This window comes from Microcaecilia unicolor, chromosome 3, assembly GCF_901765095.1.
Source record: "Microcaecilia unicolor chromosome 3, aMicUni1.1, whole genome shotgun sequence".
NCBI classification, from domain to species: domain Eukaryota; kingdom Metazoa; phylum Chordata; class Amphibia; order Gymnophiona; family Siphonopidae; genus Microcaecilia; species Microcaecilia unicolor.
In genome coordinates this window covers 175,880,550-176,168,907 of record NC_044033.1, presented here as the reverse complement: position 1 = coordinate 176,168,907, position 288,358 = coordinate 175,880,550, and the positions used below count along the sequence as shown (strand labels likewise).

The 288,358-nt window shown below is 44.8% G+C and overlaps 1 protein-coding gene across 1 annotated transcript; it reads left to right on the top strand.

Annotated features, from left to right (window-relative positions):
- The first annotated feature begins 67,742 nt into the window (after window positions 1-67,742).
- On the top strand, window positions 67,743-287,932 carry LOC115465845 (zinc finger E-box-binding homeobox 2-like). The gene is made up of 8 exons (XM_030196628.1): window positions 67,743-67,910; window positions 239,877-240,092; window positions 267,973-268,169; window positions 275,163-275,365; window positions 280,296-280,401; window positions 283,347-284,836; window positions 285,165-285,348; window positions 285,479-287,932. The coding sequence occupies exons 4-8, from the start codon at window positions 275,321-275,323 to the stop codon at window positions 285,991-285,993; spliced, it is 2,340 nt and encodes a 779-aa protein (XP_030052488.1). The 5' UTR covers window positions 67,743-67,910; window positions 239,877-240,092; window positions 267,973-268,169; window positions 275,163-275,320; the 3' UTR covers window positions 285,994-287,932.
- Window positions 287,933-288,358: the final 426 nt, after the last annotated feature.

The following is a 288,358-nucleotide window of genomic DNA, read 5'->3' as shown; positions in this document are numbered from 1 at the left end:
GTGAGCTGGCTCCAGCACACCACTGGCTCAATCAATAAATTTGGTGGTATATTCATTGGGACATTTTCCTTGGTGGAGAGCACATAAAGACACCTCTGCAATGGATCAGGGTCCTCATATAACACTGCCATGGCCTGGAAAAAGAAATTGGGGGTGGCAATTTCATGAACCCCTTGCTTGAATAAATCAAGGACCCAGGTCTGTGGGTCTCTTTGAAGCAAGGACACTATAAGCCTTGGGTTCATGGGGTAGGAGTTTAATCTCATAATCAGGGATAATTTACAATTGTGCACAAAGGTTTGGAAGGTATTCTGATCCACCAAGAACCGATCAAGGAGATGTACCTTGACATCCACAGCAGAAGTAGAGTTCACAAGAACTTGCACAGGTACCACACCGAATATGGAGGGTCACGGTCTGACTAAAGGCAGAACCTCTGATATGTTTCTTTGCACTTCAGTGATGGCATGCCATGTGCCAAGAGAGTCGAAACTTGGGGGCCAATAGCAAGAGGAGGATCAATGGCTGATTTCCTGGGACGGGCTCGCTGGAGTGGGGCTTCACCTGGCTCCATTGTGGTCCTCAAATTCTATGACAGCCAGTTACACAAACAAACACTAGGGACCAGAAATGTGCTGCTTCACCTATAACAATCCCCCTTTCCCTTTGGGTTGAGCCCTTCAATAACTTTTGACACTGTTGATCACAGCCTACTCCTTGATACACTGTCCTCCCTTGGATTTCAGGGCTCTGTTCTTTCCTGGTTTTCTTCTTATCTCTTATTGACCTATAAGTGCATTCACTCTGCAGCTCCTCAGTACCTCTCCACTCTCATCTCTCCCTACATTCCTCCCCGGGAACTCAGTTCACTGGGTAAATCTCTCTTATCTGCACCCTTCTCCTCCACTGCTAACTCCAGACTCCGTTCCTTTTATCTTGCTGCACCATATGCCTGGAATCAGTGGTGTGCTGGAGCAGGCTCTCACAGGCTTGCAAGAGCCGGTTGTTAAGTTTTTAAGAATTTTGGGAGCCGGTTGTTAAAGTAAGGCCCTCCATGGCTACTTTAACAACTGGCTCCCAAAATGTGGGCTTGGGCCCCCTGCTGAATTCTCTTTTACTTTGCTGGTGGGGATGCTGAGCCCTGCCAGCCAAGTAAATAGACTACTGCTGCTCCCTGTTCCTTGTTTCCAGCTCTGGGCAGCAGGCTGAGACTACTCGAGCATGTGAGAAAAGTTCCAGCATGCTGCTCGGAGCAAGACGTTGGGAGTGGTGGCTGCCAGGAAAGGTATGCCTAGCGTGCCCGCATGAAGGGAGGGAGGAGAGAGAGGCAAGTGTTGCTCCCCCACCCCCACCCCCAGCCACCCCTGGCCCTTCCAACTGCAGAGCTGGCTACGTCCGGAGAAAGAGCCTGTTGTTAAAAATTTACCAGCACACCCCTGCCTGGAATAGACTTCCTGAGCTGGTATGTCAAGCTCCATCTCTGGCCATCTTCAAATCTAAGCTAAAAGCCCACCTTTTTGATGCTGCTTTTAACTCCTAACCCTTATTCACTTTGTTCAGAACCCTTATTTTATCATCGTCACTTTAATATTCCCTTATCTCTTGTTTGTTCTGTCTGTCTGTCCTTATTAGATTGTAAGCTCTGTCGAGCAGGGACTGTCTCTTCATGTTCAAGTGTACAGCGCTGCGTACGTCTAGTAGCACTTTAGAAATGATAAGTAGTAGTAGTATTAGTAGTAGTAGGGCTTACAATCTACAGACCCTAATTACTAAAGTTTTTCTCCAATCCTATAGGAAAAAGTTTTAGTAAACAGGCCCCTAAGGTTGTACCCGAAGCAATAGAGGGTTAAGCAGCATGCCCAGTGTTACATGCAGCATAAGTGGGATATAAACCCTGGCTTCCTTGGTTCCCAGTCTAATGCTTTAACTATTAGGTTACTCTTCCATTTTGAGCTGGATTTCAGATCCAATGTCACAAATTTAGTTGCAAAGTGAATGGGATTTCATTTTGCTAAATAACCCTCTAAAATTCCAAAATATTGTTTTAACAACACTGAGCAGCAGAGGGCAGCAAACCTTTACCTGTCCTTTGCTGGTCTGCCTGGTAAAATTCCCATTTCCTAGGATTGATAACATATGTCTAAGCTGCAGCTGTGTAAAGGAAGGGATGAGACAGAACAGAGGAGAATTTGTAACAATGATACGTATTCATGGCTGTATGTCTTCACCACAATGGCCTTTTAAGCTGCACAAGCCCAACTCACATTACACGTAAAGAAACCACAGGATGCACTCAAAAACAATACAGTGACTTGCTAGTACAGAGAGCAAAAAGTCATATTCAGAGTTCCTAAAGAATGTAAAGTGTTAGTACCCTAGCTCTGGTTATTAATGCCCTGATTTAATTACACTGCCCTAAATTCTAATCCCAGCTCTGCCACTGATTATGTGAGTGACCCTGGGTTGAGTCACTGTCCTCAGTGCATCCATTTAATCAGCTGCAATTGTGTGTTAATAAGAAGAGTACTGTTCCTCTTCCTTAGGTAGAATGCTCTACAGTGTTACCAGGCTCTCCACGCCAGACCTGGCTGCATATATGTTTCTGAGGTATCACACTGAAAATCATGCCATGTTCCTAGTTTGGATGAGGAATGCTGTTGGAATATACGATGGCTCAGGGAAATCTAATGAGATGCTAGGAGGGCTGCACCAGGGGCGTAGCCAGCCTTCCGTGGGAGAGGGGTCCAGAGCCCGGGGGAGGGGGCACATTTTAGCCCCCCCCCCGGCGCCGCCCCCCCACCGCCGACCCCCCCCCCCCCTCCCGCTGCCGCTGCCGCCTACCTTTACTTTTGCTGGCGGGGGATCCCACTCCCCGCCAGCCGACGTCTTCTTCTTAGTCGCTTCCCGCTTTTCAATTTGTTTGCTGACGTCCTGCACGTTGTACGTGCAGGACGTCAGACTCAGAGAACCTGTTCTCTGAGTCTGACGTCCTGCACGTACAATTACGTGCAGGACGTCAGCAAACAAATTGAAGTGCAGGAAGGACTGAGAAGACGTCGGCTGGCGGGGAGTGGGATTCCCCGCCAGCAAAAGTAAAGGTAGGCGGCGGCGGGGGCGGGTTCGCCGGGAGGGGGGTCCTGGGGTGAATCTGCGGGGGCCCCGGCCCCCTCAGGCCCCACATAGCTACGCCACTGGGCTGCACTGGGGCACTTATCTATTAGATTGTAAGCTCTTTGAGCAGGGACTGTCTCTCTTTGTTAAATTGTACAGCGCTGCGTAACCCTAGTAGCGCTCTAGAAATGTTAAGTAGTAGTAGTAGTAAGGTATCATTATGATGTTGCCAGCTGCTATACTACTTCTAATAATTTCTATAGTGCCACTAGATGTACGCAGTGCTGAACACATTATCTGCAGGTACTTTCTCTCTCCCTAGAGGGCTCACAATCTAAGTTTTGGTACCTGGGGCAATGAAGCGTTAAGTGATTTGCCCAAGGTCACAAGGAGCTGCAGTAGGAATCAAACTCAGTTCCTCAGGATCTGACCACTAGGCTACTCCTCCATATCAGTCGCTTGTGATTGGCCAGAGATAAGCTGCTGCTTTTCCATTCACAGATGGTAGTAACAGTCAACAATGGCAGATAAAGACCTGCATAGTCCATACATTCTTCCCAACAAGGCAGCCAGAGCTGTACCTGCCACTTTGCAGCAGGGGCGTAGCCAGACCTCGATGGGAGGGGGGGGCCAGAGCCCAAGGTAAGGGGGAACATTTTGGCCCACCTCCCCACAGCCACCCTCCTGCCACCACACTTCCGCCCCCTCACGCAACTACCACCGTCTCCCCACTGCCACCCTCGGTTTCATTAAAACAAGCATGCACAGCGACTGAAAATAGGACAGGGTGCTAGGCACCAAGCAATGTGAGACCAGCGCAGGACAAACGCTTTAATTGGCGGGGGTTGGGGACCCCCGCCAGCCAAACCAGGGGCCCCAGAGCCAATTTGGGGGGCCCAGGCCCCCGTGCCCCCCATAGCTATGCCACTGCTTTGCAGGTTATACTCCTTTGTGATTAAACACTTGCAATTCATCACCTTGCCAACCACACACAGGCAGTTACACTACAACACCTTCAGAGTAGTATGTTCTCAGAGCCACTGACAGCTAAGAAATATCCATATGTGCCTAGTTCCAGGTGACTAATGCTCAAGAAGAGTCCATATTTATACAATAGTTTTTTTAAGTATTTTAAAATTCAAATTAAATTACTGAGTACACATGCATGGCCAATTTAGCCATTAGACAGAATAAGTGGCAGCTTTAGAAGGATGGCAAAGCACAGCTGAAGTCAAAGCAAAATAACAGGTCTTGACAGTCCTCCAAACTCAAAGAACCATCAGGGCATACTCTCATGCAGAGAGGGTGGGGTGGACAATTTTCAAATAGTCCATTTATCTGGACTATTGCCCTCATTAATCTAAACAAGGTTTAACATTTCAAAGTATGAGCTATATACAAATATGTATTTTTACACAATTATTCTGGAGGGGTGTTAGTGGTATGTGATTATGATTACTGATTGTAATTATCTGAATCACAGGGAGAAGCTAGGGACCAGATGGGGTGGGGTGGGTGCGGGGCTGAGTATTCACCTAGGGTGCCCAATATCCTTGCACTGGCCCTGGGAATATGAACATCTCTTCTACTGAGCATCTTACAACCTTGGTAACAGCAAAGACAAGCTCATATGCCAAGAGTCTTCCCAAGACTGATAAGCCACCCAGCATATTTTCATCCTCTCTTCACTTCTTAAGCAATTCTGTCTAGATATTATCAGGTAGAACGGTCCAGTGACTTCTGGTATAGGAGAATGGAAATGTACCAATGTGGAGGAAGTGATGAAGAAGTGATAAAGAGAAAAACCAGGCAGACATAATGACTCACCCCCACCCTCCTCCTCCATCTCATCATCTGCCATGCTGCCCTAAAGCTGTACACAGCAACCCATAGGAGAGTCTAACTGAACCACTAGCCAGACCCTCTCTTATTGTTTTATTTACATATAGGTGATGATAGGGCCATTGTAGATCCACCTTGCCAGCCACTGAGCATAATCACGAGCAAACACTTCTCAAAGTTAGTCTTGGCTGATCAAAACCAGCATTTCTTTACAAGGACTTGGATAACTTTCTTGTGAGTTCTAGCACCAGACAATGCCTTTCTATCATCTGATGATGTCATAGCCACTAAAAGAACCCACCTAAATTTCACAGTCTGCCGTCACAATACTCCCCACCCCAAGCTCCAGAAGTTTAAATGAGACTCTCGGGCATTTTTCTTAGAATAGATTTTTGGGTTTAATTTACCATCTCCATGCAAAGCTGTACAGTTCTATTTTGATTCTGAACCATTAATCATACCGCCCAAGATGTCAACTAACTCTTTTGCAATGTATGAAAATCAGCTGTAGTATCATCCCTTCCTGAGAAGGTTTTACATTATCATAGTGATCATATGTGAGTTTTTATATTTCGCGTGTGCATTTTCTGCATCAAGGCTGCCCAGTCATATACTGCTCACGAGATGAATAATCAGAAGAAACACATTTACCACATGAATAAGACAAAGTTTCCCTTCATTATAAAGGAGAAGGCTTCCCCTCTGTTATACAGCAGGCAGTACAAGTAAAAAGAAACGCCTGCTTTTAAGGTAATTCATTTTCCAGTTAAAATAATCAAGCTCCCCCTTACTCTTTCATTTTGATTTGTATCTGATTTCACAAGAGATATTGGTGGGCATGATATATTATGAGAGCTTCTCAAGCTTATCCCCACCATTGCAGATCTTTTTTAAAGTATTTATTTACAGGATATTACAAACTTATATTCAAGAAACATTCTGTACTTAATATGAAAATATGAGGCGTGGAGGGGCATTTTTGAAAGGGATGTCCAAGTTGCGATTTGGACGTCCTCGCAAAATGTCCTGATCCAGGGGCGGGGAAACACGTGTTTTAAATTTGGCCATCCCTAGATTTGGTCGTCCCTAGTCATGGATGTTTCTGATTTTCGGCGATAATCGAAACCAAGGATGTCCATCTCAGAAACGACCAAATGCAAGTCATTTGGTCGTGGGAGGAGCCAGCATTTGTAGTGCACTGGTCCCCCTGACATGCCAGGACACCAACCAGGCACCCTAGAGGCCACTGCAGTGGACTTCATAAATTGCTTCCAGGTACATAGCTCCCTTACCTTGTGTGCTGAGCCCCCCAACCCCCCCCCTCCAAACCCGCTGCCCACAACTGTACACCACTACCATAGTCCTTATGGGTGAAGGGGGGAACCTAGATGTGGGTACAGTGGGTTTGTGGTGGGTTTTGGAGAGCTCGCTGTTTCCTCCACAAACATACCAGGTAGGGGGAGATAGGGCTGGGTCCGCCTGTCTGAAGTACACTGCACCCACTAAAACTGCTCCAGAGACCTGCATACTGCTGTCACAGACCTGAGTATGACATTTGAGGCTGGCATAGAGGCTGGCACGACATATTTTGAAAGATGTTTTTTGAGGGTGGGAGGGGGTTAATGACCACTGGGGGAGTAACGGGAGGTCATCCCCGATTCTCTCCAGTGGTCATCTGGTCATTTCAGGCACCTTACTACTACTACTACTACTTAACATTTCTAGAGCGCTACTAGGGTTACGCAGCGCTGTACAATTTAACAAAGAGAGACAGTCCCTGCTCAAAGAGCTTACAATCTAATAGACAAGTGAACGGTCGGTCCGATAGGGGCAGTCAAATTGGGGCAGTCTGGATTCACTGAACGGTAAGGGTTAGGTGCCGAACGCAGCATTGAAGAGGTGGGCTTTAAGCAAAGACTTGAAGACGGGCAGGGAGGGGGCTTGGCGTAAGGGTTCAGGAAGGTTGTTCCAAGCATAGGGTGAGGCGAGGCAGAATGAGCGGAGCCTGGAGTTGGCGGTGGTGGAGAAGGGTACTGAGAGGAGGGATTTATCCTGTGAACGGAGGTTACGGGCGGGAACGTAAGGGGAGATGAGGGTAGAGAGGTAGTGAGGGGCAGCAGACTGAGTGCATTTGTAGGTAAGAAGGAGAAGCTTGAATTGAATGCGGTATCTGATCAGAAGCCAGTGAAGTGACCTGAGGAGAGGGGTGATATGAGTATATCGGTTCTGGCGGAATATGAGACGTGCAGCAGAGTTCTGAACAGACTGAAGGGGGGATAGATGGCTAAGTGGGAGGCCGGTGAGGAGTAAGTTGCAGTAGTCCAGGCGAGAGGTAATGAGAGCGTGGACGAGAGTTCGGGTGGTGTGTTCAGAGAGGAAAGGGCGAATTTTGCTGATGTTAAAGAGGAAGAAGCGACAGGTCTTGGCTATCTGCTGGATATGCGCAGAGAAGGAGAGAGAGGAGTCAAAGATGACTCCGAGGTTGCGGGCAGATGAGACGGGGAGGATGAGGGTGTTATCAACTGAGATAGAAAGTGGAGGAAGAGGAGAAGTGGGTTTTGGTGGAAAGACGATAAGCTCGGTCTTGGACATGTTCAGTTTCAGGTGGCGGTTGGACATCCAGGCAGCAATGTCGGATAAGCAGGTCGATACCTTTGCCTGGGTCTCCGCGGTGATGTCTGGTGTGGAGAGATACAGTTGGGTGTCATCAGCATAGAGATGATACTGGAAACCATGAGATGAGATCAGGGAGCCCAGGGAAGAGGTGTAGATTGAGAAGAGAAGGGGTCCAAGGACCGATCCCTGGGGAACACCAACAGATAAGGGGATGGGGGTGGAGGAAGATCCATGAGAGTGAACTTTGAAGGTGCGGTGGGAGAGATAGGAGGAGAACCAGGAGAGGACAGAGCCCTGGAACCCAAATGAGGACAGTGTGGCAAGAAGTAAGTCATGATTGACAGTGTCAAAAGCGGCGGATAGATCCAGGAGGATGAGGATGGAGTAGTGGCCTCTGGATTTGGCAAGGAACAGGTCATTACAGACTTTAGAAAGTGCTGTTTCTGTCGAGTGAAGAGGGCGAAAACCGGATTGAAGCGGATCAAGGATGGCATGAGAGGAGAGAAAATCAAGGCAGCGGCTGTGGACTGCGCGCTCAAGTGTCTTGGAGAGGAAGGGTAGGAGGGAGATGGGGCGGTAGTTGGAGGGACAGGTAGGGTCTAGTGATGGTTTTTTGAGGAGTGGCGTGACTACAGCATGCTTGAAGGTGTCGGGGACAGTTGCAGTGGAGAGAGAGAGGTTGAGGATATGACAGATGGAGGGGGTGATAGTAGGAGAGATGGTGTTAAGTAAGTTGGTGGGGATGGGATCAGAGGAACAAGTGGTGCATTTTGAGGAGGAAAGAAGGCGGGCGGTTTCCTCCTCGGAGATATCAGGAAAGGAGGAGAAGGAGGTCTGGGTTGGTTGGTTGAGGGAGAGGGTTGAAGGGTGAAGAGGAGGAGGTGGCTTGGTAGTGAACTCAAGGTTGATCTTTTGCACCTTGTCGCGGAAGTAGTCAGCCAGTGATTGAGGAGAGAGTGACGGGGGGGTGGGAGCGGAGGGCACTTGAGGAGGGAGTTAAGGGTGGCGAAGAGACGACGAGGGTTAGAGCTGAGAGAATTAGTCAATTGGGTGTAATAGTCCTGTTTGGCAAGGAATAGTGAGGACTGGAAGGAGGATAGCATGAATTTGTAGTGAAGGAAATCTGAATGGGTGCGAGATTTCCTCCAGAGGCGTTCAGCAGATCGGGCGCAGGAGCGAAGGTAACGGATGCAAGGGGTCAGCCAGGGCTGGGGATTAGTGCCTTAGTCGAAAGAAAAACAAGGTCCAGGTGAAAACATCCAAGTGCTCGTCAGGGATGTCCTTCTTTTTTTTTGATTATGGGTCAAGGACATCCAAGTGTTAGGCATGACGAAGTCCCACCTTCGCTACGCCTCCAACACACCCCCTTGAACTTTGGCAGTCCCTGCAATGGAGTGCAGTTGGGGACATCCAAATTCGGCTTTCGATTATACCGATTTGAGAAGGACGTCCATCTTCCGATTTGTGTAGAAAGATGGACGTCCTTCTCTTTTGAAAATGAGCCCGATAGTCAAAGCAAGAAATATAATCAAACAAACAAGGAAATTGTGAGGAGATTTATAGAACACTGCCCCTCAACCTTAAGAACAGTCCCTGAGATAGCCTGAGCCACCTTAAGAACACGTCCCATCCCAGGAGAAATTGAGCTGGGAAGGGTGGAGTCAGAACCAGGAAGTATAAAGGACAGGACCAGACTGAGGTTAGGGAGGGCCAGGGAAGGAAGAATCGAAGCCCCAGCATAAACTACAAGAGATGTTTAATGATTGTGACCTGGCTGAGGTAAGCAACTTTTGCATCTTGATGGAGACTTACAAGCCTTGCTTTGAAGTCTAGCAGAAGCCAGACCTGGGACTCAAAAAAGAACTGAGAGCTTACAGGATGTGTTTGGGATGTGGCATCCCCAGCAGCTACAGACTGTGTTTTGGGCCTGCCAGCCAGAGCCCGCTTAAGACTGTGTTACTGAACCACAGAGGTTTTTCCATCTTATGTTCCTGGGCCTCTGATGTAACAGGACTCAGGATTCTGTTAAATAAACATGTGTTTTGTTTATATCTCCTTTGTCCTGCTGTGTTATTTCACTGTCTCACCCACAACCCTCACTCGGGGTATCACAGAAATATATCTTTCACCAACTATTGTCCACAATCTAGGAAAAGCAACAGGCCCCCAGCCAATGGTAGATAGAATAACATTAACCCTCTAATTCTATAAAAGTTGCCAAAAATTTGTGCCTAATTTGTGTGCGCAATTTAATTAAATAATGAGCTAATCAGTACCAAGAATTGACTTTTTGTCAAGCAATTATCAGCACTAATTAGATTTAATTGGCATTTATGTGCATAAATTTAGGCACGGAAATTTACAAGTGATCTGAAAAAAGGGGGCAGAAAGCTAGGGTCATGGGCAGAATAGGGCTGTTCCTACAATTAACACGTGTTATTATAGAATAATGGAGATACACACTTAATTTAGATGCGTGCATTTGCACCACATTTCAGTTGGTGCAAATGGCTGCTCCTAAAGTTAGGCATGATTCCTGGGTATAAGCACTATTCTATAAACTATGCCTAACTTTAAGCATGGCTTATTAGAATAGCACTTTTTAAGCGCCAATTTTTTGGTGCTATATATAGAATCTAGCCCTAAACAAATAATAGTGGAAAAAATCCAAAAAGGAATGATAAATAGCTATATTGCCTCTTCTTAACAGGAGCTAAAGTATATTAATTACAGCTAAGAATCAGGTTGACCCCATAAGAGATGAAGGTCTCTCCCTCACAGTTAAAAATTGTCTGAATTGTTTAGGATACAAAAATTATACAAATTTACTCCAAATAAAACACTTACTTGGAAATGTTAACTGAAAGTGAGCTCCCAAGGTCAGGATCCTAGGTTTGAGAGCAGTGGCTATGTTATGTTATGCCACGTTATGTTATGTTATGTTATGTTATGTTATGTTATGTTATGTTATGTTATGTTATGTTATGTTATCACCCGCCAACTCCCTCAAATTGACATTCAAGATGAAATATAAAAAAGAAACTGATAAAGAATATCAGGAATTACAGAAAAAAATAACAACCTAAAAAGTCTAAAGTTAATCAAAACTTAACACAAAAACTTAAAATAAATGTTTTCAAGGCTTTACAAAAAGAATAACATTTCATCAAACGCTTTTCCAAAGGAAGATTGGAATAAACTGCCAAAAAACAAAAAAGAATAAGAAAATACCCTTGTATCTAACAAATCTAATCGTAGGAACAGCTAGAAGCAATTGATTTCTACTCCTAGTAATCACAGTAGATCATAAAATGTTAAAGAATGAGACAGATCCTCAGGACAATTTCCTTCCAAAATTTTAAAGACTACACACAACACCTTGAAGTGAACCCTGGCCTGAACCGGCAACCAATGCAACTCCCCTAATAGAGGAGTCACATGGTTGCTACGGGACTTACTAAAAAGAAGTCTGGTAGCTGAATTTTGGATCAGTTGAATCTTATAAGACAATCTAGCAGTTAAACCTAAATATAGAGAACTGCAGTAATCCAACAAAGCTAAATTTGAAAGTTGCACAATAGTTCTGAAATGATCCCTCAAAAAATAAGAACGCAGAAGACGAAGCTGCTTCATTTTGAAATAAAACTTTCTAACCAAACTATTAATCGAGGTTCCATAGTCAATGAAGAATCCAACAGTATCCCCAATAAATTGGATACTCTTTCAATATTTAGTTGGATACCATCACTAATTTGAATAGATTGTGGAATATTTGATAAATTGAGAGTACTTATCAGCATTTAGTTTTAAGTGTACAGAGGTGGACCAATTTCTAATCTTCCTAATACAGTCATCGATGACAGAAGAAACGGAATTCATAGCTTCAATTATGGGAATCAACACAAAGATATCATCAGCATATGAAAATATTAACTCACCCAGATTCAAAAAAAAAATTCATTCAAGTGAACTTGTGTAAAGACTGCAGAGGGGAGATAGGAGAACCTTGAAGTACCCCAGAAGGAGGTTTCCACAATGTTGAATAGATATCATCTTTCAACACCAAATACTGCCTATTTTTCAAAAATGATGCAAACCATCTGAAGACAGGGCCTTCTAACCCTACTCCAGAAAGTAAACTTAAAAAAATTTCATGACTGATTTTGTTGAAGGCTACAGAGATATCAAACTGCAACAAGATCACCTCACCACCTCTGCACAACACCTGTTTAACCTCAGAAGTTAGTGACAGCAACAGAGTTTTGGTACTATGAAAAGAATGAAAACTGTATTGAGAACTAAGCAATAATGCACATTTATCTATATAGTTCGAAATTGGCCTGAAATTAGAAGATTGAGACAAATCACCAGCAGGCTGCTTAGAGATTGGAGTTAAAACAATACTTCCCATTTCTTCAGAAAACCAACCCAAACTTAAAGTAGTATTGACCAACAAAGCAAGTCAGTTTAGCAGATCAGATGAAGCATCTCTAGACAGAAATATCTGGGGTGGCAACAGGGGGGAAAGCTAGGTATGGTGGGAGGGCAACATTTCCACACATCATTCCTACCACATCACACACCCCTTCCTACCCCCTTTTTTAAACTTAGCAATAAAAGATGCCATAAACTTTTATGCATAAAGAAGCCCTACCCCTCCAGCTAGATTCAGCTACCAGTTAATTGATACCATCATTCAATAATTTCTTCTGGGTGGAGTGAAGTCTGAATTCTCTACAGAATTGGACAGAATCTCAATACAAACCCTGCACCTCCAGTTCTATATCACAGATTCCATATTCTCCAACAACAGAGTTATCGTTCTTACAACACATCATACAAGACAATATTGAAATTGTGATGATCACCTCAGGAGCAGCACACACTCCTTCCACTGCCAAACACTTTGATTCAAAATCAGATGGGTTTTTGTTTGTGTGGATGTGGAGACCACTAGCCTTGAGCATTTTTATTTTGGGTGACAAGAGCATGTTTTCATATAGGGCAAACACTGTGCAAAATGACACAGAATCCTGCAAAAAAGATACTCAAAACCTACATAAGAAGTTTATCACACCATAACAGCCCTAACCCACCTATAAGATAGTGTTATAAATATTACACTAGGTCCCAGAGCACCAGTATACCTACTACTGGGAAACAAGCTGGACTGTTACAGATTCCTAGATAAAGAGTACATGTTAGCAGAATCCTTCACCTCAGCTGCACATACAGAACATGGACAGACCCTCACCTGGTACAGAATAGGGGACCACAAAACACCTGGAGACAAAAACTGAATTGGAACCCACCCCTCCCCTCTGCCCAAGAAAACCAGATTCTATACGCAGGGCAATAGCATTAATATTGTAGCTATGTTATTTCAATGTTCTAATGTGTGCTTATTAGGTATTTCATTAGTATTATGCTGACATCTTATTATACCTCTGTTATTTGAATTTTAGTACTGTTAAATGTGTATATTTTTGATACTGTTTCCTGGTAGTCCTATTATTAGGTTCCAATTTGCTGTTTTCAAGTTGTCCTCTTTCATTGTATTTATGTTTATGCTTGGTCATTTTACTATTGTTATGCTGTTAATAAAATTGTAAGTTTTATCTTAAACTGAAATTACTATATACTACCTTGGGTGAATCTCTTCATAAAGGCGATTATTACATCCCAATAAATAAAATACATAAATTAAATAAATACTGCTAAAAGAGAAACAGAAATACATTTTCTTCTGTGCTCTACAAAATACAAAACCAGAAAGATGTTAATTTCCCAAAGCAAACATGTCTCAATCCTTAAAAAGTATTAAATAATATTTTTTTCCTTTTTACCTTTGTTGTCGGTACATTTTATTTCTCTAATTGTGTTGGTCCCAGTGTCTTTTCCAGGTTCCTTGTGTCAGTCTTCTCCTAACTTATTCTCCACATTTGCTTTTCTATTTCTTCTCTCTCTTGTCTTTTTCTTTTCTTTCTCTATATCTGTCTGCCACTAAACTTTCTTTTTATATTTTCCCCATTTTTCTCTTCTCTGTGTTTATATCTGCCCATTTGATGTTACCTTAATTATCCCTTTCTTTCATCCTCATCTTAGTCAATTCTCCTTTTCACCTCTCATCTACCTACTAACTTTTCCCATCTCTCTCTCCAGTACTCTCATTGCCCCCTCTGTTTCTCTCCTTCCCCTAGTCTTCTATTCCCCCCATCTTTCACCCACTTTCTAGCTACATTTTGCTCACACCTTTTTCAGTAGTAGCTCAAGGTGAGTTACATTCAGGTACACTGGGGTATTTCCCTGTTCCTGGAGGGCTTACAATCTAATTTTGTACCTGAGGCAATGGAGGGTTAAGTGACTTGCCCAAGAACAGAAGGAGCAGCAGTGGGATTTGAACTGGCCACCTCTGGATTACAAGACTGGTGCTCTAGCCACTAGGCCACTCCTCCACTACATTGCCACACACTAACCGATTAACATGAGCCCTTACTACCTACACAATGGGTGGCAGTATGGGCTCATGCGCAAATGGCCACACACTAATGGGAACATTAGCATGTGGTTATTAATAGGTGAAAAATCTGCCATTTTACTCTAGAGGGGAAAATAGCCTTAGGGGCTTTTTTACAAAGGTGTGGGAGGGTCTATGTGCGCACAGTGTATACCAAATCGGCACTACCGCCCGGCTAGCATGTGAGCCAGGCGGTAATTCTGAATTTGGCGTGTGCCGAATCCCACGGTAGAACATAATTTTCTGTTTTCTGCCGCGAGCCGCTTACCCAGCAGTTGGTGCTAGGTCAATGGGTGGCGGTAAGGTCTCAGGCCGAAAAAAGGACGCATGCTGGTTTCAATGTTAGCGCACTTCTGTTTTCTGGCCCCTTTAAAAAAGGCCCTTTTTCCTAGACGTGGTAAAAAATGGACCAGCGCATGCCCAAAAGGCGTGCTCGCACTACCGCAAGCCACTTTTTACCATGGCTTATTAAAAGGACCCCTTAGTGCGTAGGAATGACTTGCCTAAGGACACGCTAAGGCTACCTTATACTGCAGTTTGGCACAAGGACCCCTACACTTTTTTTGTTGCTGTTGTTTGTGAAACTTGGCCTCCAGGTTTGCATTTCCCACCTTTATGATAACAGAGCCACTCTAGTTACCCAAGGACGGACATCTCAACTAATGTGTGTGAGGTGTCCCTGCCCATGACCTTTGGAAAGATCCAAAGGCCCAAAATACATAGAGCTGCTGGCAAATTATAAATAAGTCAAGAAAACTACCACTGTCAGGAGCACATTAGAAACGGAAACAAGTTCACAGAGTCCCAGGGCAGCCCACACTTCCCCAGGTCTTTCCCCTCTTCTTGCTAGCACTGCTGCTATTGCTGTTTTTAACAGAGGTAAACAGAAGAAAAGTTTTTCTGTTTAAGAAACACAGAAAGTACGCCTTTAGGTACCAGGAAATTCAAGCTAAAAATTCTGCTCCTGTCATTTCACAAGGAACCAATAAAGCAGATTACCTCGACATCTTCAGATAAGTAAAAACTTCAAGAGCAAAGTCTGGGGCTTTTTGTTCAGTCAGCAAACATTTCTGAAGGTGACATTCATATGTGTGGGGTAGTTTTAAAAACAGCAGTGTGAAATACACGTTAAATTTTATATTAAATTATGGGAACTGAGTTAGGAGATATTGAAATGATAAATGAAGGCATTGCACATATATCTCGAAAAAGACCAAACTCAACCTATTTCCTGTGGTAATGGATGTATGTTAGCTGACCCTGTTCCTAGGTCTCCCAGCTTTTTGGTTTCCTCCAAAGACGCCCCCAAATTTCTTAGATCTGTATCGGTTAGGCTTGAGAGGAAAAGAAAAGATGGCATCAGAGTTAGACATGCTGGACTGAGTTCTGTGTCTTCCAGGGACAAGCAGCAGAAGCATTGTCTCCCCCATTTTGTCCTGATTAGGAAGAGGAAGGGGAAGGTGTGGTTTCCAGCTCAGGAGTGGTTGTGACTCCGTTGCTCCGGCAGGCTACCTTGGATGACTTTAATGTGTCGATACCACAGCCAGCCTCGCATGTTCCATCTGTTCTTGCAGGTGGAATTGGGGATTCTAGCAATGGAGGGGGGTCACTTAGCACTGAGGAAGGAGCAGTGTCACAGGAATTACTTTGTATGCTCAGAGGCAGCCCAAAGAGGTGGGGGGGAGACTGTTGGCCCATCTAGCCCAGCATCCTGCTTCTGACAGTGGCCAATCTAGGTCACAAGATTCCATGCTATCAATTCCAGGGATAAGTAGTGGCTTTCTTCATGCCGATCTTAATAGCAGATTAGGGACCTTTCCTCCAGGAACTTCTCCAAACCTTTTTAAAGTCCAGATATGCTAACTGCTCTAATCATATCCTCTGGCAATGAGTTCCAGAGCTTAACTGTTTGTTGAGAGAAAAATATTTTCTTCTATTTATTTTAGTTAAATAATTATATTTATGTCATATCCAACAATATAAATACACAATAAACCAATAGCAAAGCATTCAAAAAGAATAAGGGTATCACCGTACACTCTGTCATCACGTTTTTAACCATTTTATCCCCCACCCCTTGTGTTTTATTCACATGCTCCATATAAAACTGCAGCTATCAGTAACCACTCTAACAGCAAAACAGGATAAAATCCAAACAACTATATAGATAGTACCATCAAAATAAAAATGAAAGCCCCCTCCGAAGGGACACCACCTTGTAGAGGTGGAGGGGCTTGTGTGTTGCAATGACTTAGAGGGCTATGCTGAAGGGTTACCCATATCAGACAGGCCTCTGAGGAGAAACCAAAGAGTGTCCCAAACTGGGAGAGTGGTAAGATGGTGACCTGAAGTTCGTATGCCCAACGGCCCACCTGCAGTTTTGTCTTCTTTACGTAAATTTCCTCTCTGCAATTGCAGTTACCTTAACTGAGAGGAAGGGGACAACTGGCGGTCAGCCACCGATGGCCAGCATTTTATCCCCTGAGCAGCAAGTGTGAGACCGCTGCGCGACGAACTGCCCACAGATGAAAGGGTTGGCGAGTCCTTTGATTAGCGCCGGCGAACGAGCGTCGACACTCTTGGACCTGGAAAAAACAACTTCATCGCTCCCGAATTATTCAACCACCATGTCCAAAGGAGTGGAGGAGTCAGAGGTATATGCTGAAACGAAGGATGTTTACTGCAGAACCCGAATCGGCGGAACCACTCCTAAACACCTATGAGAAATCAACTTGGAGTTTTTGGCTCCCATGGAGGTTACATTGAATACCATCTGGAAGGCGCTTCGGGACCTAACGGGGGCAGTAAATAATTTTATTTCAGATATAATTTTATTAGAGAGTTACATGGCCAATTCAACTGAACCCTTTGAGAGTAAAAAATTAATATAACAAATGGTTCTACATGAGCAAGAAGTGGTTATGATAATAGACCAGAAATTTTGAATAATAAAATAAATATTATTATAGATGATCAATATCGAGATTATTGTTTTTCCCAGAGTTCCGGGTATGACTCCTAAAGTTTTCCTCAGAAATATTTCCTCAAATTATTACTTTAAAAGGAGTGAAGCCTGTGAAAACTGGGATTACTTTAATCAGTGGAATTTGAATTAGAGACTTAAGTATATGTATTGTTAAATAACTTCTGGTTTTTAAGAGAAAAAATGTAATCAGATGTATTATTTCTAACTAATACTGGACAATAAGTATGTTTTTCAATGAAATGATTTGACTATACACCGTATTGGCCTTGAAGAAGCCAACCAGATGATCAATGTGGAATAATGAATTAGACGAGTAATATCTGGAGATAATCAGGTTAATACCACGTTTTTCTTTTCTGTTTACTGTTTAATTGATCTCCTTATCTTGTTTCACTCTCCCTATTTAGTGGTCTAAGGAAGAGAATAGAATTACCTGACTGAAATAATTCCTACATCTGTATTTCCAGCAAGTTGTTTTATCGCTTGTAAAAATTTAAATGGTTATAAATAAATAAAAAAAATTAAATAAATAAATAAATAAATAGATAAATAAAAATGAAAGCCATTCCCATCTCTTCCCCCATCCCTCCCAACTCATCCCTCCACCCCAGGAAACCTCCAGTAAGAAAAACAAGATGAGAGAGAAAGTTCTATTTTCTTCCGGCTTTCCCTTTCCCACAGAAAAACGTGTTTCCTACAACATCCAACCCAACAGAAGCATTCCAATCCCCAACTCCTTAGCCTAGTTACCTCCCCCCCCCCCCCCCCCCCCCCCCCCCCCGGTGATAGTCTAAATTAACAGAACAGAGCTGGGGAAAACCAGATCTCTACTGCAAGCCTCACAAAGGCAAGGTATTAAAGAGCAGGCTGCGCACTTGAGGAGAGAAATGCTGCAGAAAAGATTCCCAGATCAACCAAAACCATTTCCCATGTTTCGCTGTGAGACAAGCAGACCGGGCCTCCCAAGTTAGGAACAAGTGGACTACATTACGCCAATGCCACTGATTGGGGGTGTCCCTCGAACACCAGGTCTGCAAAATACACGTCACACTCACCACACAGACCTTATATATAGAAAATGGAAAATGGGACTTGATATACCGCCTTTCTGAGGTTTTTGCAACTACATTCAAAGCGGTTTACATATATTCAGGTACTTATTTTGTACCAGGGGCAATGGAGGGTTAAGTGACTTGCCCAGAGTCACAAGGAGCTGCAGTGGGAATTGAGCTCAGTTCCCCAGGATCAAAGTCCACTGCACTAACCACTGGGCTACTCCTCTGAAAGGGAGTCCCAATATGTTTCCATCCCTAATAAAAAACTAGAGGGAGTAAAGTTAGGGGGCAGAAGAAAAAGAGTCTTGAAAAACAATAGCACCTGATGCCAGTATCTCTGAAAATTTGGGTATGTCCAAAGCACAGTGGGGACGGAGAGCAGCCAGCATGGAATGCCTGTCTTGGCGAAAAGCAAGCTCTGGTGAATATCCAAAACAGGCACTCCCTGTACCAAGCATTATAAACTGTCTGTGGGACAAGATGTATCCTGGTAAATAAAGCCTCCTCCCTCAAGGTGCTGACCCAATTCTGTATTCCATCTCGCCACTATAGAAGCATAAGATGTTTTAGGGATCAAGAGTTGTAGGGCCTTATGAAAATAAGACACAGACATGTGAGACACCTGAATGGATGTAAAAAAGGATTGTAATTGAGTTACTATATTCAAGGCGCACCGTGTACGTAAAAGTTGAGACACATGGCAACTTGTAAATATGCATAAAAATTACCTGGGTGTGGCGACAATGTACCCACAACACTTCATAAGGCTTGAGGGCTCCCGTCTCACCCAGCATATCCGCAACACATAAATACCCCTGTCTGTCCCAGCTCTGAAGAACTGAGGAAGAAATGCAGCATTATTAGCGGAGCGTCTCTAGATGATCAGACACACAATAAGACTTGCTGGATGTGCTGGTTTTTCTTTTATGAGTATTTTGTTCCTATCGAAAGGTTACCATTATAGCCTCTGACGCAGCCCCTTTGGGCGAAACACGGCCTGTGTTGGGCATTTTTCTGGTATATGGTATCATTAATAAAATCTTTAGATGTTATGTTGATCTGCTGGTTTGTTTTCCACATAAAAGGTCATGCCACTCTATCAAAGGCTTTTTCTGCATCAAAACTAATAAGAAGCAATGGTTCAGAGCGTACATGGACCGCTTCCAAAGAAGCCAAGATCTGTTGGATATTTTTCACTGCATGGCGATTGAGCACAAATCCAACCTGAGGAAAAGCAATGAGAGATGGAAGCTCTCCAGCCAACCAGTTTGCCAACACCATGGCCAACAGTTTGGCTTCAAAACATAACAGTGAAATAGGTCTATATGAGGCGGGCAGAGTGGGGTCCTTACAGGGTTTAGGAAGAACTATAATATGAGCCAAAGTCAGACAATCAGTTAAATGTTTAGTGTTAATAAACTCCTGAAACATAGCCCTAAGAGGTGGAACAATATCTGGAGATAAAAGTTTGTAAAACTCTGCTCGATAGCCATCTGGGCCTGTTGTCTTAAACCGAGAGCTATGGGATATGGTCCAGACTACCTCGTCCTCTCCAACCAGTCTATTAAGAGAGGTAATTTGAGATTGCATCAGGGTTGGAAGGTCAATACTGGAGAGATAAGTGGCCAGGTCTAGGCCCTGACCAGGATCTTCTCTATACAAGGCCCGATAATAACATGTCCCCCACTTCCACAGAGAGTTAAAATTTTGGATGACACTGCTAGGGGCCTTGCTAACCGTGCTAACAGCCTCCCATTCTTCGTGTTTGTACAATTGATACTGATAATAAACTGCAGATTTCTTAGCCCTCTGATGAAGAAGCTCATTAAGTGCTGCCTGAACCACCAAAGTTTGTGTCTTGAGAATTCAGAGTGCGAGAAGTCCCTGCCAGTCTACAAAGGCTCATTAGTTTCCTCTCGAGCCTAAGAATAGCTCCATCCCTAGCCTTCTATCTAGCAGCACAGTGTGCTATAATATCCCCTCGTAAGACAGCCTTGGCCGTATCCCAGAACAATACCTCGTCAGTACTATGAATATTATTAAAGGTCTTATAAATCCTCCCATTTTTTCCTAATGTATGCCAAGAACCGTTTGTTAGTATATAGGTCAAGAGGAATTCTCCTCGGGGGTGGGGGTACAACTACTCTCTGCTGCACGAAGTTGTATCCAGACTAGGGCATGGTCCGAAATTCCTGTCGGTCCTATTTCTTCTTCAAGTATCTCAGAAAAAGAGGATCTATCTACAAGGATATTGTCAAGTCGTGAATGTGTCATATGAGCCCTAGAAAGATGAGTATAGTCGCGATCGGTAGGGTGTAACAATCGCCATACAACCACCATCTTCAAGGCCTCACATAGTAAAGACACACCCTTAGTTCTATCCACTATATGTTGATGCGAGTTATGTGATCTATCCCACTCTGGATCCACCACATAATTAAAATCACCCCCAAGAATTCTGGGGTGATTTCGGAAACTGGTGGATTTGTGCCATCAACCGCTGATACAATGACTTCCTATACTCATTGGGGGCATAAATATTACACAATATCAAGGGTTGTCAATGGTAACATGAGCTACAATAAAACGACCTGCAGGATCAGAAAAGACCTTCGGTGTCTCAACATGTAAGGACTTATGAAAAAGGATAATGACACCCGCTTTCTTCTCAACTGCAGGCGATTCTATATATGTGCCCACCCACCACGTGAGAAGTTTCCTGTGTTCCTCAGTACCCAGATGTGTTTCCTGAAGAAAAGCAATCTGTGCCTGTTTTTTATGTAAATTATGAAGAATCATTTTTCTCTTTATAGGGTAGGAGATACCTCCCACATTCCAAGTAAACAATTTAAGAGGCGTTATGTAACATCCTAATAGTGCATTAGCCAATTAGCACAACCGTCATATGTAATCCCAGGGAACCCCGTCCCAGCCTTCAGGGTACCCCCTCCCACCGATCCAAGAAACCTGCAGCCACTTCTCTCCTCCAAAATACCCTCACCAGAAAGTCCACTGCTCTAACACCCTATCTGAAGCCTAGAAGGCCCCATTAAAGTGGTCAGGTCACTTAACAACCCCCTCCCCCACACCACCCACCAATGAAATATCTAAGCCAACCGACATAGTCCCCTACCTGTACTGAACCTCAGCTCATTATAGGGTCTGCAACCATACAAAAATAGTGTCCCCCCTACATTTCAGATACACCCTAGTACCCTCCATGTCCTGTCAAAAAAAACCCAAAAAACCAACCACAGTCTAAGTGTCCCACAAAACAGCATCAAACAGCTACTGTAGGTCAGCGGTTTGTAGCCTGTGAAGAACAGGTACTGCATCCATGGCTCGTGGCAGTGACACCACTAGTGCCATGTAGCTTCAAGGACGCACAACAAAGCCTTATTCAAATAATAGTGCTGTACCAGATGCAGTCCAGTCCAAACATCATGGTCCAAAATGGCTCTAATCTGTTGAGTCATAGTCAAACATGGAAATTCTCTCTGTAATCCAGGAAGTCAGCATCTTTGACAGGTTGAGCTTTAATCAATGGTCAGAAAGCCATGAGCCCACTGTCTCCAGACACTTATTCATAGGTGTTAGATGAAGGGATAGTGGATCCACACAGCTGACTAACAAAATCTCATCTGCATAGTAAAAGCTGCTTATTCCCAGGACTCAAATCAGATAAACAATGGGAGAGAGAAACATATTAAACAATGAAAGAAAAATGATCCCTGGAGGACTTCATAGTGTAATGAATAGGATGTAGACTTGGAGAAACCAGTCACTACATAGAAAGAATGACCACAGATGAAGGATCTAGACAAATTCACAAGATGGCCTTCCATACCTGTCTCATGCAGTCGAGTATGGAGGCTGGTGGTCAACCAGGTCAAAAGCAGGTGAGAAGTCTAAAGAAATGGTCAGGGCCACCCTACCCCTATCAAGAAAACTATGGATTTCCCTCAGTACCGGGACAGAAGCCAGACTGGCATAGATGAAGAATGTTTGTCTTATTAAAATAAAAAGCTGTGAAAAAAAAATAACTTTTTCTGTGAATTTACCAAGATAGGTTAAGTTTGAAATTGGTTGATAGATGGGAGGGAAGCATTTCAGGAAGATTTCATAAGGACTGGCCAGTCAACAACCTACCTTCAAAAGATCAAGAACCATACTCAAAGCTGTTCAAAGGAAAGCGACGAAAATGGTATTGGGTCTGTGCTGGAAGACATGTGAGAAGAGACTTGAAAACTTGAATATGTATACCCTGGAGGAGAGGAAAAACAGAAGAAATATGATACAGATATTTACATTCTTGAAAGAGAGTAATGAACAAAACAACCTTTTCCAAAAGCAGAGAAGCTATAGAACTAAAGGACATGAACTGAAGATGCAAGGAGGGAAACTTAAAAGCAACATCAGAAAAAGCTTTTTTACAGAAAGGTAGTGGATGCCTAGAATGCTCTTCCATGGGAGGTGGTGGAGTCAAAAAACAGTGACAGAATTCAAAAAGGCACGGGATTAACACAGAAGTCCTCTATATGGCATGAAGATGGAATAAAATATACAACAATTTCACACATTGATACTTAAAATAACTTGTGCGCATTAAAGCTGGGGAAGGGGGGGGGGGGGTAGACTTCACTGCGCATCTGTTACAACCCTAAAGACAAAGGGGGAGATGACCCACACAGAGTTGTAGGTACAAACCTGTCGGCCTTTCTGGGCAGACTGGATGCGCACTGCTGTTCTTTATCTGCTATCATTTACTATTTATTTATTTATTGCATTTGTACCTCACATTTTCCCACCTATTTACAGGCTCAATGTGGCTTACAAGCACCTGTTATGGCATCGCCATACCAGGAGATAGATACAGTTGGTGTTACAAACAAGATTCTGGATGAGGAAAAAAGGCCTAGGCTAAGTTATAGAAGGATAAAATCAGAATAGGTCGGGGTGGTGAAGTGTTATAATTATTAATCTACTTGCTAGCATAAATATTGTATCTCAGTGACGGGCATTCATTTCAAATGAATGTAGTTCATAGGGATCAATTCTATAAATAGCACCAAAAGTTAGGCCTCCCAAATCTAGGCACTATGTTCGTATTCTATAACAGCAAATTTATGCACCTTATCTATTATAGAATACTAGCATAAATCAGCAACCGGGAGCCTAAATTTAAGTGTGACAACTTACACTTGCCCTATGGCAGCGAGGCCTAAACGCAGCAGTTAGGCACTTAACTGACCGTATTCAATAATGCTCCTGCTTAAATAGTTGGAAGGCACATGACCCACCCATGAGAATGCTTCCTTTGCAGTCATGCACTAAGGGGCCCTTTTACTGAGCAGCGGTAAGCCCACCGTGGGCTTGCCACACGCCAATCCAGAAGTACCACCTGGCTACCACAGGAGCTCGGCGGTAGTTCCCACCCCTAGCACGAGCCATTTCTGGCGCTACAAAAATATGTCCAATCTCAATGAGCGGCAGGAAGGGCTCCCCACCGAAATGGCCATGTGGTAAGTGGTTCACTTACTGCACGGCCATTTCTTTTTCACAAAAATGGCCAGCCTTTTACCCACTGCAGTAAAAGAGGGCCTCAGCATGCATCAAAAATATGCGCTGTTGCTACCACAGACCTCCTTTTACTGTAGCTTAGTAAAAGGGCCCCTAAAACACTTAGTTGCCAAGTTATAAAATACTAAGTGCATATTAGTGCCTAACTGCTATTTCACCCTTGATTTGGCACTTCTGTTAACTACTGTTTCAGCACCAAAAGTGTGGGTGTAGCATCTTTCCCTCCCCCACCTCCGCATGGTCCGATATCTCTCTCTAGTCTGTCCCCTCCCCCCCCCAGTGGTCCTCCAACCTTCCAATAGGTTACCAGCCGCGTCAGTGATTAAATACCCACTGCTGGCTGGCTCCCAAAGTCTTCACTCTGCCATGTCCTGCCTCCTCTGATGCATCTTCTAGTTCCCACAAAGGCGGGATGCAGCAGAGAAAAGACTTCGGGAGTTGGCCAGCAATAGATGCTTCAGTCACTGATGCTGCTGGTAACCTATTGGAAGGTTGGAGGACCCCGGGGGGAGGGGAGGGAACAGACTAGAGAGAGCGATAAGATCATGCAGCGGTGGGAAAGATGCTGCACCCGCAGGGGAAGGAAGGAAACAGATTCATGACTACAGGAGTGGTGGTGGGGAGGGAGAGAGATCGATGAGAGGGTGGGAAAGTGGAGTAGAGAGATTGAATGAGGGAGTGAGGAAGAGAGGGAGAGAGATAATAGAGCCACAGAGGGAAGGGGAAAAAGAGAGAGATGCTGGGATGGAGGAAGGCATAAGCAGAGGCAAAAGAGAGAGACTAGCTAGGAGAGGGGAAGAGTGGGAGAGACTCTGGACCTAAAGATGGAAAGAGAGACAGATGCAGGACTGTGGGGGCAAGGAAGAGAAAGGGAGACATGCTGGCCCTGGGATGGTGCAGGAGAAAGGGAAGAGAGGGGTCAAAGCTGGATATGAGAAGGAACAAGGACACAGGGTTGATGGAACAAACAGTGCAGATGCTAAATATGGAAGAGGGATAGCTAAATATGGAAGAGGGATAGGGACAGGGACACTGAATGATAGTGGACATGGAGGGAGAAGAAATGTCAAATGGAGTAGAAACCCTGGAAAGGGCAGAAGATGGATGGGACTCGGGTTGGAAAACAAAGCAGAAGATGGATGCGACTGAGGGGTGAGGAATAGAAGAACAGAGCAGAAGATGGGTGGAACTAATGAGTGGAGGAACAGAGCAGAAGATTAATTGGACTCAGAGGTGGGTGATGGGTGGTAGAGGAACAGAGTAGCAAATGACTGGGGCTTCCTGATTGAATGGGAGAATATGGGGTGGGGTGGGGGCAGGGTTGACTCAACCTATGGACCAAGTGAGGCCCTGGCCCAGGGCACTGATGATAAAGGGTGCCAAAATCCTAGTCCAGTCTATCTTCAGACTGCTAGAGGGATAGGTGCTGGACTGGATCCTCCCCGTCTCATCTGCCCGCAACCTCGGAGTCATCTTCGACTCCTCCCTCTCCTTCTCTGCGCATATCCAGCAGATAGCCAAGACCTGTCGCTTCTTCCTCTTTAACATCAGCAAAATTCGCCCTCTCCTCTCTGAACACACCACCTGAACTCTCGTTCATGCTCTCATTACCTCTCGCCTTGACTACTGCAACTTACTCCTCACCGGCCTCCCGCCAGAACCGTTATACTCATATCACCCCCCTCCTCAGGTCACTTCATTGGCTTCCAATCAGATACCGCATTCAGTTCAAGCTCCTCCTTCTTACCTACAAATGCACTCAGTCTGCTGCCCCTCGCTACCTCTCTACCCTCATCTCCCCTTACGTTCCCGCCCGAAACCTCCGCTCACAAGACAAATCCCTCCTCTCAGTGCCCTTCTCCACCACCGCCAACTCCAGGCTCTGCTCATTCTGCCTCGCCTCACCCTATGCTTGGAACAACCTTCCTGAGCCCTTACGCCAAGCCCCCTCCCTACCCATATTCAAGTCTTTGCTGAAAGCCCACCTCTTCAGTGCTGCTTTCAGCACCTAACTCTGACCTTTCAGGAAATCCAGACTGCCCAATTTGACGGCCCCTATCGGACTGACTGTTCATTTGTCCTTTAGATTGTAAGCTCTTTGAGCAGGGATTGTCTTTCTATGTTATATTGTACAGCGCTGCGTAACCCTAGCAGCGCTTTAGAAATGTCAAATAGTAGTAGTAGTAATCAGTGCCCTGAACCAGTGTCTCACCTAGTCTGGCAAGAGAGGAAGGCTTGAGAGAGAGGGGGAGATACCGGATCACAGGTGGGAGGAAGGGGAAAGAGATACTATATTGCGGGCATTGAGTGAGGGTAGAAATGGCAATATGAGATGGGGTAGAGATAGAAGAATAGCCTACAGGCAAAGGAAGGAAGGAGAGACAGGGATGTAGTGAGGGGATGAGAGGGTGAGTACAGAGGATGGAAATAGAGGACTAGAAAGCAGGGGCATAGCCAGACAACCAATTTTGGGTGGGCCTGGGCCCAAGATGGGTGGGCAGAAGTACTCCGCAAGTGATTTGGTCTCTTCCTCTCTCACTTGCATGCCATATGGTCTCTCAAACATCACCCCCTCCACTGCATACCTTTTAAATAGCAGATTTTCACTGACAGTGAGCAGCAAGTAATACACACCGCTCATGTTGGCCCCACAGCCTTTCCTCTGATGTAACTTCCTGTTTCCGCATAGGCGAGAATACATCAGAGGGAAGGCTGTGGGGCTGGTGCGAGCAGTATGTATCAGTCGCTGCTCACTGCAGGCGAAGATCTGCTATTTACAAGGTATGCAGGAGGGACAGTTGTTGAGAGTTTTCGGCTGGTGGGGCTTGGGGAATCCCTGCCAGCCACATCATAGATGTGCTGCTACTGGGTGGGCCTGAGCCCAAAATGGGTGGGCCTGGGCCCACCCGAGCCCACCCTTGGCTATGCCACTGGCCTGCACTAGGGCTTTCTCTCTGAACTGTCCGCCCTTTCTGATGCAACTTCTTGGAAGCCCAGACCAGATACATTCCATGTATTTGCAAAGGTGGAAAGAAGAGAAAATGATAGCCAGCATGGTTAAAAGGTGAAGTTAAAGAGGCTGTTAGAGCCAAAAGATTGTCCTTCAAAGAATGGAAAAAGGACCCAAATGATGAAAATAAGAAGCAACATAAGTACTGGCAAGTCAGATGCAAAGCATTAATAAAATAAGGCTAAAAGAGAATATGAAGAGAAGCTTGCTGCAGAGGCTAAAACTCACAGTAACAACTTTTCAGGTACATCAGAAGCAGAAAGCCTGCGAGGGAATCCCTGGGACCATTAGATCACGAAGGAGCAAAAGGGGACAAGGCCATAGCGGAGAAACTGAATGAATTCTTTGCTTCAGTCTTTACGGAAGAAGATGTAAGAGATCTGCCTGTATTGGAAACGGTTTTCAAGGGTCATGTTGCGGAGGAACTGAAAGAAATCTCTGTGAACCTGGAAGATGTACTGAGCCAAATTGACAAATTAAAGAGTAGTAAATCACCTGGACCAGAGGCATACATCCGAGGGTACTCAAAGAACTCAAGCATGAAATTGCTGATCTGCTTTTAATAATAATAATATGTAACCTGTCTTTAAAATCGTCCATAGTATCTGAAGATTGGAGGGTGGCCAATGTGATGCCAATTTTTTTTAAGGGTTCCAGGGGAGTTCCGAGAAATTACAGACCAGTAAGCCTGACGTCGGTGACGAGCAAAATAGTAGAAAGTATTATAAAGAATAAAATTACAGAACACATAGAGAAACATGATTTAATGGGACAGAGTCAGCATGGGTTCAGCCAAGGGAAGTCTTGCCTCACCAATTTGCTTCATTTCTTTGAAGGCGTGACTAAACATGCGGAGAAAGGAAAAAAAAGGGAGTATCGGCACCGGGTGTTCAACAGCCTGACAAATTCAGAAGCTAAGTGACCTTAATTATTATCTATATCGTATAAGTTTACTTTTTGAAGATGTTTTGAATGAGCAAGTGGATAAAATATTTTGGTTTTTGATAAAATAGCACAGGGATGGAAGAGGTTTTTGGGCCAGTGATGAATAAAGGTCTGGAGAGTGCTTTGAAGACATTGGGCGTGGAGTAAGCCCCAGCACCCGGACAGTTTGAGGTCTTTTCCTCCTCTTAGTTCTTTTTAGCTCCTCTCAGCTTTAGAATATATCAGAAAAGTGTGTCTACAGTCCGTGATTGATTAGAGGTGAAAATATGCCTAAATTTAGGGTACTAAACCTAAATTTAAGATCATGATTCATTTGTTTGATTTAGGATACTGAGTCTAGTGCTGATAATCTATGCTGAGCTGTTTTTATTTTATTTTTGGTTACATTTAGCCGAGATTGGGTGGCAGAGCCAGTGGTGGGAGGCGGGGCTGGTGGTTGGGAGGCAGGGATAGTGCTGGGCAGACTTATGCGGTCTGTGCCAGAGCTGGTGGTGGGAGGAGGGGCTGGTGATTGGGAGGCGGGGATAGTGCTGGGCAGACTTGTACGGTCTGTGCCCTGAAGAGGACAGGTACAAATCAAGGTAGGGTATACACAAAAAGTAGCACATATGAGTTTATCTTGTTGAGCAGACTGGATGAACCGTGCAGGTCTTTTTCTGCCATCATCTACTATGTTACTATTTGTACCCCACGCTTTCCCACTCATGGCAGGCTCAATGCGGTTTACATGGGGCAATGGAGGGTTAAGTGACTTGCCCAGAGTCACAAGGAGCTGCCTGTGCCTGAAGTGGGAATCAAACTCAGTTCCCCAGGACCAAAGTCCACCACCCTAACCACTAGGCCACTCCTCCACTATTACACCCACCCCTGTTGCCATAATGGTCAGTTCAGGGGTATTAGGCACCCTAGATAATCTTCAGCCTTACTGCTGTCTCAATTAAATTTCAGGCCTCTCCTCTACAGATTTTGATAACTAAATTCAACAATTGCAACAACCCTCATGTCACCCCCTCAGAAAACTTCTGTAAAATGCATGACTGAATATTATAATTATAAAATATTAGACTTTGTTTTGTGTGTATGTATACATGATGAGGGCGATTTCTAAAAGTCATTTATACAGGTGAAAGGACTGTTTGAGAATTGCATGTCCTTCCTGTGGGTAAAAGTGTGCGCTAATGGTAATGTGGTGGTTGGAATTTGTTTTGCTTTGACTGCACCTGCTCGTTGCTGGCTGCAGAAGCTGCTGCCCTAGGAGACTATCTATTTCCTTTGGTTTCACTCCCAGTCTTGGAGGGCAGCCGACAGGTCAGATTTTCAGAATATCCCTGATGAATATGCATGACAGAAATTTACATGCCCACTACCTTCATTGCATGCAAATCTCTCTCATGCATATTTATTAGGGGTATCCTGACAATCTGGAAAAAAAAAACACAGCGAAGGTGACAATTTGGATGATGCCAAACAAACTTCTACTGGACTCAGAAAAAAGTTCACAGCAAGAGTTTATTCTTAAATAACTGGACTCGACACGTCGTGTTTCGGCCGTTCAGACCTGCCTCAGGAGTCCCTGTATGGCAAAATGCTGTTGGTTCTCTTAGGGAGGTCTCGTCCAAATGTCGGATTTTACTAACGAGACCTTGAAAACGTTATCTAAACTTCTTGATACCAGTGTGAGCGTCACTGTTCTCAAAACGTTAAAATTTGCTCCTCAGAACTCTGCACTGACTTTCCTGTCAGTGCCTGAAAACTGACTAACTCAAGCACTGACAGAAAAGTTGACAGTAGTAAAAGAAAAAAAAAAAAAAAAAGAGCACACTGTGATAATCCCCAGTCAAACTCGACACCTGTTCCTGCCCCCCTGCAAACCTATCCCTGGTTGTCTAACAGGTCTGCCTGACTCCCCTTCTGCCCCAAAACTTTAAAAAATGCCCTGGTGGTTCAGTGGCCCCCTGACCCCCCCCCCCCCAAAAAAAAACATTTAAAATGCTCTGGTGGTCTAGTGGGACCCCCGGGCCAGGCCAGGTCAAGCCAGGCTTGGGCTGGACCCCCCCCCCAAGTCACAGTTATCCCTGGTGGCCTAGCTGTGGCTCACCTCTCATACCTGGGATGCACCGGGCGGAGCCTACCATATAAGGAAGTTTCAAGAGGATTGGGGGGAACTGAGGGGGTCGGGGGACCACTGAACCATCAGGGCATTTTTTTAAAAGTTTTTTGGGGAAAGGGGGTTGGGCCAATGCTGAGAGAGGGGTCTATTAGATCAGGGGAGCAGGGAGAGGCCTGTCCAGGGCAAGATGGTTGGGTTGAAGGGAGAGAAGGGGCATCACTAGATACCTCTGCTCTCAACCAATCCTTCTAATGCTGCCCCAGACCTTGTGGAAAGTTTCCCCGCACTAAATGTGCTTGGGAAACTTTTTTTTTCCAGCATTGCTGTGGGGTACCTAATGACTGCATTTAAATCTGTCATCGTGAATGGGTTCAGCACTCACACCGAAACCATTAGAGCATTCAGTACACAATGTGCACGCTAACCCCATTTTAGCACTGGCCCCAAAGTTAGGAACCTAAACCTTTTTTAAATATTGGCCTCTTGGTTTTTAAGTAGCAAATACTACTACTACTACTACTACTACTTAAGCCCATACCTGCACTAGGGCTGAAGGGAGGGGTAAAACCAGGACAGGCTCGGGCTCTCCTGACAAGAATGGAACTAGCAGGTTCACCTTATATTCTCAACGATAAAACAACTGCACAGAATGAGAAAGATGATATATCAAAACTTCTAATAAACATAAATTAGCCAAGCTATGGTAGTTTAACTGTAAGCGGAAACTCATCCTTCCCCCCTCTCCTACCATCCAGAAAAAAAACTTCTCTTGGGCATTTTTCAGGCTGTTGCATCTTTTAATGATTAAAATATCCAGAGATGATGCTAGACCTGAACTTTCCAAACCACAGGGGCCCCGTCTTCAGCTCAGTGTTCTGGAAAGCATGTGTACTGCAATCTTGGAACAATCCTTATGTTGGCCCAATAGATTATTTACAATTTTCTGAGGATCAGTAGCAGATTTAACTTCCCAGGTCTCCCCTAGGCATTGGAATAACTGGTATCCCCTCCCCTGCCAGCTCAGCCCCAAACAAGAGTTGCAGTAGGCCTAGAGAGATTATCTCCTCTCCCCCCCCCCCCCCCCCCGGATATTGCATAGGCTGAATGATATAAAACAAGGATAGGGCCAGATAGCACCACTTCCAGTGACACACTATGGGTAGGGTTACCATATATCCTGATTTACCCAGACATGTCCTCTTTTTGAGGACATGTCCGGGCGTCCGGACAGGTTTTGCCAGTCCGCCCGTTTGTCCGGATTTCTAGACAAACGGGCGGGTGGCGGGCCTATCCTAGCCTACCCTTCCCTTACTTACTATCTACTGCCCTGGTAGTCTAGTGACCTCTTCGGGGCAGGAAAGAGCCCCCTCTTTCCTGTCCGGAGTGCTGCCCTTGCCCTGCATCCTGTTGCTGTGATAGCCTTGGGATTCAAAATGGCCGCCGAGAGTTGAAGCGGCCTCGCGAGACTTCAACTCTCGGCGGCCATTTTGAATCCCGAGACCGTCACAGCAACAGGATGCAAGGCAAGGACAGAGCTCCGGTCAGGAAAGAGGGGGCTCTTTCCTTCCCCGAAGAGGTCACTAGACCACCAGGGCAGCAGATAGTAAGTAAGGGGAGGGGAGGGGACTATGTGACCCGGGGGGAGGGGAATATGTGACAGGGGATGGGGCGAGGATGCAAAAGAGGTGGGGTGTGGGCGGGGCAGGGGGCGGGACATGTGGCCTCTTTTTGAGAGGACAAAATATGGTAACCCTAACTATGGGGGCAGATTTCTAGAGGTAGGTAGTCACCAACCCCCAGGTTCTATATAGCGCAACCTAAGTTGTGCATGCAAATCCAGTCATATTCTAGATTTGCATGCGCATCTTAATTAGTTAACAAGTCAATCAATGCTGATAATTGCCAATTAGCAAGCAATTATTGACTAATTGGCATTAACTAGAATTTACATGCAGAACTAAGTGTATTCTGTAAGGTGATATGCGTAAATTCTAAGTCGCGTAGTTGAAAAGAGGGTGTGGTCATGGGTGTGGAATAGGCATGTCATGGGTGTTTCTAAAATCTATGTGCATTGTTACAGGATACACCTGGTCTGAGTGTAATTTAGGTGTTGGCATTTACACCAAGTTTTACTTGGTGTATCTGCCCGTGACAAAATTTAGTCACGTGGATGGGTGCTTGGCATATTCTATAAACCACACAGAACTTTAGGCTTATTTAATAAAGGACGCTTAAACGTAGTCATACTTTATAGAATACGCCTAGGGGTATTTCAATTCGGTGCCGATTTTTTAGGCGTGATATATAAAATCTAGTCCCTAGTGTGCCTATTCAGAAGTCTGCCCCTATAGAGCATTTAGTCTTTTCCCAAGCAAATGCCATTGCTAAAATTCTCCTTTTAAGGAGGGGAGGGCTGTGCATTATACACTGCTGTATTTGCACACTATCCTCCCACTTCTAGAAACTTGGATGTCCAACTTTATGTTTAGCACACAAAATTGTGCATGCAAATTTTAGAATAAGGACAGTTGCGCATGTTACAATTGAATAATAAGTAGATAATTGAGGTTAACAATCAATAATAGGTTAATTGGTGTTAACAGGCAACAGGAGTTAAGCGCATGTTAACCGGCAACAGGAGTTAAGCGCATAACTGCCTCTAGTAAGGATTCTATAAATTGCGCGTGCAAAATCCACAGCACACAACTGCAAGGAGGGGGTGGACCTCATAGCTGCAAGGGTGGGACAAGGGTTTGACTAGTAGCAGGGCTGCTGAGGGGGGAGGGCAAGATTCCCCATGCTCGGCCTCCAAGGACCCAGGTCCCAGCACACAGGTGCAGGAGAGTGACAGGCCAAGGGAGGAGCAGATGCAGGAAAGTAGGGGGGTGGTGGGGGGCAGTAGTGGTCCAAATGGGGGGGGGGGGGGGCAGCAGCCCGAGTTGGGGGAGGCCGTCTGTGGCAGCCCTGCCCCAGGCCCGGCTCTGTCTCTCGGCAGCCCTGACTAGCGGTTATGAGCATGGGTTCTAGAATTAGTAGCAGTTATGTGTCTAACTGCCAACAGTTAGGCACAAGCATGTTCTCCAGCAGGGCCGTGCCAAGGGTCTGTGGCGCCCCCCTGCAAGGGATTGGGTGGTGCCCCCCCCAGGGGATCGGGTGCCGCTCCCCCTGCAGACAAGTGGTTAGAGCGCGCGCCCCCCCCCCCCCCCCCGTGAAGATGATCGCTGTCCTCTCTCCCCTGCCCTCCTGCTCCCATGTCCCAACTGCCCGCCCTCTTCTCCCCCCAACAAAATCTCTTTTAAATTTACCTCTGTCCGGCTGGCAGGGCAGCGAACGGCGCAGCGTCAGTGAAGGAGGTGGCGCTCCCGACGTCTCTACTAGTCTTCCCTTCGCTCAATGTCCCGCCTTCTTCTGACGTCAAGGAAATGATGTCAGAAGAAGGCGGGACATTGAGCGAAGGGAAGACTAGTAGAGACGTCGGGAGCGCCACCTCCTTCACTGACGCTGCGCCATTCGCTGCCCTGCCAGCCGGACGGAGGTAAATTTAAAAGAGATTTTGTTGGGGGGAGAAGAGGGCGGGCAGTTGGGACATGGGAGTGGGAGGGCGAGGCAAGCATGGAGCGGCGGGGCGCCCCCCAGAGGACGGCGCCCCCTGCCACGCTTTCCTCACTTACCGCGTTGGCACGGCCCTGTTCTCCAGTCATATGGTTTAGTGCAAGTGCTCACACCTAAAGTTAAGCACATAACTGCAGAGTCACACCAGTATTCTGTAAATGCAATTGCTGTTATGGAATCTGAGCTTAACTTGCATCATAATGGTACCTAACTGTAGGCAATCTATTGAGAATTACCCCCTATATGGTCTCCCCCACCAGCCCCAGAGCATAACCAGATTTTGATGTCAGGGGGAACAGACCTTTTGTAAAATAGACACCGGTATGAGGCTGCAGGCCCAATCCGCATAGGAGCTGTTTCATTCAAAATCCATCCGGGGGAGCGGCTGCTCCCTTTGCCCCCTCCTAGCTATGCCTCTGCCCAGCCTATCCCGCTTAGGAAGCTTGTGAGCCCTGTTGGCATGTCAAATGGACTCAGCCTCTTTCAAGACATACAAAATAAATAGAGGGTAACTGCTGAGAAAACAGTTTCTTCCCTCCCTCCACTCTCCTACCCTGGTTTCCCTATACCAGGGTGTACAATAGCAGATGTGATATTTTTTCCAGCAATTGGATGGGGCAGCACCACACCTCCATGTGGCCCCATGGGAAAAGTTGCTTTGTGTGGTCAGTAAGCTGTTCCTGGCTTGTGCTGGGCTTAGACTCACTTCCTGCAGAAGCATCTGGAGCAGGCCTGGAATCTCCCAGCTCAGGGAGCTCTCGACTGCTACCTCCTCTCATCTGTCCTCCTCCGCATGAGGTAAGCTGGATCTTCCCGCCAGCACAGAGACAGAGAGAGCCAGCTGGAGAAGTCAAGCTTTTCTCTTTTCACCCCCCCCCCCCCTTTCCTATGAACACCACCCCTTACAAAATGTGTGGCTTTGATGGCTAGTTCTGGACACATGAGCAATAAAATGCATCTGTGATCATCCTTGCAACCCCTTCTGCCTCATTTTCCATCATGACATATAAGCGTGAGAGTGGGGCATAGCCAGACTTCAGCGGGAGGGGGGTCCAGATCCCAAGGTAAGGGGGCACATTTTAGCCCCCCCCCAGCGCCGCCGACCCCCCCCCCATTGCTGACACCCCCCATTGCCACCACCGATGCCATTGCTGACGCCGCCACCACCACCACCAACTTTGACCCCCCCCCCCTCCCGCCACCAACCCTCCCCCGCCATCGCTGTTGCCTACCTTTGCTGGTGGGGGACCCCAACCCCCGCCAGCCACTGTCCTCTTCTTCCTTTATTCTGTTTCTGAGTCTGATGTGCTGATATCCCAAACTTAACCTAACCTTAAGTTTGTGCACTTTATTTAAGGCAATAGAGAGCGAACATGACTTGCCTAACTTCACTGGTTTTCAGCCCACTGCTGCAGAGCTGCCAAGTTACCAAACTCCAGCAGAGAGACTTTTTGGTCAGTCCTATTTTTGAACTTATATTTCAATTTAGTGCTCTATTTGCAGTCCCTGATAACACCACTCAAATCAGCAATTCAGGTCCCATAATGTACCAGAATAGGGTTGCAGAAATCAGGACTGGCTCAAAATTTTCCCCTCCTGGAACTGGGCAGCTCTCCAGCTCTAACAATTAAGTATGTGCTTGCATAGACCCCGTGCTCACTCACAAAATATAATGTTATCATACCCACAGCTAGGCTGTATATTTTTTGCTGCTACTTCTGGAGAGGTGAAATGATGGTGGAGGATGGGGTTCCTGGTTGGGGGTGGGGGGAGGACACAAATATACGTTTGCTTAGGGAGCCAAACTAAGAAACACACAGAGTTTGTGAGATGATGGGGCTCATTTTGAAACAGTTTAGAACTCCTTTTAGTAAGAGGCGGTAAGCCCAGCGCAGGCTTACTGCTCCCTATAATGGAAGTACCACCAGGTTACTGCAGCAGCCCGGCAGTACTTCCCACCCCCTACTGCGATGACATTTCCAGCTGGACTGTATCCGGCGATAATCGGGCAGTGCCGCGCCCTGTCTGGTTACCGCTGGGTTAGCACGGGAGCCCTTACCGCCACCTCAATGGGTGGTGATAAGGGCTCCCCCCCTGAAATGGCAGCGCGGCAAGTGCTTTATTTGCCACCCGGCCATTTCCTGCAGGAAAGTGAGAACTTCCCTTTTACCAGCTGCGATAAAAGTGGACCTTGGCGCACATGTTCAATATGTGACGACGCCAGCACCAGCCCCCTTTTACCACAGCTTGGTAAAAGGGGCCCTTAGACTTACAAATGTCCATAGGCTATTATGCAACTTTGTAAGTCTAAGTACTTTGAAAATTCGCTTCTATATGTCCCTTCTCCCCCCCCCCCCCTCCAAGTTTGTCAATGGATAGATTTCAGAAAGGTGATGGTGATACAGAACTTAAGTTTCTTCAACACAAAACTCAAAAAGCGAAGAGGCAAATGCTATAGGTGACTCTCAGAAAGAGACCCAAGACATAACATTGTTCAGCATTAACCTTAGTTAAGGGTATGCATTGCACAGATGTTTAGCACATCTACTGAATCCCCTGCTATAAATATCACTGCAGGTCACTAGCCCAAAGTAAGGTTTATTATGGTTGAATAGTTGTATTATGTTCAATAAAAAATAGTTATGTGTTAACGATGGTTGCTCTTTGACTACCAGGGTTAAAGGGAAGTACAGTGGGAAAAAGAGATGTGGGGATGACAAAGTGTGTTCCCTGAAGAGTTGATGAGGAGAGATCCATGAGCAGGATGCCACCTTTAAGAACATCCAGGTGTCCTCCTGACTCATGCTCAAAAAACATAATGAATATGAAACATAAAATTTTAAGCAGGCTGCCACTCTTGCAATTATTTGGGTGTCCTGATTTAAACAGAAAAATGGAAATTGGATCATAAGAAAAATAAATGATAACTCTTTTGTTGGGAAAAGAAAAGGGAAAAAACACAAAATGGCTTATGATAATATTGGTTGGATAAGATAAAATCAACGTTGATTTGGCAGAAAACATTCAATTCAAATCAATTCTTGTATACCGCTAACATCCCCCTTCCAGGGTTCAGTGCTGTTTACATTCTAGAAAAGACAAAAGCAAATAGTGTTAGTATGAGGTTTGAGAAACATTAGAGACCATTGGATTAATGCAGGAGACTACAAACATTAAGGAAAGGATAATGGATGATACTAGGAGGTAGAAGTCACGATGGATTGTTATGAAGCAGTCTTTGGGAAGAGAAAGGTTTATAGCCTCTTCCTGAAGCTGAGGTAGCTGTTTTCTGTACTGATGGGAATAGGTAGACAGTTCTATAGTTTGACTCCAAGAATGGGGAACAGAGAGCTGAAAATCTTCTGATTTCTAATTGTCTTTTGGAACAGTGATGCTAGCATCAGTTGTTGTTTTAGTCTGTTAGACTGGACACAAGTGAACATATGGAAAAGTGTTTGCAAATAACAAGAAATTAGTATGTGGGGAAAAAAAGTGTTGATGTTATCAGGATGTAGTTTGTGACCCCTGAGAGAGAGAGAAGGGGGAGGGGGGTAAAGTTGGCCCTTGAGGACAAGGGAAGATGATTTCCTGTGATGGAATCAGAAAAATAATCTTTTCTTTACTGGGGCGAGAGTATAATCCCCCATTATAATAAGGTATTACTAGACTGATGGGAACCCCTCCCTAGAGTCACTGGAGAAAGGGAACTGGTTGGAGAAGGAGAGTAAGAAGCCCAGCCCAAAAGGGCAGTGATCATGGGAAAGTGCTGAGGGAAATGTTCTTGGTTATTGAATGACAGTAGTGATGGAGTTTGGAGTTTATAAAAGTTATTGTAATACAGATCACATGGTCTTTGGTTACCTCTACCCGGCCAGGACCCATGCAGAGAGGGGGTGTCCTAGATGGGCTTATAAACTAAGGCTGAACTAAGTGGAGGTTTCAGGCAATACATGCATTAACCATGAGATGGAGGAGTACTCCAGGTGCAGTGGAACCTGGCCTAGGCACAGGAACAAGAAAGATACTGTTCAGAGCCAAAGGTAGTAGCTCTGAGAGTTACTCCTTTGGAAGAGCATGGACAGACAGAGAGGTCTGATCCACAGTGGAGATCGCTTGCTGCAACTGTGCTTCAGGCAGAGCCTTAGGTTGTTCACTCTAAAAGGATGGGTAAAGGACAGGAGTTATAAATATGCATATACCATAGGATTCGTTTCACAAGGGCAAAACCACTCTTGGCTCGCCTTGCTTTCTCATTGGTCTGAAAAGACTTTGATACTGTAATTTGACTTCAATTTTTAATTTTTTTGAGACAACTTTGTTTTGCATTTTTCATAAAAAAATCTTTAAGCTTATCTTAATGGATTGAGATGGTTAATGGTTGATGGTCTCTCAATCCATTAAGATAAGTTAAGCTTAAAGGCTTTTTAAATTTTTAAAGTTGTCTCAAAAAATTAAAAATTGAAGTTAAAGTATCAAAGTCTTTTCAGACCAGTGAGGAGGCAAAGGCGAGCCAAGAGCAGTTTTTCCCTTGTGAAATGAGTCGCCACTGAGGCCTGTGACTTATTAAACTATATTATCTAATCAATTATATATAGTGTGAATGTTGAAGATGCTGGGTTATATGTTATATATTCTTGGTTTAATTACCCCCGTCCATTGAAAAGTTTATGAACTACTGGCTTATTAATAAGATATGCCATAGGATTTACAAATTAATGACTGAACTAACACCAAAATATTGAAGCTAGCACTTAACCTCAGTTTGATCAAGTTAACTGTTGGAATACAAATTGATTTATTGATACAGAAAAGGATTTGTTTGCCTCCAGAACTCCTGAAGACAGTATGAACTGCTTCTTGCAGAGTTTTTCAGTAAAGTTCATGCTGCTTTATAAAACCTGGACTGGAGTGGTTTATTTGCGTGAGAGTGAAGTTCATTTGTTCCCAGACTGTCAAAGAAAAAAGTAAAGTGAAGCAGAGCCTAGTTTAACACCCTATGGCCTATCGGATTTTATCCATCCCTGGCCTGCGCTTAGCTGGAGAGAGAAATAAAATGGTTTGTTTGTGGCCTGGGTCAAGGGTTCCTGACCAACGAGGAGCTAGCTGGTGCCCGAACTGTATGGTGAGTCCTGGGTTACACTACAGTGAAGTGAAAACATCACATCATAAGGGTATGTAATAAGCTTTTGTCCCCACACACACTTTTGTGTTTATCAGTGTAGTATGTAGAAATGGGTAATAATGAAGCACTTGTACTTTGTTACAGTACTTAAGTACAATTGGCAGTACTTTTACTTGTAACGAGTTATGTTTTTTTGCAATACGTTTTACTTGTAACGAATTACATTTAAGCTGTATTTTTGTACTTAGTAACAAGGTACAAATTTGGAAAGTAGTTTAAAAAACAAGTATTTTCCATCTCTCTGCTTCTCCCCCTCTACATGTTTTCCAAATGATGCCAGATGCAGCTGATTGGGCCTGAACTTCTGGTTCCAAAAACAGCTGAGCTGGGACTGGACGTTTGGGCCCAATCAGATGCAAGTCAGGGTCTGACATCACCTGGAAATCCTAGTCCCTGCCCTCTACATCTGCACAGAACAGCTGTTGATTGGCTATTACTTTGTTGTTGTCAGGCTCTGCTGCCTCCCCAGCCTGAACCACACTTTCACTGTGTGCAGAGTCCTCTCCCTTTTTCCTCCCATCCACCATGGCCCTGCTGAACAGTTTGCTCCCTCCCTCCTGTTGCACCTCTGCTGGACTACATGGGAAACACATGAGGCCTGGCTGTCTGCAGCACTGTTAGTTCTTCCTGCGCCAGGCCCACCTTCTCTGATGTAAACTTCCAGGACTGGCATAGGAAGCATTAGCGGTGCTGCAGAGAGCCGGGCCCCACATGTCTCCCATAACAGTTTATTAGGGGGACCCTGGCAGAGGAAGGGAGGGTGCTGCAGGACTGCAGTGGATGTGGGGGGAGGGGAGAGAGAGAGAAATTAGGTAAGACTGGATTATGGGGATGGAGAGAGAGAGTGACAGAGAGAGAGATGGAGCGATACTGGATAAAAAGGGGGAGAGACAGAGGCTGGGGGAGAAAGAAATTGGGCAAGACTGGATAAGTGGGGATGGAGAAAGAAAGGAAAGGCTGGTTGGGAGGGGAAGGAGGGAGAGAGAGAGAGAGAGAGATTGAATGACAAAGATGGGGCGATACTGTTTTTCTGCCCACTGCAATGTTCAGGGTGGGGGGTTTCTAGGAAGGACCATGTATGACTATCTGGATGTTAGCTTGCAAACATATTAGATTTCGTAATCCAACTTAAGAATACTTTTTCTTTTGTAGTAAAAAAAAAAAAAAAAAGTAGTTTTAAGAGCTGTGCTTTATTACTTTTACTTGAGTAACTTTTTTGGATAAGACTTTTTACTTAAGTACTTTTAAAAAGTAATGAAACCTTCTCTGATAGTATGTGAATTTACATGTACTAGAAATATTTCTTTTAGGCAATATTATTTAATGTTTTCTTCACTTATTTGTTACTTACTATTTATTATGATCTCTATATGGGCCCTGTTTAAGATAAGGTGATAAAAGAAGCAGGAGACTTAATTAATTAATGTATGTATGTATGTATGTTCCTGACACGGTCATGTTTCACCTAGCAAAGACTGCTTCAGGGGCAAAGTGTGCTGTTAAAACAAATAAAAGTACAGTAAATCATAACCAATCATAATACCATGAATAGATAATATAAAATGTCATAATTAATTAATACTAAACATATAGGGCCCTGTTTACTAAGCCGTGCTGCAGGCGTGCAACTTTTTTAGTGCATGCTAAAAATTAGCGTGCACTAACACTAGAGACACCCATAGGAATATAATGGGTATCTCTTATCGTTAGCACAAGCTAATTTTTAGTGCACACTAAAAAGTTATTAATTATGACATTTTATATTATCTATTCATGATATTATGATTGGTTATGATTTACTGTACTTTTATTTGTTTTAACAGCACACTTTGCCCCTGAAGCAGTCCTTGCTGGGCGAAACATGACCGTGTCGGCAACATTAATTAATTAATTACATCTTACTACTACTAATACTGTTTATATAGCGCTACAAGACACACGCAGCGCTGAACACTTGACAAAGAGAGAAGGTCCCTGCTCAAAGAGCTTACAATCTAGGTAAAACAGACAGACAAGACATTACAGGCAAGGGAATTACAGGGTAGAGAGGAACAGGGAGGAGGAGAGCAAATGAGTAGCGGTTAGGAGCCAAAGGGAGAGATGAGAGAGGACAGGTAGTGAGCTCCAGTTTGCTTAAAAATAGATGCCTGACATGGCTATGCTTCACCAAGGGCTGCTTCAGGGGTGTACAAAGCACCAATTGGTGCTAAAATCCACCCTTGACCAACTGGTAAAAGCAGTTCGCTTAGCGGGGTTTAAAAAAGGTTTGGACGGCTTCCTAAAGGAAAAGTCCACAGACCACCATCAAAATGGACTTGGGGAACATCCACTGCCTCTTTCTAGGACAAGCAGCACAAAAGGATTGCACCCCCTTACCATCTTACATATCCTGCTTCTGTTATCACCTTATCTGCTCTATCTTCATTCCTTTTGGAACTTGCCACTGTTAGCCAGTTTGTTGTCTTAAAACATGACTAAGCCAGGAGGAGGAAGATGAGTACAAGACCACAGGGCAGGGGATGTGAATCATTTTGCTCAATTTCCAGAGAAGGTGGTGGAGGCAGAAACAGAATTCAAGAAGAGAATGCAGGGCTGCAAAGTGTAGAGAAAGCCAGAGATTACTACAGTTTGCAGCACTGCACCAGAAATGAAATTGAGCAAATTAAGGGGGTCTTTTACTAAGGTACACTAGCATTTTTAGCTTGTGCTAAAATCAGCTGTCTATGGGAGTCTCAGGGTTTAGTGTCAGCCATAGGCGCCGACTCCTTGGGTGCTGTCCCAATATTTCACCCACCGGAAGTTCGTTCACCCACCAGAAGTTTGTTCCCTCCCTCCCTCCTCCCTTCGAGTTCTAGGCCCCCTCCCTCTGAATTTTAAAAGTCATCTATTTTACCTCGTCGGGGTTAGGGCGGCAGCAGCGGTACAAAAGCATGCAGGCTCGGCTTGGTGCTTAGTTCAGTTTTCCCTTCGCTGTCTCTCAGCTCTGGTTCCACCCTCATTTCCTGTTTTCGCAAGGGCAGGGCCAGAGCTGAGAGAAGGGAGAACTGAACTAAGCACCAAGCCAAGCCTGCATGCTTTTTACCACTGCTGCCGCCCTAACCCCGACGAGGTAAAATAGATGACTTTTAAAATTCGGAGGGAGGGGGCCTGGAACTCGAAGGGAGGGAGGGAGGGAGGGGGGACCCTGGAACTAGGAGGGAGGGAGGGACTGGAGCCTGGAACTGGGAGGGACTGGAACTGGGAGGGAGGGGGGCCTGGAACTCGGAGGGAGGTGGAGGGGGGACGGGGGACAGGGGGAGGGGGGATGAGGGGGAGGGGGAATGCACCACCTGTAAAAAAAAAAAAATTCAGCACCCCCAATCATTTTGAAAAGTTGGCTCCTATGGTGTCAGCTGATTTTTAGTGCAAGGTAAAAATGCTGGCGTACCTTAGTAAAAGACCTCCTAAATAAGCCTTACAATCCTTAGTTGTCATATTCTCTGTTTTATTCAGAATTGTTCATGTAAAGATGGAACATAAATTCATAAGATGGATTCTAAACAGCTGTCAGATTTGCCTCTTCTTCTTTTTTTTTTTTTTTACTGGGGACAGAGTTGAAATTATGCTTACCTGATTATTTCCTTTCCTTGATTCCTGCCAAACTAGTCCAGATGTATGGTTTATGTTCCTTCTGCCAGCAGAACAAAATTGCCTGGCTTCTAGGTATAATCTTGTGCAGACAGGAAATCCATTAGTATTCTTGTGCCATAGCTAGAAACTGCGAGGGGCATTTTCGATATGACGTTCAAATGGCAAAATAAATGATTACCAGAAAACATTTAAAAACACAAGTCCATAATGGAAGAAATAAACATGTTCCGATATTCAAAAATATACACACACACAAAAAAAAAAGTTGAGAAAGAGTATGTACTGCAAGTGTCATAGATGCTCTGAGATAAACATCTCAGCCAATTGAAAATACACTACGCACAATATGCAACGGCAGTACTGGTCCCCGCATCAAGGAAATGTCAGCAGGCAGCAATCGACAATCTAATTAGGACAAACAAACAGGACAAATAAGGGAATTGCTAAGTTGGGAATGATAAAACATAGGTACTGAATACATGAATAAGGGTTAGGAGTTAAAAGCAGTATCAAAAAGGTAGGCTTTTAGCCTACATTTGAAGACGGCCAGAGATGGAGCTTGACGTACCGGCTCAGGAAGTCTATTCCAGGCATATGGTGCAGCAAGATAAAAGGAACAGAGTCTGGAGTTAGCAGTGAAGGAGAAGGGTGCAGATAAGAGAGATTTACCCAGTGAACGGAGTTCCCAACTTCCCGGGGAGGAGTGTAGGAGTGGAGAGATACTGAGGAGCTGCAGAGTGAATGCACTTGTAAGTCAATAAGAGGAGTTTGAACTGTATGCGGAAACAGATAGGGAGCCAATGAAGTGATTTGAGGAGTGGAGTTAATATGAGCATAGTGACACCGGCAGAATATAAGTCATGCAGCAGAATTTTGAACAGATTAAAGGGGAGACAGATGGCTTAATGGGAGACCTGTGAGAAGCAAGTAATTAGATAATTTAGCTGCTGATGTTAAGTGTTTAAAAAAATGCTCACCGTCACAGGCTGAATATCGGAGAGAAAATATTTAGCATTAGTTAATTAGTGAGTTGCTGAGAATTTATCAACTCTGTTTTTAAACATTAAACATATTTCTTCCCAAGTGCAATGGTTGTGCAATTGATTTTAAGGCAAATTAAAATGTCATTGAGGTAGTTAACTACTTTTGCAGTAGTTGTCTCATGTAGTTAAACTACTATAAGAAAAAATGTAGATAACCAGGTAGTTAAACTACTTTTTTTAGTAAAGTAACTATAGTTAAACTACTTTTTGAGTGATTGGCGCCCAGCACTGAGTGGCCCCCAACACTGTTACTTCTCATACCAATCTTGTGTTCCACTTAGGACTAGATCTAGAATTGCTCCCCCACTTGTTCACTCCTGAACCAGCTGCTCCATGAAGAAGTCATTTATTTCACCTAGGAACTTTACCTCCCTAGCGTGACCCGATGTGACATTTATTCAGGTGAAACTAGGGTAACTGAAATCATATTATTGAAAAAGAAATTCACTGAAATAAAAGTAAATATTGAGAGGCTCAATATAAAACAACAAAATCTAAGTTCTGGGAAAACAATGAACCTCAGAGCTTCCCATTAGCCCAATAACAACTTACATTAGGGTTTACACTGGAGCATTATCAGATCATTGGTTCACATAAATTCCAGGCAATCAGACCAGCAAAATTCAATAGAAATATAAAAGGCAGAAAATTACTGATGCCAAAGTCTCATACAATGCCTCCTGCATTGAGGTAAAACTACATTTTAGCTTGAATTAGGTGGTCTTTTGGCACTTGTTGACTTGGAAATGGAATTTCAGAGTTCACTGACTCAGAAATCAGATTTCTTTCTGCTAAGATAGCATGTACCATTATTGTCCTGTTTCTAAAATAAGAACAGTCTATCCTTACAGCAAAATTATCAATGACTCTAGCAGGCTAGAGGTGTCTCAGGTTACACTGTTAATGTTGCGATGCAGCCAGGAGAGGTCTTCAATCTTAGGTGCTCCAAAGATGTGGGAAGGGGCCCGGCATGCTGGGTCTTAATCTGCAGATAGCTTTTATCACCATTTCAAACTGCTAAGTGAGAGATATGCTGTTTGAGATCTGTGCCCTGGTGTTATCTGGCAAGAGTTGTAGAGACACATTATGTATTACATTGAAGAGCAGCCTTCACTTCAGTATGTAATTGATTTTCAGTAAACCTCTCTGGTTTTATTATTTTCCTAGTTCCCACTGGGATCAATGTTCATTTGCTGACGCCACCAATTTTCCCGGAGTCCTTGCAATCGTATCTGTTGCCATGATAGTGCCACTGACTTTCCCAGAATTTCTGCTTTTTATTTTACTGGAGATACCACAAATAAATCTCCTTTTCACTACTCTGCCCGTACTGCATGCATAGCTGTACAATTACAGCAGACAGCTGAATATGAATTTCAGTTCCACTTAAAACATCCATTGCCCCGCTCCTTCCAACAGTTTTATTTAGAGAGTAAATGAACAAACAAGAACTTACTGTAAGATAAGATAAGATGGAATTAAGGACAGCTAGAGCCTGAGTCTATACAATTCTGATGGGTCGTTCTCTGGAAATTTAATTGAAATTCAGTGAAATAAAAGAGATGTGTTCTCGAGGTCCCAGTGTCAATATTGTCTGACTAGGTGTATTAAAATAGCAATGGAGAGAATGTACACAAATTTGTCCAGCAGGGTGCATCCACAGACTTTGGGAATTTAAACTACATCCTGCCTGTTGCCATAATCTCAATTCTGACTGTGTAGCAGAGGCCTGTAATGCCTCATAAAGTTCTGAACCTTATAGTATCCAAGTACGCTTGGTCGGTTCAAAAAGCATTATCCCGTCTGCACGGTTAAAATAGCAATCATGCCTGGTAGGTCCTATGGTCTGATCAGCCGTGGGTGTTTATAAAAATATCAGAGTATAACATAGAGTTCCTAGTAGGTCCTAAGTCTCGTTTGTCGGAATAGGTGTTTTAAAATACTAAGTTTCCAATATACACATAATGGCTATGCCTCATGAGAAGGTAATTACATACTTTCCTTTAGAGAAGAAAGAACTTATCAATTTCAACCAAAAATGGTACAAGTGGAACCGGAAACAAACTTCTTTTTGTTGGCCATCAGATGGCTCTTTTCAGGGTTCCCTCCTGAAACAATCAATTGATTATAATGAGAAAAATAAAAAGGGTAAAACCCATCTGAAACATTTACAAGCTATTAATACATGGATTTTGGTAGGTGAAAAACTACTTGAATCCCAGAGTCTACCGGACTCCTCTAAATTTCCACCACCACCACCAACCAACCCCTCACCAGGGGCTAGCCTTGCTGATGCCAGTCTATACCACTTCCACCTGTGCCCCAACAATGCTGACCACCAACCCCCAGCTGTACTACTCCCTTACAGTAAAGCCCCTCTAAGGACCCAATTACTGGCTCAGGAAGCCATCATAGCCTAGGTGAAGTGGTTCTTTTCTCCTAGACCCCACACAATGAAGCTGTGACTTTGGTTACATCAATCTCGCAACCTTCTCAATCACATCCTGCAAGATATCATTACTAATGTTTGTGAGAGTGTCTCTAGGAAATTACCATTCCTCCTTAACAGCACACTCTTAGTCACAGAGCCACCTTAAAAGGCGGGCCACAAAGCAAGGAAGAGATGGCTCAGCAGAAGCAGAGCAAGGAGGGTGTGGTGAAGGCAGGATAAAACCCCTCAGCACAGATCAGTTAGGGAGGCCCTGAGGAGAAGGGAGAAGCCCTCCACCCTGTGCCTCTACTGCAGAAGCTCTATTCAGGTAGACTAAGTTTATCTTGGAACCCTACTGAAATTGTAACTTTTGAACTGAGAGCCAAGCAATAAGCATGGAATAAAAAGAAAGATGAACAAACATTCACTGCATGGAAACTAATGTTAAGAAAATATAAATATACCATCAGACAATCTAAAAGGTCTTACTACAATTCCAAAATAGGGCAAGACTACAAAGATCTACACAAGCTATTCCAATTTGTACATAATCTTCTAGACACCACACCAGTCACCTTAACTAATACAGATATCCCATCAGCAGATGATCTAGCTACTTACTTTAAGGAGAAAATCATCAAGCTAAGATCCACCTTACCAACTAATTCCTCTGACTATATAAAATTCATAGACTGCTTAGACCCAACTATCGATGAATACCCAGAAGACCAAATATGGACAAATTTCGATTTACTAACGGAAGATAATGTTGCCCATGTTATCAACAAATTCACCAAATCCCACTGCAAATTGGATGTATACCCCAGCTAAATAAAATCTGCCCCCCAGCGTTTCATAACAGATCTCACCTCCTACCTAAACCACATGCTTCAACATGGATCCTTTCCCACAGATAAAGGCAATATCCTACTCACACCTATTCCCAAAGACCAGAAGAAAAAGCTAAATGATATAACTAACAATCGTCCAGTGGCATCCATCCCTCTGATAGTTAAGTTAATGGAAAGCCTGGTAACTGAACAACTTACCAACTACTTGAGCAATTTCTCAGTATTACACGCATCCCAATCTGGATTCCATGCTAATCACAGCACTGAAACAGTTCTTATAACACCTATGACCAAATTCAAACAAATTATTGCTGATGTTATTCTCTTACAATTCGACATGTCCAGCGTGTTCAATATGGTTAACCATGATATTCTATTAAACATCCTAGAATATTTTGGAATTGAAGGAAATGTTTTGAATTGGTTTCATAGTTTTCTAACGGCAAGAACATACTGGGTGATATCTAAATCGATCATATCACCGCCATGGAGACCTGAATGTGGTGTGCCTCAGGGATCTCTGCTTTCACCGATTCTCTTTAACTTGATGATGTTACCATTGGCCAAATCACTATCCAACCAAGATCTAAACCCATATATCTATGCTGATGATGTGACAATATATTTTCCGTTCAAAAACGACCTATCAGAAATTGCAGATAAAATTAACCTCAGCTTCCAAATTATAAAGCAGCATAAAATCTGTTTTACTGTTCTAGAATCTTGTCAGGTACATGTGACCTGGATTGGCCAATGTTGGAAACAGGATATTTGGCTGTAAACATGGGGAAAACCCAACATTGCTGTGTTTCAGCATAGAAATGTGCCCGCTTCAGGGTTTAAATCTCTAAAAACTGAAATAAAAACAACTAAGTAAGTTAATATCTAAATAAAATAAACACTATGGGTCTTATTCACTAAGCCACGCTGTAGGTGCGCTAACTTTTTAGCATGCACTAAAAATTAGCACGCACTAACACTAAAAACACCCATGGGTGTCTCTAGCATTAGTGTACGCTAAAATGTTAGTGCACCTATAGCACAACTTAGTAAATAGGGCCCTATGTCTGTAAACAATGTATTGGAACATCAAAGAAATATCAACGGTCAGTGAAGAAATGTGGTCGATACAGTTCATATTTATGATTCAAAGCTTGAATAGTGGTATCATCGGTTAATAGTATTATCAGTGTGTGCTGGTACTCAAATGCTATACCACCCTTCAGGAGTGGGGTGATCACTGAGGGACCCACTCCATAATAGCCATTGGAAATGTCGTGCGCTTGAGGCGGAACTACCGCCAGAGGTGGTGTTGGGCCGGCAGTAGTTCTGGGTTGCCATAAAAGGGCCCCAATAAATATGCATGAGATTGATTTGCATAGATTGCCTCCACTGCATACAAATCTCTTTCATGCATATTCATTGTGGATATCCTGAAAACCTGACTGGCAAGGGGGTATTCCAGGAGTGGCTTGGGAAACACTGCTCTAAAGAAACTTCTGTGTCATTAAAACTAGACATACCAAGGCAAAACAGGAAAAAAAGCACTGAGCAAAAATGACTAAGAGGGACACCAGGACCAGACAGGCATAAAGAGAAAAATGGGAAATATGTGATTAGAAAATACTGCTACAAACGAGGGTGAGGAACGTATGGAGGAAAAAGTGCACCAGAGATGTAACAATATAATTTCAAAGGCCACTGCAAGTGCATGAGCAATGAAAAAACAGTACAAAAAGAAGAAATGACCTTGCATGTAAAACAGTAGATGTAACGGTATTCGTGCTCCAAAGTGCGGTACGAAACTGTGTACAAACAGTTTCTTACCGCAGCAAGTGAGTGTGGGAACGAGGTAAAGAGTGGAACACAGCCGAAAATTAAAATGAGGCTGCGTGAAAATGAAATGCAAACAGTGCACAAAACTTTATGTGGATAGAAACACCAGTGAAGGAAAGAAAGGAGGAAGTGTATTGTTGTGATGATGAACAAATGTATCCATTCTTGAAACAATTATAATAAGGAGCATCAATTAAGAATATAATAAATACATGAATGCTGTTCAATGGCCTAAGTGTAAATTATATGAAACAGTTACAAATGTTTCATCCAATGGGCAAATAAGAATGGAGAAAGATCAATACGCTAGCAAAAGTATGAATAAAACAGTAAAAAAAAAAAGATTAAAAATAACAATGTGTTAAAACAAAGAAAAACTCAGTAAAAAAAATCATTGGAAATACGATAATATATTAATAAATCAACTAACATGATAATAAATCCATCAATAAATAAATCAATAAATACATAATTAGATAAACATGATTAAAAGAGCCTTGCCAAAAATATGAAAATAAACATATTAATAAATAATAGATTATATCACAATGAATCATAAAAATGATAAAAACAACAAGAAATAGATCTATATTCCATAATGATACCATAAAATGTACCCAATAAAAGCCCCTTTTGAACAATATAATGAACACATTGATGAACAAATCAATAATCATATATAACAATAGATGTAAAACATAAAACAGTTATGCACATGTCAATCAAAGGGGCACATAAAATAATGAGCGTAACATGAAAACGGTAAAAACAAAATGGTCTGAGATCAATCTCTAAGACGAGTCTATGGGGTGAGATTGAATTCAATTGGAAGATTTACCTTTGTTCTCCCATAAGAGTGAGGAATCTATGTCGCCACCTCTCCACCTCTTAGCAAAAGTCTTTAACACAAAAAAAAACTTTAGATCACTGATGGAATGTCCTGCTTGGTTCCAATATTTGAGTAAAGGTCCTGAGTCAATATTATGATTACCTATATACAGAAGGGAACATGGACACAAAATGATATAAATGACCTGAGATGTATTACAGTCAGACTTATGCTCAAGTTTGTATTTTCTAGATGTCTGGGACTCTGTAAACACTGAAATATTCATAGAATGTGAGCAAACACTGCATCTTGACGTCCCTTACGTTGCTCTTCTGTATCAGGGATGCAAAGATCAGGTAAAGGTACAGGTTTGCCTTTCAAATTCTTACTCCTCGAATAAGCGACTATCAGGCGTTTATCTCTAAAACAAGCATGCCGTAATATGTACCAGTGTTTGTGGATAATTTTTTGGATCTGGCTCACTAGATGTGAGTAGCACAGAGTGAATACAAAATCAGAAGTTGTTCTTGCTAAGTCCCGGATAAGTAGTTGTTCTCTATCAGAGCCCTTCACCCTGGGACAGCCCTCCTCTATACATGTGTTTGGATAACCCTTATTTTTGAAACGATCACCCATGACTATAGCCTGCCTCTCAGTCTTTTTTAAAATATTTTATTTATCGTTTTTATACATAGTAAACAAGTATAAACTTGTAAAGAAAAATCCACTAATACAATTAAATCTAAAGATATTATTCATAACACAAATTAAATATTATAGCTTCATTTAAAGTCCACAACAGGAGTCCAAGATTCCTAAATAGGAGAAAACAGGTAATAAACTTTATAAAACAAATTTTGAGTTACAGACGAGTTTTTATTCAACTTTACTTAACTAGGAGCTCTCTTAGATGTTAAAAAAGATGACAATTGGTCAGGATCAAAATAAACATATTTCACGGCTTGATAAGAGATTAAACATTTGCAAGGATATTTAAGGTAAAAAGTTGCGCCAAGTTGAAGTGTCTCCTGTCTCATCTGTAAAAACTTTTGTCGTCACCTTTGCGTTTCCCTCGCTAGATCTGGAAAAACACGAGTTTGCAAACCACGAAAGGTTTTTTCTTTATTCTGAAAAAACTTCTTTAAAATCCAGATCTTGTCCGAAGGTAATGCTACTGTGGCCAACATAGTAGTTGGTGTTATCTGTTCTGAATCCGACATTTCAAGAAGGGCAGAAACATCCAATGGTTGCGCATTCCGAATATTATTCCTTTGTAAAGGATCCAAACCCTTCACAGGTATATAAAAAAACCTGTGAAAAGGGTGGCATATCTTTATCTTCTATCTCTAGAATTTCTCTGAGGTATTTTTTTAGCATCTCCTGCCTCTCAGTCTTTGTAATCTGAACATGTGTCTACTCTCAGGAACTGAGAGATAAATTGTTTTCTAAACTTTTGTTGTGAAAGCTGGTATGTGGTAATGAACTGATATGTGTCTTTCTTAGGGGCCCTTTTACTAAGCCACACAAGGCTCTATGCACACCCAACGTGCACCAAAATGGAGTTATATTTCAATCATTTTTATTGAGCGTATGTAAACAACATTAATGCTCCAGTTCCATTAACACGTGTATTATTCTATTTTCAACCTCCCCCCTCCTCCCCCCTTCCTCCCAACATCAAAAGCTGTATACGTGTTTACCACACAATGCTTCTTTGTATCTGCCATTACAAGTTTAATAACTGTCCCCTTGCTGCAGGGGTAAGTGTGTCCCAAAAAGGAGCCAAAATGGAGTTAATGCACGGCTACTGCATGGCTCTTGCGATAATTTCATTTTTGACACACGGCCATACGCGTGGCATTTAGCGCATGTAGGTCATTACCACCCATTTACCGCATGAGACTTTACTGCTAGGCCAATGGCTAGCGGTAAGGTCACGGTCCCAAAATGGACACGTGGCAATTTTGATTTTGTTGCACGTCCATTTTTGGCAAAAATGTTTAAAAAGGCAATTTTTACAGGTGCGCTGAAAAATGATTCTGCGTGGGCCCAAAACCCATGCTTACACTACAGCAAGCCATTTTCAGTGGACCTTAGTAAAAGGACTCCTTAGTGACTATATATAAAAATTTAATTTAGATTTATTGTGTTGTATTTTAAATGATAAGTTCCTATCCCTTGTGTTGAGCCATGAGTAAAATTCCATCAGGCTTTCTTCCGTCCTTCTCCAGAGGAGGAAGATATTGTCAATATACCTTTATCAAAACATACATTGTCCTTGAATGGATGATCATCTAAAAAGGAGCATTCGAATCTGGCTACATACAAATGTCAGGAGCCTTGGTGGTGCCAATCACTATCCCTTTCACCTGCTAATAAAACTTATGAGTGGAGTGGAACAGGTGGATGTGAAGCGTCTGTTCACGCTTTCCAAAAATACTAGGACTAGGGGGCATGTGATGAAACTACAGTGTAGTAAATTTAAAACAAATCGGAGAAAAGTTTTCTTCACCCAACGCGTAATTAAACTCTGGAATTTGTTGCCGGAGAACGTGGTGAAGGCGATTAACTTGGCAGAGTTTAAAAAGGGGTTAGACGGTTTCCTAGTTTCCCAGTGTGGCATTACTTATGTACTAGTTTTTTGTGAGAGCAATCATGACAAGGGTGATAATCAAATGATTTGGAATTCTCCATTAAGTCTCATGTCCTCTTAAGGTGTTCTCTAGAACCATTAATGCTTCAAGCTGAGGAATATTTGTATATAGAGAGTCATTGTCTAGTGTGACCAAAATAATGTCTGAGAGATCTCCATCAAAGTCATTTAACATATTAATCGTATGTGTGGAGTCTGTCACATATGATTCTATGAAAGGGATGAACAGACATAAAAAAAAATCCATGAAAATGGAAAAGGGTTCCAAAACTGATCCATTTCCTGAGACAGTTGGTCTACCCCAGTGATGGCGAACCTATGGCATGCGTGCCAGAGAGGGCACGCGTGCCGTTGCCTCAGCCAGAGTAAAACTGCTGGCGCGCTTTTTTACCGTCCGGCTGTCCAGTGGATTCTTCGGGGCAGGCAGGAAAGATCCCCAGTTTTGCCTGCCCGTTGCTGGCACTGACCCTCCCCCACTGCCGAATCGCTCTTTAAAAATGGCCGCCAAGACTTGAAGTCTCGGCGGCCATTTTGAAGAGCGATGCAGTAGCATCGCGGGAGAGTCAGCGCCAGCAGCGGGCAGGAAAGACTGGGAATCTTACCTGCCTGCCCCGAAGAATCCACTGAACAACCTGGGTGGCTGGGGGGGGGCAGGGGAGAGAGGATAATCGCTGCGTATGGGTGGCTGGAGGGGGGGGCAGGGGGGAGAGAGGACAATCACTGGACATGGGTGGCTGGAGGGGGGGCAGGAGAGAGAGGACAATTGCTGGGTATGGGTGACTGGAGGGGGGCAGGGGAGAGAGGACAATCACTGGGTATGGGTGACTGGAGGGGGCAGGGGAGAGAAGACAATTGCTGGGTATGGGTGGCTGGAGGGGGGCAGGGGAGAGAAGACAATCGCTGGGTATGGGTGGCTGGAAGGGAGGGGAGGGCAGGGGGAGAGGAGGGTTGCTGGATATGGGTGGATGAAGGGGAAGGCAGGGGGGAGAGGACAATTGCTGGGCATGGGTGGATGGAGGGGGGCAGGGGGGAGAGGACAATCGCTGGGTATGGGTGACTGGAGGGGCAGGGGAGAGAGGACAATCGCTGGGTATGGGTGGCTGGAGGGGGGGCAGGGGGAGAGAAGAGAATCGCTGGACATGGGTTGCTGGAGGGGAGGGCAGGGGGAGAGGAGGGTTGCTGGACATGGGTGGCTGGAGGGGAGGGAATGGGGGAGAGGAGGGTTGCTGGACATGGGTGGATGGAGGGGAGGGCAGGGGGGAGAGGAGGGTTGCTGGACATGGGTGGATGGAGGGGAGGGCAGTGAGGAGAAAAACTGCACATGGATGGAGAAAATAGGTAAAAGCTGGCTCCACATTATACCTCCTCCAGTCAATTCCACAGAGGAGGACCCAGCTTTTACTTATGGATGGAGGGCAAGAAATGAAGAAGAAAGGAGGAAAGTAAAGAAATAAATGGAAAGGAAGCCCTGGAAACAGAGTTAAGAGAACAGATAGAGAGCAGCAGAACCAGAGACTGGGACCAATATACATAATAACATAGTAACATAGTAACCTAGTAACATAGTAGATGACGGCAGAAAAAGACCTGCATGGTCCAGCCCAACAAGATAAACTCATATGTGCTACTTCTTGTGTATACCTTACCTTGATTTGTATCTGCCATTTTCAGGACACAGACCGTAGAAGTCTTGCCCAGAACTAGCCCCACCACCCAAGCACCAGCCCCGCCTCCCAATCTCGGCTAAGCTTCTGAGGATCCATTTCTTCTGCACAGGATTCCTTTATGTTTATCCCACGCATGCTTGAATTCCGCTACTGTTTTCATCTCCACCACCTCCCGCGGGAGGGCATTCCAAGTATCTACCACTCTCTCTGTGAAAAAATACTTCCTGACATTTTTCTTGAGTCTGCCCCCCTTCACTCTCATATCATGTCCTCTTGTTCTACCGCCCTCCCATCTCCGGAAAAGGTTCGTTTGCAGATTAATACCTTTCAAATATTTGAACATCTGTATCATATCACCCCTGTTTCTCCTTTCCTCCAGGGTATACATGTTCACAGGGGCGTAGCCAGACAGCAGATTTTGGGTGGGCCTAAGCAAGAAGTGGGTGGGCACCAAATGTTCTCTCCCCCACCCCCACACCAAAAAAATATCTCAGCTGGTGGGAAAATGCTTCTCTCCAGTCTCCAACTTGGTAGTCTGCAGCAGGCATGCGCTGAAAACTGAGCATGCGAAGGCGCCAGTATTGTGGACAGCAGCCTTTTCATTACCATGTGCTACTGTTGGATGGGCCTGAGCCCTAAGTGGGTGGGCCCCGGCCCACCCAGGCCCACCTGTGGCTACGCCACTGTTAGCCAGGTATAGAAGAAAACAAAATGAGACAGCTACGTCTAGTCAGATCATTCTTCGACCAAAAAGCCTTTGCACTACTAGTCCAAATGTTAGTCGTACCTCATTTGGATTACTGTAACGTTCTATTTCTTGGTATTAAGTGTCAATATCAGAAAAAACTGCAAATCATACAGAACACAGCTGTTAGACTAATACACAGATTAAATAAAATACTAGTGTTTCAACTCATCATTAGAGCTTTTTTATGTTGGTTGTGCAGTTTGTTTGTGGGATAATGATTTGCTATTGTAAGTTCTGTTGTCGGTTTGGTTGAGGTTGATGTGTCTGGTAATCCTGAATCGGCTGTGTAGTATTGATATGGTGTTATAATCATCGAGAGGTGTGGCTAACAGTATTTGGACCAATGTTAAGGAGTATTAGGAGTAATTTCATTATGTTCATTCTGGCTCCTTTGTGTAATAGCGAGTGCTTTCGGTTTTGCACTTTCTCAGGGGATCCTATGTGACCTGTTGCGTGTTAAATGACTTCTAAGAATGAACTCATGGGGAAGAGTGGAGTGCTGTTAGGGGTAATGTTTTTTATGAAGTGAGGTTTATCTGGACTAAGTTTGTGAAGTAAAGAAGGAGTGTGCGTGTAAAAGTTTGAGAATGAAGAAGGAAGAGGGTATTTGAACTTGTGGGTGTTTATGATATGATACCCAGTTATGCTCTGCTTCTTTTTCTCAAGGGTGTATCAAGTCGACTGGTAATTGTGCCATTTAGTGTGTGAATGTATGAAAGTGAATGTATGCTGGAGTGTTGATGTGATTCGAGGACAATCAGTCGTGGACTTTGCTCGTGGGTCCAAGGTCGTAGGCTCCAATTGCAACTTGGACAATCCTGCAAGTGTCAGACCTTCTATTTTCAGGCCTTCCCTTCCATTTCCTCTATGACCTTGGTAGAGACCTGTCCCTTAAGGAGTAAGGATCCTATTCTCTGATTTGGCACTTTTTCCACCCTTTGCAGTATAATGGTTTCTTTGGCCTGCTTTCCTATTCGGTTGGGGAGATGTGCTACATTTGATTAGCGGCTAGGGTTCTTGTATCTTTTTCTGCACCACTTCTGAGGCCTGTCTCACTGTGATTTCACTTTGCTACCTTCGTTAGGATGATGGGGGCTCCTCTCCTCTTTCTATATGAAATGCAGACTCAACTTTAATGGAACACTGTAATATTACAGGAGTCTTCAAATACATTCAAGATATTTCCACATCTGTTGGCTTCATATATACATTGCTTTCTTAACTGGGAGAAGTCAGTTGTCCGTAAACCAGATATATGCCCCAGCACTGTCAGATATATAGTATATGCTTTACAAAGGCCGCTTTCTCCTTGTTCTGAGTGCTGGAAACTGCTCTTCCAATGTACGAAGGAGCAGAGGACTTGAAGCAGGTGAAGAGCTCAGAAGGCAGCACACATTCAAATAACAATACAGTTAGTGATATCATCCACCAGTATCTGCTTTACAGAGGCTGCTTTCTCCCTGAACAACGTGTGGATACACCACAACATTTTTGGGACACTGCCAAGACTGTTCTTAGAGGGAATATTATTGCTTTTGTAGTGGCCCATAAGCGTTAACTTACTCAAGGCATTTTGCACCTTGAGAGAAAATTGGCACATGTAAAGCGAGCATAAGTACAACATGCCACGCCAACGGCACATGAGGCCTTTCTAGCCACTCAGGAAGCTTTAAACTCTTTAATTCATGAGCAGATGCAAAAGATGCTAATATTTTGTAAATACCATTATCATTGTTTCTGTAATCACCCAGGGAGGTTATTAGCTCAAATCACAAAGCAATGCCAGGGGTCGCAATATGTTTCTAGCCTTATTACGGTGGATGGCCGCATGTTGCATACACTTCAGGAGATTGCTCATACATTTTATTTACATTTTCAGCAATTCTATACAGCTCTGCCTGGTAACATGGGCCCTACCCTCTCAGATCTTTTGGAGGACTTGGGGTTGCCTGTGTTAACACTGGAGCAACAGGAGAAACTAATGCCCTCTTACAGGCGAAGGAGCTATATCTGACTATTAAGCATCTCAGCTCCAGGGCCTGAAGGATTTTTATCTGAATTTTACAAAATGTTCTCCCCTACCTTGATTGGTCCCTTACTGGCATATTATGTAGAGAGTCTACAGAAAGGAACCTTTTCCGCTCATGCTAACAAGGCCTTAATCTCACTGATCCCCAAGCCAGGGAAGCTGAGTACGAATTGTGACTCATATAGGCCCATTTCATTGCTCAATGTTGACATCAAATTACTGGCCCGCATTTTAGCAACCCAGTTATCCAGTGCCCTCTACCATCTGGTCGTTGATTATTCATAAGGTATTGTTAGCCATGTCAAGTGCGCAGATGTGGGGGGTTAGAAGAGGTAGTAGTGGGACCTGATGCTGCTAAAGCATTCAATCAATTTGATTGGTCCTATCTGTCTATGCCAGCTTCACGGGCTGGTTTTATCAAGCAATCCGGCTGTTATATAATATACCAACAGCGGCTATGATGGTGAATGGAATTCATACTGCCCCCTTTCGAATTGCACAAGGCACTCAGTAGAGGTGCCCTCTATCGCATCTTCTTTTTGTGCTTTACTTGAAACCACTGCTTCACCCTGTTCAATTGCACACAGATATTAAGGGTCTTCCCTTGGGAGTTACTAGTTTGAAAATCCTGGCCTATGCAGATGATATACTGCCAGAACCCCAGGCTTCTCTCTCTCATGCTTTGAGTGTAGTTGAAGAATTTGGCTTCCTTTCAGGGCTAACTCTGAACCTTTCTAAATCTGTAATAGTTCCCCTGCAGGAAGAAGTGCAACATAGCTGGGAGGGAACCTTTGCGCTATAGTGGGCTGGCACTAAGATTAAATATTTGGGAATGTGGATTCCTTGTGATTTGACCACGCTTGCAGCTGTTAACTTCACACCATTATTGGAGACTACTGCACATTGACTACAGCTATGGCAACACTTCCCAGTATCACTGACCATCTGGATAGCCTTGTACAATATGATCCTTTTACCACTGTGGTTGTACCTACTGCATATGCTTCTGATTGCGCTGTCAGTCTCACAGGATCGACTTTTAGATCGTTTACTGCTTTGGTTTTTATGGCAGGGTAAACGTGAATATCTTCCCTTGTCAATTCTTTCTAAGTCTAAGGCTAAAGGCAAACTAGGGTTAAGTATTCTTCTTTTTTCGAGAGCATGTGGGATGAGATGTGAATGATTGGATTCGTGGGGCCTCAGGTTTTTCGGCACGGTCTACGGAGATCATATTGGGAGACCTGTGGCACTTTAGCCATCTTTTACATACCCCAAAACTTTAAGAGCATTCATGTTGCCCACGTACACTTTTTTATATCCCTTTGCGGATGGTGTGGCGGACGGTGGGTAGGATCATTGGTAGGAATGTTCACACTACTCCGTTACGCCCAATTGTGACTTTGCCCCTGCTGTGTCAGATGCTGCATTTCTCTCTTGGGCCAAGGAGGGTGCGGTTTATCTCTTGCATATAGTGACAGATTCTGGTACTATGAGATCTTTTGAGGATTTGCGAGAGGCGTTTGGGTTAGGTGGCGCTGCGATCTTCCAATACTTTCAGCTGTGTCGTGTCCTCATTGACTCTGGAGGCTCTTTCAGCGTCCACTCATGAACAGTACATGGAGGCCTACTGGCTAGATGGCCAGCACTCTATACCATTGAAACGTTACCATAAAAATTTGCAAGACCATGAGTCAGAGATAGACTTCTCCACTTATGTATAATGATGGAATATTTATTTAGATTTTGCTCACACCTTTTTCAGTAGTAGCTCAAGGTGAGTTACATTCAGGTACTCTGGATATTTCTCTGTACCAGGAGGGCTCACAATCTAGGTTTGTATCTGAGGCAATGGAGGGTTAAGTGACTTGCCCAAGATCACAAGGAGCAGCAGTGGGATTTGAACTGGCCATCTCTGGATTACAAGATCAGTGCTCTAACCACTAGGCCACTCCTCCACTCCACAATGGACTTTGGCATAAATCTCACTGTTGAACAATTCAAACGTAGTCTTATGGCTCATGACACCCTCACCTGCACTGTATTACATGGAGAACTGCAATATAAGTTTTTATTACACTTGTGTGTATACCCTCACAGAACCCTCATGGCTATGTTGCGGGCTACAGATACTTGATTGAAATGTAGTCATTCCCGTGCTACCTTAGGTCATATGTTTTGGTCCTTCCCTCGTATCCACTCTTTCTGGGCTGCTATCATTACCCATTTATCTTTCCTTTGGTGCTGGCGGTGGCGACAGTCTGCCCTCTACTTAGTAACATGGAAAATGACGGCAGATAAAGACATGAGCGGTCCATCCAGTCTGCTCAACAAGATAAACTCATTTTACATGGTACATAATACTTTAAATGTATACCCGAGTTTGATTTGTCCCTGCCTTTCTCAGGGCACAGACCATAAAAGTCTGCCCAGCACTCTTCTTGTACTAAAAGTTCTGAAGCTAACGTCGAAGCCCCTTAAAATTTACACTCCAGCTCATCCATATCTATTCAGTCACGATCAGGGCACAGATCGCAGAAGTACGCCCTGCACTGGTTTTACTCTTCAAATACTGGCATCGCCACCCAATCTCCGCTAAGATTCCGTAGATCCATTCCTTCTAAACAGGATTCCTTACTTGTTTGGAAAGATTAGTTGTACCTTGCCGACGCCTAAAGTTTATGTGAACTTTGTCAGACATTCTGTATGATTAGGCAAGAAATGTGTTTTGCAGCGCTGACTGTTGGCTGAGGCTCCGGTCTCGGCACATGGCGGGTGGCAATGATCCAGCAAGCAACTGCTGGAGCTCTGTGCTATTAGGGATATGGACTCTATTCATGGCAGGAGTTTTCAGCAAGTGTGGGAGCCCTTCTGGATATTATTGACGCCTGAGGCGTGAATTCATTTGCTTAATTGTTAAATGTATATGGTTTCTCATGATCCAGTGTCACATTTTGCTGTGTGGGATGGGGAGGGAGGGAGGATATAATGTGACTGATTGGTTTCTCTCGGAGAAAACGTGCAAAGGTGGCCATTTTATCCGCTCCTGCTGCTGTTTCTCTTTCTGGGCTGCCTTCTGCCTTTTGTTGGGTTCTCAACATTTCCTTTTATGACAGGGCAGAGGCCTTTGTTTACTGGGTTGTGTGACCCTTCTTAAAAGGGTGGCCACAGTAGCAGCAGCATTCAACTAATTCAGCTGCAGGTTTGGGGTTCCATTTCTCTATCAAACTTGGGTCAGTGGCATGGAAATATCCAAGGCATTCAGGATAGAAGCCATTGACCATTCAGTAGGATGAAGAGATGAGGAAATGTCTTTCTTATATGTTCGTGCAGCGCTGCGTGCGCTTTGTAGCGCTATATAAATGCTAAATAGTAGTAGTAGTAGTAGGGAGGGAAGATTGTTGGATGACATTTTGTAAAACTCAGTAACTGCTGTATTTTTTTTAATGCTTTCCAATTAATAAACATGATTTCAAAAGGAAAAAAGAGACACATTATGAAGTAATCCAAAACCCAATAAAAGTTGCTCAGAACCATAACCTGCATAACAAAAAGAAAACAGTCGCACTATAAATATTGCAGTGGGCTCTAGAACATCAATACACCTACCGAGAAAACTGAATAAGCCGGATTACTACAGATCCCTTCATAGAAAATACAGTTATGAAAGGAAACTGAGGGGTCCTTTTACTAAGCTGCGGTAGCAACAGGGGCCATTTTTCCAACGTGCTAGGGCCCTTTTTACTGCAGCAGGTAAAATGACCCCCCCCCCCCCCCCCAAACAAAAAGGCCGCACGGTAAAATAACACTGCGTGGCCATATGGAGGGAGCACTTACCTCCATCCATTGAGGTGGTGGTAAGGGTCCCATGGTAACCTGGCAATAACCGGGCAGCACACAGCAATACCTGATTACCGCCGGGCTACAGAAAAAGATTGCCAGAAATGGTGCATGCTACAGCTGGAACTACTATCGTCAGCTGCATTGGTCCAGCAGTAGTTCTGAATTATTTATTTAGATTTTGCTCACACCTTTTTTAGTAGTAGCTCAAGGTGAGTTACATTCAGGTACACTAGATGTTTCTCTGTCCCAGGAAGGCTCACTATCTAATTTTGTACCCGAGGCAATGGAGGGTTAAGTGACTTACCCAAGATCACACAGAGCAGCAGAAGGATTTGAACCAGCCACCTCTGGATTGCAAGACTGCTGCTCTAACCACTAGGCCACTCCTCCAGTCTGTGTTAGGCTTACTGCCGCTTTGTAAAAGACCCCCTGAATCTCCTCCACTGGCCTTCCACATAGCAGAATACCTGGTCTTGGTCATACACGTTGAACACTAAAATACAGAATAAATTACCACAAACTAAAAATAGAAATAAGAAGACAAGAATCAAATTGAAACCTCAAGAAACTATGCTCAGAGCCCTCCCTCCATGCAGATGTGACATAGATATATCTAAAACCATGAAATACCAGAGAAATAGAAACAGTGATGCATTTCCCCATGTACTGTGCAAAATATAATAGCAGACACATTACAATAAAAAAATTGAAAATAAAATTCATTTTTATACCTTTGTTGTTTGGCCATTTTATTTTTCTAATTTTCTCACTCCAAGTCCCTGGTTTCTGCTTTCCTGTAACATACGCGGAGGGGCATTTTCGATATGACCTCTAAATCCGACTTTAGACATTTTGCAAAAACGTCCAAAATCTGAATAAGAAAGAAGTTTTTTCCAAAAAGAAAAACGTCTATCTTTTGTTTTAAAAAATACTGTTTGTAAGAAGGTTTTGTGCTTTGGACGTTTTGTTTTTTTGGTTCATTTTCAAAACAAAAAAGTCCAAGTGAAAAACGTAGAAAATCAAGCCATTAGGATGTAGGAGGGGCCAGCATTTTTGGTAGACTGGTCTCCCAAACATCCCAGAAGATAAATGGGGCATCCTAGGGGTCACTGCAGTGGACTTCAAAAACATGCTCCCAGGTACACATCTCACCATTGCTCCCTTAGCTTGTCTGCTGTGCCCCCCCAAACCCCCCCCCCCAAAACCCACTGCCCACAGCTGTACACAGTGGCCCTTATGGGTGAAGGGGTAAAGGGGGCCAGTGGCATAGCCAAGGGGTGGGCCTGGGTGGGCCCAGGCCCACCCACTTTGGGCTCTGGCCCACCCAGTAGCAGCACACCTATGGTGTGGCTGGCAGGGATTCCCAAGCCCCACCAGCTGAAAACTCCCAACAACTGTCCCTCCTGCATACCTTGTAAATAGCAGATGGCATGCAGGTGAGACAAGGAGAGACCAAATCACCTGTAGGACAGGGAGGGGTTCTTCTGCCCACCCATCTTGGGTCCAGGCCCACTCAAAGTTGGGTGTCTGGCTACGCCCCTGAAGGGGGCACCTATATGTGGGTACAGTGGGTTTCTGGTGAGTTTCAGAGGGTTCACAGTTTCTCCCACAAATGTGACAGGTAGAGGGAGATAGGGACTAGAGTCCCCCATGCCATAGTGCACTGCACTGCACTGACCACTGCATTACTCCAGGGACCTGCATGCTGCTCTAATAGACCTGGCTCTAACATCTGAAGCTGTCATAGAGGTTGCTAAATCATATTTGTATTCACATTTGTGAGGGTGGTAAGGGGTCAGTGACCACTAGGGAGGTATTGTGGGATCACCCCTGATTCCTTCCAGTGGTCATCTGGTCATTTAGGGCACCCTTTTGTGCCTTATTCGTTATAAAAATAGGTCTAGCTCAAAACATCTTGGTTTTAGTCCTAGACGGTTTTGTTTTGTTCCATTATGACTGAAAACGTCCCAAGTGTTAGGAACGTCCAAATCCCACCCTTAACACGTCCCTGACACACCCCCTTGTGATTTGAACACACTTTTGACGGACTTCATAGAAAAATGTCTAAAAATTGGTTTTGAAAATACCAATTTGGACGTTTTTGTGAGAAAAATGTCCAAATGCAGCTGACACTTTTTGGATGTTTTTCTCTTTTGAAAATGAGCTCCATAGTAACATAGTAAATAATGGCAGATAAAGACCTGTGTGGTCTATCCAGTCTGCCCAACAAGATAAACTCATTTTACATGGTTCTTTTTTCACCTCTTGTCTTCATTTCCTCTACTACATCCATCTCTAACATTTCACATTCAGCTTTCTTGCCTTTATTTTTCTGCTTCTCTATCCACTCAGATTTCTCTCTTTATCACCATTCAGTTCTCAATTTCCGTTTCTTTTTTTTTTTTTTACTGCATCTACCTCCAGCTTTCCATCTTCCTCATCCTAGTCCTCCCACCCCTCTCTCTCTCTCTCTCTCTCTCGTTCCTCAGCCTCAGTAGTTCTCCTTGTTTCTCCATCTCTCCATGCCCCATGTCCAGCATCTTCCCCGATCATCCCTTCTCTGTGTTCTGTGTCCAGCATTTCCCTTTCTCTTCTCTGTCTCCCCTTACAGTCTAGCATATTTCTTTCTCTACCCTTCCCTCTATAGTCCATCTCCCACCTCCCTTCTCTTTGCTTCCCCTTGCTGTGTGTCCAGCAATTTCCTTTCTCTTCCCTTCCCCACCTCCTTCCATAGTCTAGCATCTTCCCTTCCCTACACCCAGTATCCAGCACCTTTCTTTCCCTTCCTTATCCACCTATATTCAGCATGCTTCCCCTCCTCCATGTCTAGCATCTCCTCTCTCCTTCCCTGTCTCCCATGTCCAGCATCTCCCCTTTTTCTCCCACCCCTCAGTTTCCAGCTTTTTCCCTTTCCTTCCCTACCCACCCCTGCTGTGTCAGCCTACCTCCACTTGGGCCTGCAGCACTAAAGGGTAATCAGCGCAGTGCAGGGGCTTTCAGCAATGTGCACACTCCTGCCATGTCCCACCTCCTTTGATGCAAACTTAAAAGCAGCTAGAGGCAGTAGGCCTTCAGTGTGTGCATGTGTTCAAAGACTCAATACTATGCTGCTTTTAGTGCCACTGTTCCGCTGCACCAGTGCCACTCCCAGAATTGTGCTACCCTAGGTAGAGAACTAGGCATACCAGCTTATTTTCGAAAGAGAAAAACGCCTATAGTGCGACCTAAATCGGGAGATAGACGTTTGTCTCGCAAAGGCGCCCAAATCGGTATAATCGAAAGCCGATTTTGGGCGTTTCCAACTGCACTCCGTCACGGGAATGAATAAAGTTGGTGGGGGCGTGTCGGAGATGTGGTGGAGGCGGAACTGGGGCATGGTTATCAGCTGAGGAGAGATGGGTGTCTTTAGCTGATAATCGAAAAAAAAGGCGTTTTTACCGCGATTTTGGGTCACTTTTTTTGGACCCTTTTTTTTCACAAACAAGTCCCAAAAAAGTGCTCCAACTGCCCAGATGACCACTGGAGGGAATCGGGGATGACCTCCCCGGACTCCCCAGTGGTCACTAACCCCCTCCCACCAAAAAAAAAACCACTTTAAAAACTTTTTTTCCAGCCTGTATGCCAGCCTCAAATGCCGTACCCACCTCCATGACAGCAGAATGTGTTTGATCCTCTCACAGCCTTTCCCTGGGTCAGATGTGGCTCTCGGGTGCAGTACAGGGTCACATTAGCATTGCATTGTGGTGGGTGTAGGGTATTGGGCTCAGTGATTTCATTAGCTTGTGTTACAGTCTCACGATGTTGGTAGTTGGTAGGCTCTTCTCCCATGGTGCTTTTCCCCCTGCCTACTGGGTCAGAGTGTGCCCTGCTGTGTTTCCTGTTGTAGTCAATGTGGTAGTGGCCATTTTTGTAAGCCAGTTTTAGTTCCCTTTCCTGTGTTAGCCACGTTAGACAACTTAGTTCTTCCCTTGAATGTGGCTGAAAGAGGGCATTGTACAGCATTCTGCCAGCTCTGACCTACTGCTCATCTCAGTACCAGGGAGACTCGTTGCCAGTGGGGCACAACCTCTGATTTGCAGTTAACTGTGAGTAAAGGCGGTTATTCCAATAAAGGACGTTTTCAGAGAGATTAGTCTTCAGGTGTCAACTGGTGTGCCAATGTTTTATAGCAGCAACCAGTCCTAGAGGCCTGCATGTATGCAGGTCCCTGGAGCACTTTTAGTGGGTACCGCAGTGCACTTCAGGCAGGTGGACCCAGGCCCATCCCCCCCCCCCCCACCTGTAACACTTGTGCTGGTAAATGGGAGGCCTCCAAAACCCACTGTACCCACATGTAGGTGCCCCCTTCACCCCTAAGAGCTATGATAGTGTTGTACATTTGTGGGTAGTGGGTTTTGGGGGAGGGGGTTGGGAGCTCAGCACCCGTGGTATGGGAGCTATGCATGTGGGAGCTTTTTCTGAAGTCCACCGCACTGACCTAGGGTGCCCAGTTGGTGTCCTGGCATATCAGGTGGGCCAGTGTACTACCAATCCTGGCCCCTCCCACGACCAAATGGCTCGGATTAGGACGTTTTTGAGCTGGGCATTTTTAGTTTCCATTATCGCTAAAAAAAACAAACGCCCAGCTCAAAAACGTCCATTTTTTTCAAAAATTCGGTTCGGCCCGCCCCTTCACGGACCCGTTCTCGGAGATAAACGCCCATGGAGATAGGCGTTTCCGTTCGATTATGCCCCTCATAGTAACATAGTAAATGACGGCAGATAAAGATCTGTACAGTCCATCCAGTCTGCCCAACAAGATATTTTGAAGCAGAAGGATGTCTCTAAAGGGCTGAAAACATTCAAATCACGATTTTCAAAAAGGCAGCATTTGAATGTTTTCCGCTGAGTTTGTCCAAATAGCATGGGGGGGGGGGGGGGGGGGTGTTGGAGGCACTTTTTGGGCGGGACTAGGGAGGGCTCAAAATTAGGACGGCTTTCTGCGATAACGGAATGGGAAAACATCCAAGTCTAAAAAGAAGTATGTTTTTATCCAGGCCTGTTTCAATCATGTCCAAGTAACCAAAAGGTGCTGATTAACCAGCTGACCAGTGGAGGGATTAAGGAACGACCCCCTCATAATCCCCCAACTTGATGCTGCCCCCACCCTCCCAGCCCCCTAAGAACTGAAACTGAAAGGTGCTATGACAGCATCAGGTATTATGGGCATACCCAACAGAGCAGCAAGCAGCTCCCAGGAGCAGCTTAGTGGTCAGTGCAGTGGAACGTGAACAAGGGGAGCCAGGTCCAAATTCCACTCTAACTAATTATTTTGGGAGGGGGGGGGGGAATTGTGAGCCCTCCAAACACAACAAAATACCTACTGTACCTACATATAGGAAACACCTGCAGGCTTGAAGGCTATTGTAGTGGTGTGTAGTAGGTTTTTTTTCTGTGCCTGGAGGGCTCACAATACATAATAAAGGAGAAATGGTAGGATTTGTACCTGGGTGCCATTTACAGGGCCGCCAAGAGACTAGGCCAGGCCCGGGGCAAGGCCGCCCCGCCTCCGCACCCCCGCCGCTGCAGTCCGTGGTCTCACCTGCCTACCTCCACGGCTCCGGGACCATGCATTCAAGGCAGCAGTCGCAGATCGCCTCCCTTCTAGCCTTCCCTCCCTGTGTCCCGCCCTCTTCTGATGTAACTTCCGGTTTCCGCGAGGGCGGGACACAGGGAGGGAAGGCCCGAAGGGAAGCGATCTGTGGCTGCCGCTTCGAATGCAGGGGGCCCAGAGCTGAGGAGGCAGGCAGGTGAGACCAGGAACTGCAGCGCTGGTGGCCTGACCCCGGCGCCGGGACCCCCTTGGAGGCCCGGGGAATTTTGTCTCCCTTGCCCCCCCCTCTCGGCGGCCCTGGCCATTTGTTAAAGTCCACTACACTGACCATTAGGCTGCCAATGTGCTCTGCAGGAAGGTCTGTGTGGCCGTTTTTGTACAAATGATGTCAGACAGGTGTTTTTGTGCCTGCTTTTTTGGTGTTCCTATTTTGGACACTTCAGTTTGGGAAAATGGCTATTTATTTTGAATGTTTTCAGCACAAGAACATCCTTTTCACGTATTTTCAAACAGGAAATCCCAACGTTTTACCTGTTTGACAATGGCTGTAAGATGGATGTTTTTCTGGACATAATGAGCAGGATGTCCTCATATTGACTTGGACATTTTGTTTTTAAATGCCCCCCACACACACACAGTGTGTCTATTGATAGAGAAAACCCTGCACAGATCCTGAGGCTTGCATCACAGGGTGATGAACAGGCTTGAAAACGTTCACTGCAGCAGACGGTGGGGTTGGAATTCAGGATTTGCACAGTTCTGCTCTCAAAGGTATATAAATGTTCAGACAGAACAGCACGTTCAGGTAATTCTTATACTGGGCCAGTAAAAGGCACCGCAGCTTGCAAGGAACCTAGAGATTCTAATCCTGTAACAACTGCAATTATGTTTATTTTGGAAATTACATTCAGCAGTTGGGGCAGTGGAACACCTTTTTGGTTGGAGGGGCCAAAGAACAATCATCAGCCTCGCTCCTGAGCTCTCCATTGGCTGAGCAAAATATTGATTGGGCAGGGCCGTGGCCCCAGTGGCCCACTCCATTCTGCTGCCTGTATTTAACAGGGTCTCCCCCTCCTCCACCTCTTTGCAGTCCAGATTCAGAGCAGCCCACAAATGACATCACACAAACAGAACAGTGACACCACTAATTCCTGCATGATAACATCATGATCAAAACTGCCCAACTGGGTCCAGTGCAAGGGCGGACAGTTAGGGCACTGCTCTGATTATGACATTCCTATTTACTACTACTACTACTTAACATTTCTAAAGCACTACAAGGGTTACGCAGCGCTGTACAATTTAACATAGAAGGACAGTCCCTGCTCAAAGAGCTTACAATCTAGAAGACAAGTGAACAGTCAGTCCGATAGGGGCAGTCAAATTGGGGCAGTCTGGATTTACTGAACGGTAAGAGTTAGGTGCCGAACGCAGCATTGAAGAGGTGGGCTTTAAGCAAAGACTTGAAGATGGGCAGGGAGGGGGCTTGGCGTAAGGGCTCGGGAAGGTTGTTCCAAGCATAGGGTGAGGCGAGGCACTTTTTTTTGTGAAGCACTATAAATATTCCCCTCCTCAACAAACTTTACAAACGAAATGTCTAGCCATGTTGCAAATTTTAGCCTCCCTCCACATACAACATATAGGACTCCCCTGCTGGTCCCAGCCATAAGGCGTCCAAGACTACAGATCTTTTTATTATGATTATCTTCATCTGAACTTGGGCATGAAAACAAATGAAGGAGTAACAAAAGAAAGCAGAAAAAAAAAAAAGAGACAGCATAAGCCAACTGATGTTTGGGTTTTGTTCTAACTGCTGACTTGGGCTATTTACAAGAATAAAGCAAATCTTAGCAATGTCTCACTCCTCCTCCCAGCCTCAGAGGTGGTTTGGGGTATATTTCTGGAGCCTGTCTAGTACAGCTCCTCTGGTGGGTGACATCAGCAGAGAACTGACAGCAGCGTGAGTGCCGGGAGGGGACTCCCAAACTAACACGAAAGGGAGCCAGGATGAGTGAGTGTGTGTAAGACAGAGAGAGTGAGCGGGAGGCGACGGCTTTCTGCCTGGGAGCAGTAATGTAGAGTCTCTCCTCTGTCTGCTGTCAGCTGAAGCCCTGCACGAGCATCACAACATACAGGATGGAAGAGGAACCCAGGGGTACACGCAGGAAACAAGCAAAGCCCAGGAGGAACCACGGTAGGTGATGCATTGCACACACACTGACACACATGTACAGACCTGAAAGGTCTCAGTGATATATAGGAAGCAAAAAAAAGTTCAAAAGGGGCAGAGAGAGAGAAGGATTTTTTTTCTTTATAGACATGCTGATGGATGCAAGAGAGGAGGCACAAATAGTAACAGAATTGCACGAATGCCTGGGATCAACACAGAGGACTAGTGGAGAAGTCAGGGGGTAAAGTTGGCAGTGAAGTGGGGTCTGGAGTATTAAAGGAGAACAGGCAGAAACTGGGTGGACCTGATGCTCCTTATCTGCTACCAGCTTCTCTGTTTCTGTCAGAAAGAAGGATCAGGCTGATCTTTGAGAACTCATGCTGAACTGTCTAGTGACAGAGCAGCGAGCCTAGACGGGTGTACGATTGGTTTTGGAAGCACGGTTTTGTGGCTGGAATGGGGAGCCTTTCTCTGACTGTGGGCAAAGCTTCTTTAGTTTCCGGGGGGGGGGGGGGGGGGGTGATCAGGTCATGGACAGAATGGCACTGTGATGGGTAATGTGGACATTTTTTCTTCTGCGGTGGTGGTGAACACACAGAGATACCATATGGCCTGTTTTTACTGGGAGAATCCTGGTTCTGGTACTTTCATTTCCTGATCAGTTCAGAAGTTTTCTCTGTGTCCCACGCTCAGTTTGGGGTCAAATTTTGCATTCAGTCATGGAGCCAGTGCAATAGCCGGAAGACTTGTCTTTGTCCCTGGTTTGTGCAGGTCCAGTTCAGTTTGTACCGACCCACTTTCCATTCTTGAAATACAATGATCTTAGGAATGTGTGTTCCTGATGACAGGGCTTATTTTTTAACCCTCTGCTGTCTGTGGGTTCTGATCTCCTGAAACTCATTATAATGTATTTTATCTTGTTGAAATGTCCCCTCTCTGGGATCTAAAGGGCTAAGTTGGGTTATCTCGTAACATTTACTATTTGCAAAAACACCAGTGGGGTACAAAACTCTGAACAAGTTTATTCACAAGCTTGCATTGTCCCTGCCTCCAAGAGCCAACAATGTGAGTGTGCAGCATAAGAACAGTCAGGAGGACCAGCCTTAGCAATTGTAGGGTCCTGTGCGGACCAGTTTAGTTGGGTTTTCTACAGGGGACTTAAGATTTCAAATGAGGTGTAAGGGCTGGCCCAGGAGAGGAGTTCGGTGGGAGGAGTAGAGAGGTGTCAGTGCTGATGAGCACAATTACCAAGGGAGGCGGGGGGGGGGGGGGGGGGGGGGGGAGCAGAGAAGAAAGGGGCAGAGATGGAAAGGGAAAAGAGGCTTTAACTTTTGGTTGCAAAGCTAACTCAGAGCTAGTGCATGCCAGGGTTCAAAAATTCTTCGTTAAAGGGTCGTTAAAGTTTAGTGCATCTGGGCCTCAGTTAAGCGTGTGGCCCCTAGGGGCAAGATGCATCAACCAAACGTAAAAGAATCTAAAACGTAAAAGTTCTTACCGAATTTGAAAAAAAACAAAGAATGTACTAAAAACACACCTCAGAAATGTTCAGTGTGGTATAGGAGTGTACAGCTTTGTACAGCTGCCCCTGTTGCCCTGCTTAAGGCCAGCCTTGGAACAGTAAGTGTGGTAGACAGGGGAAACAAGGCATGGGCATCCGGCTCTATGTTTGGCATATAAAGGTTATTAAAGAGATCCTTTGCAAGCAATTGGATTTCACAGATTATCAAGCAAAATACCTGGCCTTGGCCACCCCTCTCAGGAACTAGAGCCGGTTGTGTCGTTTTCTAAGATGTTCCAGACTGCTCCAGCTGAGGATTTATTAAACATGCGATCCTGACCATGGCGTAATGCTTTGGAGATCTGCTACTCGACAGATTTTGCATATGTATAAAAGTACACCTAACCTGCCCGATGCCACCTCAACCCACACCAGCTATTCTGCCTCAGTGCATGCATGGGTGGTAGCACAGATTCTTCCATTGATTTTATTAAGAAAACTAGAACTACAGCTCCAGCACGTACCAGCTCAAATCCAGGACTGGGTCAGCCCGTTCCATTGACACAGGGTGAGGTGGCAAAGGTAGCTTTCACTGCACATATGGGCATCTGCGTGTATGTCAAGTAGCCCAAGCATTTGAAAGATGCCCCTCTTTTGCCCTGCATTTGGTTGATCTTCCATCTTGATAAGAATCCACTTTGATTACACTTTAATGCCCTGAACTTTCATTCACAACTATCCAGAGGTTTTTTGTTGTTACATTTTTATATCACGTCCAAAACTCGGTCCAGCCATCACAGTGATGGCTCCCAGCCAGGGCCCACAGATTGCATTTCTTGTTAGAATCCGGTATGCGCACATCCTGTGTCTGGCCAGTAGGTGCCACTGGTGAGCAATGGCTTAGACTCCCTTAACCCAGGTGCTCCTCTGAGTTCTACCAGCACAGTGTCTGGCAGGTTCTGAGGAAGTGAAGCTTGGCCTGAGAAGTGCAGCCAAGGTCTTCATCCTGGCAGCAGGCAGCATGTCACTGCATCCTTGGTCAAACCCAGATGCCCAAATTTGTTTTTTAAAGCAAAGCCATCAACACTTGCAGTATGAATAGACCTCTCTTTGCCCAGATGACTCAAGACAGCACAGCTTCCCCAGAGAGGTGGGTTCAGGGATTCTTATGTGCAAGAAACAGGCTTGAGTTTGGACAGGGGTGGCACAATATGATTCCAAGAGGCACCTGTTGAATTATACCAATTCTGCTAGTCTAACTTCAGCATGGCAGTGTGAGTTCCAGATTTCTGATGTTAGTTCCAAGCAGCAGAATGTCTTGGGCCCAGGGCGGAGAGAGTGCTCAGTCATTGAATGAAAGGCAGTAGGTCTGATTGATGAATGGGTCAGGGATAACCCAGCATTTGAGTGTTAACAAGGTCTCTCAAGCCTGTAGATCCTAGAATGGGAAAAGGCAGTGGATTAGCCAAAATTTAATGCTTCATATCTTGATTGGGGAAAAACAGGTTATGAGAAATGTCTTGTGTTCAACGGGGTTTCAGAGGCACAGAGAGTGACTCGCTCAGATTTACAGTCAGCAACAGATCCAGGATTACAGCCGAAGTGTAGAGAGATAAAGTCAGAGGGAATGTCAGTGGAAGAGTTAGGGATTCAAATTCAAGCAGCAGGAGATAAATTCATATAGACAGATATCCAAACACGCATAGACAGAAAGAATGAGACACAAAAAGAAACAGAGAGATAAATATAAAGACAGAGAGAGAGACCATCGCACCTGGAGATCCCCAGAGGTGGGCGGGCAAGGAGTTCCACATGGTGACTCATACTCCAGTCCCGCAGTGAGACCTAGCATTGACTGTGTGGGAGAGCCTCTCGGGTTTTCTGCTCTGCTCTCTTTGATGGTTGCAGGGGGCATCCTACGGGTGCTGACAGCACAGAGCTTCAGGTTGTTCCAGCAGAGGCGGAGGGGCTCCAGTTGCTTGGAAACTGTGCTTGTGGCTGGCATCTGGGGTTCCCCTTTTTGCTATCCTCTGCGGAGAGGGCCTGGCCAGTCTGAAATCTTGGATCCACTCCTTGGACCTTTCATTTCTGTGTGGTGAGGAGGAGAGGTGATTGCTCAGGGACGGGGACGGGGAATATTAAATTTCTGCTGTTTTGGAAGTGATTAGAAAGAAATACACTTGTATGAATTGCTACACATGGCCTAGTGTTTTTCTTTTACAGGAAGTACTGTAGCTTCCTTAGCTTGTACCATGGGCTGTGCGTTGCCAGCATGTGCAATTGTAGGGGATACATGTATGAGGAAGAAGATGAGTTTATACCCTGACCTGGTCCATTATACTGCTTTGCCTGGAATTTTTACACACTTGTAAAAGCAAGCACCAGACTCTCAGGTGTCTCCAAAATCTGTCCCCCCCAGTCCAAGGCTCCTCTCCAGGTCATAGCCAAAGCCACAAATCCTCCTCTCTCTCCTCTGAATTCCTTTCTGGTTGTTTACAGCATCGAAAATAAAGTTCAAATCAGCCTTTGTTGGACATTTCCAGATCTAGAATTTGTCCATAAACAGTTCTGATGATAAAACAAGAAAAAAAAAAATCAGAGCAAGACAGACACTCATTCCCAGAAATCTCTGGGCATTGACAGAGGGGCAGCTGTGGACCTCGGGTTAAAGGACGTGAGGGTGTAAGTACCAGAATATCCCAAATTTCCTGCCTGATAGCAAGGGGAATTCAGACCCTGTGGGCTAGGAATCAGTGTCGGGTGAACTGACACTGGACCAGAGTTCCAGAAAATACTTAGATCTGATGAACAGCAGGGCATAATATTGATGTATTGTTTATTTTGTGTTTGGCTATATGTGTCCATCTAAGTATATGATTATTTATGTGTGATAACCTATATCTGTTGTGCATTTGTGTATATGTTGTGTAGTGTGTATGCTCAGCCTGTATTTATTGATCTGTAACTATTTGGAAGCTCTGGTAGTATGCTGGCTAGTCTGTATAGATTACAGGCCATATCCAAATACAAACCATATATCATGCAGAGAGTGGTTCTAAAATGCAAGAATTCTCTTTATAGAAATTGGAAATTAAGGGCTGGAACTAAGAGATCTGTATGTCTACAAGTATGTGGCTATTTCAAGACATGATTCATAGCTCTGAACTCCTGCAGCCTGCTAGGTGTAGAGAGCTTGCAATATTTTTGTCTGATAAGTGCGTTTGTACCTGCCTCGTGCAGGTACCACCACCGGCTCAAGGAACCTGATCACACACATCCATCTTCAGAGAGTGCGCACACCCACTGATTCCATTCGTGGCCTTTCAGGCACCTTTGCCGAGATACGAAAGGAAACTGAGCCTCTGGCCTCCCACGTACAGGTTACACAGCGAGCTGATGGAAAACCAGCAAGCCTCCTGCACAGGAGGGCTGAGAAGTGCACAGCCACTGCTCAGGCTGGGGAAACAGTCTACTCTAATTTAGGGGCTGGGGGAGGGGGAGCGGCAAAAAGACAAGAGTTTATGAAATGACCTCCAGGGAAAAACTGGGGGTGCAGAACTTAGGGTCTAAGGAGGAACCTGTACAACTTGGAGAACTCATGTACTGAATTAGCACCATCTTGTCTGGCCCTCATCAGGGAGTCATCAGTTAGGGATCCTCTCATTACTCCTTCTCATCCATTTTCATCTGAGAGCCATCAAACACGACCTCTGCCCTAACTCGTAGGTAGAGGAACAGGATGGGCCATAGGGCCATGGTTCCACCAATATTTTGTTTAACACAGCATCAGCAACTAGAGAGCTTATGGGTTGCTCTGGAAAATGGTTTCTTTGGCCCCTCTAACCAAAAAGATGTTCTGCTGGTCCTGCCCTGACTTCATCCCATCCAGCTCTTACCACAGAGCCACCGTCACAACCCCCTCTCATTTAGACTGAGGAAGTGCAGTCACTGTTCGAGTTTAAATTAGCAGCAGAACAAATGGGGAGAAAACTCCTTACCTTAGAGAAATTTACTCAAGAAAGATAATGAAATGAGTGGAATAATATTAAAACTAAAACTGAGCTGTGTAAAGATGTAACGTTTTTCAAATTAGCTGCTAAATATTGCATTCAGACTTCAAGCCTCTCTCCCTCCCCATCGCTGCTTGTGAATTCTTTTTATCTCATCTTTTCAGTGTCCTTAGCCCACCACCGTTTTAGGTCTAAATAACTCAGAAGGTGCTGCTGTGCTGTTCATCATTAGAGTCCTCTCTCCAAGCAGCTATGGCACTGATACATGTAAAACACGAACACAGCACAGACAGCTGAAGAGCAGACTATGAGCAAGAGTTTTAGAAACAAAGAGAGTCCGTAATGCAAAACACACAAAATAAATCACAAATTTATTTAATTATTTGGATTTTGCTCACACCTTTTCAGTATTAGCTCAAGGTGAGTTACATTCAGGTACACTGTGTATTTCCCTGTCCCTGGAGGGCTCACAATCTATGGGGTCCTTTTACTAAGGTGCGCTAAATAATGGGCTGCGCTAGTGTAGGCACGTGTTTTGGGCGCGTGCAGATCCATTTTTCAGCACGCCTTTAAAAAAAGGCCTTTTTAAAATTTTTGCCGAAAATGGACGTGCGGAAAAATAAAAAATTGGCACACGTCCATTTTGGGTCTGAGACATTACCGCCACCCCATTGACTTAGCGGTAAGGTCTCATGCAGTAACCATGGGGTAATTGTCTGTGTGCGTAGAATGACAATTACTGCCTGGTTTCCGCCGTGCGCAGGAAAATAAAAATTATTTACCGGCGTGCATAGCGGACGCACGTAAAAAACAAAAATTACCGGCTGGGCCACACGGTAGCCGACGGTAACTCCAAATTGACGCCTGTGGGATGCGTGTACACGCCTACGCGGCTTAGTAAAAGAGCCCCTAAATTTGTACCTGAGGCAATGGAGGGTTAAGTGACTTGCCCAAGATCATAAGGAGCAGCAGTGGGATTTGATCAAATATAAAATATATTTGAAGAAAAAAAAAAGGAGCTTGGTAATATGCCCAAAAGAAAGTCAGGAAACAGGCCAGCTATTTTGAAGAATTTGTTTACACTGCTTACTTACAGTTCTTTTATCTATAAGTTCAAAAGACTTTTTTTTTTGTAAATATCTGTTTTGCTGTTGGTAGGATCTTAAACTCCCACTGCTAAAAAGAGGAGACGCATTAGGTACACAGACTTACGTGTGGATAGCCTTGATCTGAGTCCATGCTCGGCATTAATGCAGTACAAGTCAAATATACAACATGACAGGTCTAAATTCTTCAATCAGAGTTCAAAGAGATAGCCAGGAGCTTCTGCATGTAGAATCCCAGAGCTGATCACAGAAATATAGGTTATAAGAATACCGAGAACAGGCAGGGATCGATACTCAAATATGGCCCAGAGCACACCAAAAACATGTGCCCACGTTTTACCGCTGCTTAGTAAAAGGACCCCTTAACCACCCGTGTTAAGTAGCCAAATTGGACTGCATAAAAGTCAGTTCTATTTTTATCTGGTGTCATTTAGGTGCGTAAGTGCTGAAGTGGAGGAGTGGCCTATTGGTTAGGGTGGTTGTCTTTGGTCCTGGGGAACTAAGTTCGATTCCCGGCACAGGCAGCTCCTTTTGACTCTGGGCAAGTCACTTAACCCTCCATTGCCTGCCGCATTGAGCCTGCCATGAGTGGGAAAAAGCGTGGGGTACAAATGTAACAAAAACAACAAAAAAAATCTCACCCTTAATCACATAAGAGACAGCCAGCCGCATTGACGGAATAACGCCACCAGCGCCCACACAAACCGCCGATGGCTGAATATCCACCCCGGACAGGGCTGCCTCAAGGGATTGTGGTGCCCTAACCCAACTTTTAGAAGAGCATAGGAACATGCTGTCACTGTCGTGAAGGCTGAGGCAGGCTTTTGGACCCCCCCCCCCCAAACCAGTGTCTGTCCTGCAGGGCCGCCGAGAGACTAGGCCAGGCCCGGGGCAAGGCCGCCCCGCCCCTCCCCCTGCCACTGCAGTCCATGGTCTCACATGCCTGCCTCCACGGCTCCGGGCCCCCTGCATTCAAGGTGGCAGTCGCAGATCGCCTCTCTTCGGGCCTTCCCTCCCTGTGTCCCGTCCTCGTCTGATGTAACTTCCGGTTTCCGCGAGGGTGGGACACAGGGAGGAAAGGCCCGAAGGGAGGCGATCAGTGACTGCCGCTTTGAATGCAGGGGGCCCGGAGCCGAGGAGGCAGGCAGGTGAAACCGGGAACTGCAGCGCCGGCGGCCTGACCCCGGCGCCAGGCCCCCTTGGAGGCCCGGGCCCCGGGAATTTTGTCCCCCCCTCTTGGCGGCCCTGCTCTCCTGGCTCATGCCTTAAGACAGCCCTGATAAAGGCAATACAGTGGTGGAGACAAAAACCGTAACAAAATTCAAAAAGGTGTGGCATAAACATATAGGACTTCTTAATGGTACCACAACCCCTGGAGAGGACGAGGAGTAGCCTAGCAGAGCACCAAGCTTGGCATCCAGGGCTGCCCAGTTCAAATCTCACTGCTGGTTCTTGTAATCTTGGGCAAGTCACTTAACACTCTATTGCCTCAGGTAGCTTGTGAGCCCTCCAGGGATAGGGAAACACCTATATCTGAATGTAGAGCTACAACTGAAAAAGGTTTGAGCAAAATCCAAGTAAATAATGGCAACAGAATACTGGGGATCACATGCACAGAACTATGGTTCAGCCTAAGACAGCAGTAAAACTGTGGTATTGGACAGACTGCATGGGCTATGTTGGCATTGATGTTCCGTCACTTACTATGAGTTGAGAGCCAAGCAGCAGGTTTGAAACTCTAGGCCAGAGAAAGTGGAAGGGGGATGGAAAGGAAACTTGGGTAGATGGGTGTGAAAGCAAATGGTAGGGGGGATAGGAGTGCAGGGATTTGGCAATTCATGGGGTGAGAAAGTGAAGGATACGGACTGGGGAGAGAGAGGAGAATGTTGGGTACAGAGTGAGAGGAGGAGAAGGAGGAGGGGGTTTAGCAGGGAAGGTAGGAGGAAGATGCTGGGTAGGGGTTACATAAGTACATAATTTTTTGGCCTTTCCTGCATACTCCCTGTCATTTTCAGGTCACCCATCAACCTCTTCCCTCCCTCACCACCTTTTCCCTTCAGACTGTCCATTGGAATGTTTTTTAAATTCACTTCTGTTTTCTGGTAATGTATCTTTTGCTCACTCTGAGGTCAGTGTGCGTGCAATTGTGTATACAGCTTAGTGACTGATGCAGGAAGGACTTTTGTGAAGAACAAAGGAGTGTTTAAGAAGGTTCCCTCTCTGCTATTTAAATACTATGATAATTATCATAAAGTACTCCAGATTGTTTCTAAAAAAAAATTTCCCTTTTTAAAAATGTTTTATTATCACAACTTAACTGATACATATATTACCCTAAAGCTCACTCAGAAAGTCTCTCACTCCACATTCATTGCGGCACTCAGAAATCCACATCAAACTTACTAAACAGATTTTAACATTGATCTTTTCAATACACTTCAAATTAACACTTATTATGATATAACATACTATATCATTATATATATATTATTGTAGCCCAGGCTTGTGATAGTTTGCTTTGCATAACCGGAAGAGTCTTCAAAATAAAACACTGCACAGTGCCATATCATATCAGTTGCATTTATAAATGCTCAGTATTTGTGCCACTTATCTGAATAGTCCTGTCTTTACAATAGTTCTCGCGAGTTGTGCTTCCTACAATGTTTAAATTGTTAGTATGCAAAGCCCAAGCTCTGGCTTCAACGCCTGAACGCTGCCATGCCTCGGCTCTGGGGTTCCTTCTGATGTTTCTGCCGACACTGGAGTGTGGCCGAGAGGCTTCCTGATGTACCTCCGAATTGAGTACAATAGTTAACTGGTCATCAGTTCCTCAATGCTTGACTGCACCACGATATTGTGATGTCATAGTGCCTCATTCCACCAGTGCCGAAGAGCCAACCTTATCAGTGATGTCACAATGGCTTCATTGTCCTATATTTGGCTTACTTTTATTACATACAGCAGAGATTTCGATTCTAAAGACATTTCCTTTTAGTGTAATTAAGAAGGGAAGTTATTTATTTATTTATTTATATCTCACATTATCCCAAACAAGTTTTGAGTTCAATGTGGCTTACAATAAACAGTATAGGATACATAACAAAGAATAATGCATAAGAAAGTAATTTGTTGTAAGAATCCAATTTCACAATACAGTATCATAAACATACTGGGATAGCTATGGATGTTTAACATTTAGAAAATCTATTATGAGAAATTGTACATGAAGCAAAGAGAAAGTTAATGGTAAACAGAGTAATAACCAATTCAGGTAATAATTGTTTGAGATATGGTTGTTCTTTGTGAGGGTTTGTTTGAATAGGAACGATTTGAGGATTTTGCGGAATCTAGAATATTCCTGTATATTTCTTATTTTGGGTGGTAAGGAGTTCCACCAATTGGTTCCTAGGTAGGTGAAGTCTTCAGAGTGGACAGTTTTGTAGATCACTTTTTTGCAATTTGGGAGGTGTAGTCTGAGATAGTTTCTTGCCTCATATTTAGTGTTTCTTTGAGGTAAGTTTATTAATGGTACCATGTAGTCTGGAGCTGTGCCATTTAGTATTTGAAAGATAAAGGTACATAATTTGAAGGTGATTCTTGCTTTGATGGGAAGCCAATGTAATTTGATTAATAAAGGAGAGGCACTTTCAAAACAAGAGATTTTATATATGAACCTGGCTGCAGTGTTTTGAGCTGTTTGGAGTTTTTTTCAACAGGTACTTCTTACAGCCACTGTACTGTTAACCCCAGTTATTAGAAACTACTTCTCATTGCATAATATGGGACATGTGCTAAAATAGCACAAGTTAGTGGTAAGATAGTACATCTTAATAACAGTAGCCCATATTGAAGGGCATAATCGAAAGGGGCGTCCTCGTTTCAATTTGGACGTCCTCGCAAAGTGTCCCCATCCAGGGACGGGGAAACCCATATTTTCAAAACAAGATGAATGTCCATCTTTCATTTCGATAATAGGGTCAGGGACGTCCAGATCTGAAATTTGGTCGTCCTTAGAGATGGTCGTCCCTAGACTTGGTTGTTTCTGATTTTCGGCGATAATGGAAACCAAGGACGTCCATCTCAGAAACAACCAAATGCAAGCCATTTGGTTGTGGGAGGAGCCAGCATTTGTAGTGCACTGGGGGCATTGCAGTGGACTTCATAAATTGCTCCCAGGTACATAGCTCCCTTACCTTGTGTGCTGAGCCCCCCAAAACCCACTACCCCCAACTGTACACCACTACCATAGCCCTTATGGGTGAAGGGGGGCACCTAGATGTGGGTACAGAGGGTTTGTGGTGGGTTTTGGAGGGCTCGCTGTTCCCTCCACAAACATAACAGGTAGGGAGGGGGATGGGCCTGAGTCTGCCTGCCTGAAGTGCACTGAACCCACTGAACCCACTAAAACTGCTCCAGGTACCTGCATACTACTGTCATGGACCTGAGTATGACATCTGCGCTGGCATAGAGGCTGGCAATCAATATTTTTACAGATGTTTTTTGAGGGTGGGAGGGGGCTAGTAACCACTGGGGGAGTAAGGGGAGGTCATTCTCTCCGGTGGTCATCTGGTCATTTCGGCCACCTTTTTGTGCCTTGGTCTTAAGAAAAACACAACCAGGTAAAGTCATCCAAGTGTTCGTCATGGACGTCCTTGCTTATTTCAATTATGGGTCGAGAACGTCCTAGTGTTAGGCACACCCATGTCCCGCCTTCGCTACGCCTCGATACGCCCCCTTGAACTTTGGCTGTCCCTGCGATGGAAAGCAGTTGGGGATGTCCAAAATCAGCTTTCAATTATACTGATTTGGACGACCCTGGGAGAAGGACGTCCATCTTCCGATTTATGTCAAAAGATGGGCGTTCATCTCTTTTGAAAATGAGCCCAGTTGATAACTATGCCCTGTGGAGGGATAATTTTTGATAGAACATCCAAATTCTGAACAGGAAAGAATTTCTGAAAAGATAGACCTCTATCTTTTGTGTTCGAAAATACTATGAACATTTTGTGATTTGGATGTTTTTGTTTTTCAGCCATTTTCCAAAAAAAAAAACGTCCAAGTGCAAAACGTCCAAAATCAAGCCATTGGGATGTAGGAAGAGTCAGCATTTTTAGTAGACTGGTCCCCTGACATCCCAGTACAGCAATAGGGCACCCTAGGGGGCACTGCAGTGGACTTCATAAACTGCTCCCAGGTACACATCTGACCATTGCTCCCTTACCTTGTCTGCTGAGCCCCCCCAAACCCACCACCCCAACTGTACACCACTATCATAGCCCTTACGAGCGAAGGGGGCACCTATATGTGGGCACAGTGGGTTTCTGGTGAGTTTTTCAGGGCTCACAGTTTCTTCCACAAGTTTAACAGGAAGGGAGAGGTATGGGCCTGGGTCCACCTGTCTGCAGTGCACTGCACCCAACACTAGACTATTTCAGTGACCTGCATGCTGTTAATGGACCTGAGTATAACATCGGAGGTTGGCAAGTAATGTTTTTAATCACATTTTTGGGGGGTGGGAGGGGGTTGTGACCACTGGGGGAGTAGGGGAAGGTCATTCCTGATTCCCTCCAGTGGTCATTTGGGGCACCTTTTTGTGCCTTATTTGTAATAAAAACTGGTCTAGCTCAAAACGTCTTTTAGTCCTGAATGTTTTTTGTTTTGTTCCATTATGGCCGAAAGACGTCTAAGTCTTAGGAACACCCAGGTCCCGCCTTGAACACGCCTCCTCGAGATTTAGACGTCCTGCTGATGGACTTCAGAGAAAAACGTCTAAAAAGAGGTTTTGAACATACTGATTTGGACGTTTCTGTGAGATAAACGTCCAAATGCAGACTTATGTCACTTTTTGGACATTTTTTTTGAAAATGAGCCCAATAGTGTTGCTATATCCATCTCTTTACAGATTACATTTCAAATTTCTTCATATTAGTTTTTGATCTAATTAACTGGTCAACAACCTTATCTTCTGCTTGTATTATGTCTTTATCAAATTGTGCATTGTTATAACCCTTCTGTTATTCCTTGTTCCTCAATCCAACGTATTATGACCAATGTAATTTTTCATTCTATATTCATTCAATCTATAATGTAAGCCACATTGAACATTTTGGGATAATATGGGATATAAATGTCACAAATAAATAAATACTTCATATTTTTTATTCATTGCACCTCAAGTTAACAATTATGCACAGCACGATCGGATGCAGAAATGTACTTTTTTTTAGTGCTACAGTCATTTGCATGGCATTAGTTTACCACATCGGGATATATTAAGCTGTGCCTGAAGAAAGTTTGCACTGATTTTCAGTATACGTGCTTAACGCACAGCTTAGTATATCATCCCCTATCTTCTGACCCAAGGATGGGAGTGTTGGGTACTGAAATCTATCTAGTCTTGCAAGGAAAGAGTAAAATTTTAACAGGACATCAATAGAGGGAAAGTGCATAGGGCCTGCAGATGCTGTTACTTGTTTGATTTTTAAATTGCCTCGGTTTTGTCATGTCACTTCACTACTAGGGAACTAAGGTCAGTGCTGGACAGGCTTCTATAGTGTGTGTCCCGCAAATGGCACTAGACTGATGAAGATCAGGTCTGTGTATTGCATATCGCTTTATTATCATTTGCTACGAGTGAGGGTGCTGTGCTTCTCATGGGGGAGGGGAAAACATCTTAATGTTGAGATTAGCAAGTTAAATAGTGTTAGCAATACTTTTAGTTATAAAATAATAGTCCCAAGAGTTCATCTCATTTAACTACCTATATGAGGATAGCACAATGGCAAATTGTCGACCAGTGTTTAAGCATAAATGACTTGTTGGGTAACCTGGATGGACCATGCGGGTCTGTATCTGCCATTATTTATTGTGTTACTGATTCAGGGATCCTTTTACTAAGCTGCGGTAAGCTTACCACAGGTTAAAATGCACTACAGTGAAGCACACTCAGGTGTTCTTCAATGGTTTTTGCACGTGTGCGCGGTAGCCACGCACTCAAAAAATAAAATTATTCTTTAGCGCTGGGGACATGTTTAGGGGTGGAGAGTGGGCACGACTATGCTAATTGGTTAGCGTGGCATTGCTACGTGCTGATTAGCCCAAGATTACCGTGTGAGTCCCTGCCACCTACAAAGTAAGTGCCGGTAAGCACTCATGCGCTAATTTATTTATTTTATTTATTTATTGCATTTGTGTCCCACATTTTCCCACCCATTTGCAGGCTCAATGTGGCTTACACAGTACCGTAACAGCGTTCGCCAATTCCGGTATAAACAGTTACACAGTGATGTTGTGGTAGAATGAGGTTCATGAGGAACAAACGTATTAGGGGATCGTATAGAGGAAGAGTTTCGTTATGTCCATTACATGCTTTGGATTCGTGGTGTTGCAGGGTTCAGGTATTTAAGTAGGGTCGGTAGGGTATACCTTTTTGAACAGGTAAGTTTTTAGTGATTTCCGGAAGTTTAGGTGGTTATACGTTGTTTTCACGGCTTTGGATAGTGCGTTCCATAGTTGTGTGCTTATGTAGGAAAAGCTGGATGCATAAGTTGATTTGTATTTGAGTCCTTTGCAGCTTGGGTAGAAGAGGGTTAGATATGATCGTGTTGATCCGGTTGTATTTCTGATTGGTAGGTTGACGAGGTCTGTCATGTATCCCGGGGCCTCGCCGTATATAATTTTATGGGCCAGGGTGCAGATTTTGAAAGCTACACGTTCTTTGAATGGGAGCCAGTGCAATTTTTCTCGGAGGGGTTTGGCGCTTTCAAATCGCGTTTTTCCAAATATCAGCCTGACTGCCGTGTTTTGAGCAGTCTGAAGTTTCTTTATGAGGCACACATATGCATGTGAATGACATCACAAAACTGGCGTTATGTGCTAGGTGCAATTCTATATAATTGGTCTCTAGATGCATGGGGTGGAAGATCAAATGGGCTGCACCAATGGCAGCGGTGTACCAAGGGTGGGGCGGTGGGGGCGGTCCACCTCGGGTGCACGCCGCTGGAAGGGGTGCAGAGAGCAGCCGCGCGCCTGTTCTGGGGCAGAGGGAACAAGGAGCCAGCAGAGCCGAGAGCCGCGCGGCTGCTCCCAGCAGCCAAGAATGCACCCGGGGGTGTGTGTGTGTGTGGGGAGGTTTGATGCGCTGGGGGGGGGGGTGTCATTGCACCAGGAGGGGCGGTCGTGCTGCACCGGGGGGATGCGCATCGGCGATCCACCCTGGGTGGCAGCTGACCTAGGAGCGTCACTGACCAATGGGTGTCTCATGGGCATTCTGCCTAGCAATGGGGCCCTTTTACAAAGTAGCTGTAAGCCCAACATGGGCTTACTGCGTGCCAATCCTCAGCTACCGTCTGCCCAACATGGGTGCTGGCAGTTCTAGCCCTAGTGCGTGCCATTTCTGGCGCTAGGGAAAATAGGTCCCTATTTTTTACCGCAGCAGTTACTCGCTGGGTTAGCAAGGTAGCTCTCACTCCCAACTCAATGGGTGGCAGTAAGCGCTCTCCCCCCCCCCCTCCCCGCATGGCCATACGGTAAGTGAAATGTTACCGCATGGCCATTTCACTTACCGCATAGCCATTTCTTTTTCATCCCTTTTACCTGCTGCGGTATAAAGCAGGGGTGTAACTATGTGGGGCCTCGGGGGTCTGGGACCCCCAGATTTGACCCTGGCACCCGCCAACCCTTTTGACCCCCCCTTCCTGCCACCGCTAACTCTGCCCTGCCGCCGCCATCGGGTGCTTGTGCTAGCGGGGGTCCCCAACCCCCGCCAGCCGAAGTCCTCTTCAGCCGGTCTCTGGGCCGGCGCGTTGCTGCAGCTGATGTGGAAGCCTAGGATTCTGTTTCTGTGTGAGTCGTCCTCATGTCCTGACAGCGGCGGCGGCAGGGGACTCAGGGGAGGGTTGGCGGCGGCGGGAAAGAGGGGTCGAAAGGGGAGGGGCGCCAGGGCGGTCAAAGGTGGCAGGGGGGATCTGAGGCGCCGGGGGGGGGGGGTAAAATGTGCCCCCTCACCTCAGGCTCTGGCCCCCCTCCCGCCGAACTCTGGCTACGCCCCTGGTATAAAGGGCCTCAGCGTATGACAAAAACAGCCTCCGTCACTAGTGCAGGGCTCCTTTTACCGTTGCTTGGTAAAAGGACCCCGATCTGCACACCTTATAGAATAGCATCAGATGCACACCTTGCAAGGCGCGCTTTTCAGTATGCCAAAGCAGCAGTGGCGTATCAAGGGGTGGAGGCGGTCCGCCCCGGGTACACGCCGCTGGGGGGGGTGCCGCACGCCTGTCAGCTCTTCGTTTTCATGCTCCCTCTGCCCCGGAACAGGTTACTTCCTGTTCCGGAGCAGAGGGAGCATGGAAACGAAGAGCCAACAGGTGCGCGGCACCCCCCCTCCCAGCAGCTTGCACCCAGGGGGTTCTTTCGCCGGGGGGCGCTCTGTTCCGGGGGTGGGCGCTGCACCTGGGGAGCGGGGCGCATCGGCGATCCGCCCCGGGTGTCAGCGCCCCTAGGAACACCACTGCAAAGCAGCTTTGTGCTTCTGTTTATAAAAGGTTAGGCACGCCGTAATGCCATTGTTGAACTGGTGCTAAGTATGCTTTGCAACTTAGTGAGTAAAAATGTTGCAATAATGCTATTGGATTGTTGGTTCAATAATGCTTTGATAATGAATGTGACTGTTGGGCAGACTGGATGAACCATGCAGGTCGTTATATCTGCCGTCATTTACTATGTTACAATGTTCTTTGTTGTGCCTACAGTAAGGCATCGCTTTATACAATCGCCCTCACTGATTTTAGTCTGAATTTATGTTAAGTTATGCATGTTGATCTTGTAAACCTGCCTTGGGTAAGGTGGGATATAATTTGTTTTTTTAACATATAAACCATATAAACGGCGGCTGCTTCGACGCATGCGGTGCTCCCTTCCTGCTGTGGATTTTGCTTCAGTATTGCCGGTACTGGTTTCTCTTGATTACTGCAATGCTCTTACGTTGTTGCAGTGTTTGGCAGTGCGTTTATAGTCAGGCTGCAGGCTGAAGTTCCAGATAATGCCGGTACTGTGTTCCCTACAATGGCCGCCAGTTGTATTTCACAACTGTTTGAAAATATGCTGCTTGGCATTTAAAGTGTTAAATGAAGGGGCTCCCTTTTATTAGAAGAATGTCTTGGTGCCTTAGGTATCCGGCTGTAACCACAGCTGAGCTTAATTTCAATGAATTTAGCCGAGAAACGACTCACTTGAAAGCTCTATACATCATTAATACTCCCAATTTGTATCCCTTAATTTCTTTCTTTTTTTATATATAGCACATATGAGTTTATCTTGTTGGGCAGACTGGATGGACCGTGCAGGTCTTTTTCTGCCGTCATCTACTATGTTATCTTGCAGTGGAGTCGAGGAGTGGCCTAGTGGTTAGGGTGGTGGACTTTGGTCCTGGGGAACTGGGTTCGATTCCCACTGCAGGCACAGGCAGCTCCTTGTGACTCTGGGCAAGCCACTTAACCCTCCATTGTCCCAGGTACAAATAAGTACCTGTATATAATACGTAAGCCTCATTGAGCCTGCCATGAGTGGGAAAGCACAGGGTACAAATATAACAAAAAAGATATTATAATTTATTATATTGAATCAAGATTATGGAAACTTCAATAGGAATCCTGGTTCAATATAATAAATTATAATATGCAAGATAAGCATTTGATATATAAATATAAAAAAGAAAGAAATTAAGGAATACAAATTGGGAGTATTAATGATATATAGAGCTTTCAAGTGAGTTGTTTCTCAGCTGAACTCACTGAAATTAAGCTCGGCTGTTGCAGGATTGTGCAGTTCTCTAGGTATCTGATATATTTTTTTATACTTTGGGATTGACTATTTTTGATTTTTTATTGTATTTTTTGTCTCTCCCTTGGGGAGTTTTTGTTGTTGGTATCTAGGCCTTTGTTATGCTCAACTGTAGCATCTTTGCTGACAGTCCCTTCTGTACGGGAGGGAAGTCTTTTGCGGCTCTCTCACTTTGGAATGCCTTCTGAATTCCTTAAAACGGTGCCTCCCAATCTTTTTTAGCTGTGACCCCCACAATTGCAGCCAAATAAAATTGTATGACCCCCCCCCCCCCCGAAGGTGCAGAATAATAACGCACCTATGGATAGCCCATCTAGGTCGTGACCCACAGTTTGGGAAGCTCTGCCTTAAGGACTCAGGCCAAGATGCACTAAACCTAACGAGCTAGCAACGTGGTTATTACACCAATTCTAGCCGGTTTAGTGAGCAAGGAGTACAATGAAACATGCACAAAAGGGTTCTCCGAGCTCTTTTCCTGTCACAGTAGCGGCTAACTAAAATCATATGCAAGGCTATTATAATGAGGTAATTACTATACAAATGTGTATGCAAAGCGATGAATAGCAGTTTTCCTTAACGATGCACAGAAGCAGTTCCTACCAATGCCATGGAAAATTTAACAGGTGGTCAGGAGCTGCCAGTACTTCTAGAATGACAGCTGCGGTATAACAAGTTCTAGTTAAGGAGAGCAAAGAAACCGGCAGGTGGACATAAGCTTTAAAGGCAATGTCATATAAATGCTCCCAAGCTCTAATAGCTTTCATTTCTGATTTTCGGCTAGAGGCAAGATCCCCAAACCACAGCCACTTTAACACCACCCTGCTACTAACACTTAACTACATACTAGTGCTTGGCACGAGATCCCAAGGAGCGAGGAGGTGAACACGCCCCGCTCTCGGCTTTGAGAACCAGAGTGCCGCTGCAAGTAAAGACTCTCACCCATTCACCTACGAGGAGCCTCTCGATGCTCCTAGGAGTCCCGCGTAAATGCTGGCTTTCTTTTGATAAGTGGTGCGCCCTGCACTTTCCCAATTTCCACCCTCCTTCACCTTACAGAGCACAAAAAAAGGCTACTTTCATACACGCAGTTTATCTGTGTGTATGAAAGCTGTCTGATCGGCTGCTCTGCACATGCTCAACTGACCGACTGGTTCACCCCCCCCCCCCCCCCATGGAGGAAGTCGCATGCAAATGAGCTAACAGCAAGCAGCTCATTTGCATGCAATTTCCTTTGTGCATGCCCGGCTTTTTAAAAATCAGTGAGCAGCAATGGGGATAGGTAAGGTACTAGGTAATTGCAGGGAGTTTAGTGCATCTGGACCTGAGTCAAATAATCTTAGTTTTTCTAGGCAGTTGAAGGCACGTTTATTTGTACTGGCGTGTGGAAAGAAATATTTGGGATATGTTTCTCTTGTTTTCCTGAGTGAGACATTCCAGGTTATAAAGAGTTGGGTTTTTTAAAACGTTATACCTCTTTCGTACTGTTTTATCTGTTAACCGCTTAGATCTGCTTGTGACGGATGTGCAGTTTATAAAGTGTTTAAGTAATTAATGTGAGAGGGGTGTTCCGGTTGTGCAGGTGGTCTATCGACGGATTCACACCTCTGGACCCCCTCTAAACATCTATTTCTCTTGGTCCTCTCCCTTCTTTGCTCAGTGTATCTACACTCTTATCCAATGGAAACACATTTTCTCCTGGGGAAGGGATTTCCCTTCAAGGCCTTGATGCAGAGATCCAGGGCCACCGACTGAGCCAGGCCTGGGGCAGGGCCACCGCCCTCCCCCAGGATTGCAACTGCACCCCAGCATCGCTGCCACCACCCCCCCCCCCCCCCCCCCCCCCCCCCCCCCCCCCCACCGCTGCTGCAATTCTAAATACCTTGGCTGGCTGGGATCCCAGGCCCTGCTAGCAGGTCTTCCTCCAGCGCTGTTCTTCACTGCTCTGCCCCTGCGGCTGCTTTTTCTCTCACTTCACATATGCTGGGTTTCAAAACTGAGCATGTGCAACCTGAGGGGAAAAGCAGACGCTTGGCAAGCAATGCGGCAGAGTGAAGAACAGCGCAGACTTCTTCTGCTTTCGTGGCCTGGGGACCCCCCACCAGCCAAACCAAAGGCCCAAAGCCCTGTGTCTGCTCCTCCCCAGTCTCCAAGGGGCACCTGGTGCTGGACTTTTCTCTCTCCTGCTCCTGTCGGGACGCAATTACCCTGGTCCCGTCAGGAGCAGGAGAGAGAGAGATAGAGACCTCGGAGCCGGGCACCCCTTGGAGGCCGGGCCTGGGGGAATTCTGCCCCCCCCCCCAGCGGTCCTGCAGAGATCCCTGTTACTGTTTGAGGTAGTCTTTCTCTCCTGAGGCTGTACAACATTGAACACACTTTGTAATATTTCACACTCTTCCTTTATCTGTGTTTGTGATCCCTTTGTCTGTCCTGATTTAGATTGTAAGCTCTTTTGAGCCGGGACTGTCTTTTCCAGTGGCGTTCCTAGGGGGGCTGGCACCCGGGGCAGATCGCTGATTCACCCCACCCCCCCGGGTGCAGCGCCCCCCCTGATGCAGCGTGGACCCCCCCGGCGAAAGGACACCCCCGTGAAGGAACCCCCCCGCCAGGTGCACGCCGCCGGGGGGGGGGTGCCGCGCGCGCCTGTCCCTCCGTTGTTCCATGCTTCTTCTCTGCCCCGGAACAGGAAGTAACCTGTTCCGGGGCAGAGAAGAAGCATGGAACAACGGAGGGCAGGCGCGCGCGGCACCCCCCTGGTGGCGTGCACCCGGGGCAGACTGCCCCCACCGCCCCCCCCCTAGGAACGCCACTGGTCTTTTCTTCATGTTCAATTGTAAAGCGCTGCGTACGACTGGTAGCGCTATAGAAATGATTTGTAGTAGTAGTAGTACTTTCAATAATAATCAGTCTTTCGGGGTAAAGGGTTTACCATGTACCAAACCTATTCCCTTCTGGATAAAACACACAGTCCAGTGGTGTAGCTAGAATTGAATGGGCCCCTTTAACACCATCTCTGTCATGGTAGTGAGGACTGGGGAAGGGAGCGGGGAGAAAGAACTTCAGCTCCAGTAACGAAACCCCTCAAAATATCTATTCCAGCACTAATACGCAGGAATTAAATTGCAACAACCCTACTTTTAAAAGGCAGTAACCCTAGAACACTAATATACTTCTGCTAGAAAAACAGAACAAGTAGGACTTCTACAGATCTGTGCACTCAAACCAAACACTCACTTCTATCAGTCCTGCAGAATACAGACAGAGCCTCAAAGAAAGAATAAGCAACAACAAACTAAAAATAGGACCTCTGAGAAATCTGAAAGCAATGCAGCACTAGAGAAACAAATATGAAGTTATCAGGGTTGAACATTTCAAGATGACATATTCCAGTTAATTAAAATTAAATATATTATAACTTTTTTTTCTGGACATTGTACTGTACTAATCTACTTGGTCCCAGCCTCTCCTTTCAACTTTTCTTGTGTTGTCTTTTCCAGGGTCTCGATTTCATTTCTTCTTTCTTTTCCTGTCTTCCTTCTCTCTCTCTACATCTGTCTCTGACATTGATCATTCCCCTTAATCATTTCTATTTCTCAGCAGCTAGTTCTTCACTCTCATTCTCTCCTTTTCTCATCCCTTAGTCTTCAGTTTTCCTATTTTCAAATCTCACCCACCTGTGAGCTTCCATCTTCCACTCTTCCCCCTCCCCAGCCCTAATTTGTCTTCCTCCAAGTCTCATTCCCTCTCCAATCCCAGCTCATTCCCTCTCGTTCAACCCCTCCTGGAATCCAGCCCCTTTCTTCTTTTTCTTACTTGCTACCCAGTCCAGTGTTGCCAGGTGGGCGGGTTTCCCGCCCAATTGGGCAGTTTTTCCACGACCCGCCGCGGGAAATTTTTGCCCGCGGTGGGTCGCGTTTTTTTGGGCTTGTTTTGGGGTCTTCCGGCGGTTTTTTAGTGGTTTTTCGGGCCACGGGGGCGGGGCTAGTGGCATTTTGGGCGGGGTAAGTGATTTTTTTGGGTGGGGTTAGTGACGTTCTGGGCGGGGCCGATGACGGGGTGGCGGGGCCGGTGACGGAAGAGGCGGGGCCGATGACTGCGGGGGCGGGGTTGATGACGGCGGGGGTGGGGGTGTCAGGGGCGGGGTTTGACTTTGGGCGGGTTTGGGCTGGTTTTGGGCTGGTTTGGGTGGGGAAAAAAATTTCCACCTGGCAACCCTGAGGTCCCAGTCTCCTCATTCCCTTCTCAGATCTGTTCCTTTTGTCTGTTCTTTTCCAGTGCCTCCCAATCCTTTTCCACCTTCTTCAATCTCCTTCACCCCTTCCCCTTTCTGCTTTCTCCCCCTCTCCCTCTGCAGCTTGCCCCAAAGCCTTCTCTCTAATGTGCCACACCCATGTGGAAATAGGAAGTTGCATGGGGGTGGGGGTAGGGAACATGCATTACAGTGGAGGATCCCGGCAAGCTGCAAGCAGACCTTTAGCAGAGAAGGTAGATGCGGGGGGGGGGGGGCAGGGCCGCCGAGAGACTGGGCCGGGCCCGCACAGTCCCCAGTCTCCACCCGCCCACCCCCAGCCCCGTCGACAGCCCCCCTCCATCTGCCACCGGGCCCCCTGCATTCACATCACAGCGCTTTACCTCAGTGTGAAAGCGCAGCGGCAGATCACCTCCCTTTGGGCCTTCTTCCCTCCCTGTGTCCCGCCCTCGCGGAAACAGGAAGTTAAATCAGACAAGGGCGGGACACAGGGAGGGAAGGCCCAAAGGGAGGCAATCTGCCTCTGCGATTTCACACGGAGGTGAGGCGCTGTGATTTGAATGCAAGGGGCCCGGTGGTTTCGACGGAGCTGAGGGCGGGCGGGTGAGACTGGGGACTATGGCAAATTTTGTCCCCCCTGCCCCCCCTCTTGGCGGCCGTGGGGGGGGGGGGGGGGTTGAGAGAAAAGGAGAGATGCCGAATTGTGGTCAGGGGAGGGAAATGGAAGAGAGATACCAGACTGCAGGGGAAGATGACACTTGGCAAGTCTTAGGTCAGGCGGCTCCCACTAGTGGCTAGCCCTGGGGCTTTTAGCCAGGCTTGCTCAATGGTAGGTATGTCCCTGAGACAGTCTCTCCTTTCTGGGATCCACTTCCACACAGATTCTTCCCAATAGAAATAACCTTGTACACAGTACCCCCTCTGGTAGTCCAGCTCCTGATTGAGACTTCTCTCTCTCTCCTTGTCCCTTCAGCTTAAGGGTCAAACAGCTGCTCCACTGGACACAAATTCAAACGTCAAGGGAGTCTTCACAATGGACTTAAATTCAAGTAGGCCAAGGGCTGAGCCCTAACACACACACTGCTTCTGTCAGAAAATCCTCTCCACCACACACGCACTAGGGGTTCTGGAATATAAGGGCAGCCACTACAGCGTCCCAGAAGAGAGATGCTGTAACCATCTGGTGTAACCTCCTTTCCATTCTGATGTGGTGTAGTCCTGAACGCAGGAGCACACTGGGCTAGCGAGGGTCCTGAGAGGATCCTTACATCAGTGCTTCTCAATCCTGTCCGATCTTAAGCAGGGGCAACAGGTGCGGTCACACAGGGCCCCAAGCTCCTAGGGGCCCCACATCTCTGGCATGTCTGTCCTCCTGTCTTGGAACATATCCCTGCTCCATACTTTAATGTGCATCCAGATCCTCCTCGCTGCTGCATCCCGCCTCCTTTTGATGTCAGTTCCTGCTTCCTCAAGGGCAGGATACAGCAGCAAAGAGGCTCTGGGCTCGGCAGCTGAAGGGATATGAAAATTGCTGCCGCTGTCTACTGAAACATGGTGGATGCACATCAAGATATGGGGTAAGTTGGGGTTCTGGGAGCTCTAAACCTCCTTTTACACGCTGATAAATTACCAGAGTTACTATATTTTGTCCCCCCAAAAGGATGACACATGCCCCTCCCCTTTCACGCCCCACCCTGCCCCCTTTCACACCCTCGCTCCGCCCCTGTCATATTTTCCCTTACCCCCTGTCACACACCCCGTCACTCTCCCTCCCCGTCACCCCCTCACCTTACTATTGCCCTGGTGGTCTAGTGACCTCTTCGGGGCAGGAAAGAGCCCCCTCTTTCCTGCCCAGAGCACTGCCCTGCATGCATCCTTCCTGTTCGTGATCTCGGCGCCGATTCAAAATGGCCACCAAGAGTTGACGTCTCGCAAGGTCACTTCAACTCTCGGCGGCCATTTTGAATCGGCGCCGAGATCACAAACAGGAAGGATGCATGCAGGGCAGCGCTCCAGGCAGGAAAGAGGGGGCTCTTTCCTGCCCCAAAGGCGGAAGAGGTCACTAGACCACCAGGGCAGTAGTAAGAAAGGAGAGGGGAGGCTAGCAATCTGCCCTTTTGTCTGGATTTCTGGACAAACGGGCAGGCTGGCGGGCGGGCCGTCCTATAGGATGGCCCGCCCACCAGCCTGCCCGTTTGTCCAGAAATCCGGACAAACGGGCAGATTGACTAAACCCGCCCGGTTGCCCGGACATGTCTTCAAAAAGAGGACATGTCCTGGTAAATCCGGACATATGGTAACCCTACCCTGCACAGCTTGCCAGTCAGGTTTTCAGGACCACCATAATAAATATGTATTAAAGAGATTTGCATATGATGGGTCTCTGCTATATGCAAATGTATTTCATGTAGATTCATTGCCGTAATCTTCAATACCCAAGTGGATAGGTGTGCCTCCAGGAGACTGTTGAGATGCACTGCCTCACCCTAATAAAATATGAACCTATGTGCCTTTTTCTAAAACTTCCCTGACCTTTGTACAAATTCTCTGTTCTAATTTATGCGACTGCATGTTATTTCTGAAGTACATGTGTAGGGCCCAGCTCCATCCCTCGGAAAACATCCACACACATATATCACATAGTACAGTTGTAATTTTTATAAGCACCTAACCGAACATGTAAAAGGCTGTTCTACACTTTGAAATCACTTACGGATATTAATTACACTTTTTGGCTAAAAGTAGTGTGAAACGGATCACAGTGTTCAAATAATTAAAACCAATAGCATGCCAAAAGTAAACAGATATACATCAAAATTCACCAAATGGCCCCTTACATGCATTACATCAGTGCAATAAAAATATATTACCTTAATTCCTTTAATGCCTATGGTGACTGACAATCCACTCATTCCGCATCCGGACTAACTTGCTGCGCACTCCATAACTGAGACCAGTTCTACATTCCCTCTTCACCTGTATGCATAATCTGCCTTCAGTCTAGTCACCCTCTTTATCCCAGTGCCTTTGCCTTACCCATCTTGTCTGTCCCATCCCATGTCTAAATGCACTTGCCCCTCTGCTGCCTATTAAGATGCTATAATGGATTGTGCTCACTTCATGAGCATCATAGCTGTGTTATATGAATGTTCTCCCATGCTGCCTATTTATACTGGTCTGACATTTATCACATTTTGGTTATACGAATGCTCTACTCTACTGATTTAATGTCTATATTTCTGACACTGTATCATAATATTGCTATAACTAGGATTTCATTTGCCTATTTCCAAGTTTACCTCATTGCTTTAACTGTGTTTTATGCTAACGTTTTGGTCATTTTACTAGTTGTTACGCTGTTTATACAATGTAAATTGTTTATGTCAAAGTAGAGGAGTAACCTAAGGGTTAGTGCAGTGGGCTCTGTATCCCCATGCCTCTCCCCTGATCCATCCAGTCCTAGAGGTGGCAGGCTCTGTATAAGAGAATGATATGGGAACAAAGTTTGTTCCCATCCTTGTGGGTTCTGTCTCCATCCCTGTACTGTCCCCGCTGGCCCTGTCTTTATCCCCACCCCATCTCTGTAGGTTCTGTCCCCGTCCCCGTCTCATCCCTGTGGGCTCTGTCCTCATCTGCAGAAGCCTTAGTGCAGTGGGCTCTGTATCCCCATGCCCCTCCCCTGATCCATCCAGTCCTAGAGGTGGCAGGCTCTGTATAAGAGAATGATATGGGAACAAAGTTTGTTCCCATCCTTGTGGGTTCTGTCTCCATCCCTGTACTGTCCCCGCTGGCCCTGTCTTTATCCCCACCCCATCTCTGTAGGTTCTGTCCCCGTCCCCGTCTCATCCCTGTGGGCTCTGTCCTCATCTGCAGAAGCCTTAGTGCAGTGGGCTCTGTATCCCCATGCCTCTCCCCTGATCCATCCAGTCCTAGAGGTGGCAGGCTCTGTATAAGAGAATGATATGGGAACAAAGTTTGTTCCCATCCTTGTGGGTTCTGTCTCCATCCCTGTACTGTCCCCGCTGGCCCTGTCTTTATCCCCACCCCATCTCTGTAGGTTCTGTCCCCGTCCCCGTCTCATCCCTGTGGGCTCTGTCCTCATCTGCAGAAGCCTTAGTGCAGTGGGCTCTGTATCCCCATGCCCCTCCCCTGATCCATCCAGTCCTAGAGGTGGCAGGCTCTGTATAAGAGAATGATATGGGAACAAAGTTTGTTCCCATCCTTGTGGGTTCTGTCTCCATCCCTGTACTGTCCCCGCTGGCCCTGTCTTTATCCCCACCCCATCTCTGTAGGTTCTGTCCCCGTCCCCGTCTCATCCCTGTGGGCTCTGTCCTCATCTGCAGAAACCTTAGTGCAGTGGGCTCTGTATCCCCATGCCCCTCCCCTGATCCATCCAGTCCTAGAGGTGGCAGGCTCTGTATAAGAGAATGATATGGGAACAAAGTTTGTTCCCATCCTTGTGGGTTCTGTCTCCGTCCCTGTACTGTCCCCGCTGGCCCTGTCTTTATCCCCACCCCATCTCTGTAGGTTCTGTCCCCGTCCCCGTCTCATCCCTGTGGGCTCTGTCCTCATCTGCAGAAACCTTAGTGCAGTGGGCTCTGTATCCCCATGCCCCTCCCCTGATCCATCCAGTCCTAGAGGTGGCAGGCTCTGTATAAGAGAATGATATGGGAACAAAGTTTGTTCCCATCCTTGTGGGTTCTGTCTCCGTCCCTGTACTGTCCCCGCTGGCCCTGTCTTTATCCCCACCCCATCTCTGTAGGTTCTGTCCCCGTCCCCGTCTCATCCCTGTGGGCTCTGTCCTCATCTGCAGAAACCTTAGTGCAGTGGGCTCTGTATCCCCATGCCCTCCCCTGATCCATCCAGTCCTAGAGGTGGCAGGCTCTGTATAAGAGAATGATATGGGAACAAAGTTTGTTCCCATCCTTGTGGGTTCTGTCTCCGTCCCTGTACTGTTCCCGCTGGCCCTGTCTTTATCCCCACCCCATGTCTGTAGGTTCTGTCCCCGTCCCCGTCTCATCCCTGTAGGCTCTGTCCTCATCTGCAGAAGCCTCGAACACTTATGATTTTATCAGTGTGTTTTTTCTAGCAAAAAAGGTGCCAGTACTCAAATGCTAGGCCACCCTTCAAGGGTGGGGTGATCGCTGAGGGACCCACCCCACCACAGCCAGGTCCCCTGCAACTAGTCACAGAATCTATGACAAGGAAGAATTGGTGTGTAGGGCCTGAGCTCTTTCATTAAAACTTGGGGTCCATGGGTCAATTTTAGCAGACAATGGAAAATGTGCCAGTACTCAGTTCCCCCAAGTACCCCCCTCAAAAAAAGCCCTGGATTTCATATTTAAATATTTTGATTAAAGTATAAAAAGGAATAATATGCTGTGCAACTGTGGTTTATAAATCACAAACAGAAAACAATAATAACAATGAGCTACTATAATAACCCCCCTCACCACCACCCTCTACCCTTCCAACCCCAACAATAGCTAATTTCTACTACCCCAAGGAATCCTAATCCACCCTGTTAAAATGTCTAGGGGTACAAAATACAACCCGTTCTGTATTCCCTAGTGGGGGGGGGGGGGGGGGGAATATGTCCTATCAAGCACTTTTTAATGATTTTTTAAATCTGTGGATAAATAAGTGATCAACAATCTCAGGATTCAGTCTAGCTCTCCTGTCTTCCACAGTCCTTCCTGCAATAGAAGATGTCTTCTCAGAAGATGTGTTAGTAGCAGGAATGTACAGCATCCCCTTAGGAAGAATCTAAGAAAATGCTCTTTCACTGAAAGGGTGGTGAATGCATGGAATGGCCTCCCGGTGGAGGTCGTAAAGATGGACTGTGTCAGAATTTAAGAAAGCGTGGGACAGACACGTGGGATCTCTTAGGAAAAGGAGGAGTTAGTGGTTACTGTGGAAGGGCAGACTGGATGGGCCATTTGGCCCTTATCTGCCGTCATGTTTCTCTGTATCCCTGAGCCCATCCCCTGGTCCGTCCAATCTTAGAGGTTAGAGGCACTGTGTCCCTGTGTCCATCCCCTGATCCTTCCAGCCCTAGGGCAGCAGGCTTTGTATCCCTCCTGTGCCCATCCCCTGATCCATCCAGTTGTAGCGGTAACAGGTTCTGTATCATAAGAACACATCACCTCTAGGACTGGATGGCTCAGGGATGGGCACGGGGATACAGAGCCTGTTACCTGTAGGACAGATGGCTCAAGGACGGATACAGGGATTCAGAGCCTATCACCTCTAGGGCTGGATAATTCAGGGAATTGACAGAGGCATAGAAAGGATTTCATTCGTTAAAATGTAGCTGAGGTCAATAGTGACTGAAAGTCACTGGCAGCCAAGGTCGAGCAGAGTAAAAGCAGTTGAGAGAGTGTATTTTGTGAGTATAAGCAAGGAGGTACTTGCTAAGGCACTTTAAATGATACTGATGCATGCCTGTCTGAATCAAACTGACTTTGATTTCTAGAAATTATCTTAATTACAAAGTCAGGCTACGGTAAGATTCCAGGTGACCTTGCATTCCCATGACCCAGAAACATGTTATAGGTTATAATATTTATATGCCTGTACATATTGCAGGCTCCAGATTTCTGCTGGCCCTGCGGGGTTAGTGGAACCAGTTGCAAGAGAAATTACTCCACTTAATGTGGCGCCAGATGCACTAAGCATTTTTCCCATAGACACGAAATTGGAAAAACCCTTAAAGTCAATTGCTTTTCTAGAGCAGAAATTCACATCATAAAGCAGAGCCTGAGCAAGCTACGGATTCTAACAAATGCCAAACATGAAGGCCATTCACATAGTAAGAAAAGGCACAGAGCAGACTTCTAGGGTACAGAAAGGTTATTGCTGCGATATGTGTGTATGGAAGTATATAGAGTGTAAGTGAATATATCGTGATACTGAAATCTATAGGGTAGATATTCAATGAGGTATAAGCGGGCAGGGGAGGCTCTACCCACTTAAACCCCAATCAGTGGGCCAGGAAGGGGTATTCAGTGTTTTTGATTGTGCCGATTTGGGCGCCCACGGGAGAAAGACGCCCATCTCCTGATTTGGGTTGAAATATGGGCGTCTTTCTCTTTCGAAAATAAGGCGGTTAGTGTGATTCTATAGAGAGTATGCATCCTTTATAGAGTCACACTTAGGCATAAACCACCTAACTGTAGGCACCTGCAGGTAAGCCTGCTAAACTTGGGATCTTGCCAGGTATTTGTGACCTGGATTGGCCACTGTTGGAAACAGGATGCTGGGCTTGATGGACCTTTGGTCCTTCCCAGTATGGCAATACTTATGTACTTATTTAACTGGGGCAGTGCTGCTGAATGGTTAGGGTGGTGGACTTTGGTCCTGGGGAACTGAGGATCCGAGTTCAATTCCCGGCACAGGCAGCTCCTTGTGACTCTGGGCAAGTCACTTAACCCTCCATTGCCCCATGTAAGCCGCATTGAGCCTGCCATGAGTGGGAAAGCGCGGGGTACAAATGTAACAAAAAAAAAACAAAAAAAAAAACTGGGGCAGTGCTGCTGAATATCTTCTCTGACTACTGCAGCACTGCTTTGTTAACGCTGGGATGGTCTGGGGGCAGAGGTAGCAGATATGCGGGCACACCCCATAGTCAGTGTCAGTACCCGCATACGTAGGTGGACAGACAGGGCCACACACAAAGCAGTAGTGGTATAAAAAGGGCGGGGTAGTGGGTGTGGTCTATCCTGGGTGCAGGCAGCAAGGGAGTGCACTGAGCAATCGTTCGGCTATCGGCTCTGCCGGTCCCCTGCCCCCTCTGACGTCAGCTTCCTGTTCCGGGGTAGGGGACCGGCAGAATTGACAGCCGAATGACTGCTCAGTTCACCCCCTTGCTTGGAGGAAGGAGGACTCCACCCCAGCTGGCAACCAAACTAGGTACGCCACTGCAAAGCAGTCCTGTCTTTACCCATTTAAGTATGTAGGAAGCAGTACTGAATATCGGACCGACACCTACATAACTCATATTCATTGCACAATGGTGACACCTAGTGGTGGTAGTGGAATTGTAACCTGCTTAGCCTACTTTTGATTTGCAGTTAGCTTAGCAGGGTTTTAAAAACATTTGGATAACTTCCTAAAAGAAAAGTCCATAAGCCATTATTAAGATGGACTTGGGGAAAATCCACTACTTATTTCTAGGCTAAGCAGCATAAAATATATTGTACTGTTTTGGGATCTTGCCAGGTACTTGTAACCTGGGTTGGCCACTGTTGGAAACAGGATGCTGGGCTTGATGGACCTTCAGTCTGTCCCAGTATGGCAACGCTTATGTTCTTATGTAACGTCCGGGTCCACGGATGACCTGTGCCCAGACATGGCCCAGTATTAAATATCTGGGTGTAATTCATCCCATGGCTGCCAGCGGTTTTAAAACTGCAGACCACAGCAGGCTGAATATCACCCAGTATATTGCTACTGCTAAGGCATTTGAAGATTGTTAACAGGTGCTTCTCATCCAGGGTGGGGTGAGATCGGCCATGGCAGTAAACACATGCAGATACTTTCTTTTTTGCCCTCTCTCTTCTATCTTTCTACTTTTCTTGGTTATTTTGCTTATTTGACAACTTTCATTTAATTTTGTAAACTAATTTGTCTGCCTGAAGAGGAATATAGTAAATAATTGAATAAACATATACACATACAGTGAGAGACACAGGTTTGACTCCCAGTTTGGATCATCTGCTCTCTGCATAGATCGATCAGGGCCTGCGATGGTGTGGAGGCTACGCTCACAGTGCTCGGAGGGAAGGGTCTCATGTTCATTGCACAATGGTGACACCTAGTGGCTGTAGTGGAATTGTAACCTGCTTAGACTACTATTGATTTGCAGTGTATCAAATAAACTGAACCATCAAACCATCTGAAGTCCAGAAGAGCTCAATTCTGTGGCTAAGGACTGTCGCTGAGATGGCTGGGCTGAAGTCAGAATTCTATAGTTTTTAAAGCAAGTGAAGATTTGTTCAGTATCCATGTCTGTTTTAATCAATCCCACCATAAGTAATTCCCTAATCACTTATTTGTTCTGTTTGTTTGTCTTGAATAGATTGTGAGCTCTGTCAAAAAGCGACTGTCTTATACGTGTTTAGCGTACAGGGCTGCGTACAACTAACATAGTAACATAGTAGATGACGGCAGAAAAAGACCTGTACGGTCCATCCAGTCTGCCCAACAAGACAACACATATGTGCTACTTTTTGTGTATACCCTACTTTGATTTGTACCTGTGCTCTTCAGGGCACAGACCGTAAGTCTGCCCAGCACTATCCCCGCCTCCCAACCACCAGCCCCGCCTCCCACCACCGGCTCTGGCATAGACCGTATAAGTCTGCCCAGCACTATCCCTGCTTCCCAACCACCAGTCCCGCCTCCCACCACCGGCTCTGGCATAGACCGTATAAGTCTGCCCAGCACTATCCCTGCCTCCCAACCACCAGTCCCGCCTCCCACCACCGGCTCTGGCACAGACCGTATAAGTCTGCCCAGCACTATCCCCGCCTCTCAACCACCAGCCCCGCCTCCCGATCTCGACTAAGCTCCTGAGGATCCATTCCTTCTGCACAGGATGCCTTTATGCTTATCCCACGCATGTTTGAATTCCGTTACCGTTTTCATTTCCACCACCTCCCATGGGAGGGCATATTTGTTAGGGTTGATGCTGTGGGGATAATTGTATTTTTCTAGCGTGTTGTACATCGCTTCAGGTCTACAGGAATTCATAGGTTTGATTGAACAAATGAATGAATGAATGAATGAATAAATAAATAAATAAATAAGGAGGATGAATTCTCTAGGTGTTTGGAAGGAAGCCTAAAAGAACAGGAGGAAACCTCTGGGTCAACAAAGAAGCACCTATAACTACACCGTATAGATTATGAAGGGCATTTAGTTAGGAGCTAATTTTATAACATATGGAAATGTCAGAAAAGTGCCTTTATAAGGATCTCAAAACCAGTCCTGGTAGCACAAAAATGCATACCTGCTCCAAAGATGTACATTGCAACCATGCCCAAACTACACCCCTGGGAATGCCAGTGTGCAGGTTGTATAAATGTATAGATGCTGTTGTCACACGTGCTTATACATGTGTGTACCACTGCACAATTAAATAATAGCCTTTTCACATGTGTAACACATGGTTTACTTGTGGAAAATGATTTATAGCATTACCCCCTTACAGTGTACTGATCAACATATGCAGTGTGAGGGTACTGCATATAAAGCATCCCTGCGGCTACACTGTATATATTGCGTAGGGTATTTATTTGCATTTTATTTCTGTATGTGTACTGCAAGGAGAAACTGGGTGAAAAAGCTCAAGCTGTGTTCTTTTTGCTAATGATATTTGTGGGTCACAAGCAAGGGAGGAAACAGGCTGAGACTCACATTGCAACCCATTGGCACCAAGCAGAACCAGAGAGGCAGGGGCGGTCACTGCACCCAAATGAAATACAGAGCTTTTGCAGAGTGACTTTTATAGCCATGTGGAAACACTTTATATATCTGAGGAGCTTTCCAGCCACATCAGAGGTTTGTGGGTTTCTCAGTATGGCGTCTGATTTTCTTTTTCTTCTTCTTTTTTTTTTTTTTTTTTTTAAATCTTCCAAACCCCGAGGGCATCATACATGCAAGAGGTGAAACATGAAAACATTCGGACTGGGGCAGCAAGCACCAGCCATTAGACACTAGAAAATCAGTGTATGCCCCTTGTGAGTGAATACCAGTTCCAACCCAAAGAAAAGAGCAAGTCTCCTTTAACACCACACTCATTCCAATCCAAGGAAAAGACAGGTCTCCTTTAATACCAAACACCCATTCCAGCTGAAGATAATCACAGGTCTTCTTTAAGATACTATTTGCTGAATAAAGCTTCTGGAGCAGCAAACTACTTGTTTGATAAACAAAAGCAGGCAAGCAGAGAAGGAGAGAGGAAGGAAGCTGTGCCTCATAGCTAAACAAAAGGTGCATTAAAGCAAAGTTGATTCATTTGATCCAAGTCAGTGGGTGTAAAATGTGATGGAAGGAACAGAATCTCTCTCTCACTCTCAGACACACACACACACACCAGGGCCGCTGAGAGACTGGGCCGGGCCCGGGACAAGGCCCCCCCCCGCCCCCCCCACCCGAGGTCGCCGGGCCCCCCTCCACCCGCTACCTAGCCGGGCCCTCTCTCCACCCCTGGGCCCTGTGCACTAACCTTGCACCTCCCTCACCTTTGCAGCAAGCAGCGGCAGACCTCTTCTTCTTTCCGTGCCCCGCCCTCACGGACGTTACATCAGGCGAGGGCGGGACACAGAAGGAAGGATTGGCCTGCCGCTGCTTGCTGTGAAGGTGAGGGAGGCACTTTGAAATCAGTTCCAGGAGTGACGGCGAGAGGGCGGGCCACACTGCGGCGGCGGCGCCGGGCCCCCCCGGAGGCCTGGGCCTGGGGACTTTTGTGCCCCCTGTCCCCCCCTCTCGGCGGCCCTGACACACACACACACACACACACTGAAAACACCAAAATATTTTAATATCTGCCTTGGTTTGCATTGCCCTGCAACTTTTTAAAGTTAACCCAATGGTGCATATGTGACCCAAGGAGGCTTATTTTCAAAGCACTTAGACTTAGGATGTAGGGTGAAGAGGAGGACAATACGCTGGATGAGGGGGAGAGAGGTGGAAGACCCTGGATGTAGGGGGAGAGGAGGGACAGATGCTGGATGAGGGGGGGGGAGGAAGGACAGGTACTGGATGAGAGGGGAGAGAGGGGACAGATGCTAAATATAGGGGGAGAGGAGGGACACTGGATGAGGGGGAGAGAGGAACAGATGGCAGGTGGAAGGGGGGAGAGAGATAGCAAATGCTGGGTGTAGGGAGAAGAGGAGGGCCAGAAGCTGGATGAGGGGAAGAGAGGGAACAGGTGGTGGATGGAAGGGAGAAGAGAGGTGGCAGATGCTGGATGTAGGGAGGAGAGCCAGATGCTGGATGAAGGAGTAAAAGATGGCAGATGCTGGATGTAGGAGGGAGAGGAAGGACAGATGCTGGATGAGGAGGAGAGAGGTGACCGATGCCAGATGGAAAGGGGAGGAGAGGAGGCAGATGCTGGATGAGGAGGAGAGAGGTGACCGATGCCAGATGGAAAGGGGAGGAGAGGAGGCAGATGCTGGATAACATAAGAGAGAGATGTTGGATGGAACTGGGAAGAGAGGAGGCTGGAATCTGGATGGAACTAGGGAGAAAGAGTGGCCAGATGCTGGATGGTGGGGGGGGGGGGGCAAAAAGAGGAGAGACTCTGGTCTGGATGAAAGTGAAGAGAGAGAAGGGTCAGATGCTGGATAGAAGGGGGAAATAGAGGGAGCAGACACTGGATGCAACGGACTTTGATTCTGGGGAACTGGGTTTGATTCCCACTGCAGCTCCTTGTGACTTCTGGGCAAGTCACTTAACCCTCCATCAGTGGCGTACCAAGGGGGGGCGGTGGGAGTGGTCCGCCCCGGGTGCACGCCGCTGGGGGGGGTGCCGCAATGCACGCCTTTGGGCTCAAAGTTTGCTATGCTAACTTCGCTGGTTCGCTGCAGCTCCCTCCCTCTGCCCCGGAACAGGTTACTTCCTGTTCCGGGGCAGAGGGAGCTGCAGCAAACCAGCGAAGTTAGAGTAACGAACTCGGAGCCGACAGGCGCGCGCCGCGGCACCTCCCCCCAGCGGCGTGCACCCAGGGGGGTGTCATTTCGCCGGGGGGGGGAGGTGTCATTTTGCGGGGGGGGGGCACTGCACCCAGGGGGGGGGCGCATCAGCGATCCGCCCCGGGTGTCATCGAGGCTAGGAATGCCACTGCCCTCCATTGCCCCAGGTGCAAATAATTACCAGTATATACTATGTAAACTGCTTTGAATGTAGTTGCAAAAAAACCCACAGAAAGGCAGTATATCAAGTTCCATTCACATTCACATTCCCATGGAAAGAGAGAGATAGAGATGGGACAGACGCTGGATGGAAAGGGGGGAGAGAGAGAAGGGGCAGATGCTAGATGGAAAGGGGAGAGAGAGGGGATGACAGATACTGGATGGAAAGGGGGGGAGACAGAGAGAGAGAGAGGGGACAGACGCTGGGTGGAAAGGGGGTAGACAGACAGATGGAAAGGGGAGAGGGGGGCAGATGCTGGATGGAAAGGAGAGGAGAGAGAGAGGACAGATGCTGGATGGAAAGGGGGGGAGAGAGGGAGACAGACAGATGGAAAGGGGGAGAGGGGGGCAGATGCTGGATGGAAAGGGGTGGGAGAGACAGAGGCAGATGCTGGTGACAGTTAAAAGACAACGAGGAAAGGAGAAACAAGAAACTGTAACCAACACAATTAGAAAAGGTAAATGGCCAGACAACAAAGGTAGAAAAAAATGAATTTTACTTTAGGATAAAGTAGTGTGGTAGTTGTGTTAATATGCTTGGAATATGCTTGGAATAAACTTCCTGAGCCCTTACGCCAAGCCCCCTCCCTACCCATCTTCAAATCCTTACTCAAAGCCCACCTCTTCAATGTTGCTGTCGGCACCTAACCTCTATACCTTTCAGGAAATCTAGACTGCCCCAATTTGATGACCTCTACTTGACTAACTGTACATTTGTCCTTTAGATTAAGTAGAGAGGTGTGGTAGCCATGTTAGTCCACTCTTAAAGGTTATCAATAACCTTTAATCATGGTCCTTTAGATTGTAAGCTCTTTGAGCAGGGACTGTCCTTCTATGTTGAATTGTACAGCGCTGCATAACCCTAGTAGCGCTTTAGAAATGTTAAATAGTAGTAGTAGTAGTAGTAGTAAAATAAGGTGATATCTTTATTGGACTAATTTTAATACATTTTTTGACTAATATTTGGAGACTAAACCCTCATTTCTCACGTGAGAACAGAATACTGTATCAGCATTATACTGTCCTGACCTGAGGAAAGAGGTTTGGCCTCTGAAAGCTAATTGAAAAATATATTTAGTCCAATAAAATGGTATCATCATCATATTTTCCATTTCTTTTATTTGTATTTGTTAACTTATAATGTTGTGATTGGAATATATCAGTTTCTAAAATTTATGTCTATTATCTTTATATTTGCACAGTACAGGGGGACATGAATCACTTTTTCTCTTTCTCTGGAGTTGCACCGTGGCTTCTTGAGGGTTCCGTTTAATATTTGTCTACATATATTTATTTTTAATTTGTGGTTCATTATTTTATACTGTGTGATGGTCTGTCTGTGTTCTGTGTATATGAAACAGACACAGATTTCTGTTTATCATTAACTGTGTAGGATGGATCAGTACTAATCTGGCTCCTTTATTTTTCCAATAGAGTTTATTGATGTTCTAGTACCCATTGCAGTGTTTGTGGTGCTGTGTTTTCCAAAGTAGGTGCTTGTTATGTGACTCATGGAAATTACTCTACTATGATGATATGGTAGACTTGCTCTTTAAGTCCTGTTTGAAATGTATAGTGTTTTTTTTTATTACTTCACTGTATGCCTGGTATTGGATTTTGGATTTTAATTTAGATCACAGCTTTCTCAGTAATAGCTCAAGGCAAGTTACATTCATGTACAGTAGGTATTTTCCTGCCCCTGGAGGGCTTACAATTTAAGTTTTGTACCTGATTCAATGGAGGGTAAGTGACTTGTCCAAGATTTTGAGGTGCAGCAGTGGTCTCCCCATTTCTCAGTCTGAAGCCCTATTAGGTACAGCTAATACAGATAGCATATATTATCTATATTAGCTGTACCTAATCTTTGATAACTCAACTGCTTACTAAAGGCTGGTGGCCATTTGGCAACCTTCCAAAAACATTGATAGCTAAATTATTTTATGGTTGTTAGTAACCTCAGGATTTTTGTCATAGTGCTGTTGAACAGCACTGTTCACATGGCCAACGGAAAGATGCTGGCAGAGAGTCAAGTATTAAAATACCTGCATATATTTCCAAACTACTGTAAATACTTTTCTGTGTAATATGCTGCATTGTTTTGCCATGCATTATTTTGATTTTTTGGTACATAATTCCCTGAAGTGTATTACGGTGTGCATGTTTATCTACTCCTACCCTAGCGGAGATAATATTTAACCATCTCTCTGACCTCACGTGCAACTTTCTTCAAATCAATCACCTTACTTTCTAATTCTTCCTACTTTCTTACTCATCTATATGTTACAACTTTGCCTTACCCCTCACTACCAATTATAATGTTCTAGTACATATTGTGTTGTCATTGCAAGCAGTATACCATGCCGTACTTTGTATTGTTGTTCGAATATTTTTACTGCTCTAATTGCCTACTGCTCATGCTTGATCTATTCTTACTGTACACCGCCTTGAGTGAATTCCTTCAAAAAGGTGGTAAATAAATCCTAATAAATAAATAAATAATACCATCCATAAGAGAGGTACCGGGGAAGGCAGTGAAGGGGTCCTCCCCTTGCTGTGTTCAAAAGTGCCCCTACTGTCCCTTTTTTTGTTGTTGTTATTAAAAGTGGTGCTTGTATAGGGGGGGAGCAGTGTTCCATCTATGCTGCACTATTCATCCGCTGAGTAAAATTCAGAGTAGCTATAAACATAGTTAACCTACAGGCGAGCAAGAAGGGAAAGCATGCAGAGCATGGCTCATGGACTTCTTTCCAGCATCCATGTGAGTGTTTACATATGTAAGAAGTGCTCACAATGTAATGTAACAGAACAATTTTGCTCATCAACTTCAGACCTTAAAGGGAACATTGCTCCTCCTTCTCTCCATCTTCCTTGCACCCCTCCTCCCCGCCCCGCAAAGAGTTTAGAACCTTACCTCCCTCCTCCAGGATGGTGATATTCCAACCGGCTCAGCACCAAAAGCATTGAGAGGCGTGGGGCCTTCAGCATGAATTAGGAAGTTTGGAGGGGGAGGGAGTAGGTAGGCCTTGAGCATGCACAGATGTTCAAGGCCCTGTGCTCGCTGGCCTCTATGCTTTTGGTGCTGTGCCAGTTGGAGTAGGGCCACCACGGGGATGGAAGGTAAGGCATTAACATGTCATGGAGGGCTGGGAGGTGGAGAGAAGTGCTGGAGACTATGGGGGTGGGGAGGAAAGAAATACTGGGCACTATGGTGGGGGGGGGGGTTCAAAGGTACGGAAGGATGCTGGAAACCATGGGAGGGGGGTAACTATGAGATGGTAGGTAAGGGTAGATGCTGGAGCTGGGGACAGAGCTTAGGTGGGGTTGGGGTAGAGTGGAGGAGTAGCTCAATGGGTAGTGCAGCAGGCTTTGATCATGGTAAGCTGGGTTCAATTCCCACTGCTGCTCCTTGTGATCCTGGGCAAGTCACTTAACCCTCCATTGCCCCAGCTACAAAAAACTTAGATTGTGAGCCCCCTAGGAACAGAGATAGTACCTGTATATAATGTGTACAGCATTGTGTATGTCTAGTTGCACTATAGAAATGATTGGTAGTAGTAGCTTGCTCCCCCCCCCCCAAACAAAAGGTGTTCCACTGCCCTTGAGTCTAAGTGCTGTGAAAATGAGCCTCAAAGGCTCTCAGCTGATCATGATTTTTTGACAGATAAACAGTCTATGATACCCATAGTGTTGATTGCAAATGAAAAGAAAAGTGGGATTACAGATACAACAAAGCAAGGAAATGTAGGTTCCAAAACCCAGTGGAGATTAAAAGGAGACCGTACTCGTAAGAACATAAGAATAGCCATACTGGGACAGACTAATGGTCCATCTAGCCCAGTATCTTGTTTCCAACAGTGACCAATTCTGGTCACAAGTACCTGACAAGATCCCAAATAGCAGCAAGGATTCGTGCTACTGATCCCAGGGCCAAGCAGTGGCTTTCCCCATGTCTATCGCAATAGCAAACAATGGACTTTTCCTCCAGGAACTTCTCCATATCTTTTTTAAACCCAGATATACTAACCACCGATATATTCTCTGGCAACGAGTTCCAGAGCTTAACTATTTGTTGAGTTTGAGTGAAAAAATATTGCCTCCTGTTCGATTTAAAAGTAGTATCTTGTAACTTCCTCGAGTGTCCCCTAGTCTTTGCAAAAAATCAATTCATTTTCATCTGTTCTACACCACTCAGTATTTTGTAGACTTCTATCATAACACACAACGCCCCTTAGCTGTCTCTTTTCCAAGCTGAAGAGCCCTAACCATAGGAGCTAACTTTTCAAAATGATTGGGGGTGCTAAGCCCAGTGGAAATAACCCCTCCCTGGACACATACAAGGAATTTTCTCAATATTGGGGGTGCTCAAGCACCCACAGCATCCACAGAGTCGGCTCCTATGGCCCTAACCTCTTAAGCCTTTCCTCATATGAGAGGAGTTTCATTCCCTTTATCATTTTGGTCACCCTTCTTTGAACCTTTTCTAATTCTGCTATATCTTTTTTTAAGATACGGCGATCAGAATTGTACACATTACTCAGCTGACCTCTGATCTTCAGTCCACCCAGCTGGCCGTGTAACTGTGGAAGTTTTCAGTGCTGCAACTGTCCAAGTTATGATCACACACTTTGATATTTTCACAGAACTGAGTACAAGAAGAGTGTGTGTGTGTGTGTGTGTATATTTGTGCGTGTTGGGGAGATGTCGGAATCAAAGCAGAAAAGATAAAGGCTCTTTCAGTTTGCAAATCATGTGCATTTGGAAGGGGGACAAGGTGGAGGATGGTGGGGGGGAGGCAGGCATTGATAATTTCTTGCACACCATGAGATTAAAAGAAGACCACAGTCTGATGACTGATTAGGGTTGGGTTTCTCTTGTCACCCATGGTTTGTCTGCCAGTCTATTTCTGAGCATAACTGATTTGAAGATGTGAAATGAATGGCTGTTTTTGTCCAGCACTGTACAGTGGGATCTAGGAACTGGAACGGAGTGTGTTGTGCAAGTTTCCTGAATGTTCCAGCTGGGGACAGAGAGATAGTATTACATCCCAAAGGCAGCAGGGATGTTATAACCATTACATACTACAGTACTCCTTGTGTTGCAATATATAATGCACCTGGAGAACTCTAAACAAGTAGGAAAAGTATGTGGAGCATGGCTTCTGGAATTCTTTCTACCCTCTCTGCATGTGTGTCTGTATGTATCTGTGTTGTCTCTATATTTGTCTGTGCCCTGAAAGAGAGAGGGAAGGAGCAGTTTCAACGGAGCAGGACCCAGACATTCAGTTGGTTTAGGAAGAATAACATGAAACCAAGTGTGATAATATATCAAGCACAAAAAAGGGGTTAATTAACATAATTTTATACAAACATGTTCATAGCTTATTAAACTTTGTCAGTACAAAACAATTGTTACAAAAACAAAATCAGAAAACACCCAAAGAGTCGATCATGTTGTTTGGCGCAGGGGCTATTTCAGTTGTGCAGCTTTGAGAGTATGCAAGTTATGGGTATGAAACATCAATGGTAGTATATGAATTATTTGTATTTTATTGATTTTATTGTGTGTCTTGCTGTTTTGCCAAAGCAATAAGTAACGGTATAGTAAATAAATAAACGATAAACGATTTGTATGTGTTTTTGTAAACTGCTTTGATTTAAGTGGTCTATAAATGTGTAAAATAAATAAATAATAAAATTAATTTTGGGCAGGCCTGAGCCCAAAGCAGGTGGGCAAGACAACCCTGCCCCCCCCACTGCCCCCACGCCACCTGGCATCTTTCCCTACCCCCCCCCCCCCCCCCAGGCAATCTAGGGGTCACAACTCCATTCCCCTAACCCCTCCCCCAGTACCTTTAAATCCTTTAGGTCTTTGCTGGCAGTGAGCAACAGCTAATTCCCCTTGCTCATGCCGGTTCTAAGCCTTCCTTCTGAAGCAACTTCCTGGTCCCACAAACAGGAAGTTGCATCAGAGGAAAGGCTCGGACCAGCATGAGCAAGGAGAATGTGTTGCTGCTCGCTGCCAGCAAAGAACTAAAGGATTTAAAGGTACCAGGGGATCGGGGGAGTGGTTTTAAGTGACCCCCTGATCTCCTAGAAGAAGAGATGACAGGAGTTTTCAGCTGGTGGGACTTGGGGATCCCCAGCAACCACATTGCTGCTGTGCCGCTGCTGGGTTGACCAGTCGAAAGTGAGTGGGCGTGGGCCCACCCATGGTTGTGCCACTTATTTGGCGTGCTGGTTGACATATTATCAGTTGCATCTCTTACAATAAGATTATCTTACAGTCTGAAACAGGTGCTCCACTTTCTCCAAATTTTATATATTTATTAATATTTCCCATGTGCATTTCTGCTTTCTTCTTTGTTAGTATGCTTTTTGGTCACTTAAATAGTATACTGTCTAAGGTGAGTGCACAATGCAGTTTACAGGCTAAACATAATAAACAAAGGAATTAGGGCTGTACCAAATATTTGGATTTGATTCGGGCCCGAATAGTGCCCCAAATGCATTATTCATATTCAGCCAAATAGTGATTTAAATTCAAATATGAATAATCCGGGGCTCTACTTTGCTACGTATTACTGAAATAAACACTTGGAGGGGCATTTTCTAAAAAAAACATCCAAGTTGCGATTTGGATGTCTTTGCAAAACGTCCAAATTCAGGGGCGGGGAAACCCGTATTTTCGGGAAAAAAAAAGATGGACGTCCATCTTTCATTTTGAAAATACCGTCAGAGACGTCCAAATCCTTAAATTTGGACGTCCCTAGATTTGGATGTCCATGGATCTGGATGTTTCTGACTTTCGGCAATTTTTGAAACCAAAGACGTCCATGTAAAAAACGTCCAAATGCAAGCCATTTGGTCGTGGGAGGAGTCAGAATTTCTAGTGCACTGGTCCCCCTGACATGCCAGGACACCAATCAGGCACCCTAGGGGGCACTGCAGTGGACTTCATAAAATGCTCCCAGGAACATAGCTCCCTTACCTTGTGTGCTGAGCCCCCCAAAACCCACTACCCACAACTGTACACCACTACCATAGCCCTTACGGGTGAAGGGGGCACCTATATATGGGTATAGTGGGTTTGTAGTGGGTTTGGGCTTTGGAGAGGTTGCTGTTTCCTCCACAAATGTAACAGGTAGGGGGGGTATGGGCCTCGGTCTGCAGTACCCACTAAAACGGATCCAGGAACCTGCATGCACTGTCATGGACCTGAGTATGACATCTGAGGCTGACATAGAAGCTGGCACAAAATATTTTTAAAGATGTTTTTTGATGGTGTGTGGGGGGGGGGTTAGTGACCACTGGGGGAGTAACGGTGGTCATCTGGTCATCTTGGACACCTTTTTGTGCTTTATTCGTTAAAAAAACATGCCTGGGTGAAAATGTCCAAGTGTTCGTCAGGGACGTCCTTGCTTTTTTCAGTTATAGGTCAAAGATGTCCAAGTGTTAGGCACGGCCAAGTCCCACCTTCACTACGCTTCCGACACGCCCCCTTGAAATTTGGACGTCCTAGCGACGGACTGCAGTTGGAGACGTCCAAAATTGGGTTTCGATTATACCGATTTGGACTTCTCTGTGAGAAGGATGTCCATCTTCCATTTTATGTCAAAAGATGGACGTCCTTCTCTTTCAAAAATGAGCCCGTTGATCTCTGATTTCATGTTCCTTCTTTTATTATTTGTTATGTTAAAGCTCAATGCCCATTATTTGTATTTGGTATTTGTATTCGGCTGAATAATAATTTTTATTATTTGTATTCAGCCAAATAGTAAAATATGCTATTCGGTACAGCTCTAAAAGGAATACCAATAATGGACTGAAAAATAGAAGACAAGAGGGTATGGGAACAGCCCCAAGTCTTCATTTGTGGACACCCTACCCCACAGCGGTCTGGCCAAAAGATGCTTGAAAGAGATGGGGTTATAACTGAGCTCTAGACTTAAGATACGAAGATTCTGAGCACAGTGATAAGGGAAATGCATTCCAGAGGTCTGACACAGTATAGAAGAAAGCTCATTGGTTGAATCCAAACATGACAAATAAACAAGAATGAATCAAAAGATGAGATTCGTAGGCAGAGCAAAATGCTTGTAAATGGACATAGGCTATAATCAATGATGAGCGATAAGCACGAACAGATGAGAAAAGAGTCAGATTTGAAACTGAATTTGGTAGGAGATTTGGAGTCAGTTGCAGCAAATCAGAAGAGGGGTGGGGGGCACAGTCATATGCCCTGGTGAAAGACAAAATGCGGATGGCCATGTTCTGCACCAATTGAAGACGTTTGATAAGGCTGGCATTAATGGTAGCAGAGAGACAATGTCACAGTAGTCAAGATTTCCAAGTTTACGTAGCAGAATGAAACAGTCTGAGGTATCCAAATATTTAAAAATGGCTCAGAAGTATCAGAGGGCGATGAAACTAGACCTAATAGTGGCAGACACTTGAGATCCAGAATTGAGCTGGTGATCCAGAGAAGGATAATCAGTTTAGTATTTAAAATCCACAGTCTGTGTTTGATTTGAACGCTGGCTACAGCATTTAAATTATTCACAGATATTCAGCACCGCTATCCAGATGGTGAGCAGCACGAAATATCCACACAGAATGGGGAGTACTGCAGCTTTCGGATAGCAGTGATAAGCAAGCTAACCTGGTCAAGTTCAGACAGCAATTTTTTTGGCATAACTTTATCCGGGTAGCGTCCAGATCAGGGCTTTTTTTGAGGGGGTACTGAGTACTGGCACCTTTTCCAGTGTCTGCTAAAATTGACCCATGGACCACAAGTTTTAATGAAAGAGCTCAGGCTCAACACACCAATTCTGCCTTGTCATAGATTCTGTGACTGGTTGCAGGGGGCCTGGCTATTGTGGGGTGAGTCCCTCAGTGATCACCCCACCCCTGAAGGGTGGCCTGGCATTGGAGTACCGGCACCTTTTTTGCTAGAAAAATTGTACTAGTCCAGATAGTCTGAATATCACCACTTTCTGGATAACTCTCCGCTCTGCGCCTCCACCCACGCACCACTCCAACGCTATCCAAGTAGTTCCGAGGCGGTCTGGAAGGATGTTCTGCAGCACTGCCAGATAACACTGCTAAATATTTATGGTTGAGGCATTTATCCAGATAAGGGGGGGTCATCATCTGAATAAAAGCCTTTGAATATCGGGTCCTATGTTTTTTTTTTAATCATTTATTTATAATTTTTCATTTTACAAGGATCACTTGCAAAACAGTAAAACAGAGATGATTGTACATTAAAACAATATTAGAAGAAAACAATCTCAACAAGATAAATGGATTTTATACAATCTTTCTCTTTCTTAGACCACAAAATAAATAGGGAGAGTGAAACAAGACAAGGAGATCAATTTAACCAACAGCAAACAAAGAAAACGTGGTATTAACCCGATTATCCCCAGTTATTATTTATCTAAATCATTATTCCACATTGATCATCTGGTTGGTTTCTTCAAGACCATAACGGTGCATAGTCCATCAATTTCATTGGAAACAAACTTATTGTCCAATATTAGTGAAAGTAATACACCTGATTTCATTTTTTTTCCCTTTTAAAACCAGAAATTGTTTAACAATTCAAACCCTTGAATCTCCAATCCAATTTCCGCTGATTAAAGTAATCCCAGTTTCACAGGCTTCACTCCTTTTGAATTAATATATTAAGAGGAATCATTTCAGAGGGGAAAAAAAACATTAGGAGTCATACCCAGAACTCTGGGAAAACAACAATCTCGATATTAATCATCTGCAACAATATTCATTTTGTTCAAATTTTTTCTGGTCTTTTATCATTTTCAAATCTTAACCGTTTCCTACTTCAGTAGAACTTCATTTGCTGTATATTCTCAAAGGATTCGATTAGATTATCCATGTGGCTCATTAACAAGACGTCGGGTCCTATGTTTAAAACATCTAGGTGGTAATATTCAGCTAGCAGCCTGGTTAAACTAGAATGTTCAATGCCGGGCCATGTCCAAGCTTCAGCATTGAGTATCCAGTTTTATGGAGCCAACTAATGCATAGTTGGTTAAGTCCAATATTCAGCACTTAACCAGCTATGGGTTACCGCATAGTTACCCTGGCTAGTTAAATTATGAATATTGACACTTAATTGGCCAAGTGCCGACTCTACTCCCTGGAACGCCCCCAAAATGGCTGATTTGCAGTTCAGCACTAATCAATGATACTAACCAGTCTCACACACACACACACACACACACACACACACACACACACACACACACACACACACACACACACACACACACACACACACACACACACACACACACACACACACACACACACACACACACACCACACACACACACACACACACACACACACACACACACACACACACACACACACACACACACACACAAAGAGTGACACAGGCTGTACATACTGCAACAGGACATATTTATCCACTCCTATCCCAGCCGAAATAATATGTAATCACCTTTCTGACATGGTATGCAGCTTTCTTTAAATTAGTCTCCTCATTTTCTTACTCTCTTACCTATCTATATGTTCCATCTTTACTTACACCCTATGCAGTCTATTAAAATGTTTTATTGTGTATTGTGTTGACACTGTAATGTAGTATACTATGCCATTTTTTGTGTTGTTGTTTGACTATTTTTATTGCTGTAATTGTCTATTTGCTTATGTTTGACTTATTCTTGCTGTACACCGCCTTGAGTGAATTCCTTCAAAAAGGCGGTAAATAAATCCTAATAAATAAATAAATTAAATAACCAGTTAAGTGCCACTGAAAATGACCAGTTAGCCCCAAACAGGTGACCTAACAGGCTAGGAGCTGTTTCTGGTCAGTTAAATTGCTTTGAATATGGACCTCTTAATATTTAATCATTCTTTACTGAGCTAGCAGTCTTCTCCCATCTCAAAGCAATTCTAGGAGAGGCACTAGATTAGGCAAGTTTACATCATTGACGGAAACTAATAAATATGTAGCAGATCTGAGTGAGATATTAACTCTGAATACAGAGTTCAACACAGTTTTCACATCTCTGCAGAGCCGCATTATATTATCACAACTCCAATCATACAGAGAAAAGTGTTCTTCTGTGTCACATTTTGTACAATTAGACGAAGGTAACCAACCTATTCTGAGAGTAATTTTATAAAGCACTTTCTGGCTGTTAAGGGATAGGGGTTAGGACTTGATATACCACCTTTCTGTAGTTACAAAGTGATTTACATATTATATACAGGTACTTATTTTGTACCTGGGGTAAAGAAGGGTTAAGTGACTTGCCCAGAGTCACAAGGAGCTGCAGTGGGAATCAAACCCAGTTCTCCAGGATCAAAGGCTGCTGAGCTAAGAAATTGTGTGACTAAATACGCATGAGAATTGCATGTGAAAATCCTGCATCAGTCGATAAAAACTTTCTGTTTCATATTCAAATCAGTTTTCCTCCTGGCTTGGTTGAAACTGGAGACACCTAGATAAAGTTGAAGTTTGAACCCTAGTAATTCCTACTATTCAGTTCCTATCAGAGTCTAAAAGGGGAGCTCTGTATTTAGTTGAATTGCTGGTTTTCGTTGTCTTCATTTTTGTGGCCCTTGACGGAACATTCCATTGTTTCATACAATAAGGCCGATTGTTTCTCATTGGTTCTTGCTTGGGGTGAGTGGTGATTCAAGCTCATGTGGTTATTGCGTTGTACTTGATGAAATTGGGTATTTTGATGGGATAGGAATGGGTGTGGGAATGCCTTGTGCATATTCACTACATCTCTCTGATAACAATGAGACTTTGTATGATGGATGATAGAATTCCCAGTAGCAATGTCTTCCACTTTATTGAACTTGTTCTCTTTTTCCTCTTTCTTTTACTCTATTTATATTGTCTGGTTATGAGTTTTGAAACAAACAAACAAACCAAAATCTAAGCAAATGTAATAAGGGGGAAGAAGAAGGGTGTTCCCTCTTGTCTTGACAGTTCAGAAGTCTCCGGCCTCCAAGAAAGATTAATAACTGGGGAAACTGCGTCTTTTTGAAGTGTGTTAGTAGTTTAACATGACTTAGCAGGTGGAATGCTCTCCTTGGAAATTTGAAGACACTCCTCCTTGTCATTTTTAAAGTGCTCTATAGGAATCTTTTTAAATCAAGGAAAGTTCCCTATTCTTATGTTTTTATACTTTAGAAAAATGTTCATATTTTCTTATTTCTTTCTGGCCACAATATGATCTTTAATAAGCACAGTGTTAAGAGCCTCCATCATCTTTTTTCTGTGAAATCTTATATCTCCTTCTTGATCTTGTTCACTGACGATATTAATCTGAGATGAAACCTGTCTTTAAATCGGTCACTGAATTTTTTTACGTGACTATGCGGCTTGTAAGGACCTGCTAATTTTCCATTATAACTTGACAAATTAAGGGTCCCTTTTACTAAACTGCATTGTGGCAGCATGGCTCCATGTCTGGGGTTGGAACTCTCAAGAATACAGCCATACACAAGGGTTGTAAGTAATATAATAGTTTTATTAAGTTCAAAGTCAAGATTTTCCAGGTCAATTCTCTCCATAGGCTGGATATTCTAACCAAACAATCTCTTGGAGCTTTACTATAGTTCCTTTGAGCCCTGTCTCTGACAGGCTCCACAATTCAGTGTACGCTACTTTTTCCTCTTACTTCAGGGTCCCTGCAGCCAGACCTGGACATGGCATCCACAGGTTCAGTACACAGTCACTTCTTAACTCCAAGATTCCTGTAGTCTCTCACTCTCTTAGCTTAAGGTTCTAAAGAAACTTGGCCTATCTCACTGAAGCCTCTGCTTCTGACAAACACAGAGTATCAATGTCTCCTGAGGGCCGTTCCTCTTCCCTGGGCTCTCCCCAGGTACTGCAGTCAACAGGAACACCCTGGGAGGATTCTTTCACTGGGGCCTCCCTGTTCTGTTCTGCTTCGGAGCATTTAACCTCCTCTCTGCCTGAGTCCCACCCCTTTAACCCAGCAGGTTAGCTCCACCTAACTTAAGATGGCTCACTCTCAGCATCAGTGAGGGAGTGTTCTTAGGGAAGCATGCCTTAGTACCATTCACTCCCTCACATGCATTAAGTACTCAACTTATGGTTTATTACATAGTAGCTGCTAAAACAGAACTACGTTTAAGGGGCTTTACAATATTTTGAATTATCCGTGTGGTAAACCATTTGATATACTTAAATTGTTTATTGATTTTCTCAACATATGAAGCAAACTCTCCCCACCCACACCCCTCAGCACTCCTTCACATCCCTCCCCCCCCCCCCCCAACACAACAAGGGAACGGAAGTGGCCAGAGACAAGAATTACATGTTTAAAATTAAACTCCGAGCCCTAGATGGTAGTAAGGAAATATAAGGCTCCTAAACTGACAAAAATTGCTTCTTACATTTAAAAGACAGTCCCACCCACTCATGCATTAGCATAGTATAGTGTAACATACTGCACCATCCCCAAAAGGAAGGCGACTCAGAGGCAGTCCAGATTTCAGGGTAGATTTTTACCGAATAAGGCCACCTTGTAAATCATTCGTTAAATGCTTTCTGTGATAGGGGATGTGTCATGGGTGGAAAACAAGCATGGAAAGCCATCTGTAGTTAATGTGCTGCAAATATCATATGCAAATCACCACTTTTGCAGTTAGAGTGGGACAACTTACCGCCTCCCAAACCAGGGTTTCCAACTGGCCGGTTTTGCAAAGGCCAGGCTGGCTGCCAGCAGACCCTTAAAACTGGCACCCTAAAAGCCATTTTAAAACATTTTTGCTACTTCAGGCTCCCTGCCCGCATTCTGGCAGTTCTGCCTCCCTCCCTTCTCTCTCTTCTTCCATTCCCTCTCTTTTCTAGCTCCAGTGACATTCCTTCCTCCCTCTCCATGCTAGAAACCCGAGTCTTGACAGCGCTAAAGATGCGCTGCCTCTGGCTGTCCCATTACATATGCCACACTGGGACAGACCAAAGGTCCATCAAGCCCAGCATCCTATTTCTAACAGTGGCCAATCCAGGTCACAAATATCTGGCAAGAATCTCAGTGGTGTGCTGGAGCAGGCTCTCACAGGCTCGCAAGAGCCGGTTGTTAAGTTTTTAAGAATTTTGGGAGCCGGTTGTTAAAGTAGGGCCCTCCATGGCTACTTTAACAACTGGCTTCCAAAATGTGGGCTTGGGCCCCCTGCTGAATTCTCTTTTACTTTGCTGGTGGGGATGCTGAGCCCTGCCAGCCAAGTAAATAGACTGCTGCTGCGCCCTGCTCCTTGTTTCCAGCTCTGAGCAGCAGGCTGGGATTTCTGGAGCATGTGTGAGAAGTTCCAGCATGCTGCTCAGAGGAAGACATTGGGAGTGGTGGCAGTCCATTTATTGGCTGCCAGCAAAGGTATGCCTAGTGTGCCTGCACGAAGGGAGGGAGGAGAGGGAGACAAGTGTTGCTCCCCCCTCCCCCGGCCACCGCTGGCCCTTCCAACTGCAGAGCTTGATATGTCCGGAGAAAGAGCCTGTTGTTAAAAATTTACCAGCACACCCCTGGGCAAGATCCCCAAAAAGTTCAATACATTTTATGCTGCTTATCCCAGAAATAAGCAGTGGATTTCCCCCGAGTCAATTTAATAATGGTCTATGGACTTTTCCTTTAGGAAGCCGTCCAGACCTTTTTAAAACCCCAGTAAGCTAACCACCTTTACCACATTCTCTGGCCACAAAATTCCATTGCTTCTCTCTGCTTGGTCCAGCCAACACAGGCAACTCCATTCTTCTTATAGGTTACATTCACTGAACAGCAAAATTTAAGATGAGATGATCCATTGTTTGCGGGACGTGGTTTGCAATAGCAAAATCCTGTTCCCAGTTTTGCTGTTTCATTTGGTTTACTGAAGAATCATCATTCACATATCCCTTCCACTTTTACTTTTTACTTTTAACTGCATCAGATGTAACTGAGTAAAAGTAGTAAAAATTGGCAAAATTATTACTTCAGTAAAAGTAACAAATGTTCTCCTGTACTTCTTTGCAAGTAAAAGTAACAAAACTTTTAAGTATAGTAACTAGTTGCATTTATTAGTTACTATACAACACTGCAGGTTCTGAGGTTTTTTTTTACTGTAGTTTCAGTGCTTCTATATTGGATGTGAGAAAGACAATCAGGACTGGAGTAAACATGTATGAAAACTTATTAGCAGTGCATTTTTTTCTAGCAAAAAGGTGCCGGTTCTCAAATGCCAGGCCACCCTTCAGGAATGGGGTGATCAGTGAGAAACCCACTCTACAATAGCCAGGCCCCTTACAACCAGTCATAGAATCTATGACAAGGCAGAATTGGTGTGTAGAACCTGAGCTATTCCATTAAAACTTGGGGATCATGGGTCAATTTTAGCAGACAATGGAAAAGGTGCCGGTACTCAGTACCCCCAAGTACCCCCTCAAAAAAAGCCATGCTTATTAGTAAAGGTGTTAAGTTATCAAGTTTCAGGAGGAGCATTTTATGCCAGTCCTGGATATTAAACAACCCTATCCTGAAGGATTATGGGATTGGCCGCACCGATTTCAATGGGTAAAATCAAGGGCCAGGAGAACCACACTGCTTTGGGATGTAAGTGCAAAACTAGGACTGGCCAAAAGGTTTCCTCCTGGAACTGGGTGACTTAGGTTGGCAGCTCTGAGTTAGATGGGCTAACATTTACAGGTGGTGTTGAAATTTGTATATTATTTATTTATTTATTTATTTATTTATTTATTTATTTATTATTTATAAGAAATTGCAAGTTTGCAGAGCATGAAAGAACCTGCTTTGGTGCTTGTATATAAGCAGGAGCTTTAGAAAGCAAAGTTATTTATCTGTAGCAGGTGTATTCCGAGGACAATAGGATGAATATTCTCCCTGATGGGTGACCTCATCTGATCAGTGAGAACATTACATCCTGCTTGGCCTCAGAGAAGCTGGCGCTACAGCCTTGATGGTAGAACCTGAATGGGGTGAGATTGCCAGTGCCACCCCTGGCCATTCCAAGACAATGGAGGGTTAAGTGACTTCCTTAAGGCCAGAAGGGTCTATGGTGGGAATATGAACTTGGGCCTTGATTCCCAGTCTTCTGCTCTAACCATTAGGCTACTCCTCTGCTCTGCTCTGGACATTACTGCTGCTTTATTATAACAGGTTTCTACAATAAATAAGTCTAGAGTGTGTTTGTTTTTTGCAGAGTTTGGTTACTGGAACTCTGTTTCTGTTATATAAAGTTTGAGAAATAATTATAGAACGTATGTACATTTGGCAGTTTTTTTTTCTTTTGAAATGCTAACCCTAGTATGGACAGTTGGTTGTAGAGGGGTGGGAGAAGGGTACAACAGTAGGCGTGGAGCATGGCATAATGGCGGGGCAAGGGAGGGGCATGGGTGGAGCACGAGCAGGGCAAGTGTCAGGTTTTTCTTTGGCAAAAAGTTGGCAACCTTATCCTAAACAGGGGGTGTTAAGTGCTTCCACACTAACTCCAAGCAAAGTACCACATACTACATGCCAATTTAATATGGGACCTTTAAAGGCAAATGCTGGCAGACCACAAGGTAAAGTCCCACATTAAATTATGGTAACTGCAAATTTTAGCACAGTTCAGTAATAGGACCTGTAAATCTGAGGTGATTTCTAAAAGAGTGGAGAAGATGCAAGCGGTTTCCCTGCTTTTACAGGTTCATCCTCTATACCAGGGGTTCTCAGCCGATTCCTCGGATTACACCCAGCCATTCAGATTTTCAGGATAACCACAGCTAATATGCATGACATACATTTGCATGCATTACCTCCATTGTATGCAAACTTATCTCATGCATATTCATTGTAAGTCTCCTCAAAACCTGACTTGCTAGGTGTGTACCAAGGACTGGAATGAGAACCTCTGCTCTCTATTTATTTATTTAGATTTTGCTCACACCTTTTTCAGTAGCAGTTCAAGGTGAGTTACATTCAGGTACACTGGATATTTCTCTGTCCCAGGAGGGCTCACAATCTAAGTCTGTACCTGAGGCAATGGAGGGTTAAGTGACTTAGCCAAGATCACAAGGAGCAGCAGTGGGATTTGAACCGGCCATTTCTGGATTGCAAGACCAGTGCTCTAACCACTAGACCACTCTAACAGAGAGATTTGCACTGAATTGTCAGACTCTAGCACATTTGGGACTGCTGGGAGTGACTCACATCTGCAGCTTTGGGTACAGAAACAGCCTCATACCTAACATCAAGCCCAGCATCCTGTTTCCAACAGTGGTCAATCCAGATCACAAATACTTTGAGGTCAGCCTTCATTTGATTGCCTCACTGCTTTCTCTATATGGAAATCCAGGGGAAGGAGACCCTCCCTCCTCCAAAAAAATGTGCAATGAAAAAAAAAATCTTTCCCAGTACAATAGTAACCCTGTGATCAGCACTTTTCCCTAAAGTCTAGCTAAATCATCATTTTGTCCTCCAAAAATATGTCAAGATTACATTGGAAGTTATTTATTATTGAGGCCATATCCACCTACATTGCCAGGGCAGGTGCTAGAGTTTCTGGCACCCCCTGCAACCTATAAATCAGCACCCTCTTCCATCATTAAATTTAATGGTAGGTCTCACACACCCCTTTCCACAAAACGTCTTTACTAACTCTCAGTTTGTTCACGTAATGCTACTATTTACTTTAAAAAGAGAATTTTTACAAAAGGTTACAACCACTCACATTTTGTACTTTCAAGTTTACAAAATTATCAATTAATTAACTAATATAAAACTGGGCACATATCTAGGGCAGTGGTTCTCAACCTTTTTTCCCAGTGAGGCTACACCAGATGAACGATGCTCATTTATGTGACACTCTGCATATGTGACCCTCACGGACCTTCGATCTGACACAGTGTAGAAGTTCTTATGAGTTAAATGTAAACGTAATTTACATCTACAAATATCCAACCTCCTCCCAATAACAGATGCAGATCAGAACTAGCAGGAAAAAGTAGAGGCTGACCAAAGACGAATCACCACTGGAGATATGAATCCAACAGTCTTTTATTTATCGCAAATAAAGACTGTTGGATTCATATCTCCAGTGGTGATTCGTCTTTGGTCAGCCTTTACTTTTTTCTGCTGTGTCTCGTCGTCGTAGAGGATTTTCCTGTTTTGTACTGCAGATCAGAACTAGGACATTTCTCCGTAGACGTCAACACAAAAAATATTCTGATTCACTTGACATCTGAGCAATAGCAATATAAATCTCTCCACTACCAGGCGCACTGTGAAATACAAAGCCTAAAAAAAAAAAAAAAATCCTAACTCAACATATGAAAGTAGCACTATCCAATGATTCAGACAGCACTATGAATAGGCAGCCCTACAAATATTGCATTGGGCCCTGAAACACCAATATGTCTAGTACAGGTAAAACAGAACAAGTGGAACAGTTATGAATAAAGAATACCCACACTTCAGTCACATGCAAAACACAGAAAGACCCTTAACAAATGCACAACAAGAGGTCAAAAACTAGAAATATGAAGACACATATTGAACTGGACCCAAGACGTCAAAACACTGGAGAAATACAATCAGAAATGCATGAACAAATACAAACTGAACAAAAATTAATCCCAAAATTAGCTCCCTGGTAAGAATCATCAAATGTCCCAAAATAAAACCAGAGAAAAGTAAAGTGGAAACAAAATATAGATAGAAGGTTGACCCCACACTAGAACAAACTAACGCATACTTTGAGTAAATTTTGGAGGGTTCTCAGAGTATTGACTCACCCAAACGAGACTACACGCAAGTGATTTAAATCTCTAATGGTGGTTGAGCATCTCAATCATAGAACTTCTCCGTGGTTTTTTTTTTTAAATATTTTTTTCTTTTACAAATCGTCCACAAAACCGCACTGTAGTGCTCTAATCATGTAATAGTGAGAAACCAAAATAACAAAAATTGTGAAAGTCAATCACCTCTATCTATCGTTCCACTCAACCTCAATCACAAAAGTTTCAAAAACATATGACCTAAAAGAGGTCTAACAATCTTCCAATTCAAAAAAAGAGGCACTTATCATATTATGTCGATATGAATATGTGAATTAAACCATGAACAATGTTATAGAACAATAAGATACTTAAGTAGTTCATATTGGTCTGCCAATGAGGAGGTGGGTGCTGTCAATTCTCATTGATTAAACAATAGTTCAATGAGTTGCACCGCTGAGGTGACCAATATTTAATTCTTTGAACTTAAAATATTCTGGTGGTTCTTGAGTTCATTTCCTAAAGCTAACATTCTAGTTAATAAATTCAAAATAAAACTAATTTTTCTACCTTCGTTGCCTGGACATTTTATTTTTTCCATCATGTTTGTCCCAGATTCTCTTTTCTGCTTTCCTGTTTGTCATTTGCTAACTCTTTCCAGTGGCTTCTGTCCTTTTGTCATTTCTCTTCTTGTCGTGTTCCATTCCCTCAATAGCTCCTTCCACTTTTAACTCTTTCCTCCCTTTCTTTTCTGCCTTTCCGTCTACTCAGATTTCACTATCTTTCTCATCTTTCTTTTTGCACCTACCTATCAACTTTATATCTCCTTCTCTCACCCCTTAGCTTACTGTCTCACTCCTTCCCTGGCCCCTATTCCTTTCTTTCATCTAGTTTGCCACATTTACATCCTTAGCATTCATCTCTTTGACAGCCTCCTGTGGCATCTCCCAAAGGGCTGAACCATTCCAAGCATCTCCCTTCCCTCTCCCTCGCTCCATCTTTGTAGCATCTTCCTCACTCTCTCTCTCTCTCTCTCTCTTTCCCCTATCCTTGTAACCTCACATCTTCCTACCCATTTCCCTCAACCCCCCAGCACCCCCATCCCATCTCTTCCCTCCTGCCCCCACCAGTAGTCCAGCATTCTCCCTCTCTTTTTCCTGCAGTTCTTTCCCCATCTCTCCCTCTCTCTTCCCTCCGTCCCATTATCTAGCATCGTTCCCTACCTTCTTTCTGCTCCCAGGGTCTGTCCCTCACTTTTCTATCTTCCCTCCCCTCTGCCCCCAAGTCCAACATCTCTCACTCTCTTTTCCCTCCCCCCCCCCAGATCTAACATCTGTCCTTCTCTTTTTCCCTCTTTCCCCTATGCTCTCAAGTCCAAAATATCTTCCTCTCTTTCCCTTCCATCCTTCCACTCAGCTCCTGGATCCAACATCTCTCCCTCTCTCTCTTACTTCACTCCCTCCCCTGGCATTTCCCACTTTCTCAACCCCCTGTCTGCCTGCAGTGTGGCATCTCCACCTCTCTCTCTCTGAACCCCTCCCCCATTCTTCCTTAATGGTGTGTCTCCCTGTAGAGCTCACCAGCATCAGTGATTCACCTATGCTGCTGGGGGCTAGCCCCAGAGCCTTCTTTCTACAGTGTCTTGATGTAAGGCGCTGAGACTGGATCCCAGCAGCATAGGTGAATCACTGTTGCCGGCAAGCTTTAGACTCAAGAGAGACCGTTTAAGGTAGAATATGGGGGTGGGGGTTCAGAGAGAGAGGGATGGAGGCGAGGAGGACGTTGAGAGGGGAGACACTATACCTGGGGGGGGGGGTGGAAGGGAGAGAATCAGGGGTACTGGACACTTGGGGGAGGTACTGGGCTCCCCAGAGATAGAACAGAGGTACAGTAGTGACAGATGGTGGCAACCGCAAGGGCAGTAGCTAGAGGGGGAATCAGCTGGGGCCCTGATATGGTTGGGGCCCTGCAATAAGTAATAGTGCTTGGTTTGTGAAAGCTTTTGGTGCCCTCCAAAGGTCAGCTCCCGCTGCCACACTTACCACAGTTACCGGGTTGTGCCGGCCCTATTCATCAGTGACCATTTTTATAACTCCACCAGCTCTTTGAGTAAGGAATTGTTGTATCCGGTATTATTTATTAACTAGTAAAACAGGCCCGTTTCTGACACAAATGAAACGGGCGCTAGCAAGGTTTTCCCCGGAGTGTGTATATTTGAGAGAGTATGTGTGAGATTGACTGTGTGTGTGAGAGAGAGAGAGTGAATGTGCGAGTGTGTGTGTGTGACAGAGAGAGAGTGAGACTGCTGGGTGCGAGTGTGTCTCCTCTGTGCCCCCTCCAGCCATTCAGTGATTCTCCTCTCTCCCCTACTCCCCCTCCAGCCACCCAGCGATTCTACTTTTTCCCTTGCTCCCCTCCAGCCACCCACCGATGCTCTTCTCTCCCCTACCCCCCTCCAGCCACCCAGCGAGTCTCCTCTGTCCCCTGCCCCCCTCCAGCCACCCAGCGAGTCTCCTCTGTCCCCTGCTCCCCCTCCAGCCACCCACCGACTCTCCTCTGTTCCCTGCCCCCCTCCAGCCACCCAGTGATTCTCCTCTCTCCCCTGCCCCCTCCAGCCACCCAGCGATTGTCCTATCTCCCCTGCCCCCCCTCCAGCCACCCAGCGATTCTCCTTTTTCCCTTGTCGCCCCTCCAGCCACCCAGCGAGTCTCCTCTCTCCCCTGCCCCCCCTCCAGCCACTCCTTCACTTTAATCAGCATATATGAAATTCCCCCCATGTGCTACAGAAAAGCACCGAGCACATCCTAGATAATAAAATGCACCTCCAACTTTCTGAAGCCATAGTTCCGGAACGTTGCAGGAATGCTTCAAGGCTTGAATGCTTCACTTTCTCAGCTTCAGAACGTTGGAGGTGCGTTTCATTATATAGGATTTGCTTACTCGCTTGTATGGAGTCCTGTTTTACATAGAACATAGACTGGAATTGAGATATCTCTACTTATCTCTCCCTCCAGTACTCTAGCTCAGTGTTGAGTTTCGTGATGACTGCTTCCAAGATCAGGAGAAGACTTGCTCATGTATGGTATCCACAATACTCCACTGCCACTTTTTTGATATTCTTGCCACTTTCAGCATGTTTCACCATGTATGCACCTTTATAAAATAGACTCCTAGAATAATTCCCAGAGGCATAAAAATGCTCCCACATAAACTTAGCACCTACTCTGAGGCAGGTGCAACTTTCTACATATACTGTGTGTGGGATTATGTGTACTTGATAAAGTATACACACCTCCTTTCCTGCTCCGCTCAAACTAAGTCACTGTAAATGCTGATTCATAGTCTATGTTAAAGTACAGGGGATAGTGCTGGGCAGACTTATACGGTCTGTGCCAGAGCCGGTGGTGGGAGGCGGAGATAGTGCTGGGCAGATCTATACGGTCTGTGCAAGAGCCGGTGGTGGGAGGCGGGACTGGTGGTTGGGAGGAGGGGATAGTGCTGGACAGACTTGTATGGTCTGTGCCAGAGCCGGTGGTGGGAGGCGGGACTGGTGGTTGGGAGGCGGGGATAGTGCTGGGCAGACTTATATGGTCTGTGCCAGAGCCGGTGGTAGGAGGCAGGGCTGGTGGTTGGGAGGCGGGGATAGTGCTGGGCAGACATACAGTCTGTGCCCTGAAGACGACAGGTACAAATCAAAGTAGGGTATACACAAAAAGTAGCACATATGAGTTTATCTTGCTGGGCAGACTGGATGGACCATGCAGGTCTTTTTCTGCCGTCATCTACTATGTTACTATGTTACACATGCTGTAGTTGGCATTTGTATTACAGCTGTACTAAATAGCATGTTTTAATATTCATCTGAATATGAATAATGGGCATTGAACTTTAACATAACAAATAATAAAAGAAGCAACATGAAATCAGAGATCAAGGGGGCTTTTACTAAGTCACGGTAGTGCTTTTAGCTCGCAGTAGAAATTAGCTGGCGGTAAAAGCCGAGATGCCTATTACATTCCTATGGGTGTCTTGGAGTTTACCGTCAGCTGATTTCTACTATGAGCTAAAAACACTACCATGGCTTAGTAAATGACACCCCTCCCCCCCAAGTGTTTATTTCAGTAGGATTTAGCACAGTAGAGCCCCAAATTATTCGTATTCAAATTTAAATCACTTCCACAGAATACGAGTAATGTCTTTGGGGGCGAATCTATGTGGTACAACCTTTCCCCTTCCTGGATCACAGAGATCCACAGCTTCTTGTTGCCCTTGTTGAGGACTACTTCTAGTGACTCAGTGAATCATTCTCCTTAGTTTTTGGAGAAGGGATCCACCCTGTTGTTTCATACCAAAAGTGATTTTTACTGAACACAAAAATATGATGCTTTCAATGGAACAAAACAGAAAAACAGTCTGTAGAACAGCAGCAGTCTATAAGCACAAAAATATTGATTCTAATTCAACTTGAATAAAATTAGCAGGAAAACAGGACCTTCTCTTGTTCTCCATAGGGATTTTTCTCCCTCAAAATGCCATCTAACACTTGGGGAAAATCCTCTCATTTGTCAAATAATTGTTTGGTGCCCTCAGGCTCCCAGACAAGCTTCCATATTCCTTGGTCTAAGGACAAATGTCTTTCAGAGGGCAGCAAGCAAATTGGTCCCTCTTGGAATTTCCCCAACTAGTTTAGAGAGCTACCCGTTTGTCCATTGAAAAGAAAGGCATTACGTAGACAGGCCGCAGCCTGTTGCTGCTTTTCACATGCTCCCTTTGTCAATAACTGCTAGGGACTCGGTGAGTCACCCCACATAGCTTTAGGGCAAGGGATCTTATCTGTGGAAATGGGCCACGTCAATCACTCACAATAACTCTATTCCCGAGTTGGAAAGTTCAATGTTCCCTCTTATGGTGAAGCCTAGGGGCCTTTACATGCACAAGGAGCAAACATCGTTCCATGAAAAGTAAGTCTGGGAACAAGCAACATCAGGAAATACTTTTTCATAGAAACGGTAGTGGATGGCTTGGAATACTCTTCACAAACTAAGTCCACCAAAACTTGAGAAACACCAAAGACCTACAAAGGTCCAGCAAAACAAACACAAAAGTGAGTAATGAACAATGGTCTTCAGAACATGAACTGTGTGACGCCAGTTGGTTGATGAAATGAGCTTTATTGCTTAAAAAAAGACTCAGCACGACACTATGTTTCAGCAATAGTGCCTGCCTCAGGAGTCTTAAAGCTGTAAAATGCAAACCAGATAATGAACCAATATATGTGGTCAGGCGGTCTTGAGAAAGACTCTGAAAATCGTGTCAAATCTGCTATCAAGATAAGCCTGATATAGTGCTCTTCCTAGAAAGCTTTAGCCACAAAGCAAAATGAATGCTCTTCCTCAGGAGTTGGTGGGGGACAAAAATGGTGACAGAATTCCAAAAGGTGTGGGATAAGCACAGAGGATCACTATATGGCAGTGGCACCCCAGCCAGTCAGGTTTTCAGCATATCCAGAATGAATATTCATGAGAGAAATTTGCATGCACTGCCTTCGCTGCATGCAAATCTCTCTCACGAATATTCATTGTGGATATCCTGAAAACCTGACTGGCTAGGGTGCTCCTCCAGGACCAGGTTTGGGAACCACTGCTAAATGGCAAGAGGATGGAATAAAAGTATAAAATATTTCTATTCTTTGTGTGTGAGAGCATAGAGGGCAATAGCCTGCAGACAATGGCTGGTACAACACTATCAGCAAAGGGGAGTGAGTAGCCTGCAAGGAATGGCAAATTCATGGGCTATGCTGGTCTTTATCTGCTATCATTTACTATATTAGTATGTTAGAGGCCATGGTATGACACTCACATGTAAACTCAGGAGTAACCCTAGAAAATATTTTTCATGAAAGGGATAGTGGATTCAGGGGACAGCCTTTGAGTGGAGTCAGAGTAGGGGTTGGAGTAGAGGAAGAATGCTTTTATATGTTTTAATTTCAGTGTTTTCTATTGTTTTTATTTGTATTATAGAAAAAAAATGAAGGCAGATCAAGACCGTCTTGCCTACCCAGTCTGCTACTTTTTATATTGTTTTCTATTTTGCATTTCCTCTTATTGTTGGTCTCAATTCTTCAGACATTAGCCCCATTAAAAAAAAAATGTATTTTGAAGAAGCAAATTTTGCCAGCGGAGACAAAGAATGTAAATTCTTTTTTTTTTTGTGTGTTCAATCATTTTTATTAATTTTGAAATAACAAAAAGAAAGGAAATGAACCAAGAGGTTCTTTCATGGCACAGAATTCAGAAAGCGAAAGAAAATCACAGAAATATTCCAGCTTGTGACAAGAGAATTGAGAGAGAAGCAAACTCGAAACAGAAGTTGGGTTCCCTGATTGACGTCTTTGGTGCCACTTTGAAGTGGTTTTCTAGCTTTTGGAATGGCTAGTGTGGATGTTAGTTAGTTAGTGAGACACACTTGGTTCCAAGTGGGGGGCGGGAGAGTTGAGAGTAGAACGAAAGAGATCTGCTTTCATGGATTGCTCTGAACAGTCTCCACTCAGGAGCCAGTGAATGCAAACTTTTCTTTCTGTGGTTATCTTCAGAGACTCCAAAGTTTTAGAGAAAAAAATGAGAATAAGCAGGGAGAAGGTATTCACAGGCTGGTACCACTGATGTGCCCTGGCTTTGTCAATGACTCTCAGCAAAAAACAAGCCTGTGCCTGGGTAGGTTTGATGTTTTACTGGGGAGAGGAGCTGTGGCTTCCTTTCTTCTTAACCTCTCCTCCCACCACACCAATACCATCCAGATCCCCTTGTTCCAGCCTTCCCACTGATTGAAAAGGACATGACATCACCATCATCATCAACATCATCATTGGCTGTGCAGGGTCGGAGCAAAGGTTTCTAGCACCCTCTGCAAACTAAAAATGGGCACCTCCCTCTCCTGCGGCTACCTCCAGGGCCACATGGTGCAGGAAGGAACTTCTGTGAAATTCTTAAAGTCTCCAGTCTTACATGATTTTCACCAGAGTTCTTCCTGCACTGAACAGCTTAGAGCAAAAGAGCCAAGCCACATAGTGCAGACAGAGCTGGCACAACCATAATTGAAAGGTGCTCATGGCAGGACTTAGCACCCCTAAAAGCTGGTGCCCTGCCATGCTTACTACACTTACTGTGTTGTACCAGCCTTGTGGTTGTGTCAAGAGAAAGAAAGTGGAGAATGAGGAATGTGAGTGTATATATGATAAAGAAACTTGCAGACCTGGATCCTGGTGAATATGAAAGCAACCATGGGATTATTATTCAAAGATAGGGACGCTGCATAAAGTTAAGGGATGATTTATTTGCTTATGTGCGTGCCTGATAGTCTGTGGCCCTATCCATTTAGGTAGGACTGGAGTAGAGGAATAACCTAGTGGTTAGAGCACCAGTCTTGACATCCAGAGGTGCCCATTTCAAATCCCACTACTGCTGCTTGTGATCTTGGGCAAATCACCTAACCCTCCATTGCCTCAGGTACAAAATTAGATTGTGAGCCCTCCAGGGACAAAGAAATACCCAGTGTACCTGAGTGTAACTCACCTTGAGCTACTACTGAAAAGGTGTGAGCAAAATCCAAATCCAAAATATATGGCTCTAAACTTAATGGATAAGTTCCTCAAGGATCTGTCGTATCAGCAACGTTATTTAATATTTTTCTTAAACCGCTATGTATTCTGTTTGCCACTTTCCCCCTGATATTTAAAGCCATTTAACCAGCCAGGAATGGTTCCTGTCCGGTTAAATGATACTTAACCAGCTATCCGGAAATATTCAATGAGAGATCGCCGGTTATCTCCCGCTGAATATTACCGGTTAGTGCTCAGCGAATGCCGGGTTTTTTGCTATCTGCTAATATTCAGCCCATTGCCGGCTACGTTTGGCAGCCAAATTCGGCCGCCAAAATAGCAGACCTATCTTTTGCTGGTTTCAACAACCGGCCAGTGCTCAATATCGGCTTGACCGGTTAAGTTAAAATGGGCCGAAACAGACCCGAATATTCAATGCCGGTCACCGAAAACAGCCCAGCATTGAATATCTAGGCTCAGTGCCGACCGCAGGAGTCAGCCTGGCTACCTCCCATAGTCTGAATATATCGGGCCCTTTGAGCTTGGATTATAGAATTTATCCTAATGACATTCAGGGGTCCTTTTACAAAGGCGCACTGAAAAAATGGCTTGCGGTAGTGTAGGTGCGGGTTTTGGGCATGCGCGGATGCATTTTTTAGCACGCCTGTAAAAAAAGGCCTCTTTTTTTACCAAAAATGGACGTGAGGCAAAATCAAAATTGATGTGTGTCCATTTTGGGTCTGAGATCTTACCGCCAGCCATAGACCTAGCGGTAAACAATCTGGGTGTTAATGACCTACACACATCAAATGCCACTTGGTGCATGTCCGTTACGCGCGCCAGAAAATAAAATATATTTTTCAGATGCGTGTAGCGGACGCACGTCAAAATTGAAATTACCACAGGGGCCACAGGTGGTAACTCCAATTTGATGCACATTTGGCGTATGTAGGCGCCTACATGACTTAGTAAAAGGGGCCCTAAGTTTCTTCTAAAACTATAAAAACCGTTTACTACGACTTTAGACCTTCTCAATCTGTCCCTAAATATGATTAGGCAATGGATGAGGACTAATCGTCTTAAACCGAACATGAATAAGATCCAGATTATATTGTTATCTAGTTATCCAGTTCCATCTTTTCCTAAGACCTGCATGATTGATGGAATTGAAATACCCTTTATTCAGAAAATCAGATCATTAGGGACTATTCTCGATCCAACTGTATCAATGCAAGAACACATACATAATACTGTTAGAGTGACTTTTTCTAAACTGAAGATTGTCAGCCACTTGAAAAATTTTTTAACTGACTATAATTTCAGAATGGTAGTACAAGGTGTCGTTGTCCCCTTTTTTGACTATTGTAATAGTTTATTGATGGGTGTTACTAAATGATTACTAAATTATCTGCAGATTGCACAGAACGCTGCTGCATGTTTGATTGCTGGACATTCTGGAAATGAACACATTACTTCTATTTTGGAGAACGTGGTGAAGGCGGTTAGCTTAGCAGAGTTTAAAAAGGGGTTAGATGGTTTCCTAAAGAACAAGTCCATAAACCACTACTAAATGGAAAAATCCACAATTCCAGGAATAACATGTATAGAATGTTTGTACGTATGGGAAGCTTGCCAGGTGGCCGCTGTCGTGGACAGGATGCTGGGTTCAATGGACCCTTGGTCTTTTCTCAGTGTGGCATTACTTATGTACTTATGATTGCATTATATTGGTTACCGATTGAATATTGAATTCGTTACAAGGTTTTATTACTTATGCTGAAAGTTTTAGTAGATAGGATTTCTCCAGTAGCATCATATATTTTGCATCTGCATCAACCATCATGTACTTTACGATCGCTGCTTCTAATCTGTTGGATGTGTCATCTTTTCGAATGATATCTTAAAGAAAACAGGGCAGCCATCTTTTATATTGTAGGACTTAAAATGTGGAATGAAGTTCCAGCTAAGATTCAATCTTTGAGAGATCTAAGGGAATTTAAAACTGGATTAAAGACTTTCCTGTTTTATCAGCTTTTAGTATGAATGTATGACCTTGATAAAGGGACTCTGTGCTGACTAAACTATAAGGATCATCTAGTTTTAATTTTTGTTTGGTCTTTATGTTTTGTAATATGTTTTAAAATTATGCGTGTTGAATTGTGATCCGCCTAGAATTGTAGAGCTAGTGCGGAAAAGAAATTTTGCAAATAAAGAAATCCATCTAAAGTTAGGACTGCTATTTATGCAGGCCACCTAAACAGATAAACATTATCAAGATAAAGGCTAAACGCCACCACTCTATGAAAAAAATTAGGCTTCGCTCCCAGAATGGCCTGACACCATCTTGTACTGAAGTTAAAGTTTGCATGAATAATGATTGATCGATACAGAATGTATGTGTTTGGCAGTCTGACATTCTATAAAAGTACTTACTTATTTATTTATTCCAATGATTTTATGTATTCAATTTTTATTCTTCTTTTCTAACAATATAAGTGGGTTACAAGTTCAACATAAAACATATTGAAAACAACAATAATTATAAATAACAAAAATACAATATACAAAAATTCTATGTAAAATCAGCATTAGATACACTGAGCCTGACTTTATAACAGGACGCCCTTGTTGGATGTCAAAAAAGTGCTTATTTTACGCCTATTTTATAAGGGCAACATAGGTATTAATACAGAAACAAATATTTTCCAGAGAAGGGAAAGTGTTAAAACTAAAGGACATGAACTTAGGCTGCAGGGTGGTAGACTTAGGAGTAATGTCAGAAAATTCTTCTTCACGGAGAGGGTGGTGGATGCCTGGAATAACTTACAGAGGGAGGTGATGGAAAAAAACTGTGGTAGAATTCAAAAAAAGCGTGGGATGAACACAGAGGATCTCTAATTAGAAAATGAAATGGTATAAAAAAACAAAACTAGAAGGATTGCATATGTGTTTGCATGTCAAGTGGTGCTTAGATGCAACTCTGGCTGCATCAACTAAGGCCGGTGCAGGGCTGGCTTCTACAGTCCGAGTCCCGCATATTGCAATCCGGTTTAGGATAGGCTGGGGAGAGCTTCAACGGAAACTCTAGTAATTTGGAACATGAGGACAGTGCTGGGCAGACTTTTACGGTCTTTGTCTCGCAAATGACAAATGTTCCGCTTTGACAGCAACTCCAGTAGTTGGAACATAAGGACAGAGATGGGTGGACTTCTATGGTCTATGTCCCATAAACATCAAAGAAAGACCATGATCAAGTATATAATACTACGTTCATTGTTGATTTAATCTTGAATTGATAATGAATGCGACTGTTGGGCAGACTGAATGGATCATTCATGTCTGTATCTGCCGTTACTTACTATGCTACTATCCAGCTCATTTTCGAAAGAGAAGGGCGCCTATCTTCTGACACAAATCGGGAGATGGGCGGCCTTCTCTCAGGGCCGGCCAAATCGGCATAATCGAAAGCCGATTTTGGCTGGCCTCAACTGCTTTCTGTCGCAGGGATGGCTAAACTTCAAGGAGGCATGTCGGCAGTGAGCGGAAGGTGAGACAGGGGCGTGGTTAACAGATGGCCACCTCGGCCGATAATGGAAAAAAGAAGGGCGTCCCTGATGAGCATTTGGCCAACTTTACTTGGTCCCTTTTTTGTTCACGACCAAGCCTCGAAAATGTGCCCGAACTGACCAGATGACCACCAGAGGGAATCGGGGATGACCTCCCCTTACTCTGCCAGTGGTCACCAACCCCCTCCCACCCAAAAAAACTAATTAAAAAACATTTTTCCAGCCTCTATGCCAGCCTCAAATGTCATACCCAGCTCCATCACAGCACTATGCAGGTCCATTGAGCAGTTTTTAGTGGGTACTGCAGTGCACTTCAGGCAGGCGGACCCAGACCCATCCCCCCCCCCACCTGCACTTGTGGTGGTAAATGGGAGCCCTCCAAAAGCCACCCGAAACCCACTGCACCCACATCTAGGTGCCCCCCTTCACCCTTTAAGGGCTATGGTAGTGTTGTACAGTTGTGGGTAGTGGGTTTTGGGGGGCTCAGCACCCAAGGTAAGGGAGCTATGCACCTGGGATCAATTTATGAAGTCCACTGCAGTGCCCCCTAGGGTGCCCGGTTGGTGTCCTGGCATGTGAGAGGGGACCAGTGCACTATTAATGCTGGCTCCTCCCATGGCCAAATGGCTTGGATTTGGTCGTTTCTGAGATGGGCGTCCTCGGTTTCCATTATAGGCGAAAACCGAGGCCGGCCATCTCTAAGGTTGAGCTTTGGCCGTCCCCGACCGTATTATCAAAACGAACGATGGCCGCCCATCTTGTTTTGATAATGCGGGTTGCCCTGCCCTTTCACGGCGCCGTCCTTAGAGATGGGTGCCCTTATAGATGGGCACCCCCGTTTGATTATGCCCCTCCAGAACCAGCCCCAGTAGTTCACAAAGGTTCTGAGGCTGGTGAAAATGTGTGCATACACTCTGCGTATTGTAGGAAATGCACTCACATTAGGAAAAACTTCAGCCTTGTTCCTCCCAGTCAACTTTTAGGCCCCTTAGCCTCCCCCCCCCCCCCCCCCCCCCCAACAATCACGATTACCCCAGCACCAATCGTGGAATAATCAGCACACTGCCTACCCTCCTTTCTGGTAAAAAGTGTTTCCTGTTGTTTCTCTAAGTTTATGTGGTTGTCAGGATATTCTTTGGCTGTAGCTGCTCTTTGGAGCTCCCACCCCTACCCCCAGAAACATCTGTTCTAGGTGACTGCTTAATCCTGCTTAATGGTTGGGCTGGCCTTGCACATATATTGCAGCTCACCTCCAGTTGTTCCTCTTAGACTACTTCCCCAGTAATACCTATGAGCAGTCTGTGTCCTTCCATGTGTCTGCTTTTTATGTATGTGCAGCCACACACACAGGTTATAAGAGCCCTTTCCCCCATGTAAAAATGCCTTATGGACTAGGTTCTATATATGGTGCCTACAAAGTCCACACCGAAAAAAATGCGCTTACTGCTATCCTATAAACCTTTAGGTGTGGTTTATAGAATACATGTAGGAAATCTCCCCTAATCATTTAAAGGGAAGATTCTAAAATATAATTATAGGTCATCAAAAAACAGTGCCAGGATATAAAAAATATATATATGTATAAATAAATAAAAATAATTTACAAATGTTATGAAAAATAATTTGGGTGTATCAGTGAAATCCAGCAATAGTCGTCGTCATAAAAGTAGCATCTTCATTAAAAAAAAAAAAAGCCCCCAATGGTCATGAATAAGATGAGAAATACAAGGTAGGCTCAAGGGATGGTGGTGCCCTGAGCTAACTTGCTTTGGCAGCGCCTCCCTCTTCATCACATTGCTTCCGGCACCCCCCCCCTCCCCCTGCAGGTTCAACATCTCTCCCTCCTTTGGCCAGCATCTGTCCCCCCCCTTCCAGTCTCACTTTCTCCTTCCTCTGTCTCCCTCCCCACGGGTCTGGCACTGCTCCCTCACCTCTCTCACTCCCCCGCAATCCAGTGAGGAGGGAGGAAAGACATCCTTTAGACCAAGTGAGGTCAGAGGCTGGGTATTTTGGCGCCCTTAATCGCCAGCACCCTGAGCCAGAGCCTCACCTGGTCCAATGGTTAAGCCGGCCTTGGAGAAATATTTCATAGAGTATTTTGAATATCTCCATATGCTTCTCCCTAAGGAATGCACGTACACAAGGATGTAACATCTAAAGTTACCATTTAGGTCTGGTCAGTGGCGTTCCTGGGGGGGGCGGTGGGTGCGGTCCGCCCGGGTGCACGCCGCTGGGGGGGGGGTGCCGCGCGTGCCTGTCCATCGTTCATTCCATGCTCCCTCTGCCCCGGAACAGGTTACTTCCTGTTCCAGGGCAGAGGAAGCATGGAATGAACGACGGACAGGCGCGCGCGGCACCCCCCCAGCGGCGTGCACCTGGGCAGGGGGTTCTTTCACGGGGGGGTGTCCTTTCACCGGGGGGGTCGCGCTGCATCCGGGGGGGGGGGCGCTGCACTTGGGGTCGGGGGCGCATCGGCGATCCGCCCCGGGTTTCAGCCCCTCTAGGAACGCCACTGGGTCTGGTTAGGTACATGAATCTATGTACCTTTACAAAGAGCTAGCCAGAAGCAGCCCCAGTACTAGACAGATTTTCATGAACAAATCTGCACTTGTTCAATCTATTCCCGCTGCACCCAGACTACATTCTGGGGAGTGGATATGTATGGAGCATGTATAAGTGTACATGACTCTGTCAGTGCTTGTTTTTATATGCGTGTATTCAGAAGTGCAGTTTTATAAGTACAACTTTCCATGTGTAAAACATACTTTATACATGGTAAGTGCTTTACTAAATCATGCCCTTGCCCTGGATTCTGTTTAAGTCGCCCAAATCTGGGTGTGGATTCCTAGATCTGCACATCAGGGCTGCCAAGAGACAGAGCCAGGCCCAGGGCAGGGCCGCCGTAGCTGCATTCCCCCTCTCTCCCCATACTCGGTACCACCCCCTCCCCCACCCCCACCCCACTCAGGGCCCCAGTCGGGAATCCAGTCTGTAACTTTTTGGAGTGTTATATAGTGACGCTGAAACAATTGTCCTTCCTGCCAGAGTTCTATGTATTTCAGCTTATTGGAAGCTCTGAGTATTTTCAATGGTTTGGGACACCATGTGAATTGATGCACTAGAAGCTAATTGCTGGTTTTGATCTCTTCTTGAAAATATGTGATAAAGATTTATTTATTTATTTATTTATTTATTTATTTGTTACATTTTCCCACCTATTTGTAGGCTCAATGTGGCTTACATAGTACCGGAGAGGCCTTTGCAGGCTCCAGTGTGAACAAATACAGGGTGATGTTGTGGTAAGATCAAGTTCATGTGGCACAGCCACATTAGGGAATCGGAGAACGGAAGAGTTGTGTTATGTCCATTACGTGCTTTAGTTTGGTTGTGTTGCAGAGATTTGATTAATGGACGGTGAATTTTTGCATAGGGTGTGATAATGGAGTTTTTCTGACCAGTGATGTTTTCTGTTGAGTAAGCTATTTCCTTCTTTTTTGAGAAAGCTTTCATATCAAGGTTCACTGAGGTCTTTTCTCCATTTTTTTCTACTCCTCCTTCCTCTTTTTGATTATTCTTGTAATTTCTAAATGTGTTTTTTTTTTAGTGGTATTATTGATTGAGTTAATTTCGCCCATAGAGTATAGACACATAGTTGCACCTGATTCGAAGCTGGTCTAAATTAGTATGAGAGGGTTTGTGTGCTATTAGGGATTATTGTGGGAATCTGTTTTATGAATGTGCATAAGTGCCTAGGTTGCCTGTATAAAATATGCACATTTGGGGGATTTTTTTAAAGGTGCCCTGGTACAAAATTACACCCCAGAGAGGAGGCTACAATATACTTCTTAGATTATGAGCCCATTAGGGACAGTGCAAGTACCTGTACAATTGTATGTAAACCGCCTCGACTTGTGCTCCTAAGAGGAAGTGTATCAAATTAATTAACAATAATAATAATAATAAATCTTAAACTGCCCATATACTGCAAAGTCCATGAGTACTTTTTATCATGCATCGTGCACCAACTTGTGAGCTTTTGAAGATACAAAAGTATGCTTCTTGTTTCAGTCCCTGCACAAACCCCTCTGCTAAATGCGGGCAATTTTACCCACAGGAATGGTTTTGGCAAATGCCTGCACAAATCCTGGATACTCCCCCCTTCCATGTCTGTCCATAGGAAAGACAATGGAAATCTCCAACAGAGTTTGTGCTTTGCTGTCTCAGCTCCTTCACAAGATTATAAGTGCTGCAATATTTCAAGTACCGCAAGTTCACATCCAGATTAATCCTGCTGGGAGTTTGGTGTATATATTTTTGACAGCTTTCTGGCAACATATAGAAAAGCCTATTGAAATAGGTGATGTAACAAGTAGCTAAAAATGAAACTTTGGGGTCCTTTTACAAAGCCATGGTAAAAAGTGCCTGTGATAATGTGGGAGTGTCTTTTAGGTGTGAGCTGGGCCATTTCTTTTTACTGTGGCTGGAAAAAAAGGCTTTTTCTTAATGGGCCAAGCAATGGGCCTATGATAATATTAAAACTAGCGCGTGCCTACGGCCTGAGCCCTTACTGCCACCCACTGACCTAGTGGTAAGGAATCATGTGCTACCCACATGATAGGCAAACAAAAAAAGCAAACACTGGGCCTTCAGGATTGAGAAAAATGTAGTCCTTTAATATGACAAAGACCCGACACGGGCCGTGTTTCGGCGTACAACCGCCTGCATCAGGGGTCAATAAACTCCTATCGGTCACCTTGCAAACTACCCTGTTTCCCCGAAAGTAAGACATCCCCCGAAAATAAGACCTAGTAGAGGTTTTCCTGAATTGGTAGATATAAGGCCTCCCCTGAAAGTAAGACCTAGCAAATTTTTGTTTAAAAGCAGGGCCGCCGAGAGCCGGACAAGGCCGCCCCCGGGCCGCCCCCCCCCCCCCCACCCGAGGTCACCAGGCCCCCCCTCCACCCACCCTCCATCGCTCCCAGAACTAACCTTAAACGCCTCCTTTCACCTTCGCAGCAAGTAGCAGCAGGGCAGACCTCTCCTTCCTTCCGTGCCCCGCCCTCGCAAACGTTAAGATGAAAGGAGGCATTTAAGGTTAGTTCCGGGAGCGACGGAGGGCGGGCGGGCCAACCCCGATCCAACCCCGATGTTTCCCTGAAAAATTAGACAGCCCCTGAAAATAAGACCTAGCGCATTTTTGGGGGCAAAAATTAATATAAGACAGTGTCTTATTTTCGGGGAAACACAGTATGGCGCAAGAGGTAAGTAAAACAATCGGGGTAGAACTCCCGTTGTGTGAACAGCTCATCTGTATTCGGAAAGACGCCTCCAATACTGAAAACCGCCACTTTTGGCGTCTTTCCGAATACAGACGAGCTGTTCACACAACGGGAGTTCTACCCCGATTGTTTTACTTACCTCTTGCGCCATAGTTTGCAAGGTGACCGATAGGAGTTTATTGACCCCTGATGCAGGCGGTTGTACGCCGAAACACGGCCCGTGTCGGGTCTTTGTCATATTAAAGGACTACATTTTTCTCAATCCTGAAGGCCCAGTGTTTGCTTTTTTTGTTTGCCTAGTTGTATTTGTATGCTGTTTTCCCTCTCTTTTGTGACTGTATCTACCCACATGATAACCATGCAGTGCACGCCAACATGGCCATGCTGCTGGTTACTGCCAGGAACGCCCCCGCAGTAGAAAATGGAAAATTATTTTCTACTACGGGATTCAGTGTGTGCCAAACTCAGAACTTTCACCGGGCACATGAGCTACCCCGGCGGTACTGCCGATTGGGTGCACGCTACCCGTGCATTAGCCCTCCCGTACCTTTGTAAAAGAAACCCTTAATACCATACAGAATTCATTTTTAAAAATTACATACCTCTAAATTCTATATATGGTGCCTTAAGTTTTGCATGCTAATTTGGCTGCATGCACAACTTAATTGATTAACAAGCCAATCAGCGCTAATAATTGGTACTTAAGCAATCTCAACACAATACGAACAAACCCACAATTATAAACACCCCAGACTACACCCTCCCTGTCTCAGACAGCCTGAAAATACTCAGCGTTAAAATCGACCGTAACCTTACACTTGAGAGCCAAGTGAATTCCACAACCAAGAAAATGTTCCACTCAATGTGGAAACTTAAACGCGTGAAACCATTCTTCCCGAGGGATACATTTTGCAACCTTATACAATCAAAGATACTAAGCCATGCAGACTACTGCAATGGAATTTATGCGGGATGTAAAGAACAACTCACAAAGAAACTCCAGACCGCTCAAAACACAGCAGCCAGGCTGATATTTGATAAAACACGATTCGAAAGTACCAAACCACTCCGAGAAAAACTGCATTGGCTCCCAATCAAAGAACGTATCACCTTCAAAATCTGCACCCTGGTCCATAAAATTATCTACGGCGAAGCTCCAGGATACATGGCAGATCTCATAGACCTACCAACCAGAAACATAATCGGATCATCACAATCATATCTAAACCTCAACTACCCAAACTGCAAAGGACTCAAATACAAATCAACTTATGCATCCAGCTTCTCCTATATAAGCACACAACTATGGAACTCACTGCCAAAAGCCGTGAAAACAACCTAAGGCCATCTAAACTTCAGGAAATCACTAAAAACCAACCTATTCAAAAAGGCAAACCCTACCGACCCAAAATAAGTGCTGGAACTCTACAACACAACTAAACCAAAGCTCGTAATGGACACTACATAACCCTTTCCTCTCCTCGAACCCCATTGTGTCGGAAACACATGAACCTTATTCGACCACAGCATCACCTCGTATTTGTTTCTCTACCGGACTTGGCAAGAACCCATATGTAGAATTCACTTTATGAAACTGGTATGGGGTTAAAGCTAAACTGCTTCAAGATAGAGCCTCTCAATCGAACTGATCAGATGAAACACCTTACTCCAGGTCTGGAGGTTGGAGTGTACGAGAGATGGGAGGCGACAGATGGCCTTTGCAGATATGGCAATTTGTTACAGAAAGGGGGAAGACAGCAAGTTGTTACAATATAATGCTAGTGTAACGTCATATAGCGAAGAAGCTGAGAGCTGACATGATTCAGTTTGAGGAACTCTACAATACACTGTTTAGCCTGATTTTTTAAAAACCCACTCCAAATCAAGTTAAGGTGTGAAAAAAGGATTTCAGGGCCACCAAGAGACAAAGCTGGGCCTGGGGCAAACACCTCCCGGACCCGCATGCTGCCCCCCCGGCCTATGCGCTGCCCCCCTCCAGGCCCATATGCCCCCCCAGCCCCCCCTCCGGGCCTGCTTACTTGTCTTCTCTCCTGCTAGTACTACTCTGCCAGCCACAGGTCCTTCTTCCTGCCGCATCCAAATAGGAAATACTTTACACAAGAGGTGAGACGCGGCAGGAAGAAGGTCCTGTGGCTGGCAGAGTAGAGTTAACACGATAACTCTGCTCTGCGGCACACGGGACTAGGACAGCCATGCTAGTGCTGGGTGGGCGCCGGGCCCCCATTAGAAGCCAGGCCCTGGGGAATTTTGCCCCCCCCCCCCCTTTGCGGCCCTGAAGGATTTAGGTCTGGAGGAAGATGAGATGGAGTGGCCAAATATTTTCAGGATACAGCAAAACTGTCCATGTTTGCAGACGTTACTGAGAATGGATATATAGTTCTATGTAGAGCACATCTCACTTTGTTTGCTTGCAAAAGAATAGACAGGGGGTGGGAGGGGTAGTGTTGAAGAGAGTGTGGACAGACTGGGGATTTCCTTCACATGTGGTGGGGGTGTGAAAGAGGCACAGAGCTTATGGATAGTGATGAAACAGTTATTTAAAAAAATATTGAGGAGGGAAGTGATACTCCATCCAAAGGTTTGCTTATTGAATGTGCCACTGGAAGACTGGGAACAGCATGAGAATAAACTAATTAGCTATGGTTTCATAGCAGTCAGATGCCTTATTGCTGTATGTTGGAACAACCTATTCTGCCTTCCAAATAAAAGGTACATTAGCGTCTCTGGGGCATCTACCATATGTGTAAGATCACAGTTTACAGACAACGACATATGGATACATTTATGAAGATCTGGGGGGGCCTTTGACCAACGGGCAAAACAATTGGGTGGGCAGGGAGAGGGCAGAAGGAGAAGGGGGTAGGGATGATGTTGGAGGCTGTTGGCTAAGAGGTTGTTTTGACTATGAGTGATTGTGCTGTTGTTTGTATAGCCTGGATACGATATTGATGTTTGTATGTACTTGTGATATAATGCCTCTTGTTTTATCTTCTTCATGAATAAAATATAAGTTAAAAAAAATAAAACCATTTCCACGCTATTGCTCACTGACCACATACATTTGTACAAAATACAACCAGTTAAAAAGAGGCAGCAAGTTGGGTATTCCAGGGACTTACTTCGTGGAGATACATTTTTAAAATAGGGTTTCTTGATGTCTTAGAACAGTTAATATATTCACTACCCCCATTTACAAAGCCGTGCTAGTGGCTGGTGGTGTGCTAGTGCTGACACAGCCCATTCACTTTCAATGGGCCGTTTCGGCTTTGCCACGTGGCAGCCGCTAGCATGGCTTTGTAAACAGGAGCCTAGTGTACTGTGATCGCTGTAACATAATATTTAAAGAGTCACAGATTAGAAAAATGCATTTTTGAGAACTATTGATTGCTTTTGAAATGTATTTTTTTTTTGTTACATTTGTACCCCGTGCTTTCCCACTCAAGGCAGGCTCAATGCGGCTTACATGGGGCAATGGAGGGTTAAGTGACTTGCCCAGAGTCACAAGGAGCTGCCTGTGCCTGAAGTGGGAATCGAACTCAGTTCCCTCAGGACCAAAGTCCACCACCCTAACCACTAGGCCACTCCTCCACTGTTGCTACTATTTGCAGATCACCAATGTGGCCGCGCAGGCTTCTGCTTCAGTGAGTCTGACGTCCTGCACGTACGTGCAGGACGTCAGACTCACAGAAACAGAAGCCTGCGCAGCCTTCTACATGGAATGTTGCTAGTGGAATAGCAACATTCCATGTAGAATCTCCAATAGTAGCAACATTCCATGTAGAATCTCCAATAGTATCTATTTTATTTTTGTTACATTTGTACCCCGTGCTTTCCCACTCAAGGCAGGCTCAATGCAGCTTACATGGGGCAATGGAGGGTTAAGTGACTTGCCCAGAGTCACAAGGAGCTGCCTGTGCTAGGAATCGAACTCAGTTCCTCAGGACCAAAGTCCACCACCCTAACCACTAGTTTTTAAGATTTAGTGGTCTTTTTATTTTTGAGTTTTGTGTGGACTAGAGCACAAGGTTCGGGCTCTCTGAAGAAGCCTCTTATGGCGAAGACCAGTACTGAGTAGGAGAAATTAATTTAATCCAATTATCTTTAGCTGAATGTATTCAGTGGTGCTTTAACTGGATAAGTTCCTCTGAATATACAGGGTAAAGGTATCCAGATAAAGATATCCAAATAACTTCACTGCCCACAGGCTACTGAAATCAGCACCTAGGTTTCTAGATATGAGCCAGAATTCACAGAAAATAAATGACACACACACATACATCGACAGACAGCACAGAGATTTCATTTTTACACAATGGCATTTCATACCAGTGGGCTGCTGTGAAAATTTAGAACACCTCTTCTTCTATAGGTGGCATGATTTGCATTTTTGGTAGGAAAGAGAAACCCCAACAGGCTTTGTCAGCAGGAAATCTGCTATCAAATTAGCAGAAAAATGTCATGTCCTCGTTTTTCTAGTCTCGGTGAATGTAGGTGATGAGGGTAAAGGCAAATGACGGAACTTTGATGAGATACTGAAACACTGCGCCCGCAGATATAGTAGTAGCCCTCCGGGGCTACCCACTTGAGGGAGGCGTTTCCTCCGTATGTCCATGTCGTGTTCAAGGTGGGTTCTGTCCAGATAGGCTCCGGGGCGGGCAGGTTATCCGTTTGCCACCAGGTCGTCCGGCTTCCATTATACTGAAGGACCCCCGTGCAAGCAGAATCTCCCACTGGTACAGAGTACCGCTTCGATGGCGCTCGACTAGCGCAGAGGGTACCTATAATATTTGTTCTCAGGGCCCATTCGTACGGCTTCGGCCGTTGGGGAAAGGTAATGTTAGTGGTGTTGAGTGCATCCCATGTTTGCTGTCGGATCTCTCTCGCTTCCCAGGGCCATTGTTCACCCATGTCGGTGCCTCCACAGACGAAACAGTTGGCAATTCCCAGGGAGAGGGCAATGTTTTCAGCCAAGTTGAGGAACATATTCCGGGCTTCTGGGGAAATGGGGAATTTAGTCTCGGTCTGTTCAGCACGAGCGATTTCATCGAATACCTCTTGGTAGCCGACGACAGTAGTCTGGTAGTGCGTAGGAGGCTTTGTTTCGAGGCTCTGATATATGGTAATATATGTCAACGGATCCATTCCTCCTCCGTCAATGCCAAGGCCCCACGTCCCTCTCCATGGCATATCGTGTCCTCGAATGGGCCAGTCTAGGGACACATAGAGGGGCATAATGGAACAGAAACGCCTATCTCCATGGGCGTTAATCTCCGAGAACGGGTCCGTGAAGGGGCGGACCAAACTGTATTTACGAAAAAAATAGACGCCCATGTTTTATTCGCCAATGTGTGAGCTGGGCGTTTTTGCTTTTCAGCGATAACGGAGAATGAAAGCGCCCAGCTCAAAAACGAATAACTCCAAGGCATTTGTTCGTGGGAGGGGCCAGGATTCGTAGTGCACTGGTCCCCCTCACATGCCAGGACACCAACCGGGCACCCTAGGGGGCACTTTTACAAAAACAAAAAAACAGGTAAAAGAGCTCCCAGGTGCATAGCACCCTTCCATTGTGTGTTGAGCCCCCCCAAATCCCCCTCAAAACCCACTGCCCACAAGTCTACACCATTACTATAGCCCTAAGGGGTGAAGGGGGGCACCTACATGTGGGTACAGTGGGTTTGGGGGGGTTGGACGACTAATAAGCATTAAGCAGCACAATTGTAACAGGTAGGGGGGATGGGCCTGGGTCCACCTGCCTGACGTCCACTGCACCCCCTAACAACTGCTCCAGGGACCTGCATACTGCTGCCTGGGAGGAGGGTATGACATTTGAGGGTGAAAATAAAAAGTTGTGAAACATCATTTAATGTGGTGGGAGGGGGTTAGTGACCACTGGGGGAGTCAGGGGAGGTCATCCCCAATTCCCTCTGGGGGTAATCTGGTCATTTAGGGCACTTTTTGGGGCCTTATTCGTGAAAAAACAGGGTCCAGGAAAAGTGCCCTAAATTCTAGCTACAAACGCATCCATTATCGGCGAAGGGCGCCCATCTCTGTTCGGGTGATAACCACGCCCCAGTTCCGCCTTCGACACGCCTTCGACACGCCCCCGTCCACTTTGTCCGCATCCGCGACGGAGTGCAGTTGAAAGCGACCCAAATTCGGCTTTTGATTATACCGCGTTATTCGTTTTTGTGAGATAAACGCCCATCTCCCGATTTAGGTCGGAACTTGGGCGTTTTTCTCGTTCGATTATAAGCTGGATAGTTACCAGAACCTCGACGAAACTCGCCCAGGCCGGTGCATCCGGCATATCCTCCACCCGTATAAGCACATACTCGGTCCCAGCCCGAGGCTCGAGTGTCACCGGCACATGGGAGCCAAACCCACGGAGAGCAGCATCTCATGTCTGGACTGAAGGGGCAGACATACTTGTGGTCGTTCACATATGCCTTACGCCAACTCTGGCTGCCACATTTGCGAGCCCAAGGGTGTTTGTCCATGGCGGCACAAACGTCGAAGGTTAGGGTTGCTACCGTTTGGATGCCACCGACAAGGATGCGAGTGGAATTTATGTAATACAGAATGCCATCTCCCTCGACTCCCGGAGGCCCGGCCACATACGCAGGGAGTCCTACGCTGAGGGTGACATTGTAGTATCTTGGCTTGGTAGGGCTATGGCAGATAGTGAGATTGCCTTGGAGGCATCTGTGGAACTGTTGGAGGCCATTCGGGGTTATGAGGGCACAAGTCGGGAGAAGCCGGCAATCGCCTTCCGGGGGCTGCGTCTGGTGAATGAGGGTGGTAACCAGGTGATATCCTCCCTCTATACGATGGCGCACCAGGCGCAAACATTCAGTGCAGTTCAGGCTCAGGGTGGCAGGATAGCTCGGGACTGCGCACAGGAGAAGGAAGATGATCAGCATTATAGATTTGGTGGGAGGTATCCGAGCTTTTGCAGCAAGAAGATAATGAGGCCCACAATGAAGGCTGCGATAAACAGGGAGCCAAACACGCAGTGGGTCCAGAAGCTGAGTTCCTGTTGCTGGGCCGGCATGAATCTGGTGGTTCACGTCTTTCTTAAGGTCAGCCGTAATGGAGCGTCTGGATGGTGATGAGCAGTCCAACGCTTCGGGGTGCTGTTAGTGGGAGCGGCAGGTTTCAGTCGGGTCCAATGTATCCACACCGAGCTTCCTGCAATTTTAACAGCGGTTGGGGTCGTTAGGAGAACAAGGGAGGGCCCCTTCCATTTGGGCTTTAGACAGTCAGATTCATCCCACTCTTTTACCCAGACCTCATCTCCTACCCTGAACCGATGTGTGGGATTGGTGAGAACCAAGGGAGCTACTCTTTCAGTGTATTGCTGGATGTCTTGCACTACCTCGTGTAATGCTTTCATCTGTCTCACTAAGGAACTCTCGCCCTGTACCTGCAAGGAGTCGGGAAAAGAGGGTAGTGGTGGTGGCCTAGCATACATCATCTCGTAAGGCGTAAGGCCTGTAGCCTTGGGGGTACACCTAAGATGTAGCAAGGCCAGTGGAAGCAGATCGGGCCATTTGGCTTTGGCTTCTTGGCATAGCTTGGCTAGCTGGTTCTTCAGGGAACGGTTAGCTCTCTCCACTATTCCACTGCTTTGGGGTCTCCAGGCACAATGTAACTTCCAATCGAGACCCAGTCTCGTACTGAGCTGTTGAGTTACTTCACTGGCAAAGGCAGGACCGTTGTCGGAGTTTATCTGCTTGGGGAGACCGTATCTGGGTAAGATTTGATGAAGCAGTAGGGAGGTGACTTCTTTAGCCATTTCCGTTCTAGTGGGCTGGGCTTCAATCCATCCGGTGTAGGTACACACGGCGACGAGGATAGCTTTGTAGCCCCGGGCCGGGGGCATGTGGGTAAAGTCAATCTGGCAGACTTGGAAAGGGCTAGTGCCTCGGAGAACATGTCCTGGCATAGGACCGGGCCCCGTTCGAGGGTTGTTCCGGGCACAAGTTGCGCATCGGCTGGAAGCACTTTTGGTCCACAGGGACAGTTTGTTGATGTAGTAAGTTTTCTCGAGTAGGCGCCCCAGGGCGTCCCTGCCCAGGTGGGTGCGATCGTGAGCCTCCTTGGCCACCGTCCAGGCCAAGGCTTCGGGTATCCATATGCGCCCATCCTGTAGTACCCACCAGCCATTTCGTGACTCCAGGCCTTCTTGTCGGGCCCATTCCGTTTCTTGGGAGGTGTAGATGGGGATTTCTGTAGGGAGATGGACGACGAGTACAGGATCAGAAGAGTGAGTAGAGCAAGGGAGCAGACTTGCCCTTTTTGCGGCATCATCCGCTCGTTGGTTACCGCGGGCAATAGGGTCCGTCCGGCCGGTGTGGGCCCTACAATGCATTACAGCTACTTTCTTTGGCTTCCACACCGACTCGAGCAGTTGGCAAATCTCAGTGGCATTCGCAAGTCCTTTTCCCTCAGCTGTCAGGAATCCCCTCTCCTTGTACAAGGCTCCATGCACCTGGAGGGTGAGGAAGGCGTATTTGGAGTCAGTGTAAATGTTAACAACTTTTCCTTCAGCCCACAGGAGGGCTTTGGTGAGGGCGATCAGCTCCGCTTTCTGGGCTGACGTTCCGGGCGGCAGGGCCATAGCCTCGATCACGTGGTCCTCAGATACAACAGCATAGCCAGCTCTTCGACTTCCCTCTATTACTTGGCTACTTCCATCGGTGAACAGGGTGATGCCCCCTTGCCAGGGTTGGTCCTTTAGGTCAGGTCTGCTAGAATGCACAGTGGCCATTACCTCCTCACAGTCGTGGAGTGGTGATTCAGGGGCCGGAAGGAGGGTAGCAGGATTAAGGTTGGTTGTGTCCAGGATCCGCACCTCCGGATTTTCGCACAGGAGGGCTTGGTATTTGACCAATCGGGAGTTGGTCATCCATCTGGGTCCGTGGCTCTCGAGTAGGCCGCGGATGGTGTGGGGTGTGGTCACAAAGAGTGTCTGGCCAAACGTGAGTTTATTGGCCTCGTGTATCAGCAGACAGGCCGCCGCAATGCTTCGGAGACAGCCCGGCCATCCTCGTGCCACGTTGTCCATGCCCTTGGAGAGGTATGCTACAGGGCATTGCCAGGTGCCGACCAGTTGGGTGAGGACTCCAAGTGCCAATCCCTTCTTTCGTCGATGAACAAGTGGAACGGCTTAGTCACATCTGGTAGTCCGAGCGCTGGTGGGGCCGCAAGGGCATCCTTGAGGTCCTGAAGGGCTTTCAGTTCGTGTTTCTCCCACTGGAGATTTTGGCCCTCGAGTTCAGGCCCTCTCAGTTTGGCGTACAAACTGTGGGTCAGGATGGCAAAGTTGATGATCCAAATGCGGCAATATCCAGCGGCTCCGAGGAGTGCCCGTAGTTCCTTCTTATTTGCAGGAGTGGGTTGGTTGCGGATAGCTTGGGTTCGGGGGGTACCGAGCCTTCGGGTTCCTTCTCGGAGGCGGAAACCCAGGTATTCGACTTCGATCTCGCATATCTGGGCCTTTTTGCGGCTGGCCCGGTACCCCTGGGCTTCCAGGGTTTTCAAGAGGTAAAGGGTAGCTTCTGCACAGTCCGTGTACGTTTCACGGGCCACCAACAGGTCATCCACGTATTGGACGACCGGCCCGTACTCGTCTTGGTACGTTTTCAGGTCCTGGGCAAGCTGGTCACCAAAGAGGGTGGGGGAGTTCTTGAACCCCTGAGGAAGCCGGGTCCATGTGTATTGCTGCTTGGTTCCCGTCTGTAAGTCTTCCCACGTGAAGGCAAACAACTTCTGGCTGTCGGCAGCAAGGGGGATGGAGAAGAAGGCGTCCTTCAGATCAATGACACTATACCACTTGGTCTGGGATGGCACTTGGGCTAAGATGGAGTAGGGGTTTGGTACGAGGGCGACTATGTCGGCTACCTGGTTGTTGACTTTCCTCAAGTCCTGGACGGGTCTGTATTCGGATGTTCCTGGCTTCTTAACGGGCAACAATGGGGTATTCCATGCGGATCTGATTGGTTTAAGAACCCCCTGTTGAAGAAGTTTCTGTAGATGAGTGTGCATACTATGCCGGGCTGCATAGGGGACGTGGTATTGTCCTTGGTTGACAACTTGAGCATTCGGTTTGAGCTCAATCCAGATGGGGATTGCGTTAACGGCCAGTCCTCCGGGGTTCACTTCTGCCCATACATCAGGCACTTCATCCATTATGGCTCGCCTCTGCTGGGCAAAAGGGGTATTCTGGTCGTAACGGCAGTCGCCAGGTCCTACAGTTGAGGGAGCGTGTAGTCTCCATTCTTCTCTTACTGGACAGATAAGTGTTACTGGCCGATCTTCAAAGCGAGCTTCCACTTCACCCGTGGTCTTGAACTTCAAGGTGGCCTGGAGCTTACAGAGCAGGTCTCGACCAATCAAGGGGACTGGGCATCCAGGGATGTGTATGAACTGATGAGACACCATCGTCCCTCCGATCTGGACTTGGCGCTCCTTGAGGAGGGGGGCCGCAAGGGATTTCCCGGAGGCTCCCACAATTGGTATAGTTTCTTTCGTGGCTGGGGCTATGGCGGTGGTGATAACAGATCGCTGGGCCCCCGTGTCTAGTAAGGCCTTCATAGACTCTGTCCCCACCCGAATTTCCACCAGAGGGTCAGTGGGGACTCTGCCCTCCCGGTTTCTTCATGCTGTGCTGTCTCGGGTAGCGTCCACCGCCATCTGCCATTCCCTCCGGTCATCCCATCCTCTATCTCTTCGGCCCCTTCCCCGGCCTCGTCTGGGGGCCCCTGTACGGTCGCCCGTCTCCTCCTCTCTCTGCCGGTCCCATGGTTCCTCTTCTCTCGGGCTGTCCCGTATCTCCTCTGGACAATCAGCCCACCAGTGTCCTTCTTGTCGACAATTTGCACACTGGTTACGTCCTATGGGGGACCGCGTTCCTCTTGTTCTTCTGCCCCTCCCCTTTGGTCTAGACCTCATCCGTTCTTCCAGCACCGTGGCCAACACATCTGCCTTCTCCCGCATCCGCCTGGTCGATTCCTTTCGGGCCTCCGTCTTCTCTTCCTGGTCGCGATATCCGAATACGCGATCCGCTATAGCTTTCAGTTGGCTGAGGCTCATCCCTTCGAACCCCTCCGTTCTCTGTAGCTTTCTTCGTATATCCGGTGCTGACTGGCTAACAAAGCTCATAACTACGGTTGGGAGGTTCCTGGGGTCTTCGGGGTTTATCGGGCTGTGCCTTCTAAATGCCTCCATAAGCCGTTCCAGAAAATCCCCCGGACTCTCGTCCTTTTGTTGGACTACACTGTGAATTTTCCCCATATTGGTAACCTTCTGTTTCCCCTTCTTTAAGGTGGCCAGGTACGCCTGCTGGTATCGGCGGATAAGGGTTTGGCCTTCAGCGGTTCGGTAGTCCCACGCAGGAGCAGCGAGGGGCGCCTCCGTCTCTATTAGATTCTGTAAGTTGGCATGGGTGGGGTTCGCATCCCGGACAGCTTGCTCCATATTTTGTTGTAAAAGGCGGCGTTCTTCAGTGGTCAGGATGTGGGCGCTCAACTGCCTAAGGTCTCCCCAAGTCGGATTATAACTGTATATAATGCCTTCCACTAGTTCCACCAACTGCTCGGGTTTCTGGTCGTAGGACGGCCCATGCAATTTCCAGTTATACAAATCGGCGCTCGAGAAGGGAACGTGGCTATAAACTGTTGATTCAATGGGCTGGCCCCCCCCTTCCGCCGGGTTAGGGGTATAGGTGGTAGATTGTCGAACTGGGAATAGGTTAGTGGCTCCCTCTTTCCTGCTCGAAGGGAGGGCATTGCGCGGACTCGATTGGGGGAACCGAGTAATGTTCTTCACAACCCGTTTGCTCTTCCGTATGGTTGCGGGGCCCGGTGACTCAGGTGAGTCTGGACGGGACGTCTCTCCGGCCTCCGACTCTGACCCGGAAGCATCAGCGTTATCCGGGCCCTCCTCCAGGCTCGCGATGTCGGGGTATATCGGGGCATACGGCGGTGGCGCGATGTCGTCTTCGTATGCTTCCGCCGTAGCAAGTATCGGGGCCTTTGGAGGCTTCTTTTTGGGCAACCCCTGAACTTTCCCTAGGGTTTCCTTTGGGGGTTTCATTCTAGAAAGTGTGCTGGTCGTACTGGGCGTGGCTCCTACCTTACCAATGGTAGCAGGGGGCGTGGTCTCAGTGGCTTCAGCGCTAGGGGCGGTAGGCCGTATGGGGGCGGTCCTTGCGGCCTTCTGAACGGCAGCGGTTGCCGAGCTTTGGAGAGCGAAGGCATGGGTCGGCAGGGCCTTAAGTTTAGTTTTCCGGCCCTTTCTCTGCTTTACCACCATGAGGGCGGCCTTTTCTACCTTCCGTTGGGCCCAAGCCGGCGGGTCCCGGACTACATCCAACCACGCTTCTATATATGGGATGTCCTCGGGACAGCCTGGGTTTCCCTCAACTATAACAATATTCATGACCGCCGCCACTTTTTCATACTCGAATGACCCTCCCGGGGGCCATTCGGCAATTCCTAGCCCTGGCCACATAAATTGACATCTCTGTATCATCCCGGCCCTGCTACATTTATCTTGGTCGAACACTTCGCTAAAGTGTTCCGTCATTAAGTCTAACGGTGAAGACCCACCCCCGCCCATCCTAACCTGAGTGCCAAAGGACAGGTGACGGACAAAAGGGGGAAGGGGCGGTGGAGGAGTAAGGGGTCTCGTTCCACCAGACACAAAAGGGTCAACACTCGGCCTGACCAGGACGCGGTCGCCCGGCCTGGAACTGCAAGCCCATCCACACACTTTCATACGCCACAAGAAACCCTCCCGTTCGCCGCTCGGTTTCGTCGCCGGAGCCTAGTGAGTTTCGGGACCTAGTCGTATACCAATAGTCCGTATTAGTCACTGGCTAAAAGAGGGTGATCACGCCTCTTCTTCGGTCCTTACTGGGCCGGTCACTACGTAGAGTATACTCGCCTGTCCGCCGGGGTCGCAGGCTGCGCCGTCGTACGCTTCTTTCTGAAATAGAAAAGGTGCCTTGCCGGAACCACACAGCCCCCTCTACAGTCAGGCGGAGTTGATCGACCCTCCTCCGGTAGATGGACGCTGAAATCAGCGGTGGCCACTCACCACCTTCTCGGGTGGGGATCGATAACCCGACTCGACCGCAGTGGGGGAGGGGAAGAATATAATCCGATTCCCCTTTCTACTTCTGTCCCATCTGGGTCGCCAATGAAACAGGTGGGAAATCAGGAGACGAAAGGCAAACTTTGGTTCCAAACAAGGCAACTTTATTGCTAGCAAGTGAACAGCACCGAGTAGTCTCGGGACACTGTGTGTCATAAATCATCTGACACTTACATTTATACTTCCCTACTGGGCCTGCGCATTTGGCCCCTTACACATCACACTGGCATGCGCAGTGAACATTTGTAGTTCTTACAGTACAAAATTGTAGTCCCAGTACATACTCACGTCATAACACTGAAATGATACTGGCAAGAAAAACGAAACTTAGCAGCTTATTCTTCACACACACACACAATGCTCCTTTCTAGCACAGGAGATAAGGTTCGGCTCAGGAATGCAGGGGGTGTCAGCACCCTCCAAGGTCGCGTTGCTACATGCAAGCTGGTCTTGTATAGGCCTTGCAAACTACTGTTACAAGCTATATGTCTAATAGTCCTGCATTCTGTCCTTACATTAGTAAACAGCAACCTTCTTTCGTTAGTAAACAGTAAAACTGTATAAGGCACAAATGTCCAGTGTAGTAATAAGGTGTGGCTAACCAGCCAAAAGCAGAGGTAGAGTGCATAAGTATACGTCCATCAGTAGGCACAAAAACATGAGGTTGTCCTGTTGTTCAGCAGTATTCGGGTAGCATTAGGCGTTCCACTCCTTCAATACCAGCCAGCATGATTCTGTCCAGAGTTGCCTGGTGACCCAGTTCCTGAAGGAGACATTTATGCCATTCATTTTCTGTTTTCTTTTTTCACAACCCTTATTGGTGCTTTTGATACCTGCGGTCCTTGACGGTATGGAAGGGCTGCTGCAGGTCAGTTCTAAGTTGCTTTGGCAAATCTATGCAAAGGGGGGGGGGGGGGTTAGGGTGGGAGCGGTATGTGTCTCAATACTGGAATAACAAGATAACAAGGATTGAGGTCTATGGACAGAGCTATGTGTTGGGCAGAGGCCAGAGGGGGGGTCTTAGATCTGGAATAGCAGGAGGTGTGTATCTGGTTAGGACTGAGAAGTAGTGTGTGTCCCTCTTATTTTGAAAAATTGGCTTTTATGTATGTATGTATTTATTTATTTATTACATTTGTACCCCGCGCTTTCCCAAACATGGCAGGCTCAATGCGGCTTACATAGTTACAATATGAAGAATTACAAAGTCGTAAAAAAGAATATACAATTTGTAGTAAACACAATATTAATGGGGTTAACGGATAAGTAAATTGAACATAGGAGTACGGAAGGAAATGAGCGTTAGAAGGTGTATTGGTCTCAGTACTGAAATAGCAGTGCTTCAGGACACAACTGCAGGGCTGCCGAGAGCCGGGGCCGGGCCCGGGACAAGGCCGCCCCCAGGCTGCCCTCGGGCCTCCCCCCACTTGAGGTCGCGCCGGGCCCCCCCTCCACCCGCTGCCAGTGCCGGGCCCCCTGATCTAACCTGAAGCGCCTTTATCTTCGCAGCAAGCAGCAGCAGGGCAGACCTCTCCTTCCTTCCCTGCCCCGCCCTCGCAGACATTATGTCAGGCGAGGGCGGGACACGGAAGGAAGGAGTGGCCTGCCCTGCTGCTGCTGCTGCTTGCTGCGAAGATGAAGGCGCTTAAGGTGGTTAGTTGTGGGAGCGACGGAAGGCTTAAGGTTAGTTGTGGGAGCGACGGAAGGGCGGACGGGCCTGACTGCGGCAGCGCCGGGCCCCCCCTGGAGGCCCGGGCCCGGGGACTTTTGTCCCCCCTGTCCCCCCCTCTCGGCGGCCCTGCACAACTGAGCTACACTGGCAGAACTGTTTGTGTCGGTGTGGATGTGTGCCCACTACTGGATTAGCAGGGTGTCCTGCAGGGCACGAGTGGGGTACATTGGCAGAGCTGGGGTGTTCAAGAATAGCAAGAAGAGCTAAAGGGAATACACTGTATTCATTGGTAATTCTAGCCACATGCTCATTACTTATTTATTTGAATTTTGATCCAGGATGGTTTACAGAGTACAATTTAAAGGCATAAAACCATAAATCGACAACAGAATGTACAAAAATCAATGCAATCACAAAATCTATCAAAATGTAGTAAAGCTGCCAACAGAATCATTGCATCCTAATGGTTAATGTAAAAGGCCCAGTTTGTGCAATCACAGGGGCTGCTCTGGAACAGGAAGTGAATAGTCACACAGAAAGTGAAATTTCCTCATGGTCCTCTCTCTCTCATTTTCCCCTTCCCCCACCCCCCAAAGCCTTTAGATCAAGTTTGTTTCTGTCGCTTTTAGGCTGTAGAAATCTGGGAGGAGGTGAGTGCTGATAAAAAAAAGTGGCTGTTTATAGACCCTGTTCTGCCTCAGAAAGATAGAGATAGAGGAACAGCTACACGGAGAGAAGAGGAGATATATAATAGAAAAGAAAGAGAGAGGAAGACCGTTTTAGTGAATTCCCCTGGGATCCTAATTGGAAAGTAAAATCAGTACATTCAAGATAGGTGATAAATACAAAGAAAAGAAAGTGATACCTTTTTTTGTTGGAGTAACTTAATATATTTGTTGAAATCAGATATAAGCCTCACCCCTGATATACCTCAGAGTTGGAACAACAGAAATCTGCGTAAAAAAAATAACGAAATTGGTGAAAGTGTCCAGATGGCACTAAAAATAATTAGTTAAGGGGCTCCAATTATGTCATTATTAGAGCTAGCTAGCAAGCACTTAATTGGCACTAATTATGATTTGTGTGCCGATCTGGCTACACGCTAGTCTGTAACAATGGGCACCTAAATTAGATTGCGCGCAACTCGAAAGGAGACATGGCCATGGGAGGATCAGGGGCGTGTCAGGGGCGTTTACAAAAGATATTTTCAGTGTTACAGAATAGTGGGGATCCATGTCCAATTTGTGTGCCAGGATTAATACCAGGTTTCTGCTGGCGTAAGTCCTCACACTCAGAGTTCAGCACCAAATTCAGTGCTCATTGCTGTTCTATAGCAGGGGCAGACTGACCATTTGGGCCCTCGGACACCCAGAGGTGCGACGCTGGTGATCTAGTGGCCACTGCGTGGAGGAACATGTTCTTTCCTGCCCAGCCCGCTGGGCTGCCGCTATTCCCCACCACTGCCTGGCACCACCGTATATTTGCAGGTGTGCTGAAAAATGGACCTGCGCACGTCCAATACACACACTTACAACAGTGCAGGCCATTTTTCGGCGCAGCTTAGTAAAAAAGACCCCTTGGTATTTCAGGTAATATTCTATCATGGTTCAAAGAATTTATTTATCATAGACATTATGGGCTAGATTCTAAAATCGGTGCCAAAAGAAAATACGCCTAGGCGCATTCTGTAAACTATGCCTAACGTTAGGTGTTGGTGTAAATGCTGGTGACTAAGTTAGGCGCAGAGCAGGTGTATTCTATAACAGCGCGTTTAATTTATAGAAACACCCACAATCCACCCATGGCCAAGTCCACTTTTTTGGCAGCGCACATTAGCAATTGTCGGTGCTGATTTGCTTGTTAAGGTAATTAAGTTGCATGCGCAATACAGAATATGACCTGAATTGTACACATACTATATAGAATCTGGGGAGGGGGGGTTGTTAAAATTAATAATGTCCTTTCAGAGAGCTGGACATCTCCTTGCGGTGTACCACAAGGTTCTCCTTTATCTCCGATTCTGTTTAATGTTTATCTGTCTTCTTTTGATTTGGGATTCTCTGCCTTAGATTTTAAATTTTATTCTTATGTGGATAATTTGCTGCTAATACTTTGTCTACTGTTGGTACATGTATTACCAGGATTGAGCATTATAGCTCAATTCATGGATTTAAACTGAACAGAGAGAAAAACAATTTGTTTTTGCTGGATCATTCCAGTACATAAGAACATAAGAGTTAGCCGTACTGGATCAGAGCAATGGTCCATCTAGTCCAATATCCTGTTTCCAACAGTGGCTAAGCCAGGTCACAAGTACCTGGCAGAGACCCAAATCGTGGCAACACTCCATGCTACCAATCCCAGGGCAAGCAGTTGCTTCCCCATGTCTGTCTCAGTAGCAGACTATGGACTTTTCCTCCAGGAACTTGTCAAAAACTTTTTGAAACCCAGATTCGCTAACCGCTGTTACTACATCCTCCGGAAAATTGTTCCAGAGTTTAACAATTCATTGTGAAAAATATTTCCTCCTAATTTTTTAAAATATATTTCCATGTAACTTCCTCGAGTGTCCCCTAGTCTTTGTACTTTTGGAACAAATAAAAAATTGATTACTTCTACTCGTTCTACACCACTCAAGATTTTTTAGACCTCAATCATTCCTTCATCTGTCTTTTTTCCAAGCTGAAGAGCCTTAACCTCTTTAGCCTTCCTCATATGAGAGGAGTTCCTTCTCCTTTATCATTTTGGTGGCTCTTCTTTGAACTTTGTATAATTCCGCTATATCTTTTTTGAGATATGGTGACCAGAACTGAACGCAGTACTCAAGTTCAGGTCACACCATGGAGCGATATAGTAGTTAATTCCTTCTGAATTATTAATTACTTCAGACTTTTTTCTTAAAGTTGAGCGCACTTCTAAGGCCTTGGGTGTTATGTTGGACATCACCCATTCCTTTGAACCAGATGTTAATTATATTGTTCAAACTGTTCCCTCTTTTACTAAGCCGCACTAGTGGCTGCCATGCAGCAATGCCAACACAGCCCATTCAAAGTGAATGGGCTGTGTCAGCATTAGCCTTTTCTCTTATTAAATTACGAGCTAAACTTCAGTTATTGCAGAGTACTGCTGCTAAACTTATTTTTCACCTGAAAACATTTGACAGCGTTACTCCAGCATTTATCATCTGTTTTAAATTATTCTGGTTTTTAAGATGTTTGATAGAACTTGCCCAGAGTATCTTATTAGTTTACTCTCGTTTCCTTCTAACAGTAGAATCTCTACGTCTACAGACCCTTACCTCCTGTTTTATCCATCTTTCTATGGAGCGAGCTTTAATAATATTTTGGAAGGTTTGTTTTGTTACCAGGCAGTTCATATTTGGCTTTGTTTTACTACTACTACTACTTAACATTTCTAGAGCGCTACTAGGGTTACGCAGCGCTGTATAGTTTAACAAAGAAGGACAGTCCCTGCTCGAAGGAGCTTACAATCTAAAGGACGAAGTGTCAAGTTGGAGCAGTCAAGATTTCCTGAATAGAGGTGTAGTGGTTAGGTGCCGAAGGCGACATTGAAGAGGTGGGCTTTGAGCAAGGATTTGAAGATGGGCAGGGAGGGGGCCTGGCGTAGGGGCTCAGAGAGTTTATTCCAAGCATGGGGTGAGGCGAGGCAGAAAGGGCGGAGCCTGGAGTTGGCGGTGGTGGAGAAGGGTACTGAGAGGAGGGATGTGTCTTGAGAGCAGAGGTTACGGGTAGGAACATAAGGGGAGATGAGGGTAGAGAGGTAAGAAGGGGCTGCAAGCCTCCCCCCCCCCCCCCCCACACACACACCGTTATTGTTTATGTAAGAATCTGAAAACTTACTTATTCAAAAAAAATGTTTTGGTTTGATTAATTGATTATGAGGCTCATTTTCAAAGCACTTAGCCTCCCAAAGTTCCATAGAAACCTATGGAACTTAGCCTCCCAAAGTGCTTTGAAAATATGCCTCTATATTATTTTCCTCTTTATATTTACCATTTTATTACCCGTTCTGAACCTCTATTTAGTGGGAGTTAGCAGGATACAACAGCCATATTACATTACATCAAAGAAACTATTTTTTTGAGGACAGATGGACCTTCTCAATCTAGGGAATTGTTTGCTTTTGTTGAGTCACGTTACTCTTCAAACTTTACCTCAATCATTTGCTCATTATTTTCAACAAAAGATTCTGTCGGTAATTAAATCATTCAGAGTTATCTTGTGTTGATGTTAATGAAACCTGAACAGATTTTGTAGCTATTAATACTCAAGATGTTGTTAGCACAGTTGAAACTCTGAGTAATTCCAGTAGTTTGAGTATTTCCAATGGACCTTTAAATTCATGCTATACTTCTGTATTCAAGGCCTTGAAATCAAATATAGCTCCATATATGGCTATGATTATTAATAAACCAAGCCAAGGTGAGGTACTCAATGGTGCAACAGAAACCATATAATGAAGAAAAGGTAGATAGGCTTCAGGAATCGGTATGGAAGGCAAATTTTATTGAGACACATGACATGGGCCGTGTTTCAGCAAATGCCTGCTTCAGGGGCCAGCTGTGAGTATCATTCCAAGGTTTCAGTGAGTATATTCCAATACATCCAATCATAAAGAAACAAAATTAAGTATTAAAACACCTAAAGGTAATTTGAAAGGCACACTTCCCCTGGCCTCAGTGGAGGAAAGGACTGCTGGCACCAGCCATGACACGCCTTCCCAGTAACTGATTTACTTGCTGATTAAATAATTTGAGGAAGGCAATGTTCCTGTATTACTGAAAAGGGCAGTGGTTAAACTATTGTTGAAGAAAATAAAACGTCGTTAGATCCTAGTAGGGTTGAAAATGTTCACCCTATTTCTAATTTTGTTTTCAAAATTCTTTTCTCAATTAACAGATTTTCATGGAACAAAATCAGTTACTTGATAGTTTTCAATTTAACTTTACATCTAAGCATAACACAGAAACTTCATTAATTTCCATGCTAGATGAGATCGATAGGGGAGAAAGATTTTTTTTTTTTTTTTTTGCTTTTTTTTTAATCACTGGATGTTGCAGCTGCCTTTGACACTGTTAATCATGCCATTCATTTGGTGTTTCTGGTAAGGTATTATTACGTGTACCATACTTTGTATTGTTATTTGAATATTTTTACTGCTGTAATTGTCTATTGCTTATGTTTGATTTATTCTTACTGCACACCGCCTTGAGTGAATTCTTTAAGTTGTGCAAAAATGTTCTAAGTCTAACTGGGTAGCAGTAGTTTCAGGTGTACCACAGGCTTCTTCTCTACTCACCCTGTTACTTGTTTCCGGTTTGTAAATTATTAGCCAATTTGAGTGTCATGTATCGACTATATGCAGATGATCTGTGGAGGAGTAGCCTAGTGGTTAGTGGTTAGTGCAGTGGACTTTGATCCTGGGGAACTGAATTCGATTCCCACTGCAGCTCCTTGTGACTCTGGGCAAGTCACTTAACCCTCCATTGCCCCTGGTACAAAATAAGTACCTGAATATATGTAGACTGCTTTGAATGTAGTTACAAAAACCTCAGAAAGGCGGTATATGAAGTCCCACTTCCCTTTCCCTTTTATTTTCCTGTGCTTGATAAGACTGAAGAAGTACAGGGTGAGGCCTAAAAGTAACCCCCAAGAGTTTTTTTTGCCATTTTCTCAGAAACCACGTTGAATTTTAATGAGAAATTTTACATACTTATTTAGTCATCATACTCACATATTACTATTAAACAACATTTAATTATCTTAAGCTATGTTGATGTTACTGATATTTTAGCGTTACTACCTAGCGATTTGTGTGCATTAAAAATGTCCAAGCTATGACACAGGAAAATAATGTTATTCAAACCATACAATTAACAATGTGTCATTGTGAACGCTCAAAGTGTCCACCTCCAGCTTTAACACAGGCCTTCAGTCACTTTGGGAGCTTCTTAACAGCCTTGTTGATCGGTCCCTGTGGCAGGCTGTCCCAGATCATCTGCAGCACTTCCTTGAGTTTGACGATTGTTTGTGGCTTTGGGGGGAGCTTGTGATAGGCCTCCAACATTGCTCCCCAGACATAGTAGTCCAAGAGATTTAGGTACAGCAAATTTGGATGTTACTGGTCGATCCTTTGCAATAAAAACTGAATAGTCAGCCTGGGTTGGTTGTTTTGGTTTTTTTTTTTTTTTTTTCAAATAATGTTAGTTTACAGTGCAAACATTTTTTAACATGTAAAGATCTCTGGGTGGTTATTCTAAAAAGTCTATAAATTCACCACGTTTAAAGGTAATCTCATTCCACTCAGCACATTAACATAGACAGTAACAACAAATAAAGCTGTAAAATTTCACATTGAAATTCCAAGTGTTTGCTGAGAAAACAGCAAAAAAACATTAGGAAATTACTGTTTTTGCCTCACCCTGTATATTAAAATAGTTGGATTGGATGACTGCCAATTGGTTTTCCCTGAATGTGGCAAAAACATAAATCCTTTGGTTATCTAATTTTAAAGGACTGACACTGTTTCATTTTTTTTAAAATTCTTTATTTATATATTTTCCATTTACATCCAATGACATAAATAGCAAAAATTTCAGAAATTAAAATATAAGAAAGATAAATTCTCAAAACAATTATGGTTTGAAAAAGAAAACATTTTAAATTTGTCCACAAAAAGTTGAATCAAGATACTAGGAAAAAAGAAGATACAAAAAGGAAAATCGAACTAATTATATAAACGGAGGGGTGAATGCAGGCTTCCGCAGCCAACGTTGACCTATAAATAGGTCAATTCTTCAGGAGTTTTAGCACTCTCCTTCATTTTAAGAAGTTCTAACAATTTTTCAGGGTAAAGAATATATAATTAACTGTTTCAAAAGTAACATGACACTTGCAAGGGAACTTTAACAAAAAAGTAGCACCAATCTTTAAAACTCTAGGCTTATAGATCAGAAATTCTTTTCTCCTTTTTTTGAGTGCTCCTTGCCACGTCTGGAAAAATCTTTATCTTTTGTCCAAGAAATAAATCATTTAAGTGACGAAAATAAAGTCTCAGAATGTTGCTTCTATCCATTTCAAGCTGACACTGTTTCAATTAAATGTCTAGTGGTAATTTTGGATTCATTTGTGTCATTCAAACCACAGATTTCTTCTGTTATTAAAACTGACTTTTTAAAGATAAGGTTAGTAATGAGACTTAAAAGTCTGTTGCCTCCTAATAATTTCCATTTACTAATGCAGAGTTTTGTTATGTGCATTTTGATTACTGCAATGCTCTTTTTTGTGGTCTTCCTCAACCATCTTTGAGAGCATTACAAGTGACTCAAAACTCTGCAGCCCGTTTAGTTGCTGAATCATATCAACTTATTAACCTTCATTAGTTGCCTATTATCTGGCGGATCAGATCTAAAATGTTGTTGTTTGTATTTAAAGCCTTGCAAAATGATGCTCCATTTGCTATTTCAAGATGTTTAAAAGTCTGTCGTCCTAGTAGAAATTTCAGATCGCAAGGCAAGTGCTTACTAGATGTTCCTTCATATCATCAGGTATGATTAGAGGAAGACCTTTCACAGATGCACTTATAGCTGGTCCAACTTTGTGGAACAATCTTCCTCTGGAATTACAGCAGATAACTTCTCTCCCATTGTTTAGAAAGCAATTGAAAACATACTTATTTCAAAAGGCATTTTATTAAATGAGTTATCTAAGTGTTGCTGATAGATGGACATTATAAATGTAAAATATAATGTTTATTATATTTTGTATTATGTTTTGTAAGTTTTTTTTATTTGGATGATTATTTACTTTAATTATAGACTCTTGAGGAAGGCCTCACAGCCCAAGCATGATTCATGTTGAGCAATAAAATTGATTGTTACACCTTGCCATCTTGTTTATTGCCATTCATCACTTTCGCTGTGACTAAAGTTCTTCGTCTTGGTGGAGAACAGTTCTTCTGTGTTTTCCTGTTCAGACGGACATTACATGCCTTTTAAATATGGTCTGATGATTCAGTAGTTTTGATGTGAATAGTTTTTAATCATTATTGTGTTTTTGTTTTGTTTTATAGCTGGACTTAAAGTAATATGCATTCTATAGTCCCTTCCCATTGTGAAGGGTTAAAAGGTTAGTAAGATTCACATACAGTCCTTTCTCAGAGTTAGAGGTTAAAAGGACAGTAGGATTCAAGTACAGTTCCTTCCCAGGGTTAGAGGTTAGAAGGTAAGTAAGGTTCAGGTATAGTCCCTTCCCAGGGTTAAAGGTTAAAAGGTCAATAGGATACAGGAACAGTCCCTTGTGAGGGTTAAAGGCTAAAAGGCTAGTAGGATTCTTCAGTCTGTTCCCATGGTGAGAGGTTAAAAGGTCAGTAAGATTCACATACAGTCAGTCCCTAGAGAGTTAGGAGTTAAAAGGAAAGTAGGATTCAAGTACAATCCCTCCCTCCCCAGGTTTAGAGGTTAGAAGATATAGAAGGTAAGTAGGATTCAGGTATAATAGTCCCTTCCCAGGGTTAAAGATTAAAAGGTCAATAGGATTCAGGTACAGTCCCTTGTGTGAGTTACAGATGAAAATGTTAGAAGGATTAAGCTTGCTAAATATTTAACAACTGTTATACAATCTTTATATTTATTTATTTATTGGGATTTATTAACCACTTTAATTAAGAGATTCATCCAAGGTGGTAGCACTACTACTACTACTACTTGACATTTCTAGAGCACTACTAGGGTTATGCAGCACTGTACAGTTTAACAAAAAAGGACAGTCCCTGCTCAAAGGAGCTTACAATCTAATGGACGAAATGACAAGTTGGGCAGTCTAGATTTCTTGAATAGAGGTAAAGTGGCGGAGCCTGGAGTTGGCGGTGGTGGAGAAGGTACTGAAAGGAGGGATTTGTCTTGAGAGCGGAGGTTACGGGTAGGAACGTAAGGGGAGATGATGGTAGAGAGGTAAGGAGGGGCTGCAGATCGAGTGCATTTGTAGGTTAGTAGGAAAAGCTTGAACTGTATGTGGTACCTGATCGGAAGCCAGTGAAGTGATTTGAGGAGAGGGGTGATGTGAGTATATCGGTCCAGGCGGAAGATAAGACGTGCAGCAGAGTTCTGAATGGACTAAAGGGGGGATAGGTGGCAAAGTGTGAGGCCAGTGAGGAGTAGGTTGCAGTAGTCAAGGCAAGAGGTAATGAGAGAGTGGATGAGAGTTCAGGTGGTGTGCTCAGAGAGGAAAGGGCAAATTTTGCTAATGTTGTAGAGGAAGAAGCGACAGGTTTTGGCTATCTGCTGCATATGCGCAGAGAAGGAGAGGGAGGAGTCGAAGATGACTCCGAGTTTGCGGGCAGATGAGATGGGGACGATGAGGGTGTTGTCAACTGAGATAGCGAGTGGAGGGAGAGGAGCAGTGGGTTTGGGTGGGAAGACAATAAGCTCGGTCTTGGCCATGTTCAGCTTCAGGTGGCGGTTGGACATCCAGGCAGCAATGTCGGACAAGCAGGCCGATACTTTGGCCTGGGTTTCTGCAGTGATGTCTGGTGTGGAGAGATAAAGCTGGGTGTCATCAGCATAAAGATGATACTGGAAGCCATGAGATGAGATCAGGGAGCCCAGGGAAGAGGTGTAGATTGAAAAAAGAAGGGGTCCAAGGTCAGATCCTTGAGGAACTCCAACAGAGAGTGGGATGGGGGTGGAGGAAGAGCCATGAGAATGTACTCTGAAGGTACGGTGGGAGAGATAAGAGGAGAACTAGGAGAGGACAGAGCCCTGGAACCCAAATGAGGACAGTGTGACAAGAAGTAAATTGTGATTGACAGTGTCAAAAGCAGCGGATAGGTTGAGGAGGATGAGGATGGAGTAGTGACCTTTGGATTTGGCGAGGAACAGGTCATTGCAGACTTTAGATAGTGCCGTTTCTGTCAAGTGTAGGGGGCAAAAGCCGGATTGAAGCGGAACGAGGATGGCATGAGAGGAGAGAAAATCAAGGCAACGGCTGTGAACGGCGCGTTCAAGTATCTTGGAGAGGAAGGGTAGGAGGGAAATGGGGTGGTAGTTGGAGGGACAGGTAGAGTCAAGTGATGGTTTTTTGAGGAGAGGTGTGACTACAGCATGCTTGAAGGTGTCAGGGACAGTTGCAGTGGAGAGAGAGAGGTTGAGGATATGACAGATGGGGGGGTGACAGTAGGAGAGATGGTGTTAAGTAAGTTGGTGGGGATGGGGTCTGAGGAACAGGTGGTGCATTTCGAGGTACAAAGAAGATGGGCGGTTTCCTCTTCGGTGATATCAGGAAAAGAGGAGAAGGAGGTATGGGTTGGTTGGTTGAGGGAGTGGGCTATAGGGTGAAGAGGAGGAGATGGTTTGGTGGTGAATTCGAGGTTGATCTTCTGCACCTTGTCGGCCAGTGATTGAGGAGAGAGTGTTATTGTACAATATTGGAAATGCTGGTGGGTCCCTACTTAGGAAGAGTGGTTGTTGTACTCTCTGATTTTAAGTCTGGTTTTAGATAGTTTCACAGTACCAAAACAGTTCTGTTGGATATTGTAGATGACAGTTGGAAATATTTAGATAAAGATACTGATGTTCTCTTGGTTTTACTAGATTTAAGTGATCGTTCAGTTTCATTTAAATTATTTTCTAGTGCGGGGGGGGGGGGAGTAGGCATGCCCTGCGGTAATTGGGCAGTGCATGGCCATCGCTGTGCGCTGCCTGATTACCACAACTAAATAGGTGGCAGTAAGAGCTCATGTAGGAGTGGCTGCACGTCAATTGTAAAATTAGCACATGGCCATTACTAACACTCATTACAATTCTGGCATTTTTCCACTGGGTTAGAAACTGGCCAGAGCGTGCGGCAAACCCACTCACTAATCGCAGCACCGGCCACTTTCTAGTGCGGCTCTGTAAAAGGATCCCATAGTTAATTAATGTTTTTACTGTTTATGTCACCTCTGTAGGATTTGTCCTTGTTTTGCTCTGTCTGGTTTTGTTCAATTGCTTTATGCATATGTGATTTCGTGAATTGATTATTGTAATAAATTATTTGCAGGGCTACCAGCCAAGAGTTTAAAGGGACTTCGGTGCATACAAAATGGTGTAGCCTGGCTTTTGATAAATACTGGATTGTGAAATCATATTACACCAATTCTTTTTTCTTTGCATTGGCTACCAATAGAAAACCAATGGGGGGTTTTTTCAAATTGTTGGTTTAAGTTGTTTCATGGAATTGCACCTAGGTATTTTTTGAAGAAGGTACCAGTCTATTTCCTAGCTATTTTCTGTGCTTTCAAAGTGAGAGATGTTTTCTTATTCCTCCTGCTAGATCCTTTTGACTTGAATGCTTGAACTCTTGTGTTTATTCTGATTCTGTTGTTTTTCCATGAAATAAAATCCCTACTTTATGCAGAGCGATAAATGATTTATTGAGTTTCAAAGAGCCATTAAAACTTTTTTGTTTAATTGAGCTTTATTTAATGAAGGACTTTTAGGACTTATTGTTTTATGATTTTATAGGCATTTGTTTATTACTTGCTTTTTAACTATGGGGTCCTTTTACAGTAGTGTAGGCGTGGGTTTTGGGTGTGCACCGATCCATTTTTTAGCATGCCTGTAAAAAAAGCCTCTTTTTTTTTTTTTGCTGAAAATGGATGTGCGGCAAAATCAAAACTACCGCTCGTCCATTTTGGATCTGACACCTTACCGCCAGCCAAAGACCTAGCAGTAAAGAATCTGAGCGGTAACGACCTACGCGCATCAAATTTCACTTGGCTCCTTGTGACCTTGGGAAAGTCACCTAACCCTCCATTGCCCCAGGTACAAAAGCTTAGATTGTGAGCCCTCCAGGAATAGAGAAAGTACCTGCATATAATGTGTACAGCGCTGCGTACGTCTAGTAGCACTATAGAAATGATTAGTAGTAGTAGTTTGTCCTATCATTTCAATAAATAGGGAACCAGTCGTGATGACAGATGAGCAAAGCCTCATATCTCACAATGAAATCTGCAACAAACCATGCTCCTGTTAGGTCCACTTGGGCCCAAAGGGCATCATAATCCTGATCAGTTCATACGCAAATACTGTCTGTGAATTTAATACTATCTGTGATAGCAAGAAAGACCATCTCTATACTCTAGTGCTGCCGATAACCCAAGTGAAATGAACTGAGCTACTGACATAAGTGCATAAGTGTTGCCATACTGGCACAGACCGAAGGTACATCAAGCCCAGCATCCTGTTTCCAACAGTGGCCAATCCAGGTTACAAGTACCTGGCAAGATTCCAAAACTAAGGTCCACAAAGCTGGCAACCTGTTCTGTAGCATCTTTGCAAATAATGACCTTTTTAAATAGACTTAAAAAAAAAACTGAACAAGTGAGACCATTGCTCTTTCTCTTTATTTTATTTTTATTTTTTTATTTGCATTTATGAAATTTACATTTCCCAATAAGTACCGAAGAAATAAAAAGAAACTAATATCTATATCATAATACACCAACAGAGCAAAATAAAAAAAATTCTCTAAACATAATCATCTTTCCAAATTAGCCCACATCAACGGTTTTCCTTTTTAAAAAATGAGTGTAACAATAGCCTGCTTTGTGTAAAGACAGTTAGGGTTCTACTCTACTGAGGACGGCAGAGACCTCTAGCTGCTCGACTAAAGTACTGAGCTTTGATTTGTAAATGCCCCCACAGCTTCTGGCACAATGGGAGGGCTTTCCTGATCAGCAAAGTGACAGTGGGAGGAGATCCATCTTGGGGGGGTGGAAACTGTGGCTAGTATTAAACATCACCCATTGTTGAATTCTTTGGCTCCTTCCTATTTTCCTGACCATGGTACCACACAACTAGGGTTACCCTATGGCTCCAGAAAAAGGAGGACAGAGTGAGCCAGTCTGGGTTTTACTTCCATTGCTTTCAATGGAAGCAAAACCCGGACTGGATCAATGTGTCCTCCTTTTTCTGGACAAACAAAAAAGCAACACTGGGCCTTCAAGATTGAGACAACGGGAGTCCTTTATTGACAGATGACCCGACACAGGCCGTGTTTCGGCGTTAAACAATGCCTGCCTCAGGGGTCAGAATTAGGTTGTGACGTATGTAAAATATGTAAGTCCAAAGCTTTAGGTGTAAGTTGAATCTTATAAAATTGCTGAAAACGATCAGTCAAAGCAGCGTAAGCATGATATGTATCTCAAAAAATGAGCTTATCTTTTTATGGTGAAAAACCACTCAGTGGCAATGAGGCTCCTGTAGTATTTTTGTTACATTTGTACCCTGCGCTTTCCCACTCATGGCAGGCTCAATGCGGTTTACATATTATATACAGGTACTTATTTGTACCTGGGGCCAGGGGCGTATCTGCGTGGGGCCACAGGGGCCTAGGCCCCCGCAGATTTCGCCCTGGCCCCCCTCCCCGCCGTCAACCCTCCCCCGCTGCTTACTTTTGCTGGCGGGGGGCCCCAACCCCCGCCAGCCGAGGTCCGACCCGCAATCTCCATATTTCGTCTTCCTCCGTGGCCATGTGCTTCAAGGAAGTAACGCTGCAGTGCTGATTGGTTGAATCCAGTTTGGCGTCTGACGTCGCTGCGGTTGGACCTCGGCTGGCGGGGGTTGGGGCCCCCCGCCAGCAAAAGTAAGCAACGGGGGAGGGTTGACGGCGGGGAGGGGGTGGAGAGAGGCGGCGGAGGGGGGGGGAGGGAGGCAAAAATGTGCCCCCCTCTCTGGCTCTGGCCCCCCCTACCGCCGGATTCCAGATACGCCCCTGCCTGGGGCAATGGAGGGTTAAGTGACTTGCCTAGAGTCACAGAGCTGCCTGTGCCTGAAGTGGGAATTGAACTCAGTTCCTCAGTTCCCAAAAACCAGAGTCCACCAACCTAGCCACTAGGCCACTCCATCTCTCTGTTGGCATAAACAGATAGTATATTTCTTGTGTATGCTGTATTACCCTCTCTCTCTATCTGTCTCTCTTTCCTTTTTCTGGAGCCATATGGTAACCCTAACTATGAGTGAGTGATACTATTTTATTACTGCCTCTGCCTGTAAACACTGTGGTTGTGGAGAAAGTTGTCCCTATTTGCTTCCCTGTTTATGAAGGCGCGTTAGCGTTTTTAACACGCCTACAATTAACGTGCGCACTAACCGTGTAGGCACCTATAGGGATATTGTAGGCGCGTACATAGTTAATGCGCATACATGGTTAATGCACGTTTAAAACGCTAACGCGCCTATAACACAGCTTAGTAAACAGGGTCCTTTGTTTTGCTATACTCTTTGGTTCAGAATACCACATTATGGTCTGCACTGGTTTATTGATTGCCAAAACAAGCATGGAATGAATGGATTTTGGAAGCTGGTCCCAGTCCTGACTCATTAACACACCTTACAACTATTAAACTAAAGTAACCTGCACAAGCTATCTGGTTGGAAAGAGCACTAATCAAATGCATTAGATAAAATGCAAGCAAGTTACTAGATTAGTGCAAACATAAAATGGGAACATTGTCAAGCAAAAATACATGCAATTTCATAGACATAATGAATCTCCAGAACAGAGACAGGTCAGAAAGATTCCAAAATAGATTCACTTCCACTGTCCGCAACATGCAGTCTTTGACTGATCCTTGGGGACTGCATCAACAAATCATCGTCACCAGATATTGAATCAACATACCCTACAGGCTCAGAAACTGGGGAAATAAAAACACCTTCCAGAAGATCAGTATTACTATCACTGTTCGACGTGGCCACGTTTTGCCCTCAGGCTGCGTCAGGGGTATAAACTATAAAAACAAAACACAAGTATAAAAACATGTATAACCATACATATTAACAATGTCATAAGCATGATTCAACTAATAAAAGGCAATTATATAATTGCCTTTTATTAGTTGAATCATGCTTATGACATTGTTAATATGTATGGTTATACATGTTTTTATACTTGTGTTTTGTTTTTATAGTTTATACCCCTGACGCAGCCTGAGGGCGAAACGTGGCCACGTCGGGTATTGTTCCAATAAATACATTTGATTCCACTGCTTTGTTGTTTTTTTATCTACTGTTTTGTAAGCAGTTGTGTGCCTTTTTGTTGTGTTTTTTTTTTTTACTATCACTGTTGAAACTTTCCTCTAAAATCATTTTTACATTGCTTAAAGGGTGTGAACATGAAAACCTAGTTACTTGGTCTTTAAAATGTTTGCAAACTGATGGCTAGTTGAAGAACTGATGGCTAGTTGAAAAAAAAACGACATGAAATAAATATTGCTGCCTGCATGGATCTGACTTTACTTTACACCAGGGGTTCTCAACCCAGTCCTCGGGACGCACCTAGCCAGTCAGGTTTTCAGGATATCCATTATGAATATGCATGAGATACATTTGCATGCCCTTCCTCCTTTGTATGCAAATGTATCTCATGCATATTCATTGTGGATATCCTGAAAACCTGACTGGCTAGGTGCGTTCCGCGAACCCCTGCTTTACACCATTTATGTTCTAGCTGCCTTAGGGGTTCCTTTACTAAGCCGCAGTAGCATTTTAAGCTCACGGTAGAAATCAGCTAGTGGTAAATGCCGAGATGCCCATAGGAATATAATGGGCATCTTGGCTTTTACCGCCAGCTGATTTCTTCTGCAAGCTAAAAAAGCTTAGTAAAAGACCCCCTAAATGATGCTGTACCAAATGCAGACCTGAGTGGTACTACTACTATTAGCGCCCCACTATGGCCAGAAAAAATCCATCAGCCAAGCACTCTAAGGGGTCCTTTTACTAAGGTGCGTTGAAAAATTGCTTGCTGTAGTGTAGGTGCGGGTTTCGGGCACTCCGCTCCATGGATAAATCCTTCTTATCTGTTCCCTTCTCCACTACTGCCAACTCCAGACTTCGCACCTTCTGTCTCGCTGCACCCTACGCCTGGAATAAACTTCCTGAGCCCCTATGTCTTGCCCCATCCTTGGCCACCTTTAAATCTAGACTGAAAGCCCACCTCTTTAACATTGCTTTTGACTCGTAACCACTTGTAACCACTCGCCTCCACCTACCCTCCTCTCCTCCTTCCTGTACACATTAATTGATTTGATTTGCTTACTTTATTTTTTGTCTATTAGATTGTAAGCTCTTTGAGCAGGGACTATCTTTCTTCTATGTTTGTGCAGTGCTGCGTATGCCTTGTAGCGCTATAAAAATGCTAAATAGTAATAGTAGTAGTAGTAGTAGCATCAATCCATTTTTCAGCGCGCCTGTGAAAGAGGCCCTTTTTTCGCCGAAAATGGACGTGCGGCAAAATCAAAATTGCCACGCGTCCATTTTGGGTCTGGGACTTTATCGCTAGCCATTGATGTAGCGGTAAAGAATCCAGGCGGTAATGACCTACGTGTGTCAAATGCCACTTGGTGCGCGTCCGTTACTTGCATCCGAAATATATTTTTCAGATGCACTTATTGGACACACACCAAAAATGAAATTACTGCAAGAACCACGCAGTAGTCGGACGGTAACTCCATATTGGCGTGCATTGGGCGCGCATAGACGCTTATGCGGCTTAGTAAAAAGGCTCTTAAGGAACTAAACCAATGACAGGTCCAATCTAATAAAGTAAAGGATATAAAATCAGGAAGCAATGATCCCATAGTTCTGCCAAAGCCATCGTCAGGAACATCTTTCTTAACACAACCTTTCTTAATTTTTTTTTCTTAACAGCATGCACCAACCAGCTTTAGAGTGGAATGAATAAAACTATGGTTTGATCAAGAGATCAGAAGAACTTGGCTAATATTCCAGAGAGACAACAGATCTTATCGAACAAATATTAAATAGAGCATATTTCCTAAGCTGCGCATGGGGATCAGAAATCCAATGCTCGCCATAGAATGCGTAACCATTTTTTTGTATGCCTGCAAAGAAATGGCTCACTGGTATATTAAAATCACCTAAAACAATCAGTCTGTAATACTGAATCAAGAGAGCAGAAATCAAATTGACCAATTTGAAAAAACGATCTGCATTGATATTAAGTGAATTACACACCTGCTAAATCACCAAATTATCAGGTTCAGGGGGTGACACCAACAAACATTCCACAGGTGAAATATTTTTTATCTGCAACAAGAATAATTTCATAGATGCCTTATATATAATAGCCAACCCCTTTCCCGTCACCAGGGTATGGTTTTGAAGAAACGTTCTTACCCCGGAGGACTAATTTGCTGAAATGTGAGCAAATCACCCTTGGCAATCAAAGTTTTTGTTGAACAAACAAGATTGTAATTGTTTTCAACAATCCGGTAGCTCAATAAGAGCTTCTCAGTAACAGCCCTGGAGTTGATTAAACCAATGTCAAACTGGGTGACAGGCTGATGAAGATGTAAAGGAACACAGGTCAAGCTTCTCAGTCTAAACTTCTTGCCTACCAAAACAGAAGACAATCTAGCTATCATTCTTCGTCCTTATGCCCGTATCAGCCCTCTCCTGAAATCACTTCACTGGCTCCCTATCCGTTTCCGTATACAATTCAAGCTCCTCTTGCTGACCTATAAGTGCATTCAATCTGCAGCCCCTCACTACCTCTCTACCCTCATCTCTCCCTACACTCCTTCCCTAGAACTCCTTTCTCTAGGCAAATCTCTCCTAATTGCACCCTTCTCCTCCATCGCTAACTCCAGACTCCTTCTATCTCGCCGCACCTTATGCCTGGAATAGGCTTCCTGAGCCATTATGTCTAGCTCCATCCCTGGCTGCCTTCAAATCCGGGCTAAAGGCCTACCTGTTTGATGCTGCTTTCGACTCCTGACTTGTAACTTTTATCTTATCCTTATGTGTCCTTCTGTCTGTCCTTCCCTTATCTTTTTTGGTCCTGTCTGTCCTGATTTAGATTGTAAGCTCTTTTGAGCAGGGACTGTCTTCTTCATGTTCAATTGTAAAGCGCTGCATACGACTGGTAGTGCTATAGAAGTGATTTATAGTAGTTTTGTAGAGCTAACATACTGATTATTAAACACATGATGAAAAAAAGAATAATATCTGGCCCTTTACACATAATATTCAAGGCAGCTTGCAGCATTAATAATATTCAAGTAAAATAAGGCCTGGTCCCAAAAAGCTCCCAATCAGAGTGGGTATCCGAGGCAAAGGGAGATAGCATGACTTACCCAAGGTCACAAGGTATGTCAGTGGGATTTGGATCACGGTTTCCTTGAGTCTCAGCTCATTGTTTTATGGAGCATACTGGTCAGAACTCTTGCCCTGGAAAGCAGACATTCATATTTTCAAAGCACTTAGCCTTCCAAAGTTCCATAGGTTTCTATGGAACTTTGGAAGGCTAAGTGCTTTGAAAATATGCCTCTTTGTAATCCAGGCTACTAGACATGGCATTGAAAGAGCAGAGGCCCTGCAAATAACAGTCACTCATTCTGCTTCACTCATTAAATGATAGCTGTTTCTCCACCCTACAATGTTGTTGTTGGTTTCTTTTTTTTTTTTATTATTCCAGTACATATTATTAGGGAATGAAAGCAGTGATAATAACAAAATTTGTATGGGGTGGGTGTAATTCACCTGACAGTTTAAAAACCAAAATTATTACAAGCCCCCTTTTGGTTCTCATCATTTTCTTTTGGTTTTGGAAGCTCATGAAAGAGAGCTGAAATTTTTAAAACTCACTCTATGAGGGTGGAAGGTGACGCTGTGCTGATTGTCATCTGAAACCCCCCCACACACACCACCACCACCATATCCTCCTTCTGGACACTGTGCACCCTTGCACAGCCTTGCTTGAGCCCCGCTGCAGGAAGTAGCACCATATGAAATGTATGTTTCATCTCTAGAGAAAATCTTTTGACAAAAAAAAAAAGAAAGCACTTGTCATTTTTGGTCAGGTTTACAGTCATTATTAAAGGGATCAAACTGCAACATTCAGTTCAGAGACACATTACTAGACAGCGCTTTGTTTTAAGGGATGGAAGTGACAGTTATGTAAGGACATACTGCTCTCATAAAGTCTCTGTTGAAAAATCTACCATGCGTTCCACCCTAGAGGCAGCTGCGCACATGCATCTAAGGGTATGCAATGCTGTGTGGTGATGCTATTTGAACAAAATGTGCTAAATCATAAGGGTACCGTAGTAGTGCCACACCAGCGTGTTCACAATTCCTGCTCTTCTGTTTGTTTCAGCCACTCCATGTAGTCTAGGGCTCCAGGGCGTGACGGCAGATAAAGACCTGCACGGTCCATCCAGTCTGCCCAACAAGATAAATTCATTTACATGGTATGTGATACTTTATATGTATACCCGAGTTTGATTTGTCCTTGCCTTTCTCAGGGCACAGACTGTAGAAGTCTGCACAGTACCACCATGGCAACACTGCAGCATGTTGCTGGTGTTTACCAGGGATCAATCAAACATATAAACGGCGAGTGACCGTACTCACTGCAAATGCGCAGTAGAGACTTCCCTCTCTGTCCCGCCCCCGCGTCAATACATGATGACGGGGGGGGCGGGACAGAGAGGGAAACTGCGCCGCCGACGTTGCTACCGCTCCCCCCCCCCACTCGGAGTCGCCGCCGCCACCCCTCCACCCGGCCCGGGCCCTCTCTTCCCTTCTGAACTTACAGATCCATTCGCCGAACGCAGCAACGCACATCAGCTGAACAGCAGTGAGCCCTTCCTTCTTTGCCTGTGGCCCCGCCCTCCTGTGACGTAACGTCAGCGAGGGCGGGACACACACAGGCAGAGAAGGAAGGGGCAGCTCAGCTGATGTGCGTTGCTGCGTTCGGCGAATGGATCTGTAAGTTCAGAAGTGAAGAGAGGGCCCGGACCAGGTGGAGGGGTGGCGGCGGCGGCGACGGCGACGACTTCGAGGGGGGGGGAGCGGTGGCGACTTCGCGGGGGGGAGGGGAGCGGTGGTGACCGCGGGGGGAGGAAAACCTCTATACCAGCCCGTTTTTACGGGCTCAACGGCTAGTTTACTAATAAACATAGTATAGACATTATTATGCCTCTATTATTTTTATTATTAATTGCCTGAATGTGTTCTCTGTATATCTCTGGCTTTGTCGGTTTGAGTTATTTTTTTAATGTTTGCTGGGAAACCTTTTACTAAAACTGGGCATAGCGTGTTTTAACGTGGGATTTTCCTGCTCACTAAGCCCAGCACATTATAGCTTTTTAAAAAATATATTTTCATGCAGGTCGTGCGCTAATGTAGTCATTAGCACGCACACTACTTGCCGGGGTTAACGTGGGAGCATTTACTGCATCCTATTTAGGAGGTGTTAGGTGCTCCTGCATTAACACTGTGTTATCCGGTGAGCACCCGCTAATCAGAACACTGTAGCTGGATAGCACGGGAACGCCCACTGTCCACCCACGACACACCCCCTCTCCAAAAATATATTTTTAGAAATAGTTAACGTGTGATTAGCACAGAACAGGGAAATTACCACAAAACACTTTAAAACTTTTTGCAGTAATCATATCTAATTTCCTGTATGCTTCTTTTTGAATAATAAATAAAATAATTTTTAGAAAAAGGAAACATAATAGGCAAGTGCCTACATGCATCTGTCCCAATCATAGAGGGGTCCTTTTACTAAGTTGCGGTAAAAGGGGGCCTGTGTTAGTGTCAGCACGTGTTTTCGACATGCGCTGAGGCTCCCTTTTACCGCAGCGGGTAAAAGGCTGTCTTCTTTTCCCCGAAAAGAAATAGCCGCATGGTAAGTGAATCACTTACCGTGTGGCCATTTCTGGGGAGCACTTACCGCCACCCATTGAGGTGGTGGTAAGGGCTCCTTCACTAAGCCAGCGGTAACTGGGCAGCACGCGGTGCTGCCTAATTACTGCCAGGTAAGCACCGGCGCTACAAAACTAGAAAATATTTTTGTAGCGCTGAAAATGGCTATGAAAATGGGGATGGGAACTACCGCCGGGCTCCTGTGGTAGCCTGGTGGTAGTTCCAAATTGGCGCACGGCAAGCCCATTCCCGTGTGCCGACCATTTAGTAAAGGGCCCCAGAATGATTAAGGGGGTCCTTTTAATAAGGTGCGCTGAAAAATGGCTTGCGGTAGTGTAGGCGTAGGTTTTGGGCATGTGCCAATCCATTTTTTCAGTGCATATGTAAGGAAGGGCTTTTTAAACTTTTGCCAAAAATGGACATGCGGCAAAATCAAAATTGCCACGCATCCATTTTGGGTCTGAGACCTTACCACCAGCCATTCACCTAGCGGTAAAGACTCATGCAGTAACCGGACGCGTACGATACATGCATCAAAAATGAAATTACCGCAAGAGCCACGCGGTAGCTGTGCGGTAACTCTATTTTGGCACATGTTGGGCGCTCGTAGACGCTTACACGGCTTAGTAAAAGAGCCCCTAACCCTTTGGTGGGCCCTAGGCAAACACATGCAGAGAGATGCCAAGTTAACCAGTTCTAGGCTGGAGATTTGGGACAGTCCTAGTTTTGAACTTACATCCCAAAGCAGTATAGTACTTGTAGTGCCTGATCCTGCCCATTGAAATCAGTCCTGCAAGTCCTATAAAGCAGTAGAATAGGGTGGTCAGGAATCTAAGATCGTCCCAAAATCTCCAGCCTGGATCTCTGTAACTTGGCATCTCTGAATGCATTGAGCGACCCCATCATAAAAGTGGCGTACCAAGGGGGGGTGCGGTCCGCCCAAGGTGCACGCCGTTGGGGGGGTGCCGCGCGTCTGTCGGCAACGCTCGCTCCCTGCTCCCTCTGCCCCAGGTTACTTCCTGTTCTGGGGCAGAGGGAGCAGGGAACGAGTGAAGCCGACAGGCGCGTGGCACCCCCCCCCCCCCCAGCAGGTAAAAATGCACCTGGGGAGGTGTCCGTCCTTTCGCCGGGGGGAGGTGTCGCGCTGCACCCGGGGGGGCGCATCGGCGATCCGCCCCAGGTGTCAGCCACCCTAGGAACGCCACTGCATCATAATATAAATACATTACAAAATGTCCACTAATGGAGCCTTGCAGGCAGTTCTAACTTCTGACTGCAGAGGAAAACTAGCAGAGAGGGAAGCAGCAGATAAGAAGTACTGCTCACTGACTCCTCCTGGTGACTGGAGGACAATGCATAGCAGGGGGTGGAGAGAATAGAGAGATGTCTGGTCAGCAGTTACTTTGGTCCTCCCTTAGCTCTTTCTTCTAGCAACTGACTTACCATGGCAAAATCGGCCCTGTGAGTCATAAATTAGCACATCTGAGAGGACCCCTTCTGCAAGGTTGGCTTAACTATTACGTAAACTAGGCAGTCATCTAGGCTAGGACAACATAAAGCAGCTGCAGTCAAACCAAAACAGCCACACAAACATAAAGAACCACGGACCATTATCCATGGGGGGGGGGGGGGGGGGGGGGAGGGAGGTGGTAATGTTCAAACAGCCCATTTACCAGAGTAAAGTACTTTTGGAAATTGTCTTAATATATATAAAATGTAATATTTAAAAGTAGGATGTCCGATTACATTTTTTACAGAACTGTTCTGGGAGGGGAAGTGTTTGTGCAATTAGGATTATAAATTAAATATCAAAATCTGGTGAGGTAGGGGAGGAAGGAAGGTGCTGAAATTTAATTGAGGGCGACAGGAAGCTGAAGGTTTGTCTAGGTATCCAATACCCTTGCATCTGCCCTGCTGCCCTGGCCCAGTGGGGGAGCCACCCTACAGAGTGACTCACTTGTTTTACATCAGCAGTAGCAGTGGAGGACTTGCAGCTTGCAGCTGATCTGCATATCCTGCTTTCTCCGGGGTGACTCCCAGGTCCACTTCGACCCACTCAGGGCCTCCGCTGTAGGTGCCAGCGCTCCCACCAGGTGCTGTGGAGGACTTGCAGCCCTTCTGCATTTCCTCACAGCTGTATCCGGGGTGACTCCCAGGTCCACCCTGATCTTCCCAGGGTCCTAATTAGATTGTAAGCTCTGTCGAGCAGGGACTGTCTCTTCATGTTCAAGTGTACAGTGCTGTGTACATCTAATAGCGCTTTAGAAATGATAAGTAGTAGTAGTGTTTTACACTATTCTGGGGAGAAGGGCAGCCCACTGTCCATTTGCCTAAGGGCAGTCAGAGATATAAATCTGCCAGTACCCCTAGCATGAGTGGATCAGCACGCTTCTTCCAGGCACTGCTCCACCAGAAGGCCCTGGCCTGGGCTATTCATTTTTCTTTCAGGGTAAGAATTATGAGTGGTGGGTTTCATATAATACCAAACAAAAAAGAAGGGGAAAAAACCCTATGTAAAAAAAACACCTTAGAGAAAAAGTAGGGGTGGGCCAAAGAACTTCCAGCAGCCAAGTGTAGATGAACAATGCTTTATTGACAAAGCATCCACATTTTCAAAGACCTGACACGGGGCCCTGTTTGGGCTGACAACCGCCTGCCTCAGGGGTCAAAATGCTCTGTCAACTGTAATTTGAAGTGGAAAGATGATAATGCAGCAAAGTACAAATCCAATGACAAAAGCAGGATATACTGTCCATGAAAATGAAGCAGCTTCTGGTAGCAAAATTAAGTGGTAAAACGGTAAGTGGTAAGCAGTGGGTTTCATAGACATTTTTGCTGATATCGTGGTTTATCATTTTCATACTTTTCCTGGAGATTCTGGTCCTCAGTCTGTTCAGGATTTTAGAAAAGAAAGCCAAAGTTGGGCACCCAAATTTGGGCGCAGATCCCAGAGGCGCATGGAAACTTATTAGTCAATTAGGTGCCAACAATCAATTATTGGAGTTAATTGGTACTTGATTGGCACTAATTATGAGTTATGCATGCATTTACCCTATACCTAATTCTATAACATGGGTGCTAAAATTTCATAGTGTGCCACTCAAAAGAGGGTGTGGCTATGGGAGGGGCATGGGCAGGTCAAGATCATTCCCAGAAATTAGACGCCATGTTGTAGAATACTTGGATTTCAACACCTAACTGTTGGTTTCATAGCAGAGATCTTAATGGTGCCTAACTTTGGGCCCACGTACAGGCTGAATGCAAGAATCCCACGGAGAATACAAAATAAAACCAAAAATAGTGGGAAACAGAAGAAGCCTCAGCAGACAATGAGACTTTAAAAATGTGCAAAAGTACTTTAATTCATATAACATATAAAACAGTTCCTTTGTTTCTACTTTATGAAACACTCTGATCGCTGTCAGGGCCGCCGAGACTGAGCTGTGCCCGGCCCCCCCAGGATCGTCGCCGCTCTCTACCCCCCCCCCCCCCCCATGATCGGTAATGTCCCTTTTTGCGCTTGCTAATCACGCACTATTTATTTTGTTTGTATTTATTTTGGGGAGGGGGCATGGTATGGTCAGGGAATGGGGTGTGGGAGCATGAGCCAGCTAGTGAGTTCACATTAGCACACACTAACTGGATAAGCCCCTAGTACCCCCTAAATTGGAGGTGGTAAGTGCTCCCGTGTTATTGTAAAACTTGTGTGGGACCTGCAAAACTAAAAATAGAAAATGCCTTATTTTACTGTCGTCATAAAAAATGGGCTCTGCACAGGCAAGTCCTGTGTTAGGACACACTGAGATAATTTTTTTTTTTTTAACTGCAGCTTCGTAAAGGGGCCCCTTAATACATGTCATTGTAACAAGATCTGTGTGCACAGCATTGATACCAATTCCACCAGTTTGCCCCTTAAAGACAAATTTGCTTGTAATATTAACAGTTTAAGTCTATCCATCTCTATCTGTTTAAGAGCATAAGAACATAAGCATTGCCATACTGGGACAGACCGAAGGACCATCAAGCCCAGTATCCTGTTTCTAACAGTGGCCAATCCAGGTCATAAGTACCTGCAAGATCTCAGAACAATAAAACAGGTTTTATGCTGCTTATCCTAGAAATAAGCTGAATTTTCCCCAAGTCCATCTTAATAATGGCTTATGGATTTCCCTTTAGGAAAGTATCCAAACCTTTTTTAAACCTTGCTAAGCTAACTGCTTTTTACCACATTCTCTGTCAACAAATTCCAGAGTTGTTTATTACACATTGAGTGAAAAAATATTTTCCCCAGTTTGTTTTAAATTTACTACTTAGTGGCTTAATTATGTGCCCCCTAGTCATAGTATTTTGGGAAATTAATCTAATCTAATCAGATTTTTCTATACCGCTGAATTCCCATGAGTGTTCAGAGCAGTTTACAATAGTGTAACAAATATAATAAAATAAAACAAATCTGATAACAATCATTAACTAGCCATTAGGCCATTCTAATCAATCCAGTTTAGCAGGTAAGTGCTCAGCAAACAGAAAAGTCTTAAGTCTTTTGCGAAAAGCCATATATGAATTTTCAAGCTTATATCATTCGGAAGAGATCTTCAATAATTAGCAGCCTGATATGAATAAGATCTTTCATGATTTCTTTTAGATACAAGATGATGAACTAGGGGGAAAAGAAGAATATTACTATTCTTTAGTTTTAAGGTTACCTGAGCAGAGAAGCAATAAAGCATACAAGATGACTTAGGTCAGGCCATGTAAGGATTTGAAAATCAGGCAGGATACCTTCAAAATAATCCTGGCATTCACTGGCAGCTAGTGCAAGTCCTACAACAGCAGATTAACCCTATCATATTTACTGCAATGAAAAATAATTTTGGCAGCAGTGTTCTGTAAAAGTTGTAACCTATTTTTTTTTTTTTTTAGAAAGACCAAGTACACTGAATTACAATAATCTAGCTGTGCCAATATGTAAGATTGTACCAACAGATCAAACTGTTTAGTATCAAAATGAGAGTGAACAAGCAATTCACGTCTACCTGTTCCACTCCACTCAGTATTTTATAGACCTTTATCATATCTCACCTCAGCCTTCTCTTCTCCAAGCTGACTAGCCCTAGCTGCTTTAGACTTTCCTCATAGGGAAGTTGTCCCATCCCCTTTATAATTTCCATCGCCCTTCTCTGTACCTTTTCTAATTCTGCTATATCTTTTTTGAGATGTGGTGACCAGAATTGCACACAGTATTTCAGTTGTGGTCGCATTATAGAGCAATACAAAGGCATTATAACATTTTCATTTTTGTTTTCCATTCCTTTCCTAATAATTCCTAACTTTCTATTTGCTTTCTTAACCGCTGCTGCACACTGAGCAGAGGGTTTCAGTGCATCAACCAATGATGACACCTAGATCCTTTTCCTGGGCAGTGACTTCTAATGTAGAATCTTGCATCACGTAGCTATAGTTCAGGTTCCTCTTTCCCCACATGCATCACTTTGCACTTGCTCACATTACATAGTAACATAGTAGATGATGGCAGAAAAAGACCTGCACGGTCCATCCAGTCTGCCCAACAAGATAACTCATATTTGCTGCTTTTTGTGTATACCCTACTTTGATTTGTACCTGTGCTCTTCAGGGCACAGACCGTATAAGTCTGCCCCGCACTATCCCCGCCTCCCAACCACCAGCCCCACCTCCCAACCACCAGCTCTGGCACAGGCACAGACCGTATAAGTCTGCCCAGCACTATCCTCACCTCCCCACCACCAGCCCTGCCTCCCAACCACCGGCTCTGGCACAGACCGTACAAGTCTGTCCAGCACTATCCCCGCCTCCCAACCACCAGTTCCGCTTCCCATCACCGGCTCTGGCACAGACCGTATAAGTCTGCCCAGCCCTATCCCCGCCTCCCAATCTTGACTAAGCTCCTGAGGATCCATTCCTTCGGCACAGGATTCCTTTATGCTTATCCCTTAAAACGTCATCTGCCATTTGGATGCCCAATCTCCTAATCTCATAAGGTCCTCTTGTAATTTTTCACAATCCTCTTGTGATTTAACAACTTTGAATAACTTTGTGTCATCAGCAAATTTACCTCACTAGTTATTCCCATCTCTAGATCATTTATAAATATGTTAAAAAGCAGTGGTCCCCTGGGGAACCTCACTATCTACCCTTCTTTTTTTTTCTCTTTCTTCTTGGTTTACAGAATTCAAACCAAGCTTATTTTCAGGCCAAATGATGTTTAGGCTATCTGGAAACCAAAGGGACAGATTAATATTTATCTTATCAAGTCATTGACCTAGACCCTTGGTTCTTATTAAGGATATCTCTATAGCAAGAGAAAATGCCTCTTGCCATCTCTGCTGTCCCTTCGGAGGTTACGTGGTAGACTAGTGTACTCTGCCATTTGTTCTAAGGTACAATGCAATCTAGAGAAGGAAACTGCCAATTGCTAAGATACTTTGAAAATTCAAGAAACGATTGGTCCTGCATTGAATAAAAGGACCAAGAGTTCTTAGAGCACACCTGCCTGGCACAGCAAGAACAGCAGGAAGACTGAGTATTCTGCTAATGCATCTGCAAAGAACAAGAGGGACATTCTAGAAGGTGCAGTGCATTTCTTCTAGCAAAAAAGGTGCCGGTACTCAAATGCCAGGCCACCCTTCAGGGGTGGGGTGATCATTGAGGGACCCACCCCACAATAGCCAGGTCCCCTGCAACCAGTCACAGAATCTATGACAAGGCAGAATTGGTGTGTAGGGCCTGACCTCTTTCATTAAAACTTGGGGACCATGGGTCAATTTTAGCAGACAATGGAAAAGGTGCCAGTACTCAGTACCCCCCAAGTACCCCCTCAATAAAAGCCCTGAGAAGTTGTAAAGTCACCTCTAATATCTGTTTCATGGAACAGCAGAGACTGCAGGAATGAGTGCGTCTGGAATGGCATGGACTATAGTGAAGGAGCAGAGTTTTTCTTATTAGGAATGTGTATGGCCTAAGAAAAGATAGGTGACTTTTCATTTTAACTGAAGTTTTAGTGATATGTTTGTATTTTTTTCACACATTTGTGATGTTTGCAAGCATTGTATCTGCATACAAATTAATTGTACGTACTAGGTAAATGTGTAGGTATGAATTTTTAGACACACATACGCATGCTCACAAATGCACACCCCTATTACCAATAAACATGTCTACCAGAGAAGAACAATGTAGAGTGATGTAGAAATGAATATTACTATCATTATTCAGAATGCCAGTATTTCTAAGCTATGAGGAAAGACCACACAAAGGTGGAGGTGCACTGATCCCCACGAAGAAACAGTCCAATGCAAAGCGGAGAAGGAGTAGGGAAGGTGTCTCTTTCCAATCAGTGAGAGAGACGTATAAATGAGAAAACAGTTTATTGGGTAAAACATCAAAAAATGACTCTACACAGCTGTGTTTTGGGGCCGAGGCGCCTTCTTCAGGAGTCTTATGATATGATGTGATGTTGGGTATCAACTAAACATATGTATACCAAGCAATATATGGTACAGTTGGACTATTGCCCACTATCACGGTCAAACGACTTCTGTAGACTGTGAAAACAATCTCAGTAACGCCTCGGCACCGAAACACAGCTGTGTAGAGTCATTTTTTGATGTTTTACCCAATAAACTGTTTTCTCATTTATACGTCTCTCTCACTGATTGGAAAGACACACCTTCCCTACTCCTTCTCCGCTTTGCATTGGGGTATTTCTAAGCTACCAGATGCATGGATTTGGATTTCTGTCTGGCTGAACGTTCACGCCAAGCATATTTTTCTAAGGATGCTTTGCAGGGGGAATGCCACAGGGCGGGGGCAGCTGGTGCAGGGACTTTACTAAGAAGCAAATCCATCTGAATGTACTAATGAGAAAGTTATTTTCCAAAATGCAAGCCAATAACAAAATGACAGATCTGAGACATCGGGGGAGACGGTTCTACAGTGCTTGAGACTGAGTGCGAAAGAAACTCTCAAACTGAGTCATTCTCTGTGAAGGGGATGGCAAAGTGTATGTAAAACCAACAAAAAGAAGGTCCAGGTCTCCCGCAAAGTGTATGTAACTCATAGCCATTTCACTGAGGCCACTGCTAGCCCGCTCCGGACATGCAATTTTCTTCCTGGTGCTCTTTATAATTTAAAACATAAATGTGCATATTGCAGACTCTGCTTGCTCCTTAAGGCTTTTTTTTTTGTTTTATTTTTGTCATTTTAAATTGGTTTCTTATTGATTCAGAAGGTTTTCTCTCCATACCTGTTCTCCCCTCCTTTCTCTGCCAAAATAATAATTAAAAAAAAAAAGTCCTCCAGTCCTGAGGACCAGTGTGGGAACTTGTGAACTGGGTTGTCCCTCCTGCCCTGTGCAGGTCACAGGTCTGCTCTCTGATGTGGTGTCAGTGACTCACATCAATGCGCTGTCACAAGCAAGAAACAACTAAGAATTTCTTTTCACATTTGTTGTTTTCTTTTTCCAGTATAGCCTCTCCCCCCCCCCCTTTTTACCTTAATATTCATTTAAAAAATAACGATTGAAAAAAAAAAACATAACAAGACTACTTGCAACATTTCCACTTCTGCTTTATCCTCCCTTTGCCCCTCTTGCAGCTCACTGTGGTTTCCCCTGCCTGCATTCAGAGGAAAAAATAAGGTAATTCAAACGTATCTGATTTTTCAGTGTTCTTGGGGGGGGGGGGGAGAGGAGGTTCGATACTTTAAACAGTACAGAGAGAGAGGAAAGGCAGCCTGGCCTTCGAATGACCTTCAAACAAAAACAAGGTATTAGCTAATTGTTTTTTAATAGTTACCCAAAATTTTTCATTGTAAATTACTTGGATGTTTTTCGCCTAATTGGTTTACTGAACTATGAACCTTGGCTTGATTCTTGGACTGGGCTTCTGCAACTCGGGCAGGAGATGCTGCAGAGGTAGCTCTCACAGCCCCTGGAGAGGAGGCTCAACCCTGGAAAAGCTTTGTCCTTTGTGATCCTGTCAGAGGTACTTGTGACCTGGACTGGGCATTATTGGAAGTCGGATGCTGGGCTTGATGGACCTTTGATAGTACTGGAATGGCATTTTTTTATGTTTATTACTGAACAGTGACACCCTGAGGGTCATTTTACAGGATTTTACACATGGAAAGGGGCCTTTATAATATTGTGTGACTGTACATATGTGTATAGGCATGTGCGTAGATGAAAGTGATGCATGGGCGTTCCCTGGGGCAGAGTTGCAATTTATGTACATACTTTATAAATTGCACCTTCTTCAGAGTAGATGTAAATTTTAGGGTGAGAATTTGCATGTTTTTGAGGCTGGTTCCGGATGGCTGTATTATAAAACTGTATAAGCACCTATCCAGCTCATTTTCGAAGGAGAAGGGCGCCCATCTTCTGACACAAATCGGGAGATGGGCGTCCTTCTCCTAAGGTCACCCAAATCGGCATAATCGAAAGCCAATTTTGGGCGTCCTCAACTGCTTTCTGTCGCAAGGACGACCAAACTTCAAGGGGACTTGTCGGCAGTGTACCGAAGGTGGGACGTGGGCGTGGTTAAGAGATGGGCATCCTCGGCCTATAATGGAAAAAAGAAGGGCGTCCCTGACGAGCATTTAGCCAACTTTACTTGGTCCCTTTTTTTTCAATACCAAGCCTCGAAAAGATGCCCAGACTGACCAGATGACCACCAGAGGGAATCGGGGATGACCTCCCCTTACTCCCCCAGTGGTCAACAACCCCCTCCCACCCAAAAAAAACTCCACACATTTTTTCCAGCCTCTATGCCAGCCTCAAATGTCATACCCAGCTCCATCACAGCAGTATGCAGGTCCCTGGAGCAGTTTTTAGTAGGTGCAGTGCACTTCAGACAGGCGGACCCAGGCCCATCCCCCCCCCCCCACCTGTTACACTTGTGGTGGTAAACGGGAGCCCTCCAAACCCCACCACAAATCCACTGTACCCACATCTAGATGACCCCCTTCATCCCTAAGGGCTATGGTAGTGGCATACAGTTGTGGGGAGTGGGATTTGGGGGGCTCAGCACACAAAGTAAGGGAGCTATGCACCTGGGACAATTTTTGAAGTTCACTGCAGTGCCCCTTAGGGTGCCCAGTTGGTGTCCTGGCATGTGAGGGGGACCAGTGCACTAGGAATGCTGGCTCCTCCCACGACCAACTGGCTTGGATTTAGTCATTTTTGAGATGGCTGTCCTCAGTTTCCATTGCCCATCTGTAAAGTCGGCGATCTCAACATTTAGGTTGACCTAAATATTGAGATTTGGGCGTCCCCGACCGTATTATCGAAGCAAAAGATGGACGCCCATCTTGTTTTGATAATACGGGATGTCCCGCCCCTTCGCCGGGGCATCCTTAGAGATGGGCGCCCTTAAAGATGGGCGCTCAGTTCGATTATGCCCCTCCACATTACCTATATAAAACAGAGATAAAATAGACATGTTTTGGATTTTCCAAAAGCTCCTTTCCTGTTATTTAAATTACCCCTCTAGTGACTGGTCTTAGGGTCCATATTAGCTGAGGTTTAAACGGAGTTGCATTTGTGTTCTTAGGCTGAGGACAGTTGTCTGAATTGTGCTGGATATAAACAGGTGCAAAAAAAAAATGCCCAGATAGTTGTGAATGAAGTTTCTTGGCACCAGATTCCAGCCCTGGTTGCACTGATCTGGAAGCTCGAAAGAGAACGAGAGAACTGGTAGGCCAAACAAAAAAAAAGGTAGTCTTGAGTTATTGCATTTACAAGATTTACATACATATTTATTTATTTATTTGTTTGATTGTTTATTGATTGGGATTTATTAACCGCCTTTATGAAGAGATTCACCCAAGTGGTGAACAGCAACTATACCTTGGCATAAAATTATAACTTTATTAACATTACCAGAGTGAAATGATCAGACATAAGTATAAATAAGACTAACTTGGAGATGGCAAATTGAATCTTAGAAATAGGAGTACCACGATGTGGAGGCATATTTTCAAAGCAGTTAGACTTACAAAGTTACATGAAGGGGTATTTTTGATATGACATCTAAGTGGGACTTTTAATGTTTTTGCACTAAATGTCCCAAATCCAAATAGCAAATGTAACCATTTTTGAAAAAGTAAAACATCTATCTTTTTTTTTTCTACAATACCATTTGTGACAAGGTTTCGTGCTCTGTGCGTTTATCTTTTCAGGCCATTTTCGAGAAAAAAAAACCCCCACACAAGTGAAAAATTTAGAAAATGAAGCCATTGGGATATAGGAGGGGGCCAGCATTTTTAGCAAGACAGGTCCCCCAGACATCCCAGGAGAGCAATGGGGCACCCTTGGGGGCACTGCTGTGGGCTTCTTATAATGCCCCCCGGTATACATCTCACTATTGCTCCCTTATCTTGTCTGCTGAGCCCTCCCCACCCAAAACCCACTACCCACAACTGTACACCACTACAATAGCCCTTATGATGAATGGGGTACCTATATTTATTTATTGGGATTTATTAACCACCTTTAAGAAGAGATTCACCCAAGGCAGTGCACAGAAGGTACAGCTTGACAAAAAAAAAACAATCTACAATTTTGTTAACAGCATAACAATAGTAAAATGACCCACTGCAAGCATTAATACAATCAATGAGGTAAATTTGGAGATGGCAATCTGAACCCTAGTAATAGGACCAATATGAAACAATATCAGAAATGTAAACATTTAACAGCACTGTAAAGCAATCATATAACAAAAATGATAAATATCAGTACAATCAAAATGATACCAGTGTGTACAGTAGGTTTCTGGTAAGTTTAGGAGGGCTCACAGTTTCCACCACAAGTGTAACAGGTAGGAGGAGGTATGAGCCTGGGTCCACCAATCTATAGTGTACTGCACCCACCACTAGACTACTCAAGGGACCTACATGCTGCTCTAATGGACATGGCTATAACATTTGAGGCTGGCATAGAGGCTGGTGAGAGGAGGTCAGTGACCGCTGGGGGTATTGAAGGTCACCCCTGATTCCCTCCAGTTGTCATTTAGGGCACCCTTTTGTGCCTTATTCGTTATAAAAACAGGTCTAGCTCAAAACGTCTTAGTTTTAGTCCTGGATGGTTTCATTTTGTTCCATTATGGCTGTAAAATGTCCACGCCATAATCCCACCTTCAAAACGCTCCCAACACGCCCCCTTGTGATTCGGACACACTGCAGACGAAATGCATAGATAAACGTATGCAAAACATGTTTTGGAAATACCGATTTGACATTTAGAGAAGAAATCCGTGCTTTGTGACATTTTTTTGGACGTTTTTCTCTTTCCAAAATGAGCCCCATAGTAACCTACGGAACTTTGTAAGTCTACGAGCTTTGAAAATGAGCCCCATAGTATTAGACATATACACAATTAAAAAGCACAAGAGAACAATCACATAATAAATATATGATAAATGACAGCAGCATGATTCATCATAATAGGCAGCATTGAAAACACATTCAAATAACACAGATATGATCAGGGGCGTAGCTAGGTGGGGCCACGGGGGCATGGGCCCCCACAGATTTAGCCCTGGCCCTCTCTACTTTCGACCTCCCCCCCACCGCTGACTGTCCCCTGCCACTCTCGACCCCCCCCCCCCCCCCCCCCCCCCCCGCCTCCGCAGCCAGGTACCTTTGCTGGCAGGGGTCCCCAACCCCAGCCAGACAAAGTCTTCTTCAGTGCCGGTCTCTGGCACGTTCACTGATCTGTTTCTGTGAGTCCTGACTCCTGATGTCCTGCGTGCACACGTGTCACTTAACACTCTATTGCCCCAGGTTCAAATAAGTACCTGTATATACTATGTAAGCTGCCTTGAATGTAGTTGCAACTAACCACAGAAAGGTGGTATATCAAGTCCCAAAGGTCCGAAGTAGAATCTTAAACCTGTATATGGATCTTGGGGTGGTGGAGGGGATGGTTGGTTTTCTGTAGGGATGGGGGGGGGTTGGGAGGAGGGGATTGTTAGCTTAGAAATTGAGTGGTAATTCTTGTTATCGTGTTGTGTATCAAGCAATTTGCTTATTCTGGTTTGGTTTTGCCTCTATCATTTTCTCAGTGTTGTTGTTTCATGATTGATCCACTCTTGTAAAGAAATGTAAACATAGATGGACAAAGCCATTGGGATAAACAGATGGATGGCTACATTGAAGGCAAATTATGAATACAGTTGAATAGGTTATGAGGAACTGGTCTAAGTTAAAGGGTGTGCTGCAAGCTAGTCTAGATGTGAATTGAGTGTATAGTCAGTCATCACATGTATTATAGGCTTAGGAGAAGAGCCAGACTTTTACCTAAGTGGAGGAGTAGCCTAGTGGTTAGTGCAGCGGACTTGATCCTGAGGAACTGGGTTTGATTTCCACTGCAGCTCCTTGTGACTCTGGGAAAGTCACCTAATCCTCTATTGCCCCAGGTTCAAATAAGTACCTGTATATTTATTTATTTATTTATTTGGTACATTTGTATCCCACATTTTCCCACCTATTTGCAGGCTCAATGGCTTACGTGGTACCGTAAAGGCGTTCGCCAAGTCCATATACTATGTAAGCTGCCTTGCATGTAGTTGCAAAAACCACAGAAAGGTGGTATATCAAGTCCCATTTCCCTCTCCTTGAGCTAGGGGTAGCCCCTTTGGGAGTGAGTTCCAGAGTGTGGGACTACATCTGAGAAGGCTCGCTGAGAAGTATCACATTCTGCAGGTTCTTTTGACGAGGGTACTGATAGCCATACTCCTTGAGAGAACTTTAGAATGCTCAAAGGTGTGTTGAAAGCTTAACCTATTCGTTAGGTATTCTGACCCATTTTGTCTGAGGATCTTGAAAATCAAGACAGAGTTTTAAATTTAGTCCTGTAAGGTACTGGTAGCCAGTGTTGTTTTTGCAGGAAGAATGTGATGTGGTCACATCACTTGCAGCTCTCTGTCAGCCGTGCTGCAGCGTTCTGAGCTAGTTGAAGCCAGAGCAAATGTTTTTTGGTTTGACCAATGTACAGGTGTTACAGAACATGATAGAAGTCTATAAAATAATGAGTGGAGTTGAACGGGTAGATGTGAAGCGTCTGTTCATGGTTTCCAAAAATACTAGGACTAGGGGACATGCGATGAAGCTACAATGTAGTAAATTTAAAACAAATCGGAGAAAATGTTTCTTCACTCAACGTGTAATTAAACTCTGGAATTCGTTGCCAGAGAATGTGGTACAGGCAGTTAGCTTAGCGGAGTTTTAAAAGGTTTGGACGGCTTCCTAAAGGAAAAGTCCATAGACCGTATTAACTGGACTTGGGGAAAACCCACTGTCTCTGGGATAAGCAGTATAAAATGTTTTGTACATTTTTGGGATCTTGCCGGGTAACTGTGACCTGGATTGGCCACTGTTGGAAACAGGATGCTGGGCTCGATGGACCTTTGGTCTTTCCCAGTATGGCAATACTTCTGTACTTATGTACTTCAATCGTGATGTTATAACAGCAAGGACCACTGTCGTCAGACTCGGAGAGAGAGATTTTCTAGTTGCTGCAGGTGATAGAAGCTGTTTTTAAACATTTGTTTGAATTTGCGGGATCAAAGTAAGTAGTGAGTCTAGCAGTATCCCAAAATTTCTGACCTATGATTTTAGAGTGAGTTCATACTTCCCAAATGTTTTTTTGAGGTCAGATATATGAGTCAGGCAGAGTTTGTTATTTTTTTTGCCCATTCCTGAGTTTCTGTTAGACAGTCAATTTAATCAAAGCTGTGTGTAGATCTGATTCAGAGGGTATGAATAGTTGCACACCAGTGGAATAGATACAGAATTTCATGTCCATCAACCAAAGCAGCTTAGTTAAAGGCCTAAGGTAGATATTAAATAAAATAGGTGACCGAATGGATCCTTGTGGTACCCCACAGTTCAGTGCCCAGGATGATGATGTGCTTATGCTGTGGCTAAACAAAATTGCTTATTGCCTGTTTGACAAATAGGACAATATTGGATGGGGGAGAGAGAGATGGGACAATACTGGATGGGAGGAAAGAGAGACAGGTTAATGCTGTCTAGGAGGGAGGAAGAGACAGAGAGGAAGAGAGATGGGGCAATGCTGGATAGAGCAGAGATGAGCCAGTGCTGCATGGTGGGGGGGGGGGGGGGGGTAGAGAGAGATAGGGTGATGCTGGATGGTGAGAGGAAGACACAGAGAAGAAGAGATATGGGGCAATACTGGATGAGGGGTGGAGAAGAGACAAAAATAGAGAGGATGGGCCACGCTGCATTGTAGGGGGAGACGGGGGAGATAATACATGGCAGGAGAAAGAAAGAAAGAGAGAGGAGATGCTGCATGACAGGGGAGAGAGAAGGAGGAGATACTAGATGGGGATCAGTTGAAGAACGTTGTATGCACCATTTGAAGACCGCATTACAAGGTAAGTTTGAATTTTCAACCATTTGCCAGAGTGCTGCCTGCAGTGTTAAAGACTGCTTTAGATACTGAGGTAGACAGGGGGACAGTGCTATGATGGTGTTGCTATAGTGCATTATAGAGGAGATGGATCCTAGTATTGTAATGAACTCACTCTGAGCACTATTCACTATATTTAATAACAATATAGTTGTATAATATATCATTGAAGATTTCTGGAGTAGTATGATTAAATTATAACTGACAGATCCTTGACCATTCTTTTAACATTTGGAGATCCCTCCTCACAGTTTCTACTCCCTCCAGGGTAGCCACTGTATTGGCTATCTTCATGTCACCTGCCAAAAGGCAAACTTTTCCTTCAAATCCTTCAGCAATGTCTCTCACAAATATATTTAACAGAATTGGCCCCAGCACCAACCCCTGAGGCACTGCACTACTCACTTTCCTTTCCTCCAAGTGGATTCCATTTACCACCACCCTTTGTCGCCTGTCGGTCAACCAGTTTCCTATCCAGTTCACCACTTTGGGTCCTACGTTTAGCCTTCTCAGTATATTCATGAGTCTTCTGTGAGGGACCGTATCAAAGGCTTTGCTAAAATCCAAGCAGACTACATCTAGAGCATGTCCTTCATCCAGTTCTTTGGTCACCCAGTCAAAGAAGTCAATATGATTTTTTTTGGCAGGATTTTCCTTTGGTAAAGCCATGTTGCCTCGGATCCTGTAACCCATTAGTTTCTAGAAAGTTAACTATCCTTTCCTTCAGCAGTGACTTCATTAGTTTTCCTACCACCTACGTGAGGCTTACCATCCTGTAGTTTCCCACTTCTTCCCTGTCTCTGCTTTTGTAAAGAAGGACCACATCCTCTCGTCTCCAATCCTGCAGAACCTCTTCCATTTCTAAAGATCTATTAAATAAATCATTAAGAGGTCCCACAAGGACTTCTCTGAGCTCCCTCAGTATCCTGAGATGTATCCCATCCGGCCCCATACCTTTGTCCACTTTCAGATTCTCAAGCTGTTTATAAACGCTTTCTTCTGTGAACAGAGCAATATCCACTCCATTCCCAGATATACCCTTGGCAGCAGACCATGGTCCTTCTCCAGGATTTTCTTCCGTGAACACCAAAGAGAAGTATTTGTTTAGAATGTTGGCTGTATCCTCACCATTCTCCACTTAGCCATTCTCACTTTCAGTCTAATTCCATTCCTATCTTTTCTCCTTTCCCCAATATATCTGAAAAAGGTCTCATCACCTCTCTTAATATCCTTAGCCATTTTTTTCTTCAGCCTGTGCTTTCACTAGCCGCATTTCCCTCTTTTCCTAATTGAGTTTAATCTGATAATCTTTTCCATGATCCTCTTGTTGTGTTCTTCTGTATTTCTTGAACAAAGTCTCTTTTGCCCTTATTTTTTCAGGCACTTGTTGGGAAAACCATATAGGCTTCCTGTTTCTCTTGTTTCTGTTTATTTTCCTTGCGTAAAGATCAGTTGCCATATAAGAACATAAGAGTAGCCATACTGGGTCAGACCAATGGTTTATCTAGCCCAGTATCCTGTTTTCCAAAAAGTGGCCAAGCCAGGTCACAAGTACCTGTCAGAAACCCAAATCGTGGCAACACTCCATACTACAAATCTCAGGGCAAGCAGTTGCTTCCCATGTCTGTCTCAATTGCAGACTATGAACTTTTTTTCCAGAAATTTGTCCAAACCTTTTTTAAGCACAGATACACAAACCGCTGTTACCACATCCTCTGGCAAAGAGTTCCAGAGCTTAACTATTCGTTGACTGAAAAAATATTTCCTCCTATTTGTTTTAAAAGTATTTCCATGTAACTTCCTCAAGTGTCCCCTAGTATTTGTACTTTTGGAATGAGTAACAAATCAATTTACTTCTACTATACCACTCAAGATTTTGTAGACCTCAATCATATCTTCCCTTATCTGTCTCTTTTCCAAGATGAAGAGCCCTAACCTCTTTAGCCTTTCCTCATAAAAGAGGAGTTCCATCCCCTTTATCATTTTGGTTGCTCTTCTTTGAACCTTTTCTAATTCCACTATACCTTTTTTGAGATACGGCGACCAGAACTGAATGCAATACTCAAGGTTCGGATGCACCATGGAGCAATACAAAGGCATTATAGTATTTTCGGTCTTATTTACCATCCCTTTCCTCATAATTACTAGCATCCTGATTGCTTTTTTGGCTGCCGCTGCACACTGAGCAGAAGATTTCAGCAAATAATCTACGACACCCAGATCTTTTTCTTGAGTGCTGACCCCCAAGGTGGACCCTAGCATCAGGTAACTATGATTCAGATTATTCTTTCCAATATGCATCACCTTGCATTTGTCCAGATTAAATTTCATCTGCCATTTGGACGCCCACTCTTCCAATTTCCTAAGATCTTTCAGCAATATTTCACAGTCTGCACGTGTTTTAACAACCTTGAATAGTTTTGTATCATCTGCAAATTTAATCACCACACTCTTTGTTCTGATTTCCAAATCATTTATAAATATGTTAAATAGCACCGGTCCCAGAACAGATCCCTGCGGCACTCCACTGTTCATCCTCTTCCATTGAGAGAAATTACCATTTAACCCTACCCTCTGTCTTCAGTCCAATAACCAATTCTTAATCCACACCAGAACCTTCCCTCCTATCCCATGACTCTTTAATTTTCTCAGGAAAATTAGCTAAAAGAATAACAATCACCAGCAGTGGCAAGGAATTCACTAAATATGAATGCTTTCAACAATTTACCATATCCAGCCCACTCTGCTGTTCACCTTTCACCTAACTCACCAATGTGACAAGCTTCAAAAATTGTTACTTTTCACAGGGCAGCTACAGTCAAGAGTTGAATAAATATGCCAGTTATAATGCTCCCTTTCTGTCTAAATTAATTTACCTCAGCCTTGTTTCTGAGAACCACTCCTTTGAGAGAGTGAGGGGGGGGGGAGAGGTTCAACATTTTGTCTTTGGAATATAACTGTGATCTTAATATAGGGGATGGTGGTGTAACCCGGGAACTCACCCAGGTTAGCTCCTCGACCCGAGTCCCAAGGAGAGTGCTGTTCTTTTTCTGATTCCCGACTCCCTTTCTGTCTAAATTAATTTACCTCAGCCTTGTTTCTGAGAACCACTCCTTTGAGAGAGTGGGGGGGGGGGGGGGGGAGAGGTTCAACATTTTGTCTTTGGAATGTAACTGTGATCTTAATATAGGGGATGGTAGTGTAACCCGGGAACTCACCCAGGTTAGCTCCTCGACCCGCGTCCCAAGGAGAGTGCTGTTCTTTTTCTGTTTCCCGACTCCACAGCTTGAATCACTCTCAAGCCGCTCACACTCACTCTTTTGGGCTTCTCTCAGACAACTGGGAATACTTGTGGATCCGGAGTGTAAATTGAGGTTCGAGCGACATGTATCTCAGTCCAGGTTCCCTCCAGCTCCCAGTCCAGGAACCAAACAGTACGCCAGGAGAATCAGGAATAAACAACTTTATTATAACATTAGTAACAAGTAAATTCTTACTGTGATGATCTTCAATTTATTAAGTGATGTAATCTTGCTTTTGGCTGTGCTTTTCAAAGGTAATCACAAAGAGTGTTTCTTTCTCAGGATTATACACAGGTGCACAATCCCCTTATGCCTGTCCTGTAGCCTGATGGAACCCCATGATGGATTTTCCTTTTCTGATGTACTCTGTACCACCAGATCTGGATCTTCTATTGATGTACTTATCCTTCATGGGTGTCACACCGAAGGTAGATATCAGCCATGGGCAGACCTCATCCTACCCCGAGCCCTGATTACGGGCTGGACTCCCCAATCCAACCCAAAGTTCTAGCTTCCTTTAATGTCTATGGAGCACTAGGCAGCAATTGATCCCTTAAATCCAGTTAATCCAGCTCTGTGGGTCACTTGGCGGGGGTTGTAGGTAACTCTAACCTTATGCAACCAAGGACAGCCTTCCCTCTCAATGCTACTCTATTTATTTATTTCTAAACCCTTCCCAGGTCTTCCTAGTCACTCCCCACAGTGACTCTCTACCTGGGGCTCACACTATCAGAAGATCTCCTCTATAACCCAGGGTTACAGTGGCCAGGGCCAAAGCAGGGCCCTTGCAGGCTGCAGTAAGTGAGCAGAACCACCAGGTGGCACTTCTCCCAAAACAACAGCAAAAATGTAGCTCTAATCTAGTTAAATGGGAACAAGAGTCTTAATTTTCCCTGCTCCCCTCCTCTCCTCTTTTTGTCACTCTCCTAGTCAGCAATGAGATACCACTCCAGAAGAAAGGTGAGGACGGGGAAGAGGAAACAAGAATATACAGCCATGCTAGCTCTGAGCAAAGGTCTAGCATACCCAGCACAATTACCATTTGGTAGATCTTAAAAAGTACATCCATTTGTTGTTGCTCCCAAGTCTATCTGGTTAATAAATGTCTAGAACCAGTCCTTGCAGAGTTACATTCCAAAAACCAACAAGTAATTTTATTTGTCTTATCATGTTGGTCCGAGTCTATGGTTTCTGCCTCTTTGTCTTTTCTTAACTCTCTTGCCAGGGTCTCTGTCCATTTGGCATTTTATCTCTCTCCCTGTCTACCATCCAACTTCCTTCTGTGTCGCTGTCCACTGTGTCCAGTATTTCCCCTGTGCCCCTGCCCCTATCCTCCTTCCATGTTGAGCATTCAATTCCCTTCTCTGTTTCTGTATTCTTGTCCTCTCCAGCATCACCCTTCTGTATCCCTATTCCCCTTCACATGCCTTATCATCATCCCTCTGGGTCCCTATCTCTCCCTGTGTCCTGCATATGTCCTTTCTGTTCTCCCTCTTACTCACCTCCTCCTCAGGGTTTAGCATCCTCCCCTTCCTCCTGCCCTGTTCCCCAGGAATTCAGCAACTGTCCCTCTCTCTCCTTTTCCTGCCCCCCACCAACTATGGGTTCAGTATCTCTCCCTCTCCACCCTCAGGCCCCAGCATCATTTAGCTCTCTCTCCCCCTCCCTCCTTGCAGTATAGGCATCTCTCTCCCTTTCCTTGACCCCTCCCCCCACAGACACACGGTTTGGCATCTCTCACTGACTTCCCCCTCCCATCCCAGAGATCCTTTAAATTTCTTACCCTTGATCACCAGCAACAGCAACACTCAAAAACAGGCTGCCTCTGGCCAGCTCATGGGGCCATCCCTCTGCTGATCCTGTCTCTTCTGATTCTACTTTCTGTTTCCAGACAATAGTTGAAAATGCGTATCTGTTGTGGTTAACTGAGGAGCTAGACCCTTTTCCACACTCCCATTTCCACAGCTCATCCTGAAAGCTAGCATCCATCAAGGCACTGTGTTTGCTGCTGGCAGCGGGGTCTGTTGCCCAAGGTATTCTGCTGTGATTCCAAGCTAATGTGCCCAGCTTCTTACCTTTTATACCCAAGAAGATTTTTTGTTGACTTGGGTACAAGCTACGACAGTCTAACAAAAATGCAGCATTAACGTTAGAAACTCACTATAGCTAATGTTCCTGGTAGAAATATGACAAGGGTGATTGGGCAACCATGTGCAGTGTTTTGATTGGCCACTATAAAATGGAGGCAGGGATATGGCACTTGTGGCTTTAAGGGGGGGGGCTCCTTTTAGGTGAAAGTCTATTCTATAATGTCACCTGGGTTTCCAATATAGAATACTAGTGTAACCCGGCATCAGTTCATCTTACATTTAGGTGCCCACAGTTGCACCAGCCATATACTACTACTGCTTATCATTTCTAAAGTGCTACTAGACGTACGCAGCGCTGTACACTTGAACATGAAGAGACAGTCCCTGCTCGACAGAGCTTACAATGTAATTAGGACAGACAAACAGGACAAACAAGAGATAAAGGAATATTAAAGTGAGGATGATAAAATAAGGGTTCTGAACAAAGTGAATAAGGGTTAGGAGTTAAAACCAGCATCAAAAAGGTGGGCTTTTAGCTTAGATTTGAAGACGGCCAGAGATGGAGCTTGATGTACCAGCTCAGGAAGTCTATTCCAGGCATATGGTGCAGCAAGATAAAAGGAATGGAGTCTGGAGTTAGCAGTGGAGGAGAAGGGTGCAGATAAGAGGGATGTACCCAGTAAACGGAGTTCCCGGGCAGGAATGTAGGGAGAGATGAGAGTGGAGAGGTACTGAGGAGCTGCAGAGTGAATGCACTTATAGGTCAATAAGAGGAGTTTGAACTGTATACGGCGTATTACAGGCACCCAAATGCATCAAGGTTATCAATAAGTACAGTATTCTGTAAGCTGCAGTTGTAAGTGGTAGCCCTGCCCATGCCCCACCCATGCTCTGCTCATGCCCCGCCCATGCCCATCCCAGGAAGAAAGCAGGGGGCAGGACTAGCAAGGATTGGGGGCGGGCTAGCAGGGATTGGAGGGTATCTAAGCCAACCTGTGGTAGGCTATCATCTTTCATTTTATTCTAAATTGGCTGGATTATTGCAATGCTTTACTTATAGATGTCCCATTTAAATCCCTAGATTCCTTCAACTGGTACAAAACACCGCTGTCACTTGATTGGCATTGTAGATGAATTTATCTACAATGCCAAAGAAGCACAATCAAGTGACCAGGGCCGTTGAATTGGTACACCAAACCTTCAACTCCAACTCCAATTCTGACTCCTCTATTTTTCTGCTGTCCGACTCTGACTCCAGCTCCAGCTCCGACTCCTACTGATATTAGGTTTTAATTTGTTTTTTCTGGATCTAAAGTACTGGTAAATATAGCTTTTGATCCAGGACAAAGATATGTATATATAAGTATAAAATTATAAATTTACCATATCCTATATAATAAAACTCACCCTCAACGTTCTGAAGACACTGATGTCAGTGAAGCCAAGCCACTGACGTCACTTCCTTCAAGACGGGTTCGAAGGGATCGTGGTGGTGAAGCCACCAAAATCGCCAAGACGTCGAGGGCGGAGCAATGGCGTCACACACCGAGGGCGGAGCAGTGGCGTACGAGGTGCGGAGCAATGGCATCAGAATGACGAAGGGGTCAGCAGGTAGGTAGGTAGGGAGGGAGAAGGAGAAAGGGGGGGTGTTGGGGAGGAAAACCTTGCTAGCGCCCGTTTCATTTGCTCCAGAAACAGGCCTCTTTTACTATTATTATTATAATATACTAGTAAAAAAGGCCCGTTTCTGACACAAATGAAACGGGCGCTAGCAAGGTTTTCCTCGGAGTGTGTATGTTTGGGAGAGTGTATGTGAGAGTGACTGTTTGAGAGTCAGAGTGAAAGTGTGATTGTGTGAGAGAGAGCGTGAGTCTGGGTGTGAGTGTGTTTGTGAGAGAGTGTGTGTGTGAGAATGAGAGTGTGTGCAAGTGTGTATGTGAGACACAGTGTGAGTGAGAGTGTGTGTGTGTGGGCGAGAGAGAGAGTGTGTGTGAGACACAGATTCTCTGTTTGAGTGAGTGTATGAGACCAAGCGAGTGTGTGAGTGACTGTGTGGCACATAGAGAGTGAATGTGATACAGTGTGAGACAGAGTGTGTGAGAGTGAGAGTCAGAAAGACATTGTATATGAGAGAGAGAGTGTGAGCCGTGCCCTCCCAATCCATGGCCATCTGTCTCCTGCCCCCTCCATTGATCCTTTTCCAGCAATTCCCCTCTGTCCCTGAGCCCTGCCCTCCCAATCCATGGCCATCCATGTTTGTCTGTCACCTGCCCCCTCCATTCATCCCTATCCAGCATTTCCCCTCTCTGCCTGAGGCCTGCCCTGCAATCCATATCCATCCATGCCCATCTGTCCCCTCCATTCATCCCTATGCAGCAATTCCCCTCTCCCTGAGTCCTGCCCTTCCAATCCATGCCCATCCATGCTCCTCTGTCACCTGGCCCCTCCATTTTTCCCTATCCAGCATTTCCCCTCTCTGCCTGAGGCCTGCTCTGCAATCCATATCCATCCATGCCCATCTGTCCCCTCCATTCATCCCTATCCAGCAATTCCCCTCTCCCTGAGTCCTGCCCTTCCAATCCATGCCCATCCATGCTCATCTGTCACCTGGCCCCTCCATTTTTCCCTATCCAGCATTTCCCCTCTCTGCCTGAGGCCTGCTCTGCAATCCATATCCATCCATGCCCATCTGTCCCCTCCATTCATCCCTATCCAGCAATTCCCCTCTCCCTGAGTCCTGCCCTTCCAATCCATGCCCATCCATGCTCCTCTGTCACCTGGCCCCTCCATTTTTCCCTATCCAGCATTTCCCCTCTCTGCCTGAGGCCTGCTCTGCAATCCATTTCCATCCATGCCCATCTGTCCCCTCCATTCATCCCTATCCAGCAATTCCCCTCTCCCTGAGTCCTGCCCTTCCAATCCATGCCCATCCATGCTCATCTGTCACCTGGCCCCTCCATTTTTCCCTATCCAGCATTTCCCCTCTCTGCCTGAGGCCTGCTCTGCAATCCATATCCATCCATGCCCATCTGTCCCCTCCATTCATCCCTATCCAGCAATTCCCCTCTCCCTGAGTCCTGCCCTTCCAATCCATGCCCATCCATGCTCCTCTGTCACCTTGCCCCTCCATTTTTCCCTATCCAGCATTTCCCCTCTCTGCCTGAGGCCTGCTCTGCAATCCATATCCATCCATGCCCATCTGTCCCCTCCATTCATCCCTATCCAGCAATTCCCCTCTCCCTGAGTCCTGCCCTTCCAATCCATGCCCATCCATGCTCATCTGTCACCTGGCCCCTCCATTTTTCCCTATCCAGCATTTCCCCTCTCTGCCTGAGGCCTGCTCTGCAATCCATATCCATCCATGCCCATCTGTCCCCTCCATTCATCCCTATCCAGCAATTCCCCTCTCCCTGAGTCCTGCCCTTCCAATCCATGCCCATCCATGCTCCTCTGTCACCTTGCCCCTCCATTTTTCCCTATCCAGCATTTCCCCTCTCTGCCTGAGGCCTGCTCTGCAATCCATATCCATCCATGCCCATCTGTCCCCTCCATTCATCCCTATCCAGCAATTCCCCTCTCCCTGAGTCCTGCCCTTCCAATCCATGCCCAATCCATGGCCATCTGTCACCTGGCCCCTCCATTTTTCCCTATCCAGCAATTTCCCTCTCTCCCTGAGTCCTGCCCTCCCAATCCATGCCCATCCATGCTCCTCTGTCCCCTGCCCCCTCCATTCATCCATTTCCAGTAATTCCCCTCTCTCCCTGTGCCCTGCCCTCCTAATCCATACCCATCCATGCTCCTCTGTCCCCTGCCACCTCCATTCATCCTTTTCCAGCAAGTCCCCTCTCGCCCTTCCATGACCCCCCCCCTCGCATCCATGCTACGCTCTCTCCCATGTCCCAGCCTGGCCCACCCTCTTCTCCCCCCCCCTTCGCATCCATGCCCCCCCCTTCGCATCCATGCCTCGCATCCATGCCCCCCCTTCGCATCCATGCCCCCCCCCATTCGCATCCATGCCCCCCCCTTCGCATCCATGCATCCCTTTTTTTTTTTAAATTCTTTTTAACTTTACCTCCGTGGCGGTTTGTGCAGCGAAGCGTCAGGGAAGGAGGCGGCGCTCCCGACGTCTAGCTTTCCCTTCGCTGTGTTCCGAAGGCGGAACACAGCAAAGGGAAGGCTAGACGTCGGGAGCGCCGCCTCCTTCCCTGACGTTTCGCTTCCGGATTTGTTTGTTTTGTCGCGAGGGCGGGGCAGAGACGGCTGGGAGTGACGTCAGATGGCTTCAAGGCTTCAAGGCTTCAAGGCTTCAGGCTTCAAGGCTTCAGGGCTTCAAGGCTTCAGGCTTCAGGGCTTCACAGAACGTTGGCTTCAGAACGTTGAGGGTGCGTTTTATTATATTAGATATAAATATTTTTTTATTTTGGAGTCAGAGTCAGTACATTTTTATCGACTCTGACTCCACCCAAAATTGCTTCCGACTTCGACTCCACTGCCCTATATCTGACACCTCCTCTTTATGATCAACACTGGTTATATATTCAGTATAGAATTCACTTTAAGGGGTCCTTTTACTAAGGTGCGCTGAAAAATGGCCCTTGGTAGTGTAGGCATGGGTTTTCGGCACACACAGAATTATTTTTCAGCGCACCTACAAAAAATGCCTTTTTAAATTTTTACCGAAAATGGGCATGCGGCAAAATGAAAATTGTTGCGCATCCATTTGGGTCTGAGACCTTACCGCAAGCCATTGACCTAGCTGCCACACGTCAGAAAATAAACAATATTTTTGGACACGTGTAGCGGATGCATGCCAAAATTGAAATGACCACAAGGGCCACACGGTAACCGGGCGGTAACTCCAATTTGGCGCGCATAGGCGCCTAAGTGGCCTAGTAAAAGGGACCCTAAGATTCTGTTTCTTGTACACAAATTTTTTATTTTTTTTTTACTGGCACTCCTCTATATCTTAATTCTCTTTTAATCCCACACTGGCCTCAGCATCTTTTGCGCTGTTCCTTTACTAACCAATTAACTGTTCCCTCACTCAGGATAATTAATATTTGCCTCGTCTTGTAATTCTGCCTTTTGCTGCATTACCCTCACTTTGTGGAACGTGCTCTCAATTGATATCCGTACTGAATCTTCACTACCAACATTTAAAGCCCTTTTAAAACCTTGGGCATTTGCAGATTTTGTTCCCTCAGATGTTGACTCTCCATTTTTGTAATTATTGTTGCCGGAGAACGTGGTGAAGGTGGTTAGCTTAGCAGAGTTTTAAAAGGGGCTAGACGGTTTCCTAAAGGGCAAGTCCATAAACCACTACTAAGTGGACTTGGGAAAAATCCACAATTCCAGGAATAACATGTATAGAATATTTGTACGTTTGGGAAGCTTGCCAGGTGCCCTTGGCCTGGATTGGCCGCTGTCATGGACAGGATGCTGGGCTCGATGGACCTTTGGTCTTTTCCCAGTGTGGCATTACTTATGTACTTATGATTAATTTCAAATGTTACAATCACGTTATTACAATATAACTAAAGAAATAAGGAAAAACAGACAATAAACCTTGCATTATCTTGAAAATGTTAAATCGATCAGTCCACAATTATTAGGTAATGGAACCAAAATTAAGGAAATACATTAGAAAGAAAAGAAAAATAACAGAATAGATGCAACAATCAAAGATAGTCCTCAGCCGGCCTAACAATATTCCCATAAACTACAAGATTCATGTCTTTGCAGGGCTGGCTACGCCCATAGAGAGAGCCCGTTGTTAAAAATTTACCAGCACACCACTGCCTAATGGCCTTGCACCAGCCCTGCAGCTAGGCATTACCAGTCACTCATGTGGCATCTCAGCCTCTTGCATCAGGAGCCTAGTTTGCTAGGACAGGAATGTCAGAATAGGGCTTCCAGGCAGAACAGCATCTTGGTGGGGGGGGGGGGGGGGCATTTGCTCTTAAATGAACTATATTGTGCTAGAGGGAAGGAAGAATGATCTCTTTCTCTTCATCTTCAGAAAGGGTTCTTTATGAATCCACGCAGTCTGTGTCATTAGCATTCTGCCTTGCTGTGCCTTTTTGTGTTCCCTGGTTGGTAGGATCATTGGTGCTTTCTTTCTGAGCTTAAATTAGCTCAAAGAAAACTGACATAATAGTCATGCACAGACAAAAACTGTTTTGAGGCTGGCAGATGTTTAAGGACTTGAAGGTTGGCGACCTTGTAGCACCCTGGTCCGGCCACTGGCAGAGACTCTTAACAGCCCCCCGAAAGAGTGTGTCTTCAAACATTTATTGACCATAGCATTAAGAACACTGTCTCTGCTGCCTGATTGGCCAAACCCCTGAGAACTTACCTCTCCATATATTGTATGCAGGTCCCACTGTCTGTCCTTGACACAGCTAGCACCCTAGCACTCCCAATTTCTTATCAAAGTTTGCATCCCCAAATATCACTTAAAGTACTCCCTCCGCCCGCTTGATACTCATTATCAGTAATATCGGTGAACAAGTTAATCGTGAAATCATAAGATGGGAAATAGCTAGAAATACTGTACCCTTCAATAACAGTCCAATAAATTGACTTTATAGACACTACAGCTACACTGTAATTACCTTGCATAGAACCTAGGCACACTGTAATTACACTGCAGATACACTGCTCGGTTCTTAACTACATTGCAGTTATCTTGCAATTACTGTGTACTGTCCTTAGCTACGTGCAAAATGACAGAGGCTTCTCTCCTGCAAAAAAATGAACCAACGCTACAACTAAAGCAGAGGGAAACTACAGGAAATAATGAGACAAATAAATACAAAAGTTAAAACTCTTGTCAATAAAAATAACTAAGTATTAAAACCAGCATGGAGGAATACATTGCATACATTAATTTTACTGGAGCTTCACAGGAAGCCAAATATTCTCTTGGGAAGAAGAAACCATTTTTACAAATCTGGGAACCCTATATTCAGTCACTATCTCCAAGAGCGAGAAGCTTAGTGCTTAATTCTTTAGGAGAAGCTTCTGGAGTGTTATGACATCTAAATTTGGATGCCTAGGAAAGGTGAGGGTAAGGATTGTTCTTTAGGGGAGGTTGGGAAGGGTGATTGGTGTTCAGAGTAAATAAGAAGTTATTTACCACAGTCTGTTTAGAAAGTAGACTGAGGATGGGACTATAAGAGTTCAGGTCCTTTCTGTATTAAGTGTTCTGATGATTGCTAACTAGAGAGAGGTAAAAAGTGTGTGTGGGGGGGAGAAGGGGGTTATATTTGGTATGCTAATGTAACATGGCTTCTCAAGTTGAAGGGATCTCTATAAGATCCAGTGCGTTTCTTCTACCAGAAAAGGTGCCGGCATTCAAATGCTAGGCCACTCTTCAGGAGTGGGGTGATCACTGAGGGATGCACCCCACAATAGCCAGGTCCCCTGCAACCAGTCACAAAATCTATGACCAGGCAGAATTGGTGTGTAGAGCCTGAGCTCTTTCATTAAAACTTTGGGTCCATGGGTCAATTTTAACATACAATGGAAAAGGTGCCAGTGCTCAGTACCCCCAAGTACCCCCTCAAAAAAAGCCCTGATAAGATCCCACTTTACTATTTGATCTTATCTGAAATGAGACCATATCTGTACACTGGATGCTACAGTTGCATTCCTCGTGATGGTATATAACTGGGCATGATATAACTGGGTAGTTGTTAAGTGGAACAGAACTCATTTGTATTGCCTATTAGATCAATAATAATAAAAAGATTAAACATAAAATCCATCATAGCTTTTACCTGTAGTTTCCCTCTGCTTTGGATGTACCATAGTCCTTATCTATACCATACACTAAATGTTCTGCCCCAATATTCATGGATACTATTAAAAAAATCCCCTGAGAGAGGCATAAAAAAGCAATTAAACATGCAGACACATTTAACAGTCACATGACAGCCAACAAGCTAAGAAATTATTTACTCTGGTCTTACAAAAAGGATATCCCATCAAGCTATGCATCACCATTTGAAAAACATTAATGTCATTCAGCTCCAACTCTTCTACTGCCACTTTCCCTTAGCCATCATTATTCCCAGGACTCATCTATATACAAACACACAGCCGGGAGGCAAAGATTAACCCCTCCCCCCAATAACAACAAAAAAAAGCCATGCCTTTTATAACCATACTTGAAGAAGAAATAAATATATATATCATACAACTGGAAAATGTTGGCGCATTTAGACTGACTGTGGACTTCTGTATGAAGGTAGCTCTGCCCTCATTATTCAATATCTCTCTTATAAATAGTAGTAAACAATATTAAGTGCATTCTTATAATATATCACTGCATTCCACAAAACAAAAGGAGAAAGTTCCCTTGAACTATCTTTCTCTTTTGATCTAGGCACAGGAAAAACATTTTTAAATGCTCCCAGGTTTCAACCTAATTCATGTTTAATGTGGATATAAATGTCATAAATAAGTAAATAAATAAATAGATAGATTAGAATCAGGTGCTCAACTCTGAATGTTGAGCACCTGATTCACATAACATGATGTCTGTTTAGTGGCCCTTTACTAAGAGAAAAAAAATCTCTGCTTGAATACAACACATGCTAGGGTGTCCCTATATCCAGCCACCTCCAAATGATTACAATTCATAACAAATTACTACTCTACCTATTGAAAAATTATTCAGTTATTATACTTCCTCTGTGTACATCCATATGCTGCATAAGCCAGCATGTTTGAAAATATAAGTGGGATGGGATCAAATAAAAATGCTACCAACAAAGAATGACAACGTGGATGCAACAGCCCATAGGTCTGTTTGCTTTGTTTTGATTGTATAGGGATGATGGCTGTGAAGGAGGGGAAAGAGATTAATCTCCATGACTTCACCTTTTTTTTTACATTGTGCCGTCTCCTGTTCTCAATCAAACCTTAATAGGCAGTGACTGAGCCGATGGTAGTGTTGAGGACAGCTGCTTCTGGCTGCCCTGGTCCGTCTTGCTGCTTAGTCCCACTCACATGAAGTTGGAAAGGCGGGATGAAGCAGCGAGATGGACTGGGCCAGCCAGAAGCAGCTGCTTTTTTCAGCATTGCCTGTGCTGCAGCTCACTACTATGGGAAGAGGGAGGAGAGAAAGATGTAGCCAGCCGGACCCAAAGGAAGGGAAGGAGGGAGGGAGGGAGGGAGAGCTCTGCTGCCTGACCGAAGGGAGCCTGAGGGAGCAAAAAAAAAAAAAAAACGGCTTTTGTTGTGCTGGTTTTAAGGGTCAGCGGACAGCCTAGCTGTCCACCATTGTTGGGGGGGCCTGAGATAGAAATGGGGAGCCTGGGCCCCCTGTAGCCACTGGTGTGAAAGCCCTAAGCCTCAGCTCTATCTCTAGCAAAGCAAATACGTTTGTTAAAGTAAATTGGATTGCTTGAAAGTACTTGCAGTGTCAGTTTGAGGGGAAATCTAGACTGTAAAAGTAAAAGGCCTGATAGCACTTGCTGCTGGAGAGTTATATAGAAAGTAGTTTTGGTGCACTCAAGGAAACAATCTCTCTGAAGAAGTTTATTAAAGCTAAAAATTGAATGGCTTAGAACATTACTGTGTGAATTTAAATGAGAGACTGGTCTGTTTGAATGACTTACAGAGCTTGAATTCAAATATGTAAGCAAAAGATTTGTGCAGACTCCACTGGCTATGGCAGACTCTATGGATCCAGCTTCCCTGCAAAGAAAGGCAAACCTGAATAATTAATTAGCTAAAGCCAGGTGCTTTGCACAAAGTAAGAAGCTCCCCACTGCCTGCAAAATGCAAAGGAAAGGAAAGGAATCGCCATATGACATAAGGGCTTCCTAGCCAAGGTGCTTGTGCAACAGGGAGAAGCAGAGTAGAGAGTTGCACGGGGACAGAAATCTTACCATCCCTGCCGTCCCTGTTGGAATCTTACCCGTCCCCACCTGTCCCCACTGGAATCTTACCCATCCCCGCAAGAATTTAACTCATCCTAACCCTTCTCCACCCGTCCCCGCAAGAATTTAACCCGTCCCAACCCATCCCCACAAGAGTTAATTGGTACATAAAAGAAAATTCTGGTCAGCTCTCTCAGTCTCTCTCTCTGGATTTGAGCCACAGCACTGCAGGCAAGGAAGGAACAGAAGTTGGAACTTGGAACACTCTGGTGCGCATATGTAAGATTTGTCTCTGATTCACTGGCACTGTGTGCTGAGCTGAGAGGTCGCCACATGCACACGCCAGTAGGTCAGGTGACATCTGATGGTCATGCCTGTGTCAGAGCTGAGGTCTGCGCATCAGCCCAGGAGCAAAGAGGATTAATAGTAACATAGTAAGTGACGGCAAATAAAGACCTGAACGGTCCATCCAGTCTGCCCAGTAGTCACACTTATTATCAATTCATGAATAAATCAACAAATGTGGTATTATGTACTTGATTATAGTCTTTCTTTGGTGTTTCTGGGACATAGACCATAGAAGTCTATCTGGCCCTATCTTTATAAGTCTGTCCAGCACTGTCCTACTGTTCCAGCCACTGAAGTTGCTGTCTAAGCCCTTTCCAGCCCATCCTAAACCAGATTGCCATATATGAGACACAGACCATACAAGTCTGCCCGGTATTGGCCCTAGTTCATCACAGCCAGAGTCGCCATCTAAGCGTCATTTGACACATCCATACACATGCAGCCATTTAAGGTTAGGCTTTTTTTATAACTTCCATTTTCTAATTAGAGGTCCTCTGTGTTCATCCCATGCCTTTTTGAATTCCATCATCATTTGTGTCTCTACCACCTCCTTAATGGAAGACTTTCCGCATTTGTGTTGTTAAAGCAAGGAGGAAGAGGAGGAGGAGACAGTACTCAAAGAACTTGGTATTTGGTAGATGAGAGGATGGTGTAGGTGCAGCATGCACTTCCATTGGAACCCCACAGGAATTGTTTCTATCCCCACGGGAATCCTGCCCTGCAGGAACTGCTTCAGTCCCCACCTGTTCCTATTAAACAATATTTTAGAACAAAGCCAAGGTTCACTCTGCAAAGATGTTTATTTATTTTTGTTACATTTGTACCCCATGCTTTCCCACTCATGGCAGGCTCAATGCAGCTTACATGGGGCAATGGAGGGTTAAGTGACTTGCCCAGAGTCACAAGGAACTGCCTGTGCCTGAAGTGGGAATCAAACTCAGTTCCTCAGGACCAAAGTCCACCACCCTAACCACTAGGCCACTCCATGTTCTAAGACAAAAAATAAAGGTGGTTTATTTTATTAGTGCAAAGCCATGGCAGTGTTTCTTCAGTTAGACAAAGCAGTAACTGAGCAATCTGAACAGAACACATCACAACCCAATCTTGGTAGTGACAAGGGTTCAAAACCCAAAGACTGCATATACCTACGGAGAAGGCCAGAAAGATGTATGAAACTGAAGTAGAAAAATATGTCTCTCCTTTGGAAAAACTCTGGCTCAAAGTAGAGCTAGAAATGCTTGAGGTTTCAAATGGGAGAAAGGCTGAGGGCCTCAATACTGAGCAATTGCAAGCCATCTATAAGTAGTACCAGAAAAAAGAAATCAGAAGAGTACTGTCAATTTCTAAGCAGGAAAGATACTTCAGACAGTCTGGCCCAAAGAGAAAAACAACAAGCTACCAACCTAACACACCAGGCTATGGTGGCAGAAGCACACCAAGAGGAAAGCTCTGACAAAAGTTGAGAAGTTACACCCAGCAAAACACCCTGTGATTAAGCAAAAGCCACCTGACCAGCCACACTTCACTCCTACCTCCAGACAAACCCTGGTACACAACCAGCCACAGGTATCTGCTGCCAGTGTGCTAGAGTCTTCAGAGTGGGAAGATCTAGCAACACACATGGCTTGCAAAAAGATAGTGAATATGGGGCTTTACCAGTTCAATAAGTGTCCAGAAAAGTATAGAGTGGAAATCTAATTTTAAGGGTGCCATAGCAATTATTAAACTTACTCCAACACAAGAGATGAACCTGATGAGAAAGTGTTTGGGAACTGAGTCAGACAATTGTGTAAAGAGATTACTGGATGCATATTTGCATGACCCCTCGAGAGGTTTGAAAGACATGTGGGAGAGACTTGACCAACGCTATGGCAGCCCAGAAGCTATCTAACAGGCATTAATGAAAAGAATAAGGAGTTATCCAAAGGTGACAAATAGAGATAATGACAAGAATTAGGATATCTCCTCCAGGAACTGGAAGCACTCAAAGCTGATCTGAACCTTCCTGGCCTGTACTACTTGGATGCAGCTTGGGGCATAAATGAGATTATATCAAAGCTGCCGTATGACATAAGAGAAGCATAGTCAGCAGTAGGTGCCAAGTATAAAGACAACCACTAAGAGAGGTTTCCTCCCTTCATAGTCTTTGTGAAGTTCATCCAAGATTTGTCAAAGAGGAGAAATGACCCCAGTTTCATGTTTGATGTACCTGAAGCAATCAAGACAGGCTTTTTCCTGAGTGAAAAGCCAGTTAAGAAATACAGCAACACCAACATGCCTGTAGCTGAACATATGATAGATGTGTCACCCATAGAAATCCCAACAACTGATTGTCCTACTACTACAGAGAAAGTAGAGGATCCTGATTGACAGTGTCCTATACATAAGAAACCTCCTCTAGCGCCCCCGAAACCTAATCCTCTCAAGAAATGTAGAGGGTTTAAGGAGAAACCTTTAAGAAAATGTAAAGGTCTGTTGAAAAGTACAGAATCTGCTACAAATGTTGCTCTTCATCCAAGCACATGGTGTACTAGGCTGCGTTGGGTTTCTATTCTCTAAACATATTACAGAAAAATTGGACAGGAATTAGAGGAAAAAAGTATTTTATTACTCACCAGCACAGCATCAGATATCAGTTGCAAGTTGTGGAAAAATAATAACAAACTTACAAAATCTAACATCAGTACCTCTGGTAATTATAAGTAATCAGACTAATTATATAAAGAAGAGAAAAAGGAGGAAAGAAAGATTATTAGCTATAGAGAATTAGTTTTTACGAAGGGAGGAGAGTACCCCCTTTGGAAAAGAATAGGCCATGGGAGGGAACTGAAGCTCTCTTACCAGCATGGGTAGTTTTCAGAGTTTCTTTGTCTGTAGCGTGCTTTTATAGGCTGTGGTGAGCATTCACTTCTCCTCTACCCCGGACCAATCATAACTGCATATGTGCTGGAGACTTGTAATTGGGTCTTTCATATGTGCTGGAGGCTTCAATTGGTGTCCTTGCCACATCTCTTCTCAGTAAATTACATTTGTAACAAGTTATACCAGGGAGCTAAGTTGCCCTAGCAACAGGAGACCCCATCAGAGTCTGTGACCAGCCAGAAATTCCTTCATGAGGCTGATAGTAAACAAAGATGGGGGATGGGAAATAGTGCATCATACCTGAAGTAGAACATTATAGCTAAAAATTATAGACAATGGCTAAAGACTGTAAAGCCAGTGCTTTTTTTGTAGAAAAAAAGGTGCCGGTACTCATTATGGGCGGGGTCACCACATATGGCTCCACCCCTATGATAGCCACACCCACATTAACCACACCCCCTATACCAGCCATGGCGCATATAAACAGACATCATTGAAAATATTATAGTACTATAGGAGAAAAAAATAACGTGATTTTTTTTTCATGATAAATAATCTCTGTAAGCTCTTACAGCTCCAGTATACCCAGTGCAAAATAAGACAGCCAATGTAAATTCTCAAATTGGACATATTACAAACACTAAAATGAAAATAAAATGATTTTTTTCTACCTTTGTTGTCTGGTGACTGTTTTTCTTTCCATATTGGTCCCTGTCTGTGATTCTGCTTTCCTTTGTTTTCACTTAACTCTTCTGTGCCATTTGTCATTTTTGTCTCCTTTTTCTTTGCTTTCTTCAATATTTTTCAGGCTCTCTCTCTGTCCAGATTTAATTCATTCTTACTATCCATTCTTTAATTTCCTTCATCTACCTGTGGCTTTTCATCTTTTCCTCACCCTTGTTCTCCCCATGCCCCTTCCTCTTATTCTCCAGTCTTTCTCTATTCCCCTTTTCCATCCAGCAGCTCTGCTTTCTCTCCCCATCCTTCCAGTGTCTCCCCTATTTCTTTCTGCATTCTTCCATCCAGCGTCTTCCCTCTTTCTCTCCCCATCCTTCCATTTTCCCTCTCTCTCTCCCCATCCTTCCATCTGTTTTCCCTCTCTCTCCCCATCCTTCCATCTGTTTTTCCCTCTCTCCCCAATCCTTCCATCTGTTTTCCCTCTCTCTCCCCATCCTTCCATCTGTTTTTCCCCTCTCTCCCCATCCTTCCATCTGTTTTTCCCCTCTCTCCCCATCCTTCCAACTGTTTTTCCCCTCTCCCCAATCCTTGCATCAGTTTTTCCCCTCTCCCCAATCCTTCCATCTGTTTTTCCCTCTCTCTCCCCATCCTTCCGTCTGTTTTTCCCTCTCTCTCCCCAATTCTTCCCTCTGTTTCCCTCTCTCCCCAATCCTTCCCTCTGTTGGTTTCTCTCTCTCCCCAATCCTTCCCTCTGTTGGTTTCCCTCTTTCTCTCTCTCTCCCCAATCCTTCCCTCTGTTGGTTTCCCTCTTTCTCTTTCTCTCCCCAATCTTTCCCTCTGTTGGTTTCCCTCTTTCCCTCTCTCCCCAATCCTTCCCTCTGTTGGTTTCCCTCTTTCTCTCCCCAATCCTCCCCCCCCCCCCCCGCGACACTCCGGGCGAGTCCTGCACTTAGTTTTTTTTTTTTTTTAAGACTCAGAACGCGCGAACGATGCAGCCGGCAGCGATTGAAAGAGGCTGTTTGGGCTGGGGTCTGCGTCGGAGCTTCCCTCACCCTCTGCGAGTCCCGCCTTCATTGTTACAACTTCCTGTTTCGCGGGACTCGCAGAGGGTGAGGGAAGCTCCGACGCAGACCCCAGCCCAAACAGCCTCTTTCAATCGCTGCCGGCTGCATCGTTCGCGCGTTCTGAGTCTTAAAAAAAAAAACTAAGTGCAGGACTCGCCCGGAGTGTCGCGGGGGGCGGGGCGGCCAAAAAAAGGTGCCGGTACGCCGTACCGTTGCGTACCGGCACAAAAAAAGCACTGTGTAAAGCAGTCATCAAGTGTATTTATTTATTTATTTGTTACATATGTATCATTTACCCACCTATTTGTAGGCTCAATGTCGCTTACATAGTACCGGAGAGGCATTTGCAGACTCCGGTGTGAACAAATACAATGTGATGTTGTGGTAAGATAAAGTCCATGTGGCACAACCACATTAGGGCATCGTCTAACGGAAGATTTGTGTATGTCCATTACGTTCTTTAGTTTTGTTGTGTTGTAGAGATCAGGCATTTATGTTGGATCGGTAGGGTATGCCTTTTTAAACAGGTTGGTTTTTAGTGTTTTCCGGAAGATTAGGTGGTCATAAGTAGATTTCAAGGTTCTTCGTAATGTGTTCCACAGTTGTGTGCTTATGTAGGAAAAACTGGATGCGTAGGTTGATTTGTATTTGAGTCCTTTGCAGCATTGGTAGTGCAGATTTAGGTATGTTCGTGTTGACTCAGATGTGTTTCTAGTTGGTAGGTCGATCAAGTCTGTCATGTATCCCGGGGATTCACCGTAGATGATTTTGTGAACCAGGGTGCAGATTTTGAAAGCAATGTGTTCTTTGATCGGGAGCCAATGTAGTTTTTCGCAGAGGGGTTTTGCGCTTTCAAATCGCATTTTTCCGAAGATAAGCCTAACTGCCGTGTTTTGAGCAGTCTGGAGTTTCTTTAAGGTTTGTTCTTTACAACCCACATAAATTCCATTGATTGTACCAGGTTGCAAAATGTTTCCCTCGGGAAGAATTGCTTCACACGTTTGATCTTCCACATTGAGTGGAACATTTTCTTTGTCGTGGATGTCACTTGGCTCTCTAGTGTTAAGTTGTGGTCCATTGTAATGCCAAGGATTTTCAGGCTGTCTGAGATAGGGAGGGTGTAGTCTGGGGTGTTGATGATTGTGGGGTTGTCTGTGCTGTGTTGGGATGAGAGGATGAGACAGTGTGTTTTTTCCTTGAGTTTTAGTTGAAATGCATTAGCCCAAGAGTCCATGATGTTCAAGCTGAGCTTGGTTTCGTTGGTGATTTCTGTCAGGTTAGATTTGTAAGGAATGTATATTGTGACGTCTGCATAGATGAAAGGGTTTAAGCCTTGGTTAGATAAGGATTTGGCTAGTCTGCTTTCCACAGTGCTGATATGTTTGAGTTTGATTTTACTTGATATGTTCTTGTGTTTAGGAAACCCTTGATCCAGCTAAGTATGTTTCCACCGATCCCGAACTTATCTAGTTGCCTTATTAATATATTATGGTTTACCATGTCGAATGCACTGGACATGTCGTATTGGAGGAGGAGGATGTTTTTGCCTGTTGCTATTTCCTGCTTGAATTTGGCTAGAAGAGTGAGTAGTACTGTTTCTGTACTGTGGTTCGGTCTGCCGGGTATTCTCCAGTGGTTGGGTCCAGCTCATCAAGGAAGTTTTCGATGTCAGTGTTGTCCTGAGGTAGCGTGTTGTGTAGGTTTACAATTTTTTCATTAAAATATTTGGCAAGTTTATCGGCAGATGGGAAGTCTGTGTGCGTTGTAGTGACCAAGTTGGTGTCCAGGAGTTTGTTCATGAGTTGGTATAATTTCTTTGTGTCTTGTAATCTGTCCCTATTTTAGTTTTCTAGTATGATATTTTGGTCTGTCTGATTGCATATTTATATTTTCTTTGTCATTGTTTCCATGTGTTGAGTGTGTGTTCATTTTTTGCTTTTTTTCCATGCTCGTTCGAGTTTCCTGGATTGTGTTTTTAGCTTTTTCGGTTCATCGTTGAACCATGGTATCGAGTTACGCTTTCGTGAGGTTCTTGTTCGTAAGGGTGCTATTTCATCTAATATGCATTTGCATCTTTTATCCCATTCCATGAGGAAGTGTATGGAGTCTGCTTGTGCTGTCCATTCATTGTTATATATCAGTTGCCAGAATGTTTTTGTGTCTACTTGACCTCTTGTGCTGTAGGATGTGTATTCTTGTATCTGGTACAAAACAAAAAAAAACTAAAATGCACACAACTGCTTACAAAACAGTAGATAAAAAACAACAAAGCAGTGGAATCAAATGCATTTATTGGAACAATACCCGACGTGGCCACGTTTCGCCCTCAGGCTGCGTCAGGGGTACAAACTATAAAAACAAAACACAAGTATAAAAACATGTATAACCATACATATTAACAATGTCATAAGCATGATTCAACTAATAAAAGACAATTATTTAAAAAAGATTCAACATATATAAAACAATCCTTTAAAAGGATTGTATCATGTATGCTATACATGTTTTTTAGAACTTTGAGTTTGGGTCTAAGTGAAGGTTGATGTCTCCTAGTACTAGTACATTGGGGTTGGTTACACATGTGTTTGAAATGAAGTCCATGAAGTTAGTGTGGCCTTCATTCCAATTACCTGGAGGTCTGTATAACAGGACACAGTTCAAGTGGTCACGTAGTGTTTTGTTGTGGATTCTAATTGAGGCAATTTCAAGTTGAGGTGTCATGGGCTCGGCAGCAGTTTCGGTGGTAAAATGGGATCGATAGATTAGTGCTATACCTCCGCCTCTCTTTCCTTTTCTGGTCCAGTGTGTGATTTTGTATCCTGGAGGGCATAGGTCTAGGATTATAGGGTCATTTTGGTAGTGGATCCAGGTTTCAGTGTTGAAGAGTAGGTCAAGGTTTTCTGCCATGATCCAGTCTGTTAATATTTCTGTTTTGTTTACAGCAAATCTTGCATTGATGTAGCCCACTTGGATTGTTTGGAATGGGTCTTCTGCATTTTGTGTTGTGTGGACTTTTATTAGTTGTCGTTTCTTTGTAGAGGTGGGTTTGTGTGGACCCTTCTTTGGATTTTGTGGTGTTTGTCTGCATGATGGTGTTCTTCCTTTGTTTAAGTTGTTGCCAGTTTGATGAGGTGTGGTGTATCTGATCAGTCTTTGATGATTGTATAGTATGCGTATACTATTACTTTCTGCGAGAGGGGTGGTTAGTCTTAAGTGGATCAGTATGTAGTGCAATAGTGACCAGCATGTCAGTGCCTTACACACTGACAAGAGTAAGCCTACTTCTACAGAAACCCCATCCTCAGAGTCCAGCCACAGTGGAGAGAAGGAGGTAGAGCAAGTGTCACCACCGAACGTTACTCCAAACTATACACAAGTGTGCGGAGGAGGCCACAGTGGATGGTCACACACCAAAATATGTGTAGCTAGGGTATATTCAAAAGAGCAATCAGAAAAGGCAGTAAAGATGCATGTCATCACAGAGGAGCAAAGTAATCAGTCCCTGGCAAGGACAGAGTTCTTTGATCTATTTGACATCCAAGGACTCACTATCCCTAACACCTGTACAGGGATGACAAAGAGGACGGGGAGAAGAGCAAGTGGATACATGATAGAGGCGATGGATGGCAGCAGCAAGACCCATCTACTGACTCTTAATGAGCGTAATCAGATACCTGATAACCAAGAAGAAATTCCCATACCAGAGACTGCACAACACCATCGTCACCTGCAACCTATAGCTGAGTATCTACAGCTTTTGGACCCAAATGCCAAGATTTTACTCATTTGGGAAGAGATGCACCAAAATTGATCAGAGTTTGAGGGTCACGTGCAGGTCCACTTGATACCTCGCATGCCTACCGGCTCGCCCTGGGATAGGTGATAGTAGGTGACATCTGCCTTAACAGACCGAGGAGACCAAGTGTAGATGTCTACAAAATGTGCAGCTTGTTAAATGGGTACACCACCTTGTTGAAGCCTTGTCATAACCATCTGCACATGAAGGAGGTTTAACCAGATCCCAACTCAACCGCTCGTCAGGACATCTCTCCACCAGATTTAGGAGAACATCTGGGGAACTCTGTGTTCCAAGTCAACAAGGATGATGACAAACCTACATTTTCAGTAGAAGACAGAGTTCTTGAGAATTATGGATAAGGAATTCTACAAGGATGAGTCCAACAGCTGAGTGTCTCCAGACACCCAGAATACAACTACCAAGCAACAGAGAGCAAGCTCTCTCTCTTGTCTCACTTCATTGCAACAGACTCTGAGAAGGAAACCAGAGAGAAAACAGTACTTTACAACATCCATGCAGAACATGGTGGATAATGTCCATGCAGAGCCAGCTGCACCGTTAAAGGACAATGAAGAATGTTGGTATTTATGTACCTTTGGTGTGTATCATCCACAAAAACCAGGCTAGGTCAGGATTGTGTTCAATTTCAGTACTCAGTTTCAAGGATTCTCTCTCAACAATGTGCTGCTTTTTGGGCCTCACATGATCAACAGCTTATTAGGAGTCCGCTTCAGAGAGGACTTTTATCGCCATAACAGCATATATCCAGCAAATGTTCTATTGCTTAGTTGTACACCCAGACTACAGAAATTACTTGAGATTCCTGTGGTACCGTGACAATGACATCAACCAGGAAATTGTGGAATATAGAATGAGAGTTCATGTGTTTGGTAACAGTCCATCACCTGCAAGAGCAACCTATGGACTTAGAAGGACAGCCCAAGAAGGTGAAAGAAAATATGACATGGATGCCAGACACTTAATTGAGAGATACTTTTATGTAGATGATGGTTTGAAGTCCTTGCCTAGAGGCCAATCTAAGAATTCATAAAATGGCCTCTAACAGTCCTGAAGTAATGAGAGCATTTCCTGCAGAGAATCATGACAAAGATTTAAAGGATCTAGATCTAAGAGTAGACATTCCGCTACTTCAAAGAAGCCTTGGATTACATTGGGATGTAAAGAAAGATATTTTCACCTTTCATGTCTTCAGCCAAGAGGAACCATATACACGCAGAGGTGTCTTGTCGACAGCAAATAATCTGTACGATCCACTGGGGTTTGTGGCTCCAGTCACCATTCAAAGAAGATCCCTACTGATAGAGCTTTCCCAAAATACTGATGAGTGGGATGTTCTATTACCACCAGAATATGCATGAGATCTATTTGCATACAATAGAGACAGTGCATGTAAATAGATCTCATGCATATTAATTAGGAAAATCCTGAAAACCCAACTGGATTGCGGCCTTCAAGGACCAAGGTTGTACAACACTGCTCTAGGTGATGCTGTTGAGTGATGACTGAATCCTCCACTCCTCTGGAGCTTGAGTGCTGTCTCTGTAGCCTGAGCCAGACTCAAGAATCAGTCCTGGGGCTTCAAAAGTATTTCTCTATGTGGGATACAAATGTAACAAACAAATAAATAAATAATAAGTGAGCATGGCAGTTATCTGTACTAATGTGTGCATCCATTACATAGTCACGGTCCACTGTCCTGCACACATATTTCAGAGCACATCTTGAGGTGCATATAGAGATACAAAGAACACATCATCTATATAATACACCCCTATCCTCCCCCATCTCTCTTCCCTTGGATTTTCAAATAGACTTACATAAGTAGTTAAGTATTGCCATACTGGGATAGACCAAAGGTCCATCAACCCAGCATCCTGTTTCCAACAGTGGCCAATCCAGGTCACAAATACCTGGCAAGATCCCAAAAAGTACAAAACATTTTATACTGCTTATTCCAGAAATAGTGGATTTTCTAACAAATAACCCCGGAATCCTTCCCTTTCCAGCACCCACTCTTTTCTCATGACACGTCCCCTACAAAAATATTTTTTTTAAATAGAAAATTACATTACAATTAAAACTTGTATGCCACCCATATCCTATTATGATTCAGAGTCGCTTACAAACGTCCCTGTTTACTAAGCCGCGCTAGTGTCAACATTAGCACACAGCAGCCGCTAGCGCGGCTTAGTAAACAGGAGGGAAAGAAAAGCAAGAGATCATAGCCTTGAATCTATAAAATTAAAGCTAACATAAAAGATTTACATGGAAAATTATATCGCTATAAATGTAAAAAACAGCCATGTTTTTAGTAATTTACAAACGTTCTTACAATTCGCCTATTGGTGAATAGATGCTGGCAAACCTCTGCCATTTCGTACTTTCATAAGCTAACCTCAAGGAAGAAATTGTTTTATATCATACTTCCGAAGATGATGGAAATTGAAGGGACAAAAAATGTCTCAATGTTATTAAATAGTTCTTATGTAACATTATAATCAGTGGTATCATGTATTGGAGGGCTTGACCATGTAATATTAAATAAACAAAACTGCATAACTTAAGTATAAACCAGGCTTCAACCAGGAGCCAGTGCAATTTGTGAAGTAATGGTTTGGCACTTTCTCATACTTAGAAACCCTATTTATCTTTCGAGCCATTGAATTTTGTGAGGTTTGTAAACGTCGACATGCATTAACACTACAACCAACATAGATGATATTTCAATAATTTAGATGTGACATCAAGAGTGTCTGAACTATCAGTCAATATATAATCATATCAAAACAAGATCTTAAATGCTGGTAGGCATGTGCAAACAGGCAAAATACCGCTAAATGCTTCAAAGCCTTTTGCAGTAACCGCTTAACACCCTTCACTAAAAGGGTGCCTATCAGGCTTATTTTCGAAAGAGAAGGACGCCCATCTTTTGACACAAATCGGAAGATGGGCGTCCTTCTCACAGGGTCGCCCAAATCGGCATAATTGAAAGCCAATTTTGGGCGTCCCCAACTGCTTTCCGTCGCAGGGACGACCAAAGTTCACAGGGGCATGTCGGAGGCGTAACGAAGGCAGGACTTGGGCGTGCCTAACACATGAGCGTCCTTGACCTAACACATGGGCGAGCACTTGGACGACTTTACCTGGTCCTGTTTTTCTTACCACCAAGCCACAAAACGTTGCCCGAACTGACCAGATGACCACTGGAGGGAATCGAGGATGACCTCTGCTTACTCCCCCAGTGGTCACTAACCCCCTCCCACCCTCCAAAAATATCTCTAAAAATATTTTGTGCCAGCCTCTGTGCCAGCCTCAAATGTCATACTCAGGTCCATCGCAGCAGTATGCAGGTCCCTGGAGCAGTTTTAGTGAGTGCAGTGCACTTCAGGCAGTCAGACCCAGGCCCATCCCTCCTACCTGTTACAGTTGTGGTGGTAAATGTGAGCCCTCCAAAACCCACCAGAAACCCATTGTACCCACATCTAGGTGCCCCCTTTCACCCCTAAGGGCTATGGTAGTGGTGTATAGTAGTGGGTAGTGGGTTTTGGGGGGCTCAGCACACAAGGTAAGGGAGCTATGTACCTGGGAGCAATTTTTGAAGTCCACTGCAGTGCCCCCTAGGGTGCTTGGTTGGTGTCCTGGCATGTGAGGGGGACCAGTGCACTACGAATGCTGGCTCCTCCCACGACCAAAAGGTTGCATTTGGTCGTTTCTGAGATGGGCGTCCTTGGTTTCCATTATCACCGAAAATCAGAAACGACCAAGTCTAGGGACGACCATCTCTAAGGACGACCTAAATTTCAGGATTTGGGCATCCCCGACCGTATTATCGAAATGAAAGATGGACGTCCATCTTGTTTCGGTAATACGGGTTTCCCCGCCCCTTCACCGGGACATTTTGCTAGGACATCCTCAGCAAAACTTGGGCATCCCTTTTGATTATGCCCCTCCACGTGTGTTATTTGGGTTCTCGCCTCGCTCTTTATGTGGGCTTGGTTTATTGCATTCATCCTTTTATGTTTTTTTGTGATTTCTTTCTTTTTTTTGTTTTATATTGGATCCTGTACATAATTGATTTGCCTTATGAGTGTCTTGGTAGAAATGGTTTAAATGTGAAATAAAAATAAATAAATATAAGGGCCAAGGTGCACAGAACAGTCACTGTGAAACTAATTCATACAAGTGGTTAGGCCTGCATTTTCTAAATAAGCTCTTGCAAGAAGTTTCATAAATTTGTTTAACGCCCTCTTCTCTTCCCGTCTCTGCTTGCTGTTGGATGCATTGGTGATATTTTTTATTTTATTTATTTATTTTTTTTCATCACTCAGGTCCATTCCATTCCAAGGCAGATATTTTTTTTTAAACAGCTATTGATTCAGCAAACGTGCCTATGCAGGACACCGTCTGTTAAGAGCACCTCTGTAGAAAGGACACCTCTTCTAACTGCAGTAATATCCTTTGTTCAGGCTATCACCTTTCTGTGGCAAGATTAAGCGGCTCTTTTATCGGCCCAACGTAGCTGCCAACGGTAGTCCCATCCCGAGCGTGTGCCATTTCCGGAGGAAAAAGAAAAATCCCGGAAATGGCTTGCATGGTGATAACCTGGCGGTAATTGGGAATTGTCGCATGCTGCCCGGTTACCACCAAGTTAGCGCGGAAGCCCTTATCGCTACCTCAGTGGGTGGCAGTAAGGGCTCCCCGCCACATGGCCATTCGGTAAGAGTTCTTTTACCGCATGGCCGTGTGTTTCCGGGGGTTTTCTTACTGGTTGCGCCAAAAAGGGCCCTGGCACATGGGAAAAATGGCCCTCGCTGCTAGCGCAGGGCCCTTTTCCCCTCAGCTTGTTAAAAGGACCTCTAACAGGCTTATTTTCAAAAGTGATCGCTGGAGATCTTCTGACGTAAATCGGGAGATGGCCGGCGATCTCGCAAAAGTGGCGAAATCGGTATAATCGAAAGCTGCTTTTTTGACACCATCGCCACTTTCCTGTCGCCGCGCTGGCGAAAGTTCAAGGGGGCGTGTCAGCGGCAAAGCGAAGGCGGGACACGGGCGGGCATGGGCGTGGCTACCAGATGGCCGGCTTTTGCAGATAATGGGGAAAAAAAGCAACGTTAAGCAGTATTTCGCCGGGTTTACTTGGTCCTTTAATTTTCATGACCAACACTCAAAAAGGTGCCCCAATTGACCAGATGACCACCGGAGGGAATGGGGGATGACCTCCCCATACTCCCCCAGTAGTCACCAACCCCCTCCCACACTAAAAAAATAAAAATAAAACTTTTTTGCCAGCCTCAAATGTCATACCCAGCTCCCTGACAGCAGTATGCAAGTCCCTGGAGCGGTTTTTAATGGGTGCAGTGCACTTCAGGCAGGCAGACCCAGGTCCATCCCCCCCCCTACCTGTTACACTTATGGTGCTAAGTGTTGAGCCCTCCAAACCCCCCCAAAACCCACTGTACCCACATGTAGATGCCTTCCTTCACCCATAAGGACTATGCTAGTGGTGTACAGTTGTGGGGAGTGGGTTTTGGGGGAGGGGATTTGGGGGGCTCAGCACCTAAGGGAAGGGAGCTATGCACCTGGGAGTTATTTGTATATATTTTTTTAATTTGTAGAAGTGCCCCCTAGGGTGCCCGGTTGGTGTCCTGGCATGTCAGGGGGACCAGTGCACTACAAATGCTGACTCCTCCCATGACCAAATGCCTTGGATTTTGCCGGGTTTGAGATCGCCGGCATTTTTTTCCATTATCGCTGAAAAACAAAACCGGCCATCTCAAACCCGGTGAACTCTGGCATTTGGCCGGCCTAAACCGTATTATCGAAAAAAAAAGATGGCCGGCCATCTTTTTCAAAAATACAGTTCCGGCCAGCTGTTTTGCCGCCGCCAAAATAGATCGCCGGCGACGTTCGATTATGCCCCTCTAAGTTACCTGGTCTCCATTAGGGGGAAAGTTATCAACATGGGCTACCATTAAGATGGGTTACTTTACTACAAGTTGTGCTATTTTGGCAAAGGGTCTCCCTGCACTAAAATAGCATAACCTGTGGTACAATAACCCGTCTTAGTGATAGCCCACCTGGTCGATATTCAAAACAACTTAACTGTCCAGAAATGGTCGCTGACTCGTTAAATCACATGTTCAGGGCTATCCACTAATTTTCATTGGTACTTAACTGGTTATTAATACTGAAAATTAGTGGTTAACGCCTAAATGAAAACTGGCTATTTTGGGGGGAGTTCTGGAGACAGAATCAGCACTTGGCAGGTTAAGTGTCAATGTTCAGCACTTAACCAGCCATGGTAATTGCATAAATGGGACCACATAAAACACAGTCCTATCTGTATGCAGCAACCCATAGCCTGTTAAGTTCTTAATATCGACTTAACCAGCTCTGGCACCACATAAACCAGGTGTTCAGTGACGAAGCCCAGACATGGCCTGGCACTGAATATCTGGTCAGTAAAATACTCACTGCTGCCGTCTGAATATTTACCCCATGTTGATATCTTTCCCCCTTAGTGTCTTTAAATATTAGTTGCTCATAAAGACAAAAGGTATGTTTGTTTGTTTGTTTGTTTGTTTGTTACATTTATATCCCACATTTTCCCACCTATTTGCAGGCTCAATGTGGCTTACAAAGTACCCTAAAGGTGTTTGCCATTTCGGTTGATAACAAATACAAGATTGTGTTGTGGTCAAATGAGGTAGAAGTGAATCAGACATCAGGGATCAAGGGAAGAGGATAGTATGTTGATAAATGACTGGCTGTAACCCTTCGATGCATGAAGCTTTGGTGGCTCAGAACTCATTAAAATCATGAAGAAGCTCAGGTTTGGCTCCTCTACCTTTCTCATCATCTAATCTCAAAGTTTTACCCACAGATCATATAAACCTATTTCAAGTAGCCACGAAATACAGAACAACAAGAAGTGAAAACCCTGCAGAAGTCACGGACACAGGAAAAGTGTCATAAACCTCAGTTCATGATGCAGCCAAAGGACCTCACGGTCATCAGGAGGGCTCAAAGTGAGCCAAAAGGGTAGCCAGAGTGCTGGGGAATGTTAATTCGTTTTGGCAGTGTGTTTTTTTCTAGCAAAAAAGGTGCTGGTACTCAAATGCTAGGCCACCCTTCAGGGGTGGGATGATCAGTGAGGGACCCACCCCACAATGACCAGGCCCCCTGCAACCAGTCACAGAATCTGTGACAAGACAGAATTGCTCTGTAGAGCCTGAGCTCTTTCATTAAAACTTGGAGACCATGGGTAGGGTTACCATATGTCCGGATTTACCCGGACATCTCCTCTTTTTGAGGGTATGTCCGGGCAATCGGACGGGTTTTGCCAATCTGCCCGTTTGTCCGGATTTCTGGACAAACGGGCAGGCTGGCGGGTGGACGGCCTGCCTGCCAGCCTGCCCATTTGTCCAGAAATCCGGACAAATGGGCAGATTGCTAGCCTCCCCTCCCCTTACTTACTAGTGCCCTGGTGGTCTAGTGACCTCTTCCGCCTTCGGGACAGGAAATAGCCCCCTCTTTCCTGCCCGGAGCGCTGCCTTGCATGCATCATACCTGTTCCTGATCCTCGGAGCCGATTCAAAATGGCCACCGAGAGTTGAAGTGACCTCGCGAGACTTCAACTCTCGGTGGCCATTTTGACTCGGCGCCGAGGATCAGCAACAGGAAGGATGCATGCAGTGCAGCGCTCTGGGCAGGAAAGAGGGGGCTCTTTTCTGCCCTGAAGAGGTCACTAGACCACCAGGGCAATAATAAGGTAAGGGGAGGGGGGTGACGGGGAGGGGGGGCGACGGGGTATGTGATAGGGGGGAGGGGAAAATGTGACAGGGGGCGGAGTGAGGGTGTGACAGGGGCGGGGTGGGTGTGACGGGGGAGGGGTAGGGTGTGAAAGGGGGCGGGTGGGTGTGTGGTGGGGCGGGGCATGTGTCCTCCTTTTTGGGGGACAAAATATGGTAACCCTAACCATGGGTCAATTTTAGCAGACAATGGAAAAGGTGCCGGTACTCAGTACCCTCAAGTACCCCCTCAAAAAAAAGCCCTAGGTTTTTGAGCATAATTTCACTGAATGGTTTACTGTTTGTACTGCTGGCTTTACCCCTAGTGCATTGCTGGATGCATGGTTCCAGATTTCCCTTGGGAAACTGGAGGTACAAGTGCAGAGCTGTGCTGGGAGGAAAAGTAGGACTGGCTTTAACTTGTGGTGGCTGATTTGGAGCCCTTTGGTAACAGGACTGTCCCCATCTTCCCCCCCCCCCCCCCCCCCCCCCCCACACTCCTACCCCTCCAAAATAGCTCTATTTCCACAGTGAGAATCTATCTTCATTTCCTGTTAAGTTTTGTTGCTTTTCTGTGAAGTCCCTAAAAGTTATAATTAGCAGCTTTCTAAACGGTATCCTTACTAAGGCTTTCAGTACTGGCCACTATTACCCCCCCCCCCCCCCACCTCCCCCCTTAAATGCAGAGTTCCAGCAATCTCATTGGCCCTACAGACTGGTGTTGGAGACCAAATAGGCCCCTTCTATGAATGTGACAGATTTAGAAATCACATAGGCCTCTTCTCAAGATGTGACAGCTTTGGAGACCGCATAGGCTCTGCTCTTTCACCTGATGTGACAGCATGAGTGAAGGAGAGCAGTATACATACTTTCTAAAGGGTGTCATAATCTCACTAGCTCACATGCTACATCGTTTTTGCTTAATTTTCAGGCCGGGCAATAGAAAGGGTCACAGGCCTGCTTTAGCTCTCCCTTTAATTATCTTTCCCACCACATTGTTTATTCAAAGTATGTGAAAAAGTACACAGTACAGTCAAAGTGAGCACTGACTGGGTGACTCAGCAGCAGTACTGAATGCTATCATACAGAAGGTCTAGATTTGATTCTTGAACCTGTCCTTTGCTGGCTGGTGCTGGGGCTGCTGCAGAAGCAGCTTTCACACTCTCTGGGGGGAAAGGGAGTACCATTCATCCCTTTACCTGTGGTAAGGTTCAGAGGGTTCATGTGTGCCACTTCTAGATGGGGCCACGGTCCGTGGCCTAGGGCTGCAATATCTGGAATAGATAGAAAAGGAAAGGGGTAACAAAATTAGAGGAAAATTCCTGTGCAGTTGCAATTGAAGGTTTCTGACTGAGCTAGATGGCAAAAGGAGAAAGGAGGAACTGCCAGACCCTCCCCCAATAAAACATAAACAAAAAAAGAAACTGAAGCTTCAGTTTTGTCTCGGTGTTGTTGTATTCAAGAGAGGTCTGCAATATGTTATTTATTTATTTGCTAATATTTTTTTTGCCTGTGTTCCCGACAACCTCCAGAACAGGTTTCAGAAATTGCATTCATAAACATAAAACACAACTAGATGATAGAAACAGTCAAACAATTTCAAATTGACAGAAAACAGTTCAATGCAACAGTTCCGCAGCATAAATTACATAAATTCTAACAATCTTTCAAAAACAGATACGTTTTTACAGCTTTCTGAAAACCCTGAACGATAACACCAACGTTTAAAAAATGCAGACTTTGACAGAAACTTGTCGGACTGGCTGGAGAACTGGCTTTCAAAAGAACTAGCCCTGACTGACTCCACAGGCCACTTAGTTATCGAGAGGGCCCACAGAGTGGGGCGCCGAATGGAAAACTCACAACGCCCCAGAGTAGTAGTGGCAAAACTCATGAATTTTCGGCACAGAGTGGAAATACTACAAGGATTCCGCCAGAAAAGAGAGTCCTTGCGCTTTGAGGGGCAGAAGATAATGATTTTCCAAGACTTCTCTCAGAAGGTGCAAGAGCAGAGGCGGGCATTCCACCCGCTATGTGCGGAATTGGCACAAAAGAACATAAAATTTGCGCTGATGTATCCCGCACATTTGAAGATACGACATCAGGACACGTGGAAGCACTTTCAAAGCGTAACAGAGGCTCAGGCCTTTGCAACTGACCAAAAACTTGGTAAAAAGCCATGAGCGACATCAATGGAGGGCTGAAGCAAAAGATGCAGCATTATATGATTGAACAAAAGGTGACTGATAATAATTTGATTATTTGGACGAGGGCGGGGAATCCCTCTGCAAAATCCGGAATACTAGATCCGTAAGTAGCTTGCGGAGCAGAGAGGGGTAGAAGAGAGAAGGGAGACCAAAGGAGGGGGAGGGGATGGGGGAAAGGGGGGGGAACTCGTTCATGTATTGGTATAGTAGAGAGGGGACCTGGTTGTGGGTAAGAAGCAGTAGATGTAAAAGGGGGGCAATACAAAGCGAAAGACTGAGGTGGCATGGTGGGTTTCAGAGAACAGTAAAGACCACGATACTACATAAATTAGCCCAAGAAATAAAAACTCTGGGCAGGGTGGAGAGTAAATTAAAGAGAAAATCCAGAGAAGGTGAAAACCCATCTTATATTAAACAAGCAGCATTATGCCGGTCAGATTAGTGTCCTGGAACGTGGGGGGCATTAGTTCCCCCATAAAAAGATCTAAAATATTGACGGAATTAAAGCGACACAAAGCAGACATAGTGTGCCTACAAGAAACCCGACTAACAGAGGTAGAACATGCTAAATTAAAGAGATCCTGGGTAGGGGAGAGCTTTGCGGCGACTCCACAAGGTAGGAGAGGGGGAGTGGCGGTGTTGTTCAGGAAGGGGCTAAATTATAAGGCTCAAATGTTGGCTAAAGGGGTGCAAGGGAACTATATAATGCTGCAAGTGTGGTTACAAGGCATTGAATTTATCTTGGTGGGAATATATGGACCAACAACACATGACCCACAGTTTTATAAAACCATTATAGGTCACTGTTTGGGGAATCGCAATAAGCAGATGGTCATTATGGGAGACCTTAACATGGTAGCAGATCCCGAAATTGATTGCACGAACCCCGCATCCCAGCATTATGCGGGAAATAGAGTTCAGGAGTTTCGGGCCCTCTCTCAGGCGCTTGACCTCATAGATGTTTGGAGAACATTACATCCTGGGGAAAAAGATTTTACACATAGGTCCAGAGCTCACGGCACATTAGCCCGACTAGACTACATTTTAGTAGAACGCACAATGTTCCCTCAGGTAAGAACTGCAACTATTGGTCCCGAGGTGATTTCTGATCATGCGTTAATATGGATAGACTTGGAAGTATTGGCCAACAGGGGGGGAGGGAGAGGATGGCGCTTCCCAGCCCACCTGGCCATGGACCCCCAATTTCAAAAGCACAAAAGAAAAATGGGAGGACTATGCAGAGAATAATAAAGTACATGCACATAGCCAGCCCACGCTGTTTTGGTCCGCCTCGAAGGCAGTATTAAGGGGGGAAATTATCGCCTATTGTAGTCGTAAGCGGAAGATAAGGGCACAAGCCATACTAAATTTGGAGGAACAAATGAAAAGAGCCAAACAAAAACATATACAGCGCCCAACCCGAGTAACACTAGAAAATTTGAAAGCTGCGCAAGTGGCACTTAATACACTGTTACATGAGAGGGAGAACAAATCTGCACTGTATTACAAGTACAAATTGCAGAGATTCGGGAACCGACCAGGGAGACTCTTGGCACGGCTAGTTAAAAACTGGGGGGGATCTAGGTCAGTAGCGGCACTAAAGGACACACGTGGGAACATAATCACAGATGGGAAAGGAATCGGGAAAATGTTCACTGAATACTTTGCTAAGTTATACTCGGTAGAGCAGGGGCCGGCGACTAAACACCTCTCTGAGTACCTCAAGAATGCAGGACTAGATCAGATACCCCAAGAAGGATTAGATGGGTTAAACAGTCCAATAACATTATTGGAGATACAGAAGGCAGTGAAATCCCTAAAACGACACTCGGCACCGGGTCCAGATGGGTATTCTGGGGAATACTACAAAATGTTACCCCCAGACGCGCTGGCATCCCTTTTGGAATACTATGAAGAGATAGTAAACACCGGGGAATTTCCCCTGCATACAAATACGGCGCTTATCACAATGATCCCCAAACCCGGTAAACCGGCTGATGAAGTGGGCTCTTACAGGCCAATTTCACTGCTAAATTTAGATGTGAAGTTGCTAGCTAAGATTTTGGCTGAGAGATTGGCCCTGTGGCTGCCCATGCTTATAGGCCCAGAACAGGTGGGGTTTGTGCGGAGGCGACAGGCAACACATAATGTTAGGAAGTTACTACTTGCAATAGCCTCCTGTCACAACGTGGGAGAATCTGCTATGGTGATTAGTTTGGACGCAGAAAAGGCATTTGACCTCGTGAGGTGGGACTTCCTATTCTCAACATTAGAAAATATGGGCATACAGGGCTGGTTTGTACAAGCTGTGAAGGCTCTTTATTGTAATCCAGGGGCGAAGGTGATAGTAAATGGGATTAGTGAAGAGGAGTTTCTAATCGAGAAAGGAACAAGGCAAGGTTGCCCACTGTCGCCCTTGCTCTTTATATTGGCGCTAGAGCCGCTGTTAAGAGTGGTGAAAGCGGCAAAGAAAATTGAGGGAGTAAAGGTAGCAAATCAGGAGGTGAAGATACTAGCCTATGCAGATGATCTGATGATAACTTTAACAAATCCAGATCAATCAATGGAAGTACTGTTGAAAAACATAGATCAGTATGGCCAGTTATCAGGGTTCAAATTAAACAAAACTAAGTCCTATGTTCTCACACTGGGCCCAGAAACGCCGTCAGTTGTGGGTGGGACCATGCCATTACAGAGGACAAAAGAAGCACTTAAATACTTAGGAGTGCACATTCCCTCAGACCTCACAAAACTATATGACCAAAACATACGTCGAATGGTCAAAGATACTGAGTTGAGTCTTGCAACCTGGACTTCACTGCCACTCTCTCTGAAAGGAAGAATTGCATTATATAATATGGTGATTATTCCTAGATGGTTGTATGTATTGCAGACAGTACCAATATATTTAAGAAGGTCAGATGAGAAAAAACTGAATGCACTGATACAGCGATTCTTGTGGCAGGGAAAGAGAGCGCGCCTTTCAATAGAGTCATTGCAAATCCCGGTGGAGCATGGGGGGCTGGGACTGCTTAGTATAAGATATTTCAATGTGGCATGCGGCATGAGACACATAAATGATTGGTTCAGAAATACCCAAGAATATTCCAATACAGGCTTAGAATTACAATTAACGCCGGGGGTACATTTTAGTAATTATTTGCACGGGACGGGAGCCCGTATTCCAGCCGAATTGAGAGACACTGGTATTATGCAGACGGCCCGGGCAGCATGGAGATGGGTCTGTCGTATGCACAAATTTGCCCCAAAAGCAACCCCATTCCTCCCTATATGTGATAACGTGGCATTTATCCCAGGGCAGCTATACTCAGTCTTTCGCAGATGGGAGAGAAGGGGAATAAAGTATGTATTGCAAGTGGTTACAGAGGAGGGACGCATGAAACCCTTCTCAGTTTTGAAGGAGGAATTTACATTGCCAGATACAGAGATTTTTTACTATGCTCAGTTAAAACACTATGTAACATCATTACGTTGGGAACATTTGGCAGAGGATGTCCAGGAAGAACTCTCGGCAGCCCTATCACTGGAATCACAGCAGAAAGTGCCTCTATCCTTTTATCATAAGCACATCAGAGATACAATGCCAGAACCAAACTACAAAAAATTGGAGGCTGACTGGCAACAAGACTTGAAAGTTAACATAACGACAGAAATAATTAAGACATTTGTCTTGTCCATACCCAAACGCTCGGTCTGGGTGGGCCACTGGGAACAACAGTATAAATTTGCTTTCCGTCTTTATATACCACCCCGAAGAGCTTTTTATATGGGACTCTCGCCATGGGGAGAGTGTCCCAAATGTAGATCAGATGGCGCAACATTGGGCCACATGTTTTGGTCCTGTGATGGAATCCAAAAATTCTGGAAAAATTTGGTACAGAATATATCCACTTTATGGCGAAAACAGTGGGAATGTGAACCAAGGTTATTATTTGGTCAATTTAAAATTAGAAACCCGATTCCAAAAGGATATAAAAGCTTCATTAATAAAGCTGTGGTGGTCGCCAGACAAGTCATACTGAAAGAATGGCTGACGCACAAATATCCTACAGTGACACAATGGCGCACGCAGATGATGCACTTAATGCGTATGGAACGAATAGGAATCAAGGATATGAACTCGAGTGCAGGCGAAGAATTACAACAGATATGGTCCCCCTTCTGGAACACTTTGTCAGCTCCAGCCAGGAGTTACCTCTTGAACTTATAGAGTCTTAAAACAGAGGACGAGAGGGAGGGAGGGAAGGTTAGGGAGGGGGGAAGGGGATGGGGAGAGTTGATTTAAATACAAATTAGAGGAATTAGGGACGGGGTTGGGATGTTTGGGGATACAAAGAAAAATTCATTGACTGTGGAGTGCGGACAGATTTTCTTGTACTCGAATAGTGTTCATGTTGAAATGTTATGCTTGTTTATGTTGGTCTCTCAGTCAATAAAAACAGATTTAAACATAAAAAATGCAGACTTTACGAACAGGTAGCTAATGCAATGCAGAAAAGATAAGCATAATATGGTCTAACAGCCACATTTTGGAGGTTGGAGTTGCTTCACACTCTTTTTAGGCAGCCCCACAAACAATATGTTGCAGTAATCATTGCATGAAATTACATAACCATAAAGCAATTGGGCAAAATCAGGCTCTGTAAAATAATAATAGCGTGTGAACCCTTGCTGCCAAGTAAATAGGTGGCGGTATGGGCTCAGGCAGAAAATAGCCACACGCTACTTTTAATACTAGCACACGGCCATTTACTGCCCCATTTTAAAAAGTCCTTTTTCTCTGCCACAGTAAAAAATGGCCCAGCACACACCAATTTCACACATCCAGACTAGCGTAGGCCACTTTTTACTGCAGCTTAGTAAAAGGGTCCCTTAATCCTTTGCTACTATAGTACAGAAGATGAGCAAAATGGCACAGTAGAAGAAAATGAATGCAATGGCATGATCAACTCCTAGGGCAAAACTTGAAATTGGTTACAAAAACTGAGGGACGGAGGATTAGAAGGACCTTCTGGCACCACTTGAGATTCTGTGCACGCATTCAGAGTGGAACTGTGCTGTGGAGAAATTATAGGCCACCCGAAAGCCATACCAAACAATTCTACAGGCATACCACAGAGAGATTCCACACGTCCAGCTGTCTGTCCAGTATACTTTGCTTGGAGGAAGAAGGTGGTAAGTACACCTTTCAGAAGATGATCTGTAGCAGGGATGGAAGATTTTTAAATTTTGGGGCTTAGGAGCAGATGAGAAGTAGGGGGTTATTCACAATGCACAAAATTGTACGGCATGGATGTGCTTCTACATCTTACCACAACTTTGCTGTAGCTAATTGACTAACCTGTCATCAAGGACAGGCTCAGCCAGTCCTGGTTTAGTCCCCATTGAATCTATGGACTTCCTGGATTTCTTAGTTTAGATATAATTACAATGTTCCTGTCTCCATAGAGATGCAATGAGGGCAAAATTAAGACGATCAATCTTTTCCTGATGATCTGGAGCCAGTTAGTAACCGTAGTTACTGGCCTGCAGCAACTGCATTGATTTATGACAAATAGGGGGACAATATCGAAAGCCTGTTTTGTAGCCCAACCTTAACTTATGCTGTAATAACAGTAGCAAAAGTTATTTTTCTAAATGTGAAAGGGGGATTCCCTAGTTATTTCCGTGGCAGGCCTGCCTGACATGAGAAGTGTAGGTTTGATGTGTTGCTTCCCTAGAGATGAGGGTCACTTCACATCGAGTTTACTAGGAGTCCAGTTGTAAAGTTTTCTTCAAGCAACAGAAATGGCCTTGTCCCATCTCCTAATTCCAACCCCTGTTCACCTCCTTTCCTTCATCTGTGCTTTGAGGCTTGTTAATAATATTAAAAATAATATTAAAAATAAAAACACAACATCTCCCGTGAACATGTCTCTCATCTACCCAATTCAAAAAAGGGGAAGGGGGAAGGGAAATGTGATTTGATATACTGCCTTTCTGAGGTGGTTTTTTTTTTTTTTTGCAACTACATTCAAAGTGGTTTACATATATTCAGGTACTTATTTTGTACCAGGGGCAATGGAGGGTTAAGTGACTTGCCTAGAGTCACAAGGAGCTGCAGTAGGAATTGAACTCGGTTCCCCAGGATCAAAGTCCACTGCTCTAACCACTAAGCTACTCCTAGAGGGGGCTGCAAGGTTATTAACTCGCTTGAGTCATTGAAATAAAACTCAGATCACAACATTTGATGTACTATCTGGACAATTGTAATAATTAGTCAAAGATCCATAAGTTAAAAAACAAATATATTGTAGATCTCTAATGTGTTACTTTTCAGTGTTGTACTCTTGATCAGTGGCATTACCATGGGGGACCTGGGCCCCTCAAATTGGATTCAACCCCCCCCCCCCCCCCCCCCCATCTTCTGGTTTGGCTGGCGGGGGTCCCTAAGCCCCATCAGCAGAAACCTTCCTCCAGCGCTGTTTGCCACTGTGCTACCTGCATTACTTCCCCACCCTCTGAACGCATGCTCAATTTCATTAAAACTGAGCACGTGTACTGCAGGGGGATACAGGGCAGGTGGCGTGTGGCAGCAAACAGCACTGAAGGAAGGATTCTGCTGGCAGGGCTTGGGGACCCCCACCAGCCCAGGTATGTTGGGTTGTGGTGGGAGCAGAGAGCAGCAGGGAAGCGGGACAAGATGTGCCTCCCCCCCCCCCCCCCACACACACACACACATGCTTTGAGCTCAGGCCCCCCTCCCAAAATTGAGGGCTGGCTACACGCCTTCTCATGATGTATTTAATCTCTAATTGGATAGCAGCAATTATGTGACAGGTAATGCCTCCAAATGGTTTTTGTGCGTACCGTGACTAGGGCTTACTCTAACAGTGATCTGGGCTCCTGGGCAATAAGGATCATGAACCACCCCTAACCTCCCATCCAACAGAGATTACTGCTTCTGCATCAGTCCTAATATTTCTACAGTCCTAATATTTCTAAAGCTCATAAAATCATTAAATCAACCTGGTGGTGCATCTGGGGTATAAATTTGAAAAGATATGCTTATTGTTTTGCTTTCTAAATGCTGCTGCGGCTCTAGGGCAGTGATTCCCAACCTTTTTTTTCAGTTAGGATACATCGAATGGGTGTTGCTGGTGTATGTGACCCTCACAGACCTTCAAACTGGCACAGTATAGCAGTATTTGTGAGGTAAATGTAAACATGCGCTGCATCCACAAAAATCCAGCCTCTCTCCAACAAAAAGTGCAGATCAGAACTAGCACATTTCTCCATGGAAGTCATCATACAAAAAATATTCTGATTCTCATGTCATTTGAGTAATACACCTACTACTGGGAAAAACAGTGGGACTGCAAAAGAGAAACTACATGCAAACAGAATACTGCACCTCGGTCACACAAAACACAGACAGAGCAAGGGATCACAAATTAGAAATATGAAGACAAAAATTGAACCGGGAACCTCAAGAAGTCAAACTCAGCATTGCAACACTGAAGAAATAAAAACAGATATACATTTCTTCTTGTACTGACACAACACAAAGACATTGGCAATGCACATTTCCCAAAACTAGTGTATTCCAACCCCCTATGACCTCTCCCACATAGTTCTTCCATTCCCTTTAACTTCCCTCTCTCTCTCTCTCTCTCTTTCGCCACCTTTATAGCCCATCTCCTTCTTCTCTCTCTCTTTCTATCTCCCTCCCACCCTTTTAGCCTGACATCTCCTTGTCTTCCTTCCCACTCCTAACATCTCCCTATCTCATTTCCCTCCTGCTCCCACCCATGGTCCAGCATCTTTCCTTCTCTCTCCCCCTCGCACCATGGTCCAGCATCTGGCCCCCTCTCTTTCCTGCCATCCTTCTTCCCACACCTGTTGTCCAACATCGCTCCATCTCTCTTCCCTCCTTCCCTGCCCCTGGGGTTCAAAATCTCTCCCTTTCTCGTCCCTCCTTCCAGTGTATCTCCTTCCTTCCCATCTGCCCCAGGTCCATCACCTCTCCCTGCCTCTCGCTGTCCAGCATCTTTACTTCCCTTCCCTCTGCTCTTGGGTTCATTTCTTTCCCTCTCTCTTCTCTCCTTCCATCCACTTTGCCCTGGGTCCAGCTTCTCTTCCTAACTCCTCTCCACCCCAGAAGCCATCATCTCTCCATCTCTCTTCCCTCCTTCTCTCCCTCTCTCCTATTGTCCAGCAGCTTTCCCTCTGCCCTGGATCCAACATTTCTCTCTCTCGCTTTCCTCTGCCCCCAGGTCTGGCATCTCCCCCTCTCTCCTTCCCATTGTCCAGCATCTCTTCTTTCCTCTCCCTCCCTACTCATGGTCCCAGCATTTGCCACTCTCTTCCTCTAACCTCCCCCACAAATATACCTTAAATGTGTCTTTCCCTGTAGAGAATTCACATATACTGCCTGTGGCTAGTTCCAGAACCTTCCCTCTTCTGTGTCCCACCCTCCTCTGATGTAACTTTCTGTTTCTGCATGAGTGGAATCATAAAAAATAATCACACATAGCACAGAATAATCATTTTTTTACTGACACTGCTATTAGCAATAATGTTTTTGTGTTTTTTTTCTCCTCTAACATTTTATTAGTTTTTTCTTGCACTACATTTGTTATCAATGGGAATAAGAATGTCCCAGGTGAAAAACGAATTTATTCTCTACCATTCTGTCAGGCCCAGTGTTTTTCTGGTACAATAATATTATAAGGGTGAGTATTACATTCAACTTAGGACAAAAAAATAACATCTCTCTTCTTATCTCATTGGATCTCTCATCTGCTTTGACGTTGTAGACCATTCTCTTCTTCTTATTCGTCTTTCTGATATTGTGATTTCTATTACAGTTTTGGCTTGGTTCTTTTCTTTCTTATCTGGACATAATTTTTCTATCTCTTTAGGATCTTCGGTTTCAGACCCTATTCCTCTTCTCTGTGGTGTCCCACAAGGCTCTGTTCTATCTCAGTCCACTTGCATCTCTTCTTAACGTTAACTTCTACATCTATACTGATTATGTTCTTTTAGTTTTTCCCTTTTCACTATTTCAGATTGACCTGGCTCCTGTACAATCTTGTCTTGGTACTATTCAGTCCTAGCTTTCAGAACTTAGATTTATTTTAAATTCAGTTAAAGCTACTGCATGATAGTTTACCAGCTATCAACCAATCCCTTCTGTCTCCCTTAATTTTTTGCAATAAATCAGTTCTACCTGTTCTATTGTTTCCGTTATCTGGGTGTTATCCTAGATTAACAACTATTTTTTGCTCAGCACATTTCTTCTGTTCTTAAATTGGGTTTCTGTTCTTTGCGTAGGCTTCATTCTCTTTGTTCTTATTTTGCCTCATTACATACATTGGTGCATGCTTTCATAATTTGTGAACTTGATTACTGCAACTCTGTTTTCACAGGTCTTCCAAACTCGCAATTAAAAAGACTCAGAGCGTTTTACAATTCCACTGCCCATTTTCTTTGTAGAGCTAGACGCTCTGACCATGTCCCTCCCCGATTTTTTCGACTGCACTGGCTTCCCTTTTCTTTCAGTTCCTTTTTTAAAATTCTTTGTCTGGTCCACAAATCTTAGCACACTGGTCTTCCGTCCTTTCTTTCTTCCTCGATAATTTCTTACACCCCTACAAGGTCTTTGCATTCACTTGATTCACACAGTTTAGTACTTCCTACACCTAAATTAGCCCAGAATCCACATGTCACTCGGCTTTCTGTTTTCTTGGTCCTAAACTCTGGAACGATTTACCCTCCTCTATCCATTCTGAATCTTCTTTTAAGAAGTTCAAAATCTTACTTAAAACCCATTACTTTTCTGCTACTTTTGGAGAGGTTCAGTAATGATATTTTTTTCTTGACTGGGGATACTGTATGAATAATGTATGAATTTTTAAGGATGTATGTTTCTGGCTTGTTTGTTTTCCTTCCTATCTCAATGGAATTCATATTTTCTTCTCTTTTCTCTCTCTGTTTTTTTATTTTGTGTTTTTAGTGTATTTTTTTGTAAACCGCCCTGACCTATTCATTCAGAAAGGTTCCTGCCCAGCTAAATCTCACTGAGCTATTAGGACAGCTATCGGACAGAATCTGGTTAACTTCTGGGTTGCCACATATACCCAGGTATTCATTGTTGGAGGCCAGACATACCCTGGCATTGAATATCTGGGGTTAACTCAGCCCGTAGCTGTAAGCAGCTTCCAAGCCACTTACCACCATGTTTATACAATTTCCAGTGGATGAGACATACTACCATATGCGACTGTCTCTGGGAAAAGGTGATGAAAGTAGCAGAGCCAAAAAGGTTATAATGAGGATATTATAATGCCTTTGTATCGCTCCATGGTGCGACCGCACCTCGAATATTGTGTCCAATTCTGGTCGCCGCATCTCAAAAAAGATATAGTGGAATTAGAAAAGGTGCAGAGAAGGGTGATGAAAATGATAAAGGGGATGGGACGACTTCCCTATGAGGAAAGGCTAAAGCGGCTAGGGCTCTTGAGCTTGGAGAAAAGGCGGCTGAGGGGAGATATGATAGAGGTCTATAAAATAATGAATGGAGTTGAGCAGGTAGATGTGAAGCATCTGTTCACGCTTTCCAAAAATACTAGGACTAGGGGGTATGCGATGAAGCTACAATGTAGTAAATTTAAACGAATTGGAGAAAATTTTTCATAACTCAACGTGTAATTAAACTCTGGAATTTGTTGCCAGAGAATGTGGTAAAGGCTGTTAGTTTAGCGGAGTTTTAAAAAGGTTTGGTCGGCTTTCTAAAGGAAAAGTCCATAGACCGTTATTAAATGGACTTGGGGAAAATCCACTATTTCTGGGATAAGCAGTATAAAATGTTTTGTACATTTTGGGGATCTTGCCAGGTATTTGTGACCTGGATTGGCCACTGTTGGAAACAGGATGTTGGGCTCGATGGACCTTTGGTCTTTCCCAGTATGGCAATACTTATGCACTTATGTAAGGTTGAGAACAGTTGATCTTTCATGTCATGGGTCCATAAGCAGTATGAAAATGTTACATGTTTGAACTTCTGTAACTTTTTTTTTTTCACATAAAATAATGGGGTTTGTACAAATTGTTTGCTCCAACAGAATTCATTAAAACCTCATGTTTTGTTTCTGGTGACTTTAGTCACTTTTTCCCAGAGATGGTCACATATTGTGCCTTTCAGTTTACATGTTTCCTGACATTAACAGATGACATCCAACGACGAGCTGTGTAACCATTTCCACTGCAGTGGTACACAATCTGCATTTGTCTATTTGTTTTGTCTTTCTTTCTATGCTGGCCATCTTGTCTACAGTCCACTGGCCTATGCTACAGTTATCAATCTCTCATCTTTTTGGATTTAACTTCACCTCTCCATAACCATTCTGGACAGTGATTCCCAAACCTGATCCTGGAGGCACCCCAGTCGGTCAGGTTTTCAGGATATCCACAATAAATATTAATGAGAGAGATTTGCATGCAGTGCTGGCTCTCATGAATATTCATTGTGGATATCCTAAAAACCTTGACTGGCTGGGGTGCCTCCCGGACCAGGCTTGGGAACCACTGGTCTAGGCGGTACACTTACTCATGTCAAAACACATTTTTTTGGTGGGGGGAGGTGGTCCTTGATAAAACTCTAAACAGATAGTACTGTATCAAAGTTCCTTTGCTTCATCTTTCAGGTGACTAGAAGATTGTATTTGGTGTAATAGATACTCTATGATGCACTTAGGGAGTAGAAATCCACTGGAGACGTACGTGTTAGGCGGTGAGAGTCTGATATGTACAGGCAGGGAGAGGGATCTTGGGGTGATAGTATCTGAGGATCCAAAGGCGACGAATCAGTGTGACAAGGCGGTGGCCATAGCCAGAAGGTTGCTAGGCTGTATAGAGAGAGGTGTAACCAGCAGAAGAAAGGAGGTGTTGATGCCCCTGTACAAGTCATTGGTGAGGCCCCACCTGGAGTATTGAGTCCAAAAAAGTAACACAAACCAATGGGAGCAACTCCGCTCAATTGTCAAACACCAAGTCCAAAAAGTTATAACAGACTTTCCCTCTAAGAAACAAGGCTGATGACGGTTAAAATGTCCAAATTACAGAAGAGTCACATCATGGATAGCAAAAGCACAAGCATCACACATAGAACTGTACCTCTGCTCCTCCCCTCCCCCTCCTTTTATTGTACATTGTACACTTGTTCAGTTTTGGAGGCCATATCTTGCTAAGGATGTACAAAGAATTGAAGCGGTGCAAAGAAAAGCTACAAAAATGGTATGGGATTTGCGTTACAAGATGTACAAGGAGAGACTTGCTGACATGAACATGTATACCCTGGAGGAAAGGAGGAACAGGGGTGATATGATACAGACGTTCAAATATTTGAAAGGTATTAATCCGCAAACGAACCTATTCCAGAGACGGGAAGGCGGTAGAACTAGAGGACATGAAATGAGGTTGAAGGGGGGTAGACTCAAGAAAAAATGTCAGGAAGTACTTTTTCACGGAAAGAGTGGTGGATACTTGGAATGCCCTCCCAAGGGAGGTGGTGAAGATGAAAACAGTAACGGAATTAAAAAATGCGTGGGATAAACATAAACGAATCCTGTTCAGAAGGAATGGCTCCTCAGAAGCTTAGCAGAGATTAGGTGGCAGCACAGGTGGTTGGGTGGCGGGGCTAGTGGTTGGGAGGCGGGGCTAGTGGTTGGGAGGCGGGGCTAGTGCTGGGCAGACTTCTATGGTCGGTGCCCTGAAAATGGCAGATACAAATCAAGGTCAGGTATACATATAAAGTAGCACATATGAGTTTATCTTGTTGGGCAGACTGGATAGGCAGTACAGGTCTTTTTCTGCCATCACCTACTATGTTACTATTTATTGTGTGAAGGTGACCAAATAGCTCAGTCACAGGCTCCTCCCTCAGGAAATTGAAGGGGGTTTTTTTTGAGGTTGTGGTTTCTCTCTAAAGCATTCTTGCTGCAGGTGATATTTTCTTTAGGTTCTGATCTTCCTCCTTCTTTATCTTACAGTGATGGGTGTCTCCACTTTCTTTTCCCTTTTATGTTTAGTTTATTTTGGATTTTGCTCATATCTTTTTCAGCAGTAGCTCAAGGTGAGTTATATTCAGGTATACGAAGCATTTGCCTGTCAGACTCACAGTCTAATTTTGTACCTTGAGGCAAAGAAGGTTTAAATGACTTACCCACAATCACAAGTGAGCCACAGTGGGATCTGAGCCAGGCTCCCCTGGATATCAAGCTTAGTGTTCTAACCCCTAGGCCTATTCCTCCAATTGCTGTAGCATCTTTGGTATTGCTTGTTGTACTATTCATTCCTCATCTCCTGCCTCCTGTTGTTTTCATGTCTATCATTAATTCTGTATGTGTTGTGTTTGGGTGTTTTTGTTATATCCTGCTACTACTTTTGGATTCTGTACACTGCCCTGGTGTTTTGTGACAAAGGGTGGATGGACAATAACAAATGAGAAGAAGTAAATAGGGTAAGCCAGGCCTGCACTTATCACTGCTGTGTGCATGGAGCTTTCCCTCTGATTTGCAATCCATGTCTAAGGCCAGACACTAGCCTACATAAGGAGAATTTGTACCTGTGCATTGAGTGCAGTCAGTGTGCAGTACACTCTAACCATTAAGTAGCCTAATGGTTAGAGTAGTGGGCCAGGGTTCAAATCCCACTGCGGCTCTTTGTGATACAATACAACTGAATTTATATTCCGCTATATACCAACTAAGGATCAAAATATTTTATTAGTTTTCAATATACACCAATATCAAGGAATAGACATTGAAAAGAGAAAAGGGAATACAAAAGGAAAGAAAAAAAAAATATATATATATATATATATATATATATATATATATATATATAAATTGTCCTGATGTCTGACATGAAGGTCCTTTATGATGGGCTAGGATTCTGTCTGAGTATATTGAAGGTAGTTTTCCAGAGGAGACCAGGTTTTTTTTGTGGAAATTGTCATCCGAGACTTCTCTGCCATGGCAAACTCAAGCTTCTGGTGTTGTAGAACTGTATTCCACCAAAAATGAACATTCAATAGTTGTGCAGATTTCCAGTTCTGTAAAATTTGCTTTTGAGCAATAGTAAGGAGAATGTCTAGCAATTTTGCTTGTGATTTTGGCAATGCAAGAGATTGAGATGTAGATTTGAAGATAATGATGGAATAAGACAGATCTTCAGCTATAGATAGGATCTTTTGGATGATGTTACATACTGTCTTCCAGAAAGCAACCAACTAAGGATCAATGCGGATTCCATTTTAAATAACAACTAGGAAATACAAAATCCAATAAACAAGTCACTTAACCCTCCATTGCTTTACCCCCAATATTTAAACTCCACACCCTGTCTTGCTTTAAAACACTGACCACAAGATTTAAACTTACACTTGGATTTTGGCACCTGGCTGTACCTGTATACAGTGCTGAATATCTCTCTATATAAAAGGCAAAACCAACGTTCTATGAAGCCTCCAGCCGGAAGTGTGAAGGGGGCGAGATATCCGGTTTCCCTATGAGTGTCTGCCCCACCCTCTCTGTAACACAGTCAGTGAAGGAAAACAGCAGAGCACGAAATCAAATCGCTGGCTCTGTAACAGTGAAGGACTCAGAGGGGGGAGGGGAGAGAGGCCAGAGGGCAGGGACACACACACTCCCACATGCACACAGAAGAAAACATTGCTAGCCCCCGTTTCATTTGCATCAGAAACGGGGCTTTTTTACTAGTTTAGATATAAAGCAGCTGCTGGCGATTATCCTGGTCTTGCCAATACTCAGCACTGATAACTATCTGCAAAAGTTACAACAACTAATTTGTTGTCCTATCCTGTCCAAACAGTTATCCGGCTACTGTTGCCAAATATCAGATACCCAGATAACTTCCCATTGCAACCTGGCTCCACCCCTGGACTGCCATGGCACTATCCGAAAAAGCTAAGTGGTATGTAAAATTTGAATAAACATAAACTTACTTAATAGCAGGGCAGACTGACAATTCGGGCAACTGAGCAATGCCTGAGGGCCCTGTACCTCCTCCCCGCATGACCAAGATTTCTCTCCCCTCCTTCCCCAGGTCTGGCACTCCCCCTCTCTCTTACCCCCTTCCCCACTGCAGAATTTCCCCTATCTCTGACAGCACCCCCCCCCCCCCCTACACACACACACACACATATTTACCTCAAAAGTTCCTTTCTTCATACAGGGCCCTGGCACAGGCTGTCTGCCACTGACCAGCCTTCTCTCTGCCGCAGCCCACCCATAACTTCCTGCTTCCGCAAGGGCGGGCCACAACAGAGAGAAGGTTCTGGTCAGCAGCAGACATCCTATGTCGGGGCCCTGTAGAGAGAAAGGAACTTTTGAAGTAAATGTGGCGGTGGCGGCGGACAGGTGAGAGCTGAACCTGGAGATGGAGGACAGGGTGGAGATGCTGGCCTCCAGCGGGAGAGAGATTTTGGGCCTGTGTAAGGGAGGGAGAGGGGCAGAGATGTTGGGCCCGGTTGTGGAGGAAGGGGCAGAGATGGTGCACCCAGGGGGTGGGAGAAAGAATGAGAGGGAGAGATGTTGCATGGGGGAGGGGGGGAGAAAGATGTTGGATCTGGAGACGGGGAAAGATGTGGGACCCAGGGTGGACCCATGACTCTTATTGCCCAGGGGCCTAGATCCCTGTCAGTCTGCCCCTGCTTAATTGTACCAAGGCAGTCAGACATTCAGTAAATATTTTCAGCAGCATTATTCAGATAATGCTGCTGAAGATCAGAGGATGGCCCCAGTGAGCAGCTCCTATCTGGGAGGGAGGTGTACCCACCCAGATAAGTGCCACTGAATATCAAGCCATTAGGCTGAATGTAACTGATACTGAAGTACTAAACCCAAATCCAAATTTGTCCCGTAGAGGGCAAAATCCCTTTAGGACCTCTGACCTTACGTGCTTGATTTGCACAACTTCCAGGCACAGGTTGGAAAATCAGATCTGGCTTTCCTATTCCTCTACTATGCGGAACATCAGACTACTTAAGAAATTGAGACTGGCTTTCATAAACATGAACAAGATAAGTTATGGGTTTTGAAAAAGTGTGAACACTATCCGCACAATATTTAAAACCATTTAACCGGCCACTTAAATGGCACTTAACCGGCTATCTGGCAATATTCAGTGGGAGATCACCAGTTATTTCCTGCTGAATATTGCCAGCTAGCACTTAGCAGATAACTGGTTATATCAGGCAATATAATTGCCTATCCACTAATATTCAGCACATTGCTGGCTAAATTTGGCAGTCAAATTAGGCTGCTGAAGTAGCAGGTATATCTTTGGCCAGTTTACATTTAACTGGCCAGCACTGAATATTAACTTGGCCAGAAAATAAACCGGATATTCAAAGCTGGTCACTGGAAAGGGCCTGGCATTGAATACCCAGGCTCAGCACCAACCATGTAAGTCAGCCCGGCTAACTCCCACGGTTTGAATACCGGCCCCTATATTTGCACAGCGCATTGATGAAAAGTAGCTTGTATCGTACACAGAAGTAGTCTATATACATTTTTGGAACACTATCGAGTTCTCATTTTGTCAGATGGAGGGTAGTAGAGTTTCTTAATGATCTGTGATTAAAGAGCATCAGTATTTGAGCAGATACTGCTGTAATTGTGAGCATTTTATACTGAAGTCTTTTTTTCTCCAATGTTTTTTGTTTGTTATTGAATTATTTGCTACTTGAATATTGAGAGCCTTTAGTGCTCCGAATTTTTTAGTGATTTTTTTTTTGTAATGTTGATTTTCTAGAATTTTCACTCAATGCTAGTGATCTATTAGTTGACCCTCTACTATGGAGGAAGGCATAATGTCTCCTGTGCCTGCCAGCCTCACACATCGCTAATGAGTGAGGGTTTTATAGGTTTCATTATTTCTGCAATTTATTAAGATTAGGAATTGGATAGCACTCATTGTTCATCACTACCATTTATCCCACTGTCTCTTTTCGCAGCTGTACATGGTGAGGCAGCAGAGCATGGCGAGACTGGAGAAGCCCCAAAACCCAGTGCCATGGAGGAGAATAGAGTGATCGAAGGCTCAAATGTCACATCTATGCTGCCGCCAACCACAGGAGCTACTGGACAACCTTTCCTCCCACCTGCCAGCATGGACCAGGCCTCAGCAGGAAACATGTGGAGAATCCAGATCAATGGAGACAGGCAGCAAAGTAGGTATTGGTCATATCTGCATCCTGCGACACCTTATGAGCCCTTCCCGTTTAGTATTATTCTTCTCAAAACTTCTCATCTGGCAGCCATCACGACATGGCCCCATCCCTTCCTTTATCCCACACAGTTCATTTCAGGTAGTCATCATGGCATGTCCTCTCTCCTTAGTCCTCAGGCTCTGTTTAGGAAATCATTATGTAGAGTCTCCCTTTTTACTCCTCCTAGCACTCATCAGGTAGTCATCTTGCACAGCCTTTCACCTCTATCTTCTGTGTTATAGATCACCTCAATTGATTCACAAATCAATTCTCCAGTTTCCCTTTAGTCGCTTTTTTTAAGAAATTAACTTGAAGATGCCAGCTTATTGGGGGGGTGGGGGGGGGCTATCCTGAAAGTTGAGTGACTCTGTGGTAACTCAGGTTTGATTCTCAGAAGCTCTGTAAAGATACATGATACATATAAGAGACAATCCCTGCTCATGAAGCTTACAATCTGGTCGCTGTATCTCAAAAAAGATATAGCGGAATTAGAAAAGGTTCAAAGAAGAGCGACCAAAATGATAAAGGGGATAGAACACCTCTCGTATGAAGAAAGGCTAAAGAGGTTAAGACTCTTCAGCTTGGAAAAGAGACGGATGAGGGGAGATATGATTGAGTACAAAATCCTGAGTGGTGTAGAACGAGTAGAAGTAAATCAATTTTTCACTCATTCCAAAAGTACAAAGACTAGGGGACACTCAAGGAAGTTACATGGAAATACTTTTAAAACAAATAGGAGGAAATATTTTTTCACTCAATGAATAGTTAAGCTCTGGAACTCTTTGCTGGAGGATGTGGTAACAGCGGTTAGCGTATCTAGGTTTTAAAAAGGTTTGGACAAATTCCTGGAGGAAATGTCCATAGTCTGCTATTGAGACAGACATGGGCAGCAACTGCTTGCCCTGGGATTGGTAGCATGGAATGTTGCTACTATTTGGGTTTCTGCCAGGTATTTGTGACCTGGATTGGCCACTCTTGGAAACAGGATACTGGGCTAGTCTGACCCAGTATGGTTACTCTTATGTTCTTATGTAATCAAGACACACAGAAATAACAAATCTAAATAAAGTCTAAATAAAATATATTTATAATCAACATGGCTATAATCAGGGACAGCCAAGGTTAAGTTAAAAGTTGAAAAGTGGAGGTTTTAGGCAGGATCTGAATGTGGTCAAGAGGGGCTGTGACATGCTGACTCGGGGAAGCTATTGTAGGCACAAAGTGCAGCAAGGTGAAACATGCGAAGTAGGGAATTGGTGATTGAGAAGACCACAGATAAGAGCATTTGGACTGATAAACACAGTTTGTGAAGAAAGGCAGGGTTGTTGGAAGGGATGGACAAAAGGCTACAGCTGGGGCACCACTATGTCTCATTGTCATCATGTCTACAGCAGGGGAAGTAAGCTGCTGCACAGCTATGTCATTGGAGAGTGGCATGACCCTCTCAGGAGCTGTTCCAATTTGCAATGGTCCTGAAAAGAGGTGCAGGGAGAGATAAGACAGGAGGAGTAGTGAGGGGTTGTGGAGTAAAGGCACTTGCATATGAGCAGAAGTTTGAACTGTGGACAGAGGTGGACAGGAACCAACATATATAGTGATTTAAGAAGAGGGTTTATGTGGTCCTAACAGCATTGCAGGGAATGGTAGTAGTGGAGACAGATGGCTCTGATAACGTCTTGTGAAAAAGATCCAGTGATTTTCATTTATTTATTTATCTAGCAGTTTTTGTACATGAATGTCTTTGTCATTCTTCAGAACAGTTTACAGTAAATATAAACTAGCAGCCTTCCATTACATTTTAGGGAGCACCAAACTAAAAAAAGCAAGTTTTTAATTTCTTTTGAAAAGTTAATAAATTACTTTCCTGGTGAAAAACAAAGGGTAACTTGTTCCGCAATTCAGAGCTGGCAACCAAAAATATTCAAGCATGTGCCTGCCAGGCAAATTACTGGGACAGTTGGACATTGTAGGCCAAATGGTATGTTGTGGGCAAAGCCAAATCAGAAGAATTCTCTGAACGCAGAGCTTTGAATACCAATAACTCATTTGGACTTTGCTCGCACCTTTTTCAGTAGTAGCTCAAGATGAGTTACATTCAGGTGCACTGGATATTTTCCTGTCAGGCTCACAATCTAATTTTGTACCTGAGGCAATGGAGAGTTAAGTAACTTGCCCAAGATCACAAGGAGCAGCAGTGGGATTGAAATTTGGCACCCCTGGATGTCAGGCCGAGTGCTCCAACCTCCTTTAAATTCTGTATGACACTAGACAGGCGACCAATGTGGATGGACCAACAAAGGCATAACATGATCGGGAACCTACTGTTGGCAATCCCACGTGCAATAAGAATTCTGAAACTGCAGCAATAGTCTCAAGGCAGCAGCAATATATTGCATTACAATCATTTAAAACTGAGAGAACGAGTGTATTAACTGCTGAATAAAAGTCTTCACCAAAAACCAACTAGCCCTATACCAGGATATGAAAACTCAAAGTCAATACATACAACAAATATCAAATACCTTAATATCAAAACTTAAATGAAAAGGAGGTCACTTATATAATTACTGGACCAGCCATTGATACAGCCCATTATTTCTTAACTGCTAGATAGGCTTAATAAACGTTATAATCATTCAGATCTCCTATCCCATACCAATGTGTTCTACTAGTACAGTAGAGGCTGTGTTCAAAATTAATTCAAAATCAATGTCACACGGATCAACTGAAAACTCCACTCTTCAATAAACACTAATCTGGAGCACCATAACTGCCGGCACATTTCAATCGGCATATTACTGTGAAAGTGCAGTCCCCAAAACCCGACTCCAGCGCCGAGTTTCATTAGTCACTGCATTGGGGGTTGGGGATTTTCCACTGTAACAATATGAAAGCTGCACGGTTTCTATCTGGTTCTAAAGCACAAGCTATCAATAGTGTGGAAACCAAAGGTTCCAAGTCAGATCTTTGTAGAAAATCAGTCAGTTCCAAACTATCCATATCCAAAGATGAGGATTGAACTGGGCCTTCCTTTTTTTTAGCTTGAGGTAAATAGTATGGATCTCCCCACATTATTGTGGACTACCTGGATTCCCATTAAGTTATATTTTCATGTTTCTTATTTCCTTTGTATAGCATTTTTTTCTTTCTTCATGGTGATTCTTTAATTAGTGTAACAAGTTATATTCTTAGGTAAATATTGTTTAAACTTAAGTCTTTGTAAAGGCAAGTATTTTTTTCACAGAAACTTTATTAATTTTATTTAATACAAACAAAAATGTACAAATACAACCAATTATCTAAGTTACCTATATTGATGCAAATTGCTACCAATAAGCAGTAAGTATACCATGTAGTAAATTTTTAAAAAAGGTATTTAAAGGGTATAGATTCTGAATAGAAAAACAACATTCAAAGTTGTTCAGAGGTTAAGGGGTAGAGAATATATTAATAGTATCATCAACATTAGCTGACTACATTTAAACATTATTCTCCGAGGACAAGCAGGCTGCTTGTTCTCACTGATGGGTGACGTCCACGGCAGCCCCTCCAATCGGAAACTTCACTAGCAAAGTCCTTTGCTAGCCCTCGCGCGCCCGCGCGCACCGCGCATGCGCGGCCGTCTTCCCGCCCGAAACCGGCTCGAGCCGGCCAGTCTTCTTTTGTCCGCACTCGGTACGGTCGTGTTTTCGCCGTGTCGAGCCCCGGAAAGTCGACCTCGCGCGTCCAATTTGTTTGAACGTGTTTTTTTCCTTCGGGAAAGCTTTGTCCTAGTCGGGAAGTGCTCCGGAAACCCCCCGCCGGGTTTCGTGTAAATCCTCCCCGTACTTCCAGCTTTTTTGCCCCGGTAAGTTTTCTTTCGTCGTCGGGGTAGGCCTCTTTTCGGCCTCGGTCGAGATTTTTTCTCCCTCTAAATTTGGTGCTTCAAATTTCGCCATTTCGGCTTTTGATTTCGCCGGCGTGATTTTTCCGCCCATGACATCGAAGCCTTCCAGCGGCTTCAAGAAGTGCACCCAGTGCGCCCGGGTTATCTCGCTCACTGATCGACACTCGTCGTGTCTTCAGTGTCTGGGGGCCGAGCACCGCCCTCAGAACTGCAGTCTGTGTTCCCTGCTTCAAAGGCGGACTCAGGTAGCGAGACTAGCCCAGTGGAACGTGTTGTTCTCGGGCTCTTCGTCGGCATCAGCACCGGGATCTTCGAGTGCATCGACGTCGTCAGCGTCCAGACCATCTTCCTCGGCCGCCCCTGCATCGAGTGCATCGAGGCATCGGGCCTCTGCATCGGCGCCGAGACATCGGATAGCTGCATCGACGTCGGTGGTACCAGGACCTCGTCTGCTGATGTCATCGGACGGTGGTGCATCGGGTGGAGTGCAGGTGAGGGCTGTCCATTCCCCTGCTGGTGGCGGTGAGCCCTCGGGTGGGTCTCCTCCTACCCTGAGGGCTCCCGCGGTACAGCCCCCCCGAGATCGACCTTCTTCAGTCTCGGCCCCGAGGAAGTGACGGATGGATTCGACGTCCTCCTCGTCGGTGCCGGGGAGCTCTGGTGACATGCTTCGGAAGAAATCGAAGAAGCATCGACACCGGTCTCCTCCCCGTGTCGGCACCGAGAGCTCTGGGTCGCCGAGGGATTCGGCACCCAGCAGGCATCGGCACCGAGAGGACCGCTCACCCTCTGTTCAGGAGGTGTCGATGCGCTCCGCTCTGGACAGCCCGGAACAGCCTCCACGCCCGGAACAGGTACTGACGTCGACGCCTGCATCGACCTCTCAGCCTTTCTCTGCAGCCGCTCTAAACGAGAGCCTCCGGGCCGTTCTCCCAGAGATTCTGGGAGAGCTGTTGCGCCCTACCCCTCCGGTACCGGCGGTGCTTGCGCCACCGGTACCGTCGAGCGTGGCGCCGGCTGGCCCATCGCCCAGGTTGAGGTCCCCGACGTCGGTACCGCGTGCGGTACCGACCGCGGCCACCTCCCAGGAAGGCTCCCCGACTACGTCGGCGGAGGGAGCTTCGCCGATGCGGGCGAGGGAGTCTACCTCTCGACGCCCCCATCGTGGACGGGGTTCCACGGAGTCGAGCAGGGCGAGGTTGCAGACACAGGTCCGTGAACTTGTGTCTGACACCGAGGGTGAGGCCTCGTGGGAGGAAGAGGAAGATCCCAGATATTTCTCTGACGAGGAGTCTGAGGGTCTTCCGTCTGATCCCACTCCCTCTCCTGAGAGACAGCTTTCTCCTCCCGAGAGTCTGTCTTTTGCCTCCTTTGTCCGGGAGATGTCTACGGCCATCCCCTTCCCGGTGGTTGTGGAGGACGAGCCCAGGGCTGAAATGTTTGAGCTCCTGGACTATCCTTCTCCACCTAAGGAAGCGTCCACTGTTCCCTTGCACCATGTCCTGAAGAAGACATTGCTTGCGAACTGGACCAAGCCATTAACTAATCCCCACATTCCCAAGAAGATCGAGTCCCAGTACCGGATCCATGGGGACCCAGAGCTGATGCGCACTCAGTTGCCTCATGACTCTGGAGTTGTGGATTTGGCCCTAAAGAAGGCTAAGAGTTCTAGGGAACATGCTTCGGCGCCCCCGGGCAAGGACGCTAGAACCTTAGACTCCTTTGGGAGGAAGGCCTACCATTCCTCTATGCTCGTGTCCAAGATCCAGTCTTACCAGCTCTACACGAGCATACACATGCGGAATAATGTGCGGCAGTTGGCGGGCTTGGTTGATGCTCTTCCCCCTGAGCAAGCCAAGCCTTTTCAGGAGGTGGTCAGGCAGCTGAAGGCGTGCAGAAAATTCCTGGCCAGAGGAGTTTATGACACTTTTGATGTTGCGTCCAGGGCCGCTGCTCAAGGTGTGGTGATGCGCAGGCTCTCATGGCTGCGTGCCGCCGACCTGGAGAATAGAATCCAGCAGCGGATTGCGGACTCGCCTTGCCGTGCGGATAACATTTTTGGCGAAAAAGTCGAGCAGGTGGTAGAGTCTCTCCACCAGCGGGACACCGCATTCGACAAGTTCGCCCGCCGGCAGCCTTCAGCTTCTACCTCTACAGGTAGACGATTTTTCGGGGGAAGGAAGACTGTTCCCTATACTTCTGGCAAGCGTAGGTACAATCCTCCTTCCCGACAGCCTGCGGCCCAGGCTAAGCCCCAGCGCGCTCGCTCTCGTCAGCAGCGTGCGACTCAGCAAGGCCCCGCGGCTCCCCAGCAAAAGCAAGGGGCGAGCTTTTGACTGGCTCCAGCAGAGCATAGCCGACATCCAAGTGTCAGTGCCGGGCGACCTGCCTGTCGGAGGGAGGTTGAAAGCTTTTCACCAAAGGTGGCCTCTCATAACCTCCGATCAGTGGGTTCTCCAAATAGTCCGGCAAGGATACACTCTCAATTTGGCTTCAAAACCTCCAAATTGTCCACCGGGAGCTCAGTCCTACAGCTTCCAGCACAAGCAGGTACTTGCAGAGGAACTCTCCGCCCTTCTCAGCGCCAATGCGGTCGAGCCCGTGCCACCCGGGCAAGAAGGGCTGGGGTTCTATTCCAGGTACTTCCTTGTGGAAAAGAAAACAGGGGGGATGCGTCCCATCCTAGACCTAAGGGCCCTGAACAAATATCTCGTAAAAGAAAAGTTCAGGATGCTTTCCCTGGGCACCCTTCTCCCCATGATTCAGCAAAACGATTGGCTATGCTCTCTGGACTTGAAGGATGCCTACACACACATCCCGATACTGCCAGCTCACAGACAGTATCTGCGATTTCAGCTGGGCACACGCCACTTCCAGTACTGTGTGCTACCCTTTGGGCTCGCCTCTGCGCCCAGGGTGTTCACAAAGTGCCTAGCTGTGGTAGCAGCGGCGCTTCGCAGGCTGGGGGTGCACGTGTTCCCATATCTCGACGATTGGCTGGTGAAGAACACATCCGAGGCAGGAGCCCTGCAGTCCATGCAGATGACTATTCGCCTCCTGGAGCTACTGGGGTTTGTGATAAATTACCCAAAGTCCCATCTTCTCCCAGTGCAGAAACTCGAATTCATCGGAGCCCTGCTGGATTCTCGGACGGCTCGCGCCTATCTCCCAGAGGCGAGGGCCAACAACTTGTTGTCCCTCGTCTCGCGGGTGCGAGCGTCCCAGCAGATCACAGCTCGGCAGATGTTGAGATTGCTGGGCCACATGGCCTCCACAGTTCATGTGACTCCCATGGCCCGCCTTCACATGAGATCTGCTCAATGGACCCTAGCCTCCCAGTGGTATCAGGCCGCCGGGGGTCTAGAGGACGTGATCCACCTGTCCACGAGTTTTCTCGAATCCCTGTATTGGTGGACGATTTGCTCCAATTTGACTCTGGGACGTCCCTTCCAAATTTCTCAGCCTCAAAAAGTGCTGACCACGGATGCGTCTCTCCTGGGATGGGGAGCTCATGTCGATGGGCTTCACACCCAAGGAAGGTGGTCCCTCCAAGAAAGCGATCTACAGATCAATCTTCTGGAGTTGCGAGCGATCTGGAACGCTCTGAAGGCTTTCAGAGATCGGCTGTCCCACCAAATTATCCAAATTCAGACAGACAATCAGGTTGCCATGTACTATGTCAACAAGCAGGGGGGCACCGGATCTCGCCCCCTGTGTCAGGAAGCCGTCAGCATGTGGCTCTGGGCTCGCCGTCAAGGCATGGTGCTCCAAGCCACATATCTGGCAGGCGTAAACAACAGTCTGGCCGACAGGTTGAGCAGGATTATGCTACCTCACGAGTGGTCGCTCAATTCCCGTGTGGTGCGACAGATCTTCCAGGCGTGGGGCACCCCCCTGGTGGATCTCTTCGCATCTCAAGTGAACCACAAGGTCCCTCAGTTCTGTTCCAGGCTTCAGGCCCACGGCAGACTGGCGTCGGATGCCTTCCTCCTGGATTGGGGGGAAGGTCTGCTGTATGCTTATCCTCCCATTCCTCTGGTGGGGAGGACTTTGTTGAAACTCAAGCAAGACCGAGGCACCATGATTCTGATTGCTCCCTTTTGGCCGCGTCAGATCTGGTTCCCTCTTCTTCTGGAGTTATCCTCCGAAGAACCGTGGAGATTGGAGTGTTTTCCGACCCTCATCTCGCAGGACGAAGGGGCTCTTCTGCATCCCAACCTCCAGTCCCTGGCTCTCACGGCCTGGATGTTGAGGGCGTAGACTTTGCCTCTTTGGGTCTGCCAGAGGGTGTCTCCCGCATCTTGCTTGCTTCCAGGAAAGACTCCACTAAGAGAAGTTACTTCTTTCATTGGAGGAGGTTTGCCGTCTGGTGTGACAGCAAGGCCCTAGATCCTCGCTCTTGTCCTACACAGACCCTGCTTGAATACCTTCTCCACTTGTCTGAGTCTGGTCTGAAGACCAACTCCGTAAGGGTTCACCTTAGTGCAATCAGTGCATACCATTACCAAGTGGAAGGTAAGCCGATCTCAGGACAGCCTTTAGTTGTTCGCTTCATGAGAGGTTTGCTTTTGTCAAAGCCCCCTGTCAAGCCTCCTACAGTGTCATGGGATCTCAATGTCGTTCTCACCCAGCTGATGAAACCTCCTTTCGAGCCACTGAATTCCTGCCATCCGAAGTATTTGACCTGGAAGGTCATTTTCTTGGTGGCAGTTACCTCGGCTCGTAGAGTCAGTGAGCTTCAGGCCCTGGTAGCCCAGGCCCCTTACACCAAATTTCATCACAACAGAGTAGTCCTCCGCACTCACCCTAAGTTTCTGCCAAAGGTTGTGTCGGAGTTCCATCTAAACCAGTCAATTGTCTTGCCAACATTCTTTCCCCGTCCTCATTCCTGCCCTGCTGAACGTCAGCTGCACACATTGGACTGCAAGAGAGCATTGGCCTTCTATCTGGAGCGGACACAGCCCCACAGACAGTCGCCCAATTGTTTGTTTCTTTTGATCCCAACAAGAGGGGAGTGGCTGTAGGGAAACGCACCATATCCAATTGGCTAGCAGATTGCATTTCCTTCACTTACGCCCAGGCTGGGCTGGCTCTTGAGGGTCATGTCACGGCTCATAATGTTAGAGCCATGGCTGCGTCGGTAGCCCACTTGAAGTCAGCCACCATGGAGGAAATTTGCAAAGCTGCGACGTGGTCATCCGTCCACACATTCACATCTCATTACTGCCTGCAGCAGGATACCCGACGTGACAGTCGGTTCGGGCAGTCAGTTCTTCAGAACCTGTTTGGGCTTTAGGATCCAACTCCACCCCCCGAGGGCCCTGTTTGTTCTGTTCCAGGCTACACTCTCAGTTAGTTGGTAAATTTTTTAGGTCAATCTCAGTTATGTCCTCGCCGTTGCGAGGCCCAATTGACCAATGTTGTTGTTTTGAGTGAGCCTGGGGGCTAGGGATACCCCATCAGTGAGAACAAGCAGCCTGCTTGTCCTCGGAGAAAGCGAATGCTACATACCTGTAGAAGGTATTCTCCGAGGACAGCAGGCTGATTGTTCTCACAAACCCGCCCGCCTCCCCTTTGGAGTTGTGTCTTCCCTTGAAGTGTATTGTCTTGCTACATACTGGACTGGCCGGCTCGAGCCGGTTTCGGGCGGGAAGACGGCCGCGCATGCGCGGTGCGCGCGGGCGCGCGAGGGCTAGCAAAGGACTTTGCTAGTGAAGTTTCCGATTGGAGGGGCTGCCGTGGACGTCACCCATCAGTGAGAACAATCAGCCTGCTGTCCTCGGAGAATACCTTCTACAGGTATGTAGCATTCGCTTTATTGCAATTATTGATGAGGTTCAGTAGTTTTGAAATAATCATCTGTAGAGCAAATTAAGTACTCCTGTAATTGTGGCTGCTGCTAGTTCAAGTTTATGATGTAGTAAAACTGATTGCTAAAAAATAGTCTATGCATGAAAAGCTGGAGTGAGGAGCAAAATAATGGATGAAATCTCTATCCTATAAATTCATGCCTACAGGTAGATGCCAAATACCCATATTTGTTACAGAATGCTAGCACATATTCAGGTAAGATCAGGGCTTTTTTTGATGGGGTACTTGGGGGGTACTGAGTACCGGCACCTTTTCCATTGTCTGCTAAAATTGACCCGTGGACCCCAAGTTTTAATGAAAGAGCTCAGGCTCTACACACCAATTCTGCCTTGCCATAGATCTGTGACTGGTTGCAGGGGGCCTGGCTATTGTAGGTTGGGTCCCTCAGTGATCACCCTACCCCTGAAGGGTGGCTTAGCATTTGAGTACCGGCACCTTTTTTGCTAGAAAAAATGCACTGGGTAAGATGCACCACTAATTGACGCTTACCTGCATATCCCGTTGGCACTATTCTGTAACATACACGGGCATTGCTGTGCCTGCATATGTGCAAGAGGGTGTACTTGAGGGCAGAGCATGGGTGGGAAATGAGCAATATCACCAGATTCACACATAACTCACACATGAAAGTGTAGCAGGATAGCTGCAAACACTTATGCCTGCCATTGACATGACGTAAAGGATCACGGCTACATATTGGCACCTATCTCCATCCCTATTCCTGTTTCTATATCAGCAAGTACTCGTGTACTTGCCGTTATATCATTCTGTTTGGCGCTATTGTTTCTGGTGTTCATTTCTTGGCGCTAGGTTCGGCACCCTTTACAGAATTGCCTCCTTTGTGTTTTGGAGAGATCCTAGCTTCTTGTTTTCCTCTGGACATGAGGTTATGCAATCTATTTCTCCTTGGCCAGAAAGATGGTGGATGTTCCTGTACCCTTCACTTTTTCTCTACTACACTTGCTTTCTGGACAAACATCCAAAGTCCGAACCCCCTTTCCATGTATTCCCAGTGCCTAAATTTTATCCAACAACAGGCCCAAGGGTTCTGCCCTAATTGTTTGTCCTACAACCACCTTTAATTCATGTATTTCCTAAAATTATGTACAGAAAAAAATTAGGTAAAATCATAAAGGTCAAAACATTAGTTAAAAACATTGGTACCACTATCTCCTTTAATGAGGCTTGTACTAAATAAGATAGAACATTTCTTGATACATTATGCTTCTGAAGAAGTGGACTCTGGTCTTCAAATACTCATGCCTCAATTGGTTAATCTACAAGGTGTCACCTGCTTCTGTCAGTATTGTTATATCAGACTAACATGTCTATCCCTTCTCAAGTTTTTACTCAAGGTCCCTATCTGAATGTCTTAACTCCTGAGCTGGCTGATTGGACTCCCCCTCTTATTCATATCTTCAAGGTCCCTCACTGGGTACCCAAATTCCTCCAGTCAATCCTGTATGATACTCTCATAAAACAGTTCTCAAAACCACAAATCCCCTCAGCAACATAGGTGCTGCTAGTACTAATGATCTTTGGACTCTCAATAGAAAAATCCCCCAAATCACCTCAAAAATACCTCCTCTGGAGAATACACTAGGTATGTACTGAAAAGACCAGTCCCTCACACGACAGACCTGGATTTCTCAGTGAATTGAGCTGGAATGCACTTGACTGATCCCATTTACCTCTGAAGAAAATAAGAAAAACTCTTCTGGCAGCTGGCTATAGCAGGGGCCTTGGACAGAGTGCCTCTGGCTTATGCTGCTTCTAGAGTTCTCCTCGCTTCAGATATTCCCTTGTGTCAACCACCTCCACATTCCTTTTCCTTAGGTTAGGCCTCATCGGCCTATGGAAACACTATTCTTCATGTTTGGTATGAACTAGCTGGCCATTACAGAGACATTTCTCCTGTGCGGCTACTGAGACCCTCAAGTTCCAGCAGAGTCTTTAACCCTTCCTCTGGAACACCCCAAACCCAACCTAAGCAGAAACTTAAGCAGTTCCCTCCAAAATATAGGAGGAGACAGCCATTGGCCAGTGATGGACAAGTAGTCCCAACTTTCATGACCTTACTGTCAGTTTAGAAGAAAGGACTCCAGAATCTTCCTAATTCTGAACGTAGAGAGAAGACTGTGGTTTCCCACTATATATTTAGCAATAACAACTCAAGCAAACTTGAGGGGAGGGGCAGGTGTCTAGACTGGGTAGCTTAAGAAACCTGGAGCAGGATTCAGTGCTTCTCACCATTGGGCCACCATTACAGTTCCGGCTTCAGACAGTATGGACCTTTAAATGTGGCCAATGTGACATGACTATGTGGATCTCCATTTAGTTTCCAATGAACTATTGTCCATTGTGACTCCATTGTCACAGCTGGGCAATCATAGCAGAGGGACCAATGACTGCCCATATAGGAAGGCTGATCTGGCCTCTCACTCCTTAGAGGAGGTCCCTCAAGAATAGAATGAGGAGCCTTTACCAGGCAATGTGAGGAAAGCCTAACTTGCAGTTGACTAGACACATGCAAAATGGTGGTTTCCAGTGCTGACACCTTTCGGATTCATTAAGGCAAGAAAAACTGAACCAGACTACCTAACCTCTACTTATATTCCAGTATTTAAAATTATTTAAGCAGAAGCAAAGAAGCATTTGAAAATTTGTAAACACTAGCAACTCTTTGAGCAACTTGCTCTGCAAACTCTGTAGTATCAGATGATTCAGATCAATTTCAGTTTGCCAACGTGGGTGTCTAAGGCAAGGAATGATGTGGCCCTCGCATTATCAGTGGAGAAGTTAATGACTTATGCACCCACTAAACCTTTACAGTCCTCCCAGCAGGATTTGTTAATGGTTTCTATTTGTAAGGAGTGGTCTCGATGGCAGAGGTTTTCTGTTTTTCGTTTCTCAGCTATGGAATAGGATCCCAGAGAAATTAAAACAAATGAAGGAGTGTTTGTCTTTTAGGAAGTTAAGTGAAGACATTTTTTTTTCTCATTTTATGCATTGTTGATGTGTTTGAATAAGTTCTGAAATAGTTTTGCATGTATCAGAAGATTATTTGGTGAGAAATGTTATGATCCGCGTATTCCTTGTAAGTATATGTTTGTTCAAGTTAAGCTTGTCGAGGGGAGAGTTGATTAATGAGGGATGTTGGAATTGGATTTAATTTGCATGTTGTCTGTTCCTTTTATTTCAGATAATTTATTTTTTGAACATTGCATCAGGTTTGTTTTAATGCATGCTATTTATAAATATGAATGTCATGACATGACATTCCTTTCCTGACCATAGCTTCCCATCAGAGCAGCCATTAGTATGCTGATAGAACCCTCAGCCCACTATTACACTTCAAGTCTTAGTGAAAAGCATCAGAAAATAATACAGACACATTTTATTTTGGGGGGAAAAAAAGTAAAACAATGATGCTTTATGCAACAACAAAATCCTACAAGATGATATAATACACTTATTTTATGCTGGGATCACCACAGGGTCTGGGAACTTTGGAAGGCACAAATTCCGAACAAAAGAAAGCATGCTGCATTTATCACAGAAGGAATGAACACTCTGGACTGTGTTATAGTCTTCTGGACATATCATGACACTTCCTTTACTTGTACTGTTGCCAGATTCCCCTCCCCACAAAAACAGCCACATGTCTTACTTCCCTCCCGTCTGTCATCACCACCCCATCTCCATTCCTTCCTCTCCCTGCCCAATGGACCTTTCATTTTAATAACAGGGGATGACCAGAGGCCAATTCAGATGGCAACAGCAACAGCAGGAGCTTGTTCGAGTGTACTCTGTTCCCAATCCCCTCCATCTGTATGACAGTCAGAAGTAGGGTTACCATATGTCAGGATTTACATTCATCCTTCCTGTTGCTGATCCTTGGCGCCAATTCAAAATGGCCACCAAGAGTTGAAGTGGCCTCATGAGACTTCAACTCTCGGCTGCCATTTTGAATCGGCGCTGAGATCACCAACAGGAAGAATGCATGCAGGGCAGCACTCTAGGCAGGAAAGAGGGGGCTCTTTCCTACCCCGAAGAGGTCACTAGACCACCAGGGCAGTAGTAAGGTAAGGGGAGGGGGGGCGACGGGGTATGTGATGGGGGGGGGGGGGGAACGTGACAGGGGGCGGAGCGAGGTTGTAAAAGGGGCGGGCGGGGTGTGTGGTAGGGGCGGGGCATGTGTCCTCCTTTTTGGGGGACAAAAAATGGTAAACCTAGTCAGAAGAGATCAAGCCTTGGGAGTGAACCACATACTGGCTTATTCTCTGGCCATTGTACTCAAAGAACAAATGAGTGCTGTTTCTGTTGCCACTGAGAGAAGTCTCTGATGGACTCTCCCTGTCAAAATGAAAAATTCACAGGGCAGGAGAGAGAAAGAGAAGAGTCTTTCCTGTTTGAGAAAACTAGCACTTACAGTATATTGGCTGGTTTTCTCATCCTGCCTGCTGTTGGCCTCTCTTGAAGAAATCATCTAACTCAGCCAAACGTGGGATGACCATGACGTGCCTGCTTTCCTACACTCAATCAGGAACTCTTTGGATTATAAAATCACTTGTAGATTTCAAGCATAATACTGAACTATAGACTGGTGTCCAGCCTTCCAAACCTCACAAAAATTATTTTGCCATATCTGGTGAATAAAGGGGTTTTTTGAGCAAAGCATAGTTGTGAAATGGTTCCACTTTTAGTTTTTGAAAGCATGAGGAAACAGGTTCACAGGTCAAGAAATGATTCCACCTTGCTACTTGTATTGGATATCTCCTTGGCCTTTGATACCATTAATCACTCTCTGCTGCTGAGGCACTTGCAGGCCTTAGGGACTGGTGATGGGTAAGGGAGGGGTGTTGTTTTTATCTTTGAATGGTTTCAGGACTTTCTTATGGAGAGAACCACAAGGAATCTGATTAGGAAACAGTGAAATCTGGGGTATCACAAGGCTCCTCACTGTCAGCAATGCTATTTAACATCTATTTGCAGACACTTGCCACTTTGTTCAATACCCCTGGCTACCATGTTGGTTTCATGCTGATGATATACGGGTTTATGCTTCCATTAGTTGGCATGCCCAATGTCAAATGACTCTGACAAGTGACTTAACCCTCCACTGTCCCAGGTACAAAATAAGTACCTGTATATATTATAATCTGCTTTGTAACCACAGAAAGATGGTATATCAAATCCCTTTCCCTTTCCTCTTGACCTTAAAGGGAGTTGCAGTGATGTCTACAGTTAGTACGTAGAAGAAATTTGCAGTGGGCCACAGATGGGGCTGAGATGAGAGGTGGAGCCTTGAGTTGGAAAAGAAGCAAAATTTATTGAAGGATCTGACACTGCCCTGGCACTGTGACAAACCTACTGAGCTTTCAGGCTGTGCATATTTGATGTTTAAGTGCACTTGTCATTTGCACATACAGGAAGCTATTTGTTTCCCAAGACTCCATATGAACCAGGACGCAGGCAATTTGCCAAAACATGGGCCATGTCACATCCTTCAATAAACTTTGCTTCCTCCCAACTCAAGGCTCCACCTCTCAGTCCCATCCGTGGCCCTCTGCACTTGTCTTTTGCGTAATTTGGTTTGTGTTGCCAATTCCCTCCTGTTTGTCTGCATGTCTACAGCTAATAACAGAGTGAATGAACTTTAATTATCTGCTATGGAGCCTGAAAAAAAAATACCAGAAGTAATGTGGATAAATCTGTTTGGAGATGTACTTCTCATAAATTCAACTACAATGCCCAGTGGTTATTTTCCAATTTTTCTGACAATCTGTAATGTGGGTATTAAGACTGATGTGCAGCTAGCTTGTATAACACAGATTAAGACAGTGGTGGTATGGAGTCCTCATAAACATACAGAGGCAGCGCAAAGGTCAAAAGGAAAGCTTTATCTTATATCACAAAAAAAGAGCATGCCTGTTCCCTCACAGTCTTCTCACTCTTCATCAAGTCTCTTACTCATAAGCCGGGAACCCTGTCCCTGACAGGTTCCACACTCCAATAATGCACTGTCCCTTTTTAGTTCAGGGTTCCTGGACCTTGACACAGGTTTTGCTACACGGGTCTGCTTCCCACCAGACCTCAACAATGTCCTTATATAGCTTAAGAGCTTTGCCTACCTTGTATTGGGTCAGATAGTTTCTACACACAAGCTTTGGAGTCCCTCACTCTAGGGCTGCTTCTCTCCTCCTAGGGCCTTCCTGGTAGGGTTACCATATTTGGTCCCCCCCCCCCCCAAAAGAGGTCACATATCGCCCCACCCCTTTTACTCCCCTGCCCCCCATCACACCCCCCCCTAAGGGTGCCCTAGCCTCCCCTCTCCTTACCTTACTCTACTGCCCTGGTGGTCTAGTGACCTTCGGGGCAGGAAAGAGCCCCCTCTTTCCTGCCCAGAGTGCTGCCCTGCATTCTGTTCCCCTTGCAATGCTGAGCGCTGACGGTTCCGACGCCGATTCAAAATGGCTGCTATCGGCACCGGGACCATCAGCACTCAGCATTGCAAGGGGAACAGAATGCAGGGCAGCGCTCTGGGCAGGAGAGGTCACTAGACCACCATGGCAGTAGAGTAAGGTAAGGGGAGGGGAGGCTAGGATAGGACACCATTAGGCCCGCCCGCCAGCCTGCCCGTTTGTCCAGAAATCTGAACAAACAAGCAGGCTGACAAAACCCGACCAGTTGCCCGGCCATGTCCTCAAAAAGAGGACATGTCCGGGTAAAACCGGACATATGGTAACCCTACTTCCTGGTAGAGAAACCTCTGTATCGGGGGCCAGGCCTCACTAAATTGTTCAGCCTGAGAGTTTTTAGCTTCCTCCTGGCCTGAGCCCCGCCTCTCTGACTCTGGCTCAGCCTAGCGCCACCTGCCGAAAGGTGACTGAACTGCATCAGCTTCAGCCTCGGCAGACTAGCACCATCTGGCAAAAGGGGGCTGAACTGCACCAATGAGGGAGTGTTTCCTACCCCTATGTCACTTGCTCCCTCACAATTGGCTTCGTCCTTTTTCAGACTTAGGATGTTATGAAGTCTGCGCAAGCTAATGGACAAAAAATACTTTTGTCTTGTTTAATTTTTTTATGTACATTCTTTTGAATTTACAAAACATCAAAGCAGTTTATAACATATAAATAAATAAAGATAAGAAGAAAACACAATGTCATCAAGAGATAGCTATAGCAGGAGGGAGGGGAATGGGAAAGATAAGAAAAAGTGAAACATTGGTATCATTACCTAGAGCCAGCCTCAGGTGGAATTCAGAAATGCCAAGTTACTCAATTCCAGACTGGAGATTTTGGGACAGCCCTGGATTTCTAATCACCCTAACCTGTTGTATTATAGGAATTACAGTACCACAATGGGCAGAATCAGGCAGTACAGATCCTACCCAAAGCAGTGTACAATCTGTACTGCCTGATTCTGCCCATTGTGGTACTGTAATTCCTATAATACAACAGGTTAGGGTGATTAGAAATCCAGGGCTGTCCCAAAATCTCCAGTCTGGAATTGAGTAACTTGGGATGTAAGTTCAAAACCAGGAGGTAACAAATCTCCAGCCTGGAGACGGGTAACTTAGCATCTCTGGTTGTTTAAAGTCTAGGACTCACAGTAAGCTTGCATGAACTGGTGAGTCTTTCAAGACTTTTAAATCAGCCACAGCTTAATTTGCCCCTTAGTTCAGGGAGAAGGGATTTCCAGTAGTAAGGGCTTAGGCAGGAGGAGCAAGTCCGCCTAGTACATTCCAGTCAGTGAGCAGAGGCAGGAGGGAGAGTTCATTCGTTTCCATAAGGAGATTGTGTCAAATGTAAAGTTATGATGGGCATAATCACACCAGAAAGATAGAATGGAATACCAAAGTGTATTACTTTTTGAACTAAAAGAATAATTTTAGATTGAATCTAGAAAGATATAGGGAGCCAATGAAGCTCTTAGAAAACAGGGGAAACAATTGGTCAATTTTTTTGTTTCCAATGATGTCTTGTTGTTGCATTCTGGATGAGCTGTGACCAGTAGGTAAAGTATTTTGATAGTCTATGATAAAGGGATTACAGTAGTCAAACTTACCTAGAATCAGACTAAAGGCAAGGATTATTAAATCTGGAAGGTCAAAGTAAGGTTTTACTGAATGTTTTTTCATAATGCAAGATGTGAGCATTTGAGAACAGAAGAGACTTAAAAGTAAGGTGTGAGTTAATTTTGAAGTCCAGCACTGATTCATGCATGCACATACTATCGGGAATGAGTGTGTACTATGTGCAAATAACTTGCACTCTTAACGACATTTGTTTCCATCCCCCCCAAAATTAACACAAAAACAAAGGGATACCCATCCCTAGTTCTTACCACCCAGTGACTGTTAATGCCTTCTACAAGACTGATTTATACTTTACTCAACAGGACAAATTAAGGAAGATTTTAGGATTACGGTACTTTGTGAAAGACAGGCAATCAATGTATTCTGCAGTTAGAATTTAAAAAAAAAAAAGAGTTTACCAAGACTCATAGGTGGAGATACAAATTTACTTAAGCAAAATCTGATGCACAAAATTATATCAAAGCAATTTGACAAAAATGAGTAGACATAATGGACTCGATTCTGTATATGGCGCCTGAAAAATCCACACAGAGAAAAAAATATACCTAGGCGTATTCTCTAAAGTACGCCTAAATGTTATAGAATAGGCTTAAAAGTTCTGCGCGGTATATTGAATAACACCGAGCACCTTTCCACATGACCAAATGTGGTCATGTCCATTTAGGCCATGTTTTACTTGACGTAAATCCTGATGCCTAAATTAGGCGCAAAGTGGGTGTATTCAATAATAATGTGCATAGATTTTCAAAACGCCCACAACACGCCTATAACCGCACCCCCTTTTCAACTGTGCGACTTGGAACTTATGCGCACCACGTTACAACATACACTTAGCGAGTTCTGTGCATAAATCATAATGCCAATTAGTGCTGATAATTGCTTGTTAATATCCAATTAACAGTGCTGATTAGCTAGTTAACCAATTAAGTTATGTGCATTGCTATAGAATATGCTTCAATTTCTGCACAGAAATTAAGGCGTGATGTATAGAATCCCTAGAATATACTTATATAAAATGTGCCGAATATACCGTTTCTCATTGAATGACAAATCGAAGTGGTTTACAAAATAAGTATTACATTTGGATATGGAAAAGAACGCCATAATACAATAAGAAAGCAGACACTCAAGATCAAATGGCAATAATCAGACATGCGAGGGCAATCAAACCATTAAGTTAGAAAAGATTTGGATTTATTTAGTGCCTTTTTGAAGAAATTCAACCAAGTTTGTCCTCTCTCAGTGCTGCCCTTTCAGACTGTAGAAGATTTCAATATTTGGAAGTGCAGGCAGATCACAGCATCAATCATTTTCTTACGCATAACTTTAAAATCTCTTATTGTTAAAGACAGAGGGCAGTGTGCAAGTCTGGGATCATTAATGCTTTCATTGATGGGCAGGATTAATATCTTGAAAATGATGGTCTTTCATAGACTTTTTAGTTGCCCTCTCTGGATACCTTTTAGGGCATGGAATAGAATATTTACATTCTGACCTGCACAAGCAGATAGTCACTCAACCTGAGATGTCTACAGGGCTGAATTTGGGCATAGGTAACCTAGACACATACCTAGGGTGCCAGATTCTGAAGGCACCCAAAAACTAGGGCTTTGGACCCTCCCTTCACCAATCTCTGGAGGTCTCCCCTTTCTACCAGTCCTCTGCCTATATAAGAGAGTTGTCCTAGTGGGTCAGACCAACTAGCTTATTTTTGAAAGGGAAGGACGCCCATCTTCCGACACAAATTGGGAGATGGGCGCCCTTCTCCCGAGGTCGCCCAAATCAGCATAACTGAAAGCCGATTTTTTTGTGTCCTCAACTGCTTTCCGTCGCAGGGACGAGCAAAGTTCAGGGGGGCATATCAGCAGTGTACCGAAGGCGGGCCGGGGGCATGGTTAACAGATGGGCGTCCTCGGACGATAATGGGAAAAAAGAAGGGCGTCCCTCACGAGCATTTGGTCGACTTTACTTGGTCCCTTTTTTTTCACGACCAAGCCTCGAAAAGGTGTAAATTTTTGACCCTTGCAGCCACTCCTCAAAATTTTTTTTTTCACTGTTCTTCTCATTTTATCATAGTCTCTGATTTCCTATGTATGCTTACTTCAAAGCTAATATCAAATCCAATCATATTATGATCGCTGTTATCAAGCGGCCCCAGCACCATTACCTCACGCACCAGATCATGTGCTCCACTAAGGACTAGGTCTAGAATTTTTCCTTCTCTTGTCTGCTCCTGTACCAGCTGCTCCATAAAGCAGTCCTTGATTTCATCAAGGAATTTTACCTCCCTAGCATGCCCTGATGTTACATTTACCCAGTTAATATCGGGGTAATTGAAATCACCCATTATTATTGTGTTGCCCAGTTTGTTTGCGTCCCTAATTTTCTTTAACATTTCTGCATCCGTCTGTTCATCCTGGTAGTACACTCCTATCACTATCCTTTTCCCCTTTACATATGGAATTTCAATCCATAGTGCTTCCAAGATGCGTTTTGTTTCCTGCAAAATCTTTAATCTGTTTGATTCAAGGCGCTCCTTAATATGCAATGCTATCCCTCCACCAATTCGATCCACCCTATCACTAGGATATAATTTGTACCCCGGTATGACAGTGTCACACTGGTTATCCTCCTTCCACCAGGTCTCAGAGATGCCTGTTATATCTAATTTTTCATTTAGTGCAATATATTCTAACTCTCCCATCTTATGCATTTGTTTGTTTATTTTAAAATTAGAATTTATTTACTGCCTTTTTTAAGGAATTCACTCAAGGCGGTGTACAGAAAGGAATAAATTAAAAACATGAGCAATAGACAATTAAAGCAGTAAAATATTCAAATAACAATACAAAGTATGGCATATGCCATACTTTGTATTGTTATTTGAATGTCAACACAATATGTAATAGAGCATTTAAATTGACATTGTAGGGTATAAGCTGGACCGATAAAGAGACAGGTGAGCTATGGGCTTACATGCTCCTATGAAACGAGTCACCGCTGAGGTCCTTTTAAAAGATATCTATGTAGATTTTGCTCACACCTTCTTCAGTAGTAGCTCAAGGTGAGTTACATTCAGGTACGCTGCATATTTCTCTGTCCCAGGAGGGCTCACAATATAAGTTTGTACCTGAGGCAATGGAGGGTTAAGTGACTTGCCCAAGATCACAAGGAGCAGCAGCAGTGGAATTTGAACAGGCCACCTCTGAGGATTGCAAGACTGGTGCTCTAACCACTAGGCCACTCCTAAGTTTCATCTAATTTAAGCTTTGTGCACTATCATATAAGATATTTTCTACTGCTGGGTAAAATGCAGGATTTAAGGTTTCCTTACAGTTAAATTTTGACTATTTAATTGATTTATTGTGTAGAAATAGTCATGGGCAGTCTGAGATATATTCCCAAATTATCCTTCACATGGAAGCGATAAACAGCAGAGACGCTGTCCCATTTCTACAAAACATGGCACCGGGATTGGGATGGAGGGAAAGAACCTTGAACATCAAGAGAGAAATGGGAGACATGAAGCAAGGCAAGAAATCTTGTCTGCACCAAGATCACACTATCAGCGCCAATCTTAGACTCCTTCACTGTAATGTCGTATGCAAGAATATATTGGTTTCCAGAAAAACTGTGTGAAATGGGCTTCTTAAGTTTCTCTACCTGGATAAGATGCAAAAAGAGAAGTGGGTTCTTGTTACTCACTACTGCAGCGAGAGGCAGTGCACTCCTTTTGGGAAGATGTGTGAAGGAGCCAGCTGCTGCGGTCTGGGACGGCATCAGTCTTTGGGTGGTGTTAGTTCATGCTAGAGGAAGAATAGACCTCAAGTGGAAAGAGGTATTTCCCCCAGCACAGAAGAAATCGGTGGCAAATAAGTTATATGTATACTTCCTCTGGAAAAGCTATTTCTGTTGCAAGAGCTTATGAGGGCAAGCTGAGTAGAAGTAAATTGATTTTTTACTCATTGCAAAAGTACAAAGACTAGGGGGCACTTGAGGAAGTTACATGGAAATAATTTTAAAACAAATAGAAGGAAATATTTTTTTCACTCAAGGAAGAGTTAAGCTCTGGAACTGTTTGCCGGAGGCGGTGGTAACGGCGGTTAGCGTATCTGGGTTTAAAAAAGGTTTGGATACATTCCTGGAGGAAAAGTCCATAGTCTGCTATTGAGACAGACATGGGAAGCAACTGCTTGTCCTGGGATCTGTAGTATGGAGTGTTACCATGATTTGGGTCTGTGCCAGGTACTTGTGACCTGGCTTGGTCATTGTTTTGGAAAACAGGATACTGGGCTACATGGACCATTGGTTTGACCCAGTATGGCTACTCTTATGTTCTTATGTAATACGAGTGGGTTGGTCAAAATTCTTCAAACTATGTAAGGCTATGGATATGTGTATCAGCTAATGAAAATGACAGAATTGTACCTCTGGAGAGTTTGCATTTTATGACAAGACACTTCTTTGGGGTTTCTTTGTCTGGTTTATCAACTTCTGCTTATTCTGGCTGTGATATAAAAGGTTCAACGATGATATTTGTTTGAAACAAAGCATAAATCAACAAGTACCTATTAATACACTTCTCTGTGAGAAAGGTTCCTCAGTGCCTATACTCTGACTTCCAGCACTATCATATGGACTCTGAAAACACTAATGGTTTCCAGCTCTTTATGCCTGATATTCGTCCCCGCTGCCATCTCTGTTTTCCTGCTCTCTTCCTTCCCCTCTGCTCCTTCTCTTAACTTCCTCAGGTCTACTGGAGCTTGTCTATATCCATTCGGGCAATGGCAGAGGTTTTTTCTCCCTGTGCCCAAGGCCAGATTTACCTCTCACATGCTCCTCAGCCCCCAATATGATTTCATTTCATTTAATTTGAGTATTTATAGTCCGCCTAAACCTCAACAGCTCAAGGTAGATGACAAATTTGATTCAACTGTGCACACACCAGTGGTGCAAAATATAACATGCAATTTCTAACTCCCTGCCTTTCTTTTCCATACTACAAGATCAACAATCCCACTCTATCCTAATATAACTTATTTATAACCTCTGATCGTTGGATATCTAACTAAATAGCCATGCTTTCAATGCTTTTCTAAGAAAAGAGAAGGAACAATCTCCACACCTCAAAGCAGTGGCGTAGCCGTGGGGGGCCTTGGGGCGGACTGCAGTTGGAGACGTCCAAAATCGGGTTTCGATTATACCGATTTGGATGCCGCTGGGAGAATGGTGCTGTTGTTCAGAAGTGGGCGAACTGAAAAAAATCTGAAAGCAGCCGAGGCAAAGAGAGCAAGCACTAAAGTCCCTGAGGAAGCCACTTACAGTGAAACGGTGGCACCGTCGGACAAAAGTTAAGTGCTGTTCTATATTTTTGAAATTGAACAGATTGATGTCTTGCTTTTATGGGCGCTTTTATCAGAATTACCTAGTGACTATCAGTTTTAATTGGAACTTTGAAGCACAGCAGTTGCACGTAAAAAAAACACATTGAGAGAGAAAAAAAATTGAAAAAATAGGGAGAAATTTTAAACCCCCATGATAGAAACTATAAACGGCCATATTTTGGCAAGTTGTATACCTAGGACTCAAGGTCCAATAGGTTCTGAAGGGTTTTCTCCTTTATAAACATTTATCGCTGTTGGATATCCATTCCGACTGGTGTTATTATTTTGTTTTGTATAGATTTACTAGAGTTACTAGAGTTCGCACCAGTTTTTTCCTGCACCAGTTTTTAGCATCAAGGCACAAATGTTCCTCCACCTGCTGCAGGTGGGTGTTGGGTGAATTGAAGCCTTCTCTTATTGCCTGGATATCAGTACCCATTTGCAAGAACTTGTCCTCCATCACAGTCGTCAAAGACTTTGTGAGTTCCTGAATTGCTGCTTCATGCAGAAAGAACCTCAGGTCCTCACTCTCCACCTCCATCTTTGCTTGACTCAAGGAGTTTCTCTGAGAGTTTTCGATTCTTTTGGCAGCAAGCTCAATAATTCACAGAGTGCATTGCGACCCAACCATGCTCCGGACTCTTTAATCAAATGAATCTCTGTTTTCCTCCTTCATTTAGGCTGCTGAACAAGGTTTAAAGTGGGTCTTTGCCTAGAGTCATTCTGTGGGACGTCCGCTCAGCTTCCCATCATTCAGTGCATCTCCTCCTTGCTCCAGCTGCCTCTTACTTCCCCCATCCCCGTGCTCCTTACCTCGCTTCAGTAACCCTACCCCCATAGCACAACTACCCACTGCTTACTTGAGTGCAGCCCCCCCCCCCACACACACACACGCACGCACACACACACTCCCTACCTAAATCTGCTGCTTTCTTTCCTACCCCAATCACAGCAGCGAGATCAGATGAACAGCTGTGCATTGGGCTGTACTCTCCCTCTGTGCCATCCTAGACCTGACTTTTATTTGACCCAGAGAGGTGTTTGGAGGCCCGCACAATTCAGATGCTTCATGGAAATAGGAAGGCCATTTTGCTTGGACCTCTACTCAAAGGGGACCTCGGATTTGCATATTGATGTTAATTTGTGCATTTGCACCAAAAAAGGACAGAAACACGTTTTTTTATTTTATAAGTATATAAAAAAACAGTACAATATAAGAAACAGAGACTAAAAAAATTAGTCAACGAGTTAACAAAACAGGTATTAACGCACATGTCATATTGCATATTACGGATCCAATGTCATATCAGATAATTATACTAGGTTTGGTAGCATTACAATCTCCTCTGGATAAATATCAGGCAAATTTATTTGACATTTTATTACACTCGGCGATCAAAATAATTTGCTTGTGTTGGAAAGACTTGTCGAAAGCATCATACATGGCATGGTGGATCTCCCTCTGTTTATTGGCTAAATATGAACATGCAGCTGCTGAAAAATCCAACTCACTGTCTAAATATAAAAAGGTTTGGGCTCCTTTACATAAATATTTGAATACTTCTAAATTTCAGTGCATTTTTTCTAGTGAAAAAGGTGCCGGTACTCAAATGCCAGGCCACCCCTTTAGGGATGGGGTGATCACTGAGGGACCCACCCCACAATAGCCAGGCCCCCTGCAACCAGTCACAGAATCTATGACAAGGCAGAATTGGTGTGTAGAGCCTGAACTCTTTCATTAAAACTTGGGGACCATGGGTCAATTTTGGCAGACAATGGAAAAGGTGCCAGTATTCAGTACCCCCAAGTACCCCCTCAAAAAAGCCCTGCTTCTAATTGAAAGCATTATAACATCAAAAGTTCTTCTTTTTTATTTTTTTGTTCACACTGTGTACTTTTAATAGTATTCGGAAACACATTTGTTAAATAAAATATGTTCACACTGTTTCTGACTTGTGTTTTGGAGCTTTATTTTGTTTTCACGTGTTGCCGTTTTTCGTTTTATTATGGCTCGAGATCTCAAAAGCTGGAAGTGGCTTGGACCCTTTGGATTTGTGAAAGGGCCTGGGCACCTCAACATAAAGGGAAAAGGGGTAAACTAAGGGGGTCTTTTACTAAGGTGCGCTCACGTTTTTGGTGCGTGCTAAAATTGGGTGCCCGCTAAACGTTAGAGATGCCCATAGGAATGCATTGGCATCTCTAACGTTTAGCACACACCCAATTTTAGCCAGGGCCGCCAAGAGACAATGCCAGACCCAGGGCAAGGCCGCCCTGCCTCCGCACCCCCATCGTTCCCCCGCCGCTGCAACCCCCCCCCCCCCCCCCCCCCCCCCGCCGCTGCAGTCCACGGTCTCACCTGCCTGCCTCCACAGCTCCGGGCCCCCTGCATTCAAAGCAGCAGTCGCAGATCCCCTCTCTTCTGGCCTTCCCTCCCTGTGTCCCGCCCTCGTCTGATGTAATCTGGTTTTCGCGAGGGCGGGACACGGAGGGAAGGCCCGAAGGGAGGCGATTTGTGACTGCTGCTTCGAATGCAGGGGGCCCGGAGCCAAGAAGGCAGGCAGGTGAGACCGGGGACTGCCTCCCCCTCTCAGCAGCCCTGATTTTAGCGCTTGCTAAAAGCATGAGTACCTTAGTAAAAGACCCCTTAAATGGCTCATATGGGCTTCATCTACCATTATATTCTACGTTTTCTGGCCTGGAGGACTTAGAGTTGAGATGCTACTTTTTCAAAGGTTGTCAGAGTAGCAGAGAGATAGAGGGCCAGGGCCCGGGATTATTGTCTAGGAATTCTCTTGTCTTCAGGGTCAGATCCTACTCCAGGATAAGGTGTTCCCTTCTAGCTATGAGTGATGCTGCTACAGAAAGGATCTCCTGCAGCAGGTTGGCGAAGCCAGACGTTTGCTTATTGAGTCACATTTCCTGAGCAGCTCTGCCTTTCCCAGGAAAATGGTGATAGACCTTCCTAAGACGCAACCCACTCGTAAACATCTGGGATTGGGTGTCACCCCTGCCCACAAAAAGCAATTTCACCACTTCAGGAAGCCTGCAGAGAAATGATGAGATGTCTGCTCCTTTAGCAAGCAACCAGCATGACCTCAGTGGGGCTCCGCACAAGATCCCTGCAGAATGACTCCAAGGTTCCTCCTCACCTAATGAATACCAGTCCCCATTTGCTGATTGCAGCCTCTTCCTTTCCCAGGATTTTTGCAGACTTCAGCAAAATGTGTAGCGCTTTCTCCTCAAAGTCTTTGGAAGCACAACTCCTGAGAAACACACTGCAGGGAGCTATCGGCTGTATTTATTATTAGTATGTGTACAAATATGTCAAAAAGTGGGTACAGGAAAGAGAGAGAGGGATCCCCCAGTGCTATTAAGTGAGGCACCAAGAGAAGAAACAATGTTCCCCAAAGTCAGTCTATGCTTCTCAAGCTCTCTGTCATTTTTTTCCTCCAGCACATGAAATTCTCCAGCTACTGACTTGTGTGACTGGTTCATTACAGTGTGAGCAGAACTAGTACATGTGGAGACATTGCCCCTGAGAGTAACTCTCAGGCTGGCCTTGAAACTCACATTAGAGACATCGGCCTTTGCCCTCACTCCCCTCTTCTTCTTTCTAGTTTTATCCACTGGCTGTGTGATCCTGCAAACCCGCGGTGTGTGCCCGTGGCATAAGTATTGCCACACTAGGACAGACCAAAGGTCCATCAAGCCCAGCATCCTGTTTCCAACAGTGGCCAATCCAGGTCTCAAATACCTGGCAAGATCCCAAAAAAGTTCAATATATTTTATGCTGCTTATCCCAGAACTAGCAGTGGATTTTCCCCAAGTCAATTTAATAATGGTCTATGGACTTTTCCTTTAGGAAGCTGCCCAGACCTTTTTAAAACCCCGCTAAGCTAACTGTATTCTCTGGCAACAAATTCCAGAGTTTAATTACACGTTGAGTGAAGAAAACTTTTCTCTGATTTGTATTAAATTTACTACTTTGTAGCTTCATTTGCATGTCCCCTAGTCCTAGTATTTTTGGAAAGAGTAAACACGATTCACGTCTACCCCCACTTCACTCATTATTTTATAGACCTCTATCATATCTCCCCTCAGCCGTCTTTTCTCCAAGCTGAGGCGCTCTAAATTTTAGCCATATAGAGCAGAAGCCCAGTGTCTGTAGATATTAGATTAATGATTGACTTCTCTGACTTTCAAAAGAGAATAAAAACACCTTTGCTGATTTTGTTACATAGATTTATGCAATTATTTTATGCCTATTTTATTGTTTTGGTGTGTTATGCTTGTGATTGTAATGCTGTGAATTAATATTTCTTGTGTTAAATTGTCAACTGGCATAGTGAATGGCAGTGTGTAACTAGTTTTCAGTAAATAAGGTTACTGTTTTGAGAGAGTTGGGACATCTCTGTGCGCCCTGGGTAATAAACACAGAGAAGCTGCAGACCCATCCAATCTCTTCTCATTACGCTTCCTACCTGGTCTCCAGCTTCCCCATCACTAAGATCTTCAGTGCCTGTCTGTGACCTGTTTGATTACTGTGGCCAATTTCTTCCCACTCCCCACTTGCTTATAAAGTTCTCTTTTGTGCAGGTGAAAATGGAGTAGAACTATTAAAAGGCAGGCAGTCTCTGGAAGAAGGGCTAGGGGATGAAGAGGAGGAGGAAGAAAAAAAAAGACCTGAACAGTTCCTAGACTACATCACCCACAACAGCACAACTGTAATTATCCAGAAGCTCCTGAAGAAGGAAACCAGTGTAGGAGCCTGGAGTCTGTGGCGCTGCAAGATGGTAATATATATATATATATCCACCCATTTACTGGTTTCATGTCTGCTACAAATCCTCATTTCCCCACTCGGAGGAAAAATAAGTCCAAATAAATAAGACCCTTTTCAGCTAGCAGTCTTTAAGACAAAGAGCGTCCCTCCTATAAAGGACTACAAACTTGATCCCATCAAAGAAAGATAAAGTGGGAAAGAGGAGACCCAGAGGGCTGAAATGGTACTCAAAATACAAATAGAAAAATAATGCCTTTTGGGGGAGTGGCTGCACTGATAATCAGTGTATGCAAGGATTCAACTTAAACTGTAAACTCTTACTTACAGATTGGCTTCATCCTATTTGGATAAGCTAGTGAGGGTATATTTGCCAAATTGTGCCTCACAGTGATCCAAAGCTTTTAAATTAAGGTTGCCATCTCTCAGAGATGTCCATTTCTGTTCAGTTCCATTGTTTTTAGGTGAGAACTTAAAATCTGTCCTTTTCAACATAGTAACGTAGGTTATGTTTTATAATTTAGGGCCCCTTTTGCAAAGCGGTGGTAAGCCCAGTGCGGGCTTACCGCTTGCTAAAAAGGAAGTACCGCTGGGCTAGCCCAGCAGCCCAGCAGTACTTCCCACCCCCAGTACGCCGTCATATCTGGCGCTACAAAAATATATCTGAGTGTTCGGCGGTAATTGGGCAGTGCGGGAGCCCTTACAGCCACCTCAATGGGTGGTGGTAAGGGCAACCCCCCTGAAATGGCCATGCGGCAAGTGCTTAATTTGCCACATGGCAATTTCTTTAAAAAAAAGAAAGACCTACCTGTTACCCCGCTGTGGTACAAGGGGGCCTTGGTGTGTGTCAAAAACACACCCCTTTTGCCGCAGCTTGGTAAAAGGGGCCCTCAATTTTTCTGACTGCAAACCTTTTTTGTGTCTTGTTTAATGATTGCTGTGTACTGTGGATTGTTATATGAAAGTACTATAATTAGGACCTCCTTTGTGTTTGTAAATTGTAAATTTAGGTGGTTAAAAACAGAGAAACATGACGGCAGATACTGTAAAGGCCACATGGCCCATCCAGTCTGCCCATCCTCTGTAACCCCTAATTCTTCCTGTTCCTAAGCGATCCCACATGCTTATCCCATGCCTTTTTAAATTTTGGAACAGTCCTCGACTCCACCACCTCCACCGGGAGGCCATTCCACGCCTCCACCACCCTTTCTGTGAAATAGTACTTCCTTAGGTTACTTCTAAGCCTATTCCCTCTTAACTTTGTCATGTGCCCCCTCATTCCAGAGCTCTCCTTCATTTGAAAAAGGCTCTCTTCCTGTACATAAACGCCCTTGAGATATTTAAAAATCTTTATGTTAGGGGTTCTTTAAGGGTACATAATATTGGGGGGAGGGGTTCGATATTCAAAGCAATTTAACAGGCCAGAAACAGCTCCTGGCTGATTACATTTCTTGTTCGGGGCTAACTGGTCATTCTCAGTGGCACTTAACTGGTTAATGCCTCTGAAAATGTCCGGTTAGTGCCTATGCCAAACCCGGCTATTTTAGGGGCATTCTGGAAGCGGAGTCAGCACTTGGCTGGTTAAGTGCCGATATTCACCACTTAATCAGCCAAGGTAACCACATAAATGAGACTGCATAAAAATTAGTCCTATCTTTCTGCGGTGCCCCATAGCCAGTTAAGTACTGAGTATCACACTTAACCAGCTATAGTGTAGCTGGGTATGGAAACCAAAAAAAATTCAATGCCAGAGCCTGGACATGGCCTGACATTGAATTCCGGAGCATAACGCTTGCAGCAGCAGCAAAGCACTGAGCACTGCTGGATGAATATTGACCCCTTGATGTTTATGGGTATTATTGCTGGCTACATTTTTGATGGAATCAGATACAATGATGTGAAAAAGTTCCCCACACCTCACCCCCCCCCCCCCCGATTTCCCCTATTATTGCATATATGTCAGACAGCGCTGAGTATGCCTTGTAGCGCTATAGAAGTGATAAGTAGTAGTAGTACTGAATGGTTTCTGATCTTTAAACAAAATGCAATAGACAAAGAGAACCTGAGTAAACAGATAACACTTTTTAAATGATTACCTCATTTAGGGACCCTTTTACTAAGGCGGGTAGGCACCTAAGCATGTCCAACGTGCATCAAATTGGAACTACCACCCGGCTACCATGCATCCCAAGGAGGTAATTCCATTTTTGGCACACGCCCAAAACACGCGGTAGAAAATATTTTCTATTTTCTAGCGCGTGGCACTTACCCGGCAGTAATTGGCAGTTTACATGCACGGATGATTACCGCCTGGTTAGTGTGTGAGAGTTTACTGCTAACTCAATGGGTGGCAGTAAGGTCTCAGGCCAAAAATGGATGCTCGCTGGTTTTAATTTTGCCGCATGTCCATTTTCGGCCACAAAAATAGGCCTTTTTGTCCAGGTGTGCCAAAAAATGGACCTGCGTGCATCCAGAACATGCGCCTACACCGGCGCAGGCCATTTTTCACCACACATGAGTAAACGAGCCCCTTACTTAAGGAATTTAGGGGCCCTTTTGCAAAGGTGCAGTAGGCTGTACATGTGTGCAGCGCACGCCAAAATGAGATTACCGTCAGTCTAGCATGCCTCCCTGTTGGTAAATTTGGATTTGGCATGCATCCATACCGCCGGGACAAATTATATTTTATTTGCTACTGTGCGCGGCATTTCTGGCATTAATCGGCAGTTGGCATGCGCTGATCAGTCACCACGTGTGTAGCGCATGAGCCCTTAGAGCTAGATCAGTGGTAGCATTAAGGGCTTGGGCCATAAATAGGTGCACACTGGTTTCAGTTTTACCGCAGGCCCTTTTTCCAGCCCACTGAAAAAAAGCCCTTTTTCCCAGACACAGTAAAAACTGGCCCAGCACACGCCAAAAACATGTGCCCACAGTACCACAGGCCACTTTTTGCTTAGTAAAAGGACCCCATAGTTATCCAACACACATATCACCCATGTGAAAAAGTTACTGCTCCAATTGGCTGACCCACCCACCGTTGGCTGCAATAATTGCAGCAAAATGCTTTTTATAATCTAATATCAGGCTTTCACATCACCGTTGAGGAATCTTAGCCCACTCTTCTTTGCAGAACTGCTTTAATTCAGATACATTTATAGCTTTTCATGCATGAACTGCTCATTTCTAGTCCTGCCACAGCATCTCTATAGGATTGAAGTCAGGATTTTGACTAGACCAGTCCAAAACTTAAATTTTGATTCTTCTCAACCATTCAGATGTAGACTTGCTTTTGTGTTTTGGATCATTGTCTTGCTGCATAACCCAACTACGCTTCAGTTTCAGCTCATGGACAGATGACCAAACATTCTCCTTAAGAACTTTCTGGTACAGTGTAGAATACATGGTTCCTTCAATAACGGCAAGTTTTCCAGGCGCTAAGGCAACAGAGCATCCCTTCACCATCACACTACCACCACGTTTGACTGTTGATATGATTTTCTTACTTTGGAATGCTCAGTCATAATGGGTCCTCTGTTGTCCAAAGAATTTCACTTTTTACTTGTCTGTCGATTGAACATTATCCCAAAAGCCTTGGGGATCATTCAGTAGTATTTTTGGAAATGTGAGACAAGCATTGATGTTACTGTTGGATAGTAGTGATTTCCTCCCATTTTTGCCCCGTCTCCTTCTTAATGTAGAGTCATGACCTTAGCTGAGGCTAGAGAGGCCCTGCAGTTTCACCACTGTTCCAAGTCCTCTCCGTTTGGAGATAATGACTCTCACTGTGGTTCGTGAAATCCTAGAGCTTTAGAAATGGCATCGTAACCCTTTCCAGACCGATACATTTCAACAACTTTTTTTCTCATCTCTTCTGGAATTTTCTTTGATTGAGAAATTTTGTGGTGACTACCTCACTCTCATGGTAAGATTCAATATTTAGTGAGGTTTAGATTCACCAGGGCTGGCTGCAATTTCGTCTGGCTGTGTTCAATCAGCTAAATCTAATTATCAATTAAATGTGGTCAATTGATTGATTGAGTAACTATGGGAGCAGTTACTTTTTCACATGGGTGGTATGAATATTGGATAACTTTATTCTTGAAATAAAGTTATAATTTAAAAACTGTCTTTATGTGTTTACTCAGGTTCCTTTTCTAATATTACATTTTCTTTAACGATCAGAAACCATTCAGTCTAACATATGTGCAATAGTAGGGGAAATCAGGAGGGGGAAAATCTTTTTCACATCTCTTTATGTGCATTTGTGTCAAAGGAGCAGGGGCAGACTGACAGTCTTTTTTCGGCCCTCAGGCAATAAGAGCCATGGGCCACTAACTACCTATCAAAAGTGACTGAGGAGTCCTTTTACTAAGCTGTGTAAGCATCTGTGTGCGCGCAACGGGCGCCAAAATGGAGTCCGCCCGACTACCGCGTGGCTCTTGTGGTAATTTCATTTTTGGCACACGTCCAAAAAATATTTTTTATTTTCAGGTGCGCATAATGGACGCATGCCAAGTTGCATTTGGCGCGCGTAGGTCATTACCGCCTGGTTACCGCATGAGTCTTTACCGCTAGGTCAATGGCTGGCGGTAAGGTCTCAGACCCAAAATTGATGCGCGGCAATTTTCATTTTGCCGCACGTCCATTTTCAGCAAAAATTTAAAATAGGACTTTCTTACAGGCTCGTTAAAAAAAGGATCGACGCAAGCCCAAAACCTGTGCCTACACTACAGCAAGCCATTTTTCAGCGCGCTTTTGTAAAAGGACCCCTAAATTAGATGGAAGTTAGGGGAGAGTGGGTTCTCTACTGCTTTCAGCCCTCAGGCGCTGCGCTATTGTTCCAATGGTCAGTTCACCCCTGAATAGGAGTCATCAGTTGAGAAAATACACAAAAACTGAGTGGAGATGACAAGACAACCCATGGGAGGGGTGAGAGAGTACTAGTGGAAGGGAGGTTTCTGTGTTTATTCAATAAACACATATTCTAGTTTTGGGTTGTTTTTTTGTTTGTTTGGGGTTTTTTTTTTTTTTTTGCATCAAGGGTGTTTTATTGCTATGTATTAGTTAAAACCTGAAATCAAACACCCTAGTTGTAACCTCTTAAGTCAGGTTATGTATTTAATTTTTTTATTTATGTAGGAGAATTTGATATACCACCTTAACTAATAATAGATCTAGGCTGGTGTACAATATTAAATGTAAAAGTAAAAAGTGATGAAAAGAACTACAGTATATCGATACGAAAGTAACACATTCAAGCAGATTAGATACTACGACAAGAAAACAACATGCAATGAAAGACTATTAAGGAAGAGGGAGGGGACAGGGAAAAAAGTAAAATATACAGGAGAACCAGCAGCGGCAAACATCCTATGAAGGATTAAAGGCTTGGTGTAATAACCAAGTCTTTATAGCAGATTTGAATTTCTTGAATGCGGATTCTGCTGGGATATCACGTGAGAGAGAATTCCAGTGGAAAGGAGCTGCAAAATAAAAAGCACAATGCCTGGGGTTGGGAAGGACTAGGCGAAAGTCATTTAAAGACTGAACTAGTCGCATAGGAGAGTATGGGATAGTAAGATTCGATAAATATTGAGGCAGGCCAACCCATAATGCCTTGAAGGAGAGAGTGGTATTTCTGGAGCAAGGGATAGATGTGATCCGATTTTTTAGCATAACAGATAACCGAAGTGCAGTGTTCTGGAGTGACTGAAGTCGTTTGAGCACGTAACCTGGTGCTCCAAGGTAGATAGTGTTACAGTAATCTATTCTCGAAATGAGTATTGACAGGATAAGTGAGTGAAATGCATTATGATCAAAGTATTTCCTAACAGAACGCAGTTGCCTACAGATATAGAAGCCAGTTTTGCATATATTAGATATCTGGGGTGTAAATGTCAGATGGGAGTTAAGGATGACACCTAAATAGTGGAAGGACGGAACCAAAAAGATAGACTTTAAAAAAAAAAACCTCAGAGCTCCTGTTGGGCTGGTTAAGCAGAATAGAAATGCTAACATTAAATTACATTGAATTAAATTAATTTTATAGGAACTGCTGTGTTCTCCCACCCCTCTGGCTAGCAGCTGTACCTAGTTTCAGAGCATGATGTGAGGGATAGAGGCCACCTTGCTGCAGTTCAAGGGATGAATTTTCTGCTGTTAAATCAGAGAGAGAGGGGAGAGAAAAATGCCAGATCTGAGGGCAGGACACAGCAGAGTGAAGTAACTGCCATTGAACTATTTTGGTGGGCCATTCAGGGTGGGCCAAGGCTACTCTTCCATTCCACAGTCACCCTAACCTCAGCCAGCCCAAAGAGTAGGAGCATCATCACGTAAGGCTCCAGAGACACTGAGATTAATATTCAGCAGCCAGTTCTCCGCTTAAAAATAACCAGATGACTTATTTATCTTTAAGCAGATTTTCAGGTCTGGATATGCGGTCCGGTACTTAACCAGATAAGGTAGCTGGTGAAGTTAGGACAGGCTTTTATACATTTCAACCTGACTTCATAACGTTAACCAGATAGGTCTGAATATTACCCCACTATCCACTTTTTGGCCCACCCTTGGAACACCTCCAGGCCCTTGTTTTCCTAAATGTCCAGCCAGAAGTTGTCCATTAAGGTGACTAGTCAAACATTTTGCAGTGAGCAGGTCAATTTATTTTTAAATACAATGATGTGTATGGTTAATACCAAAGTTAACTGTGTAAATTGTTTTGAATATGGACGTCACTATTCTTTAAGTCACAGGATCTCTGGTTCTAATCTTGGTTCCACAAGTTTTACAATACATGGAAGTGTATTTTCAAAGCATTTAGACTTACAAAGTTCCATTGTAACCTATGGAAAGTCCAAGTGCTTTAAAAATGAGCCCCATAGTAAGTTAAGGCTGTATGATCTCAACAGGAATTTAAATATAATAGTGTAAGTTAACATAGCAGCCCATCCACCTGCCTTCTTTCTTCTCCATGTGCCACCTAATCACCCCAATCATTTGGTTTTAGGTTTTGCCCGCTTGCTGAGGTGCCCATACTGTGAGCGAGGATATCGGTGTCATGCATCTCTTAATAACCATGTCCGGCACAACCACGGGAGGCAGGAGACACTCATTTGTTCACTGTGTGGCTGCATAGTCCACTGCAAGTCTCATTTGGAGCAGCACATGGCCATGCACAGTACCCCTGGCCCAGTATTAGCATATAATCAGGTATGGTGCAAGGTAGACCTGAGGTGCGTTTTTGTGTGTGTGTTGGGGGTGGTGGTCTCAGTACTGAAATAGCATAGGGTGCTAATGGGCCGCTTTGAGGTGCTTTGACAGATCTGGAGGGGGGTCTCAGTATTGGGAACAGCAGGGTTCCTACAAGGAGGTTCACTGGCTGACCTGTGTAGGGAAACATTTTCTTGCTACACCTGACCCTAACAGACAAAATGTCCTACTTATTTAATCATCCATGGGGGAGAAGGACATGGGTGGGGTGGGTTAGTGAAAGGAGGGATAATTGAGGGGTATAAGAAACCAGCCTCTTGAGGTCCAGGGTATCTTACTGGGAGAGAATTATGGGGGGAGGGGGAGGAATTAAAGCAAATTCTGCGCATATTTCTTCTGTTTAAAAGGTCAGATACTCTTATGGTATGTTTGATAACTGGATTGTTTCCCGACTTCTATATAGGTTGCCAAAATTTGGATGCGGATCTCAGATCCTTTCACAAATGAATTAGTTGTTGAGCCATTAACAATCAATCATTGGTGTTAATTGGCCCTCATTTGGGTTTATGCATGGATCTGCTCTATGCCTATTCCAGTGGTTCCCAAACCTGGTCTGGGAGAGACCCCAGCCATTCAGGTTTTCAGGATATCCACAATGAATATTCATGAGAGAGATTTTTTTGTAATATATTACATTGCATTGTAATATATTTCATTGCATTACATTGCCTCTTCAAAAATCCTACCCCACCGATCCAACATAATTCCCCATACCTAGCAACACAACATAATCAAAGATCGTACTGGACAACATACTATCCTCTCCCCTTGACCCCTAACATCTGACTCACTTCTACCTCATCTGACCACAACACAATATTGTATTTGTTATGGCAAATACCTTTACGGTACTTTGTAAGCCACATTGAGCCTGCAAATAGGTGGGAAAATGTGGGATATAAATATAACCTCAATTTCCAAATTATTCTACAATTACGTAGAGTGTCGAAAGGTGATAGTGGACTCACGAATGAAAGAAAGTGGAGAAAAAAAGACCTCAGTTTGAACAGCACCTCCTACTCCCAAACGATTCGCCTTATAATAAGAAAAAGGGCCTCTTTAATCATAAGTCTTTAAAAAAAACTCCACTTTAAATAACTTCATAAACTGCTGTCCATACACCTAATCAAACACTCATAAATGGAGACACAATTGTATATAAATATAATAAATAAATAAATAAATAAATTTCTAGACCTCCTGATCCATAGGTTTCTAGGGGGCCCTTTTATTAAGGTGCACCAATAAGTGGCCTGCACTGGTGTAGGTGTGTGTTTTGGATGTGCGCAGGTCCATTTGTTCAGCGCGCATTGAAAAAAGGCATTTTGTTTTTTGGTGCCGGACAATTGACATGCGGCAAAATTTAAACCGGCGTGCATCCACTTTGGGGCTGAGACCTTACCGCCACCCATTGACTTAGCGGTAAGGTCTCACGCGCTAACCGGGTGGTAAGCGGCCAATGCATGTAAACTGCCGATTACTGCCACGTAAGCGCCACGCGGTAGATGACAGAAAATATTTTCTACCGCATGTTTTGGGTGCTCGACAAAAATGGAATTACCACCCGAGGCATGCAGTAGCCGGGCGCTACTTCCAATTTGACACGCGTTGGACACAAGTAGGCACCGACACACCTTAGTAAAAAGGGCCCTAGGCAGTTTACATTCAAATATAGAGCCAAAACCCAAGGCACAACCTTGGGAATTACAATTGCAGTGCATTTTTTCTAGCGAAAAAGGTGCTGGTACTCAAATACCAGGCCACCCTTCAGGGGTGGGGTGATCACTGAGGGGCCCACCCCACAATAACCAGGCCCCCTGCAACCAGTCACAGAATCTATGACAAGGCAGAATTGTTGTGTAGAGCATGAGCTCTTTCATTAAAATACGAGGACCATGGGTCAATTTTAGCAGACAATGAAAAAGGTGCTGGTACTTAGTACCCCCAAGTACCCCCTCAAAAAAAGCCCTGTACAATTGTACCATAAAATGAAATAAAAGAAATTAACAAATCTTTTTAAAAGAATAGGCTTCAGAAGTTTCCGAAAACTATCATAACTATTTAAATCCTCCTCCTTTAAAGCAAGTGAGTTCCAAATATTGGGAGCCTGAGACATCATCAACTACTTAAAAAAGACAAATCTTTTTATGCTGTTAGGAGAAGGAACTGCAAAAGGAGAAGAATAGTATGATCTTCTACTTTTCCTAAAATCTATAAACTTCACTCGCTCTATGAAGTGGTTTGGAGAGTCTCCAGTTAGAACTTGAAACAAAATGCATGCAAATTTGAAAAAAATTCTTGCTTCAGTTGGCAATCAGTACAATTGTAAATAGAACTGAGTAATATGATCATGCTTTGTTGATGAAAAAAGTAATCTCACTGCTGTATTTTGTACAGATTGCTGTCTACGCAATTCATATTTAGGAGCGTCCAACAGCAGAAGATTGCAATAATCCAGTTTAGATCAAACTTAAGACTGCACCAGCAACCTAACGAGAAATCTAAAAAAATCTCCTAATGCGTCTCAAAATTTCGATAGTATACCAAAAGAACTCTTTATTATAGATGAAATTTGATAATCCAGTGTTAAAGCCTGATCAATATAAACACCTAGTAATTTAATAACCTTTTGTAGGGGATACAAAGTACCTCCGACCATCATTTGGGACAACATAGGATCAGGTTTATAATCAAATAATAAATTTTTTGTCTTCTCTGCATTAACTTTAAGCATATATCTCTTCATCCAGGCTCCAATGACCACTAAGCAGTTATTAACCATTATTGACACCTGCTGTAAGGAAGAATTAATTGGTATTAATATCATCTACGTAACTATAGCAAGTATGACCATTTTGAGATCATTTGAAACCTAATGTACGCATGCAGATCTTTCTCATGAATATTCATTGTGGATATCCTGAAAACCTAACTGGCTGGGGTTTCTCGAGGACCAGGTTTGGGAACCACTGCCCTATTCTATAATTTGATAGTGCGCAATTCAAAAGGGGCGTGGCCACAGGAGAAGTGCAGGCAGATCAAGGGTCATTCCTAAAAGTTAGATGCAATGTTGTAGAATAGGATAATTTTTGTGCCATTATTATTAGTCTCCACCGTGTATTATGGAAAGTAGCTAAATAAGCTGAAAGTAGCTGAAAAAAACTGATAAACTAAGTATTGCTCTTAAATACGTTTGACTTATGCCTAACAGAAGCAATTGATTTGTGTATAACAGAAGGAAATCAAGATTAAGAATAAGAATGGTTGTGAAAATAGTAAAATAATTTTTAAAAATATAGAAATTATCAAAAAATGTAAGTTTAAAATACTGATGGGATTAATGAGGATTACGGTACCACCTCTATAAATATGCTTGGCCCATGAAGAAATATTTTAGCCAATTAAGAGGTGGACGCGTTGATCTGACGGATCCTATTATGAATTTCTGATCACCTGGACCTGGGTAATATAAAGGTTAAGTTATTTGAGAAGTTGAGCATATGGAGAAGGATTACTTGCACGTCAACATTTATAGCAGGTTTCAGCAGGCATACGTGCCACGCCTAATTAGATGCAGTGGCATAGCTACGTGGGGCCACGGGGGCCTGGGTCCCCATAGATTTGGCCCTAGAACCCCCTGCCGACGACCTTCTTGACCCTCCTCCCGCCGCCAACCCTCCCCCGCCGTCGCCATCGCTGTGGGCTACCTTTGCTGGCAGGGGACCCCCACCAGCCGAGGCCCTCTTCTTCCGGCACAAGGCTTCGTTCTGTTTCTGAGTCTGACGTCCTGCACGTTGTATGTGCAGGACGTAAGACTCACAGAAACAGAACGAAACCTTGTGCCAGAAGAAGAGGACCTTGGCTGGTAGGGATTGGGGAGGGTGACGGCGGCGGCAGGGGAGGGTTGGCGGCAGGAGGAGGGGTCAAGAGGGTTGTCGGCAGGGAGGGGGGTCAAAGTTCGTGGTGGTGGTGGTGGTGGCGGCGGCGGCAGGGGGGGTCGGCAATGGCGGGAGGGGTTGGCGGTGCCGGGGGGGGGCTAAAATGTGCCCCCTCACCTCGGGTTCTGGACCCCCCTCCCGCCGAAGTCTGGCTACGCCCCTGATTAGATGTGAGATACGAGGTAGGCTATACAGGGTGCACACCCTTTTTGCAGAATACTATCAGTGCCTATCTTCCTGCTGCCTAATTTTGGGTCGCAGAAAAGAAAAGCAGACCCACGTGATGAATAAAACAAAATTTATTCAATGCAGATAACATAAAATCAGCATAAAACTTTCCTCGAACCACCCAACATGACCAGTTTCTCCCTCTCAAGTGCTGCATCAGGAGCTTAACATTAAACCAGCAGGAACAGTCCAATGTTTTCCTTGTCTGGTTAGTGCAGTGTAGCACAAAGAATAAAGCTCCCAAATATTTGTAAGCACCCTCTGTGTCAGGTTGCAGGTCATTGGGAAAGACAGCTCACAGCCTGAGAGCTTTATCCTCTACACTACACTACACTAACCAGACAGGGAAAACATTGGACTGTTCCTGCTGGTTTAATGTTAAGCCCCTGATGCAGCCCTTCAGAGGGTGAAACATGGCTATGTTGGGTGGTTAGAGGAAAGTTATATGCTAATTGTATGTATCTATGTTGAATAAAGCTCGTTTTATTTTACCACGTGGGTCTGCTTTTCTTTTCTGCTGTATTGGATCTTGCAGACCGCTTGCCTGTGTGTTTTTTGAGGCCTAATTTTGGGTTCCTTTTATAGAATTTCCCCTCTCTATATATACTGTCTGGTTTGTTCAATAAAAAGTCTTCAACATAATGATCCAGATACCTCATTTTATCTGCCTTGTTAAATTTTCATCAGGACATTTGTATTTTCAGCATACAGGTGACCAAAGTACAGAGAACAGAAAATTCAAATGCCATGAGTGTGGAAAAGCCTTTAAGTACAAGCACCATCTGAAGGAGCATCTGCGGATTCACAGCGGTGAGACCTCTTAGCCTCTGCAGGATTTGCATAAGAACACAAGCATTGCCATAATAGGACAGACCGAAGGTCCATCAAGCCTAGTATCCTGTTTCCAGCAGTGGCCAGTCCAGGTCACAAGTACCAGGCAACATCCCAAAACAATAAAACAGTTTTTTTTATGCTTATCCTAGAAATAGGCAGTGGATTTTCCCAAGTCCATTTTAATAATGGCTTATGAACTTTTGTTTTAGGATAGTATCCAAACTTTTTTAAACCCTGCTAAACTAACTGATTTTTCCACATTATCTGGTAACAAACTCCAGTTTAATTACACATTGAGTGAAGAAATATTTTCTCCAGTTTGTTTAAAATGTACTACTTAATAGCCTCATTGTGGGCCCCCGTGTCCTAATATTTTTGGAAAGAGTGAACAAGCGATTCACATCTATCCATTCCAGTTCACTCAGTATTTTATAGACTTCTATCATATCTCCACTTAGCTGTCTTTTTTCCAAGCTGAAGAGATCTGGCCACTTTAGCTTTTCCTCATAGGGAAGTCGTCCCATACTCTTGACGTTCTCTGTACCTTTTCTAATTCTGCTATATCTTTTTTGAGATGTGGTGACCACAATTGTACGCAGTATTTGAGGTACAGTCACACCATGGAGAGATACAAAGGCATTTGTAACGTTCTAATTTTTGTTTTCCATTCCTTTTCTAATAATTCCTAACATTCTATTTGCTTTCTTAGCTGCCACTACACACTGAGCAGAGGGTTTCAATGTATCATCAACGATGACACAAAAATCCTTTTCCTGGGTGGTGACTCCTAATGTAGAACTTTGCATCACATAGCTATAGTTTGGGTTCTTCTTTCCCATATGCATTATTTTGCACTTGCTCACATTAAATGTCAACTGCCTTTTGGATACCCAGTCTCCCAGACTCATAAGGTCCTCTTGCAATTTTTCATAATCCTCTTGTCATTTATTCCCATCTCTAGATCATTTATAAATATATTAAAAATCAGCAGTCCCAACACAGACCCCTGCAGAACCCCACTATCTACCCTTCTCCATTGAGAATACCAACCATTTAAGGGAAGATATGATAGAGGTTTATAAAATACTGAGTGGAGTGGAACAGGTAGACGTGAATCGCTTGTTTACTCTTTCCAGAAATACTAGGACTAGGGGCCACGCAAAGAAGCTACTAAGTAGTAAATTTAAAATGTATCAGAGAAAACATTTCTTCACTCAACAAGTAATTAAACTCTGGAATTCGTTGTCAAATAATGTGATAAAAGCAGTTAGCTTAGCAGGGTTTAAAAAAGGTTTGGCTACTTTCCTAAAAGAAAAGTCCATAAGCCATTATTAAGATGGACTTGGGAAAATATACTGCATATTCTAGGATAAGCAGCATAAAATCTGTTTTGCTGTTCTGGGATGTTGCCAGGTACTTGTGACCTGGATTGGACGCTGTTAGAAACAGGATACTGGGCTTGATGGACCTTCAGTCTGTCCCAGTATGCCAATGCTTATGTTCTTATAATAGGAGGGGGCAGGGTGATGGTTATTAGTTGGAGTGTAGGGGACATGGGCTGAGGAATGATAGGAAAGGGCAGGGTGATGGTTATTACTGGGGGTGTAGGGAACATAGGGTGAGAAACGATTGGATGGGGCAGCGTATTGGTTATTAAGGGGAGTGTAGGGGACATGGGGTGAGGAATGATTGGAGGCAGTAGAGTGATGATAATTACTGGTGGTGTAGAGGGACATAGTAACATAGTAGATGATGGCAGAAAAAGACCTGCACGGTCCATTCAGTCTGCTCAACAAGATAAACTCATATGTGCTACTTTTTGTGTATACCTTACCTTGATTTGTATCTGCCATTTTCAGGGCACAGACCGTAGAAGTCTTGCCCAGCACTAGCCCCGCCTCCCAACCACTGGCTCTGCCACCCAATCTTGGCTAAGCTTCTGAGGATCCATTCCTTCTTCCTTTATGGGACGAGGAGTGATAGAAGGGGCAGGGTAATGGCTGTTATGGGGGGTGTAGGGGACACAGGGTGAGGAATGATAGGAGGAGGCAGGGTGCTTATAATTACTGGGGGTGTAGGAGACATGGGGTGAGAAATGATAGGAAGGGGCAGGGTGATGATAGTTACTGGGGGTGTAGGGGACATGGGATGAAGAGTGATAGAAGGGGCAGGAGGATGGTTATTATTGAGAGTTTACAGATCATAGCATGAGGAGTGATAGGAGGGGGCAGGATGATGGTTATTCCTGGTGGTGCAGGGGACATGGGATGAGTAATGATAGGAGGAGTCAGGGTGATGATTATTACTAGGTGTGTAGAGGACATGAGGTTGGGAATGAAGGGGGTCAGGTTGATGGAGGAGTGGCCTAGTGGTTAGGGTGGTGGACTTTGGTCCTGGGGAACTGAGGAACTGAGTTCAATTCCCACATCAGGCACAGGCAGCTCCTTGTGACTCTGGGCAAGTCACTTAACCCTCCATTGCCCCATGTAAGCTGCATTGAGCCTGCCCTGAGTGGGAAAGCACAGGGTACAAATGTAACAAAAATAAATAAAAAAAAATAGATGGTTATAATTATGGGCATAGAAATATTACATGAATATTCTTGGTCCTGGCAGTATTGTTTTAAGTGCATATTCAACATCATTGTTTCTGTTTTTATTGTTAACTGCTTAGAGTTTTTAGATAATGTGGGGTACAACTTTGTTAAATAAATTTAAAAAATGTAATTATTTATATATGACATGTAAAGTACATGGCCTATGGAATGAAGAGAGAACGAGTTGAAGATTATTACTGGGGGTGGGGCAACAGTATAAAGTTTGTGTAGGGGGCAGGATGATAACAGAGTGCCATAAACATTTCATTTACTAATTTAATCTTTCATCTGCTATTTCCCCCCCCCCCCCCCCCCTAAACTGCAGGTGAAAAACCATATGAATGCCCAAAGTGCAAAAAAAGGTTTTCTCATTCAGGTTCCTACAGCTCCCACCTCAGTAACAAGAAGTGCCTTGCTCCTGAGACAGCTACCAGTAAAGTGGCCGAGCAACACAAGAAGAGTCCTTCCCCAATTTCTATGTCCCATTCTGCTTCTCCAGCACACTCTTCCATATCACCACATGGCTCTCAAGACACCAGCCAGCAACAGACGAATGGACTGCCAATACAGGATTATAGGACCAGGAACGGATTTCTACATTGCTCAGATGCTATAAAGAACTTTGCCTGGTTGGGTTTTCATGTTAGTGTTCTTCAGAATGCCATGCAGGGCTTACCTATCGATCTAGAGCCACAACCAGTGTACAGCTTGCCAGGAGAGAATCCAGTTCATCTTCTACAGTATATAAGCCACCCCAGAGGTAAAAAGAGCTACTGCGACAGCATGCCAAACCTAAAGACTGAAAAAGAGAATGGTCTGGGTGCCTGTGCTGAAACTGGAGTAAGGAAGGCTAGTTCTTTTGAGATGAACCATGGTTGTGAAGCCGGAGGAGATACAGCTGAAGCCACTATTTATCTCAGGAATCCCAAGTGTTGTGTCAAAGGAAACAAAGTCAGCTTTGGAGGGCTGCAGTCCCATGGAAAGCATACTAGCCCTGAGGATAATTATACTGGAGAGCAAGAAATTCCCATATTACCTCTCTCTGTCCAGACAACAGGACATAGGGGTCATCCTACTGCCCTCAACTTGAAAACTAACTATGCAGAACTGACTACTCTCAATTCTCTAGAAAGAGCAGGTAAAAACTGTTTGAATAACAGAGAAGTTGACTGGCAACAGTGCTCCTTTCCTCCAGCCTATGAAAAAAGAAAGCTTTATGAGCTAGGATTAGATCTTGCTTCATCCAGATCATTAAAAGGCTTTCCAGTAATCACTGAACGTCAGGTGGTTGAGTACGCACAAGCCAACACCTCGACCAAGTCAACTGCAGTGGCTTCACATGTCCATCACAATCACCTCCTTCCAGCCTTCAACCTCCCAAAATCTTCCATTAATGGCCTTCATTGCACTCCAAAGATTTGTGCCTCCAAAGAAACTCAGGCTGAGCCCCTAGACTTATCTTTGCCGAAGTCAGGGGAAGAAGCACATGCCTCATCGTCTGCCAGAGACAGAGCAAACGGTACTGCACAAATCCAAGCAATGAAAGATAACTTGTTTCCCATGGATAACAACAAAAGCCATAATCAAAGCACAAAGATGATGTTAAAATACAACTCTCTGTACCCAGATTCCCCTTATTCAACTTTTTGTGGGTTTCTGCCAAGTGCCTTAAATAACTTGCTGCAGGAGAGATGTCCTGTGTTGCAAATGAAACCAGAATTGCATGGGTTACAGTTCCTTCCATGTATGACCTATCTGTACAAAGCAGAGTCTGCACATATGTCACATAGGCTTCAGGGAAAGCAGGTGCACTTGGTAAGTACCTTTATCAATATATCTGGGCATCAGTTGGTACCCAATTTGAGAATGAAGGGCTGGCTAGAGGTCCACTGGCAGAACAATGTCTATGAGTTCTCAGTTCTGGAATAGCAGGGGTGCTGCAAGGGAGGAGTGAGGTGCTGTGTGTGGAGGTCTTAGGTCTGGGATAGCAAGGGGTGCTGCAGGGCAGAATTTAGGTTCCACTGACAGAGTCATGTGTGGGTTTCTGTACTCAAATATTTGGGGGGGGGGGGGTGCTGCAGAGTAGAAGGGCTGGATGAAATTCCATCAGTGCAAATAAAGATTCCTGTTCGTTTTCACTAAGGAGGAACTCTTCGACAGAGGCCAGACAGAGCTTTCAGCACTGCCAGATGAGGGGATGGAGGGGGAGTCCACCCTGGCGAGGAAGAGGCTGCGAAGGACAGAGGAGGGTCTGTATGCCTGTGACCTCTGCGATAAAACCTTCCACAAGAGCAGTTCCCTCTTACGGCACAAGTATGAGCACACAGGTGAGGATCAAATACTGAATCAAGGTAGGATACCCCCCGCAGCTGAGACTTAGGAGATATGTTAAGAATTTGAATAAATGAGTCTGTAGATGCTAATTGAGGTCTTCTTTTTTCTCCTTGGTTGACACAGGGAAGCGTCCACACCAGTGTAAAACATGCCAGAAAGCCTTCAAACATAAGCACCACCTCATTGAACACTTGCGGCTCCATTCTGGGGAGAAGCCTTACCAGTGCAAAAAGTGTGGCAAAAGATTTTCACACTCAGGCTCCTACTCCCAGCATATGAACCATCGGTATGCCTATTGCAGGAAGGAGAGCAGGAGCCCTCTAGGAGAGATCAACAGAACCCTGACCAACATGGAAGAGAGTCCTGGGCTAACATCAAGCCCAGGCAACCAATCAGGAGACAGTGAACATGAGCTAGATCACATGGGTAACCAATCAGGAGAAAGTCTGCTGGGCAGAGAATCTGACCTGGATCACCTGGCAGAGCAAACAGAAGACTGTCAATTCAACAACCAATCAGGAAGCAGACAGCCTAAACTAGGCTACCTAGAAGACCAATCAGAGGACCATCAGCCTAAGCTGAGCTGCCCAGATAACCAACTGGGATGCAGTCAGCTGAAGGACCAATCAGGAGACTGACGGGTTGAACTAAACCTCCTGCTCCCTCATTCAAGACAGTCATCCCAAGCTAGACCACATATTGGTGTTCTTCACCAATATAATGCCAAATGCAATCACAAGTGTAACATGCACAAGAGCTCCTTGTGAGGAGACTGTGTGAAGTTACATCAGCAGTGCTGCAGAATAGCAAAGGCCTTAATCAGGGATTTCTGAATATGTTCTTCACCTATCTGGAACCTGAGCTAGAGTTACCACATGGAGAGTGGGCTCTAGAGGACTTGCTACAGAGATGAGACTTAGAGCCATGACACACAAGGAGCTTGAGTGGTGTAGGAAAAGAGCAAGAACATACCCTGTGATCTCTAGGAACAATAGAGAAGAAAAGGAGGGTGCACACTGCAGATAGGAAACAGGAGCCATATACCCAGAATCTCTGTCTTTCATAGGCTGTGAAACCTCAGTCTCAGCAACTCTGATCCCCTTGATCCTGAATTTGCACAGCACATTATCCAGAAGTTGTGTTAATGAACTTTAGTTCTAAGGAACTAAATAAAACCTATGAGGAGATCAGCTCGCTTCACAGACTAGGGGAGTGATACCAGTTGGCTCCAGTCCTGGTGGTATCCTCAGTGTACCTATGTAACTAGTTCCTGGTTCTCTGAGTAGATAAGGAACTACATGTCCACGCATTTAGTGCGACAATAGCAGCACTGAATTTGCCAGACCAGTGGCAATCTTAGATGATAAGTGGCAGAATAAAACCGAGAACGTGAGATAACGTCTTCAACCTGCGTTAATACAGAATTTTGGCCATTTCTAAAGCACGCTTTATTTAATCTTTAGTCAGTCCTGGGCTTCCAGTATTGTCAGTATTACAGGGGGACAGTGGGGTGGGAGGGCTGAGGTCAGGTGTGCACCGGCAACACAGCCATAGGAAGCAGAAGGCCGAGCAGGCCATTGAGCAGTTGGGATGATGATGATGATGTCACAAGAGCAGCTCCTAAACTCCAGGTCATCAAGAACAAGCTGAACCAGCCCTGGTTTTACCCTCCACCAGTTACATCTCTGGATTTTTCTTACTGAAACTGAAAAAAGTAGGAATGAGAAAGTTCGTAGACCATGGCTGACTAACTTGGCCCTAATGACCCTGAGTCACATGCTGACCCATCACAGTCACCTGTTCGTCTGCTTTACAAGAGAATCATGCACCCCTGTGAAATAAGTGAGCCAGCTCGTAGGCAAACCTGACTAAGGTTTGCCTTTTCACTTTCTCCCTCATCACCTGGGACTGCTAACTAGGGTTGCTGGCAATAATTTTACTACAGATTTTTTCTCTCCAAATAAACCAGACAACATGACCTTCTATAATCCAGGGGAAAGTAGTCAGATTTTCTGAAACCAGGCTGGTGACCTTGACCTAAGACTGCCAACTGGATCCAGATTCGCAGGACCGGGTTGATCCAGTCCTGGGTTTATCCCATTGTATGCAGGGCTTTGTAGTTCTAATTTCCCCATTGCATTCCCTAAAAAAAGCAAGACTAGAAGTCCCAGCATACACTGGAGTATACCCAGGACTGGATCAATTCTGTCCTGCAAATCTGGATCCAGTTGGCAGCCTTACCTAACTCTAGCTCATCAGCATGTTCAATACCAGTCCCGGTTTTCCAGCTGTCTGCTCCCCTCCTCCTTTCTGTGAGCTGCATTGAAATATAAGGAAAATATCCAGCCCTGAGTTGTTGTGGAGTTTGGAGGCAAGCACTGTTTTAAACATTAGTATAAACTGTCTATCCAATCATGTTTACCTGTTCTGATAATATCTTACAAAAATTACATGTTTACAATATTTTTCTATACTTTTAGAAAAACACACTATGAAAGATATTTTATGTTTTAGTAACAGTCAATACCAATATTTTATATAATGTAAAGTAATGCTTATTTTGGGGGGGGGGGAACACTTTAGAGTATCCTTTCTTATATGCTGCATGTAAATACATACTTTGTAAAGTATGAAACTGAAGTCTTGTGTAAATCAGTGTTAATAAATCGTTCTGCACAGGTACCATCTCTTACTTCCTGAAGCATGCACACAGGTGATTTATTGCTGTTTATCCATGAAACTTTCCAACTATTCCATGCCTTCTGCTCTTAATTCTCCCAGCACCCCCCCCCCCCCCCAAACCTCTGTTATTGAACAGCAAGACAGTTGTCTTCCAAAGATGACTACTAGGTGGACCAAGGGCGTAGCCAGACAGCAGATTTTGGGTGGGCCTTGTCAAGAATGTTCTCCTCCCTCCCGCCCCCCCCCCCCCACCACCACCACCACCAATGCGAAGAGGCCAGTATCAGCAGCTTAGGAAGCTTAGACTGCTGAAGTGGAGAG

Excerpts from the sequence above, each read along its gene's own strand:
- LOC115465845 (XM_030196628.1), top strand. The coding sequence starts at position 275,321 with ATGGCCATGCACAGTACCCCTGGCCCAGTATTAGCATATAATCAG. Across the intron at positions 284,837-285,164 it reads AGGGAAAGCAGGTGCACTTG|GAGGAACTCTTCGACAGAGG; the intron begins GTAAGTACCTTT and ends GTTTTCACTAAG. Across the intron at positions 285,349-285,478 it reads GCACAAGTATGAGCACACAG|GGAAGCGTCCACACCAGTGT; the intron begins GTGAGGATCAAA and ends TGGTTGACACAG.